This window comes from Harpia harpyja, chromosome Z (assembly GCF_026419915.1).
Source record: "Harpia harpyja isolate bHarHar1 chromosome Z, bHarHar1 primary haplotype, whole genome shotgun sequence".
Classification (NCBI taxonomy): Eukaryota; Metazoa; Chordata; class Aves; order Accipitriformes; family Accipitridae; genus Harpia; species Harpia harpyja.
The window spans coordinates 21,387,095-21,675,452 of NC_068969.1; the positions used below are offsets into that span (position 1 = coordinate 21,387,095).

Consider the following 288,358-nt stretch of genomic DNA (forward strand, 5'->3'; position numbering starts at 1 on the left):
TGTTGTAAAAAATTAAAACTATGAATAAGGACGTTTTAAACTCTTTAAACCATCTGCATGCTGCCAGCTTACCTATTGCGCCTTTAATTTAAAAGGAATGCTAAAATGAATGCAAACACTGAAAATTATGGCTCTGTGTGGAATACTAATCTGCAATATTTGCATGTTTCTGACATTTTAAAATTCCCCAGACTCTCATTCCTCCAAGTTCCTGTTACAGCACTCGTGAGAACATTTTGTAGCTACGAGTAAGAAACGAAAGCTAGGAGGATCTCATCAGGGCTGCTCCGTGTGACTTGGAGAACCCCATGTAATTTTGGGATTCATCAGATTAAAATCAGTACTTCTTCCCTTAACATTAAGGGAGGCTATATGAACCATTATTCTATCAGGAATGCAATAGTATTTTCTTTAATAGTTCTCTTTCTGTGTCCTGATTCACATCACAAGTGAAAAGGACATTTCTTCTGCAGCCAACTCCTAAAACCAGAAAGACAAACATGGTTCTTTCAGATTTGGATATCATCACCCGTTGTCAATATTTTAGCATTGGAATTTAATTGCCAGTCCTACCAATGACACACAAGTGAGAAAGAAGTGCATCCCTCTCTTCTTGAGAGGGCACTGGGGAGCTGAGGAGTCGAAGTGAGCACACCTTCATGCCTTTCATTAGGTGACTGATGTGGTTTCAAGTTGTGAAAATGAAGGCAAGTCAGGATCAGACTGTAGCTATGCTCAGCTTTTTATAAAATGCCTGGATAGCATTGTCTGGAGACCATAGGATGAGAATTTTCAGAAGAAATTGGGACTTGTATTTGAGGCCAGATTTTCCACAGTTTCTTCTGCCTTAGGTGACTACTGTGGTCTTCCCTACGTATCACAGAAAGCATGGGTTTTGTAAGAGTTCGGTGTGGACAGAGTCTTTCTAAAAATTGGTGCCTCCAAAATTACCTCCTGAAATATCTTTAGTCACATGCAAAAAATAATCCTTTTGGATTGTTAATATCAACTTCCCATATTCTACATCTCGTGTGTAGGTAGGCAAGGACCTTGGCTCTACGTTGGTTCCTTGGCCTCACTCCAAGGTAGAGGTCATAAATTTGCCTAACTGGTTTTCTGAGGAATCCAGGGTGTATCATGAAATGCAGCATATAAGAAAAGGGATTATGCTGTCATTCTGCTGTTCACCTGTGAATGCGTTTTGAGATGTATACGGTAGTATGCAACTACTATTGGTCCTGAGACTGTTAGAAACTGTGCTATACGCAGAAAGCACTTATGAGAACAGTAAAGTGGTATCAAGCTGTGTTTGACAGTTATATTGGCCCTGCTTGGCTGAACTGAAGTATCTTGCCTAAAGAACAGCTTCTAAGTTGGAATAGAAATGTTTATATCTGCTCTGCCCTCACTTTGCATAGATGTAAAGGATGATAAAAATGAAAGGCAAAACAGACTCACTGGTTTGGAGCTCATTCTAAACACTAAGTCCATGCAGTTGCAAATATTCCTTCTTCATTTTACCCATTTATTTCCACTGCAGAATAACCAAGGATGAGAACTTCTGCTGTCTGAAAAGACATTTTATTAGACCTTATCTTCATCATCCTCTCCACTAGTTCAGAAGCAGATGACTACAAGCAATTAACATTTTGATGCACTTCACCACACAATTGCTAGCCTTTATTTTCTTCCCATTAAAATCATTGGCTCAGTTTACAGATGGCTTGTTTTTTTAATCTGGTCCTTTCTATTCATATCTTAACGGAATCCATTCAATTAACATCGTGTTGGGTGGAAGGGAATATCAGTTATTAAGTAGTGCCTATTTGCCCTGGCCAAACATGGAGCAGGGGTTACTTTTTGCTCTGGCAGAGACAAAAATTTTGGAATTTGATGTTGTTAGGACTTAATTTTGTGAGCAATCCAGGTAATTGATGAACTGTTGATGTGGGTAGTCTCTGAGTCCAAAAGAGACATCTTGGCTTTGTGGTTTTGGGGGGGGGGAGTTTTGTTTTCATGGTGGTTTTTTTGTTTGGTGGGTTTTTGTTGTTTTTTTTTTTATTTTTGGTTTGGGTTTGTTTTTTTTTTTTTTCATTGAATCAACCTTGTTTTGTATAGCAAAAGAAGCATAGAGAAAATGTGTTTGAATTCTGCAGTACTTCATTGTGAGTAAATGAATAGCATGAAAGAATAGCACAGAAACCAGTGAACCTGAGGTAGACTTGAACTTTCTGGACTTCTTTTGTTGTGGATTTCTTTTCATTACCATGGAAGGCATCTCACTGTTGGCGTATGTTCCTGCAGTCATAATAACCACCCTGAATAGGCTCCGTCACAGCACTTGAGTGGAATCAGACCTTTGTTAACACTGTAAGCAAAATATTCATAGAATTTGACAAGGACAAGGAATCTTCCTTCCCAAGAGTGAAGGAAATGCAGGAGGGGAGTGGCAGCCCTGAGAGATGCCTAGCGTTGGGGCACAATTATTCAAGGAGTTAGCAAGACTTCTTCACCACTGCCACCTGACAGGTCTTCTCCAGCTGTCTCCCCGTCCTCTTCTTTTCTTTCGAATTTGTTCAAAAAGGATGAGGACCACGGCAAATGTACTCTTTTCATCTTTCTGTAGTTCTTCACGGAGCAAGCAAACCTGTGGGTTTGGATATTCTGGTACTTTGGAAAACAGTAATGCAATAGATAGGAATAAATTTGCCCTGCCTGAAATCTTACTTCAAAACATGGTATGTTCTACTATTTTAGTAATTATGTGGAAATTATGACAATTTTCCTGTGGCAAAAGAAAACAACAGACAAATGAATTAAGAAAACTGGCAGTTATCAATGGAAATTTTCCCAGTGTCTTCAATGATATATAGTGATGTTATATATCAATTGATATATAATGCAAAGTATTGTTTGTTTTAAAAGTCCTGTTCAAGCAAATATCAATGCATAGTTCGGAAGAGTGTCACATTCAGACCAATTACACAACTGGTGTGCATTTCCAGAGGAAAACATACAAAATGGTTCCTATTTGTAAATCTTAGTAAAACCTGGGGTGGGCATGAGCTGATTTTCAGTTTTGCCATAAAATAAGAGACCCACAGTCACATGGTTTTGAATTTTTTGGTTGTAATGTTTCATTGCCAGAGGGCAAAAAAAAAAAGCTAAACAGCCTGTTCAATTAAAATCAATGGAAATTTTCCCAGTGACTTCAATGAAACCTAGCATGGGCACAAGATCTGTGAAGATGACTGGAAATGGTCCGTGGAGAATTTTAAGGCAGGCAGCTTTGAACTGGGTATGAAATAAATTGGAAACCAGTGTAAGTGTCTGCCAGTGGGGCTGTGATAAGCAAATGTGCAGACACTTCCTCTGATGGCACTGGAATTAGCTGCAATTAAATATGATTTCAATGAGGAACACATTGCATTTCCAGTTCATCACAGCAAGAAACATTTGTGTAAAATGACAGCTGCAGCTAACTGTTTATGAGTCTCTGCAGGCGCTTCCTGAAGTTGGTGAGCTGGTTTATTTGTGTGTACAAAGCCAGTAGAAATTTCAGGCTTCCAACAATGGGAAGAAATTGGGCCACACTACAGCAAAGCCCAATAGACCACAGCGCTGTCTTTAAGTTCAGAGCGTGCTTTTCTGCCCTAGTGCACACAAGGTAGCCCTGAGGTTATGCAGATGTCTCTACCCCACCAGCCCTGTCACCTACCCATGACCCGTCTGTAACACTTGTTTTACTAAAACTTGGTGAAGGCTTTAGAAAACTAGAGGAACACCCCTAATAGAGGCGTTTCCTTTTATCAGCCTTGCTTTTGCATGTATCCTTTTTTGCTCCCTATTATTATAAAAGTAGGAAATGGCAAGTCAGGAGAGCAGTCCCTTAGCTACAGACTTGGACTGCAATTTTTGCCAAAAATGAGTTTGATGGGAACAATGAGAAACTGAAAAGTAAGGGGCAAAACCTCTGTGAGAAACAGAAAGAAGGAGGAAAAGTGGAGGGCTGCAGACTGAAACATGGCAGTGTCCCAAGCCATCATCTGTCTTGGGCAGATGCTGTTTGTAGGGTAATCCCTGACCTCACTCATCTGTTTTACTGTTATTTTCAGAATAATGATCTGGTTCACTTAATGGAAAAATCAAGGATTCAACTGAAACAGGTAGGTAGGTAGATGCTGGAGCATTTCTATGCACTATAAAGGTGGTATGCACTGTAAATACGGTACTGAAAGCACAAGATTCTCATATTTCTTCTCTCTGTGGCTTTGTTTCTCCTCTTTCATCCCTATTATCTATTATTCTGGTGTAGGTGGGATGCTGTTTTCCCTCACTGATTTAAAAACTGCTCTGTTTGCATGTTTCTGCTTATGCAGTGCTTAACTTAGGGTATAGTATGGATCCCTTAAGGAATTCCCTAAAAGGCAACCTTAATTAATGTTACCAGCTGTATGGAAATGCATCTGCCCCTGGCAATGTAGAGGAATGATGCTGAATGGTGACAAGGTTGTCCTCCCCCTCTTGAGCATAATAACTCTTGATCTTTCCTATTTCAGCACATGGAGGTGCTGAGCCTGTCTTGTAATGTAGCTACATTGCAATGCATTTGCTTGCCCACATAAATTATATCTGTACCCATCATTTTCTCAGTAATTGTGTTTTAGGAAAAGGTGAAGAAGTACATGCACTTAATAACGGCTCTAGACCAGAAGCACGGTGATCATCAAAGGTGTCCTGATTTTTAGAAAGCCTTACAGAAAGTAGCTGAACCATGGCATTTGCAGCTAGAATTTCACAGAAATGAAAGCAGTTGAAATATGTAGTATAAATACATCCAGGACTAGTTGCATAGCACTAAGTGCTACTGGCAGGACGGCTTATCAGCATAGGTGAGTAATAGCAGGGGAAGCTTGCCCAGCCACTGTAACTGATTTCTGCCCTCAAGGTACTTGTCAGGAAATATTGTCTGCTGGTTGCACTTTGCAATGACAGGATTTGTCTTCATTCCCTCCAATAATGTGCATGTGTGTGGGCACGTGTGCTCCTGTGTTTTAAAACAGGATGGAGAATATTTTATTTTGTCTCACAAATGATAGTTTGGTTCATTGGGGTTTTTTTTGAAGAAGATTGCAACTAAAATGATGTTGCCTAAGTCCAGACTAAGCCTCCAGATGTCAGGCATTTCGGAGCTGAGCTGTGACGACGTGGCAGTCGAGTTTAGGTTTGAATGAACCTGCTGACACTGGGATCTCTTGACGTCCTGTGGTACCACCAGCTATTCACTCTGTCTCTGCTGCTGAGACAAACTTCTTCATGTGTGGTGATGCTTTTATTCACAGGTGGCTTTTTGTTGAGAAAATTTGCCATTTTCTACCTCCTTTCTCTTCCTCTGGTCTCTGACAGCTGACTCATTAATCCTGTTTCTTTTTCTTTGTCTTTCCTACCCATAGTAGTGCCTTTCCCTTTGCTTCTGTTATGCGTTATGGAGGTCGGCTCTGCTGCCATTGCTGATTAAACAGGGATTGATGCAGACTTCTCTTACCGTTAGGCTGTACGGTTTTGTGTGTGGAAAATTGGTGGTTTTATTTTAGCATTGGTGCTTCTGCAGTGCAAACTCTTCCAAAGGTGGGGAACAGACTTATTGCAGTCATAATCGTGCAGGAGTTTATATAAGCTTTAATTCTGTGAACCACAGAAGTCCTAAGGAAGTCAGAGACTGGGTATGTCATACGTACATGTGGACACATGTAAATCTGCATGTTTGTGCTAGCAAAAGCCTTCACATAGATGCAGTTATTCTTTAGCAGAATTTAGTAATTTGGGCAGCTAACGCTACCTAAACTGAAGTTGCTTGCCAGGATGAGCCACGTCTGTGCTAGGAAGGCATTTTGGGATGGTTTTGTAGTTTAGACAGCCCTTACTTAGAAATGATAAGTTAATACAACCACCAGAATCTCATGCATTCGTGCACACGATTTAATCTACAGTTTATGGTCTGATCCCAATCCTGCAGCAGCTACAGACAGTGAGAAAACTTTTGTTTCTACCTTTGGCAAGTTTAGGAATTGCTCAGTGCTTCCCTTTTGTAACTCACCAGTGTGAAAACCACTGGGGAAAGTTTCGTCAATAAATAGCTGGAGAGCAACATGGTCACTGCATGGTGACTCTCAGTGGTGGCTCTTAGTTCACCTCTGCAGGAAGGAAGAAAACCGAAACCCCACGCTCTGTACGGCTCGTCTGCAGAGCTACAGTGTTTTCTTGAGTTATTGCAAAGCCCTTATAACATGAGAGGGTCATGGAGGGTCCTCAGTGGAGATGTTCAGCATTAAAACAAAATGCCTTTCAGGGATACGTAATTAGGAGCTTGATCCCACTGCTTTGATTCAGTGAGATTACTCAAGTGAGTAAGAGCTTCAAGATTTAACTTTCTTGCTTTTCAGTGACAACATAATTGTATGTGTGTTTTGGCAGGAGATCCATGCAGTGACATTCAAAATGGGAACATTTTTCCTAGACTGAAAATATCTTGGCAATAATAATAAATAAAAAAATCCCAAACAGAAAAGTAATAAATGCTGACATCCTCAAGTTAAGAAAACCACACATTTTTCTGACAAATCTCTTCACCTAAGCCATGCAAGGTAGCTCTTTCTTGAGAGATGCTCAGCATGAATGCCTTGTCAGGAAACTGACTTTTCTCAGGAAATGTTGACTGTCTTTTGAAAACAGTCTTTTCAAAGTGCCTGAGATGAGGTCACCCATTAAAATTGGCAAGCTGGCACCGTAACTTCAATGCACGCCATGCATGCCTTACTTCTCGGAGATGTATCATTCACTCTTCCTCAGGTTTTTTTTTTTTCTCAGTGGAAAGGCGACCTTCCGGCAGGCAATAAGGGTCGTACCTGCATCAGAGTGACGTGGAGGTACGTGGGCTATACTGCTGGGACGGTCTCGTACACTACTTTTCTAAGGCAGGATAAATTACACATCTAATAGGTTGCGTCTGCCCACCAGTGGGAAAAAGGTATAGTGGCCACTTTCTCAAGAAGATGGATGTCAAATATTTATGCCATTCCTTTTGCACTGGTGATATTGTATAGGAAATCGTGTTCAGAGCCAGTGTTCCCTGTAATGAAGTTTAGAGACAAAGATCTGGGTCTCCTGTTGACAATATTATCAGCCTTCCTCAGAGGGAGAGCACGCTGCATGGCTTTCTTACAGCAGTATTTCCATGGTCGCTGCTCAGCATCACTCCCTATGAAATGTCCCGGTTTTGTTCAAGGTTGCCGAGAAGTTTATGGCAAAAAACCCCAAACCATAACATCTGATCATCTAGGGATGAGAACAGGTTGAGTGTTTGCTGTGTAAAATCACAGCACTACACAAAGTCGGATTTTACCAGTGCAATACTTCTTTATTTGTTTAGCATGAGATTAATATGAAAATACTTTTTGAGGGGGAAGGTCAGCTGGTCCACAAAGCCCGAGCATTTGGCAGTACAACAATTTTTATTGGTAGCTTCAGGCTACCTATATTTTTTCTTGACAATTTGTATGCTACTCAACCCAAAGTATGTGATATTATCTGTTTGCAGATTCATGGACAGAATGAAAAGTTGGCTTCAAACTGTATCTCAGGGCTTCACAGAAGGACTCTTGCTCTGATCTGGTGCGATGTTTTTCTTTTATTAGCAAATTTGAGCTTTAGAACTCTTGGTTAAGAGAGGCATTACTTAAATTCCATTTTCAGTGTTATTTATTGTTATTTCAAATTCTATTATTTGATGCATAATATTGTTCTTATTTTAGACAGTCAGCAATCCTAAATACCACTGTCACATCTGAGCATGAAAATGTTAACATGCAAATTGCTTATATCTGGCACTGAATATGTATGTTTAAAACAAAACTCTTTGATACTTGTGATAATCATTACTCTTAGCTGTAAAATCTCCAACTGTTTAAAAGACAGAGTTCATTAAGTTAATTACAATTTCTTGATGGCAAATCGTCTTGTTGGCAAAGTCAATCTCTATAGGAAACCTAAACAGATGAAATGTAATCAGATGCTGCTACAGCAAGTGGTTTAAAAAGGCAAAGTGGTTGAAATTAGCTCATTTTTAACTCAGGGCAAAGGCAGTGTGTGCCAATCCTGGGTTCTCTGTGTCTTTCCTTTTGTCAAAAAATTGATTTTTGTGTATTGTTTTTAAGTCAGCCAGTACAATAGGTAATTCATCATCACTGTGAGATATAAACTCAAGCAGTCTCCAAAAATAATTGAATTTTGCAGAAATTCTCTAAGGGGGTGAAAAATCCATAACAGCCATTAAATTCTGCTCTTTGTAGAAGGAATCTGAAATATTACAATTATGACCAAGTAGAAAAAAACTCTTTAATTTTAGTTGGTGAATCTAGCAGGAATAATTTGGTGTTTTGTTATGCTGTTCTACTGTTTCAATGGAATTTGTATGAAAAAACGTGATAACACATATCAAAAGATGTCATTTGCAGTGGGAGGGGGAAAGTTGTTTAGCAATTCCAGTCTGAGAAAGGCAGTCTTGATCTTTAATCTTGATTGGGAGCTACGCTTATATTTGCACCTGGGGAGCAGCTTGTTGCTACATAAATTAGGAAGTGTTTGCTGCCTGCCCTGTTATTGCATTTCTGTGGGATTATAATTTTTAGAGCATCTCCAGATCTCCTTTATGCCTGCCCAGCTGTGATTCCCAGGATCAACCCCTTCACTACACAACTTCAGGCCATGTGAAAGAGTAATATTCATCTTGGAAAACCCATTTGTCCTTGGCAACATCACGGTATAGGAATGGCACAAAGACCACAAGTAGGATCTAGGTTTGAGCTCTTTATCAAGTAGCTATTTCAAAAGTAGAGCAAGTATTATAGAAGGAACTTTCCAAAACACAAGAAGCAATTAGGACTGCATCTCCCATCTCCCAGGGATTTTGTTCCTTTCTGGGTAGCTGTAGGATTTGGCTTGCTCATCATCTTCAAAGATGGATCAAGACTCTTATTAGTGCTAGTGTGCATCAGTAAGGCCTGAAGGTCTAGTGCTCATATACTGAACATTTGCTATCCAGGAAAGATATCACAAGATCTTGTGGTCCATGCTTCTAAAGAGCTCGCAAAGATTAGGAAATGGACCTGTGTTTTTGTAAATGGACTTTCATTGGCATGGGTTGAATGTGAAAGTGAATAGGTACTGCAAAGTAAATAGATGCTGTGATAATTTATTACAAGCTAGGGGTTTTTTTTCTATACACATAATAGCATGCTGTAAAGTAATAGATCATATCAGATGAAGCCATAACATGACAAGATGGATCATTTAATATATTAAATGATGCTGTTCTGTGTACTGTTGTTATCCAAAGTATATTAAAAAAAAGTATCAGACAGTATATTTTTTCCAATCACCCTCCTATGCTTAGATCTGGCTTAGTAGATCTACTGCATCATTAGCTTCTGCCTGAATTCAGCTTTTAGAATGGTTTACAGTTCTGAAACCATTTCATTGTAAATTGTCATTTTATGGGTGTTTGTTAGTGAAATAACCATTTGGGAACAAAGGAAATAAGTGACCGTGCTGTTTAATAGGATCTGTACCCAGATCTAGCAGGAAAATGGTGTCATTTCCATTCACCTACAAAGATACAATTTTGTGTTGGTTATCAAGACTCTTCCCCCCACTGCTGTGAGGGTTTTCTTTCTGTCACGTCTCAAAGAGGGGAGAAAACTAAACTTGTGCATGGGGCAGGGTGGTGGTGTGATGGAGCAGTGCTGCAGCGGGGTGTCTGCCCTGTGCCAGGACCTGCCCCAGCTGGAGGACGGGCAGTCCTTTCCGTCATCCTCTGACCATGCTCCATTCTTACTTCTCAGTGTAAACACGTTTTAAAAAGCGATGACGAGAGGGGAGCAACACTCTGCTTATCCTCAGGTGTCTGGGATAACCTAACACAGCCCCATCCGTAACCTCAGTGCTCAGGGCACTAGGTGTGGGCTGTCCCAGACTCATGAGAATAAATGGCATTATTTGAATGTTTCTGATCATACCCCTTATAGCACCTCTCTGGAGATAAATGTGATCTGCCTTGCAATATGTTCTCTTTCCGCATGGTCCCATGGCAGTAAAAGGCAACTTTAAGTCTTTGTAACATATGAAGGTATTTATCCATATTTTTTCTTTCCTGGGCTGAATTAGAGCAAGCAGGTTGCTCCAGACCTTTTGAAAGCACACAAAATGGAGTTCTTCATTTTCTTCTTCCGCACAGCTCAAGCCAGGATCAGAGACAATTAAGTGTCTGTATTAAACTTCAAAGACATCTTAGTTTTTTTCATTTTTACAGAAGTGAAGTAGAAAAAAATCTGGGACCAGACGTGGAGAGGGAATATTACTGCACCGCTCAGGGGAATTTCTGAATGCCGACAGAGCCCCTGAGAGATCAGGAGAGGTTTTGCTGGGTCGGTGAGTACTGTTGCTCACTTGCAGCTGAATCGACGTGTCCCTGATGCCTCCTGACAAGCACATGTGTGCACCGCGAGTCAGTGATTCCTGCTGCGACCTATACATTTTGATTCCCAGTACGTATGGAGACGAGACAGACCCTTCTCACTGAGCTGGGTGATGACTGAGCACACTTGCCAGGTGGGAAGGAGGCCAAGAGGAGAGGAAGAGAAGAGAAGCTAAATGCCTGGGGGTGTCTCAGGTGGCAGCTACAGCCCAGGGAATTGGGAAGAAATAAGGAGAAGTTAGGAGGTTTGAGAATTTTATTAGCATTCTAAGAAAAGAAAAAATTTTCAGAAAAGTCTGAAGTAAGCAAAACCCTTGGAAGTCATGAATTCAGGTGTAATGTAACTCCGTTTGTATATATGGTATACAGCCTTCTCCCACCATTGCGATCATTGACCTTGCTCTCGGTTACCCTTAAGTATTGTTTGTCTCTAGAGACACGCACTCACCCCCCTACACCTACGCGCATTTTAAGCTTAGCACTGTTGCCAGTGCTGTGCCTTTTACTGTCTAACAGTTGCAAGGGAGTTGAAATATAATTACTTCAAAGAGGGTAGTAAGGGAGAAAAATGCTAAAGAAATGTCTTCGTGGGCCTGACTCAATGTTCATTAGAAAGCAGAATGTCTCCAGCTAATATCAATAGCCCCCCGATCAGCCCCTTCTTCCTTTTCCTTTCTCCTCATTCTCTTCTGGTTCTTATAGAAGCAAGTTGATGGATTTTGTAAAGGCTTGTGTTAATTCCTTGCAGGGTTCAGATCTCTACCCTTGCCTCTCCTTGGCTTGCACGTCCCCCAAGGGCTGGACCTTAGGAAGGCACTTAGGTTACTGAAGCAGGGGCTGCTGCTCTTGGAGTAATTCATCTTAGCCTGGAAAGATGTTTGCAAAGGGACTGTCGGTGCCCTGAGAGAGCTGGCACAAAGGAAACCTGCTCAGGACAGAAAACGGATAGGTAGATTTTAGAAATGAGGGATGGAAAGAGTTATTCTAGTGGGTAACATTTGATTTGGGTTGTTCAGCACATGTGACTTTGCAAGAGATTTCTGTGCAGCTAGTCTCCGATTCTGGGTGTGGTTTTAGTTGATGGGCTGATTTAAGGCCCATTTAAGAGGGGGTAAATTTAAGGCCAGGTTGCATTAGCTCCTGCTCATCTCCATAATCACCTTTGGTAATATTTAGCTGAGACACGCTGCTACTAGTCTGTGCTTGGACGTTACCGATACCTGAGGCCAGGGCTTCTGAGCTGGGTATTGCTTTCACCAGCATAAAGACAGTGCCACAGTGGATGGTTGTGGCTATCCCAACTGTTGTAACCAGTACAGTTTCTAGCGTGAAAACAAGACTGCAGAATTGTTTGGGGTGGTTTTGTTTGTTTTTTTTTTCACAATCCACTGGCAACTACAAGCATTAACTGTCAGAATATGCCACAGTATTTAATTTTACTTAAACACAGACTTATTTGTATGGTAGCTAAGACAGTATTCACTGAGTTTGATATTAGCTTCCCAACCTTTCCCCAATAATGATTCTCAGTCCTGTTTTGGAGGGACCGTCACAAAGGGAGGTTCATGGAGTTGCCATGCTTGCTGCCCCTGGTAGGAGAAGGGGAAAGAGTGAGTGCTAGAAAACCCATTGATTTTATGAAGTGGAAACATCTTTATTCACAAAGGGCACAGTGATCATAAATTTTAGGCAGTGTTGATGGGGGAGATGAGCTGAGTCAGTAACCTGAGGGTAGAAAGCACTGCATACTTCTAGCTGTCCAATACCCAGCTGAGCTTGGTCTTAAGACAATGAATCTTTTCTCTTTATTAAAGCTATGAGCTCCTATTTTTGGCTTTTTCCAAATTTTTCAATGACTGCCTTGCCCATTATTTTCCTGCTTCTTCTGTCTTACAGCATTTTATATTTCTGAGATGCATTATGTGGGGCGGGATTGTCTTCCACTGAAGAATTATCTACTAGCCAATGTTGAAAGAAGGATATAGGATTTCATGGACCAGTGAACTAATACGATGTGAAATCCTATTTTCCTATCTTCCAAGTGTCTACAGAATTCCAAGTTAATGTACTTTATATTATATGGTTGCCACCTGTTTATATTATCAGTAGTTTGAATATTTAAGCATTACACACTCCATTTCCTACCAATTTGTCTGTATTTCAAGAATGGTTTCTCCTAGTGTTTCCATACTTAATTTTTTTCTCCTTTTTCTCTCCAAAATGAATATTGTGGCCTAGCCTGATTACATTTAAATTTTCATTTAAAAATTATATAGTTCACAGCACAGATTTAATTGATCACACTCTTACCTGGTGTAAATCAACATAGCAACATTAATTCTAACAAGATTTCTCGCCAGCTGAGGATCTCCTTCTATGTATTTTTATGTTATTCTTGAAGCCCAGAAGAGCACACCTTCAGAAACTATCTTTGAAGGTGGTTCACTTTTAACAGTTCAAAATCGCATTTCATTATCATACGCACATTTGGGAAACATCATAAATCTCACATAAACAGCATATAGTTTTGGTGCATATATTTAAATGTATGATGATCTAAGGGCCTATTGCATGCTGGCGCACAGACGTGTGGGTGGGTGTAAACACATCGACTCATAAGGGGTCGTTGGATCATTTCTGCATCTGGACTAATAACTGGCAACTGCAGTTAATGGAGAACAATGAATCTTGGAACAAAGGGAAAAAATAGCGCATCTGCTGAAAGGAAAGATGTGTCGAATACTGATTAGGAAAGAGATCTGGGAGTTGTTGTAGAAAATCTCTAAAGCATTCAGCTTAATGTGCAACTGCAGTGAAAAGGGCAAGCAGAATGCTGGCTTGTATTGCTAGAGGAAGGCAATATAAATCAAAGCAGCTGGCTTTGTTATTATCAGGCATTGTTTTGACATCACCCAAAGAACTGAACTTTATTTGCTATTGGCCACTACAGCTTCAGAAGAATGTATTTTTTTACTGGAGGGGATTTTCTGTATAGCAAACTAAATTACCATCTTCTGCATTTTAAGATAATGCAGAGGAAGAAATAGAAAAAAAAAAATCAGCTCATTAAGAAGTAAAGCATATACTCTGATTGGTGCAATTGTTTGTTGCCAGCAAAGAACAGTACAACTTGACCTGAGTTTCAGTTTCAGAAAAAAGGATGCGGAAATATTACCTAAAACATGGTGAATTCAGATTGAAAAATAAATGTTTTGTTGAAAATCTCATTTCATGACAGCCCTAAAATTATGTGTTATCACTACAACAACAGCAAATGATAGAGAAAAATGTAACTGCTAGTGAATGAAAAGCACAGACGTGAGCTCAGTGCTCTTATCTGCTTACGAGCATTTGAATTTTGTTATGTTTCAATTTTACAAGAATCTCACAAAGACCAAAGGAGGCATTATGCTTAAAACAAACAAACAAACAAACACCACCCCCCCCCCCAACAAACTTATAGCAGAACCCATTGCAGCTTTTATGGGCTCTTCTCTGTGAGCATTGCCATTGCGGTTCCTTGCATACAGAAGCTGACGGTTCAGCCGTAAGTAATCACTACTAGTTGGAAATCTGGTATGCAAAATTCTAGCTAGAATACAGTCATAGAGTCTGTAAAAAGATACATAAGGGAGGTATTTTAAACAACAACACAAAATTGCCACTTCTATTACATTCAATGGGAATATCTGAACTTAACAAAACATTTTTTATTGGATTTGAAAAAAGATGCAGAACATTTATATACTTTTCCTCTTTATATACTTGGAACTTGAAGTCCCTCCCATGGGATTGTTAAAAATGTCTCTGCTTTCTCCAAACCCTCCAGATTCAGTGGGGAAAAAAATAAAGGCAGGTCAGGTACAACACCTCTAAGCACCCTTCATGGTTGGAGTGTGTTTGCAGTGGAGCCATGAGAAGCACAGCAACCCTGGCTTGCTCCCCTCTCCCTGGTTAACTTTTCCCACGGGCCGTTTCTAACTGGCCCCAAACACTGTCAGAACAACTTAATATCACCACAAAGTCCCAACATCCTCATGAAGAGGGGTCAGAGCTTTTTGGACCATGACGCTTCTGGACATAAACCTATCCTTAACCAACAGGGACAAGGGGAAAAAAAAACCCAACTTATTGCATAGTGAAGTCATTTCATGCTTGCTAATAACAGACTTTGGATTCTTTTCTCTGCAGATTTTGGAGCTGGCTGAGCAGACACCTGGCTTGAGCGTGCAGCCGGCTATGCAGGCAGTCCTGTGTTCTTGTGTGTTAGCCATGTGCTATGGCTCTACTTCTTGATCTTGGCATTTTTTCTCTGCAGGTCTCATGTGGTCCAGTGGACAGGAGGCTGGATCTGCGGTAATTTGGTCTTAGTTCCCAGCTCTCTCACTGTTTTGCTGTTTCACTAATATTGGTTCTCCCACCTGCATAGTAACCAGTCTAACTTTGAGCAAATTGTTTTGCTTGCTTATACCCCAAAGTAAATATTTGTAAAACGTGGATAATATTTACTTACTTTGAAAGTGTCTCTGATGAGCAACACTGTGCAAAAGCCAGGATTTGTAAATACTAGACATGTAGATAGGAACCAGCTCTTGCAATAAAAGCTGCACATAGTTCTAACTGCAAACCATATACGCACACTTGTTATGGAAGGTTTTCTATAGCATAGGAGTGGACAGTATAAAATACCAGCTGGTTTGACTGGAACAGAAAGTCCATCATTCTTGTCCTCAGGGCCATGAGCAGTAGTTCACTCAGTTCCCAAATCTCATTCCATTCTGTTCTGAAAAGATTTTTGAAGTAATATTTTCAGGCTGTGATTACCTGTCAGATCAAGTGAGGTGACGATAGTTAAGAAAGATGCCTTCGTGTCGTTTCTATTGGCTGTGCCCAGCTCAGAATGGGTGATGTTCACCTTCCCTGTTTGCCTGTGAGAACATGATACAAACTGATAGTCAAGCTCTAATCTTGGGAACTAGTTTCAGTTGCTTGAGCCTGGTACGGTGCAGCAGATCCTCAGGTAGTCCAATGCCAGTTGAACTCCAATGACTCCAGTGTAGTCTTCCAGACTCATCCTTTTGCTTGTTTGCTGGCCTTCCTATTGTGCGTCTTATCTAAGCCTTACTTTGCTGAAACTACTTTCTTAAGCTTGTATTTCTGCATCCCTGATGGGCTACCAGAGTATTTCAGATGCTGCTGCTTATCAAGGTAGTTCTGCTAGCACTGTGACTTGCTATGAACAGTGCTAAACCCTTTTCCTCAATAAATTTATACACTTCCTAAGATACAGACAGAGGAATAGATTGAACACCAATATAGATGGCAATATGTATGCTTCTTCGTAAGGATTCACAGAATGGTGGCTTCAGTAAAGCATAGGAGGTGCTTCCTGCAGTAATTTTAGCACTTCAGTAGTTACATGTATATTTTTCTCTGTCAGACCAGTGTAGTTTCCCAAGGACCAACTTTTCATCAGGCAATGTCGTTCTAGCAGATGGGTGTGAGGGCAGGTAGCAAAGGCAAGGTCTGTATCAAGTGTATTTACTGAAGGTGGATTTCCTGCTGGGAATTTCTCAGCACGTGCCACCCTCAGTTCAAGGGGGTACAGCACTACTAATGCAACTCTGAAGCAGATTTACTGTCCAGAGGCAAAATCAACCTTTCATGGCCATGTGGCCCCGAAGACGGTCTGGGACCCTAGACCATATCTGTACAAAATACGAGGATACACTCAGCCTTGTCAATAGGACACTTCTCACCTTTCTGACTATCCATCCTGTGTCTCAGTTTCTAGATTGGATGTATTATTTTGCAGTTATATTCCAACCGAAGTCAAACAACAAGAATAAATTAGAGAGAAGTGTGGTGAGCTGAACAGTTTTTACTTTAACAGTATTTTAATAATCAGGAAAGTCACCCATGTATAGTAATGATAAATTGCTTTGCTACAGGGTAATATAAACTTTAACAAGTATAATAAATATTTCTGCTTGGCCAAGAAAACTGAAATACTGGAAACTGTTTAAATATGTGCATCAGAATGAATGAAGATGAAAAACTGGTGAACATTTTAAAAATAGCATATGTTTTTGTAAATTAAATCTCAACCTGTCTTTATAGAAAAAGGAATTTGGCGCATTGATGTGTTTAGGGTCTAGCTGAAATCAATGAGATTTTGGTGTCACATAGCTACAAAACTCAGATTTATTTCTTTTCATATTGCTGTTAAGTAAGATGGGATTAAGACATTCAAGGTTATTTAAAAGAAACGTGTCCATCTTAGATTTTTAAGCTAGAGATTTTTTTGTGGCAGGCTATGTTGTTGAGTAAATAAACCCACTTTTTTTTCATAGGAAAGCTCCTTTTCTGACAGTTACAGATGTGATCCATATCAAAGGCAGTATATATATCAGTGATACTGAGACAGAATGAGATTTTTATAACAGCCCTGCAAAGTTAGTTTCCCACTTCCCATCAACAGCCAAGGGATGAGGGAACTTAATATCATGGGACTGTAAGCCAGGAATAGCTTGTCTGTATGAAAATACAGGTAATAAAAATAGTAAAAGGTAATAACATTATTAGGCCTTTTTATTCCATTTGTGATTAGTGAAAGTTAAGAGGGACCAGAGGGAGAGCTTTACACCGCTTAAAAACTGGGGTTTCAAGCTTGCTTCAAGCTTAGTTTTCAGTGCTTGTGATACCAGTCTTTCACTCATTCTGTGGAGGACATTTTCTAACTTTATTCAATTTTCTTTCCAAAGTAGTTGCATTTCTCTCCTGCTAAGAAATGTCTAACTTCAGTAAGAGCATCCAGCTGCAATAGCCTGTTTTTCATCTTTTTTCGCCATGGATATTGTCAGTCAGTTCAATCTGAGCAAACCTTTATATCAGGCATGTTTTATCCAGGGTTTCCCAATATTTTAGAGAGAGGTACAGTTTTTAATATGACTTTAGTATAAATGCCTGGGTGTTCCTGCATCTCCCTGTGTATGTTTCCAACATGCTTTTCTCTTTGCTGACTTGTACTGATTTTTCCTGTGCATCTTTTTTGTTTTGCTTTCTTGGTATGAGTGGTAGACGGGAAAAGTTAGACTGGTTTCCAATTTCTGCTTCTATTTTTATTTCTTCATTACCTTTTCCCTTCTTCTTTTTCTTTGCTTTTCAGCTGTATCTCAACAGGAGTGACAAGGCGTCACTGAGGGTAGATGTCACCAGTATTTACACTTCCTCTGCGACGGACAAATGTCAGGGAAACAGGTGCAGAATAATCTTCTGACAACACCCTAATCCCTATTGTGGCAGATCATTGCAAGGTCAAATTATAACAAAGAATGTATATGATTTCCAAATCTAGCCCTGGAGAAGAGCGGCATAATTCAGCCTATCATTACCACAAGAAGAGCTGGAAACTTTGAAGTTGACCTTTTGATCTTTGGACTCTAAGTTTAAAATAAAATCTTGCTGATTGTCTCCTCCAGTTTTGTTCTGTATTTCTTTCGGTACTCTCTGATGTATGGGTATAACCTCTGGAGATGCAATTCTTGCCAGGAAGAAGCAGCATTCTGTCTTTGCATCAAATAAAGGGAGGATGTGCTGCAGGAGGGTTTTGGCTATTGCTCCGTTTTGGTTTACTACACTGTCTTGTCCTGACTTCTCAACTCTGCTGAATAATTTCGTTCATTTCTGATTTGTGTAAACGCTGTGGACAAAAATTATTTTCTGAGACACAGCAGCTTTCTAATTCCTGTGTGGCTGCTATGTGGTTTTATAGCAGAGATTTCAAAATACGGGCACTCAGATCTCGGTGGATAAAAATAAAAGAAGGTTTATGTGCTGAGGAGAGCAACCTGAACGAAATGGCACTGCAGCCGTGAGCACGGGCTGTCTGCACTGACTCCCTTCTTGTAATTGTTTTGGGTAGACAGTGCTCAATATCTTTTGTAACTCAAATTGATTTATGTGTATGAAGGAGCATATTCAGGAGTCTAATATAAAAATAAAGATGATTAAATGAAACACTGCAACCCACTCACTCCTTCATTTTGTAATAGTACACATTGACGTGAAGCCTGATTGCCAGGGATGCTCAAGAGGTACTTAGAGCAGCTGTAAAATTGCCTGTGCATGTCATTGATGCTATTGGGATGAAACCAGCTCCCAGTTCATCTGCGGCCACTCTGAAAGTGGCTGCAGAATGAGCCAGGAGATCCTGCCAGATGTGGATCAGTTTGGGTGTCTGCTTCTGTCCCTGCCCCTTCCAACCACAGAGGTGACCCAGCTCTCTCCTGCTGCATGCCTTGTGAGTGGCGGTGGATAAACCCGGCGTCCATCCACAGGTGAATTTTGGTTTAAGACAGATTTGTGGGCCTACATTAGAATAAAGGGCATTTACCAAGAACACAAAATTTAGCTTTTTCTGTTGGGACAAGGAAATGATTTTATGAAGTTCTCACCTGGCATAAAACATAGGGATCTCTGTGTTTTTTCTTAGACAAGCTATTGAATTCATTGCTCAGCACATCCTGGAGGAAGCGAGGCAGGTCATACACCGCTCTCTCTAGAAAGGGCCTGTTACGAGTTTTATGACTGTTTTTCTGCTTGAAGCGGCCATTTTGTTAATATTGCTGACATAAATACTGCTGGCTTTCTTGCTTGGCATAGCATAAGCATTTTCTAATAGGGCAGTAACAGGTTCCTAGAAGAAGGAATTTGCAATGACCACCACCAATGTTGGGAACACCTCATGTCCCTTCTCCTCTATTTTCACAGGAGAATTGTGCAGGCAGTGGGGAGTAATTAGGATTGATTTCTGCTGTCTCAGTCGCACACATGGATTCTCCTATAATTGAGAGAGATTTCACTGATAGAATTGAGCTGATTAGCCTGAACAAAGTAATGTTGCATCCACATGCATCCTGCCTTCATGTAATTATAATTGTTGGTCTTCCAGGAACAACTGAGAGCAGAACACTGTGAACTAGAGGACTCCATAGGAGATAGTTCCTCCTCCAAAGTACTGCCAGTCTAAATGGAGAATTAAAAGGTAAGAATAGCAAGAGAGAAAGAAGGAGGTGAAGTACTTTGCTGAGATTATATGGCAGGACAGTGACTGCACTGAGTAGAATGGAAATGTTCAGGGTCTCTGACCCTGCATTTTATCCACTGGATCACATCCAATGTCTTTTCAAGCCACTGTAGTACAGGCACCTTTTAATTTTTTTTTTTTTTCAATAGGCTCTGTGCCTTTAAAAGCAAAAATAAATCTACTGGCTTGTAAAGGAGGACTGAAAGGATGTGAAATACTCCTGCAGGTGCATCCATCCCTGCATGATGTCACCTCTGTTTTAAAATTAGCAAATTGTCAGTGGGTACATAATGGAAGCCTTCTTACACAAGCACATGCACACACAAAAAAGATATTTATTTGCAATTTACTGCTTAGGAAGATGCTAGCAAAGCTCCTTTTTGCTCTGAACAGTGCTGTCCCTCATCAGTCCTGGACAGGTGAAATCCCATTGCAAACCTCCTTAAAAGAAAGATTTTTTTTTTGTTCTTCATGATTTATTGAGGTATTTGAAAGGTTTACTGTAAAAGGAGCTCTGCCATCCCACATTTACATAAGCTCCTTATGTCAGACAATACCTTTGTTTGTTCCTGAATACACCATGTATTTTTCCTCCATGTTTAAATTTGGATTCACATTTAGGGATGATAAAAGGGTTCGAAATTAAGCGGTTCCTGAGTTAACTGCAGCACCTTCTTTCATTTAGGCATTAATACATTATAATAATCCCTATTTTGAAGACAATTCCACTATGTAAATGAAAGATTATTAGCAAGAATGCCCGAGAACAACACCTCTCCCCTACCCAATTAACGATTTATCCTCTGAATATTTTAATGTAACGCCTTTCGACCTACTTGGATCTAGTTCTGCCTTTACCTCACTAAGTCTCCCAAATGTTGCACACTGATAAAATCAGTGCCCAGAAATGTTTCAAGACAGTTGTTTTTTGGCAAACTGTTTCTGTCTTCATCAGCACCTGGGATACAAAATTCAGTATGATGGACTGTTAGAGCAAGCTACATAATGAGCAGCTGAAGAAATGGTATATGGTTCCCTGAGGACATTTTTATTTTATCAGTATTTTCTGGAAAATGCTCACACTGAATTTACTCTAAATAGGAAAAGGGGTTTATGTGCAACATCAGTTTGTGTATCTCTTTTGCTTTAAGTCTGATTAATAAAGGCAAAAATATATATTTGTTAGAAGATACTACCTAGTACTCGTGGCCTTGTAGAACCCTGTCGAAGGGCATAATGCCCTGTACTGCCTTGTTTTTCTCCTTTGCCAATTTTTCTTTTCTGCATTCAGATAGCTTTTGGTGGTGCAGCTGTAAACTAGAGACTGTCTTTGCATCTACTGACCGGTGCACATGAGGCTGTAGGTGTTGGATAGTGAGGTACTGCCCTGAAGTAGAAAAAAACCCAGTAAATACATGATACATGATACATGTTCAAGGTGAAGAGGCTTCCTCAGGGAAACTGAGGGGTGAGTTTGGGTGAGGAAGACTTGAGGAGGCAGCACGAGCCGTGGGGAGGGGACGAGACTCTGCTCTCTACCAGGTCTCTTACTGACCTGCCGAGTGGTTGCGTGTCCTCTGGCATCTGCTGCAGAGGGACGGCGGGACATTTCTTCTATGTCCTACAGACGTGCTGTTAGCAAGACTCAGGTCACTTTGTGCAATCAGTGAAACAAATGGCTATGAAATTATAAACCACCGCACATTAATACAACACCTCCTCATCTTGCACGCAGCTGTGCTCTCCCAGTCTTTGGTACTTTTTCTCAATACCGATTTAATGTCAGCTTCATCTGTTTTAATTCATTCCAATACTCCAAAACAGCAGCAGCTGAAATACCGATTTCTCCAATTAGTGCAATCTTGCTCCTGCATGATAATCTTTTCTCCAAGCTGTTACCTGCTCCGAGAAGTGCACTTCAAGAGAACTGGTCCTCCAGTTTACTTCAGGTTAACTGAAGGCAATGTAACTTTCAGGAGCAAACACCGATGGAAAAATACTATGTGATTTCCTTTTCAGATGGAGGCAATAAGGTAGGGACAGGCTGTAGAATACCAGATTTCGCCTTTTCTGTACTGAAATTCCAGATCTGATATACTATTAGGTAATAAAAGGCTGTCTGTTCATCACAGGGGTTTGTTCTGTCGTTTGTAGCATAGTATTATAATGCTTTTCTTTTGAGTTCAGTAGTTATAGTAATGTTCTTAGCTGATCACACCACATCTTTGTATCTTCTCAGGAATGAGAACACTGCCAGAGAAAAGAGCATGTGTATCCTGTAGGTGAGGACAGAAGAAGTTGGCAGCATCTAATCTTTGTGAAGGAAAGGTCTCCTCTACGTTTTGTTTTGTGCCCACAAGACCCCTCTGTCACTGATACCTACACTGAAGGTCTAACGCGTGTGGGTTGATTTATTTGGGAAGCATCCCCCCCATGACAGTAGTTCAGACTGGAAGCCTCTGTCTCCTGTTTGTGAGTCCCTTCCACAAGACCTATGTACAAGAGTACAAAAGGGGTTTGGTTTTACCCACATCAGGCAGTGCAGAGCAGTGCAAAGCTAGCCTTGAAGGAACCAGCTTCATCTCAAAAGAGTTTGTGTTAGCTAAAAACCGGGGATCATTTAATGGACCTGAACATATAGCCGTGATACTTCCAAAACCAAATGACACGCCTGTATGTCACTGCAGTATTGTTCATCTGACTGGACAGCCTTGGCATGGTGACACATCTCATGGGTTTGCTCAAGTCCCTTCTCTCCCCGTGCATGAGGTTTGCTGATTCAAATTTGGAGATTATCATAGACACCAGTAAATAAATACCAGTATCTAGTGTCAGTTTACCACCGATTAACCATACTGGTGGTTCCACTGGAGGAGATCGTGATGCTATGGCACCAGGAGAGGGCACCAGCATCCCTGACTCCATTCCAGCGTGCCCCAGAACTGGAAGCGCAGGAGACGAAGTTTCCTACAAGGCAACTGTTTCTCTTCTGGACATATTCCTTTGTTCCTAGGTTCAGAGATACCTCACGGTCTAACTTGGAAAGACTGGGATTTTTAGCCACAAGAGCTTGCGGTGCCCTGTGTGAGTTAAATTTTTCTACAGGCAATACTGAATGGACAAATATTCATATACAGAATGACATTCAGAGCTGGCATCATCTGGTACGTTGATTAGCAGCTTTAGCAAAGAGCTGAAGATATAATTGGGAGAAAGAGCGAACTGCAGACAATCTCACTTTTACTACAAAGGTGTGAGGTTCATTAGTGAAACAGTGTTGGAGAATTTGTCTTTCCTCTTTCATCCTGTGGAGACTGTGTGAATTGGCTTGTGATGGGTTTGTTCTGTGCTTAAATATTGCTGTCTGATTTACAGACTTTGAATAGTCTTAGGCAGATTCTGCAGCTGAATAAATAGAGAGGGAGCAGCAAGTGAACCAAGCGTGCTTGGGGGAGAAGCAGAAGGGAGCTTTCTTCCATTAATGGTCTGCAGATAAGGTGGGATAGAAAGCCCGCGGAGGGACTAGTCATCTCTTTTGACCTTTTTGCAATCAGACACATTTCCCTGGCATGTTCACACAAGCGCATGTATCTAAGAGCTGCCTCTTGCAAGTTCATTCTTGAAGGAAGTAATTGAGTCTCTTGGAGAAAACTGTCTTGACTCACAGGCTGAGAGCACTGGATTGACTATACAAAGGACTGGAGGTCCAAAAAGCCAGTCTGGTTTGCCAAGCAAGGAATTAGAAGCAGTGGCTTGGATGGTGCATGTTATCCCAGATGAAATAGCACACTTGGAATTATTATCTCCAGCCTTAGAGCATCGAGAGTTACTGAATTATCTCAGGTGTCAGACCGCCGCCTTTCTCCAAATGACAACTGTTATCCTGGCACGGTTTTATATCTTCAGGTCTTTGCTCCTGCAACTTCAGGTTGGATACAGCTTTGAAATTAACTGGAGAAACATAAGGAAACTCTTAGTGCAAATTTCACTGTGTGCAATTGCATCTGGGTATAATCAGGCATCTCCTTAGGCAAAACCTTTGGCATTCAGCATGGCGATGCTGTACATGCCTACAGGTGGTTACAGAAATTCACATCAGCAGGCTTGCTTATGAATGTTGCTGTCCTAGAAATGCCTCCATGTTAGGGCTTTGACTATCTCTGTTTAATATATACGTAAAATATCCACATCTTTATTCAGCTGTGAAACTACACAGAGGGATCCCCTACCTACCTGCCCTCATTGCATATCCAGGATTCAGAACCTCGGCAGCCCTTCAGCAGGCTGTTTCCATAACAACAGAAGAGAAAAAAAACCTGAGAAGTAGTCCGTAGCTGCGTGCAAGGCTGGTCGGTGTGGCCTCCGGAGGTCCATCAGGTCTCCTGAACCCCACAGCTTCCCCCAGGCTCGGGGCAGACCCCAGAGTCTTCCCTTCTTCCCCAGGCTGAAACGTCCTTTGAAGACAAAAGCCAGCCCCCCCCCAGCTCCTACGAAGGAAACTTCAATTCTGTCGCTGTCTGAACTGAAATGAGAAACTCAGCTCTGCGGTGCAGATCCACACCATCACACAAGAGGCTAATGCCTTTCAGCTCTATCAGTCAGTTAATTTTTATCCATTATCCTTTTGCTGCGCATCCTCTTTCACCCCGTCTCTCGAGGGCACTGATAGACTTAATTGCTCTGAGCAGGCTCACCAGGACCCCCACTCACACACCTTCTCCCGAAGGACCCAGGAGCTGTATTTAAGCCCAGCCCCGGGCACCCAGGTATGTTTAGGACATGGCACAGGCGTGGTTGTGCCTCGCTCTATCTCCCATGGACCCGCCTCACTGGCTGGTGAGCCCTGGACCCGTGCCGTGGGATGGACCTCAGAGTCACCCTCTGGGTAGCCTTGACCCCATCTCCTGCCGGTTCTGACTGGACCTTCTGGATGCTCCAGGTCTGACCCCCCCATCTCACCCTGGGGCCTCGGTCTGCCCCCAGCCCTGCTTGGGTGCAGTGGGACAGCATGATGTTGGCCAAGGCAGCGTCCCCACCGACACTCACTCATCATCCACCCCTGCCCTGCTCCTCGTTTACCCTCATTTTTAACATCTTCTTTTTTTTTTCTTTTCATTTCAAAAGAGCTCTTCCCCTCCTGTCCCCTGAGTTGCCCTCCAGTAGAGAAAATAGCCCAAACCAGCCATTATAATGTTACAGTATGAAAGGAAACAACAACTTCATGTTATTAAAAAAACTGCAAAGAGAGCATTAGCCTACGACGAATATGGCCTGATTGCCAAAATTCCCTATTACCCCATTACATTGTCATTGTTTGTGCCATTCTTTGCTTGATTTCTATCTTTTTGAATGTTATCTCAGGAGTGCGCACACAACCTAATATAACACTGAACTCATAGTCATTACTGCAATAGAAATAATGATAAATTATTCTGTGTGAGCAAAACAAATCCTGTACAAATTGGATAGCAAAAGTTGTTTCTCAAGCAGCTTTAATTTAAGGCACTATTATGTTTTTCTCCTGATTCAGAAGTGACTTGTTCACTTAATGAGAAAGGGTCTCATTCTGATCCCACTTGCTCCTGTTTCACAGAGGTATCACTCTACTGCTCCTTGGCATTACTCCTGATTTATACCAGCAGTCAAAATGTGCTCATCTCTTACTCTGTCATCTTTTTTTATTAATTCCAGCTTGTCTTTGCCCTTTTTGGGATGCATAACTCCAGCAGGCACAAGTGAGAGCACTTACTCAGTACAGGTGAAAAGGCGGCTGCCAATTAAAGCCCCATTATTCACTGTCATTCCTACAGGAGATAGAGACAACACCGTTAGAGCAATCCATCTTATCCTCTCTTTGGGTCACACTCCAAGCCACTAACCTCATCAGCGTAAACACCCACCCATAAGCCTTTCTTATCCTCTTCATCACAGTTTAAGCCACATTTTACTTTCTCTTGCCTTTTGGTGGTTTGCATGCTGAACTTGCAACATGAATTTCTCCATTGCCTTGCACAACTTACCACACTGACTTTCCAGCTGGGAAATACTTTTGTCAGCCTACAGAGCTAGGGGAAGTCTGTGGCCTCTCACTTTTCCACCTAATAACCTTACCTTCTTTGGTGGATCAAAGCAGCATTTTCTGGGAAACACGTAAGCAAATTTTCCCTTGTCATGAAGGGTAACTTATGCTTAGGTTAAAGATTAACTGCATATCTTGGAGGATAAATACTTGCCATAAACCAGTATCATAAGGGAAAATATGTTATTTCATCTATACTGTTGTCTGTTATCAGTATTATATTAATGCTATTTGTAATGAGCTAATACACATCACAACATATTTTAAGGAGACATCATTTCGTGTTTAAGACTACCCAATTTTTTAACTACACTAGTCAATTAATATGTTAGTAACCATAATAGATGCCCACAGGGGTTATCTGGTGTACTTGACTTTATTACAGAGGTATTTAAAATCAGCCTTGGCTGAGTGCTCTGTGACAACATCTAGATCAGCTGTGGTTTAAAAGAGGCTTTGTCAGCGCGGGGCTCCTCACAGTATTGAAAACTCTCTCTGGAGATCCACAGCCATAAATATGCTGCAGCTTGCTCAGTAATTTAAGTTCAAATAGCATCTTTTGATGAGAAAACGTGAGTCAAAACACACAGTAAAACAAATATTTTTCAGGTTTTTTTCCTCAGTGAAGCACAAAGCTGCACGAATCAGTGACAGCATTCACACCTTCAGCCATTGCTTTGAAGATTTCCGTGATTTTTTTATTTGAAGACATGATTGTTTTTTTTTAATTTTAATACCTCTCAGCTGCTCTTGACAAACACAACTTGCTAGCCCATTTTACTCTTCAACATCGAACATTAAAAGTGCTCAACTGTTTATGGTAAGTCAATACTTTCTCTTTAAATATATAACCCGATCTAAAATGTGACTAGCTTTTAACTGTTTAGAGATTTTTAACCAGCACTACTAATATTTAAATTAATAGTCAAATAATATTAAACAGCAAATCGTTCTCTTGTGCATCTCCTGGACTGTATGCGATAATGCATCACCTTTGGCCACATGACGAGACCCACTGCAGGCCATTCTGAACTGTCAGATGAGGGTGGCACAGCAATGTGTCCCACCTATCCACTTAGTGGGTGAATTTACATCTCCAGCCCAGGCACTGTACGAAGCTGACACATAAGGCCCCAAATCTTGCCAACTCATTGGTCTTTCAGTTCCTTTTTTGAGAGCGTGGGCTCAGATATCTGCCAGAGTGCATCGGTAACAGGATAAATTAAATTCCACAGCGTCCCTTCACCCATCTGGAAACAGCAATTCTGGCTGTTTCCCATTGACCTCACAAGATTAATTGGCAGTTGATAGCCTTTATATTCTAATTTTCCACCTAAGGGCCCCGTTATATTTCAACTGCTGTGCCTGAAGAAATGCATCTTCATGTAGAATTAAAACTTTTATGAGTGCAAAAACTCAGATCAGAGGGTGCCATGCCTATTTTGAAGTCTTCTTTTGTCTTTTAAACCCTGCTTACTCCCACTTTGGATAGACAGGTTATCTTATAAGGAGTTCCTTTTTTAAAGGTTTCTGTTAGGTTTTTTTGGCTTTGCTTTTGCTGCAGTTGCATTATTTAACATCCCTCTCTTTATTTTCAGTCAGTCCAATCTCTTGGCAATAAGGATGGAGAACAAAATAATCTCCCTTCTACAAATTAGGGGATAAATTAACCAATGAATCCAGAAGATAATTATATAGGTTGGAATGAGATATAGTCACATAGAAAGAAGTAAAATTTGAAACAGTTTTTTGTTTTATTTATAGTTTGAAAGAAAATGGTAACCTCTTCTCCCTTCTGGCTCCCTCTATCAAGAAAATGTGTAAGCCTTTTAATGTATCTCAGTGCATCATGGATGGCACTGGGGAAGGATACCCATTCTAGCAAAGGTAAGAGAAATATAAACAATTTGGGTATTCACAGCTTGGACAGAGGATTGAATATAGCTTTCTAGAAACAATTCCTTTTAGAAAAGTTCCTTTTGTACATTGGTGATTACTGTCATCGTGGCAAAATGATGTCTGACTTGCATTCCTGTCCAGAGTTTGAACGTTGGCATGGGGATTTCTTTCTTTGGTGGTTGTATAAGGGATGTGTGCGACTCTTCAAGTGTGGAATATATGCTAGGCTGTGTTCACGGACCTTGTAAGAGATTGGTTTTGTCAGTGGTCAGTGAATACTTTGCAGAGAAATGTATATCCAAATGTAGGTGTATCGGCTTCTGATATTTTTTTAATCATTATGCGTTTGTGATATAAGTGCATTTCACTCCCAAATGAGGCAGGACACTTTAAAAATATACTTTCCGTTGTGCTTTTCACTGCTTTAGTATGGTCTACAGAGTCACTGCCAGAGAAACACATGTGAGCCCAGCAAAAAAGCAGACGGCGGAAGGACTGAGAAAGCAGTTTCAATGAAGTTGAAATTTGAGAGCTGTTAGAGATGATAGATATATTTAGAAAAGTATATAGGATAAATTTTCAGCTGATGGAAAGTGTCACAGCTATATTAACTTCAAGGAGCTGGAAGTCAGCTGAGCTTGAACTGCATGATAATTCTATATCATTAAATCAGTATGTAACATAGCACACCCAGATCGCTCTAGATACAGGTGAATTTGACAGCAGTTTTTCTCTGGTATTGTTTCCCCTCAGTGTTGGATTTAACGTCTAGCCAAACTAGTACGCATGTTTAAGATGACATATACCTGATCTTGCTGTCGGTTTCTGAGGGAGCATATTACCTCTCTGAGAAACTTTTTCAAGCCCTCGAGCAAGATGTAGCTGTTGTAACTGAGGATTTTTTCTGCTCCATCCCAGAGCTGGACTATGCACGCAGGAACGGGAGGACGACAGAGTAGGGTCAGCCTGCGTGTTCTGCTACAGCTGCAGCCACTTTGCAGCTAGACAGATCTCAAAACCAGTTTCGTTTTGCTGACAGGACTTGGCTTAAGGGGTTTCTTTGGAGGTCATCTTTGGAGCAGTGCACCCTTGGTTCATTCCAGGGTCCTGTTGGCCTAGATCTTGCACTTAGTTGTGCTTTTTGTCACTGCTGGGCATCAGCAAGGGCTGCAGTGCAACCTCTGTGATCAGCCAACAGGAATTTCTTATATTATACATTCCCGATTCAATCTTTTTTCTTGAGCTAAAAAGTATTTTTAAGAAAAATAGGTAGTCTTGGTATTATAATGGCCCATCATGAATAACTTGGCACAACTAGGAAAATGTTGCTAAAAGGTTAATTAAACTCACTGTTCAGAAAAAAAAATTAATAAACAATTTTCTTATCTGCCAGTCATTAGATCTTGTTATACTTTGTCAGCTGGATAGAGGAACCCTCCACTACAAAATACCTATTCCCTCTGGTACCACGGACTGGGATCTAATCGCCTCTTAACATGCTACTTGATGAATTCTCGTTGCTCATTCTAAGATGTACTTTCAAATGCTGCAGTTGTTTCCCTGACTGCTTTGTGAATCCTAACAAGTAGTTTGCTATCCATCCTGAGCTGCAGATGGCAGAACTAGACACTTAAATTCCAAAATACATACCAGCACAAAATACAAAAGCAATAGAGACTTTTTATACCTACTTAATATCCTCTGCTTATACAGCTATGGATTTTGTACCCCTCCAAATAGATAAGGTTCAACCTCTGGTTCTTAAATCTCTCTCAGACTTATGTCCCACTCAGAGTATAGGTTCTTCATAGGGATCCTGATTCTATCACTTGCATTCCTTGTTCCTTGCTCCATCACATTGTGTTTACTGGCTATTCTGAAAAAGCGTACTGCTTGCTTACAGCCAGCTAAACAAATGGTTAAGGTCACCCTGCACCACAGGCCTCCATTTACTGTTAGTTTTGATTTGAAAGTTTTGGAAGTATTTATCCTTTTAATTTAGATACTGAAAAAAAATACTAAGTATTGCCTGCAGAGTCTACTAAAACTATTAAGGTGTATTATCATACCTGACAAGTATAATGCTGACCATTTTGGTAATCCCCAGACTTTCAAGGGAGTCCTTAGTTCCATTCTTGTAAGAATGTAATTTTTGACTCACGCTCATCCCCTTGGCCTGCGGACAGTATTTCCAGTATTTACTGAGCGATGCTTATTTTTAATAAAATTTTCTGGTTTCCATAACATCAATTTATATATATATATAAAAAGGTTGAAGGGTAAGACAGAAGTATGCTTGTTTTTACAGAGTGTTTTCCCAATTATTGTATCTGATATTCACAGTACTAATTTTTTTCTCCTTGAATGTCTTGTCTGAAGGACATTGAAGAGGGATAAATCATTTACGTATTCTGTTACATGAGAATTGCCAATATTTTTTAAAAGAAGTCTTACATTGTTGATCAAGCTATTGCTTTCCTCCTCACATTAATAACTTTGTATAGCTTTACTGTGAAAAAAAATTTGGTTTAATGTACAGTTATTTGTATGCTGTTGTTTCCTAAGCCTTCTATTCTTCATATAACTTCGTCTGTCTAGTAGAATTTAAAAGCAGTCTGAAATGTAATTGGAAAATGTGTATCATACCATGTAGTATTTAGAAGTAAATTGTCTGGACTGAAATTGCTGATGCAGGTGACCTATTGAACACCCTGCAACCCACCCGTCAGATTAAATTGGTAAAGGAATGCAGGGAGCACCAAATGGTTCAGCAACAAACCATCTAGTGTTTTGTTTTCGATTTGGACTTTAATGTAGGTTATTTTAATAAAACCGTTTCACTATATGGACATAAAAAATGGAAGAATACAAATGATAGCATTAGCCAAGACCACTGTTTGTCCCTGTCTTAGCAGATCAGTGTCATTTCTTCTTTTCTCATGAAAACCAAATGAACCCCTCAGTAATCATCTTGCTCACGTGTCTGCAGAACTTGGGAGGGGGGGGTCCCTGGTAATTCTGAATCAGCTGTTTACATTCATAACTGTGCTTGGTTTCAAAGGTAGCTACAATAATTCCGTAAATGTTACTTGTTATTATAATCCAAATGGGTTTGACTCTCAGTGGAAAAAGGTGCACAAATGATTTCTTTAAAATACTTGTTTTTATTTTTATATAGGGCAGTATAGATAATCAGGTTGGTTTATATCAATGTAGGGTTTTGGCAGTAGACATTATGTACAAATTACACCAGTTGACCTTGACAGAAAGCAAAAAGAAAGCATTTTATTCAGTAGTTGGTGAGCAATAGGTCTCATCTACATCACTGGAAAAGCTATGACTGTGTTCATGGGTTATCCAGGCAAAGGCTTCATTCCACATATCCCACCTCCACACTAGGCAAGAATAAGAGCAACCGTGGGGACCTTGTTGCTGATGTTTTGTCCCGTGACTAGCAGTTATTGTTCAGGAAATAGAAAATCTTTATTTCTAGGCCTCTTTAATCTCTTCCACAAATGAATGAGATCAATGCCATTGTCCTGATGTGAGTCACAATTCCACTTCTCTAAATATTGTGGCTTGCTCTTTCTGGGCTTTGTGCCAGTTCTGCGCAGAGACCAAAGATAGATTTTCAGATAGCGTTTTTTGCGAGTACGGTACTTGCTTTTCTTTATAAATGACCTTGTCCCCTTGTGTGCTGCATGAGCGGGCATGCATTGGTCTGCCGTTCAGGCACAGCCTTTCTGTTGGACTTCCAGTTTTGTAGCTTCATCCCAGAAACTGGTACACACCAACTAGATAACTGGGCAGGCTACCAAAGGAGAAGGTGTCTGTGGTGGAGTGGCCAACTAAACTGACGTGGCAGATCTCTACTTTCAATACATGTACGAACTTGAAACCTGTGCTACGGAGTTCTGCTATTTGAAGTGTGGTATCTGGCAATGTCACTGCTGCGCAGTGCAAAAAAAAAAAAACCCCCAAAACCCCCAAAATAAAACCCCAAACCAAAAAACCAAAACCCAAACCAAATCAACCCAAACCTAAAACCTGGAATGATAAAGGTCTCACTTAACGAGCAATGCCATCAAAGATGAGAAATTACAAAGTTGTTCTTGTATGTTATATTATATATTCATTCAGAAAGAAGTGTTCTGGACAGGTTCTAGGATCTTTAGTGAATGCTTGAAGGAAAAAGCATGAATAGTCTGTTGTGGCACCACTGGAGTTCAAGCCTTCCACAAATACCGTAAAGAAGGTGAGGCTCAGTTTTGCTCCAGGCTGGGTCCAGTGAATCTTCAATTATTTTCTGCTTGATGCAATGTGTTCTACAGAGCTCAGTCTATCTGTCCTGGAGCAGAATGCAAACTTCTGTGGAGCTTTCTGGTACAGCTGGGAATTAAACCTAAATCCCCGTCTCCAGGCTGAGCTCTCTCATCTCTTGCTGTGCCTGTTTTTCAAAGAAAAGAGAACCACAGCCTCTTTTTTGATGGAAACATATGGTTGTCTTCTTACAAGCCGGCCATAGGAGATGCATGGGTCAGCCTGCGTGGTGATTTGATACGCTATGAATTGATTGTTTTTCATCCCCATCTTTGAATCTGAACCTAAGTATGGAGGAACCCATTTGCCTAACTTGGGTCTTTAAGATTCATTGTGAGATTCTTGCTCCTAAGTTTCGTGTGGTTTGGGTTTTATTTATTTATTTATTTATTTATTTATTAATCTAGACCTTACTGCTTTCTTTCAAAAGAACTGTAGGAAAGTAACTGGAAAATAAGAACCAAATATTTCACTGAATTTGATCCTAAATCTATTAGTGTTTGCAAAGCAGATAGGCAGCTCACTGTATTTTGGTGTCGTATTTGTTATTACGGTTTAGATCAATTGTCTAGCTACAGTAGCAAACACACCCCTTGTAATGCACTTAGTCAGTTGTGAAATCATGTACTCAGCAGTGGGAAAAAAAGAAAAACCTCCATAGCCCCTTCAAGCAATCAATTTATGCCCTGAAGCATGAGATTTGATTACCGTTGTTATTATCTTAGCTTGCATAGTTACAAATGTTATTAGCAGTCATAAAATTATCCAGCCTTTAAAAAATTATATTAAGAAAAAAATCCCAACATTTCACTCCAGGTTCTTCAAAGCCTAAATTCCTGGGATTGATTCGAACTGCGAAAAGTGGTAGTTCCTTTAATTCATTTCAAATTTGCTGTCCTTTGATCACATGGATTTTTCCTGTATTCTCATTATGAAGGAATAGATGAGCATTTTCTAGCACGTCTATAGCTTCTCTGCTCTGGTCAAGACCCATCTAACTTTCAACATTTCAAGGCTGTTGATGATGCGTACTCAGATACAAATTTAATAAAGCATTAGTGGGATATGCATCACTCTGTCTCATCTGTATTTTGCCCTTTACAGATGAAATCTTTCCCTATGAGCTCAAAGTTTGTAATGGAGCTTCGTGCTTCTCAATATACACCTCAGCTGGTATAATTTAAATATTCTAAAAATTCCAAAGTTTATGAAAATACTGTGAAATGTTGCAGTAGGACATAATTTCCAAACCAAATTTTGACATGGAAAAAATGCTAGTTGGCATGATGTCAATTATTTTAGCCATTTAATTTGTCCAGGACCAAAACAGATTCCCAGAAACTTAGCATTTAAAAAAAAAAAAAAAATCAAATTGTGGCTTTTGATATTCAAGTACATTCACATTTTTGCATATCTGCCTATTTGAAAAATTCCATCATCTTTATTAACGAGCTGTGGTGGTGGGATATGTGCTGGCAATTACAAGCAAAATGAATTTTCTCTAAAGAAAGTCTGGCCAATCTGTTCTTTTGTCCTGAGTATTTCACCTATCTTAAGGGGCATTTAGAGTAAGATTGGAAATCTTCTGAGCCTCCCATCGGACTCTGGAACTGATTTTAAAATGGTAGGTGTTCTATTCCTTCTGATTTCTTTGGACAACTCCTGAGATAAATATTCCGAGTGTTTTTCCTCACACTTGATTTGAGACAATATTATGCATTTAATGTGTATTTTAAATATGTGATCAGTACTAGCCTGGAGAGATTTAATGAATTTTTCCAAAGTTTCTAGCAGCGTTGTGCTCTCAGTCTCACATCAAGTAACGGGTTTGATGAAAAGGCTCCTTGATTTTCGGCAGGAAATCCCAAAATAAAGAGCAGTTCTGTGGAGACGTGGACAGGACCGAACTGTGCTTCTCTGTCTTTATTTTTGTTCTGTGCAGACTTAAGTGCGATGACATTTGCCCTGTTTCATTACCCAGTGAAATCTGGAGCACTATGGATTATGTCTATTTACACTTTACTTAAGGCAAACCCTAGCCTTGGAAATAGATGCGATTAGTGCCGTGTCTTACTATGAACAAGAACACATTTTATTTTGGAAGCAGGGAGCGGTTTTTGGTAAGCTGACGTACTTTGACTTTTCCATCAGCTGGCTTCCTAGTGGAATGAAAACTTTCTGCACAATTCTGTGTCGAAAAATTAAAACCATTTAAGGGTTTCCGTATTACGGGCTGAAACCTGAAAATGTAAGAAGACCCTGGGTAAATCATGTTGCCAGGGAGGATCTAAAAGTTGGGCCAGCTAGGCAGGGAAATGAAAGTCTAAGTGGTCGCTGCATTTTGGGAGCCCAGCTTCCTTCTGTTCGTGGCACGGTGTATCTGGGTAGTGGATGCTGCAACGTAGGTATGGGCAGCCTAGGAAGTTGACTTTGGCAGCAGCCCTGCCTCAAGCAGTCACTGGAGGTAATTAAATTGTCGTGTCTCTTCTTTATGTCAGAGCCCTGCAGAAATCAGCCTGGAAACTCTTGGTGCTGCTGAGGCATCCCAGGAGGAGGGCAGTATTGGCCAGAAGCGGGTAAGAGTCATTGTCCCCGTTTTTCATCCTCTTGGCAATAGCAGGAGGGGCAATGCCAGCTCTTCCCAGCTCTCCGGCCAGCTCTGTTATCTCTGCTCCCAGACCAGCAGGGCACAGCTTCTCACCCTTGGCGTCTTCGGTTTTTGCCAACGCTTCAGTAAATCTCCAGTCATCTCTGGATTTTGACTTGATCTCCGATGGCCACGTTTTTACTGGGTCAAATGGCTTTTCAGTACATTGGCAGCCCTGACACGGTTGAGATGTTCCTCTACAGCTGTCTCCTTTTCCATTTATTTTCCGAGGTTTCTGCAACATGGGGGCACAGGCCTGTTGCTTAGCTGTTGGTTGCTTTGGAAGGCAATGTGCTGTAAATATACCATTTCACTGTCTTTGGATGAAACAGTAAGTCAATTCGGGATTTGGCTATGAGAGCGGGATTCAAAGGGAGAACTCCCGTTCCCTTATGTGTGCTCTGGGCCGGGCCTCTGCTGCACAGAAATCCGACTGCCCAATGTCAGAGCTTTCTAAGCAGCCAGAGCACACTTTCCTTACATAATAGCAGCTTTTCTCCATGCAATTGGTGAGAACTTTGGCATTTATATTGGCGCAAGTTGACTTAAACGTAGTTTAACATGAAAATTAGATCTATGAATTGCCTGACTTTGCATGACGAAAATATCAAGCATAACATTGCTTTAACAGAGTTTTGCATTTGCTTTCTTAACACAGAACAAGTATATTAAACTATTCTACCCTTTTCCCTACTAGTTTTCAGATTTTTTTCTTTTACTGCCACTTTTAGTTTATAATAGCTTTCCTTAAATGTAATTATTTACTTCTTGTCCAAAAAGTAAGCTCACCTACCTAAATCGGCTGGAGAAGAACACCACGAGTTGGCCAGCACCTCCACAAATTCTGATTGCTACTGTCCGAAAAATCTTTAACCCAAATGATAATAATCCCCTGAGTGCTAACTGTGATTTGGTAGGGTGGTTTTATGGTTTAATGCCCGTGAATGTTACTTTGTGATTATTGTTCATTGCATTAGACAAGGCTCAGAGAAAAGAAAAACACCCAAAGGTCAGCAGTGAGACAGAAAACTGTCTGAGAAGTCCAAGTCCTCATGAAAATGATTATGTCTGACCTTCACCACCTCCACACGGCGTCTCTGGATGGAGCGCTTAAGAAAATGACTGGCAGATTTGTGACGACTGTCTTCAGCAATCACTTAAAAATTTAGCCCGTTCCACAAAGGGATTACAGAAGTAAACCATACCGGCAGAAAGTCCGAGTGTTCAAGCACACACACATAAACCCGATCGGTTTTCATGGTCGCGCGCGCTGTAGAGCGCATGCAGCAAGAATTGGGAAGAGGGGTATTTGCAAAGAAAAATGAGGAAAAGACAGGTTTTCAGAGGTTTCTACATATAAAGCACTAGGTGTTGCGCTGATGAGCGCACGGGCGGGGGGGCCCATCCCCATCTGAGCTTTTCTGCCCCCTCATCCTTTCCTCCGAAAAGCAATGACACACCCGCACCCCGACAGAAGGCAAGAACACCCCATTTTAGCAGCCCCCACCACCCTGCCAAAGTGCCAGCTGCCGAGCGAGGATCTTGCCGGTGGCAAGTCGTGTCCCGTCCGTGTCCCCCCCCAACCCCCCCCGCCTCCACCTCCCATTTCTTTAACCTCTTCCTTGCCTTGGCTCTCGGCTGACCGGGACCAAACCCTAATCCCCCCCTTCCCGTGCCCGGCCGTTCCCTTTGCGGGGGTGGGAGGCGGCAACGCTGCCCCCCCCGAGGCTGGAGGCGGGCAGGGGAGGTGCGGGCGGGCCGGGCCGGGCTGGGGCTCCCCCCCACCCCCGTCCCCCCAGCCCCGTCCCCGCCATCCCCAGGTGCCGCCCGGAGAAGCGCGGAGGTGCCGCTGGCTCCCGGCTCTCGCTGGAGGGGCGTCGGATCGGGCAGGTGCGAACCGCCGAGCGGGACCGGGGGCTGGGGGCGGCTCGGTTTCCCCCCCCACACACATACACCATCCCTCTCCCAACCTCGGGGGAGGGGGGGAAAGGCGGGCAGAGGTTTGGGGAGGTGCGGGGGGGGGGTTCGTTGCCATGGCTCCCTGCAAGCTCTGCCGGAGGAGATAGTGATGCCAGTCACGGAGGGACCCCTCTTCCTTCTCGTGGGTGTGGACCTGGGTTCGGGGTGGTTGGGCTCCCCCCCCACCCCCCCCCGCCTCCTCTTTTTTTTTTTTTTTTTTTTTTTCCGGGGTGGAGCCATTAATTTGGAAAGCCGGGACGGGGCTGCGGACACGCTGCGACCCGCAGGTCCGGCCATCATCCCCCCCTTACCGCCCTGCGAGCTGCCGGCTCTGCCCGCGCAGGGCTCAAGGTAACGCCGGGGGGGTCACACTGGGCTGGGGGGGGTCCCGGTCCCGGTCCCCATCCCGATCCCCATCCCCTTTCGGGGCTGCCGGGTGGCGGAGAGCGCTGGGACCGCGGGTGCCCAGCCGCGGGGCTGCCCCTGCCGCCGCCTCCTCTCGCCCTGCCTTTTCCACCAAAAGCCTCTTTAATAATAATAATAACAATAATAATAATTATTATTATTATTATTATTTTAATCTCTTTTTCCTCCTCCTTGTACGCTCGGGCTCCCCCGTCCCGGCGCGGCGGGGCGGAGGAGCCGCTGCCCCGGGGAAAGTTTGCGGGAGGGTGCGGAGCGGTGCGGAGCGGTGCGGAGCCCGGGGGAGGTGGGGGGTGGGTGAGGGAGGCTGGATGCGGAGAATGGGGGGGGGGGGGAATTGGGGAGGGGGTCCGGGGAGGTCAAAAGCACGGTGGCAGTGGGCTGGGGGCTGGCGCGCTCGGTCTCGTGTGGTTTTAGGTGGGTTCAAGTTTGCAAGCCTGGATGTCAGGCGTCTGTGGCAAAACGCTTCTCCTTTCCTTCACTAGTGATTTTGGAGAGTATTTTATTTTTTTTTCCTGTAATACCTAAATAATTAGAAAAGTACTCCCCCCCCCCCCCCCTTGTTTTTTTCCCCTGGGGAAGTGATGTGATTGTGTTGCGCTCCAGGAGAGCTGTAAGAATCTTTAAACCTCAGTGTTGTGTGCTGTGTGTTATTAATTTGTGTTGCACGATCAGAGCATCAGTGGTCTCGGCTAGGTTTAGGTCTTCATAATGCAAGGAGGTTCTGTTTTCTAACGGTCGGACACAGTAAATGGAAATAGACTTTTCATCTATCGCTTCTATGACTAATATTACTTTGCCTCTTATTTTGGGGTAGAAAGGAGCTAAACTATGATATTTTGGATAACATACAGGTATTCAGCCATAACTCAACAGATAGAAAGCAAGTGAATTCATTCTCGGCACTACCTAGGAATAGTTTTGCTTGAAACATGTTTTGGAAAATTTCACCAGAGACCTGACAGGTGGTATTTTTGTTTGATTGTCAAGGGTTCATTTGATGCGACTGAGTTAAATACATGTTATGTAGCTCTCCCAAACACCATTCCAAAAGCAATAAATAATAAATATTATGAGTTTAGTTACAGGCCTGAGGAAAGGAGATGGGGGAAAAACCTGCACCTTAAAATGAATGTGTAATTTTTGCCCATTCGTGAACACACATGCAACGTTGCCTTGTCGGAGCTGTGCATGTGATCCTTTGCCCATTGCTTCCCGTGATGCTCTGATTGGCTTTTACTGGCGTGAAGTATTAGAGTGCTCGACTACTGCTGCGTGAACACTTTTCTGTTGCTTAAAAGTAAGGAATTTTCTTTGTCTTTCCAAAACATAAAACCAAACCAAAACCCACCTCTCCCAATGAGTCATTAAAAAATTAGAAAGTTCTTGTTAGCCAGTTTCTGTGGTCCTTACTTAGGCTGAACATCTGCTGTCAGTAGAGTCTGGCTTACAGAAGAACTACAAGACTAGATTATGTTACATTAACATGAAATGCAAAAGATAAGATACCACCAAGGTTTGCAGGAGGTAATGGAGTTCCTTCAGGAATATTGCACAATATATGTAAAAGTATCATGAAATATCTTTAGTAGAAAAAAACCTGTCAGCAATCCAAGAGTTGTAGAAGTTTTGCCATATGCAACACACAGCTTTTAAACCAGTTCGTTCTCTAAACTCTTGCAATTTATTATTGATTTTTATCAAAATAGGAATAAAATGAATTTTGAATCTGAGGCTGAAATGAAGAGACCGTACTTCAGCTATATACTCTTTGATTACTTTTAACTCACTGTCAGTGTGAGTGAATGTAATTATTATGGGCATTTAGTATGTGTTACTTCAGTCATTAATGAATGAAAATACAACAGTCCACTTCTTTATCCCAAGAAACCCAGCAGATAAGCCTTCATTTAAATGAAAGATTACGTTATTCACGACATGTATGTGTACCTCCAGTGGCTTGGATTGTAGCCATCTTGTTTGCCAATAAAAATACACTTTATCACTTAAGTTTAGAAGGAAAAATGAAGAAAAAAAAAAAAGTAGCTGTACGTTACATAAAACGATGTTGTGGACAGTTGCTTCTGTGATAAGGAAGGATCTGCTCCTTTCCCCAGTGGGAGAGGACGGGGACTACTTTAAACACTACTAATTAGTTCAGTTTATCTTGCATGCGTTACAATGCTGTAGTTAGTTAATTATAGCTTTTCCCATTACCAGTATGTTAAGAATAATGAATTAACATATCACACAGATCAAAAGAACATCTACAAAGTTTATCTTGGAGGAAAGAAAGTGTTATTGTGTGGCAGGAAGTCCCCATGGCTTTCCCAAGGCACAGATTTGTTGGAATTCCTGAGCTGGTGCTTCAGCGCCTGATGAATGACTTGAATTGATCACAAACAAGTGACACTGGAGCTCTTGGTTGCTTAGCAACCCACCAAGATGCCACAATTTCTTTTTGGTATATTTGTCCAGGAAAGTAGAAATTCTGTCTTGTTAAAGATCCCTTTTTTTTTTTTTTTTTTGCTAGCACAAAGCCCACCTTATAACAACCTCAGATTATGTATAATTAAAATTGATGCCTCAGTACAGGGTCTGGGGAGCAGCATGGGTGTGAAGAAAAGAGCAGGAATCTTACCTGTAAACCATATTATTCTGGTGGTGATGTCCTCAGTGTTTTATAACAAGTTTCAATTGCCCTTTCTCGGTTAGACTGCTGTTCAAAAACCAAAATAATTAGTGGGACAAGTAAGTCTTAACAAAGACAGTCATCTACCAAATGCTTTTTGAACAGATCCCCTCATGCTGTCTCGAGATGTGAGATCCTGCAAGGTCTTGTGGCGTTACCCCATGCTCCATTATGAGTAAATCAAATGCAAGATGGAGCATGCGGTTTGATTGTTGTCCGAATTATGTCAGGGCAGTCTGGCCCATCCTACAGCCCATATGGCTGGAGATCTCTGCTAGGTTGTCCTGGCAGAAGACACTGGTTTCTTAACAGAGCGATTTTGTGTAAGGAAATAACAGATTTAGTACTCAAAGAGCAGAAGGAAGATAAATGTTATCATGGTTCTGTATACCCAAAGTACTAATATTGGCTTTAACCAGGTTGCAGCATCCTACATGCACTTCATACATGTGGAATTATATTTTTATGTCAGTGAACACTTTATTGTTACCCCTGGGTCCATGTACGCTGGCACCTTAGTTCTGGAGTGCACGTTGGAAGGGAATCTTGCAGTTGTCCCATCCCCACCTACTGTGCTTTGGTTTGCGTTATGGGGAGACCGCACAAACCGGATTAATTTCGGATGAACCTAAGCCAGAATATCTGTTTCAGGAGTTTATTTTGTGCACTTCAGCTGCTAATGGGTTTTTCATCCGTGGCCTCCTGCCTAGAGCTGAAGCGAAGCCTTTGCAATGTGCGTGGGTGGATTTGGGGTTCCCAGCACCGTTTTGCTCTACTCATCTATGCCCTTCTGAGCTCTGCTACTTGCTAATACAGACATAGCGTTTTCCTTCTAAAATCATAACTAAGAAAAAGCATACTAGGGCTAGGAGAACTGCAGGCTGTCACGGCATTTAATTTACTCAGATAGTAGTTGGCATTCTGGAAGATTTCTTTCTCCCTCTTGGTGAGAAGAAGGAATCGAGGTATTTCTCTTCTTTCCTAGACAAAGAGCTTGGGTATTGCATGATTTACTGGTGTATTGGACTAGAAGGGGATGTTGTAGCAGTGCCCGTAGTAACTGCTGCCATTTGTGGACCACAGCGAACTAAATCTCAACTCGTTGTCAATATTCCTAGGCTAAGATTATTATAGTTCATAATCTGTGTACTTGTAATTGCCCTTCTAGGCTTAGATAGATTTAGGTACATGTGAGCTTGTTTGATTTTGTTGTGGGGTTTTTTTGCTGTTGTTTCTATGCAACAAAGTCAATGCCCAAAACTCAAGGTTGTGTTTGTTGTTGGGGTTTTTTTTTCACAGCTAATCTCCTTGTATCTGTTTTACGCATTGATTTCTCTAAGAGCATTTGCATACCCAAATGCTGATTAGTGATTGCCTCTGCATTATAAATCGATGAAGGTACACGGTAATATTTGGCATCTCAAGTTTCTCCTCCCAGAGTGTCCAGGCACCCTGTGTGAAACGCAGAGTGTGGAGCTGTGACAGCCGTTGTGATGTGTTATTTTCTGAGGTTGCAGCGTTCCCTAGCGGATGTTTCCTTCTTCCTTCATTACACCTGAATGTATAAAACTCCAAAAAAGGCAGATGGAAAACAGTTTATCATTAAAATTAGTGTTTATTTTTACAGCTGAACTAGTGTTAGTTGTTTCGAGTGTGACCTCCAGGCGCAGATCCTGCTCCATGCAAGAAGGACAAGATTTATGTTGCTTTCTTCATTAGGACTTTTAAGTCTTCATAATTTCTTTTGAGCCTTGCTAGCCCTCTCTTTTATCCATTTATCAAGAAAATTGCTAATTTCTCTTTTCAGGTGTTTTTCTCCTTTTGCTGAGTCAGCAACAAGATGGTATGAAATTAGAGGTGTGGTGGGGACATGACTCGGGTTAAGGAGGGTGAAGGGGCGACTGGGGAGGACAGGGATGAGCCTGCTTGGATTCATCCTCATCTTTGCTCCTGTTCTGCCGCACAGAAGAAATAGAGATGTCTGGATTCAAGCCTGAGCAGCTGGGGGAGAAGGAGCTAATGGTCGAGCCTGGGCAGGGTTGTTTCTGTAAGAGTGCAGCTTTTGAGGATATTTTTAACAGATGGTTCCCAGTCTGGCTGTAATAGCCGGTCTGTCAGCCAGGCTGAGCTGCCTCGGGGACAGCCCCACACCGAGCTCCCAACAGGTAATCTCCAAACAACCGCTGTCGCTGTGGCAAAAACCGGAGCTTCTCGTAGTGTCCCCGTTTCATCCTCTCCACATTTGCGATCGAGGAGGTGGGCAAAGCTGAACTTTGTGTACTGGCTGTGGACTTTTTCCCCTGGGCTGCCCCAGTGCAGCAGCAAGATGTGCACCGGTGGCCTTCGCATCGCTCTGCGAATGATCTTGCTCCTCAGCCCGGACCCCACCTGGGCTGCTCTCGCCTGCCCAGCGATGCTCCTGCCTCCTTCTCCTCCTCCTCCTCCTCCTCCTTGTCGTCCTCCTGCTCCTCTTCCTCACAGGAGCGTGGAAGGCAGCACGTGGGTTGTGCCTTCACAAGTTCTTGTGGCTGCTGGTCTTTTTTTAGAGGTGGAGAGGGCTGTAACTTTAAAGGTGGGATGAACCCATGTCTGAAGGTCTGTTATGGCTGGGAAGTCTCAGCGCCCTCGTGAATAGAAAGTTTAACTGTAAACAAGCCAAGTAGCGAAAGCCCAAGACTCCAGTTCCAAAGAATCGTATCTAAACATTTCAGTGAGCCAAAGTCCTCCTGCCTTTCAATATAGCTTAGTCAGGGGACTTCAGTACTTTTAAAAATCTCATTTCAAGTGTCTCCATTTTTTTGGGAGACCCTAGAGACAACTGTGAAAGGTTGGCAGTTGCTATTCAGGACAGCCTCCCGGCTGAAATTAATTGGCTAGGCAGTAATGGCCTAAGAGGAATAGGAAAAAATAAATTGCAGAATCGGGCCCATCCACCTTTCAGTCTGCATATCCTTTGGTGACTTTTCGAGTGTGACACAACCAATTCCCTGTCAGCCTTTTCCGCTGGCTGACACAGAAGAGGTGGCTTTGAATGCTGCCTGCTGTGCTTGTATGGCACTTGAAAGGAAGCGAGGGCTGCCTTTAAGGGGTGTATTCCCACAGCTTTAAAGTATATTTGAAAAATGCATCGTTCAGTTATGTTGTGTGTGTTACAGTATTAAAACTGATGGAAACCTGGAACAACGTTTCAGTAAAAAATGGCTGGTGCCATTGCTGTATCCCCAGTGCCTGAAATAAAATTAGTCTTGATGAAAGATTGCTTTGCTTATAGGAAAAGTAAAATTATTATTCCGGGGCAGATTTTTTTCTGTTAGAAAATACCATAACAATGCTTTCAGCTAACAGTAGTGATTAACTCTATGGCTTTTTTTCTTTTTAGACATACTCACAGAATACACCTTTTTTTTTTTTTTTTTTTTTTTTCCCAGTTTACTGAAATCAGAGACTTGTTAATGATAAGAGATTGTCTGTAGGTTTTGAAGCACCTACATTTTTTTTCCAAGAGTGATCTCATAGCCCAGTGTGTTTGGTCGGTCACATCACTAAAATCCTTCCCTCTGCAGTACTGGGGTGGTTTGTGTTGGTTGATACAGGTCTGTGTGCATGTTTGCACCCATGCCTGTCTGCCTAATTTTGTTGGGTTTACTACTTCGTAGGCAAAATACTCTAAACCACAATATGTTTGCTGATTTCAGTGGAAGTATTAACTCAAACTGGGGCTATTGCTCAGGTGTGTTACTAGATAAGGGCCCTGTGCTTTATTTTCCATAGGTTATTCTTTCATATTACTCCACCGACGACTTTGTTCTAGTAAAATTTCATTGTAGGAAATGGATTTTAGAGGATTTCTATTTTGACCTGATATGAGTCAGAGAAGGTCCCATCTGATCTTCTTGGTCATGAGGCAGTTTTACAGCTGAATAAACTGTATTCAGTGCTTACTTTGTACGAGTTCTGCTGAAGCATCAGTCAAAACTGTAGCTATTTTGGTAATTAAAATCCCAAATCCTTTGAGATAAATATTCCTTTTGTTACATTTGAGCAGAAGAAAATAACACAGAACTGAACTACTAGTATCTGCAAGTACGAATGGAAGATTTTATTTAATATATTTTTAGGTAAGTAATAAACCCGATACACTGTGATGACTTCCAGGATTAATATTGCACATGAAAACCACTGGTGAAGTCATGGCGCCACTGAAATAGATGGTCAAACTCCCACTGACCTCAGCAGAGTCAGGTTTTTGTCCCAGGAGTGATGAAAATCTAATTTACAACCTAACCAGTTTGAGAAATAGGCATAATGGCTCAGGTCCTTGACTGATACAAATTACCGTGGTTCAGCTGAGGATGATTGAGTTACACTGACTTACGCCATCTGGGCTTCTGGAGAATCATGGCCGATGTCCGCATGGGCTTGTCGTGCCCATCAGTGAGCACGCTGTAACAGGCTGCGCGCTCGGGCTCGCTGCAAACACACGGGTTGGGAGCTTTATAATGGTGTCTCCTATCAAGTGGTGTGTTCTTGTCTCATATTTTGATGGAAACAAATAACCAGGAAACAGTAATGAATATTCCTGTTTTCCGACTCGTACAAATTACAAATGTCATACTGTAAGCTATATGGAGTAACAGTGATTAAAGGACTGTCCCAGCTGTACAAAGCTAAAGCATACCTACTTCATTAAATTTACAGGCTTACCACTGAAATCCACAGTAATTGCTCAGGGTTTACTACCTGCATGACAAATGCACCTTTCTGTTATTGACTGTATGAGGTTTGACTTAAGCTTTCAGCTAAATCTGGGACTTTTATTATCTCTGATTATCGTGTTGAATTGCAGCATCCCTGCTGTCTGTGTCTGCGCGGCACTCCACCGGTGATTTTTGCCCACCCTGCTTTTCGGCTAATACCTGCCCAGACGGTGCCTGCCTGCTGGGAAACGCTCGGCCTCACCTTTTCAGCTTCGTGTTACGTCCCAGGGAACTGCTGAAAATTGAGAGCTGTTTGAGTTGTATTGTGGTACAGAGCTTTATTAAAGGTAAAGTGCAGTTAAGTGTGGTGGCACCAGAAAGTAATACAGCTGGTCTGGTTGTGCAGCCCCTAAAGAAAAGGAAGTTTCTCCCATTTACTTCCACCTGTGCAGGATCCTACCTTTTGGAGCATTGTAACTAATTATCCTGCCAGTGCAGCAAATTCTCACTGTCAGCCATTCCCCCTGTCAGACATCACTGTGCAGTGAAACCTCACATAATTCCGACTGCATAGCAAGATGAAAATTTCACCTTTGGTGCATAAGAAATATGCCTCAGCGTTTATTTTAAAAAAAAAAAACAAACCACCAAAAAACCCAACAGGCAACAAACGTCAAGGGCTATTCAGAAACCTTATCATGTATATCACAAAAAAAAAATTGGAATAATCTTTGTATTCAGCTGATAAGCAGCATTCTCCATACAAACCTCTTCCACTGTCATCCTCCAAAATGTATGCTAAGCTTGTCTGTGCACAAAGCTCCTTGTCATGGGTGGTGGTTGGACCAAATCTTTTATCCTTACATAGGATAGGATATAGGCAGGAGCGCTACATATCTGCAGTGTTAATTATATAATGCACTCACGGAAAAGGATAACTTATGCAAACTTTCGAAGCTCAGGCAATAGCAATCCATGTAACCGTTTAGAGCTTTATGTATTTTATAATCTCCAAACCCAAATGTCCCTGGAGAGGGAATGCGCCCTTAAAAATTTTAGGACTTTAAATTAAGTGAATTTAAACTAACTGATTTGCATACCTTTTTTCTTTGTTCTGCCTGAATGAGATATTACTTCAGTAATTGAACTGTAACTTTGCTACAGGTAAATAATGTAAGACAGCTTATATTCCAAATGCTTGAACGCATTAGGGTTGTGTGGTGCTAATCCGGCAATTTGCAGCCCCCCTTTGAGAGAAGATGGTGTCCAGTCCACTTAGGATCACTGAGCCTTGGGCTGGCGCTTGAAAGTTCAATTAACGTGTGGTGCTAAGTGTGCTTCTCGAACAGGGACTCGAAAGGATGCTGTGGGGTAATGAAACAGGCATCCCTGGGAAAAAACCTCTTACTGAGTTAATATCATGGAGATAGGCCAAAGCTGAATTCTCCTAAACCCCAAATTTTACAGCTAAAACGTAACACTGAAGCCTCTGAAACAGCTTTCATGAGCAGGCTGTGGTGATAGCCTTTGTGGTCTGTCTTGTTCTCAGCAGCTGGATTTGGCATCTCCGTACCTGTGCGACAGATAAACCGGGATGGGCGGACAGAACTGGTGGTGGGAGGGAGAGGCAGGACTGATCAAAGGGATAATATGCCTATTGGAAAAAGTCTGGCTTACTATCTTTGGGAAAGATAGGGTGATATATCATAGAAGGATGACGAAGTATTTTGGGCTCCGTTATCCTACGTATCTTGGTGTTCTGCGGGAATACCGGAGGAGCCCATGTACAGAGAGGGAAAGCAGAAGGAGGTGGGGGATGATTGCCTGGGGAGCTTGGCACCAATCCCAGAAAAAAAATGGATAAGTTAATAGAGGACTGAATTAATATAGAGTTAAAGAATAGAGAGATAATTAAGGCCAGTCACCATGGCTTTCTGAAAAGGGATCCTATTCCTGATGGGGTTATGGGTTTGATAGATACAGGTAACTAAGCGTTGTGGCAGTTTTCTAGATTCGGTATCTGATGAAATCTCAGTTAAAAACAAACAAACCCAACAAAGTTAGTATGTAGAATTAGTAGCAGTCTTGCTTAATGGATTAAGATTTAGCTAACAGAGCTGAAAAGGTATTTCTCCGTGAGGATTATGCATTGGAAGATGTGTGGATTTAGTGCAGTTTTGCAAGAATGAGAACTAGTCCTGAAACTGGTTAACATCTCTATCAATAATCTGGACACAAAAATTAAATGACTGCTGCCAAAGTTGTGGATAAGGCAATATCAGTAGTGTGGAAATAATAAGTTATATGGAGCAGACTGACGGGCTGGCAAGATGTTGCCTCTTCTCCTGTCCTCCCAACAGTCTGTGCCTTAACCAATGCACTTGGAAGAGGGTATCCTTGAGAAGAGTTACTGTGAAAGGGCATGGGGGGGTCACAGCGGACAAAGAAAGGAAGATGACTTCCCAGCGGGATGCTATGGCTGAAGGACTAGAGGGCTCCTTTGACACAGGGTTTTTATCTGAGTGCATGAGAATGCTGGAAAGCTATGGCCACTTCTGGTGTCAACAGCTGAAAAAAGAGTTTACAAAACTGAAGAATCAAGAAAATAACCACAATATTGATTTGAAGAGTGGAGAAAATTCCCTGCAGTGAGAGATTTAGAGAGCTCAATCTGCTTAGCTCATCAAAAAGAGGATTGAGAGGGGACTTGATTACGGGGACAAGCATTTTCATGGGGAAAGCCTATCCAGCTTTTTAATCAAGAAGAGAAAAGAAAAATAAGATCCAATAGCTGGAAGCTGGAGCCAGACAATTTTAAATTAGACATTAAACACAATTTTTTATCTGTGATTAACCACTGGAATGAACTACGATGTGTTCAAATTGAGACCGGATACCTTCTGTGATATGATCAGTGAAACACAAGTTACTGGATATGATTTGCAGGCGATAGGGAAAAGCATAGCAGCCTGTGACGTATAGAAGGGTGCAAAGGCCTTAAAATCTGTGAGCATTGAAAGGGTAATCAAAGGAAGAAGATAAGAAAAAGGAGGAACGTACGTGAAAAGCACAAAAAGGAGAAATAGAAGCACCAAAAGGGCAAAGAAAGGAATTTCATCCGGAGAAGGAGCTTCTGTTTCTAAATATGGGAGCATATGTTTCAGCAAAGTGAGTTTTGGCATTGGGAACACCTTGAGTGTTGGCAGAGCTGGAGTCATCTGTTTCATAGTCAAAACAGCAATTTTGGATTCTACGCTTTGTTAATGATGATGAAGGAACCTCCTATTTGTGGTTTGGGCTTTTGGCAGCATCGGCTCCCTGTTCTGCTGCTGTGAGAGAAGACAGCGCAATCAACTTTGCTTAGACGTGATGGAGCCGAGGGCTATATCCCACCGCAAGAGCCGTGCCGCATTCCCCAGAAGCGAAGGGCATGTCATGTAACGCCTGGGCTATGGCACGATTTACCTTCTCAGCGGCGGGCTGTCACTGGGGTCTCTTGTGTGCCCTTCGCTTTATTGACATCAGTGTTATACATACAAGTTTTAAAAGAAATCGTGAACCCTATATTTATACCATTACAAACAAATTTTTGGGAAATCCAGCAGGGAAACCTATGTGGTCTTGTCTGCTTTTGATGAGTACTGTCTGTGTGTGTGTTTGTCGTCTTGAAATAGTTTCACCACATCAGTGACTGTATCTTCTTTTTTCAAAGAAGAAACATACCGTATTTCAAGTGCTTACAGTGCCTAATAACCACGTAATCATTAATTTAAATGTAATATTGTGTTTCTTTGGTGGGGAAGTGCAGTGGTTCAGTCAAGGTCATGGCCCAGGTGAATTTGCTGCTGGGTTTTTTTGTGTGGATCTCCAGTTATCATGGAAGTGAAACAGATGCCTTAAGGACTGTAAGTCACTTTACTATTGTGGAAGCCTTTTAGCCAGGACTGAAAATCACTTTTCCAGAAACATTTTCAAAAGCGCTGTCTTATGTCCACAGTAGAGAATACTACTGTAATTGTTATGGGGAGAGAAATAACTCGCGTGTTATTTTTTACAACTCCATCACAAAGCCTTTACCTTGGTTTAGCAACGTTTCCTGTATTGGTTTTGGATTTGAAGAGAGCAGTTATTTCAGGATCTTTACAATGGAAATTTGCAATGTGTTTCCTTTGGACTGTTTAACAGAAACATTTGTGACCAATTAAAGCACCCAATTACCTGCACCTCTTCATGGGTCAACTATTTCTACCTCATACGGCCATAGACATTTTACATTGCCAGCAATACTGCACAGCAGTTTTCTGACTTCTGGGCTGGAGTTGGGTATTTTCAGGACTGCGCTAGAACCTGGGCTTATTATGGTAATATTCTCCTTGGAACTAGGAAGACTGACAAATTATAATAAACTGTTTTCTTGTGGAAGAAAAAAATCATGCAAAAATGTCAGCATTACCTGTAATAATTGACTAACTGGACAGTAATTATTCTAAAATACTGTTGGAAGTATGTTGACCTTGATGATCATTTTCTTTCTCAATGGACAGCTGAATAATTGTCTTTGCCTAAGGATTCCCTAGAAGCTGTTCTCAAATCAGAGCAGCACTTCAGCATTTAACTAACGACATTGTGACATCCATTAGGAACGCAGAGAGGTAGGAATTACCCTATTCAATCCGATTAAAGATCCAATTAACTTAGAATCCTATCTCTGTTAGTAACTAATGCTAGATGACTCAACACCCTGGGAAAAAAAAAAAAAACAAACCACCAAAAAAACCAACCCCAAACCTTCCTCCCTCCTCCCCTGAACTCTCATTATCACAATTAAAGAACAAAATGTCTCTGAAAGACTTTTTTTTCTTTTTTTTTTTTTTTTTTTTTTTCTTCTTACCAAGCACTTACTGCTTGGCTTCCATCCTGAAACATGAGATCAATAGCCCTTATAAATTCTTATCCTGGCTTGTGAAAGTATTATTATTAGCACTTTAAACATCTAATCATTCTCCTAATCATTATGCCCTTTGTATCAATAACATTTTTGTGTCGGAGAGTTCACAAAGTTAATTATTGTGATTTTCTTTCCCGTTTTAAATTTGCTGTCTCTTAATTCCGGTGTGATCATGAAAGTGACTGACCTTGTTTCACCTGTTTTCATAAATACTTATGTCTGTCATGTTCATTCCTTGAAACACTTCATCTGTGCATGAAATACTGATAATTCTTTTCATTCCTTTCTTAAAGGGACCTTTATTTTCCTTATTTTTGACCCATTTAGTTGTTTCTATTTCTGTAATTTTTGAATGCCCTTCGAATGCAGTTATACTTAGTGTCAAAGGTAAGAATTTATTAGCAACACATCTAAATTGCTAATCTTGCACCATACTTATTTTAGGTCCTTGCTGATACATTCTGTACAGAACCTCCCATTTCAGTTGCATCTTGACCACCTTGGTCTGCTGAGCAGATGCTTTCTGTTGAAGTGATTTTTCCTTTTTTGTAGAAAGAAAACAATCCAATAGAAACACTATTCTCTTTCAGCCTTCCTAAGGCCAGGGGCTATTTGGTGAATTTAACTTTGGTTAAATAAAATGAAACAAATCTATTACGACCCTCTAAGAAAGTCTCATGTTTTAGATCATAGGCCCTTTCTAAATATAGGGATCGGAAATTAATGTCTCCCTGGATTGATTATTCTGTAACTGCCTCCTGCAAGGTTTTTCACAGTTTCCTTTGAACTGAGTGTCCTGGCCATTTCTTAAGAGATAGTAGTTTGAGTGGATAAAGTGTTAAGATGATACACTATAAGGGGTGTGTATATATATATATATATATACACACACACAATTAGTTACATTGTGTGTTTAGTTAAACTATATATGTATTTTTTTGCACAGAATTATTGAACCATCATGGCAGTTCATGGAAAAAGAAGATCATTTGGTATTTTTATATATATATATAGCATTTTTTTTTTTTTTTCTAAACCATTTTGTGCAACAGGCAATAGCTTTTGCCTTGGGCTTTTGAATCTGATATTGCTTTATCTTCCGTGAAAATAACCAGAGTACTAGCAACAGCTGATGTGACTGAAAGGGAAACAAACAAAAGTGAACCAGCTCAATATGGAGCATATCAAATTTTTAGATTTATTCCAGAGACATGAATTTTGAAACTTGAAATTACACACTTATAATGTATATGTTTGCATGAGCATACACACACGAGTGCACATATACCTTCTATTTATAAAGATATGTGTGCAATTCAGATCTTTGTCTTGTGCAGGCACATGAGAAGTGCCTGAAAGCTCGTATGCTAATGTTTATTGGTTCCTAATATTTAACAGTTAGGTCTTACCACAGCTATGGAGAAGTGATTCAGATTCCTTCTATTTTGGGGTATTGCTTTTATTTAGGTGCTGCTCTCTGTAGAAGAACATCTTTCTGTCTTTGGCTGCAGACACTTGCTGTGGCAGATGTTATGACTCAGAACAGACAAGAAGATTCAGATTTTATTTTTTTAATTTTTTTTTTTTCATAAGTGACTTGCCCCCAGGCATGTTTTGACAGGGAGGATATCATTTCAAATTAAATGTGAATGTGGAGGCTTTCCAAAGCTACAAATTGCAGAGATTTCTCAGCGTGACTCAAAGAAAAAAAAAAAAAAAAGTGTTGTGCATGCTGATCACTTGCTGTGGTGGGAGGGTGCTGCTGTGGTGTAGCTCTGCTACTGAAACCCATGGTTATTGCCTTGTTACAGATTTGGACACGAGAGGCAGTGTCCATGAGTGAGCTGCTTTGACTTTGTTCCTTTAATAACCATTTTCCTCTGTAAACTACATAAAGGCCAACACGGCAGAGCTGTTTTTTCCCTGCTACCTTCAGGTAGGCTGGGACGGTGACTGGAGGTTTAAAATCTCATTTCCCCTACTTGTTTTAAATGGTCAGGTGAATCTCTAGTATCAGTGAGCAGAAGATATTTTTAAGATGACAAAGAATTTGGTCTGAAAGCGGGCAATCCAGAGGATGCTTTCTGCCAAAGACTGCCAGAGGGCCATGAAGGGCTTTTTGTCTGTACCAGGATGATTGTTTTTCCCTCTTTGAATAGGGAGAGGTGCAATGAGGAGAGGAATTCCTTGTTAATTGTGGGTTGTTTTGGGGGTTTTCAGGAAAATTAATGGAGGGAACATCTGTAGTTGTGAATACCATCTTATGAGCTGTTGGTGTCTGTGATCCGTGTGTCTTTCGAAGTAAGACACCTTAATGCTCCAGATCTCTAACATTTTAAAGTTTTTCCCATGTTTGCGAGCAGAACTTTTTCTTGCTAATGAAACAAAGCAAAGAGAACCGCCCTGTTCCTTGCCTAAATCTCCAGATCTATGGCACAGCCATAACGAAGGTCAGATTTGCATTGTTTGAAGCTGGTACTCTTTGCGCTTGTTCTGGCTTTCCGAGGATATTATGTCTTCTCAGAGTTTGTCTTTCATTCTTCCCACCTTTGTTCTCTTGTTCACCTTTTGTTCCAGCTTTTGACCTGTTTCATCTCGCTCTCTGCTTCTCCTTCTTCAGTTTTCCTCACCCCACCACTGCTGGGTCTTGGGCACGTGGCGTACTCGGCACGTGGGCTGTTTCTGCAGCCTCTGGGACAACCCTGACCACGGCGTTTCGGTGTTAACATGGTGTCAGGAAAAGGAACGATGCTGATCAAGGACCGCTTTCATCAGCGTGCGACTTCAGCTGGGATCTGTTAATTTATGCTTCTCTCGGAAATCAGCGGAAATTTGTATGCAGGCAGGATCTGGCCCTCTGCCTTGGCTGCGTCAGCCCCAAGGTCTGTAGCATCTTACCGTCCCTTTAGGGAGATGTGGACATGAGCTTCCTTTGTGTCGCCGTGTTCGCAAGGTTTTTCCTTCTGTGCTGAGGGTACAGCGTAGGAAAGGAACGAGAGCGAACTCTGATAGCTTTAACCCATAATAAATCTGATGTCCTCGGGGAGAAGAGAGATTAAAGAGCCAAAATTCTCTAGGAGATTGTCAGTTGGCTAATGATGATAGTAGCCTATGGCAGTCAGGGATGATATGGCTGATACTTAGCAGGGGTTGTGAACCAATTAGTCTGCTCAACAAAATACTTGGTCCATTGGGTGCAAATGTTAAGAATATTTATAGGGCTGGCTATGGAGTCAGCTAATCAAAACTGGAGAAAGCTACTTAAGAGGCTGTCCCACGCTCTACAGAGGCCCTGAGATTACACAGCTGACCGATAAACAAATGTTTCCCCATCTAAATATAGGACTCAAAGATTATATGTGAACTCTTTTTCAGTTTCCTGGCACTGTAAAATCAATTAGGGACGCTTAAAACTTGCTAGAATCTGCTTCCCTGTGGAGACCTGACTTCAGCAGTGGCTGTCCATAGGTGATCTCCTGCAGGTTGGCTTTTGGTGTGCCTCGGATGGGGCAGGTAGGAGCCCAGTTCCATGCTGGGAGAGGATGTCACATAAGCTGGCCCAGGTAAAATGGCAGCAGCACAGTAATAATTCAGCATACGCTAGTGTGTTGGTTTGCATTCATTAACTGCTTAAGCTCTGAGTATTCCTATTGACTTCTTTACCCATTAACTCTTTAACCTACTAACTTTCTGAAGTATGAAACTATTGCAAATCCACATTAGTATCACAGCCTGGTCCATTATATGAGTAATGTCCGGTCCATTATACTAGGGATGTATAGAGCTGGTACTTACATAAGTCCTAATAGTACAGTTGGAGAAGAAATGCAGTAATTCATCTAAATTTACAGGGTGGCTTAAACATTTATAAGGGTTTATTTGTTGGCTTGTTTATTCATTTGCACTTCATGTTAAGTGCAGTTAGTAAAATAATTTTTCATGTTTTTTGCCCCTCTAATCTAAGGCATCACTTAGCAGAACCACTTCTGTTAAACAGAGAATACAATGAGAAAAATCCACAGGCTTCACTGGAAAAGCTTTTTGAAACCGGAGAATATTGATTCCTCAGATTTAAGACATAAATGGGGTTATACATGTTTTTTACAGAGAATCTGCAAACAGAAGAATAGCTTCTAACCCTGCTACTAAGCTTCCGATCAAAATATTCTGCCTTGCTATTTTACAGCTGTTATTTTACAGCAAGCAATCAGTTTGAAATACAGCCATTTTGAATTTGGAGCTGAAGGTGGTTTCCTCCAGTACTTATTTGAAAAATCAAATGTTAAACTGGGGCATTTATTGTATTTGGCAAGCTCTACATTAGGTCTTTACTTATAGAAAAATAATATATTAATAAAAACCAGGTTGCAGATTGTTCTGGTAAGCACTGTGTGGTTTTATATATTTTTTATTATTATTATGGTTTTTTACACCTCCCTGTGTAAAAGCTTTCTTTGTGCTGTTGCTATTCTGACTGTAAGTGGTGTTAAGTGCAGTGGGTTTTAATATATAGATGTTATTTCTAATGGATCTTATATATTGAAAATGGCTTAATGTCTTTTTAGATCCTGAAAAGCACAATGCTTATTGGTACTGATAATTGTGTTAATGGCTGGGGGGTTTTTTTTTTGGTGGTTGGTGGGTTTTTTGGTTTTGTTTTTTTTTTTTGTTCATATGTGTATCAGAGATGCACCGTACTGACAGTTAAATGGGGTAAAAACGGTCTTTTCAAGAGGAAGATCCAAGTCCGTGGACACTCTCCGGGGATCTCATTAAAGCGCTCTTTTCTTAATATAGTGTACTGCAATAACAGCTATCAGAATCCCCACAGTGTGGTTTCCTGATAGGTTAGTTTACACAGAATTAATTGTCTAATTTTGCAAGCAACCAGTACAGTGCACATTGATTTTTGTTTATTTATTTATTTTCAGTTTGATGTGTTGCTCTTGTGGATTCTGCTTCATATTTTAAGTTAGTTTTTACAATCCATCTTTACTTATACCACTTTGTCATAGCACGTATTACAGAGGAATCGTGATTTATTCTTATCCTCCTTCTTTTTGTTGTTCCATATATAAGAATTGCTGTTAATTTAAGCAATAAATTTTTGCATAAAGTGTTCTTAAACAACACAGATAAAAGGATGCATCAGAAAAGCAAATTGAGTTTGTATAAGGCTTCTGTGGTTTAGGTGCTCCAGAGACCAATTCTGAATGAGGAGAGTGGATTTCCCTTGTTGTCAGAGGTCAGCTTGCTGGTTTGTCTGGTACAGGACTAGAAAAGAGAAGATGAGCCTTATGCAGAACAAAGGACCAGCAACTTGCAGTCAGCTGATACAGAAGCATAGAAAAGTGTATTTGAATAAAATCTCATAGCCTGTGCTGGGAATTTGGCTTGAACAGGATTTTAAATGTATTTGGAGGCTTCCTTTTTAAAGTGAAGTTTTTTAAAAAACAATTTACATACAAACAGAAGAATTCTGTCTTACTACCCATGTTGTTTAACCACAAGAGAAAGATGGAGTGAAGCGGAATATTCTTCAGCTCAGTTTGGGGCAGGACAGCTGCTAAAACTACTGCTGGTCTCGACCAACTGCTAAAAACTGCCTTCCAGCTTGACTTGTCATTGCTGCTGCCTTCGGGAGATGACTCTCCTTCCCTTACCTGCTCAGGCTCGTGCAGGTGGGGAAAAGATGATGGGATTCTGCTGATTCCTCGCCCCTGGACCTGGCAGCGTTCCTGCAGCCTGCTGGTATTTTTACCCCAAGGAATGGCTTTGCTCTACAAAGACCATCGCAAAATACAAACATCTCTGCTGAAACCACGGCTATTCACTTGCGATCAGCGTGTTGGCTGGAGGAATTGGTGACTATGTCCTCAGCTACTCTAAACTGGAGAAGTTATACGAGTAGCTGAAAGAGGTTTCTGGATAGATGGAGTTTGGAAGCAATATAGGAGGCAGGGAGTGAGCACGGGCTGGCTATGAGCGGGAAGAAACGTGGGAAGAAGAGATGGAGCCCGAGTAGACCATGCAGAAATAAGAGAATAGTCCTGTCCCAAGTGCGTGCGTTTGTGGATGGTTGGGTACCTGCTGTCTTGGTGCGGTGATGGGTTATTAAAATATCTGTTTGTTTAGGATGAAGAGCTGGATGGAAGAGGGAGGGAGAGCTGAGGAGCAGTGTGGAAGAGGAGCAGGTCCCCATCATTCTGGCTGGGAGTTCAGGCAAAGGGGGTCCTCCAGCTGGGAGTGAAAGGATGCCAGAGTGAAACACTTCATTTAATGTGAGGGAGAGTAAGGCAGTAGTAGTAGCCGAGAGAAAGGACAGGTCAGGATAGCTTATTTGGAGGGGGAAAAAAAACCCCTAAACCAGCAAACCCATCATCAAAGCCTGTTGTAATTCAGAAAGTATGTGTTTGTCAACACTTGGATTTTATCTTTAATTTCTCATTTACATACATGAAACATTCTGCAGGTGAAAACTATAACTTTTCCTGTAAGACGTGAGCATTTTGGACAATGCTGCCGTCCTCCTTGCCAGCGTGTCTAGGAGAGAGAAATAGGCAGGAAATCAGTGAAAGGTGAGACTCCTTTGCCTTCTAACTCATTGCCCTTTTAGCTCTCGCCTCTATTAAAGAAGTTAAGGAGCAGTGTACGGTGTGAATTTCTAATGCCGGAGCTATTCCAAACTGCTTTTGTAAACAGGGTTTGTATCTCCCTGTTAGACACTAGATATGAAAAAGCCAGCCTACGGGCTGCAGTATGGATCCGGCCCACCAAGCAAATGAAATGTCTCCATCACACTGGTGAAGTACTGCTGTTCCCAGGTATTACAGACCATGTTGTGTGCACTGGGCTTGACCAGACGTGAGGCTGTTCTCTGTTGGGAGGCACCCGAAATGTGAACGTGCCACCATCCTGTCTGGTCCTGTGACAGGGATTTGACGGCGTGCAGAGCCTTTGAGTGCTGGGTCCCATCCTGGCACCATTGGTAACGTGCATGTTGTTCTCGTGTCAGTTGTTATCTCAAAGTGTTGACATCATATACTAAATAACACTTAAGCAGGTCTCTTTCCATTAAAAGATGAATTCCCGACACAATTGAAGTCAACAGGGCTTTTGTCACTGACATCAATAGGCCTCAGCTTCCACTTCATGACTCCATGGGAAGAGGAATAAATTGCTGCCGAAAATGCAACTCTGACATCCAGTTGGAAAGGATAATTAGCAGTCAGTCATGGAGCTGCCATCGTGGTTGTCTGATGAATAATAGAACTGAGTACAAGTGATATGTTGCCTTCCATGTGGGTAAAGTGATTTTTAGCAGATTAGCATGAGTGTAGGCAGCCAAGAAATATGGTATGAAAACCAAGTGTGAGATGAGTTCTAGACAGTAGACATCAACTTTTCCATCTGTCTGGCCTCTGAAACATACCGCGTAGTTTTATGTAAACACTAAAACAGGAGTATGTTGGGGATCAAGAAGACAAAGTCTTGTGTTAATAGGCTTTGGTTTTTTTTTTTTTGTTGAATTGAGTTAATGTTCTTAAAAGAACATGAGAGAGATTTCAATGAAACCTCTTCTCCCTTTTTGCTTCTTGTCAAAAATGCCTCTGAAACTGGTTAGAGCATGGTTGGAGCTCTGTCGTAAGGATGATGGTACAAGGGTAACGGACCATGTTTTATGGACGTGTGCAGCTTCCATGCATTGAGGAAACCCTGGCTTGGAAACCCTGATTTCTAACAGAAAGACAGTTAGACCAGCTGGCGTGGTGGGCTTCTGGGCTGAAGCACAAAGATAGGCGCTGGATTTGCGGATCCATACCGTTTGAGTAAAGCGAACAACAATTAAAGCAGAAGAAAGCAAGCTCAATGTAGTTTTAATCATTAGTTTCAGTTTGTAGTTGGTCTTAACACTGCGTGCAGCTTTGTGAGAGCATAAAGACGGCACTGTAACGCCGTGGCTTTTAACTAGGCCTGTTTATGTATTGTGATTGGCGAAGCTATTGACTTCATATTCTTTCATGTTCTTTATGTTCCCTTCTGTTTTGATGTTATCGTGCAGTCATCTTAGCTACGTATTAAACAAGAGCCTACTTCAATATAAAATGATCAAAGGGGTAAGGGAACACAGGGCCATAAAGAATATATGGAGAGCTCTGGGAGAATGGTAAGTTGAATTTAAATGCTTTTTCAAGCTGCTTAATTCCTGCTTAGATTGCTGGTGCCACCAATAGGCAACAGTCGCTTTCTTTAAATCTTTTACTAAGGATTGACTGGCAGAATCACTGTTTTACACGGGGTTTAGAGAGTAAAAGGCCACCCTGAAGGTCAAGCCCTAAGAGATTTCCTCTAAGAGCTCATTGATTCTACTAGATTTTTGAGTTGAAAAAAGACCACTCCTTCCTAGATCTGCCGCTTGGATACAAGTGCCTTAGTATGTGCCAGCACAGAAGGCAGGAGCAAAAGTGTAAGTGCAGGAAAAAAAATAGAGAAAGGTGCTGTGGGGCAGACAGACAATGATTTCAGTCTCTCACTTGTACAATTCAAACTGGTGACATTATTAGCTACTGGTCCATGAAAAAAGAAAGTATTATTTTATTGGTTTCAGAAATGGATTATATTAACAGTGAAATTGGGCAGAATAAAGATTTATAGTCACATCCTCAGCTTGAGTAAACAGGCAGAGGACCTCTGCTTGTAATGGGGATAGAATGGCTTGCTGCAGCTGAGGAGCTGGGCTGTAAATATGATGGGTCTGGTTTTCTTCATATATATAAATGAATGCATGGTTGCAGTGCATGCATATGCATGTAACTGTCTGTATTTTGCACAAAAATTAAGATGAGCATGTTTTGCCTCTCTAACCTCATTATAACATTGGCTAAGTTGCCCAGTGCTGTCGTAGTGATTAGCAAAATGAATCTGAAAGCCTACCCCATAAGCAAACTCTGTATTTGCGCTATTACCTACTCCTGTGATATTTCAATCTGATTCATTAGAAAAATTAGCATTTTTATGGACTAATTAGGGGAAAATGTTGCTTGTACTCTTGCTGATAGACAGAGATTTTCACAGCTTAGTAAAGCCAAATAGAAGTGAAACATGATTCCCCCCCCCAAAAGGAAGAAAAGCAAAAGGATTACTCACATTAACTCAAAAGATTGGGGAAATTTGAACTTAAAAACAAGGCCAAAAATTAATTAAGAGAAGATTAGATGACTATACTATTGGCAGTTTGTACAGTTTTTTGAATTCAAAATTCCAGATCTCTTTCAGCTATTTTGGTTCTTCAGGCATAAAAATATTTTAAAAGCTGTCAGTCAGTCACCATATTTTTTGTGACAGTTGCAAAATGAACAGGAATGAGAATGAATAGTAATGAGTGCATTATTCAGTATCTATAAATACCAATTGATTTTCATTGTACGTTTATATATTTCAGTCAACATACATTTTAGTTTTTCTCTTCTTTTTAAAAACAAGCTCAGGTTTTATTAGACCATAGCTGTTCATTCAGACATGTCTTAGTTTTTCTCACGTTACGCTAATGAACCACTTGCTTTTGAAGTTTAATTCTAAATATGCATGTGTGTCACTTGCTCCTGATCACATTCTCCATTTGCCAGGAGGGTAAAAATGGGTGTCTGTGACTAAACATCTGAGGTCGTCTTTTTGCAAGGGAAGTATTCTTTCTTCTTAGAGGATGGAATATCATTATTTTAATCAAGGCAGGCATCTCCTGTTTTGATCGTTATGTTTTGATAATGATCTTGATTCACAGAGACACAGAGCAGTGAACCCCTCATTTTGGGCTGCTGTGGAGAAGGCAAAAATCTCCATCTTGCACAGAGGGTAGAAGTTCAATTAGGCGTTTTGGTGTCATGGGATGCTGATTGTGCTTTAATTGGCTCCAGCTGGCTGGCTTTTAGGCCATGATATTCTTCACCTGCAGTTGGATACTTCTCAAATATGTATGGAATTTTTTATTGCATTTAAAAATGTTGCACAAAGAATAATTATTTCCAAATGATACTTTACAACTGAATGCCCTATGATAAATATAAGTGAAGGAGAAACCATTAAAACTGTAGAATAATTTATGTTGGAAGGGACCTTCGGACATCATCTGGCCCAACCTCCTGCTGAATGTAGGCACGACTTTGAAGTTACATCAGGTTGCTGAGGGCTTTGTCCAGTTGAAAACAGTAATTAGCTTTCTCTTCTTCAGGCTAGACAAACACAGTTCTCCCAGCCTCTTCTCTTAAGTTATGTGCTGCAGCCCCTTCATCATCTTGGTCCTCTCTGCTGAATTTTTGCCAGTTTGTCAGTGTCTGTTTTGTGACAGGGAAACCCAAACTGAACACTCTGTTCCAGATGCAGCCTCACAAGTGCTGAATAGAGAGTAATAACTCCTTTCCTTGTCCTGCTGGCTGTGCTCCTGCAAATGCAGCCCAGCGTGTGGTTGGCGTTCATCACTGTCGCCGCCGACTCCTGCTCAACCCCCAGGTTGTCTTCCCCAGAGCTGCTTTCTGCACCGTGCGTTTCCATTCGCAGAGCTTTATGTTGGCTTTGGTTGAACATTGTAAGCTTTCTGTCAGCCCACTTCTCCAGCCTATTGAGATGCTGCTGAATGGTGGTCCCACTCTCTGGCGTGTCAGCTGCTCCCCAGCTCTGGTGTCATCTGGAAACTTGCTGCCAGTGTATTCCCTCTCATTGTCTAAGTTGTTAACGAAGGTATTAAGGGGTTAAACAGATTGCCTTCAGGAAGTTTCGTTCCGTAATCTTCTTTGGGACCGAGGTGATGGTCACCAGATGGTTGGATGTTGGTGTGTGTTGTTCCTTCTTGCCCTTCTTGGGGATGGCCATGATGGTTGTCTTTTCCAGTCATCAAAAGGATCTCCTAATTGCCACAATATTTCAAAGACACAAAGAGCAGCCTCAAAATGATGTCAGCCTGTTTCCTGCACGTTCATAGACCTGTGTAGGTCCAGTTTGATTAAGTGGTCCCTAACAAAATCTTCCTCTACTGTAGATAGGACTTTCCTGTCCCAGACAAAAACATTAGGACGATGGACCTGGGCAGCCTGAGAGTAGGCCTTGCTAGTCAAGACTGAGGCAAAAAAGGAACTGTGTTCCTCATCCTTCCTCTGTACCCTTTGTCAGTAGTTCTGTTGATCCACGTTTTCCTTGGTCTTTTGCTGCAGATATACCTATGGGTGAGCCTTTCTTGTTGGCCATACAATCCCTTGCTGTTTTCAACTCCACCTGAGCTTTGGCTTTCCTAAGTTTGCCCCTGCAGTCTGGGCAAGGTTTCTATAGTCCTCCTGGGTAGCCCGTCCCCACTTCCACCTTCTGTTCGCTTTCTTTCGGTGTTTGAGCTCAGTCAGGGATTCCATGTTCAGCCAAGTCAGCCTTCTGCCACGTCTGCTCCACTTATCAGGGTGGATTGTTCTCATGCTTTGAGGAGTTTTTCCTTGAAGATCAAGGAGCTCCCCTGTGCCCTTCTGCACCCCAGGGCAGTCATCCATTACATTACACCTGCTAGTTCCCTCAGCAAGCCAAACCGCTCCCCTGAAGTTCAGCATCAATATTGTCTTTGATATGCTCATGAAATCTCGGTTGCTTGTGCACCACCGGTTGCCATCTTAGCAGATATCAGGGTGCTTAAAGTCCCCTGGGATGACCAGGGCCTTTGATTGTGGAGGCTGAATAAAGCTTTATCCACTTCCAGTTCTTAATTTGGGTGGTGGGCAGAAAACACACAGAGCAGCGTCCTCCTTGTTGGCCTCTCTGATTCTGACCCATAAGCATTAGCTCCCAACAAACCCATCACCTGTTTCACAGCACAGCTCCAGGCATAAAAGGCTTGAGAAATAATTCTGACTCATTAGCCTCTTCTGAGGAAAAAAGTCTGTTTTCTGAGCATACATTTTAACAGCTTTTAATCCTATACAGTGCCTTTTCCAGCAGAAACGTGGGGTTTTTGATAGGCAAAAAAAATTTTGAAACCCTGTTGGTCTCTAAACATTTGGGGTACCGTAATAAGTTAAGTATCTGCTTAGTAACCTTTCTCCATGGGGGATTGTTGGTATTAAGTCTTTATGCATGTCTGTGGGCAGAAGGAGTTAATAGCATGCTTGAAGTCTTAAGTGCCAATGTAAAGCACTCATTGAATTGATGCATTTTTTTCAGTTGCACTTTTCTCTTTGCGCTTTCAGCCGTTCCAAAGTTGCGATACTGAAATCGCCCATCTTGACCTCAGTCATCTTCTGTGTTAATAAAATGCCCTGTGCTGTTACTTAGGCCATTAGCCTGGGACTCGGAAGTGTTATTTCTGGCTCTGCAATTATCCTGCTGCTGCAATTTCCCTTTCTGAATTGGGGATAACAAAGCTCTCCTTCTTTGCAGAATGCTTTGAGATTTGATGATGAAAAGTGCTATATAAGGGTTCAATATTGTTATGTGAACAAATATCACTTTGTTTGCATGGCTTGACCATCTTATAAGCAAGTAGAGAGCTGATGACCAAATTAAGATTAGAATTGAACAAATGAGTTATAATGAACAACTTCAGTCTATTGACTTCATTTTTTCCCTCTGTTTGACTTGTAAAAGTTAATGACTTTCAATCTCTAGAGAAATTTTTAACCTGTAAATCATTTGTCAGTTAGCTTAGAAATCTTTTAAGTTTGCTTGTTTCGTGGTTTTACTTATCGTTTTAGATGCCAAATAAGTTACTTATTAGTTTGTATGATCATTAGCAATCTGAACATAGAATCGCATAGTATAAGGCTAAGTTTCCAATTTCAGTGTTGGATGTTTTTCAAGTGCATTTAAAAGGCATTACCAGGAAAAAAAACCCTGAAAAGTACAGATTAACAGTGAACAATCTTTACAACAGCAAAAAAGTATTCCTTCATTAAAACTGTACTCTAAATCTGTTGTGAACAGGGCAGCAGCAAAATTGATTATTTAAAAAATAGTTTCAAAAACCTTTCTACATTATTTGTACTTAGTGTCATGGGTTAGGTCCTTCTGATCTTTCTGACTTCAGGTATCATGGCAGTTTGCATATGATTGACTTTTGTGTTGTAGAGGTGAAAAAAGCATCCTCAGTTAAATTTGCATACTGCCTGCATAAAATTTTTAACGAGGAAACATTGGGGGAATAGTTTGTCAGGTGGTGTAAATAAAAATAACTTCAAAAAACCTATGCTGCTTAATCCAAGTTGAAGATTTGCTCCAGAGTATCTGAGAATGACTCTGTTTTGGCACATGGGTGTGCATAGTTGAAATCTAATTTGTATCAGGAAAACACAAAACTAAGTTTTCTGGCTGTATTCTTTCCTGAAACCCCAGTGTTGTGATAACAATGCATGGGTCTCATGAAAAATGGTGGCTATCTTTTAGCTGGCGTGTAGATACTCATGAGGCTGCATTACCAGTACAGGAGAAATCCTTTTCTCAGCCCATCTGCCATTCACTTTACACACATAGTCCGTGCTGAAGAGCTCAAGGAAAGGTTGTAACGCAGAGTTGTGTTGTGCATTAGAAGGTTATTAAAACCAAGTGAACGTGTTTTCTATACCTTGGGGACCTTAAATGCAAAATCATTCTAACTAATAAGTGGATACTAAATGTGCCAAATTTTACCCCAAGGTATGCCCAGGCTCCTGTGGTGGTGTTGGTTTTGCTCGCTGACTTTTATTGACTATCAGAATTTATTGACCCAGGAGGGAAATATTGACAGAGGTGATTCTCTACCAGTCACAATCTCCCTTAAGGGACAATAACACCTGGTGTTCACTGTAAATCTAAACTCAATGCATGCATGTGTGTTGTGGCACAGGGTTTAACCGCTGAACATATACCTACCGTGATCGTGTGGCAGTGCTGTACCTGACACCTGAGTGCTTTTGCACAGACCTTGACCTTTTTTTTAGGGAAAAACATCTGTGATGTGCCTGGCTAGTGACAAGCCTGAGGGAGAGAGTGTGTGTGCGTGTGTAGGCATTAGCCTTTATATGTATGTTAGAACCAAGGTGATTTTCTTCCGGTATCCGTTACAACAACTTTTAATGCCATACATCCATACCGGGAAGTTCACTACAAACCTGAATTATGTACCGGCAAAGTGCTATAACATTTCTTATGCCTGAGTAATCATGGACCAGAATCTGGCCCAATATGCTTGATTTACAAAAACTTGTTCATGGCTGCCTTCTTTTATTGGTACAGTAAATCACAGAAATTGTTGGCTAACATCATGTGATGGTCTTAGACAGCTATGATTAGTATTTCAAAGCTCTCTTCATATTCTGATAGTCCTTTCAGTAATAAATAAACAGATATTAGAGCAACTTGCAACAGTGTGCTTGCAGTAATTACGAGCCACCTTATTCTAAGTGTGAGACTGACCCAAACCAAATGTTTTATTTCCTGCTGGGAAAACTTAAATATTGGCAAAGCATGTCTGCTAAACCGGACATCTTAATTTTATTCCTGTAAAATCAGTACTTTCCTACTGTTGCTAAAAAGAAAATAATCGTATGATTTAAGAAGCAGAAAAACTCTTGTACTGACTTTTCTCAGCACACTACATCTCTGTTAGGTTGTATTCATAATGAACGTGGGTAAAATTACATCTAAAAATGTTTGTTTCTTTAATAATTAAGAGCTTCTTTTCTCTCTTGCTCTTTTTTTCTCAACCCATATTAACTTTATGTATTTGGTATTAGTCTGAAGTTGTCATTGCAAATACTCCCTTTAGCACATTTACACTTATGTGGGACCCATAAGCTGCAAGGACAGCAACCTTTTGCTGTGAATACAGTTTAGCCATTTCATCCTGTGCTATTTTCCAAGCTGGTTAATGCACCTTTTTATTGTTTGTCAGAACTTCCTCCTCAAAAAACCTTCTGCTATTAATATGCACAAGTGAAGCTTATTCCTCATTCGCAGTGGTGCTGGAGCCGATGGGAACGCTGCCCAGGCCTGGGCGCTGGGATTTTGGGTCCTTTCATCCCTTTGCCACCCACATGTCACGCGATGTTTGTTGCAACGGGATAAACCTTCATGGTCAGCACCGCAAGGCAGAGTCGGGTCTCAGAAGATTTGACGTGCAGAGCACAGGGCTGCGGGAGCGGGTTGGCTTCAGGAGGGCTTTGCTGCGGGAGAGTGGCCAACGCAGCATCAAAGCTTCGTCCTGGCCAGTGTTCTGCCTTGTCGAGTCCTCTGGGCCAAACCTATTAATTGTTTTCCTCAGCATTGTGGGGATCTGCAGCAGGCACGATTCAAGTAACGCTTAAATATTTAGTTTCCCGTTTTCAGAACATTATCTGAGCCTGACTCGGAGGCTTGTACTTCATTGATTCATGTGTCTTTTTAGAGAGAAATGGATGGATGAAATGTGAAGGTCACATTGCAGCAGGGACCACTCGTCCCTGCTCCAGTCTGTTCTTCCTCTGCAGTCAGTAGGTGGAGGAGCCCGGGAAGCCACCCGTGCCATCTGTGGTGTGGCCAGAGGCAGCGGGTGATGCCAGCCCTAATCCTGGCTGCAGCATTTGCTCCCGTTTCTGCTCCGAGACCAAGCAGCCCCAGGGTAACTCAACACAGGGATCAGAGATATCTTAAAGCCATCTTTGTGCCCTGCTGCTTCTCCCCTTCTCTGCACCATGTGTGACTCGGCTGAAATACGGTGTCAAATTCAGTGAATGACCAGCTGAGTGAATAAAAGTGTGAACAGCATTCCCTCACTTAGAAGTCTGTCAGCTCCCTCTAACCTTTTGGAAAATGGAAAGACCAAAGTGACTGTACTTGCAGAACATCATAACAATAAAATGCCATTGCGAAGCGGGAAGCAGAAGCAGCACTGGGAATCCAGCCATGCAGACACTTTGCCCATACCCACAGAGGAAAAAGATTGTATTTTTATTTCTCATCTTTACAATCCCAACAGATTTACAAGACCAAGGCACGTAACCACTTTGATTCAGGCCACGGGGTCTCTAGGACAGTCATCATAAATCCCAGTTTGTAAGTTTGCAGATTTTTCCCTTGTAGTATGGAAGGCATGAAAAACCAAGGAGCACGTTAAGTTTTCAAAGTAGACTGGGAGACAGGTTTTCTCATTCAGACATACGTTGTTTCAGTAATTCTTTCTTTTCCAGTGTAGCGCTAGATGCAATCTTTCTAGACCTTTTTTACACTGCAAATTTTCTGCAGCCTAGAAATGGCCGCATGGATACTTCTGTGCACAGCAGTAATAACGGCACATAGCCTAGAGTGCCACAGATCCTCATCTTATCCCTCTGTGAAATAAGCCTCATGGTTGATTTTTAAACTTAAGTAGCTTGATTCGGACAGAGAGCCATTTACCTGAGTAAGGGAAGCAAGAGCCATCTGTGCCTGTTGCATAGCTGTTACGCAGGAGGAATGACGGTGCTTTTTACTGACAGCATCACCCCAGATGGGAACACCCAAGACACAGACCACCGAGTCGTAATTCTTCCTTCGTGTTACAGAAGAGACTTGGGCAAAGATGATGGATAACCTTCCCCAGGTGATGCATGTTGCCAGGAGCTTAGATCACCTTCCCTGGGGAATTGCTGTATCGCTGCATGGAATATTGGATTTGAGGTGGAGGAGGATTGTGGAGATTTATGGTCAGCTTAGTTCCTTCAGTAGGAGAGTCCTGATAGCTCACTGGTGAAAGCCTAAAGCAAAACTCCTTAGCAGTCCTTGAGTTGAAGCTGCAGTAGGTGTGCTTGAGCAATGAAATCAGCTCTGCTCCTACTCTGCCTTTTTAGTGTTAAACATTTTTAGTGGTTTTGGGGAGTGATAAATTCTTACTGTCTGTTTATACTATGCCTGAAACAACAACAACTGCTATAAATTGGTTGGCTCTAATAAACCCGATAAAAACACCCAGCGATACAGACTAGGTTACTAATACTGTATCTTGTGTTTTTTTCCCCAAGTTTTCCCATACTTTTCACCAGAACCGTTTTTGATATAAATCCTTTCCTTCTATCCGTCAGCTCTATTTAACCTTTTTCCGTCTGTACAGTACACTGATAACTTCAGTCCTACAGACCTTCTCTCCAGGAAATTCTATTAAGATTTTCTTCTAGCAAAAGTGAGTAGTCCTTCAGAAATCCTTTATCAGGTCTGTTCTTTCCTGTTATGGTTTGCCTCTGCTTTTTTTTTTTTTTCATGGATAGCTGTAATTTAAAGCTTACTAGATCGATAAGTCCAAGATGCACAGCATAAATGGGAGAAGCAGACAAACAGCTGGTAAAGATAGGAGACAGTTGATTAAAAAGAATTCAGCTATAAAGCATCTGAGTTACTATTCTCTGCTGTGATTTTTGAGTTAGATTAAAAAATAGGTGGAGGGGGACATACAAATCATAATTCCCTCTTCCCTCAGAATCTCTGAATAAAATAATTTCCTCTTGAATTTCCCCTTTTTTCATGTCTCTAAATAAAAAGTGGATTTTTTATTTGGAGTAGATGTTTTAATCAATTACAAGTGAATTGGCTTAATATAGAGATAGCTGGGGGAAATGTAACGGTGGGAAGTCTGGACCTGATGTAATAGCAGCATCTCTGGTCTTGAACTCTCTAAATCCAGTCCTGTGATAAACTGAAATCCTGAAAATAGCCTCTGTTTTACATTGATTCACAGCACAGGGATTTTATACTCCGCTTTGCAAGCCCTGGTGATTGTGCGTGGGACTGGTTTTGGGTTTGCTGTGCTTTCTAGCTGAGGCATGTCTTGCAATCCTTGGATCAGGCTGCCACAGCTTTGTTGGGTTATACCCAGCTGGCACAAGGTGTAGATCAGGCAATTTGCATTTGGCATTACAGATTGCAGCTACATTACTTTGTGAAGGTAAAGCCGTCCTAAAAGGCTGAGTGTATTGCTAGCAGGAGAATAAAGATTTCTAAGCTAAAGCCTCAATAGAAGTCAAGAAGTATTAAGGTGCAGGTGAAAGTAGAATTGAGGTTCCTAAATCACTGCAGAGCTTTAGAAGATGTTTTCTGTTCACATTGGAAATCATAATTTATTGACAAAGGGGTCGAACTTTAAAATATATGTGCTAGTGAATTGTGTTTCAGTGAAATTGCATACTTCTTTCGATGGGGTGGTTCATATAAAGGTTCTGTGTGTGCCCATAACCACAGAAACTATATGAAAGCCGAGATGTGTGTGGCAATAAGCATGTACATCTATGTATGCTGAATTTGGCTATATATACACCAAACTAGTAGAGAGACATTACAATATGAATTTGAAATGCTGTGGAAAAGGAGGTGCATGTGCACGTGTGCACTTTGGAAGAAGGGTTGGGTCTGTCCATGGGGAAATAAGTCTGTCTGCAACTGGTGAAATGAGACCAGATAAAGAGATTATCAAGTAGTGACAAGAAAGAAAATAGGTTAGCTGAATTTCTCTTTATCACTTCTTTTCCCTTAAGACATCTCACTGAATATCTTGTCATTCATATGGAGAGTCTGGAAAGAAAATAACTTTTAAAGGTGACCCACAAAGGGAAAAAAGCTTGTGTGCTGCTTTTGCTCCTTGGTGGCATGGGAATGTGGCCTGGGATTTACACAGTGTCTGTGTACTCTCTTTTGGGAGGGCAAGAAAAGTGGTCTTAGAGCTCTAAAGCCTTCCCACTGCCTTTGCTGCTCCCAGCACGTAGCAGAGCATCCTATGGGTACAGAGCAGGATGCTGAGCAGAGGCTGAAGCCCGTGGTGCGACGTGGCTCAGCCAGGAGTGACTATCGAGGTGCTAGTTCAATAGCAGAGGTGCGACGTGTCCACGTACACAAGTGATTGATATAGAAATGAAACTCTTGGTCAATGTGTTTTAAGTGGGGGGAACGTTATTAGAAAAAAAAACAGTTAAGGGATCTGTTTCCTCTTGAATATACTTTTCTTTCATGGGACTTTATTAGTTTTTTTTATTTTAAATGAAATTAACTATTGAAAATCATTTTGACATCGTGTTTCATATTCATGGACTATAGAAGAGCAATAATGTAAGTGGTGATTGATAAGACATTGTTTCTGGGTTTGTGTTATCTAGTGATTCTAATGAAAGCTGAATCTTATCTGTTTGATACTATATAAACACTTAACAGGCTTTAGAAAGCTTGTAATCTAAGTAGACAAGAAAGGCAAAGAAAGAGAGGGGAAATAGAGGTGCAGAGAAATGACTCGTTCCAAGGTCACAAACCAGATTTAGAATAAGAATCAGATCTTCTCACTTCAGCCCACTTTTCTATTCCATGGGGTATGTTGCTTCTGTTATTCAAATACAGAAAAAACTGTCCTTTTCCAGTTAAGTGGAGGGCAAAGAGAATGAGATCAGATATAACCTCAGTGATACAGAGAAAAAAAAAAAAACAGAAAACAAAGAAATTGTACTGATAAAGATGCTATTTTTAAATAAATTCAACATATGACATACCATTACTCAAATCACAAATTTGTCTTTCTCTCTAGATGCAGTAAAGTGGGGAGAATGATTCAGATGTAGAACTGCAAATTGACCATGCATTGATGAAGAGACAGCTGCATGTACTGGTTAGAAATGCTTTTCTTTTAAAATTAAGTATTTGTGTTTTAGATGTAAATTTTATTTACCTTTATTTCTGAATCATAACAGTTAAAGTCATTGTAACCATTTTAGACCCTTTTGATACCATTCTTGTCTTTAATACGCTTTCTATAAAAGCATAAACACGTGTGTGTATATTTGTTTGTGCATGTATGTATGTTCTGGAGTAATTCCATGTGATTTTAATTACTTGAAGTATGCGGACATGCTTTCAGAGTCTGAAAGCTCTCTAATGTCAGACGGAACTTGTTTGTCTTCTCTTTTTACAAGTTAAGCAAACAGTCATTTGTTATTATATGTGTAGCTGAGCTCTAAGCTAGGCTTTATCCTACTGTAGCATCTAATTGGCAAGGAGCTTGTGATTTTACATTTAAAAAACCGCCCTCAAATCTCTTTGGTCCTTCAGCCTGTAGGAAAAGGTGCTGTAATTATTCTATTCTGATTATTTCAAAGGAAGTCTTCCATTCTGCTTTCCACCAGCTGGTGACGGTGACCGTCGGGGCAGTGAGTTACCCCAAACACCCGAGGGGCTGGATCCAAAGTGGTGGACGGACCTTGCCTCTCTTTAAAGTACCCCTGGGGCATGTTGAAAATAAATAGCGGAAGAGCAGGGCCTTAGTGGTGGCATTGCCAACACCTGTTCACCAGTGAAAAAAGGTCTTGGAGCCATGGAGTTATTTATGACTTGGGCTTCTCTAGGATAGCTTGTTACCACGGAATTTTAGTGCCTGTGGACCCTTCTTGTAGTGAGGTGTGCTTGGAGGAAATAATGACACTGGCAAGGGTTTTCTATCTTTTTTTTTTTTTTTTTTAAATCCTATTCATAAAAAACCTCTCCTGTAATTTTGTGTTCTGTTTCTCATTTGTGGCTAATGAAAAGGGAGTCTGTGCTACCAATATGTGGAGTTTAAAACCGCATTTCCCATTAACTTTTGTTAATAAGAGCTCTAAGGCTAAAGCTTTGAGTATAATGGGAATTATTTACACCATAACTTTCTTTTGAGATACCGTTTATTGGGATTTTCTGTATTCTGCTCACTGGCCTTGACTACTGCAGAGAGCAGGGCTGAGAACATTGTACTTATGTATCTGTTGCTGAATTTCATTTTCCATATTTTTGCGGTCTGTAAAATTCACAGTGACAAAGTTATTGATAAAATGTAGTCTGTCTGAATATTGCTTTAACTTTTTTTTAGTAAAATTTTTTTATTCTTTTATTATACCCACTGATAAATTTATTTTTTTCCTTACAGCCAGTGATTGTTTCAAGCAGAAAATAATTTACTAATTTTTGATAAACCCTGACTAATCAGGCAATGGGATTCACATGCTGTGTGATTCTAGATCTTCATAAAATCTGGTTATATTTTGATTCACCTCTTTGCAGGAGCAGCTCTGAACTGAAAAGCTCACTTTCTTGTCATTTTGTAAGTTAGCTTACAAACTTTCCCTCTTTCAAGACCAGCCATCTGGAAAGGTCACTATGTGAAGGCTGACTTTTTTTTAGGTATGCAGGAGCAAAGAGAATAAAGATTCACTCTGCTTTTCTTGTGGGACAGTCTGTCTTGTTTCTTCTTACCCATCCCCCAAAATGCATAAACTCCCCCCCCCCAAAAAAAAAAAACCCAAAACCTTCTCCTATATTCTCTGTGAGACTATCCCACGGGCTGAGCTATTCCATTTCGAGGGAGAAATACTGGAAATATAAGCATAACATTCCGAGTGTAGACTTGAGCAGATTTCTATCTAGAATTATAGAATCATTTAGGTTGGAAAAGACCCTTAAGATCGTTGAGTCCAACTATAAACATAGCACTGCCAAGTCCACCGCTAAACCATGTCCCTGAGTGCCATCTTTTAAATACCGTGACCTTCTCCCTCAGCAAGAAAGGTCGCAAAGTGATGCAGCCTTTATAACCAGCTGGATGCTTGGCCGCAGCGTGTCAGAAATGTGTATGTTTGGGAAATGTGCTTTTTTCTTCCCTTTGGTTCACAACTTCAAGTACACTCACTTTTCTAGTTAATATGCCGTTTCCTCTCCAACTGAACCAGTTTCTCAGCGCAGGGATCAGCCTCGTGACCTCTTTGCCCTGCGTGACCAGAAAATGAACCCGAAGCCATTCAGATGGGGCTTCAGACTTAAGTTAATATGTGCTCCAATGTCTCCCCCACAAATAACTGCATTTACACAGGACCTTTTTGTTTAAATGTATTTCTCCTCTTTGTCAGATAGAGAAATTTTAATTAAGATTTCATTGTGTTTAACTGGGTGATAAAGTTCCTCTACTTAGAGTTTGTGAGTCTATTACCTTTTAAAAGATATTTGGCAATGTGAAAGTTAGTACTCATTTGTTTTCACTTAAAATTCAGGGCATGATATGTGAAGCTGTATTTATAAGGAGGATACACCGTCATGTCATTTTCTACTTGCTTAAAAGCTAGATAACTGGTTAAGGAAGCTCCCATCCTGAGGAGAAGAAAGGGCTCATTAAAAACATTAGCTGATATAGAACAAATTGAGCTTCAGTGCCCTGCATAAAGATTATAATAACTGTAATAATAAATGAATTAATAATGCATTAAAGGAGAATTCCTCCAGTCAGATTGTCACATGCTTATCCTTGAAAATTGAGGTGTGTCACATGAGCTAATCATAGAATCATAGAATCATTTCGGTTGGAAAAGACCTTCAAGATCATCAAGTCCAACCATTAACCATGCCCCCTAAACCATGTCCTGGAGTACCCTATCCACTCGCTTTTTGAATACCTCCAGGGATGGTGACTCAACCACTTCCCTGGGCAGCCCATTCCAATGTTTGACAACCCTTTCAGTAAAAAAAATTTTCCTAATATCTAACCTAAATCTCCCTTGCCTCAACTTGAGGCCATTTCCTCTTGTCCTATCTCCAGCCACCTGACAGAAGAGACCAACACCCACCTCACTACAACCCCCTTTCAGGTAGTTGTAGAGAGCGATAAGGTCTCCCCTCAGCCTCCTCTTTTCTAGACTGAACAACCCCAGTTATCCTCAGCCGCTCCTCATAAGACTTGTGCTCAAGGCCCCTCACCAACTTGGTTGCCCTTCTCTGGACACGCTCAAGCAGCTCAATGTCTTTCCTGTAGTGAGGGGCCCAAAACTGAACACAGTACTCGAGGTGCGGCCTCACCAGTGCCGAGGGATTTTTCCACACTCCCAAATCCACTTAAATCCATATTTCTGCACTTTTGACAGTTAGTCTTCTGGACTGAGATGAAGCGGGAGGACCATTTGGTGTTGCAAGCCAGGGGGTAGCTCTTTGCTGAAACAAAGCGATCTCTAGTTTTAACCTCAGGTAATTGGAGTTGGTTAAATCCTGACCACTTGCAAGGAAAAATCAGGTTAGCAATCCAGCGCTGCAGGCTGCACAATGACACCAGAGGCACGTGCATCTTGGGCTGATGGGGGTTCAAAAATTTATACAGCCTCCATCATACGAAGAGCTTCCATAAACTTGAAGCTTTTGGGTGGAGTTCACATTTGGGTGCATCACCAGCAAATTCTCTCTCCCGAAACTGGAGATGAACTATCACCAAACCGCTGCTGTGTGGCATGACGGGGCCATTCCCGCACTCCATGGGAAGTAACGTGGTCCAAGTGTAGCTCAGTCTGGCATCTTCCCACCTGCTTCTGCGAGGGCTGAACTGGGAGGAGTGGGCATGTTCCAGAAGTGCCTGCTTAGGTACTAAGCATGAAATAACTTGAAATAGCATTGTATCTGAAAATCCCTCTGAGCTGTGAGTTATAAATATCATGAGATTATCAGGATTTAGGAATAAATTATCAAGTTCAGCACTGAAATGCAGGTGTCAACAGGGGTTTAGTAGTGGAAGCATAGGTGCTGAGGCATATCTATAGACACAGCAGAAAAGTGAGAGTTTGGGGATTTCTGCTGTCTGCCCTGGGTAAGAGCTGGGTTTATAATGGTTATTAGGCACTTATGCTACACTGGGGAAAAATTGCATTAAGGGAATTGATTATCCAGACATCATAAACCCACACTGGTTGTAAACTGCATCTTTAGGTACCTAGGTACCTTTAAAATGAATCCATTAGTCACTCCTGAAGAAAACAAAATGGCTTTCTTAAACTCAGGTTCTACTGGAGAAGGAGTTTACATGAGTCATGAGGTGGTTAATTTTTAGAATCTTAAAATAATTGAGGCTGGAGGGGACCTGGGGAGGTTGTCTGGATGCCTCAGTTCAAAAAGGAATCTGTGGGTTCCAAACAGAGATTATGGGGAACACTTGTCCTTTTACTGTATGTCACACTGATGCTTCTGTGTGTCCCCATTTATACCTGCAAACACGTATTTGTAGGTGTTGGTTTGCATGTGCAAACGCTGAGCTTTGCCTATGAAAGATATGAAAGCAAAATTTCTTCTGGGATGCTTTTTTGGAGAATCACAGAAAATTCATCTTTGTTTGGTTTGGGTTTTTTTTTTTAAATAAAAATCTTGTTCAGCATAAAAAGGCAAGAAAAAGGACAACATCAATGGGTTTCTTATCAGTGCTTTGCATCATGTTAATACTGTAGCCAACAGTAAATTATGTAGGCATTATACTGGAACACAGGAAATTATACCAGGGGTTTTATTTGAGAGGATTTTGAGTTTCCTTGTCAAGTCATGCAATATGTGGTCTGCCTTATTTGCTGGCTAATGTGAGGCTAGCTGAACAGTTGCTCTAGTTTGCACAGGGATTCTTCTCTTCCCCAGTGCATTGGTTTCCTTTGGTACATTATTTAATACATACCAGAAAAATAGGAAGATATCAAATAAAGATAATGCATTAATGTACCAAATTGTTATGGCTCAGACAAAGGGCCTGAGTGTTGCCTATGCATCACGTGAAGTGGTCACTTGGAGTTGAAAGCCCAATTCTGTTTTTCAACCCACCAAGCAATAAAAGAAACAGCAGCGCTGAGGATGTTGAATTTTGGAACAGAACAAACGGGTACCTGCTAGGAAGCTGCTAAAATAGCAATAGCCTGGGACTGGCAGTGTATAATAAGGGAAATACAACTCTACCTGCCGAATGAGATCTGCTCCTCCATACTCTCTCTGATTTCTGTATTGACTGCTGTCAGAGGCAGGAGAAAGGGCTAAATGCTAAGGCTATTCTTAAATTTTTAGCGACGAGACTAGGTTCATAAGAGCTCTCATCAAATGGCTTTCAGTTACTATCAGTCTAACTTGTGTTTGAATTGATGACCTTGAGATGAAAGGCTTTTTATTCTATTATCCATCTCCTGAGCCATCAAGTCTTTAATATGCCGTGTAAAATCAGTTTTCAGATGGTGTTTCTTTTATATAATATTGTCATTTATTATTAACAATGTCTGATTTTGAGTGCTAGTAGCTATAATTGTGCATAATACTACTTTTGTTATTCCTATTATTTCAAATATATCTGCTATATTACTACATACTTGTAGACACGTAGAAAATAGATTGGTAAGAGACTATAATCCAGGTATATATAAATGAGTTAATAAAATCACAGAAAAATACAAAGTTGAAATATATTCAGCATCAGCAAAACTCGTTCATTACTTCAGTAAATTGAAATATAAAATTCTGGTTTGATGCTGAAATAAGCTTTCCTGCAAAGTACTGTATGGGACTACCAAATGCATAGTAAATTAAGACAAATGAATAAGAATATGTAATACAAACCGTCACAATGAAGGAAGTATATTACATGCCACCCTCCTCTTTCTGAAAGGCTTTTCCCTAAAGATAATATTGAGTAGACCATGTTAAGAAACCAATGTACACAGGAGTGTTAAACAGAAGTGTGACAATGTATCTTTGTCTATTTTGGTTTTATTTGATTGTGTTTCTTAGGAAAAGATAAAATTGGCAGCACTGGGATAAAGAGGCGCCTTTGTGGACTGATTCTTTGCAAACTCTCAAGCTAATTGTCCATATTTGATCTGACTTGCCAGAAGAGATAATGTTTCTAGAAGATGTTATTTCTTGTTTTTTTGACACTGAACATGTTAGAATGCAAATCTGGCACAAAATCTTAGGGGGTCATCCAGTTCAGCTCGCTGGACCACACTACATAGCCTGCCTCCAGGAGAGATGTTTGTGTCAAGGTCTTTTTAGAAGCTTCCAGCGATGGGTCCCAGCAGCTGTCTTGGAGATAATGTATTAAAATGATTAACTATCTATACAGCTCAGAAAGCTTTTTGTAATATCTGTCCTTAATTTTCCTTTCTGTGAATTAAGGCAGTCACTACTCATGCTCATGAAATACAACTGATTGTAGTTTTCTTAATTAAAACCTGTTATGTATTGCAATATTGCTGCTATGCCTAGTTTTTGGTCCTCTCTCTTTATGGAGTGAACAGATATCCTTCTTTCTAGGTCATGTTTTCTAAATCTCATATGAATAATTACCTCCTGTGTCCTGTGGTGAACATCTGTTAATATTTCCCAAAACACTACTTGTCTCTCTGGCTGCAGACTCGCATTGCTGACTCATGGTTAGGTTTTATCCTTGCTAACCTCCCTCTTCGCTCTCTATTGTTACCTACCCGATAAAGCCATTTTAGAATTTGCACTTGATTATTTCCAAAGTAGGCAGGACTTTGCATATCTTTTTATTAAATTATCTTCATGATTTCAGATTTTTTTTTTTTCCCAACAAGCTGAGATAATTTGTTATGCTACTGCTATCCTCCAGAGTGCTTGCAGATCCTCCACACTACATGTGACCTAAGTTACTCATGAAAATATGGGACCAGGTGCAAAGACCTGTGGAGATCCAAATTGAGGGAACACACCAGTGTAAGCAGACAGTTGAAAACTGTTCTTTGAATGTGTTTATTGTAAGTCTAAAATAAGAAGTTGGTAAATCTGCCTTCCTGTGATAGAGGAATATGTTTGTCTATTCAAAATGTATCACATCTAATTCCTTCTTATGATAGGGCAATTATCTTGATAAAAAAAAAAATGACTGGGTTGACATGATTAGTTCTTCACAAATATATTTTGGCAGTTTCTTCTCACTTTATATTCCTCTGGGTGCTTATAATTTCATTGTTTAATCATTTGTTCCTGGGTCTTTCTATGTACTGAATCTAAACTGTGTAGTCTTCCTTTTTCCCATTTCTGATACTAGCTGCTGTGTTTGACCACCTCTTACCCTCCGGGACCTCAGCCATTCCCTGAGAGTACTAAAAAGTAATTATTAATAGTTTAAAGAGAACTTCATCTGATACCTGAAGTATTTCAAAATAAATTTAATCCTTAATGATTTACTCAGTTATATCTTACCCACGTGGTCTTTAGCTCTCTGCTCAGCTTGTGTTCCAAGCTCCTAGATAAAATGAATTATATTGAGAATCTGGACACTGTAAAACATCTTTTTGTGAAGACATAAGGAAAAAAGGTATTGAATATGCCAACCTTTTATATGTGGAACGTGATTTGCTATTCTTTCCCTATTAGGTAACGGGCCAATGTTTCCCTTTATCTTTTAAATCCCTTTTTGCAGGAAAGGTAGGAAGGGCGGATCTTGTCATCAAAAGGAAAAGGTTCTTTAGTAAATGACCATCTTTATTTTTTTGATTAATTACAGTTAATTCAACTACTGAAGGGTTAGAAAAACTCATTAAGATTTATATGAAGTATTTCTTATTGCTTAATTAGTCTTCATTAGTTGAACTGGAAGACTTGAAGATTCATATTTTTGTATTACTCACCGAAACCATATTAACCATACAGCACTAATATGGTTTCTGTACGCGCACCGCAGTTGTGGTTATGTTCTCCGATTGCATTACCTTCCCGGCTGTGTTTTCAGCACCTTTTTGCAGTCCTGGTGTCTGAGCCTTGCTCCGGCAGGGAATGTCCCGCTCCAGCAGCCTTGCTTAGGCGATGGTTAGTCACTCCAAGATGGTGCATCTCAAGTCTAACAGCAGTAGGGACGAGAGTGACGGGAGTTGATCTTTTGGCAGTCTGAGCATCCGACACGTGGGGGTTAGAGGGGTGGGGAGGGTTAAGGTGTCAAATGTCTCTGAAGTTGGTGTGCACTGGGATATTTAGAGGCTTATAGCTCGATAACACCGTGATTTTTTTTTCATGACGATGGCAAAGGGCATGTCCTTGAGACAGGAGGCATCCTGTACTGAATTTGGAGGGCAAGGGAGACAGAGCTCTTCCAGGAAAAGAGCTTAAGGATTTGTATTATGTGCACAAGAAACCGGTATATTTTTGCTAGTATTCACCCTGGGGAAATGCAGATCCATTTTGGTTGAAATGAGTCAAAAGAAAAAAATAATAATAATAATAATAAAAAAAAAAAGAGAAGTGTGGTGGGGGAGGAGCAAGTCCTTAGGTGTAGAAAAGGCAAATGTAAAGAGGCCAGTTTCCATTGTGGATAGGGAGGAAGGCCAAAACTGTGGCATGAATGAGTGAGGACGGACATTGGAGAGACACTAGCCAGTGACCGAGCCAGCAAGCCCAGCCTGAGGTTGCCGGGGTGGCCGCTGAGGCTCCAGCTGCGGGGAAGGAGCAGTCCCTCGGTGGGTACACCCAGGACTGACAGAGCTGTGGTTGAGTCTGCCAACAGAGTAGGTGACTTCTTGTAGTCCTTTCCAACGGTCTGGTTAGATGAGATAATAAAAATTAGATTTGGGCCAACTTTTGAAAGGGAAAGTTGTTACCAAGATGAGCTCTTAAAATGCATGGTTTGTTTTGTGAAGGGTTTTTTACGTGTGGGGAAAAAATGTGTACAATCTTGAGGCTTTACCACAACACTATATATGAATATGGATGCAATAAATTAATGCATTGGTTGCAATATTAGTTATAGATTTGGACAGCGTGTAGTATAGTGCAGTACTCTGATGTCCACTGTAGAGAGTAGAGAGTATTAGAATAATAAATGAATGGTAAGTATAATAAATTTATTAAAAAGATGTGATAAACCATGCGTTATAAGATTCTCTTGAAAAAATATAGCTTATTTTTGTTATGTTTTAGTAGTTTTTTCTCTTTCCAAGTCCTGCCCCCATAGACTTGAATGTTAACATATTTCATTCTGCTGTGAAGAACACTCACCTTTTCTGCAATGCCACTGTCCAGTTAGGTATTTCTGAGGCAGATTTGATAACAGGGTGCATACAGTTCTGTACTTTGGAATAAAGGAAACTATTTTAAAAAACCCAAACAACACAGTACCCTCCATGAAATGAAAAGAAAAATTAATTTTCTGAAAGTGGCTGAGCTATTGAATTCCTTTTCTAAATTCATTCTTTGACAGAATAGTATAAGTAAATGCTAGAGAATGGAAAGTGATTAAAAATGTAATAATTAATAGCAAAAAATAGATAAGCAGATGTTATGTGTATAGGTTTGCATCCTGTGGCATAAAGAGAATTAAAGAATTAATTTACTACTGGCATTTAGTTTGGAAAAGTCCTGAGGCCAGTTCACATAAATAACACTCCTAATGTGCAAGGACCCTAATGAAGTCAGTGGGGCAAAACCAAAAGAGTCAGCTGAAGAAGAAGAATAGGAAAAAAAGCCCCCCAATTTTTTTTTTTTTTCTTATCAGGTAAAATACTAAGTTAATAGAAACTATGAAGATGATCGGACTAGAAATTGGAATTACAATTTTCTTTGAATGTAGTTTGTGGTAACTAGGAAGATTTTGAAAAGAAAAATGATTGCATAAAGAGATATGATTTGTGAACCAAATTATTAGTATTAACAATATTTTATCTTGAGGCAACAGTAACTCAGTCTTTAAGTGATGAGGAATTGCCTTATTTTCTGACAGTCTGAAAACTGATTCTGACACCCTGATCCATCCTTGATTGGATTAACTGAACTGACATTTTTCCAGAAAAGAACAAACAAAACACACGGCATCCATCCGGTGATGAGTCGACAGAGGCGGTGTTCACAAATTCCCTCCTCACCAGCCCGAGCTGTGGCAACGTGCCAGCTCTTATTAGTATCGGCCCTCCGTTTCTCTTCCCAAACCACATATGTTTTACAAAGTGCTCATGTCTCCCATGTATGACAAGTGCTTAGGGTAGTAATGGGAAAATGTGTGCAGAAGTTAATGTTTGTCTGAAAGGACTGCTGCTTTCTCCTCGGTCATTTTATCATGCATTATGGATGCATGGTACGTGTCCATGTGGATTCCTGTTTTCCGTGCCACCCAAGTACGCTGAGCAGACTTACAAAATTATACCTTGGCTAACCAAATCAACCACTTGTTAGAATCTTAAGCCTTGAAAGTCATTGCAGCTCCCATTTCTGAAAGCTGATGTCTCGCTACAGAATGACTTGCATGCCCGAACCTGGCTTGACAGAGATGTGAAAAATTACTTGGGCATTTTCTTTAAATGCTGCTACACTATTGACAGATTTCCTCAAAACCCATCCTGTCATACTAGATCAAAATTGGTTGCGGTAGAAGTTATTCCTGTGTAGCTGTAAGATAGATTGTTGTTCAATTGTACTGACAGCCTGTGTTTAGTCATCTGTTTATTTGGCTGTACCATCTTCCTTGGCTGTGTAGAAGCAGGATTCACAGGCGGGCAGATATTTCTTGGAGATACCTCACTTTGCATATTTTGTCACTACTACCTTTGAAAAAAGTCATTTGCTTCTAAACACTTCCCTGCCAAGCTTAGCATTTTATAGACTGCCAAAAAAATCGCTGATCGTGTCTGAATATGGCAAAAGAAGAAAAAGAGTTCTTACTCAGTGGCCTAATGCACCTTTTCCCCTTTAGTGTAGCTGTTGTTTTGTCCTTGCATACAGGGCTAAGGGTAAGTACAGTATACCAGCTACGCTGTGCCTGAAATAATTTGGATGGAATTTATTATCATTAGCATGCAGAAAGGGCAAAGCCAGTTGCCGCATGAGTTCATTACAAGGGAATTATTTCCTTATATACATTTAGTAAGAGTCAGCCCTAAGTGATGTTGCCTCATTAAATTCAAGAACTTCGATACTGTTATCGCTCTTCCAGATTTAATAGGCATGCTTTTTCCAAAGGGTTGCTTTTCTATAATCTGCTGCATAGCATGCAGACACCTGACAGATGCTCAGTAGATTTCTGCATCTGATGAAGGTTGGAGCTTTGATAAATGTAGAAGAAGGGCTGTCGGAAAGGCCTGAGGTGTGAGGGTGCAGGGATGCTGCCACGGCAGATTTTGCACGTACCGAGAGCTTGGAAGAAGCTGCTGTGAAATAAACATTTTTTGTTAGCTGGTTACCCGACAGCTTGCGCTGGCTGGAGGTCACTGCGTGGTTTCTGTCGTCATACGAGAAGTTCTGTCTCTGAGCGAGGGGTGAGGAGGACACCCACTAATAAGGGACTCAGCGTTATATCCTCAGTGGGCCACGCTGGAAGACAAAGGGACGTTGTCTATGCTCATAATCCCTCATTCGAAAATTAATGAACAAATGGCAGGCTACAGACGTGATGGCTATGAAACTTCTTATATTGGGCAAGAAGTGCTTTCCCACTGAGTGCTTTCTGGTTAATGATTTAGTTTCAAATTTGAGTAAGTCTTTGTTGCTGTGCAGTGGTTCTGGGCGAACTAGTTTTGGGGGAGGGACAGACCTTTTAAAGGATGCTTCACGCCCACATTAGCGAAATACTTATTTTTTCTTAATTCTGTCCAAGGCAGTATCATGAAATCATGCAGATTAATGATGCAGAAGGCCTTTCTGATCATCTGTTGAACTGCTCTGTCCCTACAGGGTGGGTTTTTTCATTAACCAGCTTTGGTTTACATTTCTACAATGCAGATTTATGTAAAAAGTTAATAATACCCATACAGCACAAAATAACGGGGAAAGTAATTCTCTCCAGGTAATTAGAAATGAAGCCTTTCTGTAACCTGTGAACCTAAAAGCCTGATTTGCTTTCCTACTGACTTGCATTCCCAAATGCTCTGCACGGGGCAGTGCTCGTGCATTTTCTGTCTTCCCCAGCAGGTAGGAGATAATACTGGGTTACTCACAGCCTATGTTATGTACAGGCTGACTGGCTTGCCAGTAAATATATTGAGATTTGCCAGTCAGCTGCTCTCAAACAGAATTTACAGTGTCCTTTCTCTCAGTGGAGGCACTAGTTTGGGTTTCTTTGCTTTGAAAGTTCCCTGTTTGCCAGTGATTGAGGGGTTTGGATAGATGGGAGAGGCTGCACAAGTGCAAAAAGCCCCATTTCTCCAGCAAGCTGTCGCAGAAAATAGCATTTTTTCCTTTGCCAACGAAAAAAGAAGTCCTCATCAAACCAATCTATTTCAACATTATAACCTTTATCCCCCAAATAGAGATGCATAGGTTTTGCCAAAACCCTGCTCATTACACAGGATTTTCATTTCTCTCTGAAGGGCTTACGCTGGAGCTTTTAACATGCGAGTGCGGTGGGTGAATTCCTGGGAAGGGGGGGTGTACACAGGGTGCCCCATCGCCCCTGGGGTCCCCTGCCCTGTCCCCAGGGCTGGTGGCCGAGGACGGAGTCAGCCCTCGCCAATGGGGGACGATGCATCTCCCTTGGGGGGGGCTGGAGCAGAGCTGGGGGTCACTGCAGGGGGAGTTCGGGTAGTTGAGCGTTTTTCAGTAAAACTCTGAAAACCAAGCCTGGCATCTGTTGAGTAAGTGATAACTTCACCCTGATGTTCTCAAGATGATAATCGAGTCATTTTACTTTTTAAAAGAGCGTTCTGGGAAGCAGCGGCTTTATCAAAGATTTCAGTATGTTAGTGTTGTCAAGGCGCTAGTGGAAGCACTGAAAAAGCGATACTAAGAAAGCACTTGAAAAACTTTTTGCTTTGCAGCTAAGAAAAACTGAGACCAGCTCTTGATGCCACTCATTATTAAACGCTTTCTTTAGCAAATGGGCTTGAATACAAACATAGTCATTCGTCTCCCTCTGAACTGCTAATGCTTTTGACATATTTTTTGAAGTTCCCATAGCGAGCTGTAGCCTTTGGACTCCCTGTGGTTTGCTGGCAATGTCCAGACCTGAAACTTTATTTTTCCTTCTTGTAGTAAGTATTAAAAATCAGTGAGAAAAGGTTGCTTGGTATTAGGATTAACTTGAGCTTCAGTTTCTCTTCACTCCATTTTCTGTTCAAAGTCATTGTCACACTTGCAAATCAAGTGACCAGTCATTTAATGTTGTGTCTGATGGAAAAGTGCCGCACTGGATCCCACAGGAGTCGACAGCCGTAGTCAGGATGCTGCTGATGGGAGGAAGATTGTGCCACGAGGCAGCAAATGAATGTTGTGCTGTCAGTCGATGAGAAATATATCCAAAAAATGATCATATTTCTGTGAAAATAATAAGAAGTAGAGAATAATATTTTAGATGAAAGGTTAAAGGAATTGGATTTATTTGGGATTTTTTTCTGTGTCTGTGTGAAAGGGTAAGAGAGTGTTTTACTGCAGCCTGGTAGACCTGCAAAGAATAAAGATTTTCAGTCATAAAATATCTAATTAATCCAATTGATTCGTCTTCTTGATGTCCGTGGTGTCCTTTACAGATCATGTCTGTATATCATATATATTTATATATTATATATATATGATAGAAAGAATAAATATTGTATTCTATATTACCATGTAATGAGCTCTGACATCCAAAGCACAGGTTGGCACCCTGCTCCTTATGGACTAATGAGGTGTTAATCCCTGCACCATTACTGTGTGTATACATAGGAATATTAGTTTGGTATTAATCTCTTCAGACTTCCAGGACTAGTCATCATACCTCATTTCATTGACAACAAGTAATCATAACATAAGGATATTGTTTAATAAATTATTATGAATTGTTATTCTTTGACTGTTCCTGTGTAGGTGGTTGTTCAGTTCGCTGCTGAGTTGTCCAAATTAGTGATCTGGATGCGTCAGATAACATCATTTACTTGTTTTAGAGCAAGACATGAGACCAAATCTCTTTTCTTCCTATTTCCAGTGATAAAATCCTTGGGTTTAGATGACTTGCCAGATTTCTCTGACTCAGTTGTGGGTTTTTCTGTCTTTAAGTCTGTCATTTTCACCCATCTGCAACCCGTTGTCTATTTGAAAAGAGGGCTAAAAATACTTACAGGCATTATCTCAACAGTCAGTTGCAGAGAGACAGCAATTTGCTGACGTATCAAAGGCAGGTGCACACTGACGTGGGCTACAGAATTTAGAATAATCAAAAATAGTCTACTGATTGAAAATTTAATAAAAAGAAAAGGTGCCACATCTCATAAGTTGGTAGAGGGTCTTCTGGTGAATCTTGAGATCTCCCTGAAGGGAACCTGGTCGTCTCTGTAACACAGATTTGCAGCCTGGGTACATTCAGTGTAGAATAATGCACATGTAGAAGGTCCTTTCATATTGGGCTAACAGAAACTCTGTTAGAGGCCATCATAGCCTGGTATGTACTTGTTGGAAGTGATCATACTTGGGTAGTTTTAGTTACTTATGCGCTACATAGAGCCTCCTAGAAACCCTCCTCAAAAGTGAGTGCAGATATAGGCAATAGGATGCTGGTACCTGAGAAAAATGAAAAAGTAAAGCATTGGAAAAGCTTGAGATTGCTATGACAGTCAAAGACAGTAATAAGCTGAGTTTGGGAGTGCATTTTAAAAATATTTAAAATCTAATTTGCTTGGCTGTAATGGAAGATAGAATTAAAAAGCTTTTTTGGCCGAGTTCAGCTGACTTCTTTTAAAAGAAGAGTTCATTGTGTAAAGGGCAGAAGCCCAGATATTTTAAGACCAGGCTTTGCAAGTACCACATATAGGAAAATATAGTGCTAAACACTTTCCCCTTGACAAATGTGGTTCTGCTGCCATATGATCCATGTTTCCAGCTCTGGGATGTATCACCCTGAAAATTGCAATACTAAGTATTAAGAAATATGCCTTGAAAATGTGCCAGCTAAGTTCCTTAAAAGGATCTGAGAAAGGATGACTCACTACTTAAATGGCCATTCATTGCATCTGCAGAGCATTTCAGGTTAAATTCTCTGAAATAGTCATGACTTCTTGTAGAAGCTCCTCTGTGTTGCAGAGGCAGTGCTGCAGCCGCAGCCCATCGCTGAGGTCCTGGTGAGGTGGGAGAAGGGAGGTGGCTTCGTCCTGGAAGAGGGACGGGGTCCAACAAAAGCACCTGCAGCTATCCTGAGCAGTGAGGAGGAGGAGGAGGAGCGCCGAGGCTACCCCGAGGAAGGTTTGAAATTTCTGAGTTGATTAAAAGCTGATCTAAAGCAGGTTTTGGCTGTCAAATGGCTGGTTAACCACTGGGGTCACCAGAAAGGAGCGTATGTGAAATATTGTCCTCTTGTTCCAGTGTGCTGTTTATGGTGCGCGAGGCAGGGCTTGGGCATCGCAGTGATGTATCAGACCACTTTGGTGAAATGTTTGTGACCTGTTGATGTGTGGGCTGTAGCTGGTATTTCGTATCTATGTTCGTCTCTCCATCTTCCTTTGCTGTCTTTGCTGTTTTGTAGCAGAGAGCCTTCTTTAAAGCACATCTTCGTATAAGATCAGGGTTTTTTTTCTATTAAGTCAGTATTTCCGAATTTTTATTTTAGCCCAGATGTTTTGTAGTTTTTTGGGGTTTTGTTTTTATTTTTCCTTTCTTTTTCTTTCTCAATAAAACCTGCTTTTTCGACCTCTCACGGCTGTTCCCCTGCAAGCTGTGAGCTCCTAGGGCACAGATATGCCTGACGTCCCTTCATAGCTCCATATGCCAATGAGGCAGAGTGGAAGTGACAAATGTTGAGCTAGTGCAAAGCTGAGACATCTGAGTTTATTCTCAAGTGTCTCGTGCTTTTTGCTTGTTAAAACACATATAGAATAGCCTTTACTGGAACAATTCCTTTTAAGATTTCTGTCGTCTTGGTCACACAGGAATTTGATTTTTGCCAGTTGTTTGCTGACCAAATACACCAGACTTTCTTTACAAAGTATCTTTCTGGTATGGAGTGCTTCAGTTTTGATGAACCTAAATTCAGGTGCTCTGTAGGAACCCACCTTTCAGAAAACACTGACTTCATCTGCTGAAAAGCAGATCCTTTTAAGCATTTATCAGATTTTTAGAGTATCCTACTACAACTATTTGCAACCTTGAATAGTCTCAGCTGGCACGGGTAGGTAAATCCACCAGTAATGTGCAGGCTCTCACGCCTAATGAGCTCCGGGTTTAGCTGCTGTGGTACGTGCCAGGTTTTGACTGACAGCCTTTTTTGCCTCCTTCTGAGTGGAACCAGATTCTTTCTGTCTTTTCAATAAACAGAGCGAGCAGCGCATCAAGGCAGTGTCTTTCATGGTTATTTCTCATAGCTTCTGATCCTTATTTGAGGAACCTTTACTGAATTTTTCTATTTGGTTGGGTGCACTGATATATATTTGCTTCCTGTGTTCAATTATTCATTTTTCTTCTTTGGACCTTGAGAGACAAATAAACTGGGAAGAATCCAGTTATATGTGCTTCCAGATTTTCAAGATTCATCAAAACTGTGCTATAGTCTTTTGCAATTCCTTATGGAGGAGGGATCCAAACTCTGCTGAAGTCAACATGAACCTCTTGCTAACTTTCATGATACCTTAGTGGTCATTTCACCTTTGGCTCTATATGGACAGTAAGTAAAAGTAAATGTCAATTATCTTTTCAGACAGAGGTCCTTGTAGAGATACCACACTTAATGGGACTGTGTCCTAGGTTGTTGTCCTGAAAGCTCAGAATAAAGGACCTTAAATAAAATATACATATTTTATTCCTGCTACTAGAAAACTCTCATGTTAAGAAGTTTATGTGGGACAGGTAGAGAGAAGGAAGGAAGAATAAGGAGGGAAAGTAATCCATTGCTTAATGGTGGTTGAAACTGGGGAGGGCAGAAAAATGTACCTGAAAAGAAAAAAGAACAGTTATTTTCTCATAAACATCAAAATACGAATTCAGGTTGACATACCATCATCTAAATCCCAACAAATTTGGATGAACTCTCTTCTTCTCTAGCATGTTCTGTGGAAGCCAGTACAAATAAAGTTCTCACTTCATCTGATCTAAGGCAGAGGGACAAAATCCTTGAGTACATCCCAGCACATTTTTGGGTTGCAATAAGAAGATGCGATGGGGAAAATGAACATGTATGTCGATGAATATTATACATGTTGCCATGAGTGTCAATACATACTACTCATGTATGAAACTGTGTGGAAAATAGTATAAGTTTTCTTTCTATCTGCTGTTAGGTGTGATTGAATAGAAGAAATGCTATGATTTATTTTACAAAGTTTGCATAATAGCCTTATTTGCCGCGAGTTTGGGAAAGAACGGGAATATTCTATTTACCAATCACGGAATTGATTCTAATTTTAGGTATTGATTCCTTTAGTCTCTGTTAAAGTGTCTTGTATTCTTGTCTGTCTCCACCCGCAAAGCCAGGTCTTTATGTGGAGCATGTAGGTTTATGTTCCACAGGTGTGTGTTTTGCAGTGGTAAACCAATATTTTCCTTTGCAAAGTACAAGCAGAGCAATTTTGCCTCAGGTAAATTCTTTCTCTCGGAAAACCCATTCAATAATGCTTCAGGGCTTGTATCTCAAGATGAAACAGAAATCTGTCTTGCTGGTAAGATGTGAGTAAATTTTCATGTTTATGACAGCTGAAGGAAAATTAACAGGAAAAAAAATTGTACTCTGTAAGGGGAGGGGGAAGTAACCGAACCCTCAGAATATATATATGTTTTCTTAGCTCTTGCCATGAATTTCTGTCTCCTCTGAACTGCAGCTCTCACACACCCATCTTGAGCCTTTCCCTATTTTCCTGCTGGATAAACCTCCCAAACCTGTATTGTTTTCCTTCTTCTATCTCCTTCTCTCAGCCTTTGTGAAAAGACAGCATTATGGTGAGGCTGTCCTTCTTGCTCTGGGGTCTGAGTCTGGTGGTGCTGAATGATGTCAAGTAATCTAGGGGTTCGGTGAGAGTTTTTGCCTGCCCTGGGGTATCTCTGGAGTGATGCAGGACATGTGCGGTGCTGCTCATTTTAGTGACCAGCGCTGTTCTGCTGTGTTGGATGTATACATTAATGAGCGGGAATGGGTGCACATCAGTTGTCTTTAGAAGGAAAAGAGACATTTATGGTGGTGAATTGTCTTATTCTAAGGTAGATGCTGTGGTTTTGAGGTTTGACTATTAAAAAAAAGAAAGATTTTTTTTCTCTTTCTCTCTTCTTTTTTTTTTTTTTTTTTTTAATGTAAGGTCAGAGGTTTGATTACGCTGTAAGGTACACGCCTGAGTTTTGAATCCGTTTACTTCTCTGTTTTGATAGCTGCATTTTTGGTCACGATATGGTATTAACGAGGTTTGGTCTTTCTCCTTACTCAAAGCTGGAGGTTTGGTCTGCTGTAGCTTTCCAGCGTAGGCACCAGGCTGGCACTCACAGCAGTGTCGGTCTGCGGTGGCTATGCATCAGCAGCAGAGCATGTGACTGGCTTATAATTAGTTTGCATTTCTTTACGGCTCCTCTTTTAGGCGGCTGAATTGCATAACTTAACATGAGTAATACTAATTATTTTGGATCTGTCATTGCACAACTGATGATGAATAACGCAGATACTGCTGTGACGCTAAATGCAGTTGTTGGGGATGTTTTGCCTTTTCCCCTCATCATCTGTCTTGAAGTATTGTGACATTGGGTGACACAGATAAACCTGAATTCTGTAATTAAGTTTTATTGTAACGATCCTGGAAAATATTCAATTTTGCATGTTCTCATATTTTAAACGTGGCTTAATGAGTCTTCCAGCTTTCCTGTCTGCTTAACACACTGCTGACATTTCTCCATTTGGATAACAAGATTCAGTAGGATAAAACTATCTTCAAAATGCTCCACACTGGCATATTTAGGTTTTCATATTAAGGGAGATATTTTTCTGCCATTAGATCTATCATTTTCTTCCATTTATCTGTGGAAGGCCAAGTCAGGCCTATTGCTAAGCAGACAACACCAAAAGATGAGGGGGAAATTTCAGTGACTATGAATTTGATTTTTCTAAAAGAATTCACCTTATTTTCCATGAGCGTCGGTGTGATTAGGATTTCTTGCACTGCTGCTTCCAGAAAGCAAGTTTTAAGCCTCCTTGTACAGGCTTTTGCATTTGCAGAAAAATCACATTTGATGAAAGCAGTGACTGAAACCACACTCCCTCACTGTAAACTGTGCACAGAGTCGACTGAATATGTAGCTATGCAGAAAAAGCTATGCTTAGGTGGGATCTTCTCAATTTTTTCCATAGTATGCCAGCAGAACTGCTGGCTGCCTTGCTAAAGAAAAGACAGTTGTGTGTGTTGGGTGAGGAATTTGTGTATATTCAGCTTGGCTGTCTGAGCTGACACCCGAGTTATGAGAGCTGTCCATAACATGTCCAAACTGGGATATTTTTAGAATTAAGTTGATCCCCTTTAGGCACAGAAACTTATGAATTTAACAGTCTTTTTATTTTTTTTTTCCTCCCTCCCCCTCCCTCTTTTTTTTCCCCCTGTGGCTGTTTAATATTAAAAATACTGCATCTTTTGGTAGTAAAGTCAGCAGGGATCCTCCTGCTGCAGAGGAGAGCTGGATGGTAATTATCAGTGGTACCGGGTTCCCAAGCCCCTCGCCAGAGCCCTGCCTTTGCAGCGGCCGAGGCAGCCGGCGCGGTCACTGTGCCATCGCACCTCGCCACATGCTCTCAGGGTGTTTCAGGCTCTCCGTGGGTGTAGACAGGCCCCGTTGGCCTTCACGGGCTCTGCGAGTTTGTCCTCTTGGAAAAGATGCCCCAGATTTGCTCTGGCAATAAGGAAAGCTTAGCCTAATTTTCAGAGTTGATTTCTGTGAAAGGAGGACATGCTGATGGCCAGCTCTTTCCCAGAAGGGAAGGTTTGAAGCATGCTCCAGGACTCCAGAAAGGTGACTTTATTCAGTCTTAGACATGGAAATGAATCTGAAAGTATTTTTGTTTTATCCAGCTATATGAGTGACATTTCCAACCATACTTTTCTGCCTCAGTTGCAGTTGGAAAGGCTATGGAAAAGGACTAGGAAAAAAATAGGCTGTTAGATGATTCTTGCTATAGAAGAGTCCTTTGAAGTTTAGCAGCTTAACTTCCTGTCGTGGTTTAACCCCAGCCAGCAACTAAACACCACGCAGCCGCTCACTCACTCCCCCCCACTCAGTGGGATGGGGGAGAAAATCGGGAAAAGAAGCAAAACCCGTGGGTTGAGATAAGAACGGTTTAATAGAACAGAAAAGAAGAAACTAATAATGATAATGATAACACTAATAAAATGACAACAGCAATAATGAAAGGATTGGAATGTACAAATGATGCACAGTGCAATTGCTCACCACCCGCCGACCGACACCCAGCCAGTCCCCGAGCGGTGAATCCCTGCCCCCCCCCACTTCCCCGTTCCTAAACTGGATGGGACGTCCCATGGTATGGAATACACCGTTGGCCAGTTTGGGTCAGGTGCCCTGGCTGTGTCCTCTGCCAACTTCTTGCGCCCCTCCAGCTTTCTCACTGGCTGGGCATGAGAAGCTGAAAAATCCTTGACATTAGTCTAAACACTACTGAGCAACAACTGAAAACATCAGTGTTATCAACATTCTTCACATACTGAACTCAAAACATAGCACTGTACCAGCTACTAGGAAGACAGTTAACTCTATCCCAGCTGAAACCAGGACACTTCCCAAAGTCACGAGCCATTCGGGGGTGATGTGTGTTGCAGTACAAACCAAGTTGGTTACTTCCAGAAAATAAGTTAATTGAAGATGTATTTATTAGCTCTGTGGCTTGAATTCAAAGATCTTCAAATGCGAAAGAAAGTGTTCAGTTTTCCCAGTAGAAACATTTATAATGGGAAGAAATAGTTTGAAAGATTGGCCTTTAATTTCTAGCCTAAGGCCAAACAGAGCAATCACATGTAGACATATCAGATGTATTCTATGTATAGAATGGTAGAAAAATCTGTTATGAAGCATCAGTTAACGCTATCATGTTATGATTTTTAGGTATGTACTTACAATCACGGAGTATTTACCAAGTGTGAATACTTACATTCCAGTGATTTGTTACCAAATTGGACATGGGGCTTAGTTTAGATTAAATTCAGAAACTTTGTGTTTGAAAATTGCTCTGTACTTTATGCCTTGTAGACATAAAGTGCAGAGGAAAACCATGAGAAGATGGAGAGGAAATAAGCACCCCATTTGTAGAGATAATGATACACTTATTTTTCTTTTTTAACGTACAATAAAGGTCCATGTATGATAACAGAAGCAAATCAGCTTGACCTAAATCCATTGCAAACCAGAGGTGCACTACATGTATCGAAAGGGAAGGTTAAGCACCTTAACCGGGGTCCTGTAGAAGTTGTTTTTTGGACTTGATTCTTGTGAGACTAAGCCTATGTAATAAGCACTAAATATTAATTAGGCTACTGGTATATTATGAAATAAAGGTGATTTAGCATTGAGAAATGAAATTGAACCAGATTTAGAAGAAACATTTCAAATTATTTTGTGCAATAGGCTAAAGCAAATATTGCCTCACTAGTACGTTAATGCAAATAAATTAAATTATTAGGGATTAGTGACCAGTTTAGTCTATAGAGAATCCAAAACAGAAGGCTTTAACCCTGTCACTAGTCTTCCCTGACTCATCTTTGGCTGTAGCAGCAGTCATGTATGTCTTCTTCACCGAAGCACTAGTATTCTCCAGGGACATCTTTGGTCAAATTAGTCTATAATCTTTCATAATGTGCTCTCCAGAGGGTCTTATTACTAAATGCTCTTGATAAGTAATAGTATATGCAAAGTAGATCTGCACTCATAGGTCCTGTCATGTAATAAATGATTGAAGTATAGCAGGGAAGTGCGCTGCAGTAAAACCTCTATTAGCCAAACCCAAGTTAGTAAAATTGTTATAATCTGAAATTCAGACGTGTCCCCCAGGCTTGCTTATCCACACTGCCCTGGATCTTCAACAAGTCAGGATCATTCTCCAGTGCCAGTTTTGTTCTCTGGGTCCTGGCGGAACGAGAAGAGGGAAAAGCACCAAAGGAGTAAGAAATAGTGAGTGTTTTTTGCTCCTTTTGGCAGGGTGAGGGCTGAGGTGTGCCATGGAGGTGGGACGCTGCACCGAGTCAGGCATCGGTGCTGCCGGTGTGACCTTATCGTGTCTGTTGGACCGTGTGGGGAAGCAGGAGGAAGGAATCGCTGGAGAACTTCTGGTTTTTTGTCATTGTCACTGGTTCCTCCAGAAGGGAAAGTCCCGGATTTTATTTTAGTTGTGTTTTATTGCACGTGCCTTCTAGCTCCCGCCAGCCACCTCCAGACCGGAGCTGTGACTGGAGCTCCTCTGTGTGTCCCGAGTCCCTCCGGTTCCCTGGTTTTTAGAGCAGCAGTGAATATTGGGAACCCAAGCGGCAGTCACTTTCACTTGTGTCCTGGTTTCCCAGTGTCATTTCATCCGCCCCGGAAAGCCCGCTGAGCGTGCAAGCTGCGTGCCCTCCACGCTGTGCAGGAGCGGGCGGTGTTCCCCGCTCAGCTCTTACGAAGCCTTGAATTCCAATAATTTCACCTTGCTGAATGTCCTAGATACTTACTCATATTACTTGGGTTTTGTGCACTTTAATTAATTATTTTTATAGGCTCAGAGGCATTGTCAATTCTTCTGTTAAACCTCCGTGTAACATTTATGAACTGGTACAGGGCGGATTTAAGCATCCTTTTGTTTGTAATCAAAAGCCTGGATTTTCTGGCAAATGTGGAACAAATGCACCTCAGAATAAGGCTTAAATAGTACTTTCAGGCCATGATTAAATGTATTGTTATTAGAATAGACAGGTTTATCCCATGGGAAGTCCAGGGAGCATACTCATTGCACGCAGGTCCCATCCTGAGAAACTTATGGTATGGATAGAGAAGGTGTCCAAAAGATGGAAGAAGAAGGTACATCATGGCTGGGTGCAAAATGGTTCAGTAAGATCGCATATAAAGTCTGTCAGAGTTGGGATCTCAATTTCTGCCCGTAGTCCAAGACCATCTCCTTAATTAAAAGCTCCACAATGATTTGGGAAAGCAAAGGACTGCAGCGACAAGGTCAGATTTGAGATTTGTAATCCACATTGCCTTTTTCTGAGCTCACGTTCTGCCTCGCAAACATTTCATGGAGTGCAGGAGAAGCGCTGGTTTGTGTATGAAGCTGGCAGAGTCGAAACGCAGACTGACGTGGACCTCGGCTGCCCACTCCTGCCTGCCTTTACTAACGAGAGCCTTTGTTTAGGTCCAGCAATTTTGCTAGTGCCCCATATATATCATTAGGAATCACTAGCCTAATTTCTTGTTTCATTATGGATGACAAAATAAAACATTAATAGGTTTTTTAATATGAAATGGAAGTTAAATATTCATTATTTCTTATTACTTCAATGTCAGTAAGCCTTTAATATGCTGTAACTCAGAGTCTTCTCTCCGCTCTCTACTTGTACCATTTTAATTTACGAGTGTAAAAGTCACCTAAGCGTTGCTTCTGGCGCATTTCATTCCTCAGCAGCTCCCAGCTGTACGTCATGTCATCGTGTGTCCTCATGGATGGCTGCTCATATGCATCATGAATGTTATCTGACTTCTGGTATGCACTTTGGCTTTGGGCTAACCTCTTCCTAAAGCTGAACCAGTCCTCGATAACTGCTTTTTCAGTATGTTTCAAACATGTGATATATAGAAGAAAGGTTATGTTAGATGGGAAAGAGAAGCACTGGGCCATCCATGTGCACATACTGTGCCGGAGGGATTTGCCATACAGTGTCGTGGTGGCCGGGGAGCTGTAAAGGGATGCCATGTTCATAATATAACAACAGTAGCCGAGATGAGAGGGCCCGGCTTTGCAATTTCTTTCTTAAAGCTATTTGTGTCCTCTTTCACCTTTGCAGCCCCTTTTTGTGTCTGGATAGTTATCTTATTCCTTTATCCTTCCAAGCCAGCTTTCATGCAACTTGCTATCCTAAATTGTCCCCTTCAGATTTGATTTTATTCTGATACGATGTGTTCGTATTTGTTTCTAAGTGAGTGTGCTGAAAACATTGACTGCCCATTGTTCTTTAATCCCAAGTATTTTACATAAAAATTGCATTTGAATGCCGTATGTATTTTTGTGGCATCTCTCGGCAGAATAGGAGCAGAATCTGCATGCTCATATATGAAGTCGTCTTTGTGTCTTAGTCTTACTCAGAACCCAGTCATAACCAAGCCCCGCTAGTTAACACCGAAATACCATAATCATTAGTTGTCTAAGTCATTGTATGTCCCTGCAACTATGGTCTTAGGTCTGCTGATGAAGAGGAGCAGCGATGTGAAAATCAGCATTGGAAACAGAGGGGTTTAAGATGGGGAAAAAGGTATAAAAGTTGATTTTTTTTATTATGAATAACCAGTAATTATGAATAATGGGATAAGCGGGCCTGTAATTCAAACTTCTTGTCATACAAGTTGCATCCCGTAGATCTGGGGACTGAATTTTCAGTTGCTAGAGCACAATAGCACCTTTGCTATCCTCCTAAAAGTAGAGCTACCAGTGAGTGCTCAGTGCAGGTCCTGCTTGTGGGTCCTGGTCTCTGCCTGGCATCAGCACAGTCCTCGACGCCGAGTGAGCAGGCTGCTGTCCTGGCATCACTGTCCTTAATACCATGCAATTCCTCACTTTTGGTTCATTTCTTTTGGGTTGCTGGATGCAATGATCACAACATCCTGGGGGAATAACTGTTTCATTTTAATAATCTAAATGCAGTTCATTGCACTGAAGCTATAATGACACATACAGTGCGATGTTACGGTTTTATGCTATGTTGCACCTGGGCATTTTCAAGTAATAAGTTCTTCACATCCAGGTTGAAGAGAATTCTTTATCAGGTACATGATCTCCCCTGAAAGACACTGCACATTTTGCTTTCTGTATGATTAAATATTTTGCTACCAAGAAAAGCAACCTAACTGTTAAGCTGGTACAATGACAGATCTGCACTACAGCAGGCGCTTACCTGGCGAGGTGATTGCTGTTCTCTGATGGGTTGGATTTTTTCTGTATGCAGTAGTATGCCGAGGAGTAAAATTAAGTTGTCACTCGTGATACAACCTTAGAATGAAAGATATTTTCTTTTCACACAAACAGACTTCCTCACAAGTCCAAATTTCTGACACAGATGAGATACGAATGCTAATTTCTCACTACTGAGTGTTGTGTTTACTACCATGAGCAGGGCCATGGGTGATTTCAGTGTGGTAGGAAGGAGCTGGAATAGCAATAGTCCTAGAGAGAAACTCTAGCACTTGTTGAAAAAATAATACAATCAATTAATAGATAATCAAGTGTTAATAATTTAAATGAACTTGGGGATGAACGTTGTTAATATTTAAACATTATTCTGATAGATTAAAATTAATCACAGTATTACCTATCTATCTGGAGGCATACTGGGGATAAATTCAGGTCTACCTCCTGATAGAACGGATTTCTGTAACCCACTTCAACATCAGCTTATGTTTTGTGATTGAAAAGACGTTGAACGTATTTCCTACATGTTATCTACTTTTTTACAAGCATTCAGGGAAAAGAACCTCAATGTCTGCAATGAAATACATTCAAAAGGAATTGGTTTTTGCTTTTTGTTTTGGGTGGGGGTTTTTTGAGAATTCAAAGGGTGTTGCTTTGCTACTGCTGCTTCACGTGACAAAGCAAGAGAGTAACCCAGCCCCGGCAGTGAGCGCAGGCGATGTTGGGGTGCAGGACCTGTGCCCTGGCTCTGCCAGTGCAATGTCAAGTGCCTCTGGTGCAATTCTGGTCCACGGGAGCAGATGGGAGATTTTTGCAGCTGATGTGTTATTTGTGTTAGGGTTACTCAGACTGGCTGTGACATTTGAAGTCTTGAATGAAAGAAAAGCAAGTCTACATGAAGGTGCTCCTTCAGGTGTGTGAATGGAATACTTTGGACTGCTCATGCTGAATTTATGAAGTGATGTCTCTTGATTACTCCAGCTATTTCTCCAAAAGTTTTTCAGTGCATGTCCATTTTAAATTAGTTTTCTTGCAGTATTTCAGTCCTATAAGTTGCTTCAACTAACACTGCAAAAAGCTGGATGATTACTATGTTGTCGTGTACTTTATTTGTAAATCCTGAATGCAGTAATAGGATGTTTGAATTCCATACTTGCCTTTATTTTTTGCTAAGGGCAATGTCTGTTATATTACAGGAGGAAATCACCTCTTTCATCTTTCTTGATCTTTCCCTTTCCAGCCCTCTGCCCTTTTCATATCATAGCTACAGCTGCAGATATTTTTATTTTATTTTATTTTGAGAGGCAAGTGAGTTCCCCCAAATAATCTGTGGTGTTACAGGTCAAGATGGTTATTGCCCATCTGAAATGGCAAGAGTGAGAAGTCAGGGAGCTTGAGGAAAGAGCTAAGGAGCTTTGGTTGTACTAGACTGGGTGTAATGTTAGCCTAGGTGGACCAAAGGGGCCTGTGCAGAAAATGGGTAGGCTGCGTACAATAACATATGAACCACTTTGGAAAATGTAGTAGGTACTAGGTCACCTGAGGAAGCAGGGCACAAACTACGCAAGATCATCTTGGAATAAAGAGTAAAGAAGGAAGCATCTTTATTTTATAGTCTGGACTTTTACACATGCATTCTTTTTCCAGGTAATTTTAACCTCATAGATTCGTAGCAATGAATATATTTCAGTCTTGAAACATGGCAGTTCTCCAGGTCCTTAGAAAAACTTGTTTCTGTTGTCCTCATCCCCTTTCCCAGTTCACATTTCAACTCTCAATGCAATAATTTATTGGCAGCATTTTAGATTCCAATAGTTAGTACTTTATTCAGCGACTCTGGAAGAAAGGCCAGGATAAAAATTTGGACTCATGAGAGAATCCAGAGGTTCCTCACAGGTTTTTGCTTTCATTCAAATTCTTCTGCTTCAAGGCACCAGACTTCTTGTGTTTTATGTCATCTGGGGTTTTGCTGTAGTTTGCTCCTGTAACGGGTATGTTGTTTGCTACAACTCACATCACAACTGTATATTGTTGGCAAAACACGTGGTCACTGTCTTCTTAAATGCTCTGACCTCTAAAGCTCCATCATCTGGAGTTAAGGTCATCTTCACATCAAGTCAATGTTAGAAGAAAGTTCAAGTCTTGGGAGGAGTAAACCCTATGAGCAGCAGATTGCTCATGATACAGCAGTGTAAGTGACTGTTGTTCAAGCTGATTTATTCCGAAATTACAGACTTGCAGATATGTGAACATCAGATAAAGATAAGTGTTTTTTTCAAATCTTTAATTTGTCGTGGGCTTACATGCTAGAAATATTAGTTGAATAGCATAGAATAAGATACTGAGGTTTGGACATATAATATGAAGAATAACATTTAAACGGTAGTTAGATTAATAGAACCTTTTAATTATTTGTATCATTTACTTAATCATCTCCATTAGATTTTGAAGCATCTCTAAACCAGGAAGCAAGTCCTCCTAGAAGATCTTCTTGAGGTGATTAAAGCGGGAGACAGATTTATCACAGTCAACATTACAAAAAGGAGAGAAACAAAGAATGTTTCCTTTGAGGTTGAGGTGCTTATCTCTCCTGCTTTTAAGATGCTTGGATGGGGAGCAGTTTCAGGGCCCCAAAGGCTGTTTTTGTGCATGCTGCAAAATTCAAACGTGAAAGTCTTTTTATCAGTGGATTTTGTACAGCAGTCACTCAGATTTGTATTCCAGCACTTGCTGGGTCTGGCTGGGGAGGCACGGCGGGAGACACAGTCAGCCCATGGCTCTGCCAGTGCACACAGGGTGGGAAAACACACTTCAATGATTTTTCTCCTTCAGAGCTCACTTTTACATACAGAGGGTTTCTGTATGTCAAAGTCAATAAAGAATTACTTGGAGGCAAGTTCCCTGTTCATTTTTGTATATGTGCTTTTTTTTTTTTTTTTTAATGGGAAGTGCACTTGATTCTCTCTAGTTTTACCAAAATACCTGACATCCCATGGATCTGTTGAGGTGAGATGAGATTAGTGGAATATTCTCTTATCAAGACAAGCAGTTTAAAAAGTCTGTGCTAGTGCTGTAGAGGGCATTGCTAATCACAGAAAGGCCTGGCAGAGGCAAGAAGGTAAACTCGGACAAAGTAGAAACTCCTGCACATCACTTTTTCTAGGAAATCTTCCTCTAGAGAGGGATGCCGAAGGAAAAGGTGCAGTTTCTGTGAGAGTCATGTTCCCATTTGAGCATGCTATGACCTGTGAATCAAGAGAGGTGCTTATGGCAGCTCTTTGAGCTTAAATATACTGACTTTCCTTGTTTTAGGTGTTGTCACCTTACCTTAGAAGAGTTGCTGATTGCAAGAGGGTGGAGACTAGGCAGCAATGAAGAGCAGTGCTCTTACCTCACTGCTTTTGACAGCTGAAATCAAATCTTTCTGGTAAGGCCAAGTGAAAGTGAAGGACTTTGTTGCTGTCCACCTCGGTCTCTTTTTCATGTTCATGCATATATACCTACATACATGCATGCATATATACCTACGTGTGCATGTTTGATGCAGTGGAGAGCTCCAGGAGCCTGCACACACGCTAGGAAAAATACAGAACGACTTGAGATATTACACCTACCTGAAACCCTCGTACCCTTACTGAACTGTGTATTGGCTTGCAAAAATACCTGCTCTGTCTCTCAGCTTTCCACCTTCCTAATGGTGAAGAGCACTGCGCTGTCTCCTAGCATTGTTTTTGAAGACAGTTATATGAAGAGGTGGTTGCTAGAGTTTGGAAATGAGGAGTGTGGCCAAGTGGGGAAGGGATCTGAATTGCCAGAAAGAATTCTTTATCAAATGGCTCCCAGTTTGGGGGCTTGTGTTCTTCATTTTCTCTCCTGACCTGTTTTAATTTTGTTTTTTTTTCTGGTCAGCGTGTGTGTGGGAATGAAGGTAAGCATTTAATACACAATAAACTTTATAATGACTGTGATTAACATTCACACAAAGTAACTCAGGGATGGGAAAAAGACAGCTGGGCAAGTTTAATAAATGCTTTCATAAGTGGATCTGCTTCCTCAGCACTTGGGAAGAATACACAAACCAAAAAAAGAAAACCAAAAACCCACTCTGGGATTTTCAAATTACCCTTGGAGATTGGGCACACAGATTGCTTATGGTATTAATGTGAACAGAGTAGCCGAATCCCTTGAAATATTGGTCTTAATCATGTCAAACGCCTGGAGGACTTGGTGTCCTGGAGGGAACCGTTCCTGCAGAGAGTTGGGAGTTTGTGCTCCTGCTCTGGGCTTCAGCGGCTCAGAGGTTTCAGGCTGTTGAGTCCCAAGGTTTTAAATAAGCTGTGCTGAGTAAAAGCCCTAAAACCGTGAGTGAAATATGAATTAGGGAATAATTCCTGCACTCTGCGGAAGGCAAAGCTGTACTCATGGACTGGATTGGATCTGATATCTAGATAGCTTTTACCAGGACTGGCCCTGTTATGGACATAGGCTTACACAGAAGTCACCTCTGATCTGTCTGTTCTGTCTGCAAAGCATTGGTGCCCTTTTGGACAGACTTATGTTATACACCATACCTGCGCTGTGACCGATATAATACAAAACAACGAAGGAACCAGGTGCACACAATTCCTAATTTTTTTTTTTTTTAATTCTATTTTGATGTAAAAATAATTTCATTTGTACTCTTCCGCTCTTCCATTCCCTCCACCCCCCCGGCCCAGCCCCACCTCCAAGAACAGGTTCCTACTTGTTTTCTTTTGTCTTTTTCTTATTGTTACTGTAATGGGCTGTCTTGGATTTACAGCCACCAGAAATCTTGGTTTGATGAGGCTGCTATGAAACATTTAAAGGTTTAAATTATAAACTCAGAGTGAGGAAATCAGTGATGCATGATTAGTTGAAAGTTTTAAATATAATAGTCATATTTTTCATATTCATGTACAGAAATGGCTTATGACAACTGTAATGTGACTTTTAATACATATTAATAAACTCTGTTACAATATAGATGTTTTGTACACCTTTTGGCAGATGGCTGTGGTATTAGAGTCTGCACAGTATAAATTAGACATTTAGTAAAAGAAAACAATACACGAGTGATAAGGTCAATTCTGTTCGGAGATGCAGTTCCAGTGCATCGCTCCTGCAACCAAAAGGATTAGAAGCAGGATCAAATTTGCCCTAGAAGGGTTGGAGAGGAGGAACATGTCCCGCACGGAGCCCCACGGCTGTGCCGTTCGGGAGGCTCAGGCTGCCTGCCTTGGACATGTGTAAGGCAGTAAACAGTCTGCCTTAAAACTGCCGTAAAATATGAAAGGAATTGATGCCTGAGCATTGTCTCCTTTTTTTTTTTTTTGTGCTGTTCGGAAAACAGAATTAGCTGGTGATGAATCTGCGAGTTCTTTAAGTGTGTTACACTTTTCAGGTAGTGGCCTGACAAATGATAGGGATTTTGTAGGAAATCACTTTAGCAAACATTAAAGAGCACTCACCTCTGAGCCGAAATGCAGCAGCTGCTTTAGCAATTTATTGCCGTGCTCAAATACCTATTCAAGTTGATAGTTTGTAATCGCTTTGACTGGTAACCTTGGCATCGCTGAAGTAGTCTATAAAGAGATATTAAAAAAAAATCTGCATTTTCTTTATTGGAAATCTTTTGAACCATTCTCATTCCTTAAGTTTTCAACAGGAGAGGCAGTAGCTTTTGGCTTATGCTTTATCAAAATGATTGTCAGGGCGCTTAATGAGCTTTGTGCCAGACCAACCGCTTTAGTAACATATGTCTCCAGCAAGAACGTTGCTCCCGCTGCCTGGGCACACTGCTCCTCTCAGCAGGTAGGCTGCATCTCTCTGCTTAGCTTATCCACGTAGCATTTAAATGTTTCAAGACACCCATTTTGAATTAGGACTTATCATCACCTTTGTATCGAGCTAGTCCCTTTGAACGGTTGCTCTGTAATGAAGGAAAAGTGGAAATGATTTCTAGTGCAAATCACAAGACGCAAGAAAATGGCTTCTTTTTACTAGTTGGGATCGTGTTTTCTCTTTAAAAGAAAGTGCAAGAAAATTGCACTTTAATTCTTTGAAAAGAAACATTATGAGATAAGGTGGTAACTAATATTAATGCACAATAACTGCCTGTCAGGTTCGCACCACGCGCTGACATGTCATGTCGGAGTTGCTGTAGATAAAGCAGAGTTCTTTGCTGGAGATGTAGCAATTGCAGATCAAGTGATATATAATTTACTGAGCCGCTTGTTAATTCTATGGTGTTATGAAATCTCCTGGGCATATAATTACTACAAATGTTTACTTGACTTTACCACATAGCTTGACATTATCCTGTAGAAGTTTGTACTTAGCTTGACATTATACTGTAGAAGTTTGTACCTCAGTAAAATTATGGCCTAGCTATAAAATGCCACTATTAGGCAGCAAAATACTAAAGAAGTACGGATGAGACTAAAGGCATTTTAAAAACGCTTTCTACGGCTCGGAATTACAAACATTCATCCCATCTCCCGCTGATTACACACTTTGTAATAGCTATTGTTTCCACGGCTGGGGTTTAATTTTCCGCAGTACATTGGCAGCGCCAGCGATCTCAATAGCAATCCTCCCAGCAAGGTTGCGAGGGCTGCGGGGAGGACAGCGGGGAGGCAGCGTGATTGACAGATATTTTAAGCCTTTCTGTGGTTCAGGATTAGTGAAACATTTACGGGCAGACCTGTTTGAGTGGGTAATATGTGGGCTGGCGGCCAGGCTGGGATCCTGGCACCCATGGGAGGCTCCGTCGCCTGTAGGAAAATTGGGATGACTTTGGGATCGGGTCGGTGTCATTCCTCCCTCCAGGTTACGTTTCAACCCTTGATCTCTGCGAAGCCTGGAGCAAAGGTAGTGCCTCTGATGAAACTTAAAGCCGCCCTCTTGACTATTCGTTGCTAAATTGCTGCTGAGAGGCTCTTCAATTATGCTGGTTAGCCCCAGAGTAAAGGCGTGTGTTTGAGCTGAAAATTTCAGGGAGTATGCCTCACCTTCAGCTCTTTTACAGACTGCTGACCTGTCATGTTAAGCAGGCGTTGGGGTTACGCTCAGCCTGCTTTGTACCGGGACACGTTCTGCAACACCGGTCCTGTCTATGCGGGGGTCCATTAGGTCTAAAAACAGATGAGCTGCACTGCACACCAGTCTGGACGTTTTTTAGAGTCCTGGATTGTCCCTTTCGAGAGGGAGAAGCGGTGCTAGAGATAACAACCAGCTCCTGGGACGGTTCCTCCCGGCCTGCAGCTTGCTGGTAGCAGCCCCGGCGCTGATTTTGCAGCTAGCGAGAGCCACTCCCAAATGCCTGGGATGCCCAAACTTGTCCTGGATTATAGAGGCTTAAAGTATTTGTTGAAAACCCTGATTTCTTTGAGTGTGAAAGCGGTATTCCTCATGCTCAACAAGTTTGCATGAGCCCATTTAAACATCAGACAACTTGAGAATGAAAACAACTTTCACTCTAATAAAGCAAAAGCTGCAAAATTAGAAACAGTGTTACAAAAGAAAAGCCGACAAAATTAGGAAAGAGAAACTTAACATATACCTGGATTAGCAGCTGCGGAAGGCGTGACCTCTGAATCAGGAAACTCGTTTGTTTTTACTTTGGTGCTTCCAGTCTGATAACGCTCAGATTCTGGTGAGGTCTATTAGAGGTGGGAGTCTACTTGGAGATTTTCCTCCTCTTTATTTTTTTTTTTTTAATTTCCTGGCTACTCCTAAATGTAAAAGGCATTTTATAATAGCTCTCAGGCTCTCCCTGATTTCTCCACTGATTTGAAGGACCTGTGAGTCTGCATTTACCTGCCTGGTGCCCTGGAGAGTGCTAATGAACTGAGGTTTACTGGCACATGGATCTGAGCAAAGCAGAGGGACTTTGGGATACTGCCCTTTTCTATTCCTCTCAGGAAACACACTGAATTGCAGTTATTTGATAATGTTTATAAACAATATAAACCATGTTAATAAATCCCCCCAAGAAAGGTTTTCCTGAGATAGGTAACAGAGAGTGGCCCCAGCCCCAGCCCTGCTTTGCTTTACTAGTTGCTTCTGTTAGCTGGAAAGGCAGGGAAGAGATCTGGTACATGAGTGGAATTTGATAGGTTTCCCATAGAAACAGAGGATCAGATTTTTTTTTGCCAGTGAAGGTGATGTCAGTTGGGAGCATCTGTCCTCACCTCAAAGGATACCGTCTGGTGTAGATTAAAGTGAGGGCTGAGTCCTCTTGAGCCGCTCTACTGATGCAACTGAATAACTTGTACAATCTTGTCTGTCTTAATATATCTCATTCATATATATATATATATATATAAAATCTGCTTGGTGCTATTAGTCTTTCTTTTTGAAATAAATTCCCACTGCATCTCTCAGCTTGGAGAGTTCAGGCAGGTTTGAAATACACTGTCGAATGAAGAGTTCTCTGCCACGCTCTGCCTCGGTGAGCTGCTTTTCTCTCTGATCCCCGCAGACTGCCGTCACCATCGTGGGATCTCCCGTTCCCTGCTTGGTGCTTTGAGACTCAGTCTGTCTTTCATTTCTTCCCCAGTGAGTTACTGCTCCAGCCTCACAAATTCTCCCAAGCTCCTGCCCTGCTTCTCTCCGCACAGCACCGAGCCCTCACTCATCTGCATTCCCTGCTATTTTGACAGAATCAGCCCCCTCCCAGGATCTGTTCACTCGCTCATCTACATCTAACGGCAGCTGCTTTGAGGCCCCACATAGCTGTACCAGGCTTGTTGGTGTCTGGTCTAATTTCCTCATGTACTCCTCTTGCTGCCTCTTTTTCCCTGAAACCTTTCTCTCTCCACCTCCTTTCCACACCCCAGGTCCTGCTCTCCTCTGTGCAGCTTCACAGCACTTCACCCCTTCAGCCTCATCCCTTGCTGCTTTCTCATTTCTGCACTACCGCGGGTGTCCATGCCCACTGTTGAAACATCTTGGCTCAAAAAGCATTTAATTTTTTTTTTTTCCCTTTACCTCTTCTACCTCCAGTGTCAAACTGGGTCTAATGGATAGGGTTTTTTTCACAGTAAGTGGGCTCTGTTGTTTCCAGTATGGAAATAGGTGAGAATCTCTGACTCATGCTTAAACTGGGTAAAGATGAACCAAGACACACATCTGCTTTATGAGACATCAGCAGGAAAGCAGGTTTTCCCTGGGCAAGTCAAGCCTTTACTGGTATTTGGTCAACCCAGTTGCCTTTAATGCTGTTCCCAGGGTTACCTGCCGGGAGGAACACAGTGAACAATTCTGTTAACACATATGGTAGAGTAAACCGAATGCCTCACTGGTCTTGGCTGGGAAATACCATAAAGCATCACAGAGGCATTGTTCTACCTGGCCACTGACTCGGGAGAAATTCAAGGTGAATGAAATTTTTAAGAAACCTGCTTGAAATCTGTATTTCCTAAGAATTCTCTTATTCACGTTGCAATACTCATCTCCATTTCCATCCTCTATTGCAACCTGCTTAGTACCTGTTGTGATATCATTTACCTGATTTACTTTTCAGTTATTGGTGGGAGAGAAGGCAGAGAAGGAAAACAAAAAAAATCACTTTGTGAAGTGCTCTGCCAATTTACCATGCCATAAAAGAGATATGGCATAGTTATTACTAAAGTCTAATTATGTAAATGACATAATTTAATAATGATTATTAAATCCCAGCAAGTTTTGTTTCTTTTCCTTATTGTTGATGGTTGTCCTTGATAGCAAATGTCAAGGTGTACATCACGAAATTAATTTTTGTGGAGACTTCGCATCATTATAGGGGCGTGGAGTGCAGGAGACCTTGCAGGCAAAGGCAGAGGCTGCTCAGCAGACCTGTTATCTTTGCAAGAACAAATGTTGTCCACAAGGATAGCAGAGAGGGAAGAGAAAACTCGCACAGCAGCAAATATTTAATTAAAAGAGCTGCTTGGGCTGACTAGTTGTGGCAGCAGCTGCTTAAACAGAGATCTGTCCTTTAAATAACTTCAGCTAAATAAAGGGAGAAAAAAGAGAGTGAAGGGAAAAGCTCAAAGGGCATGTGCTGTAATTGCAGAAGTCGTTTTCATTTTTGCATTGCAATGTCTTTAGTAGCCATTAGCTGCTCTTCTGCCTGTTTGGAAAATCAGGATGCTTCAAGCTCTGGGAGCTCTACAGGGTTGCCAAAAAGTAGGGAGGGGAGTGTCATGGAAGTCAGTACATCACCTGCCAGCTCCTGTTACCCGTATTTTAGGTGTACAAGGTCTAATGCGGAAGGCTCCCATTGGCTTTTCTGCCATATAGAATAAAACAGAATTTGGTAGGTACAGGGTTAGTTCTTTTCTAGTATTCAGTGGCTAAATTATAGATAAGCGTGTGGCTCCCCATTGCAGCAGGTTTGGCCTTGTGCCCTCATGCCAGAGCGCTGCCCCGGCTGTGGGCAGTTTTCTGCATTTATTATCAGACTCTCTGCGAGTTCCCTTTGCTCCTTCTTGAGCTGTCACGCTGTGACATGGACCTCTAAAGGATTCATGCTATTCATTGAACATGAAATATTATTTATAATAATATAGTCACATTTTTCAGGTAATACCTAAGAGCATCCATCAGGCTTTCAAATGCAGTTCAGCTATATCATAAATGATGTTGTTCACCCCAAGGGGATGAATCTAATGGACACAGCAATTGGGTTGGACAAGCAAGAAGAGCGTGGGGTGTCCATGCATTTGTATGTGTTGGGGAGAGCTGTGTGAAATGCTCAGATCCGTAAGGAGTGAAGCCGTGCAGCTAGTCTTACCTGTGCTCTGGGGACCTTTGTAGGCTCACAGCTGGCTGCAGGGAAGCATGAAGAAGCAGAAGTTAAATTGGAGATATTTGAGAGTAAAGAGTATGACAGGTATTGTGCAGTTCTTGTCTTTTTCATAACTGACTCCTCTCTGTGGTTTTCGTAGCCATTTTCTGGTTAGTCTTTCTAAGGTGCATTATCAGTTATGTGAGATAATGATTAGAGGGCAATAAGTGGATCTATCCATGTGGTGCGATACAAATGAGATGAAAAACAGTATGACCAGCAGTATTTACAATTTCTCCATTTTTTTCTTTTTTTTTTTTTTTTTTAAGAAAAAGGTAGAACAACATGTGATGCTATAGAAGCTCTGTACGAAGTGTATAATACAGTTTTCACGTGTGTGACACGGAGAGTGCTTTTTCCCAATGTGCATGTAATTGATTAGTACAATACATCTGCAGACAGGCTGGAGAGCAAAACTCACACTTGTTCTGAAGAACATCGTGTTATGGGCAGAATGGGTAATGAAGACCATGGTTCTGCGTATTCAATGTTCAACATTAAGATTCTCCTTACAGTTTTATGTAACTTTAACAGATTTTAATCATTCAAGCAGAATTTTTCCACTCCTGATATATGTTTGTTGTACTTCTAATTTAATTTTATTTACTTTAATTTCCAGCAAGGTGGACTTCAGGTTTTTCCAAAACTGGGATGGGGAAAATACGGTGTGTTTGTGCTCAGTGTTCATACAATCACATCACGGGAAACCGGCAGCAGCTCCAGCTTTTGGAACAAAGACTTAAGATTTGGTCGTGTAGTTCAGGTGCATGTGTTTCACTGCTGCCATGGAAAGCAAAACACCCAAAGTAAAGGGAAACAAAACATAATGATGTAATTACACTCGTGTAGTTAGCGGGCACTACCGCCGGGTTGTTTCTAAGCCTACTTGTCTGGTCTCGAGAGAGATGGGTCTGAACTCCCATCGGCTAGCTGAGGGAAAATGGACTTAGTTTTGCCCAATTTCCTTCAATACATTTTTCTCCAGGTACTTTGTAAATAGGTGAGTAATCTTACTTTTTTAAGGCTTTTAGACTGTTTGCATAGTGTGTTTTGCTACGTGTGTTGCTTCCTCATTGTTCTCTGCACAGGCACCTAGTTGGAGTGAAATTGCATCTCTAAAGATCAACTGTCCTTTAAAATATACCATGTGCATATGTGATCTGTCTAATGAAATATCTTCTCTGTGATCACCTGAAAATAATGCAGTCACGGGCAGCTGCTTTGCTGCATCTTGCTGGTAGTGAAAGGGATGATGAGTGTAGATCCAGGGGAGAGAGAAACAGAATTACGAAGTCTTTTCCCTTTCTTTCACAGCTACAGTAGATATATTCAATATATTGTCAGCCGTCTTCAGTGTAGATTGATGTTTTGATTCAGTGCCCTGAAAAAAGGCATTAATGGAGAGAAGCAACTATTGCAGCTAAAAATCATTTGGGTCTGGAGCGTTCTGAACAATGCTTTTCCCTTACAATGGTAAAACTACATAAGTGAGTGCAGAAAACTGCTGCTCATGCTCAGAAATAATCTTCACCTTATCAACAGCTCAGTTCCCCTGAAAGCCTTGGTACAAAACATTTCCATTAACACAAGCTATTGAAATAAAATGGTGACCAGATAAATTGTAGCATTATGCTCCTTAAAAGAATGTTTCAGGCACTTCCAGTAAGACTATAAACTCTTTCCTCCCTGGAGATCCAGCCAAAAACTTGTGCCCTCAGTTTCTCTCATGCCTCTGCTAGGATTGTAAAAGCTCCTAAGGAATACAGGTGAGACAAGAGTGTCCCACATATGTGGGCTGGGTTTTTGCATGTGTGTTTTTCTTCAAGCTTATTGGGTTTTTTTAGCTGTAAAATTGTTCATGGAAAAAGGAAATTACTGTAGATTCCAGCATCCAATGTAAACACAAGGAGAACAGAAAATGCAGAATCAGGATGAAATATCTATTCCTCTTTTATGCTACCATGTTTGCTCGAGTGCTTAGACTTCCTAATGCATAAACTGGGCCAAATCCTGCGCTTATTTCCCTAAGTAAATTCCTCTGGTAATTCTTCCTTGGTAGACTGCAAATCCCACTGGTAAATGTGGATCCTGCTGTAAAAGCTAACCAAGGTACCCAAACCGAGAGGAGGTGCTCCTTGTCCAGGCAGGGCGTGCCAGGATTTCAGAATTTGTCCTGCAGTGATGTGGATGGTGTTTAACTTGTATCCTTAAACACTTTTATGCAATGTCTGTGGTTAAATCATCACATTTAACTTGATTTTTTTCTTTTCTTAATTTTTTTTTAGGTAATCCCTTGTATCTCTAGTAATGTGGAAAATGTTGGAAGCTTAATGGCCTTGACTTACCAGGAAAAGCAAGCAGTGTGAGGTCCTCCATGAAGCTAGAAATGCTAATCTCCTTTATTACACAGAAGGAGAAAAAATCAGAGGAAGGCAGAAAGTACACGAGATTGCTTGCCGTGAAACTCTTCGTTGTCATGAGTCGCTGACTGCAATTTAAATTAGAAACACACAGTGTCCCAATGACTTTCACTGTCTTGTAGTGCTATTGTGCTGAGATACAAGAATAACATTGATATAGAAGGAGATTTGCTTCAGTTTTGATGTTAGTTTTTCTTTGGTTTTAAGGTTTTGTGTGTGAAGCCTGCCAGGATTTTCCTCTCGGGATCTTGGGAACATGCTGAGCCTCCCCTGAGTCCGTGAGGCAGAGAAGTTCTGTGAGTGTGCATCTTGCATGGCACAGGTGAAGCAGTGGGCTCAGATTTAGGATTTTTGATATTTGACAGTATTTGCCAGTGTTGTATGTTGTGAACGAGTTCACCTGTCTGGGATGCATCAGGAAAAAATGATCCCTAATGGGTCAAGTGGGAATAATAGCTGTTTTCTGCTGTTTATAGAAGTAATTCATTTGCAATTAAATACCTTTTTTTTTTGCTTTCCCCTGTTCGTATTGTCACCTTGCTACTAGCACAGGGAACTCTCAAGTAAACACAAACCCATGCTGTGAAAATCACTAATGCAAAGTGGAAGCCTCACCGCTCTGCAGCGGTTTCTGTTGTTGTCAGATGATTTTCCTGGCACGGGGATTGCTCCCGCACCGCGAGCATGCCACGCTCTCAAATGGAGCCCATTGGGTGCTGTAGATTTTTGCCCTCCTTTACTACCTGCTAGAGTGCAGAATTTCTCCTGTGGCAGACTTTCGAGTAGCCCGCACCTATGCGTTGGGGAGGGATATATGCTGTTTTCACTGAGCTTTATGCTGAATGAGCAATCTCATTAGACTCCAGGCCTGCAAGGAGCTCTGCCTGGCAGATCCCCTGCCCGTATTTCCAATTCAATAGGGCTCTGCCTGGCTTTGTGGCTGCTGAACCGTGTGCTGCAGAGCGGGAGCTGGAATGGCTAAAAGTAACTATGGCATGAGCTGGGTTTCAAGAGAGGTTTTCAGGGTGAGGCAGGATTTCTCCTAGGAGGTGTTGCTTTACTAGACCGCATTTGTTTGTTGTTATTAACACGAGAAAGCTCATGATTCTGCTATTATTTTGTGCTTTGAAAGAGGGAGAATGAGCGTACAAAAGAAGAAAGCGCCTTTGCCACAAATTCGTTTTGAAATTCAGAAGAATTTGCATTGCCTCCGTTGGAGGAGGCTGTCATTAGCAGTCTCATCTGAAAACAAACGGCAACCTGCTTTTATTTCCTTTGTGCTTGGCTGACGTGCCGTCATTTCCAGTCATCCAGCCCAGTTGCTACTGTACTTTGGTTTATGCTTCATGCTTGACCTATGAGCTGAAATGCTAATCGCTGATGAAAATTTCAATTAATATAAAACTAGTTTTAGCAGGAAATGTGGTAAGCTCATTTAGGAGGTATAGTATCTCAAGGAAATATATAACTGTAAAAGCCTCAGACAACAGTTTAATTTTTAACCAGCTGGTGTGCTTTCAGATGTATCTGCAAAGCTCAAATCTGTGCTGTTTTGTTACCAGCAAGAGGAAGTGATTGTCATTGTGTATTTGTAGGTCTGTGAAAAAGCCATGCTCACAACATTCCTCTAATACAGCGTTATCTCCTTGTGCTGGAATAATTTCTCTGATTTCATTGGTTAACAAAAAATGAATGAACGTATGGCCATACCTTTAAGAAAAGGAGATACAACAGATACACATGGCAGGGATTAGACCGCTCTTACATGTGTAGATGTGCATATATATATAAAGCCAAGAACCTTATTTTATGGAGACTTGTACAAGTGTTATGCAAAGTACACTTTATAGGGTAATGAAGAAATATAATCTAAAATTTCATCGTGGTATTTTTAATTCAACTTTAGATACCTTAGAAACTTGCTAATTAAATAATTGTAGATTTCTCAGAAGTCTGCAAAATATTTACACAAGCAATTTATGCTGCAGGATCTGATACATACAGCTCAAGTACACTGTCTTAAATCCAGATTTTCCCCTGAAAGAGAGGTTGCTGCCACAGTAGAAGAGAAAGCAGGCTAGAAGATGAATGTAAAGATATGGACTGGTTCCCACTTAAGGAAAGACTAAGTTTGTGTGTACAAACCTAAACTCATCTGTTAAAGGAGCTGCTACAGTGGCCCAGTGCTCCTGCTGCTCAGAGTTGCCGCCCAGTTGACCCAGTCCAAAAATGAACTGGAGAAAAAATGATTTTACATGCAGAGAGGATGGCCAGAGAAGCAGCATTTGAGACCAAACTGGGCAGCTAAGTTACCCCACCACACGCACATGCTCTGGCTAAGCTGGTGCTCTGGGAGGGTTCAGTCTGGCAACGGGACTGCAAAGGGGGGATACAGGGAATTGCACGATCAGAAGTGATGCAGAGGGGAGGACCCGCAGAGAGTCGGGGAGAGCCAGTGAGGCTATTAAGCAGCAAGTTGAACACCGTACTTATTGAGGGACTCATTTTCTCAGGTGGTGGAGGTCAAAGTATATCATCAATTAAGAAAAAAAGGAAAAGGTACTTAAATTTGTGGAAGAAAGGCCCCTTGGTGGCTATTATGGACAGAAGGTTAGATGCAGCATCTGGCTCAGAAAGTCCCCAAGCCGCTATAGGAGGTGGGGAGGATGTATTTACGGGAGAGGATCCTCCTGCACTCCCTCTGCTGCTTACCTGTGCCTGCCCCGTAAGGAGGGCTGAGCCAGAGTGACTTCGGTGTGACCTGGTGTCCCGCTCGTCATTAAGCACTGTTGTTCTCTTTAAATCAATACAGATGCTTGTATTTATTCACATATTTAAGAACATCCATAATGGTGGAATTTGGCTGCAGGGTATTCAGGTTTATGTGCTCCTAATGGTAGGAATAACCACATCAGTGGTTATCTCAATTTACTTGTAAGTGCCGTGTCAATAACGGTATAACTGAAGTTTAATGACGTATTCATCATAAACAATGTACCGTTCACAGTTAACATTTATTTCTTTGGTTATGAAAAAGCTAAACCAGGTATTGATTTCCACACCGGATTTTCTGTTGAGTCTCTATTACAAGTGCTGCTCAGAGGCATTTTGAGCTCACAGCAGAGCTGATCTGATGGGGCTGGCAAACCTGGTCTCCTTGCCGTAGTAGCAGGGCTGCTACTTTTTGAGTAGGTTTCCATTAGGAATATCCACAGCTGCAAACGTGAACTTTGGTTTTGGCAGTTGTGTGATTTGTATGAAGTCCGTGGTTTTGTCAAACGTTCCAGGTCTTAAGCTAGTTCGCACAAATTTTCACAGGAAGCAAATACAAAAAGTGGGGAACTTTATTTAAGATTGCTTGATTTAAAGTTTACAAACAATCCTCTGCTGGGCTAAGTCAAGTCTAGTTAACGTTAGATGGGTTGAGCAGATAGACCAAAATGGGTACTGACTAATTATTTATTAAGCTTAAGTATCATGTGTTGCCACAAACATTGCTTAGTTCTGTCCTGTTTTTAAAAAGCAAACTCTGACTTGAAAGGACCTAGCCAATGGAGCATGCTGGAAGGTGTAAGCAAAAAAAAAAAAAGGAAAAAAAAGTATTCAGATAACCTAGTTTGTATGAATCATATTGGTGAAATGACAATAGGGAATCCATTTATTTTTTCAGGAAAACCTGAAGACCTCACATCCTTTGGCAGCAAGCACCTCCAGATCCTACAAAGGTGGCTCACATCAGCAAATGTCAGCAGAGAGCTACCGACAAGCAGATCATTTGTACTGATTAGAAACCACATTTCTTTAGTTTTCAGTCATTGTGTGTGTGTAGAAGACATGCAAGGCTTTAAGAAATATGGTCCTTGTACTCTGTGATTTAGTAGTACAGTGCTTCAGCTACGAGATGTATGAAACAAATTAAATCAAATCTGTCAGGTGCTGTACCATTATATGGGCAAAGTGATGACCAAGAGAAATCATTAACCATTTATAGCTAGCTTTTAAATGATTTGAGAGCATAGGATGTGATCTACTGAGACTTAAGGGGAATTGCATTTTAGGATTTTGTTGGGAACAGCTGGGAGTAGATAAGGAGTATTTGCAAAGATGGATAGCTGGTGCCAGCTGCCTTCTCCCAGGGCTGGGCACTTGGAGGGGAAGATGCTCATACACCTTTTCAGCTTCCTCTCAGCTCAGGGTAGATCTCAGACAGAAACAGCATAAATTGAGTTTCCACACAATTTGCACAAACATCAAAGTGAGATGTCGGTCACAGCCGGGGCGATGGCAGACCACCGGCTCGGGGACAGGCACCAGCCATCACCGTGCTGTGTCTGCCCGGCTGGGGAGATGCCCTGCCCGGCCGACGTCTGACTTCTCTTCCAGAAAACCAGGACTTGACAAGCTGGTCTCCCGAAATCCCTACTTATTTCTTAAAACCTTGTCCCAGGGAAATTAATTCTGATACTTACGCTGTTTATCGAATTGAATGTTTTACTGCTGCTTGTGCTACAGTAAAACATTTCACAGCCTTGTGTACGTATTTCTTTATTATTTATATTCATTCTATCACATTTTTAGAGGGGTTTTTGTGATTTGAGAAACTGGAAGCCTGGCAGATTACAAAATTGGGAAAGCATAACAGTTACAATCATATTTGAAACACATAAATTCTGTGAAATAATGTTGAAGTTTAACTGCACTGAAAACTTTTACTTTACATGTGCTGTCCAATAATGTTTCTAAAGTCCTTGGCAAGATAAATAATGCATAGACTTCTCTCACTAAACCTCCTGAGAGTGGAATTGCATCTAAAAAATATCTTCATGCTGATGTGCTACAGTCTATTTGGAAATATTTTACCACGGAAGGAAGAACGTCTTACTGATTTGGATGATTATTTTAATCACCTCCAGCATATGCATCATAGGCTGCTTTTCTGAGAACTGGCAACATCCAAAAATAGGTGACTGGGATAGAGTCAAGTGAAGGTTATCTTCTCCCTGGTACTAACACTGGGATGTCAAAAAGCATTTAGGGGACAAGCTATGTATAACATTGACACCTGAAGTAAAACGATGGGTCCTTATGAATATTCCTTCTCATCTTTTCCAAACACATGAGTGACTCTGCATGTTGGGGGATGTTCAGGGGAAAAAAAAAAAAAAAAAAGAACTATAGCTGCATAAACTACAGCTGTTGCTATAGCATTACATTTAAGGTTTCACTAGCATAAATCTCAACCTTTCTTAGCTAATTAGTGAAGTAGGGAGGTATTCCTACCCGTGGCATGGAAAAGCGCAGAGGTGATTAATCCTGCATGCCCCCCGGGGCTCAGCCTGTACCCCAGGGGACCGTGGCCCCTCTTCTGGGAGCTGCTGGGGGACCACTTTGCCCCACGCTGAACACATTTCCTTGCCTCATGAGTTTTTTGTCACCTTTTTGCTGGAAGGCTGGGGAGAAATGGGCATGGAGGCTCACTGGGGCGGAGATGAACGCTTTCGGAACAGAAGCCCTCGTCATTTTAGATGTCACCTGCAGTGGCCCCTCAGCCAGGGCGTGCAGCTCGGAGCATCCCTGCTACCCTCTGCTCTCAAATTCCTCAGCACCCGAGGTCGCTCCCTCTGATCCTTGATCGAGCCTCACCTTCTCCAGGTTTCACACAACCGGCCTCCCCAAAGAGGCCTTCAAAGGTGGTAGGGCTTCAGCAAGCTTCCCTTCCGAGGGGTACGTGGGTGGGAGCTGGATCCCAACCGCGCCGTCTGGGGCTCGCCGGGACGCGGGCACTCGTGATGTGCTTCACAGCACGACCGTTGGCCGGGGGCAAAACCCAGCCATCGTCCTTGGCTGAGCAGGGACTGCTGGTGTTTTGGGATGGGGGACGTTTTGGCTGTGGATGGGATTTTTTTTTTTTTTTCTTCTTCTGTGATTGTAATTGAGAAAGAGTGAGAGTACTTCATTAAGCTCCTGTGCTATATAGTCACTTAACTTGCAACTTAAGGTGTAATTAAATAACCAAATTTTTATTTCTCGTACCAGGAGGCAATTTTTTTTCCAGAGTTTTGTTCAATTATTATGTAACTGGGGCCATCCCGAAGGCTGTAACTTCTAATTACCTATGGCTTTTATTTAACAATCTTGTAACGTATATGTCACTGAGAAATTAAATCTGATTCTAGCTAATGAAAAGGTCAGCTCAGAAATGTACCAGTATTAAGCTATGGGAATCCAGTACTTGCATGAATATTTGTGCTGTACAGGACTTACACAGGGACTAAATCTTACATATTTTAAGAGGGAACCAAATAGCTGAGATTGATGACATATTTAGTAGTGCAATATAATTTCTCTTGGAAGCAGTAGACCAGTAATCTGGGAATTTTGGCTGTCATTGTGCTACTATTTATGAGCAATTTTAATGTAGTAATTATATGTAGGGAAAATTGTTCACTAGGTTTATGAGATAAATGGAAATTTAATTTTTTTTTCCTTGTTTAGTTGTCCAATATTTTTATTACATGCTTGTGGAAGCAACGGTATACAAAAAAAGAATCTGGAACTGGGTTGCTCCTTCAAAGTACTGATATTTTGAAAGATTTGCTCACTGTAAGTTAAAGGCAGCTCATTAAACAAACAAATGAGCTGTCCTTAGAGCAATCAGTATTTACTATTAACTGAACAGCACAGTAAATAATGAATTGCAGGTAAGGAACTACAGATAAGTATTTGCAGTGAATTCAAATTACTTGACTTAAGCCTGAAGCGGAGAAAAGAGAACATTAAGATAGAAATGGAGGGAGGAGGGGGAAAAGGAAAAAGGAAGAGGAGGGATCATAAATGTAACATTTGTTGTAGCACCCACGTTCATTCATTGTGCCGAGGAAAGGTTTTCTTCGGTAATCTTTTGCCCCCCTCCCTGGTGCAAGGGACGCTGCAGCCGACTCCGCGTGAGAACAAAGGAGGATGTGGAATTCCTGGGAAAAAGCAGGGGTCCACAGCAAGCTCTGGGCCCGATCCAGCACACTGGCTCGGAGAGCAGGGCTGATGTTTTTACCAAGGTCAAGGTTTCGCCAGTTGCTCTCTGGCACTTACTAGACCCCAGGAGAGCGTTGTGCTTTGGCACCAGCGAGACCGAAACCTGCCCCTGGCTGCCAAGTGCTTGCGCAGCTACCTCATTTATTTCTCCAAATTACTTAAGCAGCTAAATTGTTCATTTGCGAGGAACTGGCACAAGATGATAAATTTTGGTTTGGAGTTTAATCATCATGGCAGAGAAAGATCGTGCTGCCTGAAGTTTGGGTACGCAGCTGCTTTTAAGACCGGGATGGATGGGGTGTCCAGAGGCAGTCTGATATTGCTCATTTAGGAAGGGGCTTCGGGTTGTTTGGGTGCTGGAGATGAGCGGGAAGGTCGGTGATTTAATCAGGGACTCTGCAGTTTCAGCTGAGCTGTGGGCCTGAGGCTTGGTCGGACAGCCAAACGTGTGACAGCCATACTAAACACCTAACACCTGGCAGCCCTGTCTATACATCACCTTAAATAAGGTTAATCGCTTGACACAGGTCTCCTTGCGGGGAGGACGTATGTCTCACCTGTCCGTCCGCTGAGGACCGTCACTGTCCAGAACAGGGCACAGAGGAGCGACCGGTTAAGTGGGGCACACTGGGGAAGATGTGCATGAAGTGTTAGCCTTCCATAATAACTGCTGTCACAGCCAGCGTAACGCCTCTGCTGCTCTGTTAGGGGTAATATATATAACATACGAACAGGAGGCTTATCTTGCTGGATAGTTATCACTAGGTAAATACCTCTGCAAAGATACTGTTGCTTAATTCACGTCACCCCGGGATTGTACCTCGTGGAAACGGCCGCAGAGTAAAGCGGCAGAGGTTAAATGCAGCTGCAGGGAGCTTTCCAAGTGGCCTTTGGAAGTAGCTGGTTGCTGTGCTCGAGTCCAGCACCGTCGGTTCCCAAGTGCTCGCTGCTTCCAAATGCTGGTGCTGTCGGCCCCCTGCATTAGTATTCAACACAGGGAAAAAGAGCAAGGCGCTAGACAGACCAACTAATTACAGCAGCCTGCAGAGGCAAGTCCTGCCGTACCACATGATAAAGGATATCTTTCTTATTTAGTACATTTCTTCTTTGCTCTCTGTCACGTTATTAAAAAAAAAGAAAAAGGAAAGTGTGAGCTAATAGGTTTGGTTAAGGAATCAAGCCGTTTTCCTGTTTTTTCTTGAATTTAATCTGAATCTATGCAATGCTTTGTAACATTCATACAAAAAGAAACTTCCTGCTCCTCAGTCTGCAACCCTAGCAAGCTGCACACCTCCTGTAATCTCAGCTCCCCTTCCTCCGGTTGGCATCCTGACATGGGCTGCTCTGGTCCCCAGAGCTGTCAGCAGATGGGAGGGGAGAAGAGGGCTTCGCTACCACTAATGTGCCATCTGCAAGCGGCAACACCGGTCAGATTTTTATGAGCCTAAATTGCAATTGTGTGGCTAGAGGGTTTGCTGTCAGAGCATCTGTTTTACCGTCGATGACACAGATAGATCTGGAACTGAGCGTCTGCCAGGACCAGGTAAGGCAGGGTGGGAGAGCCCAGTCCTGCAGTGACAGAAGTTGTGCAGCCATCAGGTAGCTGCTGGCTGGGGCTGCTGTGCGGCTGGGGCTCGTGTGTACCCCCCCAGGCTGTGATACTGCCCAGATTTTATTGGACTGAGGTTTGGAAAGGTCTGTTGCTCATAAGTCAGAGCTGGGAGAAATCAAACTGAGGGAAATATTGACTGCCGCAAAACCGAACTTACTGGTGTTGCCCAATTCTGCCTGATTTGCACCCAGACACAACCTAGGGGGGGCAGCTCAGCTAGCAGGTCCCCATCCCCTCCAGTGCCCTTCTGTGCCGTCCCCCTCTGCGAAGCGAGGCACTAAGCAGATTAGTCAGCTTCTTCCATCAGCGAACACTCGGTGCCTAAGATACTTACAAGACATCTGGTTTTTAGCCTCATTTCTAAACAAATGAGGCTTATGTGATTATAGTGTCTGTCTCTTGTCCCCTCGTTGGCCAGTTTCAATCTTCACCCAGGGATTTTGGTCTCAAAGATGTTAACTTCCAGGAAGTTTTCATGAACTGGTGACCGAGTGAACAGAAATTATCCTGCTAATGCCTCTGGAGAAAGGGCCACAGCACAACCTGTTGCTCATCTCCGAGAGCTGATGCGAGAGGGAGCACGCCGGGTAAAAGGGAAATCTCTGCTTTATGCCTGTGTTTTGTAGAGGTCCAGCAAACCAACCATCAGGAGCAAACCATCCTGGACCGGAGCGGGCTGGCTGCGTGGCTCAGCGCTGTCTCTGCCCCAGCTGCAGCCAGCTGTGCTGGGCAAGGGCGAGCATCCCCAACGCGCTGCCCAGGTCCCACCTCCTGCCTGCCCCCACGTGCCAACTGCTCTCGGTGACCCCGGGATTGCTTTTCTGATCCGTGGATTAACCGGGTGGTGTGTGCAAGGATATAAGAGCTGTGTGCGAGCCAGGCTTAGTCTGGAAATACATTGCCGTGGTCGTAGAGCTCTGCTGGTGAACTCAGTGCCTTGAGTCGGAGCTCGCTGTGCTGTGCGGGGCTGGGCTGCCGGCGGGTTGGTCCTGACCTCCAGAATAGTGGCCTTGCCTTGAAAATTGCTCTTGCAAAATTATCTTGACAGCTGAGGTCTAAATTCTCTTGAGACTGATGTCCCATAAGTGCTATGTGTGAGAAGATGCGCAGATACATAACATCTTACACCGGTTAATATTTCGCTGAGATACTGTGAATGATGCTGATGACTGAAAACCTCCTTACACCCACATTTGTAGAATTCGCTCTCCTTTACTGCTCTGTGAATTACACTTAAATGCTCATTAGAGCTAAATATGTCTTCTTTTGGCAGCCGCCTGACATTTTTGCCTTGTAACACAGAACCTAAGGATGTATAATGGATTGTGTAAAACCTACACATAGTAGTTCTGGGATTATGGAGGAAAAGCAAGGGTTTCATGTTCTGGTCCTTATTAATGAACTCAACTAGATTGTGTCCTTTTTTAAACATAAACGAAAGATAAAAGACATATGAGATTTATGAAGAAGGTCATTAGTGTACCAAATTTCTCTCATTAGATTTGTTACATTACTTTCCAACTTGCACAACTCTCATTAGAAAAATTTATGAACTGGAATGATTACAAGTATACCATATTTTAAACCATCCCTACTTTTAATTGCAAAACAAAAAATAATTATACTTCTGTGCTTTAATGAATTTGTACTTTTGTGCATGTATTTTTATGCTAGAAATTTAATAGAGGACCTTCCTGAAGCCAGGGGGTGGGGGAAGAGGAGAGGAAATTGTGCCGCTTAGTGCAATTTGCAATTCAGCTGCAAATCCTGAAGCATTGCTTTAATTTAGTAACCTTGTTAGAACCAAGTTAATATTGCAAGCTAATATGGCTGTTTCTTCTCCTCGCTAGACTTTCAATTTCACGTCCTTACATCTGATTTGAAGTGACCGTGACAGAAAGCATAAGGTGTCTCTCGTTCTGTTTGGAGTCCTTGTTTACAGAAGAGTGATGGAGATGCTATTAAGCACAAAAGGGATCACCACATGCCTGTTTTTCTTTGTATTAAGTTTGGCAGCAGCTACTGAAATACCATTATCAGGTGAGTTGTAGCTATTTACTGAACACTTTGGTGTTTTGTTTGGTATCCCTTTTTTTTTTTTTTGTAACCTTTCCCCAAAGAAAAAAAAACCTAAATCCTGCTTTTCAGTTGTTCCATTTTGGATTTAATTCTGCCAGAACATGGCCTTTGGGAAATTCAGATGTGACAAAAACGTAAGCTACTTTGTTTGGACCTGTTTAAATGGAGCAGTAAACTTGTCTAATAACATATATCTGGTGTTTGTGATCTAACACGCCGCTTAGCTCCAAGGATTTGGTTTTGTCCTTCACATAAATTCCTCATTTTGGCTCTGAATCTCCCTGAAGCTTGTTTGATGTGCATGTACCCTCACTTACTTGTCTTGCAACCTGCCGTTTCAGTCTGAGAAAGGAGCAGGTGTATGTCTCAGGGCATACATTAGTCCCCAGAGAAGTATTTCCTACGCCTCGCATACGGCCCTGGGGAGCACCTCCTTTCTCCCTCTCTGGCTGTGATGCATTCAAACTGCCTGTTTTACACGGTCGGTGGGGTTTCAGGACACGTGTAAAATATGGGATGAGGCTCATAGGGGACGATCCAATGAAAGCCAGTGGACCCCACTGCCTGGAGTACAGCCCAGACCTCCCAAGCTTGGCGTTTTTCGAACATAAATGGACCAGGAGAAGTGCAAACTACAGTTTGCGGGGTTTTTTGGGGGAGGGGGAGGTGAACCAGCAAAGCAAAACTCAACAATATTGTTTTTTATGAATTATGGTGGGGAAAAAAAAAAAAACAAACTTAAGGAGAAAGAAATGTAGGCTGTTTGCAGGGCTTTGGGTGCTGTAGCCTCAGAGTAGGACACGGGCCAGTTTCGGGGCATCATGTGGACCTGCCGTGAGCTGTTAGCACTCTGGAGTCTGCCAACAGCCCTGGCTGCAAAGGAGAAGGCAATCAAGCAGGTTTATAGGATATTTTTCTAAAGCTATCCAAACTTGTTTAACAGCGTTTGGAAGTAGAAGGTTATTTTGGAGGAAGGTACCGCAGTGGCTCCTTGTGTTTAAATAAAGCAAAAGTGGAGCTGTGACTGTAAAGTGCAGGACAAACTGTCTAGGCATCCATTGCTTTTAAGTACCTACACGGGGGAACCATCTAGCTCTTAATTTGCTTTAATGAAGCATTTTATATTTTAATAAAAAGGAATTATGTCTGATCAGTGAAGCTGGTGGGCTTGGAAGTGTTCGGATTTGAGACCACACAATATGGCAAGACACCACATTTCACTCCAGCTTTGAGCTTCCTGGACTTAAAAGAGAAACCAAAAAGCATGTTAATTTTCTTCCTGGCTGTTTATAACAATGTGATGATCCTATTATCCCCAGCTCCGCTGTGGGGAGCATTCTCCCTCATGCGGCTCTGTTACACAGGCACTCGCAACAGTTTAATTCCCTTAGAAAAAAAAAAAAGTTAGTGAAACATCATTGTGTGACTGTGTGACTGGTAACAGCTCTTCCCCTGCTGTACCCTGGAAGGGGTATTAAGTCATCTTTGCAGTCCATGGATTTTCTGGCAATTTTATCCAGGATGGCGATAGCAGTTTGCTACTTCGTGTGTGTGTGTCTGTCTCTGGATTAAAAAGCCAGTTATTGACTTCAGTGCTGAAAAAATTTACCAGTCCACACAACGTTGCTTTGACTTTAGTTTTAGCACTGCCCCAGCTCTCCTTTGCCCTGGAGGGGTTGGTCATACATGGAAGTGTGCGCAGGTGATGCCCGTGAGCGGCTGGCCGAACACAGTCGGTGCTGTCAAGCCTTCCTCCGCCTGCTGAGGCAATCACAGGGTTCAGTTTGGGGAGCAGAGAGTATTGGCAATGCCAGGAAGATGATGATGGTCATCCTTTTTTTAAGGCAAGCCTCACTTTTTACAGGACTAAGGCAATCCTGACATTGTCCCTTCTGAAGAAAAGACCTAAGCAGAGCACGGTTTTGCTCGAATGGCATTTTAACCCAGCACCTCTTTGTGTTCAGTTGCGCAGCTTCCAATGATCACGGAGCAATCTCACGCCCAGGTTGCCTACCCTTTTGATGAGGACTTTACAATTAAATGTGAAGCGAGAGGAAACCCACAGCCCACGTGAGTACTGCTTTCACCGGGAGAAGCAAACAGAGATTGAGTTTGCTTTTAGCCTTTGCCAAACATTGTTCTGGTTTTGAGGAGGGGAGGAATAACTGAAGTACAGTAACCTGCTCATCATCGTAAGGCGAGGTTGAGGTTTGGGTTTCCCTTCAGGCCATTCAGCTTTTGTTGCTCCATCACTTCAACTCACTCTGTGAATAGATATCAACATGCCTTTTTCTTGTTGGGAGACGTTTCGTTTCTTCAGCATGTGCTAAGTTCACCCCGCGATTCAAAAGAGCTTGTCTGGGCTGTGCTGCAAAAGATAGGAGGTGTGTAATGGTAATCAAAGGGTCCCAGCTGTACTTCTGCCTTTTCCACAGCAACCCTAAAAATACCAAGCACATTAAACCATGTATTCAGAGATCACATTTGCATTTTATCAGATACCTTGTCTGTACCTAACATCATCATGGCCGTGGTGATGTTACAAATATACACATAAGGAGTTATTCAAATAAATATCCAAAGATAAGCTTTATCTATTTTACACCAGTGTAAAAAGGAAAAAGATTTTTAATGAAAATGTGATTAACAAAAACGTAATAATAACAAAGTAAAAGCTCCTCCTGAGACTTTCGCCACTGGATGGTCTATGGGCTAAATTAATAGCTGATTTGCATGTCATTTTTACTCTCTAATCCTTCCCTTCTTTCTCTGCAACACAATTTAAACTTGCTTTGAGAATTGTTATTTTATATCAAGATGATTTGATCATTTTTAATTGAGCTCTGAATGGAGATTTGTAGCATGATAACAAATTTCCTTTGTTTCACTGTTTGTCAGCGGATCAATGAAAAGTTTTCTGGTATATTTAAATGTATGTCATAGTCCTGGTTAGGCGATAGGAACCCATATTCCCCTCCATATTGTAGCAAGGCAGTTTTGCCAATACTAGTGAAGTGCCAAAACATACATTTCTGTTGACGTTAATTTATTCTCTTAAAACATTGCAAAATATTGATAAAGGTACGTCTTCCACGAAACACATGTTATACTGTAATTTCCAACTGTTTCTGATTGTGAATCAGTTTAGCCCAATTTCAATCTATCTGAGACTTCCAGATACATAAACTATGGCCAATACATCAGCATTCATCAAAATCACACCCCAGTAGCATCAAAACTACAAGTAATTCTATGTCAAGACCAGGAGAAACTCAGTCATCTCAGTTTCTCCTGGGTTCAGCCATGGTATCTTCTGTAGATGGTGAGAACAGCTCCTGTCAATCCTTGCCAGTCAAAAGTCCCAACTCTCCTACAGACACAGCTTTTTTGCAAACCTCTAGTTCCTTTCACTGTGTGGCTCTTGCTTTCACAGATGGTCTCTCCCATTTATTGTCCTTGCCTTAGGCTTTGTATTCTTATGTCATGTCACAGTCAGTTATCCAAAAGTAAAATGTTCGACAGGAGAGACATGCCCAATAGCTAACACAAGTTACAGTAGCATAGTGGTCATTTTACCACTCAAGTCCTCCTCTTACATGAAGTTTTTCCTTTTATTTTAATAGTACGCTACTGGACCCATATTTACCACTGGTTTTGTACCATAGCGCGCTCTGGTCTGTCACCTGTCCTTTGTAACACTTGCATTATTTTTCAGCTTTAATTGGACTAAGGATGGAAAACCGTTCGATTTATTATCTGACCCAAGGATAGTTCCATCTAACAACTCTGGAACGTTTGTGATTCAAAACCGTGGAATCATCACCAATTTTCAAGGGAAATATCGTTGCTTTGCATCCAATGTGCTGGGAACTGCCATGTCAGAAGAAATTGAGCTAATTGTTCCAAGTAAGGGCTTTTACTTTGCTTTTTGTTTGTTGTTTTGTTTTCTTTTCTTTTCTTTTTTTAAGATGAAAACTGCGTTTCCTCAAACTAAATGGGAAAGAACTAGTTACTAAGCTGGAGTATGGTAAAATATGCCCTGTTTGTTATTCAGTGAATATTGGAAGGAAAACCTCTGTGTGCTCCCTGGAATGATTTTATTTCATTCCTGGTTTTGAGGACAGAAACCAAATCTGAATGCAGGATTTCAGACAATACCACTGGACTATCAACTCCTTACAGGTTTCCCAGTGCTGATACCGACACTTCTTCCCAACTTGAATTAATACAAATGCAACTGGGTAGACTTTGTATATGTTTTCCCGGATATATTCATTTGGAAAACATTTATTATTTACTTTTGCTTTGTGAGTCTCGTCTGCCCCACTTTGCATAAAAACTGTAAACTTTTTAATAGCCATCTCAGGAGAGCTGAATGTTCAATGTCAGAAAATTATTATTTGCTTTGACTTGACTATTCAAATGCTTTATAAAGCACTTGCTTTGCCTTTGCCATAAAACCCATAAGAATTCTTTTCTGATTTGTATTTGCTTAGAGCCACTTTTTGTTCTTGTGATGCTTCCACTTCTAATACTTTTCTCTTTCTGTAAAGAAGAAAGCATAAATATTGATGAGAGCTGTAGTCTGATAAATTCTCTACCTAATTGGGGCTGAGACAATTTGTTTGTGAGCTGATGCCGGCACATCATGAAAATACAGAAACTAAAATATTTGGAGAGATAAAACAAATAGAAAAAATGGCAGAGTAGCTATCTTAACTGCAGTACAGTTATTGAAAGATATTAGCTGTTCATGAAAGAGAGAAATAATGGCATAGATCATGAAATAGTGTTAGAAATACATTAAAAGTTAATAAGGTAGTGGGCAATAAAAGAATAGGAAGTCATTGTCAGAGAAAACAAAATTGGTTTGAGTCAGGTCACTTTGGGGAAGTGTTGTAAAAGACAATTTGTGAGTTTGGGGAAACTCCTGAGTTAAATTTGGAGTGATCTCTCTAATACTGGAGAAATTTATTTATAAAGAATTAGGAACTATGTGATGCCTTTGCTTTCCAAACTTTTCCTGGAAAGCGAATGCTGTTAAGAGTCATAAGACTGTAATATTTTAGCTTGGCAACCATGACTGAGTGCCCAGAAATTGGGAGGACAATATGGTCTCCATCTCAGAGCAAGGAACATGAAATCAGAAGCTGGGGGAAGGATGGGAGAAATAACAGTTTATTACTGCAAAATAGCAACTGATGTAAATATTTGAAAGCTGAAGGGGAAGTGATCCAATCAACTGTGAGTTCATTAGTCTGGTGTCAGTAGCATTCAGGGTTTGGTATAAATACTTAGGGGGAGAATATTCAAGACTTGGAACTGAATGGAAAATGAGCTCAAAAATATAGTAGTCAAAATTACTGATCCTAGAAACCTGTCCCTCTGTCAGTAGCACCGAGGGAGGGCAGAGGAGGAAATTGGTGATTTTAAGGGCCAGGTTTATAGAAGTGGGATGAAATTTACTGTTACAAAGTTCAAGGTCCTGATTAGGACAACGTTGATACAACCAGCTTTGTACCAATACATTTAAGCACTTGTAGTTTGGAAGTAACATAGGAAGATGAACACACAATTGGTCCTATATTCAGGATTGAAATATATGAAATTAGAAGAGGAAAAATTGAAGCAGAACCTTCCTAGTGGGACTACGAAGGACAAGAAGCTTCACTGGCTCTGCAATGGAGCAGGGTGAGAACATGAAGCAGACTATACGATGTAGTTGAGTGGCATAGACAAAGAAGAGACTCAGCAGTGCAGTAGAATTCTTTTTCAGACGAGATCCTGAATTTCCAAGTTCCTACAATATTTTGTTATCAAGCGATCTGAAAGCGCTGTGCACACGTGGAATTGGTGTGTACACACAGTGGGGGATATCTCCACAGTCTTCTCAGCCTTTGCAGTGACAGGAGATGGCTACCTGTCTACAAAAACTACTTCTAGCAGGTCAATGCAGATGAAGTGGGCTATGAGAAACGTGCATAACCATTTTTCTCATGTCTTTTTCATAGAAAATAATCCTGAGAAGCATTCTAGGCATAGCCGGGGGTGGGAGAGTCGTGGCACTGTGGCCGCGTTGAAAATAAGACACATCGCAGGGGCTGGGAGAGTTCCTGGGAGAGGTCTGCTAAGGATGCCATGTAAATGTATTTTTATGAGTGCTCCTCATGAAAGACATGATTTATTTTCCTTCCAGCCAGTTTTATGGATTTTTTTCCTTTGGAAATTTATTTCACGTTGCACCGTATTGCATAGTATTCCCTAATGCAGTAGCTTGGTGTTTGGTGAGGAATTACCAAGATTACATGTATTGCTATACGCTTTAGTCTCTACCAACTTGCAGTTGCTTTAGGGGAATAGCATTCCTAAGTAGAGGAGAACTGCACAAAGTTTGAGGACAGTAAATTGAAGTTTATTGAACTAATGATGTAAGTTGGCTCCACAGGTAGGACAGTGCAGCTGATGTCATCTGGAGTTTCAGGCAGGAACAGGAGAGTGATGCAGTTACTCAGAGCTTTAGACAGGACATAATTATTCACTTTGGAGTCTGGCCAGGGCAGTGGGGTTAATACGGCTTCTCTTAAGCAAAGTGTCTCAGACTCATTAATTTTCAGAGGAGTTCAAGACCTCAGTGTCATGTTTCAGTGAAGGTATGTCACCTCCAGCAGCTGAATATTCTGATACTCCATTGCTACTGAGCTAAAAAAGATGCTTAAAAATGGAAAACAAGAACGAGTTGATGTCTGTATCTGGGATTATTGAATCTGTACTCAGAGCAGATAATTTTTGCTTTTAATGAAAAGTTGTCTATACTAGCTTGAGTAGATATTAAATATACTGGGGGGTAGTTAGCAACAAATTAATTGAGAAGTTACAAACATGGTTGTTATCAAATGCGAGAGGAATTTTAGTGCTAATACATACAAAGTCCTAAATCCAGAAAATAAATAAATGGTACAGATAATGTATTAGAGGGATTTACCCGACTCCCACACCTTTTAAGGCACATTTACTTTTATTCATACTCTTCTGCCATCTGTTCTTTCATTTAATGGTGCAATGTAGATGAGGCAAATTAAATCAGGATTCAGAGAGTAATAGAAGACACCTTTGATTTTCTAAAGTGCTGGATAGTCTACAACTGTGCTCAAGTGAAAGAGAGCTGCTGGTGCACAGATCTGCTGTAAATTAGGCAAATCACTGACACAGAAGAGTTTGGGATAAATTACCTCTATTCACCCACAAGTTCTGAAGGAGAGACTGGTACATGTGAGATCACTACATGCATTCATGATAATGATGCAGAGGTGGCAGTGCTTTGCCAGCTGTATTCAAGTAAAATGTAAGCTACTTGGCAAGTCATTGTGCCAATGAAGTGAAGAAAAGCCCAGCAAGTCAGACAAGGCCAGTTTTTTTCATAAATTACATTTACACTGCAGAAGTAGAATACTGGGTCTGTAAGGTTGCTGCTGAAAAGGAGAACAAAAGACTGTTTACTCACAGTAGTCATTCCAGGAAAGCAATAGAAATGTCAGCAGAAGTGATCATTAAATCTCACCTACATAATGAAAATACCACACCTCCCCTATATATGATGACATTAAGGAGAGAGGGGAAGAATGGGGTCTGAAGATCTCTATATGTTTGCATTGTTTACAAAGTCCAGATTGTCACAAGATACATGCAGCATGAAAATGAATTTAAATGGTGAGAACACAGACTTCAGCTACCCTCCTCCTGTATTTAGGGAATCTGTTGCCTGAACTACTGAGTAGGCCCAATGCCAGAGGAAGGAGAAGAAGAACAGTTTAAACTTCTTTAATTAACTGTAGTGTAAAAGACTCTTTATGGTAGACTGCATTAAGATTTATGCTCAGTATTTCTAAAGCCACTGCTCCGAAAGACCGAAGATCTGAGGATGGAAACATAGCCGAAACATAAAGTTGTCCAGTGGCAGGCTGTGCTATGCCAATGATGTTAGTTCTAGAATTCTCAAAGAAAGCAAAACCTGTGTTAATATTCAAAAAACCAGATGTGAATATTGTGAAATCATTAAAATATATTGATCTGATACTAAAATAGGAGGTCTCAGTAACACACTTTGTGAAGGTGTTCAGTATAGCCTTTTTGGAAGAGAAAACAAAAGAGAGTAACTCACTGAGACTTTGCAGTCAATGGGAATAAATTGTAAACGTCTTGGCTCCTAAACCAGTGTCTGATACCTTTGACAACCTTGCTGGCCATCTAAATCATTGGGATCACTGATTGTTGCTAGCGACCATCATTTTGGAAAGGGCAATAGAGAGAGATTTACACAGAAAAAAAGACCGTCACTGATTCCATCATAAAAGCTTCTTTGAGAGCAAGTGGACTGACAGCCATCTTCTTGTGGAAAGGCAGACCTTCCTAACTTTTTCAATTTAATGCAGCAATTAAAAAAATCCATAAATAAGCAGGATCGTATCTCATAAACAATTCAAAGACTGCAATGAAAATTACAGATTTAACTACTGCTTATACTACTACATGGATCAGAATATGAATTGATGCACTGAGATGAGTACTGGAAGCTGCCCAAGCTGTATTCAGTACAACTCATGTGATCAGTGACTGTAAGTCATGTTTAAGATTCGTTGATGTGTTGGGCTGTTCACCGCACAAGATATAGATCTGTATAACAAATCACTCAGCTACTAATTAAAGTGTCTGAGAAGCTGGGAATTTCCAGGATATAGAAATTTCTTGACTATTTCCACTTTCCCTCACTCTTACGTCCTTTAAGGATTTATTCGCATGGGAGAACTTCAGAATAGCCATGACTGGTCAGGCTAAGCATCCACCTAGCCCAGGACACATCTCCAGCTGCATCCATAGGGAAGGTTATAAAAACAGACCTGGTGTATAGTGATGTTTTCCTTCAAGAATTTCCAAAATATTTGCTAATTGCTGATTTACCGTAATGAGCTGATTCCCATTTTGCACCAGATACTGGTACAAACCAGACACAGAGGTCTCAAGGACTTCTACAGTTACCTGGAAAACCCCTTTTCCTTCAGTTCAATTTCTCAACACTTTACCCAGAAACCTGTAAAATATCAGATTGAATGGTCTCCATTCTCATATAAACTGGTATAAATTGCCATACTTGATACAGTTACAGTTGTGTGAAGTCACTGTAGTCAGCAGTAGGACAAAAACTAAGCTGTAGAATGAAGCATGCTAATAGGTACCCAAGTAAATCTGAAGTAATCCTGCTGGGGGCTGGAGAACCCCAACTCCAGTTGCTATATTTCTGTATCTATACTGCTAAACTCAAATTTAGATTTTATATTGCATTGTGTTGGTCTGCCTCCTGTTTGCTTTTTGTTGAGATACTGCATTTTCTGAACAGATAAGAAGCAGAAGGGAGTGACCCAGCCTCCTTTCTGAAATTTCTCTCAGCCAACCTAATTTGCCAGTGATATTTCAGCCTAATCTCAAGTACAGTTCAGTCGTTAAACTTTCAGTCACCCTAGGGATTAAACAGAGCCTGGTTCTTTGCACAGATGACTCTGGGCACTGATAATCTTCCATTTCCATGGTTTACACACTGTCAAAGCACTGTAATTCTGTTTTTTGGGAGCTGTACAGCATTCACGGTACAGCCTTGTCAGGAAATAATACTTGGGCAGCGAAGCCTTTCCCAAGACTGTTTTGAGAGCTTTATATGTCACGGTGGGCTTTTAGAAGATGTCTCCATAACAGAAGCCAGGTGTGCAGTTTTTCATCTTCCCTATGGCTGTTTCATACATGCCACTTGATTGCTTGTGTCATGAGAGCCATCCTGCTGGCACTTCAGCAAGCCTTTCTCAGAGTCATTAAATAATGTTCTCCCCTGTGTTATGGATATGTGAGAGGTAGCACTTGGAGCTACGCTGGATTCTCTGTCCCCTCTCATTATATCTGTGTGTGGGGAATTGCATGAAAGATTGACATGACAGTTTTAATGGTATCGCTGCAAAGAGATCAATTGGATGTGAATTTTACAGTGTCCATGTGCTGCATTGATAACTCCATACAGTATTAAACACTTTCATGACACAATTAATCTTGTATGATACTTTCGAGCTTAATTCAGCTGTGATAGTTTCTGTGATCAGCTACAAATCAGTAGTGATTGATTCTGGAATAGCCACTAATTAAAACAGAGGAACACTGCAAAAAAAAAAAAAAATATTGCCTACATATACGTACCAAAGACAAATGTGCGAGAGCCGAAGTCTAATGTGATATTAGCTTCTTAGTTTTAATAAATCTCCTCATGCAGAATTCAGAAGCACTTATTTTTCTAGTCTTTGAGACCAGTGGGACCCCAGCAAGAAAATATGCTTGTCAGAAGGTTTGGCTTGGAATTTCTCATGGAAGTTGAGTTTTCCTCTCTTGCAAAACCCTTCAAGGGTTCAAAACACTCGATGTTACGCATTGAGGGGAAAATCAAAGTTTTCCAATGTTTTGCACTATGAACAAAGTGAAACAAAACAGCATGGAAGAACCCAGAAGCCCTGACCACCTGCGGTTCAAGGACTTATTCAAGGTGGAGGACATTTGGGTTCAAATTGCTGCTTCCCCCAGTGAAGTGCAGAGGCAGACATCTGGGCCACACATTGGAGATGATGTCTGCGCTGTCAGCTAATGACACCGAGACCATGATTTTTCACTGTCTCCTAGTGGGACTTACTATATTTTTGTATAATTCTGTAATTATTGGCTACAGAAATTGACTGAGAAGACCAGTGGTTATGGCACCCAACTGGGATATTGGAGACCCAGATTTAGTTGTGCCAAATGAGGCAAAAAATGGGTTTGAACAAGAGTTTCCAATGTCCTAGATGAGTGATCGCACTATTAGTCTCTTTGCTGGTCTCTTTGGTTTAATCGGAAATCCCTTATCCTTCACCTGGTCGAGCTTTCTTAAAGTTTTGTTGAGAGTGATGTGCTTTTGGGAATTAAGCTTTAGATCCAGAAATTGGCTTTTTCCTGCTGGAAAATGTCCTACCTCTCCAGCAGTTGACAGATGTATTTTTCCAGGGCTTGAAGACTATAGGTTATTGAGCGCACTGGATTTGAATATACAGTTCCCTTTATTATCTGAATTTTCACCTACAGAGTGGGTAATGCTCATTAGCTCTGTTTTGCCTCTCCTAAGAACTTGTAACGTATTAATAATCCTCCTGGAGATAAAATCTATGCACGCTCTGCATTCAGGCAATATCAGCATTACAGAGATTGCTTCTTTTTATGTTTACTAATCCTACAATGTATAAAGTCTCCTCAGAGTCCTGGCCCTGCATTTCTCACCCTCCTCCTTTGGTTTGACACCCGCAATGTGACACTGCAGATATCCTGCGGAGCCGCTGGACCACTGATGTTTCAAATTGTTTATTCACTATCAGAGTTCCCTGTCCTGACTTGAACACCAGGATGGCAATATTTGCTGTGCCAGTTCGACTCTGCACAGCCAGGATGCTTTCATCCCTTTGCTGTTTAATTGCTGTTAATTTTGCTGTTTAATGCAGTTGCCTGAACTGAAACTTTTGCTAGTTTGAACTTGCCTGAAACGAAAGCAGAAGACAACATCCTCCCTGAAACCGTCTTAGCTAAATGCATTTAAGGAGTGGTTACATTTTGCAGACTAATTTCTTTGCAATAATCTCTGAGCTGCAGCCTCCCAGTGCCTGGTTTGGTGTGGGCTCCAGCCCAGCTCAGCTTCCCTTCTTCTTGGACGCACTCCGGTTGCATTTTGGGCTGCTGAGACTGGCCAGGTTGCCCAGGTTTGCCAAGCGTGGTTCAGGCTTTGAACAGTCTGCTGGCATCGGTGCTGATGCTCTGGGTGATTAGAAAAGTCCTTGATCCATTATTTATTTAACCTATTTTTATTCCCCAATAGCGCAACCCTTGCGCACCCCTGTGTATTCTTTTGTGCAAAGCCTGTCTCTGCATCCCGAAAGAGAAGCTTGCTGAGAAAGCCTGCAGGTCTGCACAGCAGAGTTTTTACACCTGAGGGAATGAGGAGGCAATATTATCTTTAAACCAGACTTCTGCTTCATCTGATTCTGGAGATGGATAAGAATTGGGACAACTCCAGGCACAAGGTGGAATAGCTGCCTGATGTCTGTCCTCACGTGCATTGACTTGCAGTGGCTTCTTGGGAACCACTTTTTAGCCAAGACTTCCCAGAACTGCTCTCCCAGACTGGTTTCTGATCCCCCGGGAGCAGCCTGGGACCTGTCAGTGCACAGTCCTCTATGCCAATCTTAGCCTCAGGCTTTGGTTCTGTCTGACTTTGAGTTGTCCCTTCCAGACAGTACAAACAAAGGAGCTATAGAAAGTGTTTGAAAATAAATGCATTTAAAACAAAGCCTGGGCAAAGCTCATGGACATCACAGACAAGTGTTAAACACCACCATTCAGTTGACTGGCTTTCAATACTATGGTCTGTGCACTTTGTGAATGGAGAATGCTAGCAGAGATTTCTTACTCTTATTAAAATGCATCATTACGCTGTAGCACTTTGTAAATAATAGTAGTAACTAAAGGCAGAGAATGCAAAGGATGATGTTAAGGTAAATATTTTATTAAGAACTATATTAAAAGGGATGTAAAGGGCAAAATTTCAAAAGGTAACAATGTAAGAGGAACTTCTTTGCTTTTGTACAGGCGTACCAAAATTCCCAAAAGAAAAAATTGAGCCCCTTGATGTGGAGCATGGTGATTCTGTGATTTTGCACTGTAACCCCCCAAAAGGCATCCCACCTTTGCATATCTATTGGATGAATATTGGTAAGTAAACAATTTGTACACAATTCATATCAGGAGACTCAAAACATTTGTCTTCCAGAGCAGTTTCATTACAGATTCATAATAGATGGGAATGGTAATTGTGCAAGTGCTTAGGAAAAAAGATATGGATATTGAAAAACAAAGTTGAAGAATGGAGAATGGAGATATGTTTTTACATAACACAAAGTTAAATTGTAGAGTGCATTGACACAACATATTATTAAATGAGGTATCAGAAAGCTTACATTTCAGTAAAGGAGTCTACCAGTAATGAGGACTACTACTTTTGCAGTAGAGAGGGTAGAATGTGTCAATATATTATTTCTATCATTACTGTTTTCCTCTTTTCATAAACTAATGGTTGAGTTATGATATTAAGGAAAAAAAAATAAATGTCAAGTATGTACAATTAGTTCCTTGTGGGTTTCTGTCACATTGTTCTTCAGCATTTGTGTTCTGCAGGAATTTCTGGCTCTTGGGAGGCAAAGTAACTCAGATTGCCTCCATGACATGAAGGGTTTGTTTCTGATGCTGACCAAGTACTTGCAGAGACAGGGTGCCAGATTAAACCTCTGATCTTATAAGGCAGCCTCTCTACTCCTGACATGTATTTAGCACAGCCCTGCATTTGGTTGGATCAGCAATGAGACAGTACAGCAACCTTAGCTCGTACTAACACTCCCCCGCAGTAATCTGTAGTTACAGAAGAGCAAAGTGCTTGGGGGACTGGCAGTGGGGGACAGCTGTAAACGGTGACCTCCGTATCATCATTACAGGCCTTTGTACCAGGGAGAGGTGCTGGAAATTTCCTTGCACCTGAGCAGGAACTTTGTACTGAGTATTTTTTTATTATCAATTATTCATTATCAATTAGTTTTAAATATATTATAATATACATTTAAAATGCATTACTATATTTAAAATATTTATTATCAATTATCAATCGTATGTTGAATATTGATAAATAACTCATTGGTTATGCTGGGTCTTCTGCCTCTTTTGCATCGAAGTGGCATTCTGTATCTGGAAGCAAACATGTGACAGGAGAGCATTAGTAGTCATATTGGTGAAACAGCTCAGTATCATTACCATATCATAATTATTTTTTCTTGCTAGATTTGCAGCACATTCCGCAAGATGAAAGGGTCTCCATGAGCCTTAAGGGAGATCTCTACTTTGCAAATGTGGAAGAAAATGACAGTCGAAGTGATTATTGTTGCTTTGCAGCATTTCCAAGACTGAGGACAATTGTACAGAAAATGCCAATGACGCTGAAGGTTTCCCGTTGTAAGTCTGTGGATGAGTAGTTTCTTGTTTTCTGTTGGTTTTACTTTTTTAAACTCCCCAGGCACCAGCAAATGCAGATGTGCGCCCTGTGTCTCTAATGTGATTCTCTCTAAAGAAAATGCATGTTACCGTGCTTATTCCTGCATTATTAACCTTACTCTAAGGGCTAAATTCAACTGATGAAAGCTTTTTGCAGCTGTCGGCCCCCCAAAAGTGCCCCATTTTTCCTCCTGTTCTTCCCCCAGTGAAGGCCAGTGATGCGTTAGGGAAATCTGCTTCTCCAGTGGGTCACCGATGGATGGGACTTCACTGGGTCTTGAGGCTTTTATGTGGCCATCTCCTCCTTGGGTGCTGGCCTGCTTTGGTCCGGGTGCAGCAATGTGGTTGGGAAGGACGACGTTTTCCAGGTCTTTGCAGGCTGCCTTGAGCATCCATAGTGCCACATGAGGCATTTTCCGTTTCCTTGATGAAATGTTGAGTAGGGTACATTGCATTTTAATTCTTTCTTTATTTTAACATCTCTGTATTCCTGTAGGCTCCGAGGGTCTTATACAAAAGATGGTTTCAGGTGCTGCCCCTGCCCCTGAGTCGCACCGGGGTATGTGGGGTTTGCCGTCCCATCATCAGACGCGTGCATTTGTTCGGTGTACACCTACCTGCTGCCCTATCAAACTGCTAATTCAAGCTGCATAAAGCCACTGGATATATGGGGTGTACAACTACGAGTGTTAGAAACACAGGAAAAGAATACAAATATCCAAGCCAAAAAAAAAAAAAGCAGCCTTTTAGGGCACGCTCTTAGCTGCATTAAATCAGCAAAGCCCGAGAAAAGCCGGTGGAACTAAGGCAGCTTATACCAGCTGGAGACCCATCCCACTTTGCTTGAATCTCTTGTGGCTGTAATAGTTTCTGGTATCACTTGTACCACTTGCTGAGGCTGCCTGTGCCCTTAATATCAGTCTTCTGTTTCACTAATACTTCTGACCTTTTGGGCTTATGCAGCCCAGAAAGCCAAGGAGATTTTTCTTCGTGAATGAAAGCCTAATATTTAATATATGATTTTGAGAGTTTTCTTGTTGGGATAAAAAGATAAAGGATTAATAGTGGCTTTGTATATCTTAATACTTGCTTAAACCATATCTTGGGATAATAATTGTGAGAAAAATATCAAAATGAAATGTTGCTCTCCGTAGCTTTTCTAAGGGGTCCTTTCCCACACACGTGCACACACAGATTACAGAAAAATGAGATGGGGTTTGACTGTGGGGCTGCTGATAGCCCTGGCAGTTGCCCAGCAAAACACTTCAGCACGTGCACCTTGCCGTCAAAGCCACGAGACCAGGTGCAGGCAAAAAAGGGAGGCATATACTTAAAGGGTTTTGTAAACTCAGCTTGAGACTGCCCACTCCACTCTGTGCCCAGTCCCTGTTGAGGCGCAATATTAAAAAAAATACATAGAAAACAAGTTAAGCAATAAGAAAAAAGAGACTGGATAAATTTTACAAAATTTCTTTATAGTGGATACTTAGGCGTTAGTATTTTTTTATTCTACTAGGTAGCTAGGATGAAATGATAATTATATCACCCATAAAGTACGTTGCAGAATAATACATATCTTTGAAGAATTTTCTTTGTATTTTCAGATATTTGTTGTTCATCTGTTGCTTTGCTTTACATTTTTCTTTGTTTCTTTCTTTTATGGCAGAAATTGGGGGGGGTATGTTTTTGTTTTGGTTGATTTATTGTTTCTTTTGATTCTATATCAACTATGCATGTTTGTGTTTGGTTGTCACTTTTATTTATTTCAGTTAAGCATGCTAATGACTCAGGCTCACCTAACGCTGCGGTTACTAAGGGTGAGTTGAATGCATCTGTTATTTAGCCTTTAAATTGAGAATCTACCAGCTGAGATGAAACGGGAGCTGCTGCTCAGGAAAAAAGAAAAAAAAATTTAAAAAATCACAAAAGCCTTTTTATTGCAGTGGGATGGATTTAAGTGGTCCATAGAGTACACTTTGCTCATCTTGTACTTTTTGACATAAATCTGAAGGCTTTTTAACAAAGAGGTAGTTTTCTTACTTGAGAAAAGAACATTCACGTTTCATAATGTGAATGTAAGTAAGGAGGCTGACATCCTGGGTTTCTTGTGTTATCGGTTCAGAGCAGGAGCCAGAGCTGGATGCTCCAGATCTTCCTCTGGCAGTTAAGAAGATGCTGGCGTTACATACCCACCGTTTAAAACCATGAATTCATGTCTAAAGGGTCGCACTGGGGCTGCATTACACCAGGGTGAGCTTAAGGTGTGGATTTAGAGAGCTTTAGGTGCTATGTGTTACCTGTCCCCACCTAACAGCCGTACCTCGTGGTAGATGGGAGGTGGTTCTCTTTGGCCGTCTATTGCCCTGTCTGATACTCGCCACAGGTAAGCACTGCAACGAAGCCCTTATCCTCGCTTTGTGTTCCCCTCTTTGTGGAGCAGTATCCTGAAAATATTCTGCTGAGATTTATGCAGGCAATGTGGGTAAGTCAGAAGGCAGCCAGTAGCTGTTCTTGCAATTCTCCACCCAGTTAATTTTGTTTAAAATACGTAAAAATGAGAGTCTTGGGTTTTGGGTGTAGCTCTTGACTCTGATTTATTTGGTTAAATTGCTTTTGAGAGTCTCTGGTTTTTGAAATGACCAATTTGAAACTCCTGAAAGACCTTGTTCTGCTGGACAAGCACTGACGTTTTTGAAAAGGGTTTCTCCTCGAGCGTTTGGGACTGGATAACTCAAAGCGCTGATCAGTCCTCAAGCCTTGGCCTATGGAAGCTAAGGCTTGTAAGCAGAACAAGCAGGGCTTGTACAGAGTGACAGACACTGAAAACCTGATTTTTCCCTCAGAGAGATGTCTGAACTCCTGTCGCCGGTTGGGAAGGGGGACCGTCTGCCTTTGGCAGCAGGACGTGGAGGGCAGATGGAAAATGTGCAAGCGTATCCAGAGGCACCAAAGTGTTTTGCTGCAGCTCTGAGCACTTGTGACACAGATTTGTAGAGATACAAAGCAAGAGGAGGAAAAAAAAATTAGAAAATGGTTCAGAGAGATACATGTGGTCTTTTACCAAATCATCCGTAACTGACTATTTTTGAAGAACTAGTACCATTTGGGGACTTATTCATTACTGTGCTAATTGTTATTATAGTGATAACTGGATAGCCATTTAACTGTATGCATATTTCATCATGAAACCATTGTTTGGCAGGCTGGAACAAATGGTCCATTGGAATCAAATCCAGGTCAATCTTGTTTTATTATTTTAACAGTCTTCCTTACAAATTGTATCTCCATTACTGTAGATTTAATAATTGTAGCAAGAAGGACCATTCTGTAGGATATTCAGGTCGGGAAAGATGGGTTTTCATTTGACATTTAAAAGATGATGGAGTCAATGCAGAAGAAAGGTGCTAAGAAAGATGGTGTAGACCTGAAGGTCAGCAATTGAGAAGACGAGTGGACCAAGACTGGCTGAGGTGTATGAGAGAAAGGGCCAGTGCTTGGAAAGCAGGACATGAAACTGTAGGAAAAGGGGCTTCACTAGTACTGCTGCCTGTTGTTATTACTGTAGCATCTTCTGACTGTTATCAGGAGAAATAGGAGAGTCCTGGATTAGTCTCAAACCATATAAATAAAAAAGAAAATTTACAAATCGATGTCCGAAACCTTCTGACAGAAGTAATGTTTGTGGCATTATTGAAGGATAAGCAAAGGCTCTAAGATTTCATATCTAACTTTTATTTTATTTTATTTTTTAGCGAATTTTATCAAGGAAAGAAAACCCAAACTGCTGATCCCTCCTGAATCTGCTGGCAGTAGCTCATCAGTCACTGTCATCAAGGGAGGTGTCCTGCTACTCGAATGTATTGCTGAAGGGCTGTGAGTAATGCACAATACTGCACAAACTTAATCACCTTTTGAAATAGAATTGAGCAAAGAAAAAGCTATATTAAGAATTATACAACTACAAATGAAAATACCTACTTGCCTATACAGTTTTAAATTGAACCTCTATGTCGAGTTTTTCTGAAGTATGCATACTCCTTGTAAAGCAGCACAGAGCTAGCATGCAACATTCATGTATTTGTTATTGCTATAGCTTATGAACAAGTAATTAAAATGATATCATGGTAAGTATTGATTTTTTTTTTTAACTGTTATGTTAAAAAAACCCCTATTATGGAACTTTTTTCAGTAGTACTACTTTTGAGATGTTGAGAAACTAAATAACATCGGAATTCAGCTTCTGTGGTTTGGCTCACAACCTATAAGGTTTCTATTCTAGTTTTGCCAATTCAGTTTTGGTTCAATGCTCAAAAACTATTCAGCATTTTTCCAGGTGTCAAATCACAGGTCACAGACAACAGTATGTTGAGAAACAAACTCCACAACTATGTAAAAATACAGTGAACTGGACTCAGCTGTATTGGTTTGATCCTGCTAAAACTAACAGTAATGGGCTAACTTCAGATTTAGTTCCAGTCCCATGTTTTCTGCTTGGGCCCATTCCTATGCATGCCTCTGGTGCTTTGTGCTGCACAGATATCTCAAGCTTGTTATTGCTATCAGCATTTATGTTAGAGCACTACTTATGCTCTAGTTGTAGATCTGGCTGCACTAAGCATGGCAGAGTATCTCGATGAGGAGTTGTTCGCTGTAACAGTATAGGGAAGGGTTAAAGTAGATGGTATGTGATGGGAAAGCAGGACAGTTTTGTTCCTTATCATAAATAACACAGGACAAAATAAGGGTAAGTAAGGAAAGGGAATGGCTAAATAAACGTTAAGTGCAGTCCTCACGAAGCTGTGAATACCTCTCTCAGACCTTGTTCCTGCTGCAGTAACTCAGACAGACATCAGCTCCACTTTGCCCTCAGTCCGCTTTTCCAATGTTTACTGTGTGCTTGTAGATGCAATAATCTGCCCCAGAAGAGGTGCCACCAGAGAAAAAGGTAAAGCAAAAATGTCTCCAACCGCTAAACCCACAATGAAAGCACAGTTGCTTCTGGTTTATTTGTGATAGAGCTTTTTGTTGAATGGAGGCTTAAATCATCATCTTCTCATGCGGTATGGTAGAGCTGCAGGTCTGAGGACACAGACTGTGGTTAGCAGATAGGTAATTCATATTAAAGGCTGTGCAATTATATTCCCTCTATAAAATTCCAAAATCAGGATCTTTATCTGCCTGAACAAACATGTTTAGGGTATTTTGTTTTTCCATGTGGGCTTGAAAGGGCATTGCTCATTTAAGCTGGCAAGATTATGCCTCTGCAGTTGGTTGCCATTTCTGAGAGAAGGTGAATTACTTGTCTCTGTTGGATTCACTCCAAGTATCTGCAGTGAGTTTTAGTTCCCTGTTGCAACACTTCCTTGTCTAGTTCACTACCCATCAAGCTAATTCGCAGGCCCACAAACCTCCACAAGTCCACAACTATGAGTTTCTAGTGTTTTCAAGGTACTTAATAGGAAAATCACCTTGGAAATACACAAATCTGAATTTTCATGTGCAAGAATTAATATCATGTAGAAGAAGAGAAAGCCAGAAAAGGCTTTCTGTTTATCTGGAAAAAAGTAAAGAAAAGAAATATTTTCCAGGAAACTTTTTTTGAAATTATTTTTCGAACAAAACCTTTTTTTTTTTTTCCCCTCAAAGGAAGACAAAGTACTTCTTTGTCTGATCACCAAACAAATATTTTTAATTGAAAGCCTTCAAAAATGCAACATTTAGACCAAAATAAAATGATATTTTTATTTACTAAAATTCCCATTTTCAGCAGAAAAATGATCAGCTTTGCCTATATCTCTGCCAATCCATCCCACCAAATGTCCACAAACCACAGAAGCGGGTAGACTCAGCCAGATTTCAAGTAACTAAGATCAGGGGCAGCCAACTGCAAAATAAGGAAATAAGTACATTTGCAATCTGTCATTTTTGAAGACTTATACTCTGAGTAATGACAGTGTCAGGAGGGCATTGCCTCAATACAACACCAAGGCAATGCAGAGCCTGACTTTGGTACAGGAGCAGGACAAGGACTCTGGCAGGAAATAATAGGATATTTGCACGGTTGTGCTCACTGCTCGTGGAAAACCGTAATTTCTTGGTACCTGGGGCTTTGAGTAGCTTGTGCCCGGGCATTTTGCCACAATAACAGATGGACACAAGAGTAATCAGATATGACACTGTGTATGTACGTTGTGTACGGTGTCGGGGTCGCGAAGCCCAGCTGGGAATGTGCAGACAACAGACAACAGTCTGTCCTGGATTTCTGTGTCACTGCCATTTGCTTTCTAAAAACGTAAAGAGCATTTTCAGCCATCTCCAGTGGTTGGCCACCTTTCTAACCAGGCAGGGCACTGAGTGAAGTCACCGTAATGAAGTCTTTACCTCCTTGTCTGTCCTCAAGTGCCCTTTTGGAGTAGGATGAAATGAGCTCCGTTCCTTCTCCCGCAGTCCTTGCCAATACGCGTGCAAGGAACGCAGCCTCATGCCGTGGCCTGGTGTTGGCTGTGAAGAACCTATTCTTAGGGGCCCTTCAAATTAAGAAGCAGTATGGACTAGTTGTAGTCTATAGTATAACTCCTAGTATAGCCCCAGAGTTTTAAAAGGGCTCAAAAGACTCTAAAAACTTCACCTTGCAAACCGTATGCATGGAGTCCAGCAGCTTTGCACACACAAAGCATTACAGCAGCTTAGTATTCAACTCAAAATCTTTCTTTTTTTTCTTTGCTTTTAGCCCAACTCCTCACCTAAGCTGGGTCAAGGTCACTGGAAACTTACCCAAGGATGAACCAGAAACAGAAAATTTTGGGAAGATATTGAAGATAGACCAAGTGACTGCAGCCGATGAAGGAACATACCAGTGCACGGCAAGCAACCCCATGGGGAGAGCGAAGCACGAGTTCCACGTTCACGTGGAAGGTGCTGAGTACACTTTACTAAGCTTATTGATTTTGAACAGAGAGGTGGTCAAAGGGAAGTGAATAAGGACCTCTGCTAATATCGCTCAGTGTAATGCATAAATTCAACCAACTCTATCAGTTTATTAGCATAAAGGACCCGCCTTACAGTTTTGGGAAGCTTGCAGAAAGTAGCACCTTTTTAAAAAAACACAAACAAAAAAAAGATATAATGCATTTTTTTTCCTGAACCATGAAGGCTCTACAAAGTGGTGAACAGGAGTACAAATATGTGAGCAGATCCAACACTCTAAAGATGCTAGTCAAGCAGAGATATTGATGAAATGTCTTGTATTAATCTGAATGTCAGACCAAAAGATCTAATTATTCTACTTGCTCTTAAAGAATGTGAAAAAGGCTATGCTGGGCCAGATCAGAGGTACATTTAGCTCAATTTCCTTTCTTTGGCTTCCGCCAAAAGTGAATGCCTAGGGAGGATTGATAAATGCAGTGACCAAACATGGTACCACCCCTCTCTTCTCCTCCTTCACGTGCTCCCTTGCTGTCATTTCTATATGGGGACGACCTGAGCTAAGAGTGGTTTCTATAGCCCCCCAAAAAATATCATAAAAACTTACGAAACAAAGTAAAAAAAAGACTTTCTACTGATTTTTAACAGTTAAAAAAAATAGAAATATGACCCTTTTTGTCATCCCACTGAGTATCCAAGGCCCGTTCTCACCCTAGCCTGCGTGCTTGGAAGGATGACCAATATATTAGCAGCAATTCATAAATAGTCTTAGGGTTACACGCATGTATATCATACTCTGTGCATAGGGTGGTGCATCACTGCGCACGAGCATATACACAGGTCTGGTGGCTGAACTGGGTGAGTGCTGGCTGCTTGTGCTAGGCTAGCAAAACAGAGAACCTGGTATGTTTGTGCATCCGTTTGGTTGTCATTTATTTATGTTGCTGCTAGAAGAAGGCAGATTAATGAAGCCAGCCAAGAGACCTTCATAACAGGCATCTTGCAGAGTGCAGACAGAGGCACACGGCGCCTGCTCTCCCTCCATCCTCCTTTCTCCCTTCTTCTACTCCCCAAACCCTGAAGGCGTGAGCCCTTCACGTGAGGCAGGTGCAGATGCTCTTTTCCAGGAGCAAAGCAGAGCTCCAATGAGACTTAACAGACAAGCGAGCCCTGCAGAAGTATCACTGCCACTGCAACTCTTTCAGCAACGCTGCCCATAAATAGCTACAAAATGAGAATCCTGAAGCACAGCTGAAAACCTTGCTGAAAACGTTTTCTCTTTACTGAAGAAAAATGCTCCAGCCTCTGCTCTGCAGAGTTAAAAAAAATAAAAAAAAAACCACAGACAGTATTAAACTGTCGGGGTCTGCCAACAGCTTCATTTTAATCTGTGCTTCTTCTCACTCCATGGTCACGAGGAGTCCTGACGGGAGGAAAGGCACTTTCAGCTACCTGCTCTGTATTTACTCGTCAGCTGAGGAAAAGCCTTTTCTCCCAGTATGTGATGAATCATTCCCATTCACTTGACACAACCTTGTGTGTTACAGTCTCCTTTCCTGGAAGTGTAGCAGAGGGGGATACCAGGACATGGCAAGTTTTCAGCTGCGATGGAGGGGAAGTGCTGACTCCTAGAAATCATTCCAGATGGTTTGGAGCATCTCTGCTGTAGCTGAATATTTTAACAATCTGGCTATGATTTTCTCGGCTGTAAAAATTGAATCCTTCAAAGAAATTGCAGGAGCTGCAAAAACCAAAATACCAGGGAAATAACATTAATTAAGCAGTTCAGAATATTGACCACCTTCTCCAGTCTCTAGAGGGGGAGAAGCTTCCAGGCAAATTGTTGTTCCTGCTTATTAACAAAAAAGTACTTAAAAAAAAAAAAAAAAAAAGAAAAGAAGGAAATAATCTCACTCTAGCCGTTGCAATGTAAAAAATGCTTTTGCAGTTGCTATTAAGTTCATTTTCCATATGTGTAACTAATGTTGGCTGCTGTCACTAGCAGGAATTCCTCCTATTAGGAGTCACCTCATATGCAGGGTATCAAGGTAAAATTGAGCCCGAACACTGTTGTCTTCTAGAATTTCTAACCAGAAAATGTCACTACCATTAATCAGAGATGGGCACGTTCATCGTTCTTGCAGCAACTCTTGTGTGCACACTCAAGGGCAGATCTTGAGTTGGTGGAAGTGAGCATTAATTTCAGTTGGTTTCAGGGAAGTTGTGCTGACGTAGGGCTTCCTCACACCTGACAGGCTCTTCTCAAAGGATGCATGCAGGGAGAAGAGAATTAAACATGGAAGAAAAATTATCATCTCAGTTATTAACCGCCAACCCTTCTCAGTCTAGTGCTGGTGTGTAAATCAGGATTTTGCTATCATTTCTGCACTATGTCACATGTTCTGTTCTTCTTTCCAGTATTTGAGGATCTCAAACAAATACCCCAGCCTTCTAAATAACAGTCTTTAATTAATGATATTTGCATGCAGCCCGCTTACTAATCCTACAGCAGTCTGAGGGCAAACATTCAGGCAATTATTACCAAGCATATGAAAATATTCAGCTAGCAAATTGCTTGACTGTTTGAGCATTTTAATCTCTTTTTGTTAGGAAAGATGTAGCCTGGAACTTTGGAACAGGCACAAAACCCCCACTGTTCTTAGAATGAGAAAGAATTATTAAAAAAAAAAAAAAAAAGCAAGCAAAGCAAGCTCACAAATTGTCTTGACTTCAAATGTTTGTTTATTTGGTTATTGTATATAACCTGCCAAGCCCAATATAAAATGTACATATAACCTCAAAATCTTGTCACTATCACAGTGCCTGATCTAGTGGTACCTTGATCTTGACTGAGGCTCTTAGGCTGTGTTTAATAGAAATAATTATTACAATATAATGATTAATTATAGTAATGATATAATAGCTAAGGGCCTTTGCAGTTATGTCTTGTAATAATTTCATTACTCAGCTAGAGAAAAATAAAATAGATGAAACTAATGTGAGGCAGAACCATGGCTGGTTGTTTTAATCAGGCTCAAACTGTAGTTCTGTGCTTCACTGGAAAGCTGCTTCAACAGGGATGCAGACCCCAAGGTAGTAACTGCATCTGAAGCTGCAGACGATACCCCCAAAAGTGGGATGGATTGCCAGCCCTTGGGAAGACGTGAGGAGAACTTGAAATGATCTTGACAAATTGGGAAAATGGTCTGGAATAAAAAGGATGGGCTTCAGTAAGCACAAGTGCAAAGCAATTCTGATCAGGCAGCGCTAATTGGCTTCATAAGCACAGGATGGAAAATGTCTGGTTAGACTAGTCTGGAGGATATACTGGATCGCAAGCTGAACACAACTTGGAAATATTAGTCTTGCAGAAAAACAAAAGTCATCCTGGAAAGTATAAAGAAAAGTGTTGTTGTAAGAGAGACTACTGAGAACTGATAAGGTCTCACATAGTGCAACCAGTTTTACATTGAGCACTTCATCAAGGCTGGAGTTGACTCAAAACAGTTCAGGAGACAGCGGCAAGGACAGTCACAGAGCTCAAAAACATGCATTTGAGAAAAAAATGATAGATATGTTTAATTTAGGAAAGAATAAATCTGAGGAACGCATAGCAGCCTTTAGATGCACCAAAGTTTCTTCACAAATTGCTCTCCTTGTTCCCTGGGGACAATGCAAGATACAATAGACTTAAATTGCAGCATGGCAGAAGTTGGTTAGACATTAAAGATTTGTTCTAGTTCTGGACAGCATGGGAAGCTGTGAAGGTTTGGATCAGTTGGGGGTGGTTTAGGTGTGGATGGTCTTGCTTTGCTGCAGAAGGATGGACTAGATGCCCATTTTAGATCCCTTCTATTTTTGGACCTGTCATTGTATGTCATTTTATACATATAAATCTCTTGATCAGGAGCCCCACGTTTATAACTCTTACCAAGAAGAATATATTATGCAGTGAAGTATTTGCCATACCATATTGCTTATGCAGATTAACTGTTTGACTGTCCAACCACTAGTTTTTGTAGTTGCTAAAAAATACATGTATATTTTGTTATTCTTATACTTTGTATACTTACGAGTAGAATAACATATCTGCCACACAGAAAAGAGGTTCTTCAGCCTTTCTGTGAAATTACATTTCATACTTGACAAAATCTCATTGCCTATGGCTTCGCAGCTGCATCACTTTCTTGGGGCAACCACAGCAATTCCCATGCTGAGAAAGGAAAGCTGTGGCATAATATATCTGCAGCTCACTTCCAGAGTCTATGCACAGGTGAAAATAGGAAAGGATCCGTCAGGTGGTTTGCATTCAGTCTGTGCTTGGTGTCTCACCTCCTCCAAACCAAGGAAATACCCTGTCTCAAGCACTGTGTTTGTGGCAGACCTAGTGGGGAAAAAAAAAATCATCAGAGCTGTTACAAACCTTTACACCTCCATGTCTTTGACCTGTCTTTTCCTGGTGAAAGCATAATGTATATGAGAGAGAGGGAAGGATAAACAACTGCAAAACCAAAACGTTCTGCTGCTTACAGAGTTTTTTTCCTGGGGTCAAATACAAGGAAGTGTAACAAGTATGGTCACGTCACACATTGCATTATGGGAGGACAACCGGTGTTGCATGAGGAAGGCAGTAGAAGAAATCTGTGCTGTGTGAAGGAAATGCAAAGATGTTATAATTTTAGACAAGCTTCGGTGTCTTGTATTTTACTTCAGTCTTTAGCTGTTGCTTAACAGTGTCTCTTCATGGGCGCTCTACTGTGGAAATGGTGGAATGTGTGTAGAAGCTCTTGGGTATCACACTTCAGGGGTGTTTTTTTAATATATCTGTGTGAATATGAGCAATGACGCTTTGTTTTTAGTGTATCACACTGATAACATCTGGAGATGTATTACCAGGCAACAGCTCTTTTAATCTTCAAAGCGCTTTATAAGCATTAACTAATGAATCCTCATGTTTCCCATACATTAGCTCATCTTTTTCAAATAGGGAAAGCGGCCCAGTGACCTGCCCAGCACATGCAGAAGAGGTAATATCAGGTCTGGAATTAAAATTTGGAAGTTTGTTGCTTCCCAGGGAGAGATAATGATGAATTCAAGGCTGTGTTTTGGGTTGAGGCTGCCCACTGAAGGGTAGGCAGGCTCAGGGATCTGCATTCAGTCTGTAGAGAACAAAGCATTCATCAGATTAATGCTTCTCCCTCCACCCCCTCGGTTCCCCTCCCTCCCTTATGGTTGTGTTTTTCCAACGAGGTTTGGGTACCTGATGCCCAGGGGCTGGTCTGCAGAGAAAGAAACGTATAGTAAGATGCAAAAAAAAAAAAAAAAAAAGAGAATTCAAAAGCAGAAATCAAAGAAGGAACAGGAAGCAGCTCAGATAAAACTGTTGGTAACAGATTTAGCAACCTGTTTACTTCTGAAGGAAGCCCTTGTGCTCTCAACAGCAGAGATCAAAATAAGCATTGCACCTCGGGACATAGGGCAGAGCAGCTCCCCAGAGCTACCCCAGTTTAGCTGGCAGTGCTGGGACAGAGGAGAGCCCAGGGAATGCAGCAGCACACTGCTGCTCCTCTACCACCACCCTGTGGGCAATCTTTCTGGACCACTCCTCAGGATGGTGGTTCTCTCATCCCCAGTGGTGAACGGTTCATCATTCTGAAACACCTTAAGGACAAGCCTCTCATCTGAATACATGGTGGAAAACCAGTATATCGAAGACCACCATGCATTTCCCCAGTCCGCGTAGGTGAGCAGATGGAGGTGCTGCATGCTGTCGTGGAGCTCCGCACCGCTCCCGCACCGCTGAGCTTTGCCCTCCACCTGCTCCTGGGCGAGCGGGTGGAAGCCTCTTGCTTGCGCCTAGTGAGGGGGATTTGAGCTGGATGGATATCTGCATCTTGTTTGAGTTGCTGAAATAGTCTCACTTCATTTCACAGACCACAATCTCATGTCTGAGGGTCCTTGGGAAAATGCTGACCCGTTCAGGTTTACCTCCTTCCCCAGCCTCTCACCTCCCATTTACATTTGTTTTCCACTTGGATAAACACCGCCCCTTTCCTACACTCTCTCCCTGACACTCACATTTCACAGAGTCTGAAGGACAGAAATTGATGTGTGCTGATGCTAATTTTACCTTTTGTAACATCGGTTTGCAAGAAATACAATACAGCTGCGCAATAGGCTGCTAGGAGCTGCCTGGGAACTGTTGGCAGGGTTTGCCATCTCCTGGAGGACCCTAGCAATAGCAGAGTTAGACCTGTCTCGCTGTGGCACCTGATACCCGCTATGTCCCTTCTTTACAGAGCCTCCTCGGTGGATAAAGGAGCCCGAAGGTGGAGTTTACAGCGTAGGAACAAACCTGGTGCTGCTGTGCGAAGCTATTGGCAACCCAGAGCCAACCATTCAGTGGAAACTTAATGGGAAGCCCATCGATAGTAAGTGCAAGGTCCAGCGTCCTCCTTTAGGTGGTGGCAGGGTGGGATGTGCCTGTGTAGCACCCAGTTAGAGGGGATGCGCAAATCCTAATGCGCTGAATGACGTCTGGTTTGACATCTATTTAGACATGAATTAATATTTATTTACTTAATAAAGCTAATTTTCCAAATGTTTGAATGGGATCTTGAAAAGAGTAGGGGTGAAAGCTGTACAGTGTTGGAGTGGTGCTACCCATGGGTTACTGCCTCTGCCTCACCCTGTAACGCTCCCATCTTTTGGGGATCTGGCATAGCTTACGTTCATTGAGGGCTCCTGGTCTTTCTTTGTGCTTCTGAATAAGCACAAGCGACTGTGGGGCTGGGGAGCCCTGGGGAGCCCTGCTCTTTGGCGTAGCAGTATTATTACTACCATTTTTAAAAGTCTGTGTGGGGATTTTACCGCAAATTGGTGCTGTAGAGCACTTTCTTTAGGCCACGGGACTGCTGGCAAAGGCAGTGCTCTGCAACTTGCTCTCCAGCTGTTGAGCAAGGTCCTGGTTTGATCCTGAAGACGTGCTTTGCCTTTGACTTTCCAGCAGTGAGGAGAGACTGTAAACTCCGCAGTCGCAGTGTTTTCTCCATCTTCTGATATAGTTTGGGTCTTTCCAGGTAGGAACTTCAGAGGGAGAATCTCTGCCAGAGAGATCAGCCTCACCAACCTCCAGCTGCAGGACAGTGCTGTGTACCAGTGCGAGGCCAGCAACAAGCACGGCACCATCCTTGCCAGTGCCAACGTGAACGTCCTCAGTGAGTACCCTCCTGGCCTTTCCCGTTCACAAGAGAAGGTCGAACTGAAGTGTCCCATTCTGCTGACTGAATGCTTCAGAACAGCTTGGGGATTGTAACCATGTCATTTTCTTTTGCGTTGGCCCCAGATTTTAAAGAAATACGTTGTCCAAACTAATGTAACGAGCCTTATCATGGGCTGTGTTATATGCTTAGCATAAATGTTTATGAGCTTTGATATATCCTTTATTTTTAAAACATGGTTGTGGTTGGGCGCAAAACCTTTTGAATTCAAGTGTACTAAAACCACTGGGGGCTGAATTTTGACCACAACTCTGTTTTTGAATTATTAAGTGTATTGTTAATCTTTAATTTCAGTTGTGATGCTCAGACTGTTCTTTGAAGAAAGGGAGTCATGGGAATTTATTTAATAAAAGAGGTCTCTAGATGAATCGGAACCGGGTCTGTTTTCTCTCCTGGAGCACACATGTTCTGACATGTCCAGCAGTCAACCACCGTTATCTTTGTCAGTGAAGCTTACGAGAGCTCAGTTCCTCAGTGCAACTGGTTCCAAAAGGCAGTGAAATTCCTATCAAGTGGCTAAGCCTTTGGCCTTTGCTGGAAAAGGGGATGATACGGCGACAGTATTTATATTGCCAGTTCTGAAATGCAGTGCTGCTTATTTTGCATCTTCTTCTGCAGATATTGCTCCCTTAATACTGACCTCAGATGGTGAAAACTATGCTACAGTTGTGGGTTACAGTGCCTTCCTGCACTGTGAAATCTTTGCCTCGCCTGCAGCAGATATTAGATGGTAAGCCACTGAGAACTGATGTTTTCATGTGAGACAAGTTCATACAGGCTCCCAAACACTGAAAAGTGTGCTAGTTATTATTTCTGTGGAGTTAAAATTAGAAATTTGTAACAAAACTACATGTAAGTATTCTGTGTTTAAATTCACTTTCAAGAAGCCCAAAGAACTGCTTTATAAAAGAAGGTTAATGAAAGTCCTCAACAGCAGTGTGAGACAAGCGCTGGGATATTCATTAAACCAAGCCGTGCTGTATATAGGCAAATCCTGCTACAGCTTCATCGGCCTTAGTTTAATGTTGGCAACTTTTTAAATTTGGACACATTATTGAGGTGGAAACCTGATGACTTACAGAGCATATTTACCTGGAAATGGTTCTATGCGGTTGGAAATCACAGGATTGTCAGAGCACTTGACAGGTGCAATAAAATTGCAGGTGACAGCTATAGATGAAAGACTCAGCCAGACTAGTTTAAAGACCTTGCTAGACGCTGTCAGTGTGGTTTTTGGTTTGCAGGAAGCTTATATCCCTTTATGATTTACCTGCACGTGGGTAAAGTGCCTTGCTAATCTTGACTTGGTCTCTCAGTGGCAGATCTGAGACCAGCTCTCAAAATTCCTGTGTCCCCTGCAATAGCTGCTAACCACGAAATAACAGTTCCTGCAGCCCTAGAAATAACCCATAAATATTGTTATCATCTTTAGGACTAAGGATGATAGCATAGAGCCACTTTCAACATTACGCTATGAGTTAAATAAGAACGGCACCCTAGAGATCAAAGAAACAAAGAAAGAAGACTCGGGATCGTACGCGTGCTGGGCCGCAAACTCTGTTGGAAAAAGAGCCATCACTGCTAATCTGGATATAAGAGGTAGTATCTCACTTAAACAGAAAGACCTTTGACATCTGCTAAGGTTTTCTATTTACAAACTTTCAGTAAATAAGTAATTAGTAAATATTTAGTCCAAGATGCAGATTTATTGTGTGAGGCTGTAAATCCTCTGTATACTAAGACCTGAAATTGTCTCCATTTTCCTGTGTGATTTCTCCACCCTCATATCTTCTTGACCTTTGCAGAAGCTGCACAAGCCACCAAAAACTTGCAGTTTACTTCCCAGATCCGTTAATGTTATTAAAAGGATTTTCCCTCCTTCTTGCCACCATCCCTGTTACACTCAGAGCAGGTTCTTGGCTGACCCTGGGGAGCCCAGAGCCCTCGCTGTGCTCGTGGGCTTGGTGGGGTCCTCACTGAGCCGGACAGGGTCCCTGCATCTCCCCCAGCTGTGGGCTTCCTCCTTTTCTAAAGCTACTGCCCATCTGGTGATCAGAAGGTACATCCCAAACTAAATTAACTTCTATAGTGAACACGTTGCAGCAGGATGAGTTAGGGGGTGCAGCTGGTTTAAGGGCTTTGCATTGGGCTTTTGCCTGATTATCAACTTGACAAATATTTGTAAATAGAGGGAAAAAAAAATTACTGAAATGTGTTTACTTATAAATTTCAGATACGTATCTTGTGCTCCAATTCTGTTTTAAGGGATTTATGTGGTTGGTTGAGCAGGAGGGGTTTTCCCCTGGAGGCTGTGATGGCAGTGGACCGCTTCTGTTGATCACACAGGTTAAATTTAGTGGGTTGCATACAAATTTACTTTAGGATTTAGGGCTTGCCAATAAAAAAACCCTTAAATACTCAATTAGCAAAGTCCTCAGAACTCTCAGATGCAGGTTTGCTGTGACAAACTTGAGGAAAAAAGCGCACTCTTTTTGTGTTCTATTTCTACCCACTCCCTTTGCTTTGTAAATTTTACAGTGATAATAAACATGAGAATGTACAATGAAATTCTCACAGAGCAACATTTCACTGTAAAAATAAATTCAGCCAAGTGCTTTCTTCTTACTTATTCATCTGTTTCTGCATTCAGATTAGAGTCAATTAAAAGAACAAACTTGATTGCAATAATTTTTTCTCACTTGACTTTAATAAGCTTGTAATTTTTCCTGGATCATTGCCAAAGCCTATTTCATATGGCAATTGGACATAAAAATCATATTCAAGCCTTTTTTTTATCATCCATTTCATGACAATCTGCTAACAAGGATTTTCACCTGTGACATTTTTGTGGGTTTTTTTCTGGAGCTCTTTGGTTTGGAGTGAACTAAAAAAGATTTTTTTGAGATAGAAAATGAAATCCTAGCAAATATCTATTTCAAAACCAACTATCCTTCACTTGAAATGTTTGTATATATAACAAAAAAGACATGATCATTGCTCCTAAGGTTGATTTTTATGTATGAAGTCCTTGGTGAAAATTTGATGTAATAGTCTCTCTCTCCTAATCAAAGTGTTTTTCTGTGATCAATCAGATGCTACAAAACTTGTTGTTACTCCGAAGAACCCCCGAGTGTTGAAATCACATTCAATTTTATTGAAATGTCAGTCTGAGTATGATTCACACTTGAAACACAGTTTTAAATTATCCTGGAGGAAAGATGGAGATGAGCTGCCAGTCAACAGCACAGAAGATGGCAGGTAAGCAGGGAAGGAACAAGAGTTTTCTTGATCTCAGCTGAATAATGCTGTATGGTGCTGGAACACGAGTTTCAATAAACATGAGACTTAATAGCTTGAAATGCAAATTTATGTCTGCAAGAATTCTTCACGTGATAAGTGAATAGATCTGCATTTTATACACATATAAATACAAGTGCATCTGTATGAGTTCTGAGCCATGGTTGGCAAATTATTTTGGATTTTATCAATTCTCTCACCATCACAGCAGAATATTGCATAAACGTTGGTTTAACCCCAAAATACAACCCTAGCCCCAGTGCACTCAACTGAGGTTTTGTTTCTCCACTTCGGTGGAACCAGTATTTTCCTGTGTTTTCTACCTGTTCAGCCAAAGCAAAGTCCTCGTAATGTTGTAACATTGAAGTGAATGGAAAACAGGTCTCTGGGATTCTGCCTAAAATCATACACATTAAAAGCAATGAGTTTTTCCTGCATGTGAGTTTAGGACTTACAAGTGCAGGCTGAATTTTGCCTTACTCTTGTGTTTCCATTGACCTTGAGGGGATGGAGCTCAGCCTGTATTCCATATGAAGGGCAATTAGATGTCTTTATTAATTACCACAGAAGAAAGATGGTTTCCCAAACACTGCAGTGCTGGAGAGGTTGAAGATCCTGCTGAGGGCACGTAGCGTGGGGAGATAGCGCCAAGCAAATGCCATGTCTGCAACAGAGCCCACGTGCCTGGGTTAATGGCAACTTCCCCTGGTGCATTGGACATTACACAAGTGGGTTGGGAATGCTCCGTTTTACTCAACCCTTTCAAAAATTCAGACCCAAAGCCCATGTATTTGCCTCATTAATCATGTGCCAAAATCCTATGTTCCAGACACTCAGCCGATGCATATCAATGTGGCTCTTTTCAGACCAAGAGAGACATGCCAACTTCCAGCCATGGAGGCTAAATTGCTGCAAAATACAAATAATAGTCTACAGCGCAGTGTATAATACAACTACAATTATGTTTTAAAGTAATAGGCCTAACGTGCAATTATGTTATTCAAAATGTCCTGTTACCAAGTTTTTTTATGAACAGTTTTTCGGTGTCTGTCTGTCTGTCATATGCTTATCTTACAGATTTTTCTCTTCCTTATTTGTATGTACCTCTTTTTTTGCCCCGTAGGATAATTCTGGACAGGGATACACTGTTCATATCAAGCGTGACACTGGCGGATCAAGGAGTTTACACGTGTGTGGCTAGCACTTCTCTAGACAGTGTCACAGCTGAATCACAGTTAATTGTTCTTGGTAAGAGAATATTTTCCTGGTGTGTAAACAGCTCCATGCAGTACGTAATGCCACTGCAGCACTTTTGCTTATTTGCTTCTTTTGCCCAATTCAGTTACAGAGCCTCAATAACCCAATCTCATAGACGTGCAATGTACCTCTCACTTGTTAACCTCAGTTGTGCTATCCTTGTATCTCCTGGAATGGGGATGCTGACGCAAACTTTTCATTTATATTTAATCTTTGTTATACCTAAGACGAGGCAACCTTTTTTCTCAGTTCAGGAGTCACCCACAGTGGCTGTAGGAGATTGCCCAGGCTGGAAGGCGTAATAGCATATTAAGAATGGCTCTGCTTCTGCTTTGAAGTCCTTGGTCAGTCCTTCACCCCACTTTACTAGAGATTTGCAATGAATTACCACCCAGTTGGACTATATTTTGAAGAAGAAAGACATAAGGCCGGTATTTAGATGTCCAAGTCCTCTGACGATCAGTGAAAGTTAAGCACCTCAAAGGATTAATTATCTCTGTGAACCTGAGCATGAATTATTGTCCAGTGGCAAACAGCAAGTTCACAGCAGAGAAAAGCCTGGACCCACAGAGTGGGAAGCTTGACCTCATGTGAGCATCCTTACAGCTCCCTTCCTGAAAGACCACTTGAAATTAAGGGGAGGAACTTGTGGAGTGACGTGCAGTCCTTTGCACATGTACCTAAGGGCGTCAGCCAATAGCTAAGATGCTATTTTACTGACAGTTTTGCATCATTTTAATTTCATTAAATTTTGCTTCGTTTTACATCTTTATTTATTTCTGGCAGTGATTCCAACATGAGCTAAGACAATCTGACCTTCAAGATGTTTTCACACTTTAGATGAATGGTATTTTTCAGTAAATAGTAAATTAAGAAAATGCTATGCACATTATTTATGGTACCGTGTTGTTTAGTGCTGTATAATTCAAAATGTTTGTAGGCTATTTGTTACATTACTTATGAAAATTTCATGAAGCACTTTATTCCCTTTTAAAAAGGTGATTTGCAGAAGAGGAAAAACAGTCTTGTGCTCCTTTCCCCTTGTTTATTGTATATAAGGAAGGTCTTGGTGGATTAACAATATCCGTTATTTTCCAAATGAAAAATTCAGGCTTCTTTTGCAATGAAAGACTTGTGAGATGACTAAAGAACTAAATATGGCACAGATGGAGACATCAGAACATGGTAACTAAGAGCAAAAGAAATATTCCGTTAGAATTCTTCTAAGTATTTGTTCTATGATTAATGAACAGATAGAAGGATGAGTGTGTTTGAGATACACCATTGCCATCTTTAAATTAATATAATATACTTAATTATAAAAAACCCCATAAAACAAAAACCCCAAACCCAAGCATAACCTTTTCAACTTTTTGATGTAACCTGAGATATACAAGAAAACTCAACATTGTTATTTAAAAAATTCGGTACAGACACAATTAATTTCTTTCACAATGACAGAGGCAGACTTGGTGGTTGAGGTAGCTGTTTTTCCTGTAAGAAATGACATTGTCAGCCAAAAATGTAGTTGGGACACGGGGGCAGGAGGAGGTCAAAGACCCGAAGTTGTGCAATCTCATTTCCTTGATCTGTATATTTTTTAGATTTTGAAACGCCAGCTCCATGTTTAGGGAGGAGGGTGTGTGTGTGTGTGCCTTTGGAAGGATGAGGGGTAACCATCAGCCCCCTGCAGTGAGAAATTACTCTTTTACATCAGGCCCTATACATTTCAGTTACCAGACTAATCCAGTACAATCAGACTGCAAATTGTGAAAGCAAGCCATAAGGAAGATAAGCATCTGTCAGCCTGAAACCGCTAAATTTGAAAGTGTTCATTCAACTACAGGCAATTTGGCAACCGAGCCATGCCACAGATCACTTCTTCTGCCCCTGATGCTGTTGAGAAACCAGGTCGGGCTGCAGACGCGTGCCCCCACTTGCCATCTCCCAGGACCGTGAAGGGAAGCAGCCCATTTCGGTGGTGCTGGTAACCTCAGCACCGGTTAAGACCACATCCCTGAAAAGCGAGCTCTGACAGCAACAGGGTAGTCCCGTGCTCGGGGCTCGTATAGCCCCATTTTTGTCCCCAGGAGGTGCAGTGCAGTTATACCAACCACCGCCAACTCTGACTCTGATGTATTCTCTGGGCAGCATTAGTTGAGCTGGCAGGTAATTAATTTTCTTGTTTCCTTTTAATATAGATCCCCATGGCTGGGATAATGAATGTTATCCTTTCACTCATACTCTAAAAGGCCAAGTTCGATAACTGTCAGAGCTGAGTCACCTTCTACCGCTCTGGTTTGCACCAGAGTAAATCCAAGTGATGCTAATATAACTTTCTGCTAAGAGCAGTGTCAATATCTATTAATGATTAAATAGATCTTAGTGTTGATTTGAAAAGAAAAATCTTTGGAAGCGCAGTAACGAGAGTAGATGGAAATTAACTTGAGAAGAGATATTGTGCTTATAAGGGAGAAAACAGGACCAGAAGCTACAGACTGGTTTTCTGTAATGAAAAGGATCTTTAAAAGCAATTCCCACTTTCCTAATTTTGTCCATTTTGAAATCAAAAGATGTTTTACCACCATCTTGACTGAACTTGCTGTTCCAGTCCTTTGGAAAATGCCAAGACAAACAGAAATAGCTTGCCGTGCTCTTGACACTTCTTCATTATTTCTCAGATGTTCCTGATCCTCCAGAAGACCTTCAGCTCTCAGAAAATCAAAACCGAAGTGTTCGACTATCTTGGAAAGCTGGGGCCAATCATAACAGCCCTATTAATGGTATGAAGGATTTTAGCAGCATCATCTTGCACTGTTTAGCATTATGGCACATCATGGCTGTTAGAAGAAATAAACCATGCTCACAGCCATACTTAATCGGTTTTACTATGACAGTTAATTTGTTGTAAGTTCATTTCCATCCTTGGATGGAAAGCCGTTTATACAGGTTCTGCCTTTTTTTCTTTTGTTTTGTTTCTTTTCCTCCCCAGAGTCGATTATAGAGTTTGAAGAGAACAGGTGGGAGCCAGGGAGGTGGCAGGAGCTAACCCGAACTCCGGGGAATGACACCACAGCCCTTTTGTCACTGGCCCCGTATATGAATTACCAGTTTCGTGTCGTATCTGTGAACGCTGTCGGAAGGAGCCAGCCTAGCAAACCATCGCTGCGCTACGCGACACCTCCGGCTGGTAAACACTGCCATCAAGTTTTCTGAATATCCGTATTTTTAGTGTTTTGCTGGGAATATCAGTGTCCTCCTGTGCTTCTGAGGGGTGTGAAGAAATCAGGGTGACTTGTGCTGCTTTCGCTGCTCAGCGGCAGCCCAGGGATGCCGAAGGAAGGGGTCTAGGCTGCTGTGGTTAGCAGGCTGGCTCCTCCCAGGGTAAGTCTAACACACCGCTTTCCAGAGCTCTGCCGATTTTGCACCTTTAAAGCCCATTGCGGTCCTTTGTGGACAAGCAGTTGCTGGAGAAGATCAGGGTTTATGGGGAGCCCTTCAGCAGCGCTAAGCTTCTCCAAAATCTCCATTCACAGTGCATTTCTCACTGTGACAGAAAATGTTGTGTCCCTGAAAGTCATTTTAGAGGCCAACTGTTCAGCACGGCATTTGCATTCCTTGGCATTTTTCTTTCGTTTTTTCCCCTTTTCCCCTTTACTTCAATTTCAGGTCCTTCTTCAGCTTTTCAGCTCTGTGCATCCCACTAATGATACACCTTCTGTTTACTATCCCCATAGGGAGAGAAATCTCTTCCTCATAATCCCCCTACATCTGGTGCTTTGAAATCCAAAAGTCACAGTTTCATGTTAGCTGGTGGCTCCAACCAGCAAGGGCACTTAGGAATCAAAACTGCATAAACAATGTGTTTTGGTCACAGCAGCTTTGCTGATCCAAGTAATTAATCTCATGAACGTTTTTTGTTTAGGTGTCTTTCACTCTCAGTAATACAGAAATAAGAAAAGTTTTTTGCATCTTTTTTTTGCATTTAAATAATAAATGCAAATAAACCCCAGGATATGTGAGCTAACCTTATCACCTGTGTGGTTCCAGCTCCAGACAAGAACCCAGAAAACATCCGAGTTGAAGCTTCTGAACCAAATGAAATGGTGATGAAATGGGAGGTAAGGCAAACGTGTCTGCCAGTGCTACAATATCGGAAACAGGTTCTCCCTTCAAGCAGCGGTTTCTAAAGCAGCATGGAATTTATCAGGATGTTGTTTTAATATAGTAACATTAAAAAAGAAATAATGGATCCCTTGACTTTATCTCCCCTTCCCCTATCCCCCGTTTTTTAGGAAATATTAGCAAATTCCATAGGTAGGATCCTTGATGCTCCTGAAATCGAAGGTAAAGTTGTTATTGACTTAAATGCGTTCTGGATCTCCTCTCTTAGTTTCATTTTTGTTTCAAAAGTGAATTTTTTACATCTAACTTGGCGGGTTATTAAGAAATATGAAAGTCCTGAAAAGCATAGTGAGAATTCCCCAGAGTATGCTCTTCTGCTGTGCATCTTGCATACAAGAAAGTGCTTAAAATAATTGTGGTCCTACCCTGCTCCACAGAGGAGCAGCCAGCTCCAGGGAGGGGATGGGTTATGCAGAGCTTCTGCCCTTCCAGCCTGGAGGTTTAAAAATGACGCAAATCACTTGGCCAAGAGAACGTGAGCTTGAATTTTTACATCAAGAACTAAAGGAGTGTAGATAAAGCTCCCAAGCACTTGTGTCAAAGGAATTGTGTAAAAGTCTTGAGGATGGTTTCCAGTCTTCAAATTCCCTGGCTTTTAAGCTTATAGCTTCTGTACCAACAGCTGAGAGAGATATATATTCCTTCATTTAACACAAATTTCAGCAACTGTGGAAGGAAGCATAATTTTTTTGTGGCTGGAATTAAACACAATTTACATGAGATTTACTTCTCAATCTGCTGTTTGCAGCAAAGAACAATAAATGTTTCCCCAGCGTGAATTCATGGTTTAGGCTATAATTACACCAAAAGGAGATGGCCCTCTAGATCTATTGGCTTGGACTTGAATGGGGATTTTTGCTGTATGACATAGCCCAGGGTCAGGGAAGACGATCCTGCCTCTCGGAAGAAATGCAGAGTGGTAGGAACCAGCATGGCTGGGAAATACTGCTATGACCAATGCTTTGTTGAACAGAGAATGAGCACTTCTCCTCACCGGGAAGCCTGTAATCCACTGCTCAGACAGGGCAAAAGTAGAAGTGAAAACTGAGACTGAAGGGAGAGAATGGGATGGACAGGCTTTGTTAAATCTTGTTGAATCATTTAAATGTCGTAAACAGGATATTCATTTATTTATGGTGCTTCCTATATGCTTTTCAGAGGAAATGCTAGGCACTGAACATGCTATTTCTGGCAGACAAAGGCTGCAAAATGATGTTAATCTGCCTACTTTGGATTAAGAGACCAGATGAGCATTAGCAACTAGCTTTTCAGCCAAGGATTTGCAGCATTAAGGGAGATCAAAATAAGTCAAGCAGTGCTGCAATTTAACTCGAAAAGAGAACTTATTTTTTAGTAGGAATTTTTTACTTCTTCAGCTTCTCTTGAAAATCCCGTTCCCCAGGATCTTTGCCATGGAGGTGATTCTCCCAGCAGTGCCTGTTAGAAAGCTGTCCAGTCTACCAGCTCCTTCACCGCAGTCATCCCAAAGGTCCTCATACGCTCAGAGCAGCTAAGTGGGAATTTTTGCAGATCCCCCAATCCTAGGTCCCCCCGTGCATGAGGGGCATCAATGGGGCACCACTTTCTGCTGGCACTTGCAAGTCGATGCTGTTTCATTTCAGACCTCTGTGTGCAGTTTGGATACCTATCAGTTATTATATATTTAATATGTACAATATATAATTTAAATATTATGAAAGGTAGGCTATGTGGTGGGAAATACCCACAGCTGTCTCAGTGGACTGAAATAACCTTCATCATTTTTAGTAGTATAGGTAACCAGTTAACTTTATTAATTTAAGAAGTACATTTTCAGAGAAATAAACTCATCTGGAGAATGTCTCATGACAAGCCATTGCTTTACGCCTTCTAATATTTTATAAATTAATGTTAATTAGATGGGAACCATGTTGTGATGAATTCTTTAGCTGATCAGAAAAAAAGAGTAGCGCAGCAGTTGCACATTAAATGTCCAGGCATAATTTCAAGCATTTGGTGTGTACTTAGCACCAATCTAAATTTTAATGACCCAACTTGCTGTGCTACATAAAATTCTAAGGTAAAACGCAGATTTTAGCCGTACTAAAAAGCACACAAAGCCTTATGCCAAAATATGCATTTTAGTTGTGCTAAAAGGCATGCGGTTTTACATCACACAAGAAAACAAAGAAAACCTGTGGCAAAACAAAACATGATGTTTGTAGTATGCAGAAATACATCTACTAGCAATTAATCTATTTTTAATCCACTGTTTCTCTGCCTTTCACCCACCTTTCTCTTGAAGTCATGACCTTTTTCTTCCAGTATTCTTAAAATTAACATGACAGTGAAAAGCTAAAGCTTAATTTTTTCCCCCTTTTCGCTCCCAATGTTGTCACAAGCCCTCCAAAATTATTGCCCCCTCCCCTCAGCTGCTGTTTCATGATTACTGCAACAAAGGCAGACAAGATCTCTTTTAACTTCTTCCGCAGCCATTGAAACCTGTGGAGAGGAACGGGCCGGGGCTGGAGTACAAAGTCAGCTGGCGGCAGCGGGGAGTCGAGGCGGACTGGAACGAGGAGATGGTGAAGAAGCATTCACTGACCCTGCGAAATACTCCCACCTTTGTGCCTTACGAGATCAAAGTCCAAGCAGTAAATAATTTAGGATCTGGTCCTGAACCAAACGTTACCATCGGATATTCAGGAGAGGACGGTAAGTAGCAGAAACCTCCATGTAAAAATACGCTGCATGGGGAATTATTGCGATGCAAAACGATCGGATGCGGAGTGATGGATTAGGCAGCCCACGGCCAAAACTGCTTAAATGCCAGTGCTTGGTCTGACGGGCTACATGAGATACAGATACAACTAATGCTGGGTGCTGTGGATGCCAGCTTGCTGGTATTTGAGGGGTTTTTTGAAAAGGTCACTTGTGCTTTCATTAACCTCAGTTGCTGGCTTAATCTGGATACTTGTTTGACAGCCACAGTCCATAAGATGTTTATGAAGTGTAGCAGTCATGGTGGTGTGCTTGGTGGGGAAAAAAAAAAATCTTTCGCTTGTCTGGGGCTTGATTCAGCACTTTAGCGCTGTCAGAAGTTAAGTACTCTGGCAATTAAGTACAATCAGGCACTGGGCGTTGTAAGTGAATTTATAGATGATGCCACATTCCCATGTATTCTGGGTGTTACCTTGTTGAGTCCTTGAAGAACGGGTCCTCTTCTCCAGCCTGGGTTTCTGTCCAGTGGCTTTCCATGGCTCCCGGGTGGCACAGCCCCCTCTCAGGCCAACCTGTGTCTCTGGAGAAGTCTTCCTCCACTGTAAGGCTTTGCTTTGGATCTACTCCCACTCCAAGCCCCCTCCCCAGGTCTTAGCGCTTGCCCATGTCTGATTTTGGACTCTGCCTGGCCCACAGTACATCATCCAGGCCAGATCAAAGAGGCTTTCTCCCCTTGCCACCCATTTTCACAAAATAGGTGCCCTGGGCCGCTCTGAAATCACAGCAACTGGATATGATACCCACCCTTTGCACATGCTCTTTGAGCTCCAGCTTCATGGTGGGCTTTAATAATCATGTCCCGTTAGGAGAGGTGAACAGGCAGGAGGACTGCCCTGCGAATAGAATTAATGCCGGTGCCATGCAGGATGTGGCAGCCCTGCTGCGTCCGTGGGACACTGGATAATGTCACTGCTGAGGCCACCCCAACATCTCTGAACAGCAGTCTGCCCCTTTTGGTGTTTACCGCCTGACTAGAGATGATATTTGGAAGACTGGAAATGTATCCAGCTGCAGTAAAGAAATGCCAAGCCTCACTTTAGGAAGCAACCCAGTTAATCACTACCACCACCGCAAAAAAAGAATCTTTTTTGTAGGAATTAAGGATTTAAATCAGCAAGGGAGTAAACAGTATGGTGGCCAGCTAGCGTGGGGTGCCAAGCTTCCCTGATCCCAAATACAAATGCTTATTCCATTTGCAAACGCTTAGCAGCAGGGGCTGGGAGCTGTTGGCAAAGAGGGGCCAGGAGGGCCAGCGAAAGGTCCGTGTTTCAGATCTGCAGATTAATTTTATTAGTTACAGTCAGACAGTTTTCATCCCATGCAGAATCTGAAGCCTTTAAGTTGTTTTCGTAAGAATGAGACAAACTGACAGTTTGAATGGCAGTTGAAAAGTCTACAGTGGGTTAGCCAACTAAGACAAGCATGTATTTTGCTGCTTATTAAAATGACCAGCCAGTCATGTCCTTGATTTAATCCACCACGTCCCGCAGGAGTCTTTCCCCAGCAGCAGTAGTATAGGTGCTGCTGCTCCCACCTCTCCACTTGCTGCAGCTTCTCACAGAAGATTGTATCCTGGCCCATGGGAGGTATTATGAGACCATCAGTAAAGTTGCTGTGATAACCACAGACGTTACCAGCCTTACAGAGGGAAACTAATCCTAAGGCAGGCTCTCTGGAGTACTCCTCTTGTTGAGTGAGTGCACCGAGATCTGCGCTGTCAACCCTCAATGGACCAGTTTGATGTTTACAACCTGCCGAGTGCTTCCTGGTGTTTCACCCGCACCAGGTGTCAGCGCTGGGAACGGCCGTGGAGCCGTTCGGATGGGAGAATCCCCACTGCGCACCCAGAGGTGGGCAACGGGAAGGTTTGGTCGTGCACCTTCTCTCCCCTGTGGAGTGTATGGCAGAAGTGGTGGTGAATAGTGAGAACAGAAAGAAAGAAACCCTGCAGCATGTTTATTTTCTTTGTGCGTCTGTGATGGATATAATTTTATATCTATCAGTGGAAAATCTTCCTTGCAATTCAGTTGTCAATGGATCAAGGCCTCTTTTTTTCAGGCACTGTAACAGCTCTCTGTATTGTGTAGTGATTAAAATCCTACTGTTTAATGAGCTTAGTTGTAAAATGAAATTGATTATAAAAAAAAAACTTTATGATTGCCTTCTTGAGTGCTGTGCTAATCTTTTTTTTTTATTCTTCTCACTGCTGTAAGCATTACTTGAAACAGGAAATCATAAATACTGATGTAGAAATTCATATGTCCCAGTGCACCTGTATTCCAGCCCTCAGCAGAAAGCCCTGATATGGCAAAAAAATGTTTATTGGCCCATTTCACCCACTGAATGCAGGTGGAATGACTTTTTTTCTTGCCTGCAGTAAGACTGCATGAACTGCCACAGCTTGAGCTGGAAAGCCAAGCCCTGTAGCTGTGAACAGTATGAAACTGAGCCTTTGTAATCTTTAATACGCAGCACTTTTGTTTTTACAGTTCCAGATGCTGCTCCTTCCGGCATATCGGTGGATATTGTGAACAGCACGCTGGTCAAAGTCTTCTGGTTTGGAATACCAAGGGACAGAGTTCGTGGACATTTAAGAGGCTATAAGGTTACAAATTTTTCTTTAAATATTTGTATATAGTTGAATAAACTACTAAATGAATCCCAGATCAAGGATAGATTGCAATCTCCCATTTCTGGGAAGATGAGAGAAATCAATGTCGCGTTCAGCCCCATACAACATAATTTGCTATAGAAATACCAATCTCGATGCAGGTCAGTTGGTGGAAAACAAAAAGCATGCTGGATGGAAAAAGGCATCACCCAGAGAAACACTTCCTAACGTTTGTAGGAGACAGAAACTATGGGATGATTCCTGGTCTAGAGCCCTTCAGTGAATTCCGCTTAACTGTTTTGGCTTACAACGCCAAAGGAGATGGCCCGGAAAGCTCCCCCGTTGTGTTTGAAACTCCAGAAGGAGGTAAGACAAAATGAGAATATGGGGTGGAGGGACATAAATAGAAATTGTCCATGTAACAAGGTGAGTTGATTTCCTTATTTAAAGTGATTGTAAAATCTCCAATATTCATAAACCTCTTCACTAGAAATGGGAACTGTAGGTGTTGAGCTAAACTATATCCTCGTTTAACAAGTATGTGTTGAGACAGACCTGTTCAATCTTCTTCTCTAAAAGCTAATCCCTGTATCTTGCAGTCCCCGAACAACCACGTTTTCTAAGGATCCTGAACTTTAACAAGGACTCCGTCACTCTGTCGTGGGGACTTCCCAAGAAAGCAAATGGCCACCTTACTGGCTACATTTTGCAATACCAGATAAGTATGTGCTTGTTTTACTTTGATTTTAGAATTTAAGCATTATTAGTTAAAAAGAAAAAAAGAAAAACAAAACAAAACAAAAAAAAAGGGGTTATATGTGCAGTTCTTTAAAACAGAGGCTAATGAGAAGGGCTGTTTCTGAGATCCCTGTAACAACCACAGTGTCAGAACGGTGTGTTTTGATCTGCGATGTGTGCACAGCCTGCTAGAGGGCAGGCTAAAGTCATCTTCCAGAGCAAAAAGTTTTCCATACACTTTTCTGATGTAAGCTCACATTGCTGCCATGCCCTGTTCCACATTTATAGACTAATTCAATTATTTCATATTTACAAATTATACCTAACGTAGTGGTTAAGAAGACCCATAAATTGTGGGTGCATTTTACTGAAGTGAAAGTCATTCAATGCAAAATAATTTGTAATGAGAGAACTTCAGCCACATTTGTTCAGATCTTCACATTATGTCAGTGAGCACCTCCTCCCTGTAGAATGCCTCAGCAGAAATGCAGACAACTACCACCTGAGTCATGTTATTGAGTAATCACACTGAGAAACAACTAAATACCAGGGGTATTTCTTTCTTTCTTGTCTGTGAAAGAACTGAGTAGCTGGGAAGAGACTTTGAGCAGATAACCTCAGGCAAGATCCAGTATTGGTCCCAGACTACCACAACACCAGCTGTGAGGCGTGGTGACAATTCAGGGTATTTTATATGTTCTTTGAGGATGGAACGGGATTAGACTGTGCCCTGTTTACAAAAAACACCCCATGTAATCTTCACTTATCTCTGTGTCGTGGTTTAACCCCAGCCAGCAAGTAAGCACCACTCACTTCCCCCCACCCAGTGGGATGGGGGAGAGAATCAGGAGGAAAAAGGTAAAACTCGTGGGTTGAGATAAGAACAGTTTAATAGAACAGAAAGGAAGAAACTAATAATGATAGCAATAACAGTAGTAAAATGACAATACTAATAAAAGGATTGGAATATACAAAACAAGTGATGCACAACGCAATTGCTCACCACTTGCCGACCAATGCCCAGTCAGTTCCCGAGCAGCGATCCCTCCCAGGCCAACTTCTGCCCCAGCTTATATACTGGGTATGTCGTCACATGGTATGGAATACCCCTTTGGCCAGTTTGGGTCAGCTGTCCTGGCTGCGTCCCCTCCCAACTTCTTGTGACCCTCCAGCCTTCTTGCTGGGTGGGCATGAGAAGCTGAAAAACCCTTGACTTAGTCTAAACATTATTTAGCAAGAACTGAAAACATCCGTGTGCTATCAACATTCTTCTCATACTGAACCCAAAACTGTACCAGCTATCAGGAAGAAAGTTAACTCTATCCCAGCCGAAACCAGGACACGCTGCTGATAACAGAACTGCCCGGTTGCCTTTGCAATCAGGGGCTGGAGGCTGAATCTTCCCTTTGGTTTTGGTGCCTATGGGCAGAGAGTGGATCTATCTATTTAGGCGGCTTGTGAGTGTCAACCCCTCCTTCAGCTGCCAGCTCTGCCAAGGCAGAGGGGAGCAAAGCAGGACAACCATCCGTTAACTTGCTTGCAAAAGTTTGCAGATGTTTGGAAGCAAAGCAAGAAGCAATTTATATATATTTAATGATCTAGGAGACAGTAATTTTTACCTCCCACTCAGTACGTGCATATCTAGAATCAGAGAGCTTTTTAAGAACAGTAATAGCTCACCGAGTAATTGGGAGATTGACATGGACGAGATAAATCCCATTTAAATACTTGGCAGGGAGGTGAGATACGTTTATTCAGGCTTCATCCTTCCTACTTACTGCAGAGTGCCTCCCTTGCAGGAGCCTTCATGACATGTTTCATGTTCGTAGCCTTTAGCTGCTGGATCTGACTCAACTGCCTTTTCCCTTTCAGTAAATGAAACGCATGAAATCGGACCTCTGAACGATGTCAGTGTAACCAACCGCTCCACGCTCAGCTGGAGGCTTTCAGGTCTCAGCTCCAGTACCAAGTACAAATTCTATGTGAAGGCTTGTACAGTCAAAGGCTGTGGGAAGCCGGTCACAGAAGAAGGACTAACGATGGCTCAAGGGAGTAAGTTAATAGGCAATATGTTTTTATGCAGAGAAGCTCTAACAATAACGGAAAAATCTATTGAGAATATTCCAGGCTTGACATTTCCTTTGTAATTAGAAGAAATAAATTTGTTTTTCTTTCCGTGAGAACAATCAATGAACTTTTTAATGTAACCATGCAGCTATTCAGAAAAGTAGAGCTTATCTGTTTCATTTTGCTGTATAGCACTGTTTCTATTCCCACCCATCAACTCTTTAAGCAGTACTAGAATAAGTGAATTGCATTTAGTCATGAAGAAAAAATTGAAGATCTAGACAATCTGTTCTCAGTAATATTATAAAAACAAATTTTGTCCTTGCATGAAGATGCGGGACTGCCAGAAACATTAGGGGCAGGTATTTGACACGGAAAATCCAGATGAACATAAAGTTGACTGCAGTGCATTTGATCCATTATTTTATTATTATTTTATCAGAGACTGGAAGTGAGCATTTGTGTGCCACTTATACCCTATCCTAAACCACTGATGTTCAGTGATGTTCAGTGATTTAAAGGAAAATTGCAAGCACTATATGGTAGCTCATCTTTCACATTCAGCTGAAATGAAATAAAATGTACTGTGCTCAGCAAGTCTGAAAACTCTACAATACTGAGGAACAGGTCCTTGCTATTAATCAGAAACCATTGCTGTGCACTTACCACAGGGAAGGAGAAAGAGAATGTGATAAGCAAAAGAGTCCTGGCTTCATCATTTTTAGCAATGATAACAGTCTGGAACAATGTTGATATAAAACAGAAAAATGGTCTTTGTTGCACAACATCCTATTGAACTTCTAAGTTGCAGAATCTCTTCAGTTACTGGTAAAACAAGTAAAAAGTACTTTAAACTCATCATGTCCCAGTTCAGGATCCATCCATGAACTATCATCCACTTTCTCAAATAGGGAAACTCCTTCTCATCTGCCTTGTAGCCTCCAGTCTCACTGTAGTATATGGGTACTCGCGTAGTAGTAACTATGAATCTATCAGCAGGGTTTAAAATTTATTCTTCATTAAGGAAAGTAAAAGATCCTTATTTTTTTTCTTTCCCTGAGCTAAAAAATACACAATATCACCTCATTAGTTACCTTTTCTGGCCTTCATTGGGCAGGGAGAATGATGTGTTTTGGCCACTTGAAAGTCTATAACTCCGTTGAATAACCTTGTCAGGTTTTTTGAAATGCTTCCCTGCCTGATATGCTTAAACAGATGATAATGTTGCCATTCATTTTGTTCTCATTCTCTTCTTTCCTAAGACTTTGTTTCAGCAGAGGCAACAACTGATTCTTGTGAAATGCTTGTAGAATAGAGTAGTATAATTAATAAAAGCCGCAAGGGTCCGGTTCTGTGATTAATGTGTGCTCCTTGCTGGTTCTCAAGCCACCCCAAATTAGGACACTGCATCTGTCACTGAGATGCCGCTAGAGTTTTGTGTCATTATTTGCTGGCTAAATTGTTCGGATATTTTTCAACTAAACATGATAGGCTGAAAAAAAATCACTCTCTCTTTGTGACCTTCTTGGGGTTTTAAGCTGTGGTATAGAAAGCAAGGCGATTGCTCAAAATTAAAACAATCTCTCTTTTTGAAGAAAGGGAGTGATTTTGGAAGTCAAAGTTCATAATTTAAAATGACCCACATAAATGACAGATATAAAATGTTGTACCCCCTGAAATGAAACTCTGTGACAGAGCGCTCCAAGTTTCTTTGGGTTTTGATTCAGTGATTCTATATCCACTATGTTCTGGTTTTAGCAATAAAAACATAAAGCTCTCATTGTTCATTTTAAGACTTTGAATAGCTTCCACTGCTGTAATATAGCCTTTGCAGGCTGTGCCATGGGTATTTCAGAATTTCACAATATGTTCTGCCAGGAAAGTGGAGATGTTAAGGTGGAAGCTATGGATTCATTCACACTTAATCATTGATATACTCAATCTGCATCACTGCTATTGCTTTCATTTATTTGCAGTTCTCCCTGCTACTGTAGTCTGGAATCAGAAAGAAAAGTCAATCTCTTTTTTTTAATATGTACATATACGAGTATGCATGTATCACCACTAAAAACAAGTCCGTGTAGGGAACATTGTTGTGCTTTAAATGATAATTTTGCCAGCCTGCAATTTATGTGCAACCCATTTCCTGAAGATGCATTTGCAGTGGCATGAATGACCGGATTTAGTAAAAAAAGTTTCTCTCAATTAAATGAATATAACTCCCTCTATAGATAAATGGGTAGATCACACACTTTCTCTACAACTGCAACATCTTCCTCTGTGAATGAACCGTTCAGATTCAGATTTTTATCAGGAGTAACACATTGCTTTGAGCTAGTGCCACTTTACCAAAAGGTCAATGAGCGGATACTGATAGGAAAAGACCATCGCATGCTCACATCTCGATTTCTTCATTCTCCGGTGGAGCAGTGCCCCACTCTGTGCGTGTCTGGCAGTGGTGGAGATTGAGCTCTCTGCTCTGCTCTGCAGTACGGCCTCTGTCAGAAGGGGCTGGTGCTATATAATTGCTTAACAGAGGAAAACCACACTTTAATATTTGTCTCTAAGATTAAACGCAGGCCCACTGGAATTAGTGAGAAATAGCAGTAGGCAATATAAAAAGTTTTGTTTATAGAATCTTTGCTGCGTGACCCAACACCACTGGCACCGGCAGCTAATACAAAGTCAATGAAATAAAAGGCCTCTTTCTTATGAAAGATCTTAAACATAGCCAAAATAACACAGGTATGAAATGTTGATCGACACCTAAACATTTTTTTATCTGTTGTTGATAAAATACTGTGGACAATCGTGAAAAACGTGGGCAAAAGTATATTACCATTGTACTGCAAAATAAATAATAGTTTCATTTTTGTGGCTTCATCTTGGTTTCATTCCACAGAAGAAGGTATGCTGTCTTTAGAGAATGAGTTTTATCTCTAATTTTTCATTTTCAGGCAGTATTTCTTAAATGACCTACAAACTAATTAATTTTCCCCTTGAAAATGTCAATTTCCCAATTATCATTAACCTCAGAAATGTAACACAAAATAATGTTCTCACATAAGTGAAAAAAATTAATTTAATATAGCAGTCCTTTTTTAACACAAAGCCTCTTTTCATCTAGTTACCAGTGTTTCTCGAGGATTACTAAACACGTATTACATGTTGAGAATGATTACTGTGTGTCCAGAAATTCAAGCCTTAATGAAAAATTCATCCAGAGGAAGCCGTACAACTGTAGTTTTATTTTCCAGAGAAGCCAGAGAACAGAAGTTCACCAGTTTCATTATATTTCAATGGCAATTGGCACATAACTCCCACAGGCTTTTTGAAAATCTTAGCCAGAGGGTACTAACCTTCATGACACGCCATAAGATGAGGAGACTAACCATTTGTTACAAAATATATGGGTTTAGCTTTCTTTTGCCACAGGCACAGTGAAAAAGGAAAAATACAGCTGCCTTAGCCATATGTAACCACTGGTATCGTTACCAGCACCCCCTCAAATATGCCCTGTTTGCTCACAATCAAAAGAATCTGATGAAATCTTGATGAAAAAGTTCTTTTTCTGTCATTTATGCCACTCCATTCTGCTGCTTTTTCTTTGGCCGGGGGACCCATAGCCCATCAAACCCTGTTGCTAATGATGGGCAACGAACCGTTCTGCCAGCCCCGCTGCTGCACACAGGCTGGACCGGGAAAAGGAATATGTGATATATCGCTGTTTCAAACCCCTAACATTTTGAGCAAGAAAAATAGGCATGTTAAATATAATATGCTAAATATATCAGTCTTGGAGTACTTGAAGCAGATTTGTGATTAACTGTTTATCTTTGCTATTTTTTTTTGGCTTTTTCCTCTTCTACCAGCCTGCCCCAGTGTAGCCAACACAGAGAGCTTAGAAGAGGCAGCAAGAGATGAAATAAACTATAACCTGTCTTCTTGTCCGAGCTCAGATTTCTCATACAAATGACAATCAGCACAAATTGATGATCACTAACACACCTATAAATTCTTCTCAATAGACTTTATGTACAACAGGTTTACTAATCTCTATAGCTTAAACTATTCCCAATTAGGCATGAATTACCTCCTGCACTAAAAAAGCCCAGAAGATGAAGGATACTGGTGATGCATATTTATACACTTTTAATAGCCAGGCAGTAGGGGAAAATTAATGAAAGTTCAACTTTCCATTTATTGCAGCAGATGTATTTAGACAGGTATGGTTGTAAATTAAGATGTTGCCCACAATTAGGATTTAGCTATTAGACTGCCAGCTTTTTTATATAAGTATGTTTTATAACAGATGTGCTAACTTTTGGAGAACTAGCACTCTTGTAAGTCTTTGGGGGCAGGTTATGTTGTTTTTCCCTTTATACCATAAGCTTCTATGAAAAATGTGTGTTCTGTTGTTCTCATAAATCTTGAAGCCCGGTAGGAATATTGTAAAATTGCAGTTCAGTGTTTAATGTTCATGCGAGTCCCATGGTATGGCTGATAAATAGTGGGGGAAGATGAGAAGTGCTGGTGATATGCCTTTATTACTAATGCTTCTTCTCCCTTATTGTAGATTAAAAACCTAACCCAACTGCTTTCAATTTTCTGAAGCTAATTTCTGCAGCTCACTGACCTTTCAGTCTGTTGAGCTTTTCCTTATCTGTATATCTTTGCTTTTATTTTTCAGGATGCTACACTGCTTTTTCTATTCCAACCACCAAACTTGCCCCACTTAGCAATGCTTTCTCCTCTGTAGATACTATATTGAGTGTGTAACACAGACCAGAAAGAAATCGTGTGGAAAGAAACCTCATAATCACCCATCACTGGACACCTGTACCGAGCTTTAAAGAAAAAAATTTGTTTAGTGTTTTGGGATAGGTGATGTTAAACAGCCTGGAGAGCCAATGGTAAATCCCCAGTCCCAGGTCAGGTTGGGCTCAAACCCTCGGTCCAGGATGCGCATCCCAGCCCCGCGCTGCTCGGTGTGCCGGGGCAGCAGCACGGCCGGAGGGGCTGATACAGCTGAGCAATAACCTGGCAGAAAAGGGTTGGTTTTCAGCCATATCAATTCCCCCTTTCTGCTTCTGTAAAGAGCTGTCCGTTCAAAAAGAAGAGGCTGGCACGAGTTGGAAATAAATAGGTGATAGATATGGACTGGTTATGTTGGTTTAAGAAGATGCACAATGGACCGCAGCTGTGGGCTACCACTGGGCTCAGGGTTAAGCATTTTGCTTACCAGGAATTCAGGAGAAATGCTTCCTAAGGAGACTTGCGTTGTGTACAAATTGGACCGTGTGGTTATCGTGTCATGAATAAGTGTTATACAGTATTTAATACACAATGGGTTGAAGGTTCACATTCATTCTTGTTACTTTATGGATAGTGTTTCCATTAAATAAGTTTTTCTGATGTCTTTATTTTAGAACATGTAATTAAAATATACCTGTGGTATCCTGTTGCTTAATTTGCAGTTTGATTAAAAATTAGAACTTAGTTTCACATACTTCATTTAGCAAAAATTACCAATAGATGGATTAATTTATGCTAATAAGCTGTGCTTCAGTATCAGCAACATTTCAGCTGTATGTGCTCTCTCTGGGTCCCAATGGTCTACTAATTTAACTGTTTATTGCAATACATGTATAGTTGCCTTGGAAAACTTATCTTGAACTGCTGCTTTGATTGTGCTTGGATTCATCTTAATCTTTTTTTTTTTCCTTCAGCTGTCAACTAAGCCTTAATCTCTGAAAGCTTCTTGCTTTGCTTGTTTACTAGTTTAAGTATTAACAAGCATTGTTTTACTGTCAGTGCTAATTGGTCAAGTAGTTTTCAAATTATATTGTGTGCTCAATCCTTAGTTTAGACGACTTTGGATAAAGCAGGCAAATTAGGCAACTGAACACAATTGAAGAGTTATATTTATTACATGCAGCCGCCAAAATCTCTCTCCTGCCACCAAGGGCAGGCACGCTCCTGTGTTGTGCCCATTGGGTGACTAAAGAGATCCCCCAGGTCACACGCAGTTCTGCATTTGCTCATACGAACGGGCTTTTTGTGTTCAGGCAGTGATTGCTAACTTCTGTAGATGTCCTTTTTTCTGTGATCCACAAATGCTGTTTTAAAAAAGCTTTAATACCCTGCAATCTTAACACCGACAGAAATTACAGTAGGCGTTTTGCAAGTGAAAAGGCTCTAAAACTAGGGCTACTGGAACTTCTCTTCTACCTCTTAATCAAATATTAAGCTCATCAGGAACATTTAAATGCCTAAATATCAATTTAAAAGCAAACTTCAGCTATATCTAAAACAGTGCTTTGTGCAGGCATTGTGGTATTTAAAAGGACATGGAAAATCACTGTCAGGAGAGAAATGAGTACAAATCCCGATGTTAATTTTTTCTGTGAGACATATAAGAATCCATTTCCACATAACAAGCTGTCTGTGCTTCCCTGCTGACTTCAGTTCAATGGGAGAAGCATCAAACCCCAGATTATCTATACAAAGCAAGCCCATTTTCAAGTTGTAATTTTTTTAAGGACACATTAGTTAAAGCAGATTCATAATCCCCCATCAATATTAGCTTTCATCCTGGGAAATGTACCAACCCCTTCATAAACATCAGGATTACTTCAGTCTGCTGTTTATTTTATCTGATGGAATATTAAAAATCAAATAGGGGGAATGTTTTTTACTTTACTGCCTGCTTTTGAAAATCAGATTACCTGATGACAAATGTTAAAAATCCTTGTATGTCAGATTTGTGTGTTATTTGCATTATTTGTAACTGTGCATTTCACAGGCCTTTTGTTCGATGAATACCATTAACTAATATGACTTGAATATGTACATTCCATAGGTAAAGGGATCGGCAAGATTTCAGAAGCAGTAAAGCCCACCCAAAAGTTTCACCCCATTGAGGCACTTGAGCCTGGAACTGAATATACAGTTCGTCTAGTGACTAAGAATTGGGTTGATAACAATAGCATTTTTGAAGATGTAATTGAGACAAGGGGGAGAGGTGAGACATGAAACCCTTCAAGGTGATAAAGATTTATTTTGAATGTAAATAAATGTTGAGGTTACATCTTACGTTGTGCAGTGAAAGTGTACCAAAGTCATTACTTTGTTCTGTGATTTTTAAGTTGACCCTTGCAGTTGAATCCCATGGGAGCATAGATGCATCCGTGGTTCTTGGCTAAGTCCTATGCTTTACTTGATGCACAATAGCCCGGAACAATGACAAACCTTTACAAACCAGTTTTCCCTCCTATGAGATTTTGAAAGGGTAGTGCTGTGATATAATCCATTTTAAGTGTGCCAGTCCAGCGGTTTGCATGTATCAGGTGCACTTTTAACTCTATTTCTTTCGCAAAACTGCTTTTGCATGAGAGGCTTAACAATTCTCTGTTCAGCTTTCCTATTTGGCATTAATCCTTTGAGTCAACTACTCGCTCGGAATTACCTTTCCAAAATGTCTGTACTGTGCCTTGTAGACTGCGCATTGCCCTTAAGTCTAAAAATGTCACGCTCTGGACATAGTTTTGTCTTGCAGTTCTTTAAGTTGAACACAGTAAGTAGTGATAGACCAATTCAGTTAGGATCCAGTGAAGAACATGTTATGTATTCATGTTGTAGTAAGGTGATGACCTTTTCCTCTGATTAATTTTCTTCTCTTTTACTCCTCTTCTGTTTCACAAAGCCTATGCTGGCATTTACGATGGAATTTCCACCCAGGGGTGGTTTATTGGACTGATGTGTGCCATCGCTTTGCTCACCCTACTGCTGCTAACTATTTGCTTTGTCAGAAGAAATAAAGGAGGAAAATATTCAGGTAAATGGTTTTATTGTCCTTTCGCTATGTTCACGTGTTAATAACAAGCATCCTTCAGACTTTTATCTCTGGAGGCTGCAAAGCCACAAGCAGAAACATCCAATTAGGATTTGTAGCTTTTGATAAATATCCACAGAATGGATTCTAATGAATATAAGTGAAGCTGTGCTCTCTGGGTGAGATAGTGCTGCGTGCTCGTCAGAGATCTTGCTAAGGCCTTTGATAGTGCTCGGTGAATCTTCCAGTATTTAATCCAGATGTAGAGTCGAGGTCCCTACCAGCTGCACCTCTGAGCCACTGTTGCCCAGGCTACCTGGTCACGTTCCACCTGATAACTGCTACTTGACATACTAACTGACATAACTTCCATGGGTAGCCAAACTGCTTAACAATAGAATAGTTTGCTAAAAGTAATTCTGTCATTTTCAAAGCAGTGAGTAAGGATTGAAGTATAAATATTTAAGTATAAACCTGGTTGCCCAGGGAGGTGGTAGATGCCCCATCCCTGGAAACATTCAAGGTCAGGTTGGACGGGGCTCCGAGCAACCTGATGGAGTTGAAGATGTCCCTGCACATGGCAGGGGGGTTGGACTTGGATGATCTTCCAAGGTCCTTTCCAACCCAAACCATTCTATGATTCTATAAACACTTGCTAGCTTTCTTAAAAATTAGGGAATGGCCCCAAACCCTTGATGGAAGCCTGCTGGTTGTGTCCAGCCAGATGTGCAGTGCGAGCTGCTGCCTTCCAGGTTAGGCTGGAGGTGGTCACAAGGCAGTTTTCCTGTTGCACCTGCGAAAAGAAAAGTCCACGGCGGAACACGGCATACAGATCTGTGCTTTATTTTATTTGTACAGTGAAAGAAAAAGAAGATTTGCATCCAGATCCCGAAGCTCAATCAATAAAAGATGAAATCTTTGGGGAATATAGGTAAATAGGACCTGCTTTAACAAGCGTTTGTGTTTGTTGGGGTTTTGTTTGTTTCCAGATGTCATCATTATTTAGGACATTTTTATAGCATGCAATTAAACGCTATTTTTCATTTTCAAGGCAAACCTCACAGGAGTGGATAATAGTAGGAATATAAAGGTATATCCAGTATACTTAAATCCATCCAGGTTGGGATATAAGTAAATGTTGATGTATCAGTGGTTATTTTTCACTTGTTTTTTCGTTTTTTTTTAATTAGCATTGTATGAATAATGTAAATATATATGATAATTTGGGTTCCTGCTGTAATGTCCACTGAAGTCAATAGAAAGACTTTTATGTCTTCGGTGGGTCTCTGAAACCCAGTCAGGCCCAAATGGTGTAATATGGGGAATGTTCGTTTTGTGGAAGAAAACAAAGAGAAGTTTGAAATACAGTAAGAGATGGCAAAAACCCCAACCAACCTCACTACAGAAGTTTCTGTAGGAGAACTGAAATAACCACTTTGGCTGCTTTAAAATAACTAAAGCTTACAATATTATGTAACTGTGGTATGAAGAAAAATACATCATTATAAGAACCATGCTGGAAAACTGATGTCACTGGCCTTAAGGGCATAAAATTTCTGTTGAAATCCCTCTTATATATACTACATTATTTGTACTGGAATAGGGTTTTTTTTCTGCATAATTTCATCTTTATTTAATTTTTAATGCTTTCTAATGGGACAAATATTTAGAAAGGTAAGAAAGTCCTGAGGTTAATAACTTTGACCCCCTCCTTTCCCCCCAAACTCCAAACTTGTCTTTTTTTTATAAATAGAAATGCCATGTGTAGAAAAGTAGCAAATATTTTTACTGTATTGATCATACACGTTAATGATTATATGCTGAAGAGGTAAGGTTCAGGTGCATTTCTCTGTCCTTCCTTAGATAATGTTACCAAAGCTTTGACACTGAGTTGGCATCAGCAAGGGCCACAACTGAGTAATTAGGTACCTAGTTCAGAGGCCTAATTTGGGTTTTTTTTGTAATATTTTAATCTATGTTCCCAATCCCCCCACATGTCGTGCTCAGTCAGGAGAAGTCAGACCGCTTTGGTTCTTCTTCTGTGGTGCCATTAGGAGGAATGGCCAGTGGAATTTCCCTTTTTTCCTGAATTTTGGTGGTGGACCTGTCCTTTTTCATGAAATTGCCTTTGAACATAGACTGCATAAGAGCAGATACAGACACTCTGATTCTGCTTTCATTTTTCCCTGTTCCTCCCCTTCAGCAGAGAGAAACTCCATCAGTTACAGCAAGATAAGATAATAGCAGAACAAATGAAAAAAGGGAAAAAGCCCCTTTGTTTGTCATCTAAAATGAAAGAAATGCTCACAAAGCAGTGAGATATAACCTACAGCTGATGCCTCATCCCACAACTTTACATCAGTTCACCCACCCACCTCAAAAGAAAAATGAACTAAATAGGCCCTGAATATTGCCCACTGTTTTGTAAAATGAAAATGTCTTTTTCTGTAAGGTGCTGAAGACTTGACAACAGCACCGATCGCTGGAACGGATCCCTCAAATCCTTTCCAGCATTTCGTTTGCTTTCCCTTTCCCTCTCTGTCCATTCTTCTGTCTGTCCAAGGCAAAAAGGGAAAAAGCAAAACACGTGTAGTTTTCATTGATGTTTGCCTTTTTAGCCAATTCCGTTGTTGTAATAATCCCCAAATCACGTATGTGGGGAATTCAGGTCGGTGTGCACGACCTGTTTGAGGTGCACCGGACGAAGCAGGACTCACGGGGTCAGATCATTCTCAATGTACAACCCCCCCAGAAACCTTTCCCTCGCTCTTCCCTCCTGCTGCTTGCTTTCACAATAAAAGAGCAGTTTCCATGCTTGTAATTAAAAGCTAGATTTTTGGAAAGGCGTTTCTTTGTTTTGTAGTGACAGCGATGAAAAGCCGCTGAAAGGCAGCCTCCAGTCAATTAACGGGGACATTAAAGCCACTGAAAGTGCTGATAGTCTGGTAGATTATGGAGAAGGGGAGCATGGGATGTTCAATGAAGATGGTTCATTTATTGGAGCTTATTCTGGATCTAAGGAAAAAGGATCAGTGGAAAGCACTGGGAGTTCTACAGCAACTTTTCCTCTCCACGCCTAAAATAGGAGCAAGAATGATTCATGTTTAATTGTGATATTTATCTTGATTAGTACTCCGCAGTTGCCACATGTGATTGGAAGCAGGTTGCCGGTTGAGCCAGTCAGGGACCTGACAGCCAGGTAATACAAAAATAAGTCACTGCCACTAAAAGATGATTTTCCATCCTAATTTCTAGGTGTTTTCTTCTAATTAAAACAAAACAAATAATTTTTTCCTATACAAAACATCTTACTCGGCCTTACCAAAACAGAATTTCTCAGTGTTACATCTGTATACTTAACTGCTACTGCGTGTGTTTCTTAGGTTTGGAATATGTTTCTCTGGATAGTATTTTTTTTTCCTGTATGGCTGTTGTCACTTTGTACGTACATTTATATGTAGTATTCCCTCACGTACCATGGCCTCGGCATTGTAGAGGTTATAACACAACAAGAATATCAAACAAAACCAACAGGTTACTCTGCAAAGTGACACAATGCATCCTACTGAGAAAAATGAGAATTTAAAATACTGGAGAAATATATTCTATATATTGTATAATTTTTCATAAAGAAATAAACTCCTTTGCTTATGATACTCTAAAATTATTTTAGTGGTTACAGCTGACTGCAATTACCAATACTTAGAGATGCAACTTTATCCACAGAAAAAATTGCTCTTAAAAGACAAAGCTCTGGCCTTGTGGATGAATCTTCTGACCAGTAGCTGGCACTATTTCCTTAAATAAGTTAAGCTGCAGTATCTTTCCTGTGGCAAGGCAAAACAGGGTTCCCATCCACCATCATTAGAAAATATTTTGTTTTCCCGAGTCTCTGCAAGCTGCATTTCTAAGCAAAATGCTTGTTGTCTGTCTCATATCTGTATATTTGTGCGCTAGCATACATTTCATGGAGACGTTGTACATATGATATTAATATTGACACAAGTAAAAATCAGCCTTGTTTTATTTTGAAATGAGACATGTTGCTAGCATGAGTCTGTATAGCTGTGTAGGAATGAATAGAATTGCTTCTCAATATGAGTTTGGACCAGCAAAACTAGTTTTCAGAAGGAGTTGTGTGTATACCAGTCATATACATCTTTCTAGTATCACATAAAATAGACCTACCTGACTTTCAAGAGATCATTTATTTTCAAGCTATTCATTGTTAAATAAACAAAAGCAAAAGCAAAGAGAAAATATTATGGTATAGTTTCTTTTATATTTTGTTTACTGAATGCTGGTTTAAATCTGGTCCCTTTCCTTGCCTCTCCAACACTAACTCAGCAAAGCTGTGCAGCACATTTTTTTGGTCTTTTTGTATTGGAATCTTCTGAATTTCTTTAAAAGCATTTGTATTTTTTAATATGCTTATTTGAGTAGAGTATCAATATGGCTTCATTTCTTCTTGCGCTTACAAATGACTGTCACTTCAATTATAATAGTTTTTAAATAGTTACTGCAGGAGGAATAGATCCTAAAAGCCATTTTGCATCATGATAGTAATTAGGCAAATATCCCGATGGCTCCTTCATGGTCTCCATTACTGCAATGGAAGAAAGAGAAGAAGCAAGAATTACTCACACGGTTATGAGTTTCCAGGAAGGGCTACAATTAAGACCCGTTAGTTGCCCACAGAAATGCAGGTTGTTACCAGTAGAAAGGCCACGGTTCGTACACAGCTCCCCTTACGCTGGGGCTTCTCCCCAGCGCTCATCGATTTTGGAAAGCAGTAAATGGCCTTTGGTGCTCGATGGTTCTGCATATCTGTTCCTCTATTTTTCTTTTTTTTTTTTTATTGTAGCTTGTAAGGGCCTTTCATATAGCCGCTATTTGGGAAAAGCAAACCCCAAACAGCCAGCCCGAACCCCCCAGTGATGCCGTGTGTATGAGCATAAAAAGATGAGGCAAAAATCACCCCACTCCACGTCAGTGACCCAAGACATTAACTTTTATTATTTATAAAGTTTTATTTTCTGCATTTCACTCAATCCAAGTGCTGAAAAAGTCCAAAGTCTTTTTTATTTTGGAAAAAAAATCCAGCATAATTGGAGAAAAGTGAAAATTGACATCTCGTCAACAGAGACATTTCCCACCAGAATCTTTATCTGCTGACTCTCGTCTGCTGCAGCCCCAACCCAATAAAGTCTAAGAACTGATTAGGCTCATGACAACCTTTGTTGCAAGCCTCAGGCTGGTTTTAATGTATGCCCTTTAGGAATCATCCTCACCAGCGCAAGATCGAGGGGCTTTGAAATAGGAAGAAAATTAGGGCTGTACCTGCGCCCGGCAGAGCTCTCCCACCCGCGGGGTCACTAACCGGGGCAGAGCTTTGGGCGGACACGCGTGGGTGAGGCTGGATGCGACCCATCCGCAGACACGGGTGTCCATTTTCTTGTACTTTGAGTGGCTGTGGATCAGCTAGGCTCTTTGTCCCGGAAAACATCGATGTTAAACAGACACAAATTTCCAATCTTATTAGTGAGTGTCAAATTATTGAATAATGAATATAAATCCCCTGTGCTATCAATTGTTCTGTTGCTGCTAAGGGATGTTTATGACATTCCTGTGATGTGCTACTCATCTGTGCCAGTATGAGTGCTTTTTCTATTAAAATTTTAATTCAGAGCCTTAAATCTTAATGTTGGTGTTTCATGATGCCTTAGGGCCTAAAAATCATACAGTGACAAAAAGATGTGCAATAGAATTTGTACAGTGTGCACTGACTTTTGAGGAATATGCCCAATGAATATTAAACAAATGGCTAAAACTCCCAGGGAATCTCACTCACTTGAGCTTTTTTCTCTTTCCCAATAATTTCTTTTTCTTTTTTTTCTTCCCATTGGGGTTTTATTTTCTATTGTAAGGGTACCACTCATACGGTGTACCTTGGAAAGTGCAGGACACTAATGGTTTTTTAGAGATTTGCTTTCAAAAGTAAACTGACATAGCAAGCTTAGAGTTTCCCGAGCAGTTTTTTTGTCATCACCAGGAGATGGGCTGCATTTTTTTCTTGGGCAGTCTGTTACAGGTGAGAGGAAGTGGAGCCATGTAGGCTGAATAAAAAGTATCGCTAACTGTACCGCAGGTCTGAAATAGTACATTAAATCCAATAATTTTTTCTTAAACTCTGGCCAGGAGTGTTTATTAAAATCAGCTGATGGAAATCTGTGGAGATTTCATTAATTAATACCTAGCAGGGAATTTCAGACTGCCTGCTAGGAGGAGGGAGTCAGGGACAGCCAGCCGTGCGAGCATGCAAGCCATGCCGGAGAGGGAATTATTAATTACCCAGCACCGTGGCACTTAGTTTGGTTACATTTGGTTACGATAGGCCATTACATTTTGCTGGCAGTACAAGTGTGAGAGGGGAAATGACACTTTCAGATTTAATATCTTAGTCAACCCGGGATGCAATTTCATCCAGCAAGGAGGAGGCATTTCCCTGGCCCCCGGAATCCTGGCTTGCGGATTTAAGTAGCTGCTTCTAGAACGAGAGAGGGATGGATGTTTCTCAAAAAGTCATGCAGTTTTGGCTGTGCATAAGATCAAGCAAATAAAATCAGCTCTTCCTAACTATATGGGAAGCCCTGCTGTGTGCTAGCTCCCATGCAAGTGAGCCGTTTGCATTCACAGAGCAGTGTACCATTGATTTGGTGTAGATTGTAATCTCAGACCTAAGTTTTTATTTAAAAAAAAATATATATATAAAATGTAATTGCAAAATCAAGAACTTGTAGGAGTGGCTCCAGCTTCAGTCTCTGGCAAAATTTGGGGGCCCAGTCTCAAGAAATCCTCACTTGCGCTTGACTCTGCTCTTCAGCAAGGATAACAGTACAGGACTGGCTATCGAAGCCCTTCTGGGGCTGGATCTTTAGGAAAAGCAGAATTAGGAACTAAATCAGAAAATAACTTTCCCCTCTGGATAAAAATGTGTGTATGCATAATAAATTAAAAAAACCTTCTTTGTAACTTACATTTTAAATGGATCTGATTAGCATATCATTTAATGTTTTATGATATTTGTTCTGTTCTTATTACACAAATTTTAATGAGTAGCTCTTTTTCTGATAACTACTTCCATTGACTGAATGGGTCAGATCCCATGCATGAGAGGTTTTAATAAAAGTTTTCAGGCCGATCTTATTTTTGAGACGAAAACAAATACTAGCACAATCTTTCTATATAAAAAGGTGGGGTTTTCTAGCAGTAATTCCATGTGCAGTTTTGTAAACTAAAGTTAGAATAACATTCACTGATCCTTGCGTGCTTCTGAAAGGAAATCTCATCATAATTTTTTATAGTCTTTTTTTTGCAGATGAGTGGTAAATTTACATTATTTTATGTACCTGTAAGAACAGATATAAAGCAAGGAAATTCTTCATGGCAAGAGAATTTCCTTTGTTTGACAATGGATCAAGCCCTCAGCTGCATCTCTGTTAATGTTTAGTATTTCAAAATAAGACATATAAACCGTGTTGGAGTACCAGTACATGTTTACATTGCAGCTCCGTATCTTTCATGTAAAAGTCTCAAGTGATCTGCACTGATTTGTTTGGTTTTCAGGCAGGAACCAGTAGGTGGGTTTGAGCCAAAGCATACTGTCTGTTTTGTTTTTTGTTATTATTACTTTAAACAAGATACTTTGTAATTTCATGAGAAAAGATCAAAGCAAATGTGGTGTCACCGTTCCAATGTTACTTTTTGAGCTAAATGTTAGTGTGCATTTATTAAAGTTTAGAGAAATGTGTTGTACTGTAGTTGCTGTTTGTATTATGCATATGTGCACGTATGGTTTTAAAAGATATTTTCATTTTACATGAAATACAACTTTGCTAATAAAAGTTTGACTTGATGTAATCTTCAAAAGCCTTAGCTGTAATCAGCAAGTTTCTCTTTTGTTTTGGTCTGTTTGTTTGTTTGTTTGTTTTCTCCTGATACCATTTCTTTGCTGGGAATCTGTTTTAACTGTCATTCATAGCCCTCTCTAGCTTGTGGTCTACGGTGGGTTTTCTTGGCCCCACACCAAGGTCAAGCTGCCCTTGGCTTTGGCTGGGACTGTTGGACACCACGGACAACCAACTATCTAGAGCTGATCTACAGCAAAGCAGGGGTGAACCTGAATGGCAAACACCCTGAATTCAAATACCTCATTTATTTCATGGTATGAGCATCTCCTGGATCAAACTATCATCTTATATAACATTAGCATCTCTAACATGCTTTATATACTCTCTGTCGGATAACATCATATAACCTTCCAAGCACACAGAACTTTAAGCTAAGTGGCATGTGAAATACCTGCAAAAATAACATTATTCAGTATTAAAATACATTTAGCCATGAAATGGAAGAAAAAAGCTCAACATACCAGGCATGAATGGAGGTGAAAAGAGCAGATCCAGTTATAGGTGGTAGAATACAGCTATAAAGATTAACAGGGTGAATTTCTACTCTTCTTCATTAAAGATCACCAGAATACTCGTGATTTTATAAATATCCAGGCATCTGGAAACCCAGTAATACTCATTCTTTTCTTATTATCCCTTAGGAAAAACTCCACTTATGCTAAAAGTCTGAAATCTATATGTATTCATTATACAGAAATATAAAAAATGTTCTTTGTTTGCCAAGGAAAGTAGGAAAAGAGCAAAGTACTTTAGTTCTTTTGTTACTGAGTATTAAAATTGTCATCCTGTCTCCCCCCCCCTACCTCCCCTAATATTCAGTGTTACATAATTTTGTTCTTTATTTCTACTTTGCCTGTCCACGGAGAGAGGTTAAGCAGACAGGACCCTCATGATGCACACAGGTACACCCATCTGATACCTGAAACAGCAAAACTACCGCTACTGAGGATTCGTTAAAAGTCAGCAGACAAATCCATGGCAGCTGATATTGCTGAAAAAAAAACAATTTTTTTTTTTTTAAAAAAGATATTTAACAGAAATTTGAAAGATCTAAGCGGTGCTCAAGTGTGAGGCAAATTGCTCACACAGAGAGTAATCCCTGGCTTCCAACCCTGGTGTGGTCTCTGTGCTATGGTAAGAGCATTTCACTCAGTGAAAGAAATGCTTTTGTACATTCTTTTTTCTCATGTTTTTAGCTACTTCACTTTAGCAGGAAGGTTTCAGGACTTTTTTAATGCATTCTTCACCTGCAAAAACTCTTGAGTACATTCAGTGCAAATGGAGAAACAACTAGGACTGTGCTAACTAGCATTCACCTTTCAGGAAGGCATCAAGGGCATCCCGAGTTTTTTTTATTATTCTTCATATTCTGGAATAATAAGATTTACACTTTTCTCAATAATGTAATGGAGAGGAAAAAGTCTTACAATCATGTGCTTCACTGGAGTGAGAATAAAAGGTGCTGCTGCCACCGTCAGGTGCATGGGAGGCAGATCTCAGCTCACTGCATGCCACAACCTTTGCTGACACCCAGCTGACAAATCCCTGAGCACAAGTTTAAGGAGAAAGTACGGGACCAATATACCTTTATTTGATATTTTGCTTTTAATACCAAGTTGGCATTATTGGCACTATTTTGGGGGCAGAGCATTATTTCTAATGTTCAAACATTTCATTCTGTTCTTCAGTATTGCAACGAAATGTCATAGCTTTTGGACTTTTACCATCTGTTAATAAGCTTGAAATGCAGAGAAGTCAGTCAGTCACCCGGTGGGAAATACCAGCAGTCTCACTTGTTGGAAATGCATAAGCTCTGTGGATTTATAAGCCTTATTTAACAAGACCTGTGCGTCGTTTTTGCCATGCTGGATGCCCTGGTGGCCTCACTGAGGCCACATCCCTCTTTGATGTGGCTAAACCTGCAGAGCAGAGCTGTCCCACTCTATCACTGCCTGGAGATATGAGTATTTCTGGAAAAAAAGGCTCTGCCCCAGTGCCTGGCCACACAGTGCCCAGCTGGCAATACCTGCTGCGCTGCTTCCTTTTGCAGAGCATCTCTGTAAGCACAGGAGATGTCCCTGCCTGGCTGCAGGACAGCTTCCATTTAAAAAAAAAAATTACCTGTAGAGTTTGTACTCCTATGCTGCATATCCAAGCTCAGCCTGGGGGTTGCAGCACGGTCCTCCCCATTTGCTTGGGACATCAGGGCAGGAACATGTCAAAACAGAATACATACAGCTGTATGTTTTGTTTGGGGTTTTGGTTGTTTTTATTTTTTTCCTTTGACAGCCCAGTCTTGTTTTGGAGTTCCATGGCTTCACGTTGGAATGCTTCTTCAGCATGCTTGCAGTATTCTCACTGCAGCCAGCAGCACTTGGCCAGAATAAGAACTGGCTCATTTTCAATTGCTCTTCCTGAAGGAAATGACATACAGGTGGTACTTCTTTACTAATTACCCTGTTAACGAATCAGTAGCCTTTCCTTCCAATCTGGGATGTAGTTACCTTTATGACTGCAAAGTGTTTTCATCGCCTCTTGATGGATGAGCAAGCATTGCAGCGGTGTTACAGCTCGTCGCGTGAGAGCAGGAGCGGGAGGTGAGGCCAGGTCTCCCGTGTGTTTGCTGGGCTGGGGATGGAGCTGGAGCTGCAGAAAGCCCCACGAAGCCCTATGGCTGTGGGGAGGTGACCCAGACACCCAGGTGAGAGCATACCAGTGCTGGGAAAATGGGTTTGTTACTGCTTTTACCTGGAAGAGCAAGGTGGGAAGGTCAGGAGACCTTGCTGGGGAGATTTACAGGGCTGTGACCCCTACCAAAGGGCTTTTCCCACACTACGTGCTGTGGGGTTTTCCCCTTTCTCCTGGCTGGGTGAGGTAGCTGATCCGTGTTTCTTCTGAAACAAGTTTGTTGTTATCCCTGAAGTAGCAGGGCTGCCTCTCCTGCACAAACTTTGGTTTTTTTTTTTTTCTTCTTCCTCCTGACTTTCTATCAGGATCTGTCTATATTGATCCCTCAACTCCCCGGTCCCTGGGCTTGGAAAACTTCCAGCCTGTTTGCACCGGTGCTATATTGGAGCTTCTTCATCACCATGTGTTTTTCTCGCCGCCTGTAACCTCCCTCATCTCTTCAGGGTGGAAAATATGCTCCACTTACAGCAGCACCTGGGATGTTGAAACTGCTGTGGGTCAAGATGTATGAACTGTTTCAGACTTTTTTTTGGTGTTTGTGGGGTTTTTTTCATTTTTTAAAGTTTAAGAAAAGTTTAAAACATTTTTTTAAGCTTAAAAAAAAAAAAAATTAACCTGCAGGTTTTAAGACTCCATGTAATAAATACTTATTTCTGGGAGGGGAGAGGAGAGACTCAAAGGGGAGCATGACCTGGGCCACGTCCCCCAGCTCCATCAGGCAGGGTGCAGGAGCCCGGGGAGCGCTTGGTCGGGTACCCGGCTCTCACTGGAAAGCAGAGGGCTGAAGACACAACAATTTGGCCAAAATAGTTCCAGCTTGCCCCTCCAGGTGATGTAAAGAAGATCTGTACAGGTGTTGAGGTCCTCACCAGTGTGTTACTGGTGTGGAGACCTTCCTTAGCCCAGTCCTGGTGCAGGATTCAAGCCGGGAATGACTCGCGTTGCTCCGTCCTGTGCGCTTCTGCCACACTGCATGTCTGCAGGTGGTTGGACATGTGGTAATTGAGATTACGTATATTTTGAAGTGAGTTCCTTTTATGATTGTTTATTAAATAATTAAAAGCACAAATGCGGTTTCTAATAAAAATAAGCTTACCATGTAAGAGGGATGTTATCCTTTATGACTTCAGGCGGTCATTGTTCTGAGCATTTATTTTCCTCTAAGTGGCAATTTACACAAAACATGCATACAAAAAAAGTACTGGGCTATTTAGACTGACAGTGGAGTAGCAACTTCCAATAGAGCAGGAGTTCTGGTTAATTATTTATAATTTAAAAAAAGAGTACGTTTGTCCAAACTCAGCATGAAACCGAGGCCACTAAGTAAATAAATTTACATAAAGTGCAGTGAAATCAGATCACTTGACACACTAATTCACCTAATGTAAAAAAACTTAAAAAAAAAAAAAAAAAAGAAGTACCTGAGGCAAAAGTAATTGTTGCAAAGAGTAGTGTCAGCAAAGGGATCTGGAAGTGGCAACGACAAGCAGAGGGGGAGAGTAATTTTGGAACACAGGTCTTGAGGAGCATTGCAAGATAGAGGGGGAAAGCATCACGGCAGCTATTAAAGCCACTTGTTTTCATTGTTTCTTCATCAGGAGTAATTTAAGTGATTTTTGTTTTAAATTTGGGGGGGGGAAATTATTTACTGAAAATGTTTGTTTTGTTTCATTTCCCATAACCGTCACTTGTTGAGGATTTTAATTTTTCTTGATATGTTTCTTGAAAAATTTTTACTAAAAAAACCCCTGACCAAAACCTGTTTACTTTTTTTTTTTAAATTGCATTTTTTAATGACTCCAAGTGTGCAAATTATCTAATTCTTAGTGGTGTCATGGTTGCTGTTACAATGCCTCTTAGCTACTGTGTTTTACCCATTTTTCTGGCTTTTCCTGCGTGTAGTTAGTGCTGAGCTCTGCTAGGCTGAGCAGTACTGCCGCTCTCCTGCACAGGTATTCATTCTCCCAGGGCAGCAGGGACTCCGTGGGTTTACTTGATTCTGACTTTTCTGAACTTCCCTGGACTGCAGATTTGTGAATAACAGGGAGATCTTAACTGTTCTGTTTTCAGATTGTTTCAATAGGGAAAAATATAATACAGTCCACCTCAAGGAAGAAAGGACATCGAGCTCCATCTGTGACTTACTGAGAATTTTAGATTTCAGATTTTTTTTTTATTTTATTTTTAAAGAAATGGTTACAGCAAAACCCAAGTCACCAACCTTGTGGAGCTTTGAAAGTGTGCACCCATGAACCGAAAGGTTCATAAAGCCCTGGGGAATGGAAGAAGAGCACACTAATTCTTTAAATATGCAGGATTGTGAGACTGTAGCTGACTCTGACTTTCAAAATTGAGAGTTTAAATGTCTGTGTGAGAAGCCCATATTTTGACTAATTTTCACAAACCTCATAAAAATATGCATTTCTCAGTCCTATTATTTATGAGTTTAAATTTGTCTACATCTATCCTTGCCGAATGTTCTGAACATTAAAATTTTCTCACATCTGCAATTTAAGTTTCCAGCTAAGGAATGGAAACTTTAAACTCAACTGGCTCGTTTCATCAGCCTGCTATCAGCGCCCATTGTATTTTCAGGTTTCTGTCAGTTTGACAAGACATAGCTGAATCCGCTGCTTCTTATAATCAAGATAATAACTACTAAAAATTGATGGATTTTGCTGCAGTTGAAAATGCAGACTAATTCTTGCCATAATTATCAAGTCTTTAAATGGTAATTACACACTGTTACCATCTATCTGCTGTCAAATTTATTTCAGTAATTGACCTCCTAGTCCAGGAATTAGAGACAGCCTTTGATTATTGGTTCAATTAGTCTTAAAGCATCATGTCTCTTTTTTTTTTTTTTTTCCTTTTTTTAAGGTATTTTAGTTATCCAGCCAGTCAAAGAAAGTAACGAGAATGTTGCTAAATATTTCTCTTTATGGCTTTCTATCAGTACTTGCTGTACCTCATTTTAACTGGTGTATGTATAGATAAATTGATTAGGTTTTTTATGAGAAAGTATTGACTGGCTTTGTGCTTTTTCTTCAACCTTTAGTGACATTTTTCTTGGGCAAGGAAATGGGCTTTACTGCAGTGGCATAGCCTATAGCTATTTTCTGACAAAAGACAGCACGTTGGCTACTTCGGAGCGGTGTGGGTGGGCTGCTCCATCCCCAGTGCTCCCCAGCCCAGCTGCTCCCATTGAGGCTGGGGTACTGCTCCAAGCAGGATTTTGGTTTCCTTCCAGGAAAAAAAAAACAAACCCAAACTAAAAAAAACCCCCAACCCCCTTGAAAAAACCCCAGACAAACACCAAACAAACAAGGAGTCAGGTATAGGTCCCATAGACTCTGTTGTATGCACTTTTAAATATGGGAAAGGCAGAGAGAAGAATATATATTTTCTGGGATTGTTATTGTAAGAGACTCTTTCTACACAAAATGACCAGGGCTTGGCTTTGGAGAATGGAAGAAAAGAAATATTGTGTTCTTGACATCCACAGCCATGTGGAGATGGAGAAACGTGCGCAGCTTTATTTGTTCCTCACTTTGTGTGAAACAAGAGCAGTGCCATGGATATATGCAACAGTTTCTGGTCTGATTTTAGTCATGTAAATGAAAGAAAATGCATGGCAACAGGGGACAAAAATAAGTGGATTTTTTTTCTCTCTTGTAATTTATTAACTATTTAGATGCTTTTTTTTTTTTTTCTTTATAAAAAGGACATAAAGTCCTTTGACTCCCTGACCACGGACCATGCTGTTTTCTGTGGCAGTGCTTATTTTGTAGCTGGGAGATGAGGAGGGAGAAGAATATGGAGAATAAAACTCGCATCCAGGTGAAGTGCCTATGCAACCATGATGGAAGTCCAGCTTGGACTTTCTAGCCAAATTAATCACTGACTTTGTTTTAAGTTGGATGTGTAAAGGTGGATTTTAGACAAAGCTATGCCTGATAAGCAGCTGAAAGGGCAAAGAGATCTGAGGTGGAATTAAATCAGTATTGGACCTGATCTTGTCATGGAGGGAGGGAAAAAAAAACCTCTAGTGGTCTTAAACCTGCCCTTCCCTGCCTTCCCCAAACTCCTTTTCCCCACGTTTGCGCAGTTTTTTCCCCCCCCTTGCACATTTTTGCCATGGAAATCAAGCATATTCCATAAGGGGTTTGGGGGGATATATTTTTCTGCTGCTGTTGCATGTACACAAATGATTGTTCATGCAGCAATGGAAGAAAATGAATGAAATAAAACAGAAACCTGTTTTCTCGTTTCTACCCCAAGATGAACAGTAAGCCGTAAAATAAAATAAAAAGCCTTCCCCTGTATGTAACAGATATGTGGGCTAGACTTTTTAATTATTTCTTTACAATGATATTTTATTCAGTTCTACCTTAATTTTAATCATTGTTGTGAGGCATCACTAAGATACATTTTACAATCCACATCCCTCCAGGCTGGTAATGAGAGCAGTGTAGCACAGCTATCTTTCATGCAGCCATCTTCTGCAGACCAAAACATCTGCTGGTGATGCAGACAAAAGTCACACTTGGCTTTTTAATTCCGGATGATCTCCATTTGATAACTCTTTTCATAAAAGCAAACGATTGCTAAATATAAACAAATGCAGTCTGGAATTTCGTATTCCACAGTGTTCACCTGGCGTTTCTGCTCCCTGCTATTATCCCCAAATCCCTTCTGTTCTTTGCCAGTTGGAGCAGAAAAGCAAGTGTTGCTGTGGTTACACCGGGGAAATAGGCAGATGCTGCAACATGCATGATGACTCTTCCAGGAAATGCTTCAAGATAATTACAAGTAGCAATTGTGCCAGGGATATTGCTTGTTCCTGTGTCTCTTCAGATAATAACTTTTATAACCTCCTTGGCTGTGTCCTCTGGAAGGATTTGAGGACATAGTGATTGTAAGAAATCACCTGAGATTATTATTTCCCTGTGTATTCTCCCTCCTGGACTGAATGACAGCCTTCCCTGCACCTCAGTAACGTGTGCTCTAACTCTCTCGCCTCCAGTTCTTGAGGTTTGACTGTATTTCAGCATCTATTTTTTATTCTTGAAACTTTTGCTGCTTGAGGATTTAAGAACTTCGGAACAGCTAAAGCACCCGAGCCCAGTGCTTAGCTGCTGCCTAACCTGCAAGTGCTTGACATCAGTGGGTATATAGGTACAGCTGTATTTTAACACAGGTACAGCTGTATTTTAACACTAAACTTTACCGTCTCCCTGTAGCTCCGTTCCTGGGCGTGCGTACCCCAAAGCTCTCGCTCGTAATGATGCAAAGCATCTCGTGTTTAAGCTGGGGGGAAGGATTCCCAGCGGAGTTTGCCTGTCTTTTCGTGGCTGTACTTCTGCAGGTATGACCAGGGCAGACCTCACTGGGTGCTGAGACAGGTGGATGTTGGTCTATATTCTCCTCCAGCATACCCATACTGGTGGGACTGGGCAAGGTAACCTGGGAGTGAGGACTCTGTGGCAGGAGGTGTCACATGGAGACCTGACCCACCTGAGGCTGGAGGATCCCTTTTGGAATGGGGGCTCCAGCCAGTGAAGTTAGGCAGCAAGAACGGGGTGCTTTAAATAAATAAATCAATCCCGTAGCAAAAACCCATCCTTCAGTCTTATTTCAGCATTAGTTGCCGCTCCTGCCTAGCAGTAAAATGCAAAAGCTTCAGAAAAGCACAAGATTTAAGACACTTCAAAGGCATCTTGAGCTTCAGTGTCCCCTGTTTACTGGGACCTGGGTCCTACCGAGGCTGTGAAGGGATGTGCCTGGATCTCTCCCGATATGTTTGTAAGGAGTCTAAGCATTGTACCTAAGCTTGAGAAAACAGTGGTGGAAGCAGTCCAAGTTATCTCTGAGAACTGGCCTTCAGTCAATGCACTCATTACATTATTAAAAAAGCATAAACAGTCAGGGAGTTCAGAATTTCCCTTCTCTGTAACTTAGCCATGGCATCAGAGTTGCCAAATATATATAATTTCTGCCCGCCCCCCCAACAACAAGCTTAGCTGCTTCCCTGAGAGTATTCATTTTCGCCACATCAGGAACTTATTAATTCTTGATGAGAATTCAAGCATTAATCAATTCTTGATTGAATTCTCCCCAGAGGGAAAGGGGAGAAACTGGGCCAGATTTGCCTTTTGGCTGCTTGGAGTTCTGTCTCTGGCTTAACAGACATGGCAACAGTGGTATAATCAGTCTGCTCAGCTTCAACTCCATATCAAATGCATCTTCACAGCCAATGTAGGACTCTGAAGACGATCTCCCTGCTACAGGTACTGTCTGATGAGAAGAAAGTGGCCAGAGCCCCAGCAGTGCTTTGCCTTTGCGGTCCCTCCTGTGGCAGCCGCAGCAGGTAGCGGGAGAACAGCCTGAGGGTTGCTCTGATGGGGGTCAGGCACGCACAGAGCTGCAACAAGACTGAGGCAATTAAAAGGAGGAGAGGAAAAAAATTATTATTATATTTATAGCATCCTTCAGCTGTGTTTTGTCTGTTGCAGCCATACCTTGGGGTCTGGCTGGCAGGTAAGGATGCAGCAGGGCTGAGTGTTGGGAATCGAAGTCGTGTCTGGAGTCAAAGAGCCTCAGTCTTCTTTCTGCTGGTCTAAAGTCACGGTCGATTTAGATGCAAGGATGTCAGGTTTCTGTAGTGGGTTCTGAAATCAGGCCCTCATGTGCTCTTAAGATGTTCTTATACTGAAGCTGTTTGTTTCTGGTGCAAATCTTACAAGACAAATCAAGTCAGATTTTTAAACTGAGATTTCCTCGAGGTTTCATTTAGTCGTGGTATACTGAGGAATTTACATTTAGATTTATACAGTTGACCCACTTCCTTGTAACTGTATTTTGCAGAAGAAGGAAGTTTCCCTGTGAGATTTTTAGAAGTGTTTAGATGAATTTTACTTGACAGCTCTATGTCATTTATTTTATGGCTCCCTTGCAATGAATTAGAAATAATTTACCATTGTGCTAAAGATTTGCCCTTTTTTCATAGGGAGCCAAACTTCCTTTATTATTCTTGTACTTCTCGTGAAAAGTAAAATGTGATGACTTCAATTCCAAGGTGAATTAGACATGGCACAAATTCTAAAGGGATGCCTACAATATATTTAATTTGAGTTGTGCTTTCATTGTCAGCTTGTCTATCTCTCAAGTCAAGAGAATGGATTTATTTTTCTTTTTTTTTCTTTTCAGTAAGCTAACTACTGTTTCTTCAGAAAAGATATTTTTTCTCTCTTCACCCGCCCCCAAAGATAGAAGTCCAGTCAGACTGCATTCATAATCAATACGTTTCTAATTCTTGTGTACATTTCTTTTTACTAAACTATCATAGTCAGAATGTGGCATGACACATCAAGCAGAAGTTTTGCATGGATGATGTTGGATGCATTTCCCTGACAAAGTGAATGTTTTGGTACAAACTCTTACTAGAGGAGAATGGCAGATGAGACAGGAACACCAATTTTCTTTCAACATGACTTCTTGTCCCCAGCATACCTCTATGCTATCTAGAGGTAGAGCTGGTGTTGGTAGGGTCGCTAGAGTTGATAGCCATAGCTGGTGGTTTTTTGCAGTTACTACCTACTTCATTTGTACATAAACCTGTTTTTTTTGTAATCTTTTCCTTTACAAAGTGCTTTGAAACCTACAGATAAAAGTGATTTATAAGAACCGCTGCTGCTATTATTTTTCTCACTCGTTCCAGAAAAAAACCCAACCACATAATCTTATGAAAAATACGTCAAAACGACCCAAGGAAATTGTGTTCCCATTAATTCCAAGAGAACCAGTTGTTGAAGTCCCTGTTGGTGGCTGCTCTCCTCACCAGGGAGCCTTGCGTGGCAAAGGTAGCGCACGGTGAGATGGGAAGGAGCGGAGCAACGAGCATCCTTAGTGCGCGGCAACGCAAGACTGTTCTCCGCTCTTTTAGAGCGGCCGAGCTGCTCGCTTGCTGCCCGGTGTCTGCACCGGAGCCGTCCGGTGGCACGGCGAACGCCAACTGATTTCTGAGCACAGGCTCTGAGGATGGACGCGTGATGCTCAGCCCCAGCGGCTTGTTCCTTCCTCCTTCCTACATGCTCGTGCAGTTGAAAATTGTGTTTCATTTTTAGTCCTTCCAACCCTTCAAAGGCAACCTCTGCCGCTTTGAAGTGATTGCGGCTGGAAGTGGTAACCTCACCTGCATTAATGTAACCCCACTTTGAGCACTAACTGGAGGGAGTGAGGGCTGTAGGAACCCTCCTGCCCGACCCAAAGAAAAAGCAGGTTCAGAAGGGAATCGGAGCCTGGGACAAGGACAAAGCGTTTGGGCATTTCCTCTGGGCTTGGGCAGAGAGCTGAGCTAACCTAAGTGAGAGCTACTGAGAAGAGGGGTGGTTTTTAAGCTGCTTTATTCAGATTTTCAGGTTTCTGAGTTGCAATGGAATCGTGGCCCTGTCTGTCCTGGGAAAAGCACACGGGAACAGGGTGAGCTTTAACCTCGGTGCTGGAGCGCGGGTGCCGGAGGAGTGGGCTCTCGGTGGCATGGGGAGGAGCAGCCGCTCACGGGTCAATCCTCTCTGTTTTGGGTTTAAAGTAGCAGTATGTTTTGCTGTTCGTTGCTTTGGAGGACACCGCAGTGCCTTTGCAGGGCTGGGGCATCGCCAGCAGTGCCTGTCTCGGCAGCTTCAGGTACCCACCTTGGTGATGATGATGATGGTCTCTGCTGAGGGTAACCGTGTTGCAGCCTCTGGTTTCACCTGTGAATGGCTCTAGGGGATTTGAATGGGTGAAAGAAGAGAAATGTCCAAATTCTTTTCTCAAGGACCCTTCATGCTCTAAGCGTGAAGGGAAATACCCTGGCAGTGATAGCAGTCAACGGGATTTGGCTTTTATGGATTGCTGTCCTCCTCTGGAAGGAGAAGACCTCTGTTTCAGCCAGCCTCAGCTGGGACAGTGTGAATAGCTGAGCAGGAAGGGTAGAAAACAGCTTAAGAAAAAGAAAAAGTCAGTAGGGGACTGAGGGAACATTTAAAATGAAGATGTCAGCAATGAAATGGTCACTTACAACCATGTAAATTTAATTAAACTGATATTGCTTGCAGGAAATAGGGAGTATTGAATATAACAATTAGTGGCTCTTTCTGCTCTTTTGGGAGAAGCAAGTAGGCAGAAGGCCCAGGGAAATGGCACTTAGACCAGAGTGCATTACCCTTGTCAGTCACAGGCAATTAATAGAAAGGAGCGATCAGTGTTTCAGTTCAATTTCCTAATAGCTAAAATACAAGATGGGGCACTTGGTCATGTCTGCTAGGAAAACAAATCCCACAGGATTTTTTTCACTCTCTGTTTTGCAATGTGCGTTTGCAGGGTAGAAGGGAGGTGGGCTTGTGGGAGAAGCAGGAGAACTGCGGCATCGTTGGGTCCTTTCCTCTGAGAAGGTCTCGAGCGGCTGGTATGAGATTGCCCTTGGCATTGCTTAAAAACTGTGGTTGACATTTCCCTACCTCAAGATGCATTGCATCCAACAGAACGGAGCTCTATATTAGATCCTATCTCCACAGCAAGAGAGTAATTGATCACTGAATGAAATGTTAGTGGTTGCTTGGTGCAGGGAAGCATGGTTTGATTATGTCTAGTATGTGCTAATGGGAAAAAAAAAGTCTCAATAATTTATTTACTCTTCTCCAAAAGATCCAATTTTGCAAAAATGAAAACAATAAAACTCTCCTAATTCTGCCCCCCCCTCCCTGCCCTTGGCAAAATACTCTATAACAAATGGTGAGTGGGGCCATTAGGAGCGTATAGCAGAGAATATAAATGAGGAGTTGAACACGGTAAGATTGACAAGCAAAAGAGCATGAGAAAATGTATGGCCAGCAAGTTTAAACCTATTTCATAATGTCCTTTAAAAATGACAGGAGTGAGATGAAGTTTAACAAGTTGCACCAGCCCATTTGCAGATGGAAACGGTGCTGTCGGTGTGTCCGTCCTCTCCCTGGCGGGGAGGGAGGTGGGTGATGCCGCTGCCTAGCAGGAGGGAATAATTTATATCCCAGCAGTGATTAAGAGGCAGTTAAACGGCAGCTACTATTGTTGGGCTCTGTTAAATCAGTAAGTCTAGGTAACTGGCACCTAAAATTTTTAAGAGCCAGCTGAGCTACTCCTTGGATCATTAATGTTTATTTTTAATAAGTCCTGGATCACTAGGGAAGTTTCAATAGGCTGGAAGAAAGCTCATGTTCTGCCATTATTTAAAAAGGGTAAATGGGATGACCTGAGTAATTACAAGCCTGTCAGATGAGCATTCAATCAATATGTGTTTCATACCACCAAATGTAAGGTCATATATGTAAGAATAATGAATGTAGCTGATACTTGCAGGATAGGAGATTTTATCCCGAGAAGCAGTGTACAACAGGAGAATACTGAATAGGTCTGGGGAGAAACTGTCTTTCTCTCTGTCACAGGGCAACTCCACGCGGCAAAGCTGCTGTCCTGGTTTGGTGTCCACGATTCATGAAGCCACTTGGAAATTCAGAGGGAGTTCAGGGAAAAATCACCAGAATGGCTAAAGATTTTGCAATCCAGCCATATAAAACTAGGTTGTTTAAGCCACAGAGAAAAGGCAAAGGACTTCCCCGATCGGTCTCTAATGATCCGTGCTGGGATAACACTGGCAGAAAATGTAGTCGCTGCAGCTTGAAGGCAGAAAGCTCAGACTACGAACGATGTATGCAGTGCTCATTAATTACTGACCAGATAAAGGAGAATTGTGGCAAATTTCCACCACTGGATATCTTTGCAGTAATCGCAATTTGTTTTATAGAAATATCACCTCTAGTCTAACCGTCTTTGGTGGCCTTTGAACTGGGAGAGACCTTGGCTGGTCTTCCCACCAGGCAGGCTTTGCCTGGCTGCAGCCGGTGGCTTTTGCGGGTGGGAAGAGTTTTGCCGTTGACTTTGGCTGAGGACGCGCGGAGCAGGTCGGGGGCACGGCGGGGCGTCTGCGCGGGCAGAGCTTTCGGCAGGACCTCTGGAGTTGGAGCAGCCCCCCCCCCAGGAATGAGAAACGGATGTCTGCGCCAAAATGTAAAATTGATAATCCGCCCTTCAGGTTGCCAAAATGTGTTTGACCACTGAGCTCAGAGACGATTCCTACTTAAGCTCTTCTATTATTTATAGCTGTCTAAATGGCCATGCAGGCTACAAGGCTGTTTTTTGAAGGTGCAGTGTAAATCTAAATTGAAGCCTATTTTTAGTACCTCTCCTGGAGGTCGGGATGTGCACAGGTGTCTATGGACTCTGCAAAATCTAAAAATATTTTCCAGATATAGCATTTTTTAAATTCTCTTCAGAAACTTATGATCTTCCTGGTTTTAAAGCAACCACTGAATTCTTGTGCTGTCTGGATTCTTTTCTGACTGACTTTCTTCTCTTAATTAATTGACAAAATTAGCAACAGTATCTTCCCTGTTTTTTTCCCCTTCAGTTATTTGTTGGATCTTCTGTACAAAAATACTGTTGTATTTTTGGAACTTGGATTATGCATTACCAATACAATTTGCACATTTATGTTGGGTCTGTAAATTATTTATCTTAAAAAAGAAACTGCCAATGCCTCTAGGAAAAAAACAAAACAAAACATAAAAGTCCTGGAGGAACTTGGTATGGAAGGGCTTCTGGAGACTGCAGAGCAGTTAGCTCATTTTGGGTGCTACTACCCTGATTTTTCACCAGGAGTTAAGGAGATGTGGATATAAAATGGTGTTGTGGGAATAAAGATGCTTTTGACAAATTTCCCCCTGAAAAAAAGAAAAAGCCTTTGAAGCTTTCTGTGTTTATTCATAGTATTTGTAAGATTATTAAAATATTTACTGGATACATTCATGTGCAAAAGGTCTATGAAGAGGGCTACTAGAATATATATATTTTTTTTTTTTTTAAAGTATTGTTTGACTTTTCAAGTGAAGAGATGCATTTGGAAGGTTTAAATGGAATTTAATGGTTTGGAATTTAAGTCAATATCCTATATTTTTTAAAGATTAAAACTAAATGAAGTCCATCAAATTGTTCATTAAGGGATAATTCCAAGTTTCAATTTTTGTAGTACAAGTTCCCTCTTCTTTTTACCATTCTGCCCCAAATTGAGCTTTTTACCTTTCATTTAATTCCCAAGCAGGTAAAATTTAATATTGATATTTCTCAAAAAATAGTCCAATATTTGGTTCCTTGACCTAGCTACTAGTAAAAAACACTTCAGGAGGTTGAAATCCCTCGGTGTGGCAGACAATCATATCGGTACACGGCTGTTCTGAAGGTATGAATGGCTCCTAACGGCTTTGACAACCCATTCGTCTCATGTCTGCTGTGCTGAGGATACATTTTGCTGCAGCCTCTAGAATATATTTGTTTCCAGAAATTCACTTTCACAGACTCTCCTTTGACTTTCTCTTTCCCTTTCCTCAAAATTCCAGTTTTTCTCCTTTTTCTTTAGGGAAGTAAGCCTTTGAAGCTTTCTGTGTTTAGTCATAGTATTTGTAAGATTATTAAAATATTTACTGGATATCTTCATGTACAAAAAGTCTATGAGGAGGGCTACTAGAATTAGCTTGTATTTGGGAGTCTGATTTGGCTCTTCCTCGTGACTGGTAAAGCGGTTTCTGCTCATTTGAAGTTGATGAGCCTGATTATCAATGTTCCTCTAGCAAGTAAATAGAATTCTATTGATTTGGGTGGAACCATGTCAGATTTATAAGTTAACTTTTAATCAACAGAATCCAACTGAATGGAATATAACTGGTAGGATAACATCACTTTCAACCCAAACCAATTAACAAATAACTTTTTTTTTTCCTCTGAGTATTCACCATTCTACAGATCTTAATTTAGTGGTTTTCTTAATGTGCTCTATATCTCTTTAGTGTTAAAAATAAGAAAATAAGCATTCTTTTTAATTCTCTAACAGTGGTTGGTTTGTTGGCTTGATTTTTTTAATGAGTACTTCTTAGTTTTTACCATTAGAAAAGCTACTGACAAAAGGTAGTGACTTTGCAACTGCAGTCTTGTCCAAGACCAGCAATGTTCAGGCTGTTGTTGATTTACAGAATTTTGTCAAATAGTAGTCAGTTTGAGTTATCATAGACAAAAATTTGTTCTCTGATCAGCTGACATTTTGTCCTCAGCCTCCAAGTCCTAAAGAAGATAAAATATGCTCTTTAATGTTTGCAAATGTGCTTTCCATAATTGAGCAAAACCAGAATCAATGAACAGCTAACATCCAATTTTTGTGAAACATATGGAAGCCACTTTTTATAGGGTTTCTAATGAAGTCTTCATTATTGTGATATGTATGTATTTTGAGTGTTGTCAGGTTGTCTTTCATCGGTTAGTGCTAAAATACATTAATTGGCAAATGACTATGAATTACATGGAGCTGTGATTTCATTTAGGCGTTCTGGTTCCTACTTGAATCACTTGGGAGTGAATTATCAGAAGCTTAATATGAAATTTTGATCACACAGCCTCATTTGTTGTTTGGTTTTGTTTTTTTTTTTAACTTTACAGGGAACTATAGCCAAGGGAAACAAATAAAATAGAGATTACTTCACAGAGTATATTGACCGCCAGTAAATGATTTTCAAAGGAGTGTCAGTCACAGAGAACCCCTGCAGCATCTCTGTGCTGTGGCCTGTGAAACTGTGATATTTTTGAGCTATAAATGGAAGGTGAGGAGAAGGGGAGGGGGTGTCTGTGTACTCGTCACCATCAGCATATGCCACCATGGGGTGCCCTGCTGCTTGCTAGGATGAGCTGGGAGGTCTCCTTTGTTCTGCTAAAACGATGAAACTTATGGTGTCCTTCAGTGAAGAACAAGCTGAGAAAGAAGCCTGGCATTAAGAAAAGAAAGAGCAAAAAGACAAGTCCCAGCCTTGGGATCCTGATCCAGATTCTGGCCGAGCTGTGCAAGGTCGGTACCACGTTCATCTCTTGCTCCTTATGCAGGCGGTGTCTCCTGGTGAGCACTGTGCTGGTGATCAAAGCACTCACAGCGGGCGTGCAGCTCAGGTTCAAAGGCTCTAGCCACGTCTCTCATTTATACATTAATATATTCCTTATATTTTATTCTCTACTAGTTATTATTTTTGTCATTCCTGTTTTCCCTTGAAGGTGGTAATTATTTTATATTCATGCTTCAGTCATTATCAATTGATGTGATCATTTAATGCTCTGTAGCTTTGAACGCTACAGAAAATTTCCAGCTGGGATGTCTCTGTTGTACAATACCTATTTGCAACCAACGTAACTGTGATGGGAGGTGTGACGTGTAGACGTGTGTTTAGTTTTTTGGTTTACTGTCCAGTCACTTGTCTGAGTTGTGCTCTCAAGCATCTCATGACTACTGTTGCGCGTCCTGATTTTTGGGCGTGCATAGCTTTGTTTCACCAGTATGTTAAAAGAGACGTTACAGCCCAGGACACCTGCGGACCGACTCTCAATCTATGCTCCCATGAAAAGGAAGGGTATTTTGTGAAGATTCTGCTCCTGCCTGACCGGGGAGTCTGAGGTATATGTGGGTTGTCTTTGCTACCTGTGCACGTAGGTGGTTGGACTGATCCTGCAGTCTTGTCTCCTGGGTTATGAGATGCTTGAAGCTGATCTGAACCTTTTTGGGGTATTCTCAGTCTTCTAAATATCTAGCGCAGAGAAAATCTCGTTACAGTAATATCATTTTCAGAATGACTCTTGGTTTTTTCATGACCTAGAGGTGTCGTTACAAGGCTCAGCAGTCACCTTAGTATGGATTTAGTACCTACAAATATAGGATGTGGAGGTAATACCAGTTACTTGTTTCCAGCCACTTGTTTCCAATAGTTAAGCTGAAGTATGCTAACAGAAATATTATTGATTAGCTTTCAGGGTAAAAAATTAGGTATGTTTGCACAGGTATGTTCAGCATCATTGTATATTGACTAAATGTATTAAAGATAGATAAGATACAACTGTGATAGGCATATCTTCTTGTCTGAAGCAATGGCTTTCATTAACTTTATTATTAAAGTGAGCATATTAACACTCAAGTCCTAGAGCCCTTCTGCATACATACCTGCGTGATTAGCATTTGAATCTTAGAGTTTACTGATATCTAATTCAAGTTTTCCAACAATATAATCTTCAGTATAACATGTTTCATTCTTTTCTGAAAGACAGCTCATTCAGGGAAAGAACTGAGAAGGAATGAAACTACTTGCCTGAGCAATTTTGATTAAGCATGAGAAAAACGTGTTTCCTTCACATTAATAATCTACTATTAAGTTTATTTTCACAATTGGTTTGAAAATGTGAAAATCACTTCATTTTCCAGATAATCTGATTCATCTGCTCTTTGCTGTGTATTGCTTGAGATCCAAAAAATGCATATTTAAACAGAGGTGATATTGTCACTGGAACAAAATAAGGATGTGCTCACCCTGTGGTTGTATTTGCTATGTTGTACTGAGGTTGCCATTTATTCCAGACTTTGTGTGCAGTGGAATTTGGCTAGTTACTGTGATGAATTAATGGGCTAAGAAGATAAAGTGCTTTAATCATAATTGCATGTTCATGAGCCAAATTTCAAGGCAAGGATTTAATATCTTTAAGTGCAAGGGATAACAATAATGGCAAAAGTTATATTGTAAGGAGTAATTTCAGTTTCTAAAATCATTCTGAAAAGGCAACCCCACTCAACCAGGTAATTTGTGTAGCTACATAAATATTCCTTGTGTTCCTTAAAGCATTTCTTTTTCTCCTGAAGTCTGCAAATTACACTTTTATGAGATGCTGTACAAACTAACTACTATATCTATTCAGAGTATGATAATATCTCCTTGCCTTTGAATGAAATATTTGGCCCTTGAGAATCTGGCAGTATCTTTCCTCATAAAATACCTGAAAACTGAATAAGATCTTAAGCTTTATTATGTACATATAATACTCGTACCTGTGGGATTATGTATAGTAACCTTATTTACAGAACCTTAAGATGTATTTGCAGAATATATTTTAGGCTGGGACAACTCTGTAACAAGTGTTTATAATCTCTTCTTCTTATGTGACTTGATCTCGAAAAAATCCCTAAGGTCTTATCTCAGAAAAAGTATACGGGTCCCCAGTACAATCTGAGTGTACCTTTAAATTGCAACGTTTCAGAGTAGCAGGAATAAAATGCGTACCTGATGCAATATAAGAAGTCAGTTGCTTGGGCTATGTTGTTTGTTTCTAAGTCCTTTTTGCTCAAAATGCAAAGAAACTGAAAGGAAATGTAGCTTTTCTTATAAGAGAAAACATACATCCTGGATACTGCGTCCACAGAGATTCTTTTGAAACTGGAATAGGGCCATGAATTTTCAGGTTTCAGAGAAATACATTAGAGATGTAATACTGATGAAAAATCTTAACTTTCTTCCAAAAGTGCATTCCCTCTACTCTGGAAGCAGGACTTCCTCCGGTAAAGCATTAAGGTGAAGAAGCTGCTCCTCCAGATGTATGCGATTTCCCAAGATGAAATCCCCTCCCTTTGAAAGAAAGGAGGAAAAAAAAATCTTACCACCTACAAATAAGAGGGCCTGTACTTGGAAATTGTGAATGAGTTTCAAACCCTTGTTTTTCAGGAGGCAGCTGGGAAAACAGAGAAACATTCATTTGTCAGAAAAAGTATCCACCTCATCTGCTCTGTGTGCATGAAATTCTTCTTAGCCAAATATGGATATATGTTAGCGCTTTGCAGAGCAGTGGTGTGGTATTATCCATGGGGATGCTGATGTAACAGGGCTTTATAGAAACTTTTGTGAAGTCAAAATACAGGACAAACCAACTTTTTGTCTTGGTTCGAGAAAACCAGAGGTTTCAGAACACTTTTTTTTTCCCCGATCCTCTTAGCAGTTCCTTCACAGCTAAATAATACTATTATGTTTCTGTTTGAAACACACAAACATCATCACTTTGGTGGTTTTATTTTATTTTTTCTTTACTAAGCTGCTCTTTACAGGCCTTTTAAGGAGCTGGAACTGAATTCATGTCCAATCAAACTGATCAGCATTTTCAATCACAGCATGATGTACAGTCATTTAATGTAACTTTATACAACAGAGCTGTTTGGATTATCCCCTAAAGATTATCTGCAGGATCTTAAAGAGCACTTTGGATAGCTCAGAAGTCTCAGCACTATATATATTTTTCATTACATTCCTGCTGCTTTTGTAATGTTTCCAAAGTGTCAGTGTTGGGTACAGTAACAGAAGAGGGCTTACAATTTACTTCGCTGAGATAGCAATGCTGTCTAAGGTGAAATTAAAATAGACTTCACTTATTTGTGGAATTAATTATTAAAATGCGCTCAGCAATCATGCCTGTCAACTCTCTATGCTTACAGAGCTTTTTTCCCCTTATGCAAATGCCACCAAAACAATGTTAGGTGGTACAGAGTTGCTTTGCATTAATGATAGCAGTCCCTTCTTGCGTCTTTTGTATTATTTAAAATGTGGCTTTCATTAGTCATTCAGTGCAGTGCGTTTGTGGGGGACGAAGTAAGCTTTATTCATTTTCATCAGCATCTAAACCTGCAAATATGAGTAAAAAATAAAAGACTTTAATGTTTGGGCTCTTAATTGTCATTTGGTTGTTGCCAGATGTCAGCTTTTGAGTTAGGCTCAACAAATTTTCATAAATTTGGTTCGTAGGCCTGATTGGTTTTCAGGGTCGGCTCCTATATGCATGGGGCAACTCTTGGTTTGTCCAACACTGGGTAATTTAGGAAGAGCTCCATGGTGTCAGCAGGTAGCGCTTCCACGAAGATGGCGAAGGAAATCTTACCAGAGTTTCCTGAGATGAAGCTTCATTTAAGGATCACTGAAATGAATTATGTGTCAATGATTCTCACAAATTGCACCTACATCACTAAGCAGCTTCATTTAAAAACATGTATCTGTTTGTGAGCACATTTTAAAATTGAAGAATTTGGGAGTGGATGTGAAGAGGGACATTTAGAAGGCTCTCTACTGTGAAGAAGCAAGTTTAAAGGTCTGAAGTTGTGGGGTTTTTTTTCCAACAGAAATGATCTTTGAAATCTTTTCCATCAGTTCTCTCCACATTCCAATTTCAGTTTTATAACACCCCTCACTGTGCAAGTCTTGGCAGGAAACTTGCCCATCTTGTGGAGCCTTGCATGAATAATTCATTTAAGTGTCACGCTGATTCTCAAAAGGTTGAAATACTTCTTTGGAGAAAATGTTTAATAAGATTCTTCCAAACAACACAAAATATAGCTTTGTATGAATTTTATGGGGTAGTATCTCTTAAAAGGTTTTGCACAATCAAGGATTTAATGAACTGAAAACCAAAACATATGGTAGTCCCTTCTACCTATTTGTTTCCTAGGTTGAGGTATGGAGGTGAAGCTGCTTAATTGGGGTCAGAAACTTGAATCTGTCAGATCTGAAGGCATAGGCGGAAGTTCAAGGAACAGGATACAAATATTTGGCTCCTTATATTTATATCTTCATTTGGGTGATACTGTGTGACAAAGAGAATGAAGCAGCACTTCTGCTTATTTTCCAAGCCGACAGAAAATATCACACAGCTCCTGTGAAATCCTGTCACTCTGAAAGACTCCCAGACATTTTGTTCAACAAGGTGTCGTTTAGCCCGTCAGGGACACGCAGGCGTTTGCTGTCCTCTGAAGAAAGAGTGAGTTCCATGACAAATTATGGATATTTAGAAGTTAATGAAGCTTATTAGAATGGAGGGTATTTTTGCGTTGTTTGTTTTTCCTTTTGAAGACAACTTTTAAATGGGCTTTGGTGATATAAGAAGCTGGTTTGAAATGGGAAGTGCCTTGAAATCTTTCAAAAGAACCCCTTCCACTTTTTTTATTTTTTATGGTATTTTAGCATTATTACAGTTTTTAATGGGCAATATTTTGCCAGAAAAAATAAAAGCAAAGCCCATGTCAAGAATCAGCCAGTGTAGCTAGAATACAACATCACATCAATCTTGTCGGTGTTTGCAAGAACACATTTCAGTGTGTGTTTGGCAGCTAAACGACTAGGATAAAATATTTCGTGTTGTTCTGAGGATGGGAGACCATGTTTCCAACAGGACTGTTTGTTGAGAAGGAAAATAACTCAAGGGAAATGTTCTTGGTATATAATTGGTTCTCATTATTAAGTTAATTAACTAGACAATCATTACACTGTTGTCATTTCAAGCCATTTCATCAGAAGAATTTGGCCTCAAATCTAAATTAGGGCAAAGGCTCCCATTGGTGTTAAAGTGGCAACACAATACACTTGAGCTGAGTGTCGAGGTTACGGATCTGACCTTGTCAGCAGTGAGTAAAGATGAGGAGACAGCCGGAGCACTTTGGGGCATGCTGACTTTCATACTGTGACTTTGCCCTCTCTACTATTTGAAAGCTGGAGTGAGATTTCTTTCAGCTCTCCAGTTTAAGAAAGGATGGGAAGCCCTTTCTCCCAAATTTTCCTCCAGCAGCACTGGTGCCAGCTGCCCAGGGAGATGCACAATTTCCATCCTTTCAAGACTTAGCTAGAAAAAAGCCACAGCTGACTTGATCTAGCATGAAGAGCTCCACTTTGAGTGGGGAAATTATGATCCTCTGTGGTCTCCTCCAACCAAGATTTCTACGAGTCTATGAAATCTTCAAGGCAAGAGTCACTTAGGGCTTCAGTGAGGCTTTGGGCAGCAATCAGTTGCATGGGACAGATCACGGCCCATAGAGTGGGGTCAGAAAGTAGAGCTCCTTGAATTTCGGTGCAAACATGCCAATAAACCTAGCTGGATCAACAGCCTGCCTGTGTGCACACGTGTGTGTCTGGTTCCCCCAGCTCGAGGATCTAGCCTATTTTATGGTCAAACTTGTGGCTTGACAGACTTGAAGATTTGCATGTTCATTACTGCTGAAATGTATTCCTACATGGATATTGCTCTTCGTAGTGCCTTCCAGGGAGCTCATTTAAAGATTATATTGGTGACTGGTGGTTTTCAGTGTTTGTGAAGTAGTTTTCATAATCACTATCTAAGAGAACTGAACTCCTTAAGCTAACTGAATTTTTTTTTTCCTAGTTGTCATTTAGTTGAAATTAATATTGTAATTGCTTTCTCTGGAGACTCTATAGCTTTATGCACTCTCATTTATGGAGAGAAATATGGATGATGGGTGACTAATGATGCTTAGTTAGGCATTTTTTAAAAATAAATACAGAATCTGTCAATCCGTTCTCTGTCAGAGAAACAGCTCTCATTTTCACACAGTCTCTTCCTTCAGGGGATTCTGTCTTGGGAAGAACTATAATAGGGAGAAGTGTATGGGTTTTGACTTCTTTGGCAGATTTCACCCTTTCCTTTGCAAATACCCTTCCAGTTTTCTGATAACGTTTATGGGGTCTGAGAAGCGCATTGCCTACCAAAGAAGGTAGAGCAAACTTCTTGGAATGACGTTGACCACAGCATGTCATGTCCATATTTTCTAATTTTAAAACTAAGGATAATAAAAGTTGAACCAACAATATCTTTAGCCTGAGAAACTCAGCTTAGCTGTATTGATTAGGATGTTGCTATGTGGATTTAAGTTAGCTGCATCTGTCCTTTCATTGTTTAGAGAAAGTGGACTGGTATGTCTAGCTCTCCATCTACATCCTTTGCAAGCTGCTTGCTGACAAGTCATTTTTTTCCCTATCAATAGTCTGATGATTGATTAATTCAGTTCAGATTCCTCTGACTGAAGATTCAAGAGGACACAGTCTCATTTTACTCATAAATATACAAGATTTTCTTTCCTTCATATTAGCTCCTCACTCTTTAAACATTTATTTCTTACATTTTCCCTTCTTGTGAACAATCTTGTTTCCTGCTGCTTAAAAAAGAAAAAGAAACAGTTTACCTTCCAAGCCTTCCTAAGGGTCAGCCTCCTCCGTTTTGAAAATTAGTTGTGGGCTAGAAGGTGCAGGGGAACAGAGGGTGGAGTGTGGCAGCATGAGTGATCAGCTTGGATCCAGACAGAAAAATTCATGACCTAAACGAAGTATCTCCCTCCAGATGTCAGAACAGTGAATAAAAGTTTCATAAACGTTTCATAAACTTTGCTTTCCAGGTCAGTTCCAAACCACGATTTTATGGTTGTGGTTTTAACCCTTACTACTCAGCGAAAGCAGCACGGTGAGATTGGACAAGGAGCAGGGATGTGTTCCTGGACATCCCTATTCTTGTGAGTAGTCGCATCACTAGTGCCTCCAGCCAGGAAAAAACTGTGCAAGACTGATACCCCGATCTTGGGGATGAGGAATAATATCACATGGGTTTTCTTTGTAGAAAAATCTGAGGAAATCATCGCCAAACCCCATGAGAGTACATCATAGGAGGTTTAGCACCCGAGAGCAACAGCAGCCAGTAGCGACTGCTGACTCAGGTCACCTCCCTCCGCACAAGAAAGCTTGTCGTATTACAGCGCAATAGAGGGAAGTAGATGGTGGATGATTCCATTGAGGAAGCGAGGGCACAAAGCTGGATTTATGTTTGTAAGGTGAACACTTTTCCAGGGACTCAACCCTCACAGCTTGTTGAAGGACTGGGTGCTTTATCTACAGGTGAGGAGGAAAGCCTGTTACTGCTGCTGTGTCCTCAAAAGCAGAGAAGCTTTGATTATATGTGCTAATCCTCCGCTGTTGAGCAAAGATGCCTGGCACCAAGGCTTTCCTGTATGCAAGATTCATCTCTGTACTCCAAATTGGCCCCTGTGATGTTCGTGGCGCGGGGAGCTGTATCATGGCAACCTGTGTCTGAAAGCCCAGCCTGAGCTCGCTGTGCCTATTATTAGGAAGCCAAATGAGACTGCACACCACGCAATTTTAAATAGAGCATGGAGATTGTCAGCAAACTCTGTTAACAAGTGGCAGAATTTATGTGCTCGTGGACTAGTCTCCACATTGGAGATTTATGGTATTCTCCTTTCATGCTGTGCTGTTGCTGCTGCTTTACAATTAGAGAGAAGCTGGCATTAAAAACATCTGCTACCCATGTTGGCCCATAGTTGCCAAACTTTTTGCTCTCTTTCTGCCAAGTAGTACCTTGCCAGCAATACCGTTGTGCTTAAATGTTAGGTCCCGAAAGCAATGCTTGCCACTGAATCAGCACTAATACTGACATTTCACTTAGGGAAGGGGAAGGATTTGTGAGGAAGTGGCACCTCCAGGAACTTAATTAGCATGGAAGTGCAGAAAAAAATAGCATGTCCTACAAAAGAGCACAGCAAGAGGTTATTTCCTGTGTTTTCCTGAGATTTCCCAACATCTGTTCTGGATGTGTTATGTGGGAACCGGTGGCTCGGTTCCAGGCTGTGGTGCTGCACTGAGGTCCCAACCTGCTGGTAACAAACCAGGGCACGCAGAGCCCCAGCGTGGGTGTCCCAGTTACTACCACCAGAAGTACAACATCTACTGTTCCCTTTGTCCATTCAGCTGCATTTTTTGCGAACTATTATTATAGTGCTGATGTTGCAGTGAGCTGCTCCAAGTCGGGGGGGGGGGAGGCTGCATTAAGTGGGGTACGATCACACGCTGAGATGAGGTCCTTGTCTGCAGCGTGCCAGCATCCTTTCCACTCTATTTAAAATGATTACCAACAGATAAAGAAGTTGTCAACTATTCATTTCCACTCCTCACTCTAATGGTTAGTGATTTTTTTCTGATTGCTTCCTGAGCAATATAAACGCCCCATTGTAATATGTACAACACATTTTCATAGCACAGAAGGAAGAACAGTGGCAAACCGCTAAAAAGACTGCACAGGAGTGCTGAGCTGGGGGGTGGTGATGCTCATGAATAACGTGAACGCTGACTCTCTCTATCTTCTAGTTACGTTTTGAGATGAAGTACCTCGGGGGATAGCTAGGGGATATTCAGCAGCCAATATATAATGGGCTTTTCTTTGGCCACCATAATATGTTACTGATTCTGGGGAGCAAGGCACTGTGTAGCTCCATGCTTTGTGAGACTGCTGAATGATGTATCATAGGAGAAGATATGCCCATCTGAAATAATAAAATCAGCATCCAAATTCACCGACTGTTGGAGAAGATAACGCGCACACACACACAAAGGCATGTACTTATGCAGGGAATATACGGTTGCAGAACCATTACCAAAATATTTTTCTACTTTAATTTCTGTGAAAAATATGAATAGCGAACACTAGAGCTAAGGTTATACATCAGTAAAGCAGCCTGCAACACTTCTCTGGGAAATGGACTCCCAGAAGAAAAAGTTGTTGGTGCATTTTTCAAATTTGACTGAATCCTATTGTTGCATATAAGCTGAAAGTTCAATCTAAAAAGAAGAAGGAATTAAATGTAAAGGGTATCAATAGACTCCAAATATTGCCATGTGCATTTCTTCCTATTCTTCATGGAGCAATGTGTTCCTTCCTCCAGGCAGCATTTAAACTTAGGCTGCCTTCAAGTTTCCCCGCTCACTATTGGATTTTTTCTCTTTTTGTAACTGTTCTGCTTTCTTGTAGTTATCTTTCAGTTTTTTAAACTAACAGAGGCTTTATATTTTCTGTGGCTTTATGCATTTGTGACATTCACTCAATTGCAAGTAAGACCCTTACTGCATGAGCACCCCCAAGCATAATACTTTTTCTAGCCAAGATAAAATTTCCCTTCCACCTGTATCTGCTGGATGCAATGACAGTTGGCAAATATCTGTTTATGGCCCATGTTAGCACTTTGCTTATTAGCTAAACAAGGATATCAAGTTGATAATATGTGTATAACAAGTTACAGATATGAAAGACGGTGCTCGGTATTTTCTATTTTACTTCATTCAGCATGAGAAGGGCTGCAAGTTTGTGACTATTTATTTATGCATCCACGTGTTTGGCTGTGCCAGTTTTACTCACCTTAAGAATTTCATTACTCTAAGTGCTAAGCTAAGTGCCATGGCATGGGCTGTTTTCAAAGTGGGACAGTTTATCTCAATATACAGCTGCAATATGAAACTGTCGATCACTTTTTTTTCCTAATACATTAAAAACGTTTCACTTCATCAGAAAGGAGAAAAAGACAAAGTTTAGCAGCAATGCAGCAAGTCAGAGAGTTTTTGTTTCTGGGCTGAACCACAGGACTTCTTAAGATATGTAGAGATGCTTTTATTTTTAGGCAATATTGCCAGTATAGGTGGTGGTTGTTAAATTTCCCTGTTGTTTGTAGCTTCAGTTAGAAAGAAGGTGTTGAGGGTTAAAACTATATACGGTTTCTTCCTGTAAATGTAAAGGCGCATACTTGGACTGTATTTCAGGTGGTTGTGAGCTGGTTTGCTGCAGGAGCAGAGTGCGGCTGGTTTAATCCAAGCAGCGATCAGCAGAGGGCACTGATCTAATAGAAGTTGGAGTAAACTCAATTGTCATTTTACTTCAGCGCAGCCTAAAAGGACCCAAGATTAATCTGTTAATATCCTCTCATTCCTTTTCCCTCCTATATCAGTGTTAATTGCCAAACAAGTGACAACTTTCTCCAGTATATTATACTGGTACATTACGCGCTACTGCTGTAGATATGGTTATTTGCAAATTCGCTACAGACTCCTCCACAAACTGAAGAGGGTTTTATGTGGCTTCTCTGTATGAACACAAATAAATAGAGGCTGCAATTTCATCTATATCAAATTTAATCTGCATGCTATTTAAAGCAGTCTAAATATTAAAAACAGATTATTGGAGTATTCCACAGGACTGATTTTATTTATCAGTTTACTTTCAGATAAACCTGTCTACTTCCTTTGGTTTTATTTTCTTCCAAAAGATGCATTCCTTACAGTCTTACAGTACTTTTTTTAACTATGCGTTCACACCCATATTTAAGAACTGGTTTACACCTGTTCTCAGCTGGGCTGATAAATGCAGTCATGACTGAGACTTGGCAGAAACAGCAATCATAAACCTGGCGACATAAAACACCCCTGTAAACCGAAGGAAATCAAAAGTAAAAGGCCAGCACGGTTGTGTTGGGGTGAAGGAGAAGGCAAACGGGGCATAAGCTACTGGTAGTGTTTCCCCAGCTCCGAGGGCAGAACAAACCTCCGGAGCGGTGGCAAGGGATCGCAGCGGCTGCAGAGAGGGTTGTAGGCGATCCAGTGTCAGCAGAAGCGATGAAGGCTGGCATGTCTGCAAATTGCTCTGACAGCCAAGGCCCTATAAAATTTTAATTTGAGAAATGAACCTGTTCTAAACTTTGAGAGTCGAGCCCTGCAGCTTTTGCTTGGGCAAGATTTTTGCTAAGATAAATGAAAATAGACTTAAGGACTTTGACAGTAGCCAGTGGGCAAGCCCCTGTCTTGTGTCTGGCAAATAACCCTTTGTAGCCCTGACCTGTGTCACAAGATTGGGGTCAATAAATAAATATCAGTTTGGTGGAAGCGTGTCTTGAGTGTCACAGCATTATTAAAAGCCTTTCAGGTTGAGCAAAGGGCAGTTTTGTAAAGTTAGTCTCAGAAGTGTTGGTCTCCTACAAATCGTATTTCTATTGCCTTTTATGTATTGGTCTTACTAAGAGCACTGTAGCAAACGTAACTATAGCCTGCAGAATTTTCTGAGATTTGCTTGTTCACTGGTTTTGGAAGAGTTTTGGATGAAAAAAACCCCTATTACTGAAGGTGCAATTTAGATGTTTACTGAACGTCATGGCTCAAAATAGAAAAGGGATCTCAGTCTTAGCTATTTAGGATGAAACCCCAAAATGAAACCCAAATGAAGACACTTAAGTGGGACCACTACAGACAGCACTTCTCGCTGTTTCCTAATCACTGCCATACAACAATTAAAACAGGCAAATATCTTGAATGGCTGGAAAGGGGTTAACACTGCACCCCTCAATATATGCTAAAAGCAGCATGTTTAGTATTTGTTTTGGGAAATTCCGTCTAAATACAGATCATACTGTTAGGAGTCAGCAAATAGTTGCCAATTAAGGACTCATCTATCTAACTTCGTAGTCAGCTTCAACAGAACAATACCAAATTAGTGCTATCTCAACTGAAGACAGATGCCCACCTAATATATTCAAACTGATCAGTCCAATAGACGTTATTTTCAAATATGGATGTAGCATCTTCCCAATTGATGCGCAGTGCACCTCTGTAAGCACTAATCACTTTTTTAAAGACAGTATTCGTATTGCATGGTCATTCTGTCAAATATCTTTTTAATGTAAACCGGTTTATACTTAAGTTTTGGGCCTAATTCTGCTGTCCTTTTCCTCACTGGGTGCTGCTTTATCCCCTCAGTATTAAGAAGGCTGGATTTTGTGGTTAATTTTATTTTGCACGTGGCTTAGCAGTGCCCATTTGACAGAGAAAGCTTATTCATAACTGTGAATGTTAAGCAGAATCTGGCCTCAGTTCAATCTGGGATGCAACAGGTCAGACTTAATCTGTGGCAGCTTTCTGTTTTGTTTGTTTGATTAAGTCTGGTTTAGCAAATGCCTAAAAAAGAATTTCATAAACTGAATTAGGTCATCTCAAGTAAGGGCCAGTCAAAGTGGGCAGCCCAGAAAATTCCTTGAGTTTAAGCTATGTTTTAGTTTGTTCATGGCAAAGGGATGCAGCCCAGATTTCTGCAGCATACAGCTGCTGTTGGGCACTCGTTCTGTCCATGAATCTCTGCCCAGCTCCGGTCCTACTGCAGGGTCTAATCTGTGCTGAACTTGCCAAAAGTGTATGCAAGTCATTTCCTAACTTGTATTTACATATTGTAGTAATGTGAGAGAAGCAGTAAGTCCACCTTTATAATGCTTGAGCAGAAAAATGAACGTAGCTACAGCTGCATGTATAATCCTGCAGAAAAGAGATGCGGGGGAGATATTTAGCAGATACCTCAACTACTATGGAAAAAGAAACAGTTCTGTATGTCTGAGTCCAGTAGCTGCAGCAAATGAAACACGTCACTTCACCCATGATCCAAAGCAGAGAGAAGAGCTGGGTATTTCAGGTGTGGGAGGCCATCCCGGTGGAAGGACCAGATGGAAGGGAAAGCAAGCCCAGGTGAGCGTTGTTTGAAGTCCCCTTCTTCCATATGCTCATAACAGCTGAAAGGAAAGCTAAAAATGAAAAGAAAAAGAAAGAAAAAAGGCATTTTACAGCTATTGTACTAATGGCACTGGGTTAGGAAAGCATGGAGGAGATGTTCAAAGAGGTCTTCGCTCTGAGGTTACATTGCTGTGAGTTCAAAGGAGGAGTATGGCATCAATCATTTGCAGTGACCAGTGAAGAAACTTCACCGAGGTCTTCATTCTTACTGCATTTGGTTTCCTTAAAAAAAAAAAAAAAGTTAGCTTTCCTCGCAAGCCATACTGCCATTTCACAGAAAGCAAAGATACAGCTAGGAATAATTGCTTTAGCCTTTAGTTTTGAGTGGAGTTTTTTCTTTTCCTCTGCCAAGCAAATAGAAAAAGCACTTGTACTAGTTTAACATACACTACTATCTAAGAAGAAGAAAAATTCAATAGAGATGAAGATAACTTTATTTCTGTCACCAAAGAAAAATATATATTTGATCCAATCTATGCTGAACTTTTCTTTGCAGTTCTTGAGAAACACGAAGAAAATCTATATATCACACTCTTGGCCAGTACTTGATGACATTAGCCATCAGTTTTTCCCTCTGTTGTCTTACTAACAACAACAAAAAAGGTAGAGTGTAAGCTTATGTATCAGTAAAGGTAGAGTAGCAGAGTTCCCATGCACCTCATTTTACAATTTGCTTTGACATGAAGTGAGAAATAACCGAGCACAACCTTTACTACAATAATTGGATTTTTGCCATCAGGAAAAGCTTGTTACAATTGTGTCCTCTGAGAAATAATACACTTTTTAGGTTTAGTTTTATAGAATCCATTCTCTGTAACCTTAGAGGGCTCAAATTCCAGTGAGAGAGATGTGATGTACGCGGGCTGGATCCTTCCCCATCTGAGTCAATAGTCTGTCGTCATTCTGTCAATAGTGTTGGTTGGTTTACACCACCACAGCCTAAAAATCATTTTGTGAGACACATCTTAAAAACATAGACTAATTTTAGAGCAGTCTCCTTTGTCTTACTCTTTTTATTGTGCTTTCTTCTTTTTTTTTTTTTTTTGGTTGTTGCTTCAGGCCGTACTGTTTTGCTAGTGATTTTTCTCCCTTTGTGCAACTTCCTTGAAGAATTATAGGAAAATATAATTAATTATAAAATCTGCATGGGTATTGCACCTGAAAACATGTCCGTCAGGCTATAAGGGTCAGAGCCTAAGGATGAGTGGGCTTTGTGAGCTGGGGATAGGAAGTTCCTTTACTTTTAGTATCTCAAGTGTTTTAAAATTGCCTGTGGTACTTCCCTCCTTCACAGCTGGGCTCCCCCAGTCCAAGGAACTGTGTAATTATATGCATCTCATTAAAAATGTAAGTAGTTTCATAGATTTCATTAGTACTGCTAAATACTACTTTACATAAACATTGATCTACAGGTTTTTCAAAGACTATTTTTTTGCCATTCTCCAGTCTACAGCTGTAGTTGAAATGAAACTAATATTAAAAAGAAATATAAAAAACTGTTGCTTCAGATTTTGTTATCATACAAATCTGTGCTCTTACTAACTTTGCTGATACACTCTCCAGAACTTTGAGTACTAGAGCGGTAAAAAAACAAACACGTATTAAAGAATATTCTATTAAGATTGTGTTATTATTTGAAGTATTTTAACTATATTTTAAATTATAACACCCATTAGGGTAACGTTTGGATTATTATTTTTAAAACTAAGTAGTAAACTTTTTTACTTGGAAATAAGACTGCTGTGTGTAAGGAGTTAACAGAGCTACTCAAGGTGTGTGAGTCGAGGGATTAGAATCTAACTGCAAGGTACCTGCTAGGACAATGGGCCGAAATAGCTTATGGAAGTACGAAAAAGCAGTGGAGAATGCAAGTGCTTCAGTCTTTGCCACTGCGGTCACTCTGTCTTTGAGGTGCCGTTTTGGCTGGTGAAGCGATGGCAGGGAACTGGCAGAGACAAGTCCAGAACAGCCCTTTCTCCAAGGAAAGCGATCCCGGCAAAACCCTGCTGGGTGTAAAAGACTGGGATGACTTCAAGAGCCGTACCGCCTGTACCTGCGGGGACATAGCTGCTACACTAGGGAATCCAGCCGGTAGCAAACAGTACGTTCAAGACGGGTATTAGAGTAGCGGAAGGATAAGACCTGAGGCGGATCTCCGAAAGAAGTAACAGGAACATGGCATATGAGCATCACCAGTGATGCAATATTCATGTCTCCGATGTATACAACAGATTGTCTTTTTGGCATCACTGGGACTAAGTATCATATGAGGAATAATTCTGTTTGAGAAAACTATGTCCACAAAATTATAATTATAGGGTGTATTCTTGGACATTCTGAGTAGTAAGTTCTCTGCAAACTATCAGCTTCCTGAAATCTTTGGTTTTTTGGAAACCTACAGCCATCTGATGGAGTGAATCTGATGATACAGATATCACATTCATACCTCTTCCCTTTGGAGTCAATAGCAAATAGCTCCCATTGACATTAACAGGAACAGGATTGGGCCTTGAATTATTAACCACACAGGATAATAGGAACCTGTTTTGTTTAAATATAACCAATGTGAGATTGGAAGTGTGAGGCGGTAGTAACGAGCCATTTTGAGTAGAGGGAGATGCATATTAAGTTAAAGTGCCTTGTACTCAAAATCAATTTGAATTTACTTCAGACTTTGCATAACCTTCTTTTCAGTGCTATACAAATGTCTTGATAGACTCATTAAAATCTGGAAAATGGGAGAGAAAATCATAAGATCAGAGACTCATGAAAGAGCAGAAATAAAAATCTATAACTGCAGTGTGAAGTTACAGAGTGGATCAGTGAGAATTTTAAGTTCCAATTTCTTCCACTTTGTGGGTTTATCACATACTAACTGTTACTTCACTCTTTTTATGTAGTGGAACACACACATTACAACCTATTTATTCAGATTTCTTTTTGCAGGGTCTTCCCTCTGCCATTCTACTCGTGTAGCTCATGGTGAAGACCCCTGAGATGTCTTTGACAGAAGAGAAGACCCAACATTAGTAAATCTGTGAGAAATAATGATTCTTGCATGCTCCTTTCCATACCTCTTACCTTGGAGGCCAAAAGAGGACAGTACTCTGATTTGGAGCAATCCCTTATGAGTTAACTGGCCATCTCCTCCTTCTAGAAATAAATTGCAAATGCAATTTACCTCATCAGGGGATGTGCATTAATTTGTTTTTCAGAACGTTCTTCTGACGTGCTGCTAAGCACCATGTCTCATGAATGCATATTTCAACTACCTGTTCTTGTCTACCTCCAAATAGGCAGTACAACTGGCAGCATTTTATTTACTGCTACACAACCAAGCCAAAATTGTTTTCTCGTATCTGCTGTACCACTGAGGTTAAAACCTGGCTCTTATCCTTAAGGATAACTTGAAATGTGACTTTTATTCTGATGAAAGATTTTTGGTTGAAACTCCTATTTACACCCCAATTTGACAGAGAAAAATTGAGATTTTCCTTATCATGATGGTACAGTATGGAACAAATTGCTTCAGATTATGATTCCCTCCACTTTAAATTGTTCCATTGTTTAGACTAGAGCTGGCTGACAGTTTCTTCATTTATCTTTCGTAGACTAGCGCTGCAGTGGACATATTCAAGGCATTAGGCTGGTGCTGATTTGTCAACCTTGACCTTCTGCCACATTAGCTCATTGCAAACCTGACACTCTTAATTTCTCAGCTGTAGATTTTTTTCTGAGCTCTCTAAGCCAAGATTAGCCACCATTGTTTATGTGAAAGTTACATGGACACGTATCAAAAGCCACCATACAGCGGTTTCTTTTTCACATTGGATCCCTATTCACCAACTTGTATTCTCTATCGGAAACACGTATCTCATCATTCACAGCTCATAACAAAATTTAATTGCTATTTGTCTTAACTCTGATTTATTTTATAGACTTGGTCTGGCTTAATAACAGCTTTTACACAACAGACCAGCCTACGCTTGAAATATAGGCCACTGAAATGAGCAGTGAGTTCTTGCTACTTAGTGATCAGAAGTAGTCTGTGTTGGATATACCGGTGGTTTCTTCTAAAAATTGGCTTTGGTCAACCTTATAGTTAAGCTTCATTTTAGGAAAGGATTGCAGTTGTTGGAGCTGAAATCTGAGGAACCGGTCTTGCACATTTGCAGCTAATACAAGCATGTAAGTACTTCCATGAGTGCTGGAAGCTGATCCCATGTTCACTTTAAATTGGATAAAACTAACTGCTGTTTCAAAGCCACCTGGAGAGGCAGCCAGCATGGTCTCATCAGCTTCTTTTCACCAGGAAGCTGGCCTTACTTCTTTACAATAATTTCTTGCAGACTTTGCATGTTCAAACGGTAGACCTCATCTTTGGTCCTAATGGGAATTAATACCACCAGGAAATTCTCACAGCAGTTGTCTCTTTTAAAGGAGTACAGTGTGACTCTCACTAAAAGCAGCTTCTCCAGTTTCCTTGCAGGTAGGAACCCATGGGGAAAAAAGCACTATTGCAGAAACCAACAAACAAAATCCACAGTGACGCTACTCACAGTTAGGGACAGTGGTCTCCCAGACCAGTTCGTTTTCCTAGGTTAATGTAACTCACAAACCTTTAAAAATACTACTGCTTGAAAAGAAGTCTCGGGTAGATTGCGCAAACCCAAAGCATTTGGGGATCAGCTGCCGAGGGAACACGAAAACAAAGGTGCTGAGTGCAAGTGGTGGGAGAAACGAGGCAAACCTCATCCCATCAGGGAGATTTATTGGTGGGGTCGGCTCAGCTCTTGGAGGAGAGGGAGGTCTGTGGCACCCTTCGCTCATCACTGAACCCACGTGCAGCTGCTCGGCTGCCAGATGCTCTTGTTTTAATGGGTAAATCACAGCTGCATCGCTGAAAAAGCGGTACGTAAGACTCAGATCTATGCCGTTAAATCCTGATGTCTCATTTTCAGTTTACAGATTATTTTTCTTTTCAGTTCTTTAGAATTTTTTGGTTGATTCTTTCTTTTTTTGTCCTGTTTTTGTAGAGATCTTTGCAAGCTAGTGGGCTTATGTGTGGTTATTCAAGTAGAGCTCAATAAAATAGTTGAAGTAATGCAGGCTTTAACTGAATAACACTCCCGTTGAAGTCAATGAGAATTTAATATGTTTAAATACCACAGAATGTAGCCCTAAATTTAATTGAGTATTGCAATAAACTTAAATCAACCATTTAGGAGGTCTTAGGAGGCTTTCCCCGCCCCCCCCCCCAGGATAAGCATTGTGTTTCATATAGTGATAGACATCCAAAACGAAAATCAGGGTCACCTCCTTTAACTTGGACTACTGTTTCATAGATTATTTACCTTTATGGTACTTCAACTCTTAGTGTAGGCTGATCTGACAAAACATAACAAGACGTACTTATAACTTATCTTCACTGACTAAAAGTTACAAAAATAAAACAATCTGCCTTTGGTGAAACACTTGAATTTTAAAAATTCTTTTAATAACACTCTTGGCCTGCACATTCTTGCAAATTCCTAGACTTCTGCAAGCAAATGTCATGAAATGATCTACAACTATTCCAGGAATGTGGGGATTTCAGTAGTGTTACCCAATATCCAAGTTACAGTTGTTGATTTTGCTTTTCTTGAGTGGCAGTGACTACTATTATTTGCTTCACAGTCTGTGGGGAAAAAGTAAAACTATAAGATCATAAAATTTGGTTTGAATAGTGCAAATAAGTGTGAAGCCAGGAATAACTCTCAGAACGGAGCCAGGATCTTGTGCTGGCAGAGGGGCTGAGCAATGAACTGTAACAAGGAGTTACTGCTTGCTACTTTTAGGGTAGCCTTTTGTAACTGTGGTTCTTATTTACGAAGGGTTAACGTGTTTTTGTCTGTGCTATTGCTATTCTTAAGGATTGCTAGATGCCATATAAAAACCCACTAATATCTTGACATCTTCTTCAGATAAAAAAGAAAGAACATCTGTCCTTGGCAAATTGCAAATAATAAAGGAAGGCGAGTAAGATGATCAGGTGAGGTTTGAACGAGAATCAGGAAACAGTTGGCAGTTTACAAGAGCCTAAAATCAGGGTGACTTTCAGATGGCACAAGGTCTGGGCATGTCCAGAAGATGAGTTTCTCATGACTCTGCACTTATGGTGATGATAAAGTGTCGATCTTTATCAAGTCTGAGCTATTTACATAATCTCCTTCCTTGACTGCTAAACTCTGAACAAATCCTACAGCTAAGGGGACAGAAAAGTAATGCTTTCAAACTTGTTTTGAGAAGGACCCTTCTCACCCAGCACTGTGAGGTCACACTCATCAACTTTTTGTCTTCAGTGGAGCCCAGACTTCATCTTACTGCTGGAGCAGGAGAAAGCTGTGATTATCTGATAGCTGCTGGTTTACATGTAGTGAGAAGTGAGAATGACAATTCTGCTCAAGAGCACTTCACGTCTTTTCTTCAAACTACGTAACGTATTACTCTTTATCGCCACTTTATTCCATGTAAGACACAGGTGAGGCCATGCGACATTTTACTCCTCTCTCATACTACAGTAACTGTAATTTACATCAAGAGTTGTAAATTGCCAGGCAATTGGAAATAGCATGAAGTAAATGTTTCCTAAAACGCTTTAATATGAGAGCTAATAGCTATAACGTATGTTTCTTGTAACTCAGTTCAGTCTAAACTTATAGTTAATTGGATTGTCATACTTACGTGGGTAAGAATTCAAACATGTCTAAACTTCATAAAACCTCCCGTACAGAGAGAAAGACAGTATTAGAGCAAAATCAAAAACAAACTTTTAAGCATGTTTGCACAGCAAGCTCAATAAGCACTTTTGCTGATCTGCATGAAACCTGTACTATTTAAATGCCATTATTCTTTTTGTCAGTGTGCAGGCAAATTCTAGTACTAGTGGAAAACCTAAAAAAAAGTTTACTTAATAAAACCTATTAAAATGGGTGGCATGAAACTGAATTATTTCAACTGGAATATATACACCGGGGAAAAGCAAGATCTTGAATATTCACATTACAGCTCATTGAAAAGGCAATGGGCTATGCAACAAGATTGACAACAAAGGGAAAAATGATGAGGAAAATTGCCTTACTTATCTGCTAGAGTGCTCTTGACTGCCAACTGTAATTTTATGGTTCATTATATAAAAAAATACCATTAATGTTAGTACTTGTGTATCATAATCATGCGAAGAAGGGAAAAGTTCATTGAAATGTGCTCCATTTTTAATCAAGACACTATAATTGTGTGTTTTTCAGGCATCATCAATTTCCATCAATGTTACTGCTGCAAAAATAATGTGCTGCTATAGTTCTTCCAAAGGTCAATTCCTGCATAAGGTACACCGACTGCAGGGATGTAAACTGTAAATAAACAGCAGCATAATTTATCTTCTCTGATATTACTTGATTCATCATGAGCTTTAAGTTGATAAGTGAAGAAAATGGAATTGCTGGTTTTAAATTTCGTGGTGCATCAGATAACTTAGAAATTACAGGAACTTTGGTTATATAAATGTTGTTATAGAAAATGTCAGGCAACAGCCAATATTAGCATTGCAGAGCCAATATTACACAGCAAATGTATCTGTCAACCTATCTGTGTGCTTTCAGTAGTTTTGAAAAATCACAGATCAGATAAAATTGTCTGAAACAATGGCAGGCTCTGCACTGCGATGCATTGCATGCCTTATGGATTAACCATCTCAAAATGACTTTGTCCATCAGGGAATTTGGCTTTCGCACACCTAAAGGGAACAGTGGTGTTACTAACCCAAACACCTCGTCTCTTTTTTTTAAAAGGGGACTCAAGGAAATTTAGTGACACGTTAGAATATGCAGAAAGTTTTGTGCAGAACAAGTTTTCCGAATTAATGTTTGTATGATTCCAGTGTGGTCAGGGAACAAGGCTACAGCAAAACCTCAGTCCCAGTGCAACCTCAGTGTGAAGAAGAGTCCCTGTCCCAAGGACTTTCTTCTTGACAAAATGGAGATGAGTCCTAGATGATATTTTCCCAGCTAGGGGATGCTCAGACTTTCTTTATTCCACACCTCTGTGGTTGAGACTGACCTTGAGCAATAGCAGCTCTTTTCTCCTGGGAATGTGCTCTGAGTATTGAAGCCTGGGCAAGGTAAATTTTGTTTAGAAGTTACAACTGGCCAATGAAGTACAAAAAGTTCATGCTAGATATGTTATCAACATTTTTAAAGGCTGTCCTTCATCTGCTGGTGCAGAATACTGAAAAGCAACTGATGTGCCCTATGGGCAAACTCTGTCATAGCTAATCCTTTATCCCATTGAACACATCCCCTTGCAGAACTACTACCAGTATTTCTTTTCATGCTCACTCTTTTAATCTCAATCTAAATTTCTTGCAGTGCAATCTGCTTATAGATGCCTGACATTGAGGGCATCTCTCTGCAGAGGCCAAGTGCCGCCTTTCCACCCTCGCAGAGAATCCCAAGTGCACTGAGTCCCCGCTCTCTGTGCCAGGCTCCCCAGGGACCCGCAGACTGGGCTACAGCACTGTGTCCCCTTGAGCGAAGCAAGGAAGGCAGCTTTGATTTTTATTAGCCTTATAGACTGCTTCGGTCACAGCTTCTGTTGCATCACGTGAAAGGAGGAGTGGTACACACCACAGCCAGAAAGAAATACATTTTCTCTCTATTCTCCATCTTTTGAAAGGTCTCTCTCCTTAAATAAAGCAAGAAAAGCCTAGTACCCTAGAAAGGGCTTCTGCTGAGTAGCTCATATTAGGGCAAACAGGTCATAAAACCAGCATTACTTGGATGATGTATTTGTGTAGCATTTTATCTGTACTAGTGTAATACACTACCAGGTTTGTGTTGCTTTGGTGATATATTACTTGATAAAATAAGGTCAGCTGTCAAAACCCCGTTCCAGTGTCTGAGGCACTCAAAGTTTTGTTGGGGGAAAAGAAAAAGAAAAGTTCATTTTATTCCTAAAGAGTGCACTCTTCAACGTGGTGAAGTGCAGGACGGTAAGACTGAAGCTGAGAGGCTTTACTGGGGCTGACAAGCCCTCCAGGAATCCCACTGCTTAGCCAAGGCAGTAGAGGCCAGGGCCCTGGGAACAGAGTACGGCATTTGCTGCCAGCTGAAACTTCTCCTGCAGCTCAGCAATAGGCCTGAAACAGCTGAAATAACACAGGTGTTTCTGCCTATTTTCAGATAAATATCACTGTACGCCAGACACCTTTGAAGTGGGACCATTCCGTGGCAGAGGAGCATCTCCCTTCTCCTGCCCCCAGCAGAAGCGACTGTCTGGGATAACGCTTTGCAAATCTCACTGTAAAAACATGGCATTATTCATAGTGTATGATTAGTCTTTCGTGCTTTCCTTGTTAAAAATATGTAACACATGCTACAGTGCAGAATGTGATAATATATTCTAACATGATCTTTAATGCTGATATTTAAAAACCTGTTCCTGAATATGCACAGTTTAAATTTCACATGAATGTACATCTACCATTTTTCCTGTTTTAAAGCATAAAGTCTTTAAGGCAAAAAGTAGGTTTTATGTCTATCCATTTTTACCCATTTCTTCAGCTCATGTATCTGCAGCTAAATATTTTCTTCATCTTCCACAGGAAAAAATGAATTACTCTCAAGCAACATGTGCTGCAGTGTGTGTGCGTGTGTTTGTTGGTAAGTCAAAATACAAACACTGGGAAAAGATATTCTCATTTGTTTTCTGTTCCAATTTTTAAGTGATATGTTAGGAAGCAATCATAATAAAGAGGAGCTGAAGGAGCTGAAGAAATTATTTCTCAGTTAGATGGCAGCCTGCTGTTATCTCTAATCTAAGAGGCACTGGATAGAGGTCATCTTCTGATCAATGAAGTGAATTTCATTTTATGATGCTGAAAACAGACAGAGAATGGTACAATCAAGTGCTTTCAAAGAGAAAACAGAAGCAGTCAGAGAGTGATGGAAGAACCATAACAAAAATAAACAGATTTATTGCTATGTATAGCCTGTTTTACAAGGAGTTTGTAGTGCAGAAAGAGGATGTTACTCTACTTTAGCCCCCCAGACGTACAGAGTATTGCCAAGATTTATAATCACTTTACCTGCCCAGGACAGTGTTCTGGACAAATGGGGTTAACATGGTGTACTGCTACATTCAACGATTACCTCTCATATAGGATAAGCAATTTAGTTTCCAGGCTGAACACTTAAGCATGTAATGTAATGCAACTTTCGGGAATCCCCATGCACAAAGAATGCTGACAGCTTTTTTGTTTCAGAGTCTCCAGAAACTCCAACAGGACCGAGTTTCTCCCATGCACGCTGGCTCTGAGGGGCTGGCTCTCCGGCTGGCTGTGGTGGGTGCCCATATTTTGCTTTTCAAGTGGACTTTGACTTGGCCAGGTTTTACTCAAAGCACCGTCTGATATGATTTGGGGTCACTAAATAATAATACAGATTGCAAGGCCTGATTAAAATGTTTGCTATAAACCTGAAGTTTTATAGGTAGTTTGGAATATTAAGCATGAACATGGCGCCATGGTAATTGAGCAGATATTGGCTGTATGATCTAGCCTGTGCCATAGGTAAGCCTTAAAACGGTGTCTGCTGTTCCATTTAAAAACTGGGGAAAGGGACAGAGCATTCATGTGCCTTGGAGAGTTTGGTTACAAATGGCTGTTCAGCAAGAAGTTAAAAATACTTTCCCACAAAAAGGCTGAATTTCTCAACAAGCACAATTGTCTATTTGAAATGATCTGTCATGTAGCAATCTGGACAATTTTCACGAGAGGAAGCAAGATACCCAATATTGATAAAAGCAAGTAGATGAGCAAGAGGAAAAGATTGCTTAAATACAGAAAAGGATAAAGAGATTTGAGAAACGTACGTACCAGGAAAAGAGCAACTGTGCATCTGTCACAGTGGATCAGGACATCTTCCGTTTCTGAGTGTCTGACTTTCTTTTATAATTGATAGATCAGACACAAATAGTAAGTTGGACCGGGAATATTCCTTGTTAAGATTTTAAGAGTGACATTAGACTTGTACCCTGTGCAACTGTGGAGGGAAAGCTGTCGCTCAGCCAACGATGGCAATGAGCAAATGGTTACAAACATTCATAAACCAGTTACAGAATAAAACTGCAAGAAGAGAGACCTAAAATGGCAGAGCAGCAGTGTGCAAAGGAGCCCAGAATTTGAACTGATCTGCTGCCGCTACGTCTGTTGGAGGGTGCACAAGCAAGGAGCAGGAAAAGGTGAAGTATTCTGCGGGCAGTGAAATGTAGAAACAACTTTCTACATTTTTGTATGCCTCATCCAAAAATAAGGACTGCTGCATATGCATATTCAAAAAGATAGTGTTTGCCCCGAGTAGCAGAGCTTACTTTTCATCAGAATGTATAGCAGAGCTTTTTTTTTTTTTTTTTTGCAAACCTTGCAAACTATCTTCACACACAATGGAAAGATAAAATGAGCTCTTGCTGTCAGTGTGGATTAATCTGGAATTCCCTGGCATCTTCAGACCCTTGTGCATCAAAACATTAGTTTGCATCAAAAGTTTGAACAGTGACTGCAAGTATTCAGGAGTTCAGAAAAGTATGAGAGCAAATGTACTAAAATGCCTCCAATTTCTATGGCTTGCAAACTTCAAAAATGTAATTGTGTTGGAAGTCTTTGATCTCAATATTACTCTTCTATTGCTTTTGAAGTCAAAAGCGCAGGGCTATTGCAGTGGGATCCTAAGGTCTCAAGTGTTAATTCCGTATAGCCACAGTTAAGGTACATCGTATTAGCTATTGACCACTAGGTGCTAAAGAATGTAACCATATGTAGAGAGAGTTTTCTTATTGAAGAAGTTTTCACACATCAGTAATTTCGGCACAGATTGTTTTTTTTACCAACAAAGAGGTCACCGCAGACCACTGATGCACAGGACCTCTGGAAGATGTTTTCTAGAATAAATGAGCAATTACACATTTTTAATAATCAACTGTTACAGCTGAGTGGGACTTAAAATGATGTCAAAAGTTACATACTAAACAGCAGCTTATGTGATTTTTGGCACTTAGGAGGGAGCCCTGGAAGGCGGAGGTTGGTGAGGGGCTCAGCTGGAAAGCCAGGACTCTCTGCTTGCCCCTGAGGTGGGAGCTTAACGCTGTGAATTGGTACCAGCATCGGCCTTCGTGCAGCAGAAGTGGAAAAGAAAAATGGAAAGGGCTGCATTTATATGACTTGTAAAATATTCATTTATGAGCTGCGCTTGAGGAGAATTGATCTCTAGAGAGCGTGAGGTTTCTCCATCTCAGTCAAATTAGATTAGAGGCAAGAGCTGAGTGGGATAAAATGTCACGGGGACAGCAACGGGGCAAAACGGTGCGGGCATGTGCTCACCTCTGATCCCCTGACCGGGGCAGGGGGGGTCATTAGGAAGGGCTGAGACTGCAACGGGACCGAGGCACAGGCTCACCCCTGAGCAAGCATCGCTGGAGTTTGATTCCACTAGGTGGCAAATCATTGAAATCTTTCTGTAGATTTGGTCTTCAGTGACTTGTTTTATCTGTCAAATTATAGCAAGGTTAGGTAAGGTCAGCGCTGAGGGAGACAATGATTTATTCCTTTTATTTACAGTATTATTTTCAGTGTACGGTGAAGGAGAATGCAGCAATGGGCGCAGCGGGATTTCTGCTTTGCTTCTCCGCGGATGCCTGGTGCTCCTTAGCATCGCTTGCAGGCGCAGGGTGTGCCGCAACGATGATACACAACTCCAGAACTTCGCGAGGGGCCATACGTGGCTGGGTGGACTTTCTTATTTCAGCCTCTTGAACATCAGTTGCCCAGTAGTTTCCTCATCAGTTGGATTTCTGTAAGTCTGTGCGACCCCTCGGCAGGTCTGTGGGCAGGAAGGGAGCCGTGAGGTGGGCAGTCACAGCTAGGCTTGCCCATGGCTGGAGTGACTAGTCACACCAACCCAGAGCTTTTTTTCCTGGTTAAAATGCTCTTTGAAGATTTTATGTGGGACCTGCTATTGTGAATGGGGTTCTTTCAGGCTTTTTCTGATGTTAGGGGATCCTGAAGAGTTACTAAGAATGGATTTTTACATAGTTAAACTGAGAAATATCTTATGTAATGTTTTCAGCTACTTCTGACAATGATATCTTCACCGTGGGAGCAAAGCATTCATGATGATGTCAATAAAGACAGCAGCTTTGACAGCAGTTTTATATATCAGCATAGATATAGAGTGCTGAATATTACCTGTATTATCAAATGGCTAACACTTTCCACGAGAAAGATGTCTCTTCAGAAAGCTGTGCCTTTTATGAGTGACATCAACTTCTGTCAGGCTTGACACGGCTGGCTTTGACTGGGTTTGAGGTTTTTGTTGTTGTTTAAATTTCTGATAAAATAAGCGAGCATTTTCTGAGAGATGGGTATTGAAAAATATGTTACATTCAAATATAAACTGCTTCATTCTACTGGTTTTTTTGTGAAAGCTTTGAGATCTGTGGAGGAAAAGACTTAAGTAATAGAGTGATTTGCCATGCTTTTGGTATTAAAATGGCACAGGTACAGTTCATGCAGAGGCAGTGATCTATTAAAGCTCTAAATATCTCTCCCTTTAAAAGCTCTGGGGTTTAAAATCTTTCTTTGTGCAGATTCTCCATCGGCTTTTGGATAACCCAAGGGCAGAGGAAGAAGAGCAGTGAGGGCAGCAAGTGCAGGCGTGTGCAAGTGCGTAATATCATACCAATAAGAAACAACTTATTTGCAAGGATGAGGAATATTTATTTTTCCACATTATGAAAAAGAAATTCTCTGTATTTCTAACTTAGTGTAAATCAGTATGGATTCATACTTTATTTCAGATGCAGTCTCTTGATGGATGCAGAAAGAGTGCAGGCTTACTGACAAATTTCTGCCATCTCAACTTTCTCAGTGTTTGTTGGCGAGCATAACATAGAAAGAGGACGTAACATAGATCATATGTCACAGCTCGCCACCGGCTTGTGTCTGCAACTGGTGGCTGAGGGCCATGCTCCTGAAGAGTAAGGAAGCATCGGTTGTGCTTCTGACCGTTTCCAAAATGATCACTGCCGGCTTGCAAGGTGCTGATATGAATTGCGAGCCCTGGGACAACTCGTGGGGATGTGCAGTGCTCTTTCAGACCGCACTGCTTGAGCCACCTTCTTTTCTGCCTCTAAATCTGCAGGCAGGCCGACCACGCGGCGGCTGCGTGACCTAATGACGTGCCGTCCTCTTGTATCGGCACGCCGAAGTGAAATGCGGATGGAGAGCAGAGAGGAGCTGCTTTCAGTATGGGAGGTCTCTTTCTGAATATTTACGTCTGAGGTGATACAAATCAGGCTTAGCACATCACTCAGTGTAATAGGTTCCTGTAATTAAATGAGAGCTTTATTGAATAAATTACCACGGTGGTAATTATATGTGTAATACTCTTGCTGTATCTCCAGCAATTCCTTTGACTTTATTGCAGATAAAACAATGACCTTGTCTGTTTTCATAATGCTTGATAATTTCAGAAGACTGAAGAAATGTTAATCGTGAGTTGTCCAAGAAGTCTTTAAAAATGTTACCATTAATAGTATTAACTCAATATTGAGACAATATTATTCCTAATACTTTCTGCATGCTCACAGTGCCAGTCATACCCCCTGTTACCTTTGGAAACACAAACTTACTTGTATGAGCAATGGAGCTTGGTATGTGCAAAAACCACTGGTAACATAGTGGGAAATGTTGGTTTAGTCCATAATATCCCCAAATTGATTTTTCCTGATGGAGTGGAGAGCCAGAAATTGTCTGCATCCAATCATCAAGGCCCTTTATGTAAATTAATGCAGAATTAGAATAGTGGAGTATAACTTGATGACATTGGCCTTATTTTTTTGTATATTACTCAATACTTGCTAAGTTTACAATTTTCCCTTTCCTTTGGCTAAGTTATTTATATATGCACACAAGTACAAACTCACCCATTGGATACTTAAATTAAATTCCAGTGAGGCTTTATTTTTATTTACTGCTTTCTCCAATGTATGCACATCTTTCAAATCTCTACAGAGTTGTATCGATTCCTGTAGTACCATCTCCTAGTTTATTGAGTACAAGTGGTGACTGATCGTCCCTTGATACTTCAGGAAGACCTAAAAGATACAAGATGTAGTTTTAAATAGGCTACGACTTTATTAAGCTACCACCACATCTGGGAAATTATTTGAGATGGTTGGGAATTTCTTGACAATTTTTTTTCCCCACTGGAAAGAAATGCTGATTTGCCAAAATCAAAAGTGTTTGCTAAGCACAATTTGATTCAACATATCCAATTAAGAAGAAAAAGAAGCCAGTGCAACAGCGGGTTGCACTGTTAACCAAAGATTGTGCTTTTTCTTGTGATGGCAATTTTTCAAAATTTTAATGAACTTCTACTTAAAAAAAAGTTGAAACCAATTAATTTGACTGACCTGACCAAAAAAAAGAGGGGAGGTGTTGGTGGGTGGAAATGTGAGGTCACAGACAGACACCCTGGTTCGTAAACAATTTCTCTGCAAACTGTTGAAAACTTGTGGGACAAGAAAACACAATCCACGCTCAGCGGGGAACTTCCTTGCCACGCTGCCACACTGCTGATACCCTCCCAACCCCTGCTTATGGGAAACTTGGGAAATTGGGGGAAAAAATCAGCATCTCAATGTAGGAGGCATTAACAGCCTGTCTTCCTCCTTCTTGGTGTCTTCTGGTTGGTATCTTCTGCTTTTCTGAGAGCAGCTGGTTTCCATCACCTTGTGCCAGAGAGTTGAGCTTGGGGTCCTGCTTGTCTTTCTGCTCTTCCTTAGCGTGTGCCAGCCCATCCCTGGTCCTGCTTAGCTTTGCCGGGATGTTCCCGAGCATCTCCTTTTTGCCTCGATCCTACTGAACATCACATTTTTGTGATAAGCTGATATTGATCCATTTCTAATAATGACTTAGCTTGAGATTTGCATTACTGTAATATCAGGATCCTGCCAAGTTAGTTTGAAAACACAGACTGGTTCAGAGAAAATGCCTGAATTTAAGTAAAACCTCAAACTATCTTCTATTAATAACATTTAAAAAAAATAATTTGCACTTGTGGTCAATAGGGTACAGGAAGCATAGCAAGGCTTTTTACTGTGGTTTGAAAAGCCGTAGCAAATAACTTCTTCAGTAAAAGAAAAATAACCTAATAGCCACTTTCTATGGAAATTCACAGTATTTCTCTGTTCAATGGTGCGTGAAAATACATGTGCTTTGTATGAATATAGAAATGAAGAAATAATTTATCAAGCAAACATATAGGTACTTCTTCAGGAATTTCTATTGCTTTGGAAACATTATTCTTTTTTCAACACAGCTTTACTGATCTGTTGTCTGATGGATAGGTCTAAGATGGGAGAGGAAATACTTTCCTTCCTTTTACTATAAAGAAAAGGGAAGAAAGAAAAACTAAGCAATAAGATACCAACATGTGTTTCATCTACTTCAGTTCTGCCTGAGAGAACTAGATTCAGCAGAACAGTTTCACCTTCGCAGAAGTTATTGCCTTACCTTCTCTGCCTCTTCTCACAAGTTTTCCTATTTTCTCCTTAGTTTCTTTGTATTTTACCTTTCACAAGATAGTAAAGCATCTGCTCTCTAAGGTTATACAGAGATCAATGCCATCAAGTACTGAAGAGCCCTAGGTCTGCTAGACTAAGGGGAATATTTTTAAGGGTGATATTCTGTTAATGCAATTAGTTATTTATGTACTTCTAAAACTTATATAGAGCCTAGAGGTATCTAAACACCTTTTAAAAATCTGCAGCTAAGTGTTTATTGATAAACAACATGAATAGGCCTTGTCATAGAAGATTTTGCCGCAGTGACTAACTGGCTACTGGCCAGACGCATCTGGGGAGAAAAACTTGGTTCAGAAGTATAAGACATTTTTCTAGATGTAGCCAGAAACTTCATGCACCTCAATTGTCCTCTGCCCCAGAGCGGTGTCAGGCACGCTTGCAACATTTTTGATGGTTCTTTGTCCAACCTTTTCTTAAATGCTAGCGATGGAGATGCCATGGTCTGAACTGGTCCTGCAGTTAGGCTAGCTTAAACCTCCCTGGCAATATTTGTCACCTGACTCTCAATGGCCAAGAGAATTTCTTTCCTTCACCTTTGTTGCTACCTTTTAAGTACTTGAAACCTGTTATCATGGCTCTGCTCTGTCTTTATGACAGATTATGGCAAAAAAATCCCCAGTATTTCACGTAGGTGATACTGGTTGATGTTTGATTGTTTTCATTGTTTTCCCTTGTCTCTTTTTCTTTGACCAAATAAGATGTACATCGAGCTTAGACAAATTTAGGTAACACCAAAGTTGCTGCAACAGGAGTTTCCCCACTTTGTGGGGTAGAGATTATTCAAACACTTCCAGAAGTTGCATTTGGTACATGCGCCAGGTATGACAGTGTCGTTGTGACACATATCTCATTGCAATAGTACCATTAAAATTCTCAGTAAAGCCACAATGGTAGTAACAGACTGAGTAATCTCAGCTACTGTTTTTCCTTTTCCATTCCTGCTATACTCCACAGGAAAATAATCTAAGACTTTTGCAACTATAATTATTCTAAAGTCTGTATTGTTAACACACTGATTACATTTAGGTTAGACCGGCACACTCAGGTTAGACAGAGGATTTGCTGTAGGAAAGAGAGGGATGGATAGAAAGAGACTTACAGTTTAAGGAAAAGACATGATTATTCATTCTTCTTTAGCAAAACCTAAGAATCATAGTAATTCTTCAAAATATTGACTAGGAGCCAAAGGCTAAAGCTGTCTTCTTTTAAAAAAAATAAAATGTTCTGTCTGTTGGGAATTATTTTACCCTGAACTCCATGGTCAGCTGACATCCTTGACCCAACAGATGGAAAGGTCATTGTTAAAACATAAAGTAGCTACTATTTTAAAAAGTAAATATAAAAGACATTTAGCTCAGCAAAATATTATTTCTAAGCTTTGTACACTGAAAAGAAATCCAAGAATTTCTGAAAGCTTTTTGTAGTTGATAATGTAAACATCTTTCTTCTGATGCAAATAACAGGGATATTTTTAGCACAGATTATATGGCATGGTATTTCTGATGCTTACTTATTTTTTGTAAATACATTTTCTAAAGAAGAAAATTTACTGTCAGCAGGCTTTTGGGATGTTCCAGGTCATATTCAGCATCACATCCTCTTGGCTTTCTGGGGCTGGACACATGACACTTTCTGAGATGTGCAATTGCTTCTGCAGCCCCCAGAGACCCTCCGTGGGGTGGCTGTCATCTGAGCATCCTCTGGACAGCCCCTTTTAAAATCCTGCCACACAGCTGGAAGCCGTACAGCCTGCTATTTAGTTGAAGGCCATGGGGTAGCTGCTTAGCTCCTCCATCCAGTTCCAACAGCCAGCTAGCAAGCTTCATGCCAAGCACATGCCTTGACCACTCACCCAAATGTCATGCTTGGAGAGAGCTTTCTGCCAAGACCATTCCACATGTTTCTGGAGCGGTTCTTAGATAGACAAGACACAAACAGAACTTGACATGAGGCAATAAAGAAATATGTGAGTAAATGTGACAAGACAATGCTGTGGCTACCTCTAATAAACATGAGTGCAGCGGTTGTTATTTCAGGCAATGAATGGGAATCTGCTCAACGGTGAATGAGGAGGGAACGCACAAACTTGCACGCATGTCTGTTATCTCTGCCCACTACCTTCCTTATATTTACAATACAGCAGAGCATATCTTCAGGACCGCGAGATCATTACTGAAATGAGGATTACTCTGACCTTGCCCATTGGGAACATGTGCCAGAAGCTGCTGATTGGAGCTACAGCTCCTGAGGGTAAAGGGAAAGGATGCTTAGAAGTGAACTTTGTGCTTTGCAAATACCTGGACAGATGATAAGTTGGTGTGGCCTCTCATTTGTGCTGGGCCTGACCCTCCCAGCAATTTCGGTCTGTAACGGAGGCCCAGTAGAGCGCATGGAAATATCCCACCTTGGCAGGTTGGTAAGTACAAAACATCTGCTTTGCTATTGAGACTCTAATCTTCAGACTTTTTAATTTAATTAGTGCACTTTTAACCAGTCTATTTTGAGGGGAATATTGATCAGTTCTCTATCTCCAATATTGTTCTTATTTCTCTGAGAGATGTTAATGGAAAAGACAGTGCCTTCCTCTAAACATAGAGGGTTTATTTATTTGAATCGCTCTCCCCGGTTACTTAAGTTTGTGAAGAGGTATCAGCTGGAGACATATATTGAGTAGCAGGGGTATTTTTCCATGATTGAGTTTCTACTTGCACATTTCCCAAAGCAAATAAACCCAGACTGGAATTGAATTAAGGGGGTTCACACAGTGTTTGTACTGGTTAATTTAATAGGTATAAAATTCACCTAATTAGTTAATGCCATACAAATGTCAGTTTGAAACTTCTTTGTTATGTATACAACAAGCAATGTATCTCTGTTATGTGAGTTGTGATTTTCTGAATGTTATGAAAGATGATTACTTTTTAAGATGGGGAGCAAATTTGATTGTGCCCATGTTTTTTAAACAAAATCTTCTTTGCCCACAGTTTTTTCGGGAAGAAAACCTTTTGGATGACTTCATAGGTACCTATCAATGAAGACTTCCCAAATCACTTTAAAAATATTTAATATTTTTGTCTAATTTTACAGTTGGACTCTTCAGAGGCATCTGCAGAAATCAGGTTATCAGCTCCCACTGAACTTCAGTATGAGGAGGCTCTCTAAAGCCTACAGGAACCTCTGATTTCCAGTAGTATTGGGAAAATAATCAGACTACGTTAATTTTAGGATTAAGACGCAGGCATGGGAAACATTCATTTATTTACTGGATTCTGATAGTCTCATAGTGATTAAGTGTAATTTTCTTTATTTTCCTTATCTTCTTTGCAGTTCTGGCAGTTATCAAATGTACATATTGAGGAAAAAAAAACCCCAAACCCAAAAACAACAATGCAAAAAATTAATGCCCTGAGTATAACAGAGTGTGATGTGAAATACATAGAGAAAACTTGGTTGGGCTTTTGGTCCAGTGGAGTTCTTCAGTCCTATAGCTCTCCAGGTGGTAAGTGAAAATGATCTCTCTTTCTCTCCCTGTTGTTAATCAGAGATTCAATGCAGTATCTGGGTGGAATTCTCCTGTTGTACATTAACACACCAAGAGTGTACAAGAAATCTCAGTGAGTCATCAGCTTCATAAGTATTTCCCTCTGCAGCACTGCAAAGCCCCTGTATCTGAATTACTCTATATGTCAGTAAAAATGCAAAGCCATTTTCCATTTAAATATTTCAGTTAAGCAATTTGATAACACAGGCAAGAAGGACTGGTAAATCTCATCTACTATCATGAATATAACAGTGACAAATACTAGTAATACTTCAAAAGAAGGTCAGCACTCCAAACAAATTACATTGGAGCCTTCAGCTGAGGCGTTTGCTCTCCAAAGCATGAATACATGGTAGATACAAAATTTAAGGATATTATTAAGTTATTTAGCCTCAGAGTTTGACTTCATGATAGACAGTGGCACTGAACTCCACAGCTTGATTGCAGACCATAAATAGTGCATGTGTGCCATATCAAATGCATGACCTAATTTCATTTATATTGAGAATACATCTAGAATAGGAAATAGAGGAAACCGAAAACTTTTTTTTTTTCTTTTTCTTTTGTTTCTTTCCGAAGCTTTCTGGGGGAAGGGATGTATTTGAAACAAAACTTTTTTTGTGCATGTTTCTCAGCTTTGCTGGAAGTTTCAAAGACCAGCTCTCTGAGCCATGATGGTTTCTGTTTAAAAGGTAACAACCTCCAAATGGGATTATTTTCCTGGATAAGGCAAGAAAGATCTGTTTTCAAATGCTTGCTGTGAATCAAGCAGAAGAAAGACTTGAAACTATCAAGTGGAGGTGCAAGCTATACTTGCAGTTGACAGCATCATCAGGTTTGTAATATTGCAATGATAATGACAGTCAGGTAACTTCTGGTCCATTTTCTTACCAGTATTGATTAGCTGACTATGCAAACATGTTGCAAATGTGTGGCATGAAAAAGCCTTGCTAACGTTCATGAACTGCAAAGTGCTCAGGTCAGCGAGCATCACAAGTTGATGATTCCCAATACACACTTTAATGAAGTCTGACATATAACTTCAGTGTGACCTTGTTTTGTACAAGAGCAGTAATATCGTGAGTTACATCAATAAAACTTGAATAAGGTTTTTTTTCACAGAAAAGAGTCTCTGACACCTGCACCACTATAAATATTCATTGGAACAACATACCAAATGGTATTAAGGTTTATTTTTGGTAGGACTGGGGGCTGCATTTGGGTTTATGCCACAAGATACTAAACAATTTAGGATTTTATTAATGAATATGTACTAGAAAAAGTAGTTTAAATTGGAGCTACAAATGTAGATATGAGAGTGTTTCCACATGCGTTTGCTGGAGATATTTAAAGAAACTGGAAATGGACTGTGGTTCACTAGTGCTCAGCTCACCCACAGAGTTATGTAGTATATTGCAATGCACCAGTGCACTCTAAGCAGGTCTTGATGAGATGCTTTTATAGGGCCTGTGCTATATTTAAATACTCATTTTCCTTTGGAATATCCCAGGATATTATCTGAGATAAGAGAAGTATTTTGTCCTTTCTCAAGAAGAGTTCCCTGATCAGGGGACAGCAGTTCTTGTTGGTTCAAAGAAGTAATATCTGCATACTCAAAATATGGTAACAGAGCTTCTAAATACTTTTGCATTTGTTTTTTGTCAGTTACTATTTTATTTTCTTTTTCTCTGGAATGTAAAGATTAGGACCGATGTTTAATTAACTTTAGTTTTGGCTGCTTCATGGTGGCTGCAGGGATGTGAATACAAGTGCTGACTGAAAGACTGGATCTCTGTTCATTTGCTTGAATTTGATGCCTCTGTTGTGTTCCTGAGAACACTTGGGGCAGTGGATAGTCTGTTCCACAATGAACTGCTTATTTTGGGAAAGATGGAAATTATAGTGAAGTGACAAAAAATAAATCTGGAGCCAGTTCACTTTATATGGTTTTAATGTTCTACTCTTCAAAAAGAAAAAGCCTTTAAAACTGAAAAGGATACTCCTCAAATGTATCCACTGAAGAAACTCATTGCAAGGGAGGTGGAATTATAACACAGACCCCTCAAATGAAATCTGCTTTTTTCTTGGAGCATTTTGGACCAGGAAATCTATGATACCTGCATGCTCTTTGAGGGAATCAGCTCACCAGCTCTACCCAGTTTCCCCACCTCAGTCATAGAGGACTTCTCCCCCAGTCAATGAAGAATGAGTCTGGTGGAGGAATCTCCTCTGGAGAAATAGCCTCAGCTAAGCTGATAGGTTTAAGATAGGTCTTATTACAAACTGAAGATGTGTTGGGGCCAAAAATCTAAATCCAAGCTCTGTCTCTGTGCAAGGAATAACAAAATCTGCAGCTGTGTGGTAGAGTAATGAATGTTGCACTGAAGATGAAAATCACTTCACCTTTTGTTTCTTTCCTTAACATTATTCCATATGTATTGAAAACAGAATGTGAGTTGCTGGGAAAAGGCCATAAGATTCGTCTGAGTGTATGGATAGTATAGCAGTCTCAGAAATTTGACAATTCCCAATGCATTCTTTAATAAAACTTGGCCATGCAACTGTAATCTACCTGTCTTTGTTCAAGAGCAGTAATATTGTGGGTTATAGCTATAAGGTCTGAATCAGTCTTGTCACTGTAAAGATTGTCTTTTTTTGACACCTGTATGGCTTCAAAGACTCATTGAACATTCATATTGACTGGTATGGAGTTGTATTTCCTATTTGGCTAGTCAATAGATTCTCATGACAATCTTCTATCAGTTATGCACTTAACAATATCTGCATATCTAGATTATTAGAGCAATCAAATGTCCTGCCCAGAGTCTAGCATGCAAACACTGCCTCAGCCCTCTTCTGCATGACGGGTGGAGCAGCTGCTCCATGTTTGGGGAGATGAAACCAGCACATCCTAATTTCAGCAGCGAATGCACCCTAGCCAAATGTAGGCCAACCTCTGCTCTTCTGCTTATTAAACAACATTCATCATGGCACAGCTAATGTGGCACAGCTGCATGTGGTAAAGTTGGTATTTGTCTAAGCATGCAAAGATATATGCCTAAAATATTTTTTCAACATCGTTATTTTTAGCATATATCTATTGTTCAAACTTAATATACAGGCAGGCATTGTTATTTTTAGAGCCTTTTTAACACGCATTCTGGACACACTGAAAACAGTATTTTTAAAATACCTATGCATATTAAAAGAAATATGCAGCTGTGTTTCCTGAGCTCAGTAACAGCTACAATCTGGCTTTACCTTTCGTATTGCATCTTTACTATCTTAATGATGCAGTTTACATTCAGGCAAATTTTGATGTGAGCTTTGTGAATATGAATATTATTGGCAGAAGCCCTTTGTTTCACCTCCAGTAAGAAAGGGAGCAAAATATGTAAGAAATATGGCATTTACAGGTTAACAGAATCAGGATTTTGCTTTTGTGTTTGTTTGTTGTTGTTTTTTCCTAATGCTTCAGTCAGTGGCATTTTTGGCTCATCATGTGCTGATTTAGCTTTGCAAAAGGCTATGGAGTGCTTTTATGTTACTCAACAGCCTGTGTTGATGCTGGGAGGGGCACAGAGATGTTGGTATGGGTAGGTGTGGTAAGAATTATGTCATATTTTGTATTCAGGCAACCTGCCGTTGGAATTCTGACATCCTTGCTCATAGATGCACTGTGCTGGCCCCTTCGCTACGAGCCAGCTGAAAGGTGGTTCCCCGCGTCGCTCCCCTGACGCACTGGGGTTCAGGCAGGGCTGGAGCTGCAGTGCTGGGGGAGGCATTTTGCAGATCGTCCTTCTGCATCTGAACGGCCCTACAGAACCAGCGATAGGATGGCCTTTGCCCATGTGTTATAAAATCATTATAGAAATATGAAAGATGCCAGGCAAAGTGAATACGATTTCTAGATTTTTCCAAGCATATGCATTTGTTTAAAAGAGAACAGATTTTGTCTTAGTGTACTGGCATCATAGGTTTGTATTTTATTAATACACCACCCAAAAAACCAAAACTGATGTGGTAGAGCTGTAAGTGTGCAGTACAGGATGATGGATGGTTCGAGGAGAAGCTGGGCTGTCCCTCCTGCAGACAGTAGCTTCAAGTCTAAAGGATTAAGGATTTAAAGGACTCCAACCCCGATGATGTACTTATGTGACTATAGAATAGGACCTAATTTACTAATCAGACACAATGAAGAATAAAATGTCTAGAGAGAGAAAAAGAGGAAATTTAGCACTGAAAGAGGATAGAGAATAGAAGAGAAAATCAGTAAAAATATAGGAGATGCAATCTAAGTTCAAATAAAATATACGTGCTTGTCTTATTGTTAGTACTTCTCTTATTTCACATGCTTTGCTGATCTCATGTAGTCTTCACCATAAAAAGTTGCCCACAGTTGCAGTGATGCTTCTAGAAGGTGAGTATATGTATGTCAGGAGAAAAAATAACACTTGCATTGAAGGATGATTTAAGATTATTCTTCCACACTTCTGTGTGAGATTGGATCTATTGTAACCTTCCTAAACCTTTGTTACCTTTGTAATTTAAACTGACAGGTTAAATGCTAATGCAATTGATAGGGGTGAACAACTGGTCAAGGAACAACCTGATCTGACTGTATAATGCATCAGAGAATTGCAAAAATATGCAGGTCAGATGTAATTTTGACAGAAAATGGCTCGCTGCAAGGGTTTATGTTTCCCTGGATAGTCTTAAAAAGAGTTGGACTATAGTAAGTACCACACTGCTTGAAAAAAATATCGAGTTAAACTTAATGGAAAAAATCCAAGTTCTCAATATCCTCAGATTTCATTATCAGTTTTTATTGGAACTGGGATAATAAGATTATAGAATTAAAAGAAAAGTTATACCCATTTTCTTCAGCTCAGCAGTCCTAATGTGCAAAAAGAAAGCGACACTCATTTCTCACCATAAATACACAGTGAAAACTACTTGGAAAAAGAAGTGGTCTCTGACCATATACAGCCTGATTTGGTCCTTACCGAAGTAGAAATTCTGTTACTTGAACAGGCACTGGGTCATGGCAATTACCTGTACCAGTAGGTAAAAAGACATTATCTTGTGAATTAATTCTAAAGTTAATGGTTCTCCACTTGGCATAACATGTATGAGTGCTGAGTGAGATTGGGATGTGAATCAAGTGCCTGGAGCAGCTGCTCACAGAAGCAGCCTCTGTTTTCCAGGTGTAGTATTTATTTAGGTGAAACAGTAATAGCTGGGAAGATTGAAGGCACTTTGACCTAGACCATCTTATTTTCAGTTTAGCGAGCTACCTGAAAAGTAAGAGACCCACATTTAAATCACTCCTCTGACTGGTTGAGATGTGTCTGAAGCAGAGGGAAAGGGCTACCTACCCTGGAAGGGAAAGTTGGGCAACTTTCACCGTGTCCAATAATACTCTGTGAATACCACCTTTATTTCCTCATATTAATGTATGTGCTCAAAAAAAAGCAGTGTTTTCGAATATGGATTCATTTCCATTTTGAGGCATTATAACAAACTGTTTACTCCAGTCTAAGGATTACCTAGGAAAAACCCCTTCTACCAAAGACATCGGAGAAGTGTCGGTTCTCTGAAACCTCTCTGATCAAGAAGAGAGTTGGTGAATCCAAAATTTGTCAGCAGTGACATTATGCCAATGTATTTTTGGTACCATATTGCTTAAAAGTGTGCTAGTTTGCTTGCCTTTAAACTCTGAAATGCTGGAAATCGCTCAGACTGTTGCCACTGCCAAGCACTCCCCAGCTCCCCACTCCAACAAGAAGCCACAAGCAGGTAGTAAATGGACCAGAACAAAGAGAAAGAAAATAAACATATAATCCCTTCTTTCAAGAAGTTAACTTATTTTTAATATTTTACTAATTTTTTTTACATTTTTTTTTTTTTTTCTCAGAGGAAATTTCAGGGTTGAATTTGTCCTCTTGCCTCTACAAGTGTTCAATGTATTCTTCAAGTATATGAATGTTTAGAAAGGAAAATAGCAATGTAAATTGCCTCAGTGCTTTTAAAACCTTAAAAATAATAATTCAGTGACTACTCTATGAAATGGAACTATCCTCGCTGCTTTAACCTGCAGAGTAGGTTAGCATAACATGAAATCAATTATCATACTAGACACATAAAAACTGTCAGGTTTAATACTTAACTGCAGTATCTCCCTGGAATGTTTGATTTCCAATCACCTGTATGAAGCTCCAGAAACGCAGAGACATGAGACAGATTCTGGGGTAAGAAATGTATTCGACTATCCTGAGTTACAAAAGTGAAATCTGGAATGAATAATACACCCGCGAACACGATTCCCTTTTCAATCAAACATTTCCTAGTCCCCTAAAGTAAAGCACAGCACAAACTACAGAACAAATATTGAATTTCTATTCTGCATTGTCATAATTGTGATACCATTTCATTTCTTTTTCAGCTTGTCTGGAACCAGCTCAGCTTTGGCTGGAATATTATTCTCGGGTTGTTTTGGTTTGGGTTTTTTTTTTTTTTTTTGGGGGGGGGGGCGTTTCTCTGCAGAGTGACAATCAGAAATAGAAAAGAAATGCTTTGACTTTCACAGCTCTTCTACTGTCTACTACTAAACTTTATTATATACTTATTATACGCAATGAAAATTATTATTAGTCTTTCTTCTGGTATGTGCTTTATTATGTGACCTTGTTATGGCTAAGATTGCAATCTTCCAGTTTGCAGTGGTAGCGGTGACCACGGACAGCGAGTCCTTCATTTGAGAGTCCTAAAAATGATGGATTAAACACGCATTAAGGATTGTGAAGTGCTAATATTACGATAATGGGCACTGTTTGAAACAGAGCTGAGACAACTGCCTGGTGTGGTGGGGAAGGAGTACAAACTGTGACTCTGACTCCTTTCTCCTGCTAGGTACTTCTGTAGGGAAGGGGAAGGCTGGGACTCACTTTGCGGAAAGTCATCTTAGAGCCCGTGTCCTTCAGACGGACAACACTGTAACCCCTCAGGCAAGCCTAACAGCCAGGACAGGTTTCTGGGAGCTGCTGCTTTGCACATGCCTGTTTAAAATATCTCAAAAATAAACCCAAAACAACCTGGAGGGTCTGGTTTGAAGCTCTCAGTCACTTGACAGCTTTGGTGTATTGCTTCTAACACCAGAAATGTTACCCGCTCGTGGTCCATAACAGTTTGGTACAAAGAGTGATGTAAGTATGGAGCAGGAGAGATATTTATCTTGGTGTATTTCAATTGATTCCTTCTCTGAAATACAAATTCCATGTTTAGTTTGTCTTAAAAAAAAAAAAAAGGGAAAAAAAAAGGAAAAAGATAAAAGAAACCAGCATTTCTCCTCAAGATCAACTCTCGTTTTCTTTCAGAAATTACATTCTAGACAATAAGTAATCATTATGTGCCAACAGACCTGAGAATCTAATTTTAACTTTCAGGTAACATATTAGGGCTATAACCAAATCTGAGGACTATTATCATAGCAAAATGACTGTAATGCTTCAAGGCTATAATAGTCATCACGTTTTTATCATTCATATTACCATCAGGCCCAGAAACAATGAATTGCTTTAATGTTATTCTACCATAACCTTTAACTATATGCATTATTTCAAACATCTGAGGTAGTCCTTTATATGACACAGTAGAATAATACATTTGCCACTCACTGCACACTAGAGTTTGCTAAGCCCAGATTAGTCCAAAAACTTAAGTCTGTTCTGTATACCACCAAAATACATCTATTCTTTCAATCGTTCTGTGGAATGACCTTTAAGTGATACATAAGTTGAAGGAACACCAATAGAAAACATAAGGTTCATGAAAGTCTAGGAACGCTCTTTCAGTTATATCGCCATTATAAAAGTGTCCTGCTTACCTAGTTTTGGGAGGGCTTTACTTGGCTAGCTCTCACATATTTTATGTGGAATGTACAACATAAATATTCCCTGGGTTCATTATAAAACTGTGCTTGTGATATACCTTTCCAGTGTCCTTCGTGTTCTTTCGTGAAATGTTTATTCCTGTTATATCAAGTAGGTGCTAATGCATAATACTAGCACTATACAGAGACCATCTTGATAAATAATCATGTGTATGCTCCAGTGATTTTGTGCATAAACGCTCCTATATCTAAGTTACTACAGCCCTAGGCCCTGAATGGATCAAATTTGTAAATACAGCACTATATTTCTTACCTCTGTTGAAGTGTATTATGATAGCAGTACCGGCATTTATCTAGACTGTTGATATAAAGGTTTCTAGCCACACAAGCAATGCATATTGCATTATGGAATTTTGTAATAAACTGCTTGAAATATTACCAGAGATAGAGGATCTTGCAAAATATCAAGGGAGCCCCGAGGCAGAAAGACTCCTACTGAGTACAGAGTGTTTTGGATCAGGTCCTTGGAGAATATTACCTCTAAAATAACAAGTCTGAAGAATTTAATTGTGACTTCTTCAATGTCATCACGTCACCCTAAAAACCGGATGCTTTAGTTCAATGAAAGGTCTCAGCAATACAGAGTAACTTTTTGTTAAAGTTTAACTACTTCAAAGAATTTGAAAATCTCATTTCTATGACATGAGGTATGGCTTTCAGTTGTACTAAAGCGCTTAAAATAATTGTGAGCAGGCAAACAGGACACAAAGGTTCTTCAGCTCCATGGGACCGGCTTGTGCTTCTTCTGTGGGAAACTTGCCCAAGAGATCTTTGCTTCCATTATCTGTTTGGAGCATCAACATCCACTACCAATGAAGGCTCCAGCTCAGGTCCCAGGGAGAAGACCCATGATGTTAGGCCTGAATAAAAAAATAGTAGTACTCCAAAGCTATCCGTTGTTCCACATCTCCTCTGCAGCAGCACACAGCTGGTGGTGATATGAAAATGTAATCTTAGCAAATCTAAATTTATTGGAATATTTCTAAATTGCATTAAGGAAAAGGGATTCAGATACAAAGGATTCAGGCATAGGGTAAGGGACAGTTATTCTTGTACTGAACAAGCAAAAAGTTATTGGACTTTTGGTCTAATTTTTCTGTGATTTCTCATGTGACCTTTTACAAGCCACACACGGTCTGCCCAAGGAAACCACAAAATGATTTCCATTGGCTTCAATGGATGAGAGATTAAGGTCCTAATTTCTCTTTGAATCAGTTTTCTCATTAGTAAATTACCAACCTCAGAGCTTAATGTTTCCAATGCTCTTCAGTATCCTTGAACGGAAAGTGATATTGGAATGTTAACTGTCCCTATTGCCAACGGTCAGATAGCATACAAATCTAGATTAATATGAGCCTTTCAGTGGTGATGACAGCGCTGTGAAATCTGTACTGTGTTCCCTCTACCCTAGAAGAACTAGGCGAGAGTCAAAAAGATTAAACATTATAGGTAAAGAGAAAGCTGGTTTCTCAGCAGGTACCTTGTATTTCCTGCAGGTTTTACTATATTTTAGGACAGATTTTCATTTGCTGTCATCCTAGCACTCTACTAAAATACTCATTTCATTCACAGAGTTAATCAGCAAGTTCACTTCACCTGGATTTGAAATTTCTGGAGCTGAATGTTCACCTTGTTTCAGTACTTAAGGGCTTACAGCCTTCAAACAGCGTTATGAACTCCAAGCTCAAAGAGAGGTAAAAGTTGTTCATGCTGGCAGTGGTTATCTTTAAATATAAACATCTGAAAGGAAAAGGTGAAAATTTCAGAGTAACCTTCAGCGGAGAAGAAACGAAAAACTGACAGCAATTTTGCTGATGAGCTAAGTATTTCAAAGAAGGCCAATTCTGAACATCAAAAAGGCCCAGCAGGAAATCATTAAATCTGAGTGATAAAATGGGTTTATTTTAATTTGCTAGCTTGGATGTTCATTAACAATGAATGGATTGTGGAAAATATTCGTCTATAGCTGGCAGCATGACTTAGATAATAACTGTATTAACCTAGTCAGATTTCCCATCAGCAGTTTCTGTTGGATTGTTTTTTATCATATGCTATTTTCATCACCAAAAAGGTAACTTTTTTATATTGTTTAGGTGCCATGGGCTAGACCCGTTGGAGTATTCCAACCTCTGTAACTGTGATTTTTTGATGCAAACATTTAAATGAATGTCCTCAAAACCTCAGCTCAGATGTCACCAAGCCCTGGAGTTACTGGCTGCTGCAGTGGTCGTGCAGATGAGCCTGTGTCAGAGCAGGTATTCCCCAGCTGTGATGCCTCAAGGACCTGCCCTAATAGATCTCATGGTGTGAACTTCATGCAAAACACAGCCCCTTCTGTCTTCCCCACCTAGAACTGCATTGCTGACCTGGGAAGTGGCAGACTGAGGTTCAGCTCTGTGCTTTGCTTGAGGAGGGTTGAACTCCTGCCTCTGAATGTCCTCCCCAGACCAGGCCACCAGTTAACCATCAGGGACGACTTCTCGATACATCTTTTGAAGTTATTCAACTTGCATAAATTCAACTGCTTTCGTCTTCATAAACTCATTGGAGTAGGGGTGGAAAGCAGATTTTTTCCTTTTCCAAGGTGGGTGCTTTAACCTGTAGTCACCATGGCCACACTCACCATGGAGCACTAAATCTTGCTTTGTACCTGTGTTCATGTACCAAAGTAAAGACTAGGTAAATCTAGTTTTGGTATAATCCATTATTTGGAATAAATGCCTATCTCCCTCATCCCCACACTGTGCTCCGAAACAACCGCATTTTACCTTCACCAATTAAAAGCCCGTCCCTGCTCTGTCTCATGTATGCTCATTCATAGCCACCCTTTCAAACTGTCCACATGATTCTAGTATACTCTTCCTAGCCCTCTATGCATATGATTAACCCAGCCTTTGACTCATTAGTTATACAAAATTCCCCAGTGGCAAATTCAATTGTATCCTGGGTGAACAGGTGACTGATGCTATGCATAAATTTCATATCAAATGACTCCATCCCTTTATTGGTGCTAACTAGAATGGTAATTCTTAGACTGTGACAGATGGTACAGATATTTTGGAAGACTTAGATGTTTAAGAGATTTGGCAGTGGATGAACAATAGTTTTAAATATATTAGTGATATCTAATAGAAGATTTAAATTGTGTGGAAGTCAGAACAGGCTTCAAAACTTGCCCAAGGTGCAAAATTAGAGCATGTGAGGTAGACATAGATACACAAGTCTACAAAGATTGAAAGCATGTCTGGTATGCCCATGCTACTGTCATTACTGGGATTAGAGGTACCCACCAGTCTACATGACTGTTTTGTTTTCTCTTGGTCAAAATACACCTTGGGGCACAATCTTGAGCTGGGTGGAGCGCAGCACTGTTCCCAGGAGAAACATGGAGAGGCTTGAGTGGCTCTGCCCCTTTTCCAATGGCATCATGACATGCTATAAATCACAACCCTTCCTTCTTCTCACTATTACTTGGTATTCACCAGTGATGGAATATTATTATTTTCAAAAAACATTCATGTACTGCCTGCCCAGCCTGAATGTCCCAGCTAGAACTGCACAGGTTAAAGCCTCAGATCAATCCTTCCTTTTAACAGCCTGGGGAGCAGGCAAGCAACTTTCTCAAGAAAGATACAGAGGAGAACTCTGACCAGCTAAAAGGATATAAAGGGTACAGACCTAACACTCAGTCTCATTTATTCCATTGCTTGCATTTCTGATTTTATCGATGTTGCGCATTAGGCACTTATTTTAGCCCTAAATTGAACTATGCACACGCACATACCTTGTACAAGAAGTTTCTTCATAAATATCTCTGTCTTGCAAACACATCAACAGTCTTCTGGGTGAGAGGGGGTGGAGGTGTGTATCCAGTAGCATTTCTCGGCAATGAGTCCTTATAGCTTCATCCCTGTGAGAATAGAATGTGCCTTTTCAGTAAATTAAAAAAGAAACCTCCATCTTCGCTGCGGAGTATCACCTGACATGCTTGTTGATTTACTCAACTTATTTTTCGTTCCATAATTCTTACAATCTGTGTTCAAATGATCTCATCCTGCATTTGTTTGATGAAGGTTACCAATCTGGAAAAGCCATCTACTTCCACCTTCATTATTATGACTGATATTTCTGCTGCTCTGTTTACTTGCCTTTAATCTACTCCAAGGCTAACATTTATTTTTGGTCTCATCCATAAGGAATTCAGCAATACCCTCCCCGCTATCCCCCACCTAAGTAGTGGGAACCTTTGCACGGCAGTGAATCCTTTCCCTTACATTATTTTAATATTTTAACTTCTGATCTGGTGGTGCATCAATAGCTGTGGAAATACCGCATGGTGTAGTCAGAACAACTCTAACTGATTCCAGCCACAGCCTGAGTAATTGGTCACAAGAATCATTTCAAATTGGTGCAAAGTGATCATCAGCAATTGCTCAGCTTTATTGTTTGTTACCCTAGCAATGGTGCGGAGTTAGTTCCCAGTCCTAGGGGCCAGAAGGCATCGTGACTTCAGCAGAAACGTTCCTAAGTTATTTTAAAAGCCATCGATTTTCAAAAGTGTGCTGTGTTGAATTAAAGCTTGTCCAAACTATTCAACGTGGTCATATTTCTTCACCATCAGTGGTGTATATGTCATCTGTTGTTTCACCACCTGCTAATCCGTCTGTACCCTAGCTGTAGATTTGATTTATAAAGATGCCTATATCTTACTTGTTTGCTACATGCGACCAGTGTAGTTATTTTTTCCATCATTGTTTGTCTTTTCATGCTCCATCCACCTATTAGTCTAAATGCTGAAAGACAGGAAAATATGAAAAATTTTATTCCCACAACTGTCATTCACATTTTTCTACCTTTTTATCGTGAGTTATTGAAATCACATTGACACAACAGGACATTGTTCAAGTACGTATTTTGATTTACAATTTTTCACCGCCCTCATTCATTGCTATCAAAAATGAATTCTAACCGAGAGTGATATGTATATAAACCTGATGACTTGTATTCATAATCAGCTAAAGTTATAAGGAATCTCCTGCTGTGGTTAGTCAAGTTAATGCAGACATGAGCAAAATTACTTTACTCATAACCCGCAATAGTTTTAATAATGGTATTTCTATTTCTTTCAAAATTCTGGGAAACATTAGCCAGATAAATGATACCTTTTGATTACCAAGCATGTTCCCTTCTTCAAACACCAGCTTTGGACTGTAAGCATGAGCTCAAATGGGGGGGGTTGGGGGGGGTGTGTGTTCTTTTTTGGCTATCTTAGCTTTGGGCCTGGGTATGTCTGTTCTTCAGTTCTACTGCTATGTTCCAATATGCTAGCAATATTTTTCCTTTTACTGGCTCATTTAACCTATGCAATAAAGATGCTTGTCATGTCATAAGGTAAGTATTTTCCCTAGAAATTGCTATAGAAGTTCGTATCAGACCGGACATTTCTATTGATTTTTGAATGAATATTAGCAAGTCTGTTTCTGCCTTCTTTTTAACAATTGACTTTTAGACCTCCACATTTCTTGAAAGAAATATTGCTGTAAATTGTGATGACCCAATGTAATCCTGACCCGCTCTTTTTCTTCTGTTATCGCTCAGTGTTCTACTATTCTAATAGCTTTTCTTATGCTCCTCACAATTAGTTCACAGAAAATTAGAAGAGATAATGGTTAATGAACAACTGCCACTCACTGTCAGTGAAGTGCTACAAATGAAAAGGCACTTTCAGAACTCAGAGAAATGAGATAATATTACAGGGACAATGAGCTGCCTAGAGTTGGGGAAAAAACTGGGAGGAAGCTGAAATTTTCTTTGACCAAGACCCTTTTGAGACCTTGAGAATATTCATCTCTGTGTGGCACTCACTCGGGTCAAACCTTGAAGAACTTTTCTATTCCTCAATCCACGTAGTGAAATGACCCCATATCAATTTAGGCCAGTGATATTGTTAGAAATAATCTCATGGTCTTTCATAGGCTTGTCTCAGACCCTTTAAAAGATACATGAAAAACCAGTTCCTGTTATTAAACCTGTGTAATATTAAAGTACCTATATTTATACCCTCATCAATGAGCGCCTTCACTGATGTTGTGGTCAGCATGCTGAGAAGGCCAGTTTAGTCTTAGTTTCATCAGCACAGAAATCCACAGTGTCTACCACATTAAGATAGTGATTTTCCATGTATGATTGTTGCCTTCATTCCTCCAAGATGAAATGAGCAAAAAAAGTAAATGAAATAAAAAACTTTTCTTTCAATTATTGCATAATTACTGAACAACATACATTTCCTTCAAGAGATTGGCAGTAATATTTTATGACCTTATTTCTGCAATAGTAATTCAACTGGCTTTAAAATACATGATTCATATCTGAGCATCTTTGAGAAGTGCATGGTTGCCTAACTAGGATGTGTGCCAGCTGGGATCCTTATGTTTACTTATATATAGCTTGTGTTCAAACTACACTATTCAGCACTTTGGGCCTTTCTTGTGAGTACGGAGATGCATTTTTTGCTGCTGTTAAGTTGGATGAGGATAGGCGCTGAGGGCCACAGTTTTAAGGCTCAGTAATAAGCACGAGCTACAGGTATTTGCCTATGTAGACATTATCACACGGTGGGTTTTTTTACCTGCACTTTGGAAAAGTCAAAGCTGACAGCTTCTTGATAAATAAGATTAACAGAACAGAAATATCACTTTAGGAAGTAGCATTTCAGGAATACTGGAGAATAATCCCACTTTTGTAGACTGCCTATACCCCTACAGCGCACAGTGAAAATGAAGAATCTTTTATTCTACTTTTCTTTTGGATCTAAAAATAGTCACATCGAATTTAAAGTGGTTACTTTCAGAATAAGATCCCATACAGGATAAAACTTTCTAACAGGACATTTCTATTACTTATTTCCCTAGCCGAGCTTAGTCAGAAACATCCCTGCATGTGGTTTAGAATGCTGTTTGTCTTCATCTAGGAAAAAGATCAATTCTGTTGTGGAAACACAGTGCACAGCATGGGATGACACTAATCGATTTGAGCAGGCCTTGGTAAAACTATCTGTTACTCTGCAATCCAGCAGCATCAAAACTAATTAATACTTTACTCAGCTTTAATGAATGTATTAGTGGTTAATATTTGTGTGTAAGCTACTCATAACTCAATAATCCTATCACATTTGCATTATTAATAGGACAGGTATGTGCCTTTGATTTGATTGATCATAGAACCTATTAACCTAGATTTGTAATATATCTCCAGTTACCTCCAAGGCAGAGCAGTAATCACTATGGGCACAATAGCAGGTAACAGATTCAGTGGTATAAAGGCCTTTTCAGATTCCAGGTGACTGTGATTGAAGAATTACAATGAGACATGCATCTTAAACCACATGTGAGCTGATCTAGAAGGTGATAAATGTGTAAAACCAAGGACTAAGTGCCCTGGATTATGAGATTCCCAAACTCTTTCAGTTCAAACCCCCTCTATAAAGGAAGCAGTAAAACTGGGGAAAAAAAAAAAAAAAAAAGCCTAAGCATGGACTAATCCACTCCATACAAGAGAGAATTTCCCTCACTCTCTTTACCCCACTCCACACATAAAAACCTACTGTGTAGTGCAAGCTTATTTATTTAAATGAATCTGTGGGTTGTTTCAGGTGGGATATGAGTAAATAAACCAAGTACTTCTCCAACGCATGTTAGAGAAGAACAATATTTTGCAATTTCCCTCCTACAGGCTTTGTGTTCTACAAAGAGAAATAAAAAAGTACTTCATCCTTTTCAGCAGCCTTGAAAGCTTTTGCTTATTCATACCTCCTTACAATAGAGGACAGATAATCATTCTGAAAGGGGAAAGCAACATTCAAACACTGTGGAGAGAATATGCAGTTAGATGAATTCCATGTGAACAATAATAAAAAAAAGATATGAGGAAAAAGCAGTTCATTCCTTTGGAGACCCATCTTTTTAATGCACTATTTCCACAGGATCTTCTAATTGCTTCTTGCGGGATTGAAGTGTTTTCTCTTGCAACTTCAGTTTAGAAATATGTTACATTTGTTGGTACGTCGTTCTTCTGCTTTTTTATTTTTTAGGTTTGAAGAATTGTTTTCCTATCCTTTTTTTCCCTGAGATATTTTCCCCATATCTCACATTTTCTTGTTCACATTGTTACTATCAATGAAATTTAAGCTTATATGATGCTGTGAAGCTGAATCCCCTTTTATTGCCATACTTTCTTATACGGTGGGACAGCAGTGAAAGCTGCCGGTTAATCAGTTCTGAAGTCCTACATGCGGGCAGGAAGATGTGCTATTAATTATCCAGTGAGGTGTACCTGCATGATTAACGTGAATTCATTTTCCAGTCTGCACTCTATTGCTTCTCTAGTTGCAGTATCTTTGTTAGAACTATGTCTAAATGGAATTAAAGGGGGAAGAAGACGTGCTGTGTAAAAACTCAAGCAAAGGACACAGACGTTGGGCTAAAAAAGGAGACAAGATGAAGCAGCAATGCCGCTATTCCTGGTTGTACTGCCCAGATGTTTCTCATCTTTTCCGGCACAGCTTTTTATTGTCAGCTGCCACAAGATAAGTTGCAAAGTTAAGGCCTAATAAGTAATTAAGGCAGTCTGTCATGAAACTGAGAAAGATGGGGAAAAGAATATGCTTTCACCTCTTTTCATAGAGCTTTGATTTAACTGGTTAAAAATGTTCCTCTATTTTGCATAGGGCTGAGCAAATCACTCATCATAAATAATGTATTAACCTAATATCACTTTTACTCTGTGAAATGTTCCTGAGTAGATTTAGAAGTATTTCTTTCGAAAAGGTATTGGTGCTTGAAAGCAAATTACCAGATATTTTATCTGCACATGATAGTTACATGCAAACAGGTAATACTGTAAACTGAGAAAGTCTGATATTACCTCTCCATATCCTATTTGAGAAACATTTAAGAAATAACTTCAAAGAAAATATTTATAGCTAAAATAAGTGTGTTAGGAAGATTTTGTGCAACTGAAGCTCACTCATCAAGTGCTTGAGGAAAGTCATTGTGAAGGACTCGGGCTCAAATAAAAATTAATTATTTCTTAATATGCCAGTAAAATTATTGCTGTCACTTGATCTGTTTTAATTAACAGTCATAGCTTTCTGGGATAGACAATATCGTCTCAGGTATACAAAGGCCATATATTTATATCCAGATATCGAACTGCTCTAAGACAAATTGCCTGTGTTTAACTAAAATGTGTCTCAGGATTACATCAAATCTTTTATTTCCCTTGATGCAATTCTGTTATTTCCCTTGAAGGTCTCTGTGCAGAAGGTTCAAACAGCAGGAAAAACAACTACTGAGGTAATGCAGGAAGATACAAAATGAAAAGGGTGTCCAGATCTCTGCTGGAAAAGAAATTGCATTTCTGGTAAGCAGCAGAGATCAAATAAGGCAGAAAGAGCCTGACTGCCCATCAGTCTATTAAGGGCAACGAGAGTCAATGGAAGATCAATATGTTTTGGGTAAGGCCTTGAAAGAGACCTCTAAATGTGCATAATTAGCCATTCTTGAAAGTGTCAAAATAGTTCACAGTAAAACACTCTTGCGTATGTGAAAACCTGCGAGAATACAGCTACTGCTTATACTCACATGAAATCCAGGCTGACCGCCATGTGTGAGAGCAACTATAAAAGCCAGAAGATTGACAACGACTAAACCCTAGAATATATTATATCAGTCATTCATACTTTGGGCTTGTGAGGGCATGAGTTAAAACTTTCAGGTGAATGCTTGAAAACCAGCATTTTGTGTTCTATGCAAACGTTTTGTATTCTACCCAAAGGTCTGGCCTTTGGGATCATGAATGTTTTTCGGGGTGAACAGCAGCAGCAGAGATTCATTCCACTTGTAACCATGCATAGGAAATGCACATTAATCCTCTACTGCACCTGAACAATGGAAGCTGAGAGACCTTACAATTCATTTCAGTTTTAGGATAACACTATATTGTAAATAGGGGCTAATATTACACTGTAAATAAGGACTAGCTGCCATCCAGGAGGATTGCATAGTCTGTAAGGATTCAAGAAAAGCAATTTTTTACTATTGTTTCCTTTCTAAAGCAATATCACAAGAGCTTTTTCTGCCAGGTCCTTTGTGAAAGGTTGGGGTGCACAAATCTGGGATATGGCGAGTTTGGACCCTTGCTTCGGTACATTGTAACTGAGGTTCTGCTTTTAGTATTTGGAGGGTCTTACCAACAGGAGCTCTATGTTTTGCAGTTAATGAAGTTCAGAAGATGAAACCCTGTTGCTTTAAGACGTGTTACTAAAACTCCCTTCATGCCAAGCAAAAACCAGATTTAAAAAAAAATCTGGCGGCCTATTTATTATCCTCTTGGCGGCAATTCGTAACTCTCAGGAACTCTAAATGAAGCTGTATGGACGGATTGTTTACAGATGTTTGTATCTGGCTGCAGACACTCCAAACACACCAATACAAAAAGCAGCTATTGTTCATTCATTGAAAATAGGCTTTTACTTTGCAGTTAATAATCCACAAACAGATTTATTCTCTGAACAGTTATCAATCCTCAAAACAGCAATATTTTTTCAACCAGGCTAGGATTCCTGTTTTAATGACTGAAGGAGCTAAACTACACGATTAGGTTTCCTTCTTTTTACCCTCTTGTGACATTAGACTGGCATTTGAGAATTATCATTAGAAGTCTCTGGTGGTTTTAGAGCAAAAACCCAGAACATGCAACAAACTGAAAGATATAAAATATATCTTTGCCCCCCTCAGGGTGGGATCGTGCATATATTCTGCTATAATGTATATAACGTATATAACATTGTACATATGTTTTTACTGTCTGGTACAGGATGCTCAAACTCTCGGCCTATTTATCAAAGATCAATTTTTGTGATATCATTGATCCGCTGAACACTGGAACTGTCATCCTTGCCCAGGAGTAGCTGCAGTAGCAGCTGAAATACAATCCTTTCTTCTGCATTTCTCTGTGGATTAAGCCCTCGGTATACACATAATAGACACTCTCCTTGTCCAGATTATATGCCACTGGTATCAGACAAAAAAAAAAAAAGAACAATAATAAGGTAATATGTTTAAAAAACGTTGAAGAATTACACACGAATCATTCTCTGCTCTGTGCCCAGAAAGATACCAGAATAAGTAGTCAGACAATCTATTTAAGCTCTCAGAAGATGAAAGATTATAAGAAAAGAACCAGCATGGATGTTTTGAGAACAAATCGTATCAAGCTTACCTAATGCCTTTTGGTGATAAGGTGGATAGGGAAGAAGGATAGGGAAGATGTCTGCAGGAGAGGACCTGTGGTGGGAGACAGTAGCAGTGTCATTAACAAAGAAAAGCAGACAGCAAATCAGGATAAGTAAACAGGAATAGCACAATTTAAATGTGAAGTAATTCTTCAAGGCTACACATCAGTAAGACTACAGCTGGAGAACTCTGGCCTGTCTTGGACCCAATATTTCTAAAAAGATATGGAATGACTAAAGGGAATTCTGCGGAGAACATGCTGCAGTCAGAACTGCAGAAAACATGGAGCATGAGGAAAGCCTGAAATAACTGAGCTTGGTTAGTCTGGAGAAGGACGATAAGGGAGGTGAAATGCCTTCACACAAGTGAAAGGTTGTTCTAACCTACATGGTATTAGCTCTAGCTCTGTCCTCTGTGAGGAGGAAGGCTGTAAAGTGTACTCCTTGCCATCAGGGAGGGAATAGGATCATTTCCATGATGAAATTGCAAGGGAAATTTAGGTTAAACACTAGGAGAAAAAACCGTCCAGCCTAAAGTCTAGATAGGTAGTGGAATAAATAATGTAGATGTCTGTGGAATTTCCATCAGTGGAAGGACAGGTTAAGCAGACACCTGTCAAACACAATTTAAGTCTGGTTTATGCTATCTTGAGATAAAAATGACGGAGTGGGTGACTTCGTAAAAACCCTTCTTCCCTTATCCCTGCTTTATATGACTCAATTTTTATTTTTGTCCTGAAATCCAGCTTAAGGTTAGACTTAATTAAAATATTTGAAGCCAAATAATATATCTGTGATTGTTGTGTTTCTTTACAAACCATTTCAATTTGCAAAATTGATGGCTTTTGAGTAGACCACAGTACAGCAACAGGTTTCAAACACATTGGGGAAGAGCCTCCCTGGCTTTTCTTTTACTCCTTCATCTGATCACCCCCAGCATGAAATCAGCACTGATGTCTTTGCAATCATACTTCAGTTTCCCAGCATTTGCAACAATTCCTCCATGATGGCTACAGCCTCTTCAGGAATCCTCTTGTAAAATGTATTTCCTCATTTTCTTTGTTCCAAATACTGTATCTTTTTCAAACACTCTTTTCATGGTGATTGTAGTGGAACTACTACTGTTTTTCAAATGTCTTTCTGCACTCAGGCCCTGTTCTAGCTAATGTACCGTATGCCCATGAGTTAAATTAAGTCAAAATACATCAACCCCAAAAGTTTTCCCAGGTTTGCATTGAGTTCTTTTGAAATTCTGCACAGTTTGCCAACATACTGCTTACAAAACATATACTAAAAATGGTGACCATTGGAAATATGTTGGTAGGCCTTGATGCATGGGAGCTGAGTGAAATTCCATGAGATAGAGGAGATCAAACAATTTTCCAGTTGTTCCAATTCCAATTTCCTTTCCAACTTTAAAAGCCATGGAAATTTGCTTGTGGAGTGATAAAATCTCTTCTTCCTCCTATTTGCAGCTTGTTCCCTGCATCAGTACCCAGCTTCCCTGCAGAACCTACAAGCTGGGGCCATCTTCCACCCTTAGCTCTTGATACCAAGAGCAATCCAAAAAATAATTTTCAGGGGTTTTTTTGCAATGTTCCATTATTAATTTTTTTTTTTTTAAATACATCAAACTTTAGGGAGAAATTCAAGAGACATCATGTTGATTTTTAGTTGTAAGAATCAAGGTCCCAGAAAAAAATCAACTTCAGTTAAAGACATTTATCTTAATTTTCTGATTCCAGTTCTTATTTTTTGAGAGCAATGAAAGCTCAGGTATGATCTTGCACTGTTGATTCCGTGTACTTATCTAGAAATGTAAACATCCATAGAGTCAGAGCCAAAGGTTTCTTTAAATTAGATGCTCAGTAGCCAATAGATATTTGTTATTATTGTTCATGAAGTCCCATTCTCATGAGATAAATACACAGAGGCAACTTTTATATTTCACTTTGTTGAATTCATTTTATGAGATCTTCAGGCTTAGTGGTGCTTCGTTGCTTTTTGTGGATTTTTTTTTTATAAGATTGTGTTTTCATTCAATTGTCCTTCTGTAGATTTACAGTAAAAACAACTAAGGACACTTTGTACCCAACACTTTCATAAAAAGTGATTGAAAGTTCAGCTGAATATGCTCAGTGCATTTTTTTTGCTTGTCATCCTTCACAGATTTACTTCTTTCCATTCCATCTAAAAATATTGTTTTGTTTAAGAAGAAAAAAACCTATCCTTGTGACAATTTGCATAATATGTTAAAGCTGATATGCATCTAGACATCTGGATGGCATTTTAATATCTCATTCTCATTCGAACAACTAGAAACCACACAGATGGTAGAGACAATTTTAAGAGCATTGTTGCAAACAAATAAGGCAGCCAGGAAATCAAACAGGCTCTAAGATAGGCTTTAGAGCCTCTACTGCTTTCTGTGTGAGAATATGCATATGGCATGTTTTGACTGCAAGAGAGAGCAGCCTTCTTCAGTTGCAGATAAACTAAGAGGTAAATGCAGAATTTTTAATTGAGATTGAGGATAATTTTATGAGAAACTCCTTACCCTGCCTAGCATAGCTGGCACCACGGATTATACTCAGCGCTTGTGAGACTAAGTTATTTGAGGCTCGAGATGCTGCGGGGCAGACTATATGTTTTATTTTATCTTATTTTCAATTAGCAATAGAAATATGAAAAATCCTGATTGCTTCAGGAAGAAGACATGTAAATTCTGTTTTCATACTTTACATAATAATGTACCTTCTAGTAGTTATTTGCTCCCGTTGTTAAAAATTCATCCATATGAAGTTGTAGAGGACTCAGTAATCCCCTGCAGTCCTCTTTAGTCTGCTCCTTGTTTGTACCTCTTTATAGGTATGTAATCTTTCTGAACTAGAGCAACTACTGCAAGCGCTGATGTTTTGGATGTCTGCTCAATACGCTTATGTAAGAGCTATACAACAGCCTTTTCTGTAGGTGGAGCTGACGTCTCAGCAGTTGCTGCAAATTGGTGTATCTCTCTGGACTTCATTAAAATTACTCACACCTATCTTTATCAAATAACATCATAAACTATTTTCCCCTTCACTATAGCTGCTCTTGCTCCTCTTAGCAGTTATGGCTAGAGAACCCACACAATTAATTTCACTGACCTTATAGAAGTTTTCAGGAATTCAGCTGTACTCAGTGATAATACAAGACTCCTGGACGTCCTCCTTCATCTCCTGTAACACAAGTAAAAAGTTACCATTTAAATTCTACCCCTTCACTATGTAATTTCAAGTAAATGAAAATATTACAAAAGCTATTGGATTTTACATTACAAACTAAGTATCGAAGCCTCTACTCATAACCCAAGGAACAGTTCAGGTAGTGAACACCAACACAAGCTATTTGGAAAACTAGTTAAAAATTTGTGCCCGATACAGTCTAGTTAACTGAAGACCATGGGACTCTCTCAAATTCAAGAGAATGAGATTAGAAGCTCATGGAAAGCTGGTGGGTAACCACCTCAGAAAGCAGTTTATGAAGGGAACTTGTGAAAACAATAGTTCCTAAAATATTTCTGCTTTTCCTCTCATCTCAAAACCATGGATTTACCATTGGTAAATGCTAAGAAGGGAGTAGAAGACAACTCACAGAAATGAAAGGCAAAGCTAATGGAAGTTCAACACAAAAAAAGGCCTTAAGTCATGTCTCAAACCTAGGAATAAAAACAATACCACAGCATAAAATAACCCGACAGAAGCCTTTCAGAGCGAACACTGAATAAACCAACTTTCCTTCACAACGCCGACCTGCTCCCAGGCTGATGACCATTCCCCTTAACCTGCAGGTGATGCCCACTACTGGGTAATATTCTTCTTTCCCGTAGGTGTTTCTCTCAGTCTCCATCTCCCACACTTTTCCTTTCTTTACGAACCCCTCCGCACTAGAGTTTGGTGGCCCCAACCAAGCTGTGAGCCAGGTAGCCGCAGTGAACTGAAGACCATCACTGAGACTGGGTTCAGGAGCTCTCGGCAGGTGAACTGGAGGCAGCAGGAGCTGGAATCTGGGCCAGGAAGTCTTCTGCAGTCTAGTGCAGCTATGAAAACTTTATGTGTCATATTTTAAGTTTGTCTCAAAAAGAAAACCAAACCCCAAATCAATAAAACTTTAATCCTAAGCATGCTTACTTTGACAAATTTAGTTAGTGTCTGGCAGAAAAGAGAGGATAAAAATAGTCATTTAATTTTTAGTCTGCAAATTGTAAGATTGCAAACAGCATTTGCTCTCAAAGATGATTCTTTACTTTGTTCACACAGCTGGATTTTTGTGATGTCTGGTACATGCTTAAAGAAAATCATGACCTAATTGTTCATACTTCAAGCCTGTTGATGATGGAGCTATTGTGGCAACTAGAATGGATGTGAAAAACATTAATAACAAATGGTGCAAGCGCCTCCCTCTGATCACAGAGTGCTGGAAAGCAGGAAAATGATTAAATTACAATAGGAATAGTCAGAGAGCAAGAGATAGACCCTTTAAAAGCACAAATTTATTCTTTGTTCTTAGACAGATGGAGCTGATGCATTCTCTCACCAGGCTTAGCAGGTTGGTTGTTGAGGAGACAGCTCCAGCAACAGGAGTGCCTGGCTGAGAGGTCATGAGCAGTGCCGTGAAGCTTCAGGGCATGCCTCCACCTTCCCTTCTCTGTGAATTGCACTTTCCACCCCTCCTGGTTTTACAGCAGCGTGCATTAGTGAAACAGGTCAGAGAATCCAAAGTTATTTTTGAAGTCCATCATTTTTCCAAATATCAATCTTCCTGCCTGTCAAAAAAACCAACAAACAGGCATTTTTATAGGAATGCAAGAGCTTTTGGTGAAAGGTTTTCATAAAATATGTATGAATTCATTGTATATATGCAGTAAAAAAAGAACAGATATATCACAGAAGATCATATTTTTGTGTCACCTTTGGCAAGAAAATATAGATCAATCGTTTCTAAACTCTTGTTTTGCTGGTACAGAAACAGTACAAAAAGCACTGAGGTAACTGATGGTGACACCACAGGAAGACTTATTACCTAATGAGTTTTCTCTGTTTGGATCTGTAACTTAGACAATTCCATACTGAAAGAAATTCATTTTGTTGCCTACTATTCTTTATCAACTTATGAAGAACAGAAAAGGCATTCCGAGTCACTCATTTAAACCATAGAAACGTTAAAGCATTTCAGCTGAAAAGTTATAAGAACTTTTATGTAAAAATATGATGTCTTGTTCCTTAAACCTGTTTCCAAAATGAATGCATTTTTTAAAAAATTGAAATTTCTCCAAAAGAATGTAGCTGATCATTCAGGCTGCATGATTAAATTTGAGGATTTGAAAGCAACTGAAAATAGGGTATTAAATCAGGTAGTATTGATCTGCATTATGAGTATAATCCCCACTGTTTGAATAGGTAGAGAAGAGGAATCACAATGCCCGAAGATGACTTAAATCTGTTATTAATTTGTTCAGCCCTAGTTAGGTAACAGAAGATCAGTTGGTAAATTGAGGGATTATGATAGCCAGTCTTTTAAAGATTTTTTTTAAATATTATGAGGAACCTGGATTCCTTAATTCCTGTAAAGAAGCCATCATTGCAAGTATGTAGTGTTAGGTGGAGATATTAAAATTTCTATCAGTGTTATGATGGTGATTTCAAAAGCTACATTATTAAAAAAGAGGCATAATTAAAAGGGAAGGGGCTCCTTTCAAGTTGTTCCAGGCTTTAGTTATTTACCTTAATCAATTACAAAAAGAGGTGGGATTGTCTCCTCCATTTGCATGCTCTTTTGGAATTGCTCCAATACTCTGTGTCATTTCAGACTTAGGACAGCTGCTCACTCTAGTCAAGCTAATAAAATTTCACAATAAATACACCACTCTGTGTGCAGAACTAGACGGAAGCAAAGAAGTATCAAAATGCTTCATTTATCTCACTACCTTGCAGCAAAGCTAGAAATACTAGGGTGTATGGTACCATGGAAAGTCTTTGAGTGTAACAAAGTGCCAAGGGAAAAAAAATGGAAATGAAAGGGAAGAGATGCTCTTTTCCTGATGGGATTTAATTGTGCTGTTGACTCGCTCTCTACAGGATCCCTTCTCCCAGCCTTCCTGAAGCAAATGACATACAAAACGGTCTATGGTGCTACACTACAGCTGTACGTGTCAGTCTAGCAATCAGCCGTGGAGTCCTAATGATGGGGTTATTTAAGCTCTGAATCAGGTTTATCTGGGAAATAGCTTACTTCTAGTATTGTGCTTGTGGCATTTGTGGAAAAGTCGTCTTTACGATCCTGCCTCCCACCAGCTGGTCTTCTGACGGTCTTCAGACGTGTGTATGTATGTCTGCCATGGAGCAGCCACCTGCAATACATTCACAGATCAATTTACTGTCAAGCAGTTTGGAGTGATTCTGTGCTCAGTTTAAGATGGAGTTGCCCTAAGCAGCTGAATTTCAACGACTGTTTCCTAGAATTGTACTTACAGTAAATTAAGCCATTTCAAAGGTTTTTCATTTAGACACTGGCAAGTGTTTCTGTACTTAATGTTGTTTTGATTGGGATCTACTGTATAGGACTTCTGTGTAGCTCTTAGTCCTCTCTGCAAGCAGAGGGGGAAGCAGAGGTTTCTATAGCATATCCTAGTTCTGTAAAAAGCTAATTGCAGACATTGCAACTGAGCCAGGGTGATTTCCAAGTCACCCCTTCAATTCAGGATCAGCTTTCAGGCAGCCAGACTCATCCCACCTGTGCTTCAGTGGGAGCCCTTCCTCTGATAGCACTGAATCTGTTTGTATGTCTCTCAAGATTGGGTTTTTTTTCAAAGCCAAAGATAACAACACTTCCCTACTGATGTGCTTTCCATGTATTATTAGATTTCATTGCTGGTATATCCTTCCTTTTTACAGAAAGTTGACCAACCCTCACACCTTAAGGGGCAGAAAAGATAGATGCAGGCAAAGCCCTTGACACCCACCGAAAGGGAATCTCATTTTGCTAATGCTCAATAATTCCTTTTTCTTCTGTTTTGTAGGCCATGTGGCAAGAGACCTGTTGCTTCCTTCTCCTCTAACACCTTGTCTTATTAAAACTCCCTCCACTCTTGATGACCATGTAAAAAAGGTAGCATCCTAAAATGGTGTCAAACTAAGTAAACTCATCCTGGAAGAACAGGGAACATTCCTCAGCAATTTGTATGAGAACTGTCTCATCTGTGTGGATGGAACTCCATCTGAATAGAGCGGGGAAAAGCTTTGTTTGTATGCGTGCATTATGTATGTATGTACAGTCCTTGTAATATAACTGGTACTTGTTAATTTTCTTAGCTGTTTTTTGTTCAGCAAGGTCTGTTTTGCCCTCCTTCTTTCTGAGATGGATATCTTAATCATATTTATAGCATTTATAAAAATCATTCATACCTTCTTATATTTTATGAGATCTGCAGCATCTAGTAAATTTCTAGAAAGAAACCTCTTTTTTTCCCCAACCTAACAGGAGATAGGACTGCATTAGATTATATGAAATTTAAATGTATTAGCTGTTAGCCAAAGTGAATTTTCATATAAATTAATATTGTTATTGTATTTTAACAAAGCAATAGCATTTATGGAATTATTTAGACATCAATTACTTGGAGGTGTCTTGGAACAATTATAGACTTCATGCATCGTCTGCTTCTTCGCTTCAAAATTTGTTGCATTCTTCAGAAATACCACATATCAGTGAGCCATAAAACACATTTTAAATGCCTTCTAGCCCATCACAGACACTGTTGTTAGAAAAAGACCCCTGAGCCGATGACATCCTAATATGTGACTATGTAATTAAAATTTTGACATATGCAAAGACTTGTAAAATAGATAAAAGAGTATGTATTGTAAATAGAAGTTTAAAGGCTCTGAGCAGATGGTTCGTTTGTGAAAGAGGTACGGGGAGCGCCAAGAAATGACAAACAGATGGCTTAGGTGTGAAGGACAGGCAGGGAAATTTGGAAGAGTTGAGGATGTAATGGACAACTCTCTGGATTTTTGCACACACTAAGTGAATCATGAGGCTTGAATCGAAGGTTAAACATTTTACATTTATATAAATGTGTCCATAGAAAATGTCCAGCAATAAAGCCTGATAACAATCAAGAGAAGTCATGCTTCATAGGCTTTAGGGACACAAAGTCTGTTCAAACTGCAGATACCACTTGAGTGATAACACAGGCACTTCTATCCCAAGTTGTATGTGTGGGCTGAGTTGTCTTAATTCAAACATAAATATTCAGAGTTGTAGCAAAACCATATTGCCAATATTTACAGGTGCCTGAAAAATAGTTTTAGTAAGATACTAAATGAACTAATGTTTGCCAACTGCTGCTCCTTGCCTGTCTACTAACTGCTGGGTTAGCAGTATGCCAAGTGAATTCAGTTCAAATTTAAGTGATTATACACCAAAATCATGACCAAAAATGAATCTCATTTGGGCAGAAAGATCAGATCAAATATTACTTTTTTTTTTTTTTTAAGCAATGGCAAGTCTTAAGTCATGACCAGATTAAAATTATGACACTGCTAAATCTATCCTTCAGTCAAATTTTCTGTTACGTTTTGACTCTCTCATATTTGCCAGGCAAGCTTGAAAAATACATCACCAGCTACAAAGTAGAAGAATTTTTGCACACAAATGGGCCAAAGATCACTTTTAGTAATCAAAATCAAATTTCCTAAGATCTGTGAAAGTGCAGGGACTTTGAGAGTGCTCTTTGATGAGATTCTGTGTGAAAACTTATCAATGTAGTAAAGGGGGGATATTTATGAACCCTTTTGCAGAAGTCAGTTAGTTTTGTCAGCAAATATTCATTCTGAAAATGGTAACTGAAACCAGGAAAACCTTAGGCATAACAAAATAAATGTCCTCATTTTATAGGAACGGCTAGTACCCAACTGAGAAAATAGAAACTTGTAAGCATCACCAAATGATCCTCTATGTAGCTTTGGGAAAACTTGACTGAACAGATTTTTCAAAGCTATGGAGAAAGATTTCAGGGATTCCTCCAGAGAAAAAAATAACAGCAAGACAGAGACCTCAAATCCTTGTGGAAATTGTGTACTGCCCACCTTGCCCAGACTGAAAATCTCACCACAGCAAGTCAGCCTAGCAGATTATATTGATGTGCCTTATTATTTACTGATGGTCAAGTATTCAGAAGTGATTAAAGCTACTGTAAGGCACTATATGTATTTAAAAAATCTAGCTTTTATAGGGCTGAGAGGAAAAAAAAATTTAAGTCTATCCAGTACAGACTACTAAAAGGCCACTACACTTCTGCTGGTAGTTACAGAGACATAAATGTCTTCCAAAATAGCTTAATTTTGTAAATTATGTAATCAATATTTATTCTTTTCTCTTACTACAAAAGGCTATTTACATTTGAAACAGTACTTATGTTTATGAAAAGTGAATTCCTGCAAAGCAATTGTTACACGGAAACCCTTTTATAGGTTTACCTAAAGTTTACCTTGCAATTTTTTAACTTGCAAAAAACCCAACACAATCATTACTTTTGCATTGCGTAGTTTCTTGTGTAATAGTAATACAAATGGAATTAGTAGCTGTGTGCAGTGTAGATACTATGGTAGCAGGGGGAACACTGGAGTACTAATAAAAAACTGGTCTTTGCTAGCTACAGCTGCATTATATAAAGACTTGGCATTGTTTATGACAACTGTTTGAAAGACTAGAAGAATACGGTTCCTCCAAGAATCAAACCAGAGTCTTACTACAGTGACCTGTAGTAAATATTGCTGAAAACAACAACTACCTATGCTTGTCTTTGAAGAGTTCCCATAAACTGGTTAAAGCTAATTCTAGTTTTTCTGCCTTACAAAGCCCCAGGAATCATTCCAAGTCTGACCTGTGGAGCAATCTGCTTTGCAAGGTACATGTACCTTTTAGATATTATCTATTTTTTTGAACTTCATCTGCATTTATTTTGCTCGCTGGATAATCTCTTTAATCCCTGACAAACTTCTTTCCCTCAGCAACCTTGTTCTTCTGTATATGTCTCTCTGCCTAGTTAATTTTGTCTCTGCACTTCTCAGGCATGCCAAACAGTAGCTAGCATCCTCCCAGCTGTCACTCCTCCTTTCAGTGACAATCCCTTCTCCTGCCAGCTTCTCCCTGATTTTCCTACTCAAAACATCTCTATTGCTCTGCTCTCCATTCCTATGGTACTACAATTTGCTATCATGCAGCATAATTCTCATCATCGATCCATACTTTTTTCCTAGGATGTTGATAAATTTATCTTCTTTTTGCCTGGAGAGGAGCTGCGTATTTGAGCTATATGTTATTCTCAGAAAGATGAACTTATTTGACCTCCTCTTTTTTTTTTTGGCTAAGAGAGAGACTGTTACTTGTGATTTTTTTTTATCTCACTCCTGTATTCTAGGCTATCCTGGTTCTTCTTGATTTCTTTTATCTGCTAGGTATCACACCACACCAGCTGTCCAAAGGAGATGAATTTTAGTAGGGCTGTTTGTACTATGACAGCTAAGGTTGTGTCAGAAAAGTATTACAAATGACATCCTTCAAAAGTTTCTAGTAGCCATAAACATTTGCTGTAAAAATCCATGTAGGTTTTTGCTAAGGATATTATTTTTATGTTTATAAATCTAGATGTGATTTATAGAAATAATTACAAATAATGTGCAAATAAAACTTATGGATATATTCTAAATGCCTAATAGAAACAATAGAAGCCTGTAATAAATATGTATATAACTGTAGATTACTATTATTTCAGTGGAGGAATTACTCTTACATAAAAGTGTTATTTGAATAACAAACAGCATACCTATTTTGGGATATGTATTTTTCAATAAATTTAAAGCATAAAAATTATATTGAGATATAATTTGTCCTCAGAATTGAAACAAAAGCTCACCTCTGCCTAATGTCTATATATGTTTCCGAACTTCCAAAAATACCTTAAAATGAATCCACATAGCAATGCCTGCTTTGTGAATGAAGCACAGAGAAGGTAGAGGCGTTCCTCAAGACAAATAGAAGATTGCTGATGACACATCATAAGACTGAGAATTAAAGAAAAGCATTAAAGCAAACCGAGACAGAGGACAATACAGTAATTAAAAAGTAATTGAAACAAAGTGATAGATCCTCTTTCTCCCTTCCAGTCAGTACATTTGTGAGGATATCAATGCTTCAACCATTTGTTTAGCTTGTTTTCTAGGACTATAATGACTAAATATTGATGTTTCTAATATAGAAGGGAATTAAGAGTTGTAGAGCTCCCTTTTCTCCCCATGTGGGCTGTTCGCAGGGTGCACAGCAGGAGAGCAGCCTCTGCACACCTGAGCACGGGGAGAATTGCTGGGAGTCGGAGGTGGCTCTGCCACGCTGGCACACTGGGGCAAGTCCCTGCCGGGTCCGGCGCGGGTGGGTTGTGAGAGCAAGGCAGATCCAAGAATGAAAGAAAAAAGGAACTTTCTTATAGGTGTCTGACAGTCATAATCTTTTCTTTCTGCTTCTAACAGGGCTGTGGCAAAATCATAGTAAATTTTGTTTTGTTTTGTTCTGTTCTCCTCTGTGAGGATAAAAATCTTAAGCTCATTCCAGTGAGGAAGGCTGTGCCCTCATTTACACTGATGTCAATGATTTCTTCGGATGACTTCAGATTTATAGTGCCCTGAGCGAAAGAAGAATTTGACCTGTAATTTTTTAAAGAATAGTTACGGGTTTTTGCACAGTCTTCTTTCTGAAGGCTCACTTTACTCAGCCATCAATATTCACACTTTAAAGGCTTATTTCCATCAAGTTCCATCAATGACCTTTAGAAATTGGTCCCTTCAAATAATAAAAAAGACCTCTATTACAACAACATCTGCCTCCATCTAGCACTTTATTTGCCTTAGAGAAGGGATGGAATGATGATTAAGTTAATGGATAGGTCATTTTCATTTTTCACATTTACCATGTAAGTGGCTCCATGAATCACCATTTATCTGGAGCTCAATCATGGAAAGCAGTGGCAAAACATCCATTGGCTTCCACAGGTTCTTTTCCTACACACTTCAGAGAGGGGAAGTGGAGTACTGGTATTAATCAACCTTTACAACCCATACAATAATATATTTGTGATTTCTTAGAGCTAGAAAATAAACACTACTGTCCTCAGGCTCCTGTTTCTCTAAAATCTCCATTGGCTACCTCAGCTTTTTCTACTGGCACTCCATTAGGCAGTATCACAGCCTTACGTGGCCACTTGCAAGCAGTAAGCTGACAATTTTGCTCCCTTAGCTGGGATAAACTAGAGTGAAATGACAGCAGAAGAGAATAATTTCTCTACCAACTTATTTTTTTTACTAGTCCGATGCAAATATATAACCGAAGCGATATGGCCAGTGATGGAGTGAGGCATTACAGTGTCCCAGTCCGTGTACATGTCACACTGCAAAGCATTGCACAATCCTGCTTGAAGGGACAGAAAATCGTCCTCTGTGTGCGGACTGCTGATTGCTGACCATGGCAGTGAACCCCCTAAGCGGAGAGAATGTGTATAATGTAAGAGAGGATATGTATAAGACATAGAAAAAGCTGAAAACAGAACACTTTGGGATTTGGGGAGGAACTCAGCTTCAGCTGGGAGAGAAAGCCATGAAGTTAGAGGGTGAGCCCCAGCTAGTCACCACTGCAGCAGCTTACCTCTTCCTGGGTCTTCCAAAAAGACAGCCTGCAATCCAACCGCCTCGTTTATCAGTCCAATTTCATCCGTATCTTTGCAGAGTTGCCTCAAAGTGTTCAATTCTCTGACCTTACTCAGCTTTGCTGGTCTGTTCTTGGACTTTCCCAACATAATGCTGTGAAATTCCCTGTGTATATACACACATTTACGTATGAACTTATGTATATGTAAGTGTATGAACTTATGTATATGTATGTGTGTGCGTGTATATATATATCTATAGGTTGAGACTGAAAATACAGTTTGGATCAAAACCAGTACATTTTAAAAGAGAACAGAAGCTTTTAGCAAATGAAGGTTAAAGACATTAGGTTGTCAGTGAAAAAGAAAATAGGCCCCTACCAGTATGTTAAAAAGCAAATAAAACATCAGTATGTACATTACCATTGTGATCTGTTTTCTGATACATCGTGTATTAAAAAAGAGGGAGGAAGCAGAACAACTTGTAGTGCTGGAGATGACACTGAAACTTTAAAAGACTGAGAGTGCACTGCAGCAAACTGAACGAAGTGGGAAGCAAATACGCAGAAAGCACAGCTCTCTTTGGAGCAGAAACGCATTATGGTGAGAGGCTGTTTGACCATTCTATTTGTTGAGAAAGTTATAAAGATCAAGATCATTAGACTGAGTAAGGAGTCAAGATTTACAAGAAAAGGAACAGTAACATGAAAAAATAGAGATGGAGCTTTTTATTTGAACTGTCAAATTACATTTATTATTCAAACACTGTAACCATCAACTGGCTTAACAGCAGAAGGAGCCTTGAAAGATGAGATATAAAAAGAACTTAAACACAAGGCGGGAGAGAACAATATGATCAGCATAAGGGCAACAAAAAACAGCCCAGAAAGTTGTATTCTGAAAAACTTCTGCGGCCTATAAAGAGGACACAAACTGGGCTGAATGTTGTGACTTCAGTGTAAGCAGTGGCTGGACTGCAAGACATGCAACAGAAGCATTTTACTGATAGAAAATGCCAAAGGGAAGAAGCTGCAGGGAGTATGTGCATTTTGTTAGCAGCACAAAATCACTTGTGTCAAAAAGCAGAGAGACACACACATAAAATGAAGTGCCTCTACGATGAACGTGCTGCCTGCGCCGTGGGACCAACAGCAGTAACATCCTCAACAAAGAAATAAAGAAGCTGCATAATTTAGCTGCATATAAATGCATACTCAGAAAAACGTCCTTTCATCCTTACTTTGAGTTTTAGTGTACGCACATACGTACACACACGCGCACACGTAGGCATATATATGCATTTTTTCTAATGGCAGAAGTTTGCCTGTGTCCTCTGATAGCGTGGAATGCCAAAATAATTCAGTATCATGTCAGAATATATCAGCTGTAAAAAGCAATGCATCTGGGGATGTGATAACGTAAACAATCCTAAGCAAAATTTTATTTCTACAAAGAATCTTTCTGTTTAAGCTGCTTTTCCTTATCCTTCAAGGATATGGTGTGTATTCATCTGAAGATAACGTATATCAATTCTAAGCCACGTTTATGAACTTCATTCAAGAGCCAGGACTCCTCTGAGTTATTAAACCATTAAAGGCCTCTGTCACTTTTCATATCAAGGTTAATAATCAAATTATTAAAACAGTTAAAGTTAGAACTGCAGCAGTAAAAATGCAACATTGTCACCCATTTTATGAGATTCAAGAACAATCCTAGATGGTTTTTGATGTGAAAACTGTGTTGAACTGTTTGCAGTTAAAAGGTAGCTGCTGGAAAAGGAACTTAAAACACTGGTCATAATGCTATCAAAAGGAAGTTGTTTGATTGTTCTTTCCAGTACAAAAATTTATCTTGTGTTTCATTTAAATATATTAACAATCCTCCATCACTTTAATTTACCTGAGTTTCTTTAGATTAGGAGTCTGAATGTGCTTCCAACATCAGAAGTGCCTAATCAAGAACAATGATGCATTTGCACCGTACGATTAACAGCTGCTTTGGTCCTGACAAACTCTGAAGCCAGGCAGTACAAAGGCTCTCAGCAAAACACATCGTACACACGATTACGTTTTGACTTACAGGCTTGCCAGCACTAAGGGAGAGTGCTAGCAGAATAATCCCTGTAAAGGACCATGCCTGGAGGCGATGTTAACTCCTGCGTTGGACCCAACCTGCTGTGAAATCCTCAGTGTGGTGGGCCATTTCATGTGCCAGGGAAGAAGCTTCCAGGATGGAGTCCCCCAACGTCATGGGAAGGTGAGAGGAGAGAAATCGGACTTCTCTCTGACTTCTGTGGAGCTGCAGCTTCAGGGTTTGGGGTTTTGTTCAGATACTCATGGCCTCAAGTACACCTGAGAGCTATGACTTAACAAATCTAGTTTCTGGGAGCAGTCTAGAAAAGGATCCCTCATTTTGGGCTAATCTCCACCTGGCATCTTCTGTCTCCCTTCATGTTTTGTGGAGAGTGACCAGTTAGATATTTGTAACTCAGTCAAGTAATGCTAATGCAGTAACAATTACTACTGCTTCATCTTGGTAAAATTCTGGATTTGGGCATCCTTAGTTTCCTTATTGAAACTAACAGAATTATTCATGTGCTTATATGTGTGTTTGAGCATTTTACTCTTTAGAAACTTACTTCTGAAAAGCTAACCAACAGCTGGAGTTAATGTTACATGAAAAGTTTTTATCTAATTCACATTTTCAGTAACTTTTAACCTTCTGAATTTCTGCAGTTGCATTTGAATCATCCAGACATGGCTTCTTTAAGTGTAAGCCATTCTGGGGAAACCTGACTAAAAAATGTGGATCCTTCTACAATTATATGTAAATATATATATATTTGCAAGTTATTTTTAATAGGCAGTGGAAAGTCAAAATTTGCTGTAGAAACATTTGCTATGGAAACATTTTCCTGCAGGAGAAATGTGTTGAAATTCATTCAAGAAATCTTGCTGACAACTTAACTGAATTCTATTGCTGTTGCTATTTTGGGACAGTGTGAAAGATTTATCTGGTTTGTGAGAAGCTAAAAGATGGTGTTGTACATTGTATGATGATACAATGAATTTAGCCTTTGTGTTACCTTTCCAACTTGTGCACTATAGCAATCTTTCAGTTTTATGATTGGATGATGTGTATCAAACGTCTCCGTACAACACTGCAGACTTCTTATACCTTTAGTTAGCTCTGTGTTGCTCTTAAACATTGCTACGACATCCAGATGCTGGGTACTACTGTGATTCAAAAATCCACAAACATGTAGGAAATGATAGGACCTCTAGCCAAGTGACCAAAAAACCAACGGTGTTTGAGACAGTGGCCTTCTCATTTAGGTCACAGGAGTAAATCATATGAAAACCATTTATCTAAAACATATGTAGCTGAACAAAAAGCAGAGCAAAATTCTTCCAATAGTTGTGTATCCAATCACCCGAGTTGTGTTTAGAAAGTGAAAAAAAATCATGTCCTTGAAAGAAAACCAGGCTTTAGTGCACACCAAAATAAAATTATAATTAATGCAACCAGTATCTCTAATGTGCCTTAGCAATAAATGCTCATTCATTAATAAACTGCAGCACTGGTAGTGTGCTTCTATACAAGAAAAATAATCTCCCTTAAGGAAGGTTCAGAAAACAGGAAAGAAATAGTAAAGACAAAACCCATTGCTTAAAATCTAACTTCTAACTTTGATTTGAAGTAGATAATGTAAAGTAGACATGGCAGTATTTGTGTGATAATTTGCTAGAAACAACCTACTTGAATTAACTTCTGATTCTATTAGCTTGCTATTGTTGAAGATAGCAATATAACGATGTAAAAGTTACTCCCTCGATGTATATTGTTTCTTTATAGTAAAATGCCATGATTTATTATTTTTATTTCCTACCTCCTGTTTTTTTTCTCTGGAGGAATAGCTGATTAGTCTCACTTCAGGCAGTTTCAACCAGAAACAGAGAAACAGCTAAAACAAGCTAGGAAAAAACACTACAGGAGCTATTTTGCTCTCTCCGTAATTTGAAAGAGCTCTTCAGCCACTGTGCTGGTAAATTCCACTGGGTTCTGCTGGAAGAAAGAGAACGCTGCAGGCGAGGCGCTGAGGAATTAACTTGTTTTTTTTTCAGCTGCGTCTCTCTCCTTTTTGGAAAATATTTTTAGATGAAATCCTTGTTGTAGCCTAAAATAAATCTCATACTTGAGATATATAACAGCAAATCTTATTTACTCTGTGTGGTAGTGAGAAGTCTGTTTCTCAGGCACCATGAGAAAATGGGATTCCACTTGTATGGTAAGATGAGAACTGAAGGTGATGTTATTGGAGCAAGAGTGTCTTCTTACTGTCTGACACGCTGGTTAGTGTCCATGCTGGCAAACACGGCTCAGGAAGAGGGGATCCTGGGGAAAACTGGTCCTGAAGCCCTGCTGATCACACTACACACATTTCATGGCCATGCACCGAAGGCTCCACCTTCCCCGTGGCTGGACCACGTAGGCACATTCCTGGAGTGCGTCTTCCAGAAGAGACCCAGTGTGGGTACTTTGAGATGACAACCAAAGTGCAGCAAGGGGAGACAACCAGGAGGTGTGTTTCAAAAGGGCACTCCTGCCTGGGCTGAACAAAACCACTAATACAGATGCAATTGTTTTGGTTAGGAGGTGCAGAATAACAGCATGGGAAATGATTCAGTTGTTCAGATGTGATGAGGATATGCGGCACTGGTAGCAGAAACAGGTCTGCTGAGAATTTCTTTACTTTCAAGTGAAGCGATAGTTTCATATGACCAAAAAAAAAAAAAAAAAATTGTGAAAACTGCAAGAAAAACGTTGCATAGCTTTGCAAGTTCCCCAGGTGAGACTGGTGGGGAATCAGCTGATTCTTCATGTGATGGGCCTGGGCGAGGTGGCATGGGCTGCGGGGCCAGTTTGGGAGGAGCTCAGGGTCCCCAACCTGCACCTGCAGGAGCCTTGAACTGACTGCCACAAAGAAGAGTTAGAGATGCGTATGCCACGACTTTTAGTAGCATCCGAGCACCTAACTGCTCCTCTGTAATACACGCTGACACCCTGTTGTTACAACCTCGCTTTTGTGTGAGGTTGTGGAAGAGAAAATGATCTAAGTTATTTCAATTTCTTCAACAAAGCCCACTCAGGGAAACAAATGATAGCTAAACAGAACAAAACCAACTCTCCTTCCCAAAACCTCAAAATAAGGCAACTGTAGGGATAAAATCTTCCTGTTATCTATTATAATTCACAATAATTACATTTATTATTGGCTTATTTTAATCATCTTTAGACACACTAGAATAATATTTTCCTTTCAAATTCAACAGAACATAGAGTTTTAGATTACTTATATTTATGAAAGGAATTATATGATGTGATGTGCCAGCGGGAGACAGGATATGCCAGCCCAGGAGATCTTTTCCCACTTCTATTTCTTTTTCAGTGTTCCTGTGTTCCAACTTAGGAGGCTGGTATAATAAAAGTGGTACTCATAATATGCAATATATTTTTCCAGATTACTTTAATAGTGCCAGAAAGATAACCAATGAATAATCATAATAAAATATATGTAAAGGGATCACAAATCTCACTGATGCAGAACAGGAAGAATTTATTTTCAAAGTGTTGCTAATGACTTTCTGCCTGCCCCTTTGAAAATTGCTTTGAGCTTAGCACTATCCCTTGGAAATCCAATTCATAAATTCACAAGCAGCATGAAATTCCAGTAGGAAATAAAACACTTTTATTCAAATGTATTACAGCATGTTAATGCTGTTTCTTAGAACATAAACTGCAGTAAACACTGCACTGAAATACAAACAAGGAGTGACCTTACTGTACGGTTTTGAAAAGTTTCTGGGTTAAAAGCCAAAACTCAGCACACAGACGACGAAAAAATTGATCCAGATGATATTCTGTGGCTAATGCAATCAAAGAGAAAGCAGTGCTCCTGTGAGCACAGTGTCCCTTCCCTGCGTCGAGGAACCGATACAGGGAGCTGCTGCTTTGGAGAGCTGCAGGGACAGGCGCGATGCTTCCCAACCCACTGCCAAAAAAAGCAATATGCAGAGAGCAGGTGCTGCAGACTGGTGCTTTGGCAACAGTGCTGTGTCATTCAGCAGCTGCTGATAAGTGATAATTTTTCATGGGAGCTATCTCAGAAGCATTTCTCCAAGTGGCTGGTTCTCGTGACTGCCTCTGCTCTCATTTTGCTCTGAGTGCTCCTCTTAAGCACACTCAACTGATCTGCTCTGCCTGGAGGGCGATAGAAAGTAGCTGAATTTCTAAATATTGCCTCTAAACACATAGTGGTTTGTAACAGGACTCTGGAAATAACTGGTAGTCTCCTTGTATCATATTCTCCATAGCTCTACTGAATACTTTTTGCTCAGCGCAGATGGAAAAGGCTTCTCATACTACCCAGCATTGCCAGGGCATATTTGCCTGCCTCATGTCAAGAGCTGCTCACCCTCTTTTCCTCCTCTCTTTTTTTAAGGGAAACCAACCAATATTTTTAGACAATCATAGGAGGAAGCGATAGAGGTATCTGAGATAGAAGAAAACAGAGAACTCAGAACTTCCTCAGTAACTGATGGGTGTGATGGGTCCTGAGGGTGCCCAGGGCCTGGGACCTCCTGTCCTGCATCCCAAGAGGTGCGTGACCGCTCAGGGACTCTGCCCAGCACTCATGTGAAACCACTGGTGACACCACAATAGAGTGAAATGGTGCCTCTTTGGGAAAAAAAAAAAAAAAAAAAATTAAAAAATCCTTAATTGCAAATCAGAGTAATTACCTCTGAAAAAAGAAAAGATTAATTAACTGCAGCTCCTGTAGGTCCTGTGGAATGGGAGGTTGTCAAGCCCAGTCCAGTTCTTGAGACAAGAAGTAAAAGATCAGCCACCTGGAACGGGACCACCAGGGAAGTTCTCCGGAACAGCGGACGTGGATTTCGTGGGAAACCTCATATCCCTCTCATCAGCAGTTCTCTCAAAATATTACACAGAAAATGAAAGTGACCTCTGCTGAATGCCAAGACTTATGCAAAATTTTTCCATAACCAAGGCATTCACCCCTACATAGATCACTTTAATTATAATTTAATATTTTTTAATAATTGTGTTAAGTGCCTATAAAAGAAGAAAGGGCAACTTCATTGACTAGGGTGACTGAATTACTGGAAAGACAGAAAGACTAAAAGAAAGGTGGAAATATCAAGAATTGGCTGATTTGGGATCAATGCTCAAAAATCTATATTTATCCATAAATGCTGTCTTGGTATCTCTATAGCTGTATGATGTATCTCTATTATCAGCGTGCTGATTTATAAGAGAGGTTGTTAAAGCTGCCTGTGTTTCTAAACAAACATTTTCATAGGTGAAAAATGTCTAGCTGAGTTATAACCTTTCCTCTCACAATTTAAGGACCTATAGTTTTATAGGGTAAACGGGGAATTTAAATTTGTGTCAGGGAGCGTATCTTGTCTCCTGGGCTGAGGTCTCGAGCGCACACTTGGTACAAGGCATCAGCAGCGACTCGGAGACCATCCTTCCCTTCAGTCCCTGCTCTGCTACCCGAGGCCAAGAGGCTACAGACCGTCCCTGTACTTCTCTTCCCTCTGGGATAACCTGCAACCAAAGAGCCTCTTTAAAATACTATTTATTTTAACAAAAGCATTGTAAAGAGAATCTGTTTCAAAAAACAATACAGAGCTAAATCTCCCTTCAGACACCACTCCTGGGATCTGGGAAAGGTCAGTTCCTTCAGGCTTTTCCACAAGCCTCAACCAGCTGGGGCTGGAAAGCTCCCCCGGCCCAGCCCTGGACTTCTTAACCCTTTCCTTTTGCGCTCCAAGATCCCTGACTGGGTAAAAAATGATTGTCACTCGAGACAAAAGCAGCAAAATCTTCAACATAAAGTGCATAAGCCCTTGCCTGCCAAGGAAGAACCTAGACTTTCCTATTCCAGTTTGATGGCAATAGACCGATTTTTGTATTTTCCACTTTAGTCTTTCTTAAAACTCTAGGAATTCAGCGATCATGATGAATAACAAACACTCTGCTGCATTATGACTAATGGCCTCTCTTAATAACTATGTTGTACTTTGGTATTCTTGCAGTGTAGCCTTTAAAGAATTTAGTGCGTTATTAAATATGAATTCCAGTTCTGTCATTTCAGGCTTAATACAGCTGAGGCTTTCTTCATATTTGAAAATCAGGTCCTAAGACAATCACATGAATATCTCATTGCTTAAAAGTAGACATCTAAATTCACCTTAAACATCCAAGTAAAGTCAGATGAGTTCTCAAAAATGCTAAGAATCTGCAAATGTTCATAGACATCAGTGAGATCCGATGACAGCCAGCATCTTTAGAAATAAAGAACTCTTTTTTATACCAAAATGTACAGGCTTACTTGCTAAATGTCAGGTACCCACACTTGAATAGCTTTTCAGAGAACACTGTATTTCATATCCAGAAATGTTTTAATTTTCTGGAATAGCTGTGTTTATTACCTTAATAAACTGAATTAGGAAATATGGTTATTGGTTTCCTAACTAGGCTGAATTAAGTTTCATTAAAAAATAAAATCTAGGATTCCAGTTTATACTTGACATAAAGGCACTTAAAATGTTAAAACCACCATATTCCTTTTCCTTTTTCTTTTAATATGTAGATAAAGAAAATCATTCCTGCGTTAAACCTAGAGCTATTCTCAACATTTCAAATGGACTAAAATATCATAAATAAAACTTTTAATTAAAATATCTAGTATATAATATTTCTATACTTATTATGTGTGTGATTTTTTTCTGTTTGCTGTAGATCACAGAATAAAAACTGTAAAATGTATTTATTAAACTAGCAGGGTGATGCTCCAAAGCTATTACCTTGCCTCTCCTGTAGGAAGGGAAGTTGCTCAGCCCAGCTCCTGTGGGCTGCAGAAGGTGCTGCTGTTGGTGGCCACAATCCCTTCTCTGGAAGTAGGTGAGTAACATGGACATGGGATGCAGCACCACAGCAAAGTAAAACCCACCAAGAAATAATACGTCATTCCTAGATAAAATTGGCTTGTCTTTCACACAACCAATTTAATGGCCATGTTGGAGGCATGTCTCAGTTATGAAAGGAAACACCAGGTAGTAGCATTTTGGGGGCTTATTACTTTCAGATCTAACACCGAGACAGTTTGGTTGTGACTTTTTCAAAGCAGATATCAAGTTAGTTGTACATCCAGATATAATGCTCCTGGGGCTCCTGCTGAGGCATTATGGTACCTCACCATCTGGCTAGTGTCTAATGGGCACCAGCTGACACCTTTCTGAAAGCTCTGCCACAGCACGATTTAGCGTGCCGCGAGTGAACGAGGGTACCTGGGAGCAATGCAAACAGGTACAACGTTAACGTTGGCTGCTTCAAAGCAGTTTGCCTGCTGTGAAAGAGGGCCAAAATACAACAGTGAGACAAACGTGCAAACTTGTTTGGTTCTCCTGTGCACTTGACTTCACTATAAGGCTGCAGCCTGTGGTCTCCCCATGCCCACGTCCCTGGAGAGACTGTTTGGGAAACCCACCCAAGAGTCCACTGATGTCCATCTTGCCAGGACTTGAGCCTGAGGCATGAATGGCCCAAACGCATCTGTTCTTGTGGACAACAGGCCAGGCAAAAGCTGCAGGATTGAGTGCGGTACCAAGTCCTGTGCAGGAATAAACCAGCTTGACACAAGTCCAACAGCGCACTGCCCTTCACTAGGATCCTCTCGCCTTACCTGTAGGTCTTCAATACAGCAAAGGTAATGTAGTAACACTTTTTTTTGTTGGAAATCTCACAATAGGAGAGAGTTTGCACCATTAACTAGAGTCCCCCTATGATGGGACTTTTTTCAAACTGAACTTGGAAAAGCAACAGCAATAGTTACTGCTATGTGAAGCATCTGTCAGCACTTTGCTTGCCACTTCCCTAGCAGACCAATTCCAGCTGAATTTATTAATGAAGAATCACTGAAGCACAAGCTAATTCTTTTATCTACACTTTTGTCCCAGCAAATTGGTGTTTAATTGTCTGAATGAAAAAAATCGTGGGTGGACACTGTAGCAAAGATAAACCCATCGATTCTCATCACAGAAACTGTTAAAAGCCCTGTTTATTTCCACACAGGAGCCTGTTCAGTATATTTATAAAAGCCACAGAGCTGCTTTGGACAGTGGGTGGGTTATTGTGTACTAATTTCCACTTGCAAATTTTTCAAATGATAGATTATCTCCAACAAAAATGATTGTGGAGCTAAGCTGAAAAGGTTCCCTAAGCCAAAAAGGTTCAGTTACCTCTAAATATAATGGCAGGTTCAGTACATGTTCTTCTTATGCCATGAAAATTACTGTATGTGTGTTAGAAGGAAGTTCTGCAAACTTTTTTCCAGATTCATAATTAAATCACTGCACTTTCTGCTTACTTAACTTAAATGCTGCAGGGCTATAGGATGGGAAAAGAGAGAAAGCATTAAATATAGTTTCTGTGACAGTAGTTAATAAAAGGAGAAATATTGAAAAAGATTTACGAGAGGTTTAATAAGTAACTAAATGACCAAAACCAAACAAAGTACTTGCCACTGGGAAGTCAAACTGTGCCAAAGCCCTATTTGCAAATGTTGAAGGCTTAATGACACAACTGTTTAATTCTTTGTCTGGTCTCAGACTTTTCTCTTTTAAACTCTATTGAAGTGTACAGACAATGCAGCTTAAGATAAAGCCGCCTTCATGCAAGCCAGGCAAGTCAAGCCACTGAAATCAGTGAAAGGATTTCTGGCATAATGCAGTTTCAGACATTAGGATGTAAAAATTGTATCTTTTATTTTGTAACAAATCTTATGACCTTCATGGACCCCAGTCCAGCCCAAAGCACGTTCTTTCCTCTGATAATTTATCAATAGTTAAAAAGATAATTAATATATCTGAAGCTATTAATCTGTCAGAAAAGTGTAGGTTCAGGAACCACAGTGTCTTAGAAAGTAAGAGTACGTGCAGATTTTCCCACGTCTTTGAGTCTCTCAAAGAAAAGTAGCACTTGCATAGGCAGCAGCTCAATTCATGTTCCCAGGTCACATATAGCATAAGCAGAAATGCAGCAGAGTAAATCCCAAAGAAATAAGAAGACATTCAAGAACAAAATGCTTTTTTGAGATTTGGTCCATGTGGGACCATACGTTCATCGTGCACTTGGATGAGGGGTTGAGTGTTTCCTCCTCCTGCAAGGAGAGGAGGACAAACCTGTGCACTGCTCCTTGCCTGGTATTAGAGGCAGGCATTTTTGCCTCTTGGCTGTTGTTTTTTTCAGGCTTCATTCTTGAAAGGATAATAATTGAAGGGATGAATAATGCTGAGAGGAGCAGCAGTGAATATTGTCAAATTACAATCTCAGGTTTTGGTTTCACATCCGCTCTTCATGGAAGTAACAAGAGAACAGAGCAGGACATTCAACGCCACTGGGCAAGAATGGAACAGTAAAATATGAATTAAAACTAAAATAAACCAAAACTGCACTGTTGCATAGAGCCTCAAACCACTATTTGTCTTCATGGAGAAAACAATTCAATGGAGCATGCAATAGTGTCCATTGTTGCTCTCTTTTTAGAACAACTCAAGCTCTGTTAGGAACAATTCAAGATATAATCTCCCCATATATTCACTGGCCCACTGGCCCAATGCAGACATTCTCATACAGAAGTTATATCCTCACCTAATTTATTCCCAAATCCTGCTGAAATCAATGGGAATTTGGCATAAGAGAATATTACAACATATCATACCATAATCATCATGTTACAGCCTGTCAGACTAACATGACAATAAATGGCTGAGTAGAAAGAAACAGCAGTTTAAACTGATATCAATACATGACACTTAGCACCACAAAGCAGTTTTACTGACTCCCACAATGGTAGTTGATTAACAGTAACATGTTAAAAAACACGTAAACAGATGCATTAGCTAATTAGAAAAGAATCACTTTCTTGTCTAGTTGCATGAAAAGCACAGGAATGATTTCCCAGCTTGTTGAGTTAGTAAATGAAAAAATAAAAAAATCAAGCTGCATGTAGCGGAAACCAGTTAGTAGAGACAGACCTGTGCCGCAGAGATAGAGATTTCCCTGCCAGTATAAAGGCGTGGCCAAAGCCCAGACAACGGGAGGCAAAACCTAGAGGTTTTTTCCATACAGTAGCTTAAGAGGCATGTACATGAACAGCAGAAGAGATTTTTTTTCTAATATTTGTCCCCAGCACTGTGTGCCTCTCTGCCTTTCGGGTATTAGGTCTTCACTGAGCTTGATGCTTGATGCCTTAATTCACAGGAAGGACAGTGGGATAAACAGCCGGGTAAGCGGAAGTACCCGTGCTGCCCACCCAGTCCCAGGCTGTTGGTCTCTCTCTACAAGGGTGATGGCAAAGCCCAGCTGGAGTTTGGAGGGGAGCAATGAAGGGGCTGCACGTCTGGGGAGCTCTTCCCTGGCGCAGAGCGGTACGGCAGCCCGCAGCTGGGGGCTTCACTGCAAGCGTCAGGGGGGAGCAATGCCTACTGGTGGTATTGGGCCATGAAGCCAACGTGCCGGTAACGAATTGAGAAATAACCGAGTGAGGAGAGGTCATGAAAAATGAGAACAAGTAGCTTCTGTTTGCTCCGACGCAAAGAGGAGCTAATGGCGGAGCAGTGCCGGGGGGATGAAGTACTCAGATCAGAACCAAATATTCATTACTGAAATATTTTGAATATATGAGAGCGGAACACAAAGGGATTTGTCAAGGCCAGGGAAGAGGATGGTGTGTCCTTTCTCTCCTCTGTCCCAGGCAGAAGTCTCTCTGAAAATCTGAAATACTTCCTTGGGTTTGGGGTTTTTTTTCCACTGAAACAGAACCTGCTGCATTGATCAGGGGTTACTGGGAGCTTCTGTTTACACGGAAGCCCAGTGACAGGGTACATGCAGAACTAGGGTAAATGGGCAGTTATAATAAATATTTTGATTACAGCTAATTTGTCAGCTACAGCATACAAACAGAAGACTAATTAAATGGGCCAAGATGCAGCTCACACAAGCAAAGTCAAGAAACCAGGTGTTAGAAAGCAAACTGAGAAAGAATTGCCAGGTTTTATATTTTCCACAACTTAGAGAAGCAAAACTGCTGATGATCTGATATGTTTCACAAAACTTGCTGTGAACAGCATGGCACAGAGGTTCAGGCAAACACGCTGTAATGAGAAGATGTAGAATGTAAAAATAATTAGTCAAGGTTTATGGAGCCTACCAGCTAAACACAGGACACTGAAATAATCAAAGACCCTGTACAGGAGTATAATAACATGAAAGTGTTGTATGGCAGATTCAGAAAGCGGATCTACAGGCCTTTGTAGCACAACTAATATAACTTCATTGCCAGTTAGGCTTGTGATTAGTCATTGTAAGTACAGCAAAACATGGATAAAATAGCTTACTTGCACTGTATCATCCACTTATTTGTCTTATAAACTACTTTCACCGTTTCTGCTCTTAACACATTTTGAAAGAAAGACTTTTTGAAAGCCATGCATGGGACTCAGATGCTGATTTTCTTTCAAACAAGTGGGGTCTGAATAACAAAATCACAGAAGAAGCTTTGAAAGCGTCTGCCTTCATCTTTCCCTTTTCTCGTCATTAAAAATATTCTTTCTGCATCACTAGTAATTTTCATCAGCTAAGATCAGAGAATTCTGCATGCTGGGGAGGAAACATGGGCAGTCACCTAAACAGCAATCACCACAAGCTCCTGGCGAGGCAGTTGTATTACCATACAGGTAACGCAGTGAATCATGGAGTGCAAAATATGCACCTGCAGGAAGCTTTAGAGCAAACAGCCATCCCAGGGGAAGGTGAAGACTAATTAAAACTAGTGCTACAAAAAGATGTTACTGTTCTAACATGTGTTAGCATGAGCTAGTGCACGAGAGAGCAATAAAAGAAATGTCAAAGGAAGCCAGCAATCGTGGAAGAGCCTGAGCTAAGGGAAGCAAAGACAAGTGTCTGGGGAAGTAGGGCAGAAGCTCTCCTTATAGCAAATAGACTTTTCTAAAAAATTAAAGGATGGGGGTAAAAAATGTGCAGATGAGTCTCTCTGCCATGGGGACAAGGCATGATCAGCGCTCCCAGAGACACACGCTCATATCTGAATGGGTGACATTGCCAAATGAGACCATTTGATTTGCATATAATCATTGTCCAGGACATGGACTCACCTGTGTGTATCCACAGCCCAAGATAACTACTTCTCCGAGATGGCTGGAACTGTGCTGGTATAGGAAAGACGAGACTTAGATTCCCAGCTCCTTACCCAAGGCTCAATCTGCAATCCACAAATCACTGCCCAGTGCTGCTGGTCTGCTATACAGCTCAAACCATGCCTGCCTTTATTACAGACATGCCTTGGAAAGCCCTACCAGCCCCCCTTACGAGTGTGCACAGCAGGGCCTGTCTCCTTGCTTCTGCCCCTTCTGGCTCTGAGATAGCCAAGGCAGCGAGCAGACGCCTCTGCCTGGAAGACATAAATTCTCTAGCAAATACACCTCAATACCTGAAGGATGGAATTCATTCCTAGTTCACATCCATTATGATACAGAGCATAGCTGGATCTTTTATGAGAGACAATTTTAGGTGGCAAAGTCATCTGGGTTACAACCAATGTGCTGCAAACCGAAGCCTAATGAGCACCTAACCCTTCTTATAAAGGAACAAAGAGCTGGGAGTCTACCTTCCCCTCCTGTCTTCAGCCTCCTGGAAAAAGAAAAAAAAAAAAATTCCCCAAGTGCCTGAAACTGGGCAACATGCAGTGCCAGAGCTTCTGAAAGCAGTATGATAAATCCTTTCCCATCTGGTTGGTCTTCAGCTAATTAACTGACATGGTTGAAAATGAGCACCAGCTAATTGGAGCACTCTGTTCTCCTTTTCCCTGGCAGGAATGAAATGGATTCCAGATGATCAGTGGTTCAACACTTTCCAAGTAATCCCAATTCAATGCCATCAGTCCTGGGCCAGCCTCCCAGCAACTTGCACACATCCTCACCTTGGGCTATGAATCCAAAGAGCATCAGCGGAAAGGGAAACTTGCTAACTATCCTGAACTGGCAGGCAGATGTGTGTAGTCTCCAATTCATATGATATACTAGAAAACATGCCACCTGCAAATAAGAGGCCAGCTGAGCTACAGGCATGCCTTTTCTCTGAAGCCAAGGAAATCCTCCACACTAGCCCATGCAACCTAAAGGTGCAAAGGCCTTCTGCAGTGCTCTTTGCAAGAGAATTGCAATGTTAAACAGGCAGTTCTGTGAATGCCCTGCAGGTGATGGGTGCCAGATCTCTGAATCCCAGGTCCTAAGAAGTAGGAAAAGCATCTGCATGCTGCCGCTGGGGAAAAGATGTTAAAGCAGAAAAATACCTTGCATTACCTTAAGGACTCGTGGAGACCACCTGCACCGAGAAATGCCCTGGCCCACCTGCCCGGCAAAGCAGCATAAGACATCTGCAGGCTTTTGGGACCAGTGGCTGGGCAGAGTCCCCATGGGGCAGCCTGCCAGCCCGCCCAGCCCCACTCTCATCCAGACCATCGTGGCTATTCCCACAGCTACACAGTTATAGAGAGACTCTCACTCAAAACGAGTGACTTGTGAACCCCAGCTGCCATGTCTCGTTCCTCCAGGGAATGAGTTTCCCTCGTACCTGCTGCCATCCGAGGATTTTATTTCTCCATCCTTTCCTGCTCCAGCTCCTGCTAGCATTCCTCTCCTGGGCTCCCAGTCCCTTTTCCAGTGACTTTCACACTGACATTATCCACTCCCAAACACAAGGAATAGATTTCAATGACAGCAAGAAACCCCTTAAATACTCTCTGTATCTCCCAATGTATAGAATTAGAGGAACAGTTTAAACTGTGGCCACTGCCAGCGATGAGCCAGGGATGTCTCTGTACTGTTGTGGTCATTTGCCCACAGATGGTTTCAACACACACAGCTCACAAAACACGAGCAAACAAAAATCACCTCCCCAAACACACAGGTGACCAAAACTGCTTGTAAAAATACTTGCAGTAACATGAGCACCAAACTGCTATGAAGATCAGGCCAGATATTGCGATTCAGCTGTACTGTGAATAATATTCCCCGGAAATTATTTCCCTGAAATCTAAGGATGAATATTTCAATGTCCATGTGAACATTATATACACAGAGATGTCCTTTAAAATATGACCATATACAGCGATGAATGCTAAACCCAGCCGTTTTCATGTATGCAACTCCATACAACACAGGATGGGTTTTATTCTGTTCTCAATTGCAACACTCTAAAGCAGGGTTAAGCCCACTGAGGTCATTAGATAGGCTGCAATGAAACTGAGGTTTATGAGAAGACTCACATCTGATGGAGGTTTTCTTTATTTCTCTGCAATATGAAATTTTTAAAAGATTGCTGGCATGTCTTGTTTTCTGCTCTTTAGTGGATGTTAAAAAACCTGCGTATTTTCAGTCCCAAACTATGATAATTTCAAGGATTTTTTTTTTCTATTTTCATCTTAAATAATTCAATTCTAGCAAAATTAGTTTAAAAACTGGATTAACTAAGAGGAGTTCTACATGTCTGAGTTTTATTCCTGTGTTTATCAAATTTGGAAATAAGAAAGCATAAATAAAATAAGTCCATGGGATGCTAATTCACTTCTCTTTCTTTAATACATAAAATACAGGTGTGGAATACAGATCATCTTCTGGCTAGAAACATCTAATATTTATTACTGCACCATTTGGTTCTGCAGATGTAAGGAGGGTATCCCCCCCACTTCTTGATCTGTGATCTTTTAGGGTCCTGACCTCAGAACATACTACCACTAAATGGTGGTGGACCAATATTTATTTTACCCCAGCAAGCAAAGTTCATTTTAAACTACATAAGTTTGGATGTTTCTCAGTCTCGGGCTTTTAGAAGCACCAACACAAAGTTCATCTTTCTTCACTATAATACAAGCAAACCGCTTTGGGAAACCAGTTTAAGGAATTTCTTTCACTGTGGAAATGGGAGCCTTATCAAATTGGGAGAAATCCCGTGATCCTGCAAGGCCAGAATCATGCTGAAATTGCCTCTGCAACAGGCTGTGCAGTGGTTTCTGTCTCCCAAAGGGCTGCATTAATCAGGCTATGAAGAGCTTTCCAACAGCTTCCAGGAGAAAGCAAATTTCACATTGTGATGAAAAAGTAAACTATACTTTTCAGGAAAACGTAAGTGTGCTCCATTCTTAATAAGTACTGATGTTTTCTGTGGATTTTACGCATGCTGAGTGATTTGAGTAGGTGGGTGATGTCCTGTATTCTTCACAGATGTTTACTTGCCCTGGCTTAATGGGTTCAGCTCTGCTGTATATATGTGTATAAATACACACACATGAGTAATATCATATTAACATAACTTAATACAGTGTGATGTACTTGAATGATAAGACTGATAATAGGCAGTGATTTTTAAGTACCGGCCACCTCTCTCCTTACTTTGTACACTTCAAAAAATGACAGTTTAGAAGAGGTAAAAGCTAATTTGCTGGCAGTAGTCACCCTGGAGTTAGTGTGCTCTGAATTTCTAATGCATTTTGAGTTATGGTAATAAACTTAATACCATTAAGGGCCTGCTCCATCTCCCAGATGGATATGACACAAACCCCAAGCATGTCAAAGGAAAAAACACTGTTGATTTCAACAGCTTTTCAAAAGAGTGGTTTAGAAAACTGTGGGAGCTCTTGTGCACTGAACACTTTTGAAGATCCAGCCCCTTTGAACAGGAGGCAGAACTCTCTTAAATACCTGTGCCTTTACACTCTCCTTCAGGTGGCAACACATCTTCCTTCCAGCATGGGAAACAGGCGCTAATAGGAGGATATTTTTTAAAAAGGCAGTCACCCCAAAGCTTGACTGTGTCTCTAGCAACGATCTGTGGTTCAATAGCCACTTTGGTTTCTGGTTCAATAGCCGCTTTACCTGCCCTCCTATTTATAAAACTAAACAAAATGCACCAGCAATTACAACAAGATTCCAGGTGAGGGCCAGTACTATAAAATGCCTTCACCTCCTCCTTCCTACAGACACTGGGCAGAAACACACGCTTTCACTCACATACGCACGTTTCACTCACTGCGATGTGAGGATTTGTGGCATTTAACCCTTGAATTTCTTTTCATCTGAAAACTGAGCATATGCCGCATCTGCTCTGGGGCTGGGTAGCCTTGCAGACCCCCATGGGGCAGCATGACCAGCAGATCCAGCCCACCACCAAGGCAGTGGTCCTCTCTGGACACATCAGGACTGCTCTGTACTGCCCAGCTCCGCACACGGAGGCACCCTCTGTACAGGTCCTCCAAAATTGTGTGTCTTCCAACATCGTGAGCTCTTTAAACCAGGAAAGATGACCACCTTTCTCAAATCTCTTGCATGACACCAGCTTTGGGCTTTTGGATGTGTTAGCACCCACCCTTTGAAATATAAATGATAGCTAGAATGAATCCAAATCTAACCAACAGGTAGAAACTGTATGCTGTGGGCATAGCAAATCTCGGGGCAGTAGTTGTTGTAACAGCACCGATGTTATTGCGGGTGGTTGTGTGAGCCGTAAACCAGATGTCACTGCTATTATTTCAGCCTCTAATTGCACTGGCATTAAGCATAATGGTACATTAAAAGAAAAAGTGCATTTCTATGATAAAAGGGTTAAAATCATTTCATTCTGAATTCCCATCTCTGCGCCCCCAAATGATTCTTTTCTTAAAATCAAAAGCTAATTTATATGCCTGACTGCTCATTTACAGACCAAGGGAACTGGAGCAATCCTTTACCTCCTTCCCATGGAGAAAAAACAACAAAACAAACCAACATTTTCCTCATTATTAGGTATTGGCAAGGCAGACACCAGCCAATTACCCTATGAAAAATATATCAGCACCCTCCCTTAAAAAGGAGGCAGCCTTACGTTGCCAGGTGACAGAAACAACGAGCTACCAACTGTGCACAGCGTTCACTACAGCCCACAAACTGCAGGCTCTTTCTGTCCTATGCATGAACCAAGCATCCAGGATCCCACCGCATTCCTTTTATTTGATTTTTAAATTCTCATCAAGCTCCACGTGCTTTTGTCTGAAGAAGCAAGGATGGCAGGTTTGAAATCCGCAAGCAGATAGAGTAACTAGGACTGAAACAAAATGTCCTAAAGCTGTTGAAATAGAGGTTGATTCAGCTACTGTCTCCAGCCACCGTTAACCCTGAGCCTACAAAGGGTCCTGCTGATGCCCAAGCAGATTCAGTTGCTAAAACAGACAGACTTTCCAGAACACTATATATACTTAAAATACAGTCATTTCCAAGTCAGACCTGGTAACCATAAAACACTAGGTGCTGCACAACAGAAAATATAGGAGGTGAATACCGAAGGTTAGGACACTACAGTAAACTTGACTTTTATGAACTAGCACCACGGGAAGTTTATAGTCAACACTGGGAGAAGATTTTTTTCTAACAAAGTGTTAGAAACTTCGAAGTGTTTTCCATTTTCAGAGGTATATGCACCCTTCAGTTACGTGTACCAAAAAACAGTTCCTGGTGTCTGTTCATCTTAGCTCTTGCTTAGCAGTTACACACATGCAAATATTTTTTTACTGCTTTAACACAAGCCATTTAATATTAGTAATCCCTTGCAACGCTGCTGCTGTAGCTGGTGAGGTGCAAACCCTGAACAAGAAACACAGAAAGCTAATCAGAAAACAAAAGGCAGCGGCTGGATTCAAACAGGGGTGGGCGATGGGGGAAATCCTCTGCTCCCCTAATGACTTCTGTTATTAGGGTATGATCTGCCCCCCCAGCCTGCCAGTGCTGCTGACCATGCGGTGCCCAGAACCACAGGCACCGTTCCAGCTGCAGTGGGACCTTATCCACCTAAGAAAGGTTTATTTTCTCTCTACAGTGAGATTCTTCTATGAGCAGAAATTTAAAGCAGTCTTCTTTGTAAGCAAGATTTCATGTGGTTTAGATTATTTTCCTGTAGACATGCAGGCTTGTATGTTTTTCTGTGTAGTATCACTTTTTGTAGTCCTTCTCCAGCTGTTATCTCCCCCTTTTTATGCTCAAGTTCAGCATAAAAAGAATTCTGGGACAAGGCCATGTGCTGAGCTCCTCCAAACTTCTATTTTCATGTGAGATATTTCTTCACAGGTGCTACTTGCTCCCAAACAGATTAGGATCAGCAGAAAATGCTCGACATCCTTTAGAATATCTAGCATTCATACTGTTATATAATTAACTCTTGTTACCACCTGCATTTGTCTAATTCCAGCAAAAACAACTTTCTTGCCAGTGACCTCACTTTTGGAAGAGCGAAAAGCACAGTGACTCAGCCTGGGGGTAGGAGAGAGCAGTCACTCCAGCACAAAATTGCTATGCTTTGTGTTGAGGATATTTATTAGTAATTGGATTGCCTCTGAAATTGCTACAACAGTGGATAATCTACCCCCTAGAAAAAACCTGGATATTGTTGGCTTGCTCCTTTATAGCAAATGGAAAGAAGGTAATTATTATACATGCCAAATGCATCAGCCCGAACGCGTGCATGTTCAAAGCACTCTGTATGTCATTTAGTTTTTCTTAGGGTGGTTTGGAGAAGGAGCATCCTTTAGAGAGAAAGTCTGCAAAGGAGATATGAAACAAGTCCTTCTTATCTCACTTGCCCTAAAAAATCTCAGCTGGTTTTAATTAAACTAAGCAGAGGGTGGCAATCTGGGCAACATTTAGAGTACTGGGAAGAAACACCTTGTTCAAAAGGTACAATAGTTGATCAGCATCCCTGCTTTGCATCAGCACAGCCCATACGCAAGCTGAGGGCCATGTCTCCAGTTTGGTGGTGGATGGAATAAGCTGCAAGGACTGAATTTGGCCCTGAACGAATGTAGAATATTATTCCACATTTCAGAATGCATTGAGAAAGATTCTTCTTTGTGCTCATATCTTTTCTTTTTATGCTTATCTTTTGGCAGAGGTGCTACAGAATATGTGGCACAGCTGAGGAGATTTTCTGCAAGGACATTCTAAGCTCCCAGGTATGAAAGTTGCTCAAAGTCTACTATTATTATTGCCCTTCAGGAAAAACATCTGTGAAAACTCTGATTGCATTCACTTTAAGGCTTGCTGTTATATTTATAAACAGAACTGTTGGTGATTTGGGTTTCTCAGAAGCCAATTTTGCTATTTATCTGTAGAAAAAAAAAACAATGTAGAAGAACAAGTACATTTCAGAGGGGTGTCTTAAACAGTACAGCTAGAAAAAGTTTCCCATCTGCTACAATTCCATTAAATGCTAAAATGTGGAATTTTCAAGCTTGTGATTTGGGTGGTAAAGGTTTAAGCAGTTCTGTTCACATTTACAGTTTACATCCATCCAGGCATATGGGGATTGTTTATAGATGCCTGAAAAAAGCCTAAATTTGTACACACAGACAAGTTAATTTTTATTAATGAATCATACTGACACATAACCCTCTACTTGTATGTCACAGACTTCTGAGTACACAAACATCTTCTTATAGGGAAAGATGCCATTATTAAATAGAGATTCATTTTAAAAGATAATATCCTAAAAATAGCTCCTACGTATCTCTCACTGGTATAAATCACAGTATTTTCAGCCTATGCCTGCCTTTATAATAATTTTAAATTAATATATTTCTTCAAGAATTAGCTCAGTATAAAAACTGAAAAAAATCTTTTAAAAATATGCTGTCTTTTGGTTCCAGTTACATAACGGAATAGTCTGGAATGGTTAGCTGGTCTTTTCCTTAATGGATACGCTGTGTTTTAAGCTTACTCTTGCTTAGCACATCTTCACCCAGCTTGTTTGTAGTAGAAACAGCACAATATGACCTGCATAGAGGATAATTATGTTCAACTTTCATAATACTGCCAATAATTACTTTCAACAAAAAGGTAAGCTATTTTACATCTTCACTGTCAGTGGAGGGCAAGGCATATCCTCAGAAGACATCATATGCATTAAGAGAATCGCCTAACCCTGTGCTGTTTGAACAAATGAACAACACTTGCACCTAGAAACTGAATGTTGACACAGGCAGGTACTGATCTGTAAAGCTTGTGCTGATTATAATAGGAATTTATGCTTTTAAATAGAAAACTTGCAAATGCACGTCTGGTTAAGTTAGCATGTGTTTTGCACATGAACATATTGGTTGGTCAGCTCAAAAATTAGTGCTGGCAGTTAAAAAAGATTAACTCAGGCAGGTATGCATGTGGTAGATACGCTTGTGGTATCGAATTTTAAGTGCAACTTGCGTCTGTCCTGATTTTTTGGCAATCTCGGCTTTGCTTCAGACTATTTTTAAATGACAAATAAAATACCATATTCTGTATAACAGGGGAAAAAATCCCAACTCAAAACAATCCTGGCCTGAAGGTGTGAAGAGCAGGCATAGTTCAGTGATGATAAGGACCTAAATAACTAAATGAACTTCTAATGGTTAACTAGCAAAATGAGTTTAATGTCAGGATACAATCCTTTTGGGACTTCCTGGTAATTAAATGCAAAACCGAAATTGTCATCTTGATTTTTTTTTTTTTTTTAAATATTCCTAAATGTTGATAGTTTCTTTTACTAAGTTTTGGTAGTTTTACAGTTCTTCAGTTCTATTTTAAATAAAAATAATTCAGAAATATGATTATATATTATGAGATACAGTTGGATATTCCATGCCATATAGTATAAGACCAAAGAAAAATCTAGCAAAGCTAGATTTTCTCTTTCTACTCAGACTGCAGGTTACTGGAACAGAAATCAAGTGTGTAGAAGGTTACAGAAACACATTTCTTTTCTTCCTTTTATGCTTCTGAACGGCTGAGACAGCCCCTGAAGCTCCCAAATCATCAGACCTAAGGCAGGAAGGGAGATGCAGTCCTCTCGGGAGGTTTTGTGGCAAGAAAGCTGCCATGGCAAAATCTGTCAGAGAGATGCAAGGTGAGTGCTCACCTGCTGGCAACGTTTCCCCTGCGGAGATGCTAATTCCAAAACAGAGATGGGAGGTTAGTGGAAGGAGTGTGTGCTTCAAGACAACAAAGAAATTTTTAAAGAATGATATGATTAGTGGAGTTTTCTTTCCCAAAAAACTACCGAAAGACTCCAGGTGTGAGCAAGCTTGTTCTGTAGCCAGTGAGCTGAGCTCTGCTCTCCCAAAGCAATGCAGTCAGGCTGGGAGTCAGACATGAAAGGGACCGATCTTGTTGCAATGATGGCTTTAAAGGACAAGATTGTGCTCCTGTATTGGTAAGGAGGAGAACTGGGTTCACTGAGTATACAACTTTGCAAATACCGATATGTTATGCCCTTTGTCTACAGCAATTGCTATGCACCTTATTAAAAGCAAAACAGAGCAACAGTCTTGACAGTCTATTTTCCATCTCTTCCTTCTTTTGATACTTCATGCATCATTTGTACATTTTTATGCTGGAGGCAAAAATGGAAAGTCTATTGCTTATGGCTTCTTCCCAGTCTGCGGTTTAAAACAAAACGTTATAAGGTCAGTTATTTTTCTCACAATCTCATCTGAAATTTCTTGACCTTCTTTGACATCAAAGCTCTATTCTTGCCTTGCCCAAAAACATTTTATGAAAAATCTTAAGTGTATTAAATTACCTAATGTTTATTCCATGAGATACTTATTCATGGTGGTGTTTGCAACAACATGAGAATATTCGCAAGGTTTTCTTTTGATTTAACTGCAGCGTGAATTTTATGAAATCTATGAGAGACACACAGCAGTATGTGTACTGAGGTACTGCTGAATATACAAAACCAGAGTAAAAAGACACTTCTTTTTCCTCCAGCTTTTAGAGTATAAAAAGGTATAAACCTTGTGACGTTATTCTCTGTGATAAACACATTTCAATTGCAAACGCCATTATTTTATTGAATATCAGTCTTCAGTGCCACAACAATCACTGGAAGACATTTCTACCTCCTTGCACACTGTGTCTTTCTACCTACCCTGGCAAATATGTTTCCACACTCTGTTGTCCATCAGATATAGTGGAGGATGTGCTGGAAAGCTACGATACGCACGTATAGATTCACTAAGCCTTAAGAAGAAGAAGGTCTTACTGTTACCCAGTTATCTCAAATTACAATCCAATCCCAGCTAAGGTAAAGTGTAGATAGAGGTAGTTATAAAAAATAGACCACATGGTAACAAATTACATTGGTGAATAAATAAAAGAAAAACTACTTTATTTATCCTGAAGCCACATCAGAAAGTCATCTCCTGCACTTAACTTGCTAGTAAACAACTCTGCTTCAGAGAAGTATAAAACTCTTCCTCCTCTTTTTGGCAGCAACATTTCCTTCTTCTGTAAACCATACATGATACCAATATCTGATACCAAAATACCAATGATACCAAAATTTGTCTACTGCTGGTTCTTGAGAGAAAGCAGAGCCTGCAGCAACCAGCCACTCTGCAGCATGAACAGGTTTGGGGCAATGGATATTTCATCTCATACAGTGCATACTGGAACACATCCAAATAGCCTTTTAAAATTATAATTGAAGTTTTATATATGTAATAACCTGACTACTGAAATGCAAATTAAAAATAATTACTATTGCTGTCATATATCTATCTTCTATAGGCACGAGTTGTCCTACAGCATAACAACTGATATCTACCGGGGACCATTTCAGCTTCGATGCCTTATTTCTTCAGAAGAGGGGAGCAAGGGGAAAGCAGGCTGGAGGAACATTTACTCCCTATTTCCATTTAGCCATTCAGGCTTAAAATCCTATTCCTGGCCTTGCAGGAGTCTGCTCATGGAGCCCTTAAACACGTAACTGCAGATTCTCCCAGGACTGAGTGTAGCAGTGTTCTTGTTTCCTCTTAAAATGCAGTGCAATCAACTGTATTTCGCTGTTTATGTTCCCCCATCCATTTTATTATTCTGTTTCAGATACAATGTGCTCAAGGAGGGATTTCCAAAATGCGTTACATCCCTCACCACTGGTGATACAGAATTACTTCAAAGCATTATGAAAAGGCTAATTGAATAGCTAAATTTCTCCTCAGACATGCACATATGCCCTATGTATGGAGCCTGGTACTGCAGTAAAACTGGAACAAATTAAATCTGGTAATCCATGAGTGTTGATAATGCAGGCTGAAGAACACAAATTTGTGGATCATTGTGGCAGAGACCCCATATGAAAGAAAGGGTAAAGCTCATTCCGGAGCAGCAGGCGAGAGGCATGTTTAGCTAACCTGATGCTATCTAGTTATCCAGAAGCCTTCACAGCACTTGAGGAACAAGAGACTGGGCACTAGTGTTTTGGCTGATTATTTAAAGCACTTTGCCTTTCTGAACAACTTCACTTTCATCTTTCCTGAATTCAGCCTGTGCCAGCTGTTCCTTGTCCATGAGCTCCTTTCCTCCAGGCTCCATAAACCTGATGGAGAATGTGAGAAGTTTGCAGAGTTGATACATAAACTCTCTTTCCAAGAAAATGCCATCTGTATTACACGCTAAAATTAACCAAGGCTAATTGGTTGCCACACACAGAGCATGATATGCTCTGCTTGATAAAGTAACAAATGTATTAGTAGATTTAAACTGTTCCATTATTCTCTATTATAGAAAGTGTGCTCACCCTATTAAACCCATGGCATTAGAGCCGCACTGCTGACTGCACAACGGGAAATGAGGAGCCTGCTCTTACATGCTGAATAAGGCAACCCAGGCCAGCCCCAAGAATCATGGCTCAGAATTAACCAAAAGGAAACAAACCTATTTAAAATACAAATTCTGACCTTCCACATCCCTTGGAAGTTATTTGCAAATTGAGCTTAATTTCTCTAAGTCTCAGAGAAAGCCATGGATATTGAATACCACAACTTCTGTATTGATTTCTGCTTCTTCTGACAACACCACTGTTTTTCTTCAGATCCTTTACGTAGAATGACCCTGGTCACCACCAGAGCTTCACGGCTGGAGAATTAGGACACTGTAATCAGTTCTTTCCCCTTTTCTGGATAAGACAAGTAGCAAATCAGAGACAAGGCAAAGAACAGTTCGAAGGAGTGAGCACTTTGTGTGATTACCCCTTCTGCATTAGCACAGGAAGCTGCTAACATGGGGAACGGAGCCTCTGGTTCATCCCTAATCCCTTCAGAAGCTCATGAAGCAATCAAAGAAAATGTCTACTTTTCCTAAAAATCACTTTCTCACAGAATCGCACGCTAGCACATTTGGTATAAAATAAGAGCTGAGATGTGCATCTGTTACAGTAAAGAAATACAACAGAACTTTTTAATATATTAAATGATGCTATATTGGATAAAATTCCTTTTTAATTTGAAACTCATTTGATATTAAAGGCAAGTTTTAAAAGTTATTATCTAAGGTTTAATTGCATACATTATGTTTGTAGCCTTAGGTATTGCAGGTAGCTCTTTAATATTTCCTGCAATATATTGAGATCATGGAGCAATCATTTAATTCTGCTTGACGAATGTTCCAGAGATAACTATAGGAAAGAAATTCAGAAAATTCAGAAGTTTTGGCTGTTGAGTGAAAGATGTGAACACACCATTTTAAAGAAGCAAGACTCGGGTAATGCAAAACCCTCACAACTTGTCCTCTAACAGCAATGGATTTGGACCCATTTACAGGGAACTTTCAGTTTTAGCTGTAGTACATTGAAAGCATATGAACTGTCATTAATGCATTACTGAGTCCACTGTTGACAGTCAGATACCACATTAAAAATAGAAGTCCTTTTGAGCTGCAATGTGGGTGTTTGGAACAATATCAGATGTTTTCCTTCAAAGGTGTAAAATATCAAATGGGCCCAAGCATTTAAATGGGGCAGCACCTTCCCTCTACCTCATATGGTGGAGGAGGTCTGTAGTATGAGTGGCAGCTGTGGAGAACCTCTGTCCTTTGGCACAGTAAGCAAAGGATGTGCAGAAAAATTGCAAGCATAGGCTAAGAATAATCAGATTTCCAGTCCTGTGCCAAAAGAGCTGGAGATTTGGTAGGGAGTAATGACTCCTCTTAGTTTCCTTGGCACCTGCCTTTCTACAAACATCGAGGTATCCAAAGTTAGAGTTTCAAGAGACAGGCCACATCCTCAGCCACGCATTCGCCT

General features: G+C 40.6%; 1 protein-coding gene and 1 long non-coding RNA gene across 12 annotated transcripts; one reads left to right on the forward strand and one right to left on the reverse strand.

Annotated features, from left to right (window-relative positions):
• The first annotated feature begins 36,422 nt into the window (after nucleotides 1–36,422).
• CHL1 (cell adhesion molecule L1 like) lies at nucleotides 36,423–179,060 on the forward strand. Of its 9 annotated transcripts, none has more exons than XM_052777538.1 (28): nucleotides 36,423–36,454; nucleotides 68,800–68,880; nucleotides 117,805–117,994; nucleotides 119,998–120,103; nucleotides 121,749–121,939; nucleotides 130,730–130,852; nucleotides 131,969–132,139; nucleotides 133,948–133,995; nucleotides 135,931–136,051; nucleotides 138,909–139,093; nucleotides 145,402–145,533; nucleotides 146,182–146,319; nucleotides 147,001–147,112; nucleotides 147,815–147,981; nucleotides 149,475–149,640; nucleotides 150,803–150,927; nucleotides 153,618–153,719; nucleotides 153,929–154,126; nucleotides 154,987–155,057; nucleotides 157,593–157,815; nucleotides 160,371–160,486; nucleotides 160,654–160,858; nucleotides 161,092–161,214; nucleotides 163,103–163,282; nucleotides 170,160–170,321; nucleotides 171,003–171,134; nucleotides 171,990–172,062; nucleotides 173,995–179,060. In XM_052777538.1, exons 3-28 carry the CDS (start codon nucleotides 117,904–117,906, stop codon nucleotides 174,209–174,211), a joined length of 3,678 nt encoding a protein of 1,225 aa, XP_052633498.1. In that variant the 5' UTR covers nucleotides 36,423–36,454; nucleotides 68,800–68,880; nucleotides 117,805–117,903; the 3' UTR covers nucleotides 174,212–179,060. The 9 variants fall into 9 exon arrangements, with proteins under 9 accessions (XP_052633498.1, XP_052633497.1, XP_052633496.1 ...); XM_052777537.1 differs by lacking the exon at nucleotides 36,423–36,454 and adding an exon at nucleotides 36,844–36,874; XM_052777536.1 differs by lacking the exons at nucleotides 36,423–36,454; nucleotides 68,800–68,880 and adding an exon at nucleotides 85,206–85,582.
• Nucleotides 179,061–236,469: 57,409 nt separating this feature from the next.
• LOC128137845 (uncharacterized) lies at nucleotides 236,470–261,277 on the reverse strand. Of its 3 annotated transcripts, XR_008233876.1 has the most exons (8): nucleotides 261,115–261,277; nucleotides 254,650–254,767; nucleotides 252,955–253,179; nucleotides 251,526–251,597; nucleotides 241,797–241,879; nucleotides 240,871–240,996; nucleotides 239,453–239,562; nucleotides 236,470–238,826 (listed from the first exon to the last, which is right to left on the reverse strand). It is a non-coding gene; the product is annotated as an uncharacterized LOC128137845 (long non-coding RNA). The 3 variants fall into 3 exon arrangements; XR_008233875.1 differs by lacking the exon at nucleotides 241,797–241,879; XR_008233877.1 differs by lacking the exons at nucleotides 239,453–239,562; nucleotides 241,797–241,879.
• Between the last annotated feature and the right edge of the window lie 27,081 nt (nucleotides 261,278–288,358).

Excerpts from the sequence above, each read along its gene's own strand:
- CHL1 (XM_052777538.1), top strand. The coding sequence starts at position 117,904 with ATGGAGATGCTATTAAGCACAAAAGGGATCACCACATGCCTGTTTTTC. Across the intron at positions 154,127-154,986 it reads CTACGCGACACCTCCGGCTG|CTCCAGACAAGAACCCAGAA; the intron begins GTAAACACTGCC and ends GTGTGGTTCCAG. Across the intron at positions 160,487-160,653 it reads GACATTTAAGAGGCTATAAG|GTCAGTTGGTGGAAAACAAA; the intron begins GTTACAAATTTT and ends ATCTCGATGCAG.